The sequence below is a fragment of the Uranotaenia lowii genome, chromosome 2 (assembly GCF_029784155.1).
Source record: "Uranotaenia lowii strain MFRU-FL chromosome 2, ASM2978415v1, whole genome shotgun sequence".
In the NCBI taxonomy this organism is placed as follows: Eukaryota; Metazoa; Arthropoda; class Insecta; order Diptera; family Culicidae; genus Uranotaenia; species Uranotaenia lowii.
Window position 1 is genome coordinate 305,405,903 of NC_073692.1, and position 238,101 is coordinate 305,644,003.

Here is a 238,101-nt window from a genome sequence, read left to right on the forward strand (position 1 = left end):
GAAGCACTTCAACCCGAATTCACCGGGAAACAACTGCCCGGGCGGTATTCACACCCGAATGTGCGGGCAACTAAGTTGAAAACTTTTCACACACGACTGAATTACTGTGCAAATATTCGGAGCAAAATAAACACGACTGCATGCGGTGAATGATGCGAGACGAATGATATATATATATATATATATATATATATATATATATATATATATATATATATATATATATATATATATATATATATATATATATATATATATATATATATATATATATATATATATATATACATATATATATATATATATATATATATATATATATATATATATATATATATATATATATATATATATATATATATATATATATATATATATATATATATATATATATATATATATATATATATATATATATATATATATATATATATATATATATATATATATATATACATATATATATATATATATATATATATATATATATATATATATATATATATATATATATATATATATACATATATATATATATATATATATATATATATATATATATATATATATATATATATATATATATATATATATATATATATATATATATATATATATGTATATATATATATATATATATATATATATAAATATATATATATATATATATATATATATATATATATATATATATATATATATATATATATATATATATATATATATATATATATATATATATATATATATATAATATATATATATATATATATATATATATATATATATATATATATATATATATATATATATATATATATATATATATATATATATATATATATATATATATATATATATATATATATATATATATATATATATATATATATATATATATATATATATATATATATGTATATATATACATATATATATATATATATATATATACATATATATATATATAGATATATATATATATATATATATATATATATATATATATATATATATATATATATATATATATATATATATATATATATATATATATATATATATATATATATGTATATATATATATATATATATATATATATATATATATATATATATATATATATATACATATATATATATATATATATATATATATATATATGAAGGTTCACTAGATGCATTCAAGTGGTATGAAATCAACAATGTCGCATGTTTACCGAAAGACATGACGATGGCAAATGTGAGGAAATACATGAAACCAGCGGATATTATTGATAAAATTAAGAATGATTGGCCAAAAGTGGAGAAAAGGTCGGAGAAAACACGACGAAAATCTGCTCGAGAATCGGCGCCGAGGCAGTGGCACAGTGGTTGTTGCCAATCAAGAAGCGATAGATGTTGCGTCCATCGGAGATGCGAAGCTGAAGTCACGAGTCAACCAAGGTGAAATCAAACTTCGAAATGTCCAGTTCACTCCGGGTCTTTTGACAAACTTACCGTCCGTTAACCAAATTGAGAACGGGAACAAGGTCATCTTCGAAAACAGCGGGTGGGCTTTAGTCAATTCCGACGGAGAGGTTTTCGCAACCGGAACGAAGGTTAATGGATTATTCAAGTTCGATGGTCAGAAGTCCCGTCAATCTTTGGCTTGTTCGTCCGGTGGAACTCAATCGATTTGGCACAGCAGGAAGGGTCACCTACACATAAGAAGTCTGAAGCAACTCCGAAATGGCCTGGTATCCGGAGTCCAATTTCAAGATGATGATGGTGATGCGAGTAAGATTTTTCCCCTTGGAAAACAAACCCGTTTACCTTTCAGCAAAGGCGGTTCACGAGCGAACGAGGTGCTCGAGGTGGTCTATTCAGACGGACTTCCTTCCGGGCCGATGGAGGAACCTTCGATTGGGAAGAATCGGTACTTTATCACGTTTGTGGACGATCAATCTAGAAAGATCTTCGTCTACTTTTTGGCGACGGAGTTCGAGTCCAAGGTGCTGCAAGCGTTCCAGTCGTTCCACAGTATGGCCGAAAGACAACAGGGTTGCAAGATCAAGACACAAGGAAGGAGTACACATATCGAGGTTTCAAAAGCTTTTGGGAACGACTTGGCATCAAACACCAAACAACCACCGTTTACACCCCGGAGCAAAACGGTTTGGCGGAGCGAGTCAACAGGTCTATCGTCGAACGAGCCCGGTGTTTACTTTTTGAAGCTGGACTTCCGAAGCGCTTCTGGGCAGAAGCGATGTCCACATCCGTTTACCTGTTAAATCGGTCACCAACCAAGGGTCACACCAACACGCCTGAGGAAATCTGGTCAGAAAAAAAGACGGATTTATCGCATCTGAGAATTTTCGGAACTGCGTTAATGGCTAACGTTCCGAAACAAAAACGACGCAAATGGGACACCAAAGCTGAAGAGTGCATCCTTGTTGGCTACGAGGAAGACTCCAAGGCGTATAGAGTGTACAACATCAAGACACGCTCTATGATGAAGGACCGGGATGTTACGTTTTCTGAATGAAGGAAGAGCAAAGTCGCAATCAGCATCGGGTGTCGTCAGGGTTCAACATCCTCAGCCGGTGTACATACACCGTGACTTTTAAGAACCGGTGGTCCAGCATCCTGCACGAGACGTTCCAGTTACCCCTGAGACGATGGTTCAGACTACTTCACGAAACGTTCCGGAATCCGAGGGTCCCAAATCGATGGAAGACATCCTTACCGATGACGAATCAGACGAAGAAGACCGACAACTACATCCTTTACGTGACGTGACTATTCCCACTGCGCTCCCCCCGCACTCTACTTCAAATCCACCCGTGTCACAGGTCCACCCGGTTTCATCGCAGAAGGAGTAGAACACAAGGTGTGCAGACTAAGGAGGAGCCTCAACGGTCTGAAACAAGCTGCCAGGGCATGGAATTCCAAGCTGCATTCCGCGCTTTGCAAGCAGGATTTCCAGCGCTGCAAAGCGGATCCATGTCTCTATCGGAAGATGAAGGACGGAAAAGCCTGTTACGTTGTTGTGTACGTTGACGACTTGGTAGTAGCTAGCGAGGAAATTGAGCATTGCGAAATTTTGATTTATTTATTTATTTATTTATTTTAAATCAACAGATGATCCAAATGATATTTAAAAATTAAGAGACTAACTACAAATACAAATCTACACTGAACTTAGAACACTAAGAATTCTTCTTCGGAATACAACCTTCGAAACGTCAAAATCAAAATGCTCTGAGAAGCGGTATAAAGTCTTGATGATGCCAATTATTGCAGAGTTGGCCCCGTAATTGTTTAGTCTAACAGGAACGAAGAGCTGAAGATCCCGATTCCTCAAACCACGAGGTCGGACGCTAAGTGGAAGAGCTTCCAAAAGTGCGGGAGGGTCGATTCTTGATGAAGCAGATCAGCGACGAAAGAAGCACGAGTGGCGGTCATGCGGGCTTGCAGCGTGTCGATGTCGATCAGGCGGCAGCGGCTTTCGTAGCTGGGAAGTCGAAAAGGGTCTTGCCAGTTTAAGTGTCGAAGGGCATACCTCAGAAAACGTTGTTGGATGGCTTCGATGCGATCAGAACCGTTTTGATAATATGGGCACCAAACCGCATATTCGAGGATCGATCGAACCAGACTGCAATAAAGACTCTTCAGGCAGTATATGTTTTTAAAGTCCTTCGTCATGCGGAAAAGAAGACCCAGGCTTCTGGAGGCTTTGTCGACGATATAGTTGGTGTGATTCTTAAAATCCAGCCGCGCGTCGACAATCACACCAAGATCTTTTACGTGTTGAGCTCGAGAGATTGCATCGTTTCCGAGGAAATAAACGGCTGAGAACGGGCGTCGTTTGCGGGAAAATGATATTACTACACATTTATTACGGTTTAAAGGTAGGCGATTGGCATCACATCAGGAGGCAAAGAGGTTAAACTGGTTCTGCAGGAAGTTCACATCTTCGGAGCCATTGATAGAGTAGTACAGTTTCAAGTCGTCGGCATACGCCAATTTTGGTCCATCGAGGAGTTGCAGCACGTCATTGAAGTAGATTAGGAATACTAACGGCCCTAAATGACTTCCCTGAGGCACGCCTGATGAAGCTGCTTTGAAAATGCAATTCAAACTAAGTGAGCTCGGAGACATCCACTACTATCTCGGAATTGATCAGTACATCGATCAAATCATTCGAGAGACGGGTATGGCGGATGCCCAGGACTCTAAAACTCCGTAGGATCCGGGATATATTGAACAGGAAAGGAAGGAGGCGCCGTTGTCCGATAATCAAGCGTACCAGAAAGTAATTGGTCAACTTCTCTACCTTTCAGTCAACACCCGACCGGACATATCAGCATCGGTGTCTATTCTGAGTCGCCATACCAGCTGCCCCACGCAAGGAGATTGGAACGAGGTAAAAAGAGTAATCCGCTACCTGAAAGGAACCAGCCACTTGTGTCTTCGATTGAGCAGAGCTGGAGATAGGTCCGGACTAATAGGATACACTGACTCGGATTGGACGGAGAACATTGAAGACCGGAAATCCAACAGTGGCCAAGTCTTCAAGTTTTGCGGAGGTACCATAAGCTGGAGCTGCAGGAAGCAAACGTGTGTTTCCTTATCCACAGCGGAGGCCGAATTCATTGCATTATCCGAGGTGTCACAAGAAGCAATCTGGCTGACCCCCTTTCTTCGGCTACACGACACAAGAAGTTGGCGATCGACGCTGGATTAGAATCAACCGATCGAGGTGAAACTGTGAAACTAATCACAGCAATCGAGATACTCCAATGTCATTAGCTCATAAGTTTTTTCAATCATTCGCAAACACTTCAACAACTTCAATCTTCCAAGACGTGTCTTCATTAACTCTGCGGAACCCCATACTTCAAGAGTTTTAATGCCGGGAGTATTTTTCCTAACTTTGGGTTAGTTAGAGGGGGGCCGTAATCGTCACGGCGACTCAACTGTTATTGGACCTTATTACAGGAAAGGAAAGGGGTCACTTCCAAGAACAGAAAATGAATTATAAATTGAAAGAAAACACTATTTTGCAGTATGTTTGAGAATAATCTTTTATGGTTAACTAGCTGATTTTACCCGGCTTTGCTCGGGTTCGCATAAAATATAAATCAAAATGAGTCGTTGGACTTTTCGAAATTTTGGAAGCTTTGTATTCATCATTAGATATAAGAAATTTCGCCAATTTTAGGCCATGTGAGCTACATGTTTGGTTAGTCTTTTTTATGTTTTGATTGAGATTATTTATTGTTTTTCTCGTGTTCATAATTTTAAAAAATTGTTTGTATTTAAAGGAATTTAAAACTATTTCCCTAGAATGCTTATTCATCCTATATTAACAAAAAAAATTTCACCCAACATTTCTAAGGAAGCTTGAATAGCATTTACCTGATATATTCAGCTGATAAAACTGTTTTTTTTACTTTCACATCCCCCATTTTATAAAAACTTCTTTTGGAAATCATTCCACTTTTCAAGTTACATGATCTCTCTGTACAATGGTATATTCAAGTTTTAGTTACTTAGAAATTTTCAAAAAAGACTTTCGAATCTTGTTGAATTATGTTCAAAACTCACTTTGCATGTTTTCAATTGTATGTGTGCTTTTTAAAATCACACTGCTTTATGAGTACTTGTTCTTAAACGTTAAAAGTTCCACTAATAGTTTTTTTTTAAGTTATCGAGAACAAACCATCTCTGAACTGAAGTTACCATTATAATGCTATGAAATAGATTTAATTTGAGTTATATTTCAATGTTTCCATTGTTGGACACAATCATCCCATTAATTATTGTGAAAAGTGATCAATGTTGTCAAGTCACATTGATGACCAAAAATGACTAAAAAGATAAAAATTTGCCAATGAAATTGAATTGTATAAAACTCAAAACCTTAGATTTAATTTCTTAATCAATTTTCTAAACCCCCGTTTGAATTCCTCGAAGGCTATCTAAGAGGCTGAAAGCTGAATCTAATGAATTTTTCTTTCTCTATGAAAAATCCCATAAATATTAAAATGGTTTTTAAAAGCTGGAATTTATGAAAATCGGTCCATAAGTTTTTCAACACTCAGCCCAAATAGTTGTTCAGCTGAAAAAGTCAATTCATTGTTCACTGTTCAGTTCACTGTTTGTTTTTGTAGACCCTCAAAGCCCCCCAGCGGCGGTAAAGAGCTTTGATAAACACTATGTACAATCCTTGTCAATATCTACATACATATATATTCCAAACAGGCTAGTTAGATTTTTCAATTCATAATGTAGGCATATTATGGCATCCAAATATCTCGTACCGGTTTCACGTGCTTTGAAGTAGAATGTCAAAAACACCCGCCAAAAATTTCCCTTTCAAATTTTGAATACTAAGCAAGCTTTGATTTGCTGTCCAGTGCACATGAACTGCCTGGATGGTTGCTGCTAATGTCCAGCCCATGGTGATGGTGAAAACATCCCCGCCAAAGGAAACGAAAATCGGTCGCCAAAATGGTGCCATGACTTTTGGTTCGTGGGAGAAAAAACGAAAGTTGTATGGGAGGGTCCCTTTTCTTAGATGGGAGGGGCGCAAAACTATTACTAAAACCTTACCATGGTCCAAATACATAACTGTACCAGATTTCAGGCTGATCGGTTAAGCGGATTGGATTTGTATAAGGTGCATACAAACAAACAAACATATATAGTCCAACTCATCTTTATATATTAGATTAACGATATTTTACCATCCTTGAAATTGAGGGTAATATTTTTTTTTTTCAAATATAATGGTTTTGTTTATTTAAAAAAGAAGGTGTATTTATAATCTTCGAAACAGTCTATATAAGTGGCTTAGAATGACACGCAATGTCATCTTAACCTTCCATAGCTGTTCGGGTCAATATGACCCGAAGCACACATTCAAATTATCATAATTCTTCGAAGAAATAGTGAAACGCGAAAATGGCGTGCATTAAGGGTTATAGCGCAAATACGGGAAACATACAAACTAGAAATATTATGAAACAAGAAGAAAAGGACTCACCCATCCACTTCCTCCGATGCTTAGGTTTCGTAGGTTAGGACATTTGGGGAATTTGACTAGAGCATTCTCGGAAATTGGCACCGACCAGCACCGCAGCTCTACCAGATCCTTCAGGTGGTTCAGAAATCGGAAAGCCTCATCTTTAAGCTGAAAAAAAAACAATCATTAAGTTAACTTTCTTATTGATTGAGCACGGCATGAAACCTTACCTGGTAGCAATACTCCAACGAAAGCGCCCTGAGTGATGTCATAGTTTTGGTGATCAACATGACATTGGCATTGTCGATGGTATGATCGTAGATGTGTAACAGTTGAATGTTGGGAACAAAAGCCACAAGATTGCTGTAGAAACCGTTCTCACTGGTGACACCATCGAGAATGAGACTCAAAACACTAGGAAGACTTATGCCCTGCAGGAAGTTCGTTTCCCGAACCGATCCCTGTAGTTTGAGGACTTTAATATGCTTCAGCTGAGTTATTTGGCGGAACGCGGGTACTTTTAACGAATGGACATTGAGACTCAGGTACTGAAGCTGATTCCATTGGTTGCAAATAATTTTGAAACTATCCTCGTTGATAGGACCCGATAGGCAAGCGCTTTCTAAATTCCTCATCTGTCGATACGATTCCACAACTAGTCTTTGATCGCAGGATTGTGGCCAGTAGATATTGAGTCGTTTGAGGTTTTCTAAACCATCCAGATTGCAAAATTTTCGGTACTGCTCACTTTCCATATGCAGGTGAAGACATTTGAGCTGACGAGCATAGAATGAAATTAAGCTCATAGCAGCAGCTTCACTCGCCATCACATCTAGAGATTCCAAATTGGGAAAGACCCTCGGAATCAGTTCCCCAACTTCATGCTCAAAACCGCGCTGCGATAATTGGAGTGCCCTAATATGTTTATACGGGGGAATCGGCAAATCACAATCATCGCTGACGAAACATCCTTCGATGATCAGCTCGTCTAGTTTAGGAGTCCTGAGAAGGAACTTTACCAAGACAGGAGGAGTTACTACGTAGGTCGACAGTTTAAGGGTCGTAATGTCCCCGCCAAACTTCCTCAATACCTCATCCAAAAAGGGAACGCAGGAAGCTTCGACCCATTCCAGAATCAAGTTCCGATAGAGCCGCTTGGAGCTCATCAGACATTTTCGTTCCTTCGGCTTAAGGTAGTCCGTCACGTGAAGGGCTATAGTTCGCATCGGACGATCCGAGAATATAAGGTGGTTCCATAGCCGAGACACTCGAGAGGCCACCTTCCTGTCCCGCAGTTTCAGATAGCTAAATATGATGAGAAGCACCTGTGGAGGTTTGTGACTGAAACGGTATGTTGGCCACTTTGGTTTTGTATAAAACTTACCTCTTCAGGAAGGTCACGTATTTTGGCCATTACAGAGCAAGGAAACGCAGTATAAAACTTGTTATTTCACCATCCAAATCAGAGATAAATTTATGAGATAAAAAATTTCTCGCAAAAATTGAACACAGAAGTATGAAGACAAAATCGAAATAAGAAAGTGTTTAGAAAAGGAGCTACGTGAAAATTTGTCGAGGTGAATATAAATTCTCGATTTTACACGCTAAGGATGTTTTCCTAAAATTGGGAAAAGAGTTTCATTACTGCTTAAAGGAAGGAACGAATTTTGAGTAATATTTTGACAATGATCTTATGGAAGATTTACCATAGATAATGATATTTTATTTTTTTCTAATTCTTTCCCACATTGGCTTCCTATATTGAAAAGGAAGGGAGTTTATGAATAAACTAGCTGATCCCATACGAACTCCGTTTCGCTTTCAACTTGGAATATGTTATAAACAGTTTGTATGAAAGTCAATTGCCAAGCATTTTCCAGATTCATTGTTTAGTAATAATTGCAAAAATATTGGACGATCACTTTGTCTGTCGTCTGTAACTAAAGATGAAATCAGGAATCACAAACCACGTGTATAAATTTCGACTAAATCACTGCATAACAACGCAATTATTGTCAAAAAGCTAACCCTGGGGGCTCTTATATAAACTTTGATATCTGAAATCGATTGCCCTTCCCTCAAAACTCCCGTGTGCAAATTTTCAAAGCAATCCATTTTATAATAACGTCAATATTGCTTAAAAAAGTGAAAAAAAATAATTTATATGGACGACCCCTTCCGTCAACCCCTGGCAAAATATTTGACATCTGAGATCGATTGTCCGTCCCTGAAAACTACCGTGTGCAAATTTTCATCCCAATACGATGTATAATAACGACGATATAGCAAAAATATTGAAAGGTTTATATGGACGTCCCCCTTTGCCGGCCCCTTAAACTGAATTGAATACCTGAAACCCATTGCTCATCTCTCAAAACTCTCGTGTACCAATTTTCGTCTGAATCCGATGTATAATAACGAAAATATCGCATCAACAGTGAATAGTTAACATGGAAGACCCCTTTGGCCGACCCCTGATCTTAGTTTGGATAAGTGAAATCAGTTATTTGTCCCTAATAACTCCTATGTGCAAATTTTCCCCCCAATCCGATGTATAAAAACGACAATATCACTAAGATACTGAAAATTTAATATGGACGACCCCTTTTGCCGGCCCTTACAATAAATTTGATACCTTCAATCGATTGCATGTCACTCAAAACTATCGTGTACCAATTTTCATCTGAATACGATGTATAATAACGTCAATATCGCAAAAACAGCGAACAGTTAATATGGACGACCCCTTTGGCTGTCCTCTTACACAAAATTTGACACCTGAAATCGATTGCTCGTCTTTCAAAACACTCATGTGCAAATTTTCAACACAATCCGACGAAAAATAACGTCAATATCGCGAAAACAATATTTGTCTTGTATGGACGACCCCCTTCAGAAGGGGTCATCCAAAAATCTGAAAACATTTTTCATCCTTCCTGGTCCTAATGAACATCCATGCCAAATTTCAGCTCTCTAGCTCTTAAGACGGCTGAGTCTATAGAGGACAAACAAACAAACAAACAAACAAACATACAGAAATTGCTTTTTATATATACACTCAGAAAAATCCTATTATGTATGCCATAAGATTCTCTTATAAAGTGGCGCCATAAGAAAAAATAATGAAATTCATAAGATTGTCTTATGATCGAATGAACTCGAGGGATGAACACTGGTGCCAATGAGGGGTTGTTGCGTTTCATAAGATATTATTATGGGAAAAGGATGTGTCGCATAAAATTAAAATAAATCAAGTTTTTTTTCATTTAAATTTATTTTCTGCCTTGTTCGTATGAAATAACATCATCGTGATAATCAGCTGCCTTTCAACATCTGGTTCTATCAAAAGTTTTATTGCGCCTCGGACCTTTGACTTCGCCTTTTGCCATACTAACCAATCTGAAAAGTAAATAAACATGAAATGTACCTATTAAGACAAATATTTTCAACAAAAAATAAATTTCAACTAAAACTTACCATTTTGGAAGATCAAAATCACATTGGAGTGTTGAAGGAAAGTAGTAAATTTTAAACTGATGAGTGCTTCTGACGACGATAAAGTATGACTGTGTTGAATGTGTTCATTATTTTTTTCACAATGCGGTTTCTTCTATTTTTCATAACAACTTCGTATGAAATTTAAAAGAATTTCATAAGACTCTTATGAAACATAATTTTACACTCTAAAAAGCGGTTCATAAGAAGCATCTTATGAAAATAATAATAGAAATTTGCCTGAGTGTATAGATAAATAAGACTTTAGCATGACCCAGAGCTCAATTCTTCTATAAAGAATTGTCACAGATTTAAGGATATCATTTCGGAAAAGAAGTCAAAACATGCTTTCAGATGTCCTACCGTTTACCAAGCTATGTATATCAAATTCAGTTAAAAGTGATGCGTTGTACGATAGACTGGAACATCGGACCATGAATATATGCGAAGTGAACAATAATCTATTCATGTGAACTGTAAATTATGAAATTTAATATAAACATGTACTAGTATACTCTAAAAGAACTTAACAAGGAACTGAGAATCAGTTGCTTAACTAACGCTTATGAGACTAGAATGAATGTTTCTGATGTCCCTTATTTTAAGATTCACGAAGCTAACAATGTGTTTTGTTTCGAGTAACTGATGAATACGAATTTTGGATAATTTATCCCTATGACTGATGAAGTTAATTGTTAATCACTGTATCTTCTACTGCGGGAAATTTAATTGCTCTTATGTATTTCTAACCATCTAAGTTATTACTTATTACGTAGAATAAGTAGTTAGCTCACCTATTACGTCAAAATATCGCGGGACTTCGCAGTTACCACCCCAGTTGCCTTCGGCTCAACTTACCCTGGATCTGTTCGAACAGCAACCTATAGAACTGGGCTGTTTTCCCGTTTAGCTAAAACAGCATAAAGCTCACGATTTCAGTGTTCGGCATCAGTTCCCGTATTCGATCGACACCGGCCAGCGTTATCTTGTGACAGCTGGCAATCTCCAGGTACCCCAGATGCGGAAACTTTTCCGCAACCTTCGGCAGAATGTCGTCATCCAACTGTTTGTCGAGTCGGGATCAGCAATCAAGAAAGAAACCAAAGATTAAGGAATAAAGCTGAGCTTTATTTCAACCAGTTGCTTACTTTATCACAGCGATACAAAGTGAAATGACGCACGGAGTTCTGCGGGATCAGTTCGAACAGGTTGTGGGGAACGTCCAGGTAGCCGAGTTTGAGCTCGTGCAGCTCAGTCAATCTGTCCAGGAAACTGAACGCGTCTTCAGTAAGCTGGAAGTATACAAAATATGTATAGAGAGAATCTTTTCTTAGCTTTCCAATCAATTCACTTTCAATTTTTTTTTTACTTTCTCTGCCAATGATATCCATTCATCCGATAATACGAGTTCATCATATATTTTGGAACGCCGAATCTTTCCTCCTCTAGCCAAAAATACATTTGCAAAGATGAATTAAAAAAAAACCTGATTTTTTTTTGTAAGAAAAAAAAATTAGCCAATTTCTAGGCAGAGGTACTATTTTGTCTTTCTCTGCAGCTTTTTGGTTCATCGATTGGTCTTTTTTTAGGAGCTTACACTCGGATTCAGGATTTTGTAATTATCATTAGTTAATTTTTGGGGATTGAACGGCTTCGTCAGTCAATTGTGGGAATAAAAACGAGTGATTTTTATTATTGTTGGACAATAATAAAAATCACTCGTTTTTATTCCCACAATTGACTGACGAAGCCGTTCAATCCCCAAAAATTAAAAATAATCCAGTCAAAAAACAATACTTAAATCATTAGTTAAATTATGAGGTTTCTTACATTTGGACAGAATTCCAACACCAAACTGCGCAGCGAGAGAATGTTGCAGCTAACGTACTTCAGACATTCGTCATCGATATCGGATTCCACCGCTTCGAGAATTCGCAAGTTGGGCGCCACGGTTTTCAGCAATCGGAAGAATCCTTGCGTATCATCGATCAACACCGAATGAAGGTACAGCTGATCCAGCGTAGGAATCGGAAGACAGTCCTGCAGGATGTTGCACCTTATCCAGCCTTCTACTTTCAGACTCTAAAAATAAAGTAATGCTACAGGTGTATAATGAAAGAATCTGGCAGGTTACCTTCAATTTTTTAAGTTGTCCCAAATGCCGGAACGATTTCTCTCTTAAGTTATCCCCTTTCAGAAACAGCATGGTCAGCTCCGGGCAGTTCTCGGTTATCGAGGCCAATACCTCTTCGCTTATATTACACCTTAGGGTGACCTTTCTTAGCCGTGGCATTCGGCGAAAGAAAGAACACACCACCCGCACGGCTTCGGGAATGTCAAACTGCTGATCGTCACCGTAAAAATCTAGAACCTCCAACTTGGGAAAATTCAGTTCACAGAATGGCAGAAAGAAATCGTCCCGTTTGAAGAAAACAGCTAGATCTCGAAGCTGGCTACTGAAATGATCGTAAACGGCCAGCGCTTGTTTCGAATCGCAGTCCATATCGATGCTGGTGATGTTTGGGGTCATGGTACGGAAATCAATCTCTTCCAGCTGCAAACCACCATCGTTTTCAAGATAAAGGTGCTTTAGTTTGCTGAGTACCGGAAACGGTTCGGATAAATCCGGTTTGTGGCCTAGCTCGGGACATATGCGGGAAACTATAAACAAACTTTCGAGTTTGGGAACCTTTGGAATAATAAGGGTACCATGTTACCAAAAAATAACTACTTTTCAAGACTCTATATATATTTTACCTGCTGCAGAATCTGCCTCAGATCGTTTAGCATAATAAAGTAGTTGGGGCAGATTTTCAAGCTTATGATGGAATTTTCGAACTTTTGCAGCACTGCCAGAATCAAGCTCAAATCGAGTTGATCACTACGGTAGTAAAATCCCAGATGACGATAGGCTCGTTCGCTCTCCAGCAGATAGCGTCGATACTGGGTGGGCGATTCATCCCGGAAGTCCAACTTCAACATTATCCGTTTTAGAAAGCGTCCACTGAAAGCAATCTGGGACCAGCTGTGGCAAACGAGGGCAGCATTTTTCAGATCTATGAGCGGTAGGTGCTCGAAAATGTACGGTATTACCTAAGGAACAACACAAAAAATATCCATCATTCAAACCGTATTTCGTCGGCAGTATTTATAAACTTACCTCCTCTGGAAGATCATGAATGCTCAGTGCTTCCATAAGTACGATAAATTTTATTCTAGAGTAGTTGATGGTTACGTTATGTACTTTTTAAAGTTACGATAATCGGGACAAAAACACAATTAGATCGATAAACGAGTGAAGAAAATCGGGAACCAAAACAACGGAGCTTGCGAGCGTTTTTCGAGGTGAATATCGGGCTGTTTTTCTTTTGTGGAGAAACAAAACGCCAAAACGAAACAACGAAAGGTGAAATTTCAAAACCCAACAGAGATGCCAGATGTGCTGATTTTGAGGATTTGTTCTGATTTTCGAGAGACCGTTCAGGTTTTTGACCGATCGAACAGATCAGCTCAAACGATGGACTGAGCACTTCGAACAACTCTTCCGAGTCACGAATAGCGATGGCCAACAGAATCTGCAGCTCGAAGCGCCAACAGTAAGTCGCATTAATGGCGTCAACTCGGAAGCGCCTTCGCTGGCTGAAATAGAAGCGGCAATCAAAAACATGAAATCCAACAAAGCACCTGGGATCGATTGCATCCCTGCTGAAATGCTGAAAGCCGACCCTGCCCTATCAGCACAAATGTTGCACCGTCTTTTCGCTGACATCTGGGATACTGCAACATTCCCGGCCGACTGGATGCAGGGTATCCTTGTAAAGGTCCCGAAGAAAGGAGACCTGACAGAGTGCGGTAACTGGCGAGGCATAACGTTGATCTGTACAACCCTCAAAGTACTCTGCAAAGTGATTCTGAACAGGATCCAGGAGAAAATAGACGCTACACTCCGACGGCAACAAGCTGGATTCCGATCCGGACGATCATGTGTGGACCACATCACAACGCTACGAATAATACTGGAACAAATCAACGAATTCCAGGACTCTCTTCTGCTGGTGTTCGTTGATTTCGAAAAAGCATTCGACCGACTTAACCATGAAAACATCTGGGCGGCTCTAAGGCGACGAGGGGTCCTAGAGAAACTAGTCCATCTCATCGAAGCACAGTACGAGGCATTTTCGTGCAAGGTCTTGCACGACGGTGTCTTGTCCGAACCAATCCCGGTAACTGCTGGAGTGAGACAAGGATGTATTCTATCACCGCTACTTTTTCTAATCGTAATGGATGAGATTCTGATTGGATCGATCGACTGTGCACCGAACCGAGGATTGCCGTGGAATCCTTCAACAATGGAGCAACTGAACGACCTTGACCTGGCTGACGATATTGTTTCGCTCGCCCAAACACAACCAGATATGCAGAGCAAACTCGACGACCTCACCGAAAGTTCCAAGGCAGCAGGTCTCAAAGTCAATGTCGGAAAGACCAAGTCGATGGAGATCAACACAGGAAATCCCTCCAGTTTCATGGTAGCTGGGCAACAAGTTGAGAAAGTGGAGTGCTTCCAGTATCTTGGTAGCCAGATTACGCCTGATGGTGGTACCAGAAAAGACATCGAAACACGGATCAGAAAGGCCCGATTTGCGTTTGCGAGTCTCCGAAACATCTGGCGGTTACGCCAGATCTCTCTACGAACAAAAATCCGAATCTTCAACTCAAACGTCAAATCCGTATTGCTGTACGGGTGCGAAACTTGGTGCACATATGCGGTAACGACGCGAAAACTGCAAGTATTTGTAAATCGCTGCCTGCGGAATATCATCCGCGCTTGGTGGCCTGGCAACTGGATCTCGAATGAGGAACTACATCGCCGGTGTCACCAAAAGGCGCTAGAAATCGAGATTCGGGAACGTAAGTGGAGATGGATTGGGCACACGCTGCGAAGAGATGAAAACGAGATTTGCAGAGAGGCGCTAGATTGGAATCCAGAAGGTCATCGAAGAAGAGGCAGACCCAGAAATTCGTGGCGGCGAAGCCTAGCCGCTGAAATCCGAACTGTCGACGAGAATCTTGACTGGGACCAGGTGAAGACGCTGGCTCCGGATCGTCAACAGTGGAGGTCTTTTACCACGTCCCTATGCACCGGAGGATCGGCGCGGGATCATTAAGTAAGTAAGTAAGTTCAGGTTTTTCCTAAATAATTAGTAAATTTAGTGCATTTCAAAAGCCATTTTTCAAAAATCAGCACAATTCTATCAATTATTTATAGAATTGTGTTGATTTTTGAAAAATGACCTTTGAAATGTATGTACTAAATTGACCTGATTTAAAAAAAATCGAAATTATAAAATTAAATTTAAAGTTGATTAATGAGAACATCAAACAAATCTATAATGAAATAGTATAACCAATTTAACCGATGATAATCTTAGGTTCAGATGATATTAATGTGTTATTTTTCGATATACAAACTGCACTGCTCCTGCCAGTATGTACACAATTTTGATAATATGCTAAAATGCGCCCAAATCTGTGCCCAAATCTTAAATAATAATTGTAGAGGAAATGTACGCGTAAAAAAATTTTTTTTTCAAATGGATTGTTTTATAATACCCAAGCAACAATTTTAGTTTTATACTAATCTTCAAGCCCGCTTGAAAACTTCGTTATAAAACATCATCAGTATAGACACTATAATTTTATATAGTCTGGCAAAGAGAATGACGGGAGCCAATCGAACTGTCATTCGCGGGAGCCAATCGAGCAAACTTTCTGAATATAGGAAAATCATGGATGAAGTATTGTGATTAACAAAGCTTTTCTGGCTTTGTGATAACATTAACAAGAGTTATTTAGCATAATTTTTACTTTTTCACCTGTAGACCATATAATATATTTTTAAAAAGCGATTTCGAGTTGAAGAGACGAAAATAGCATGTAGTTGACGAATCTGAGAAACTATTTTTAATTTTGCAACTGGAGAGAGTTATGAAGAGCTTGAACATTATCGTAGAATGCTCGATTGGCTCCGTGCGAATGACAGTTCGATTGGCTCCCATCATTCTCTTTGCCAGACTATGGGCCTTATTCTGCGAGGCGAATGAAGTGACTCGGAGTCACATTAGTCGTATTCACGTGACTATAGTCGTGGTATTCCGAGAGGCGACTCACGCCAGGTGACTAGTTCATTGCCTCGGAGGCGAATGAACAACAGATGTTCATTTTGACGTTCCAGAGGGAATGAACAAGTTTCATCAGGTTCACTATGCGAACTGTCAAACATGTAAGGAACATTTAAAGAAGGTAGTGTGATATTCGATTTCTTGGATGACGTCACATTCATGAAGAATTTGAAAAAAAAATCAAATGCATTATTTTTATGTAATCAAACCAATGTAGGATCCCTGACTATGACAACTCTTCTGTCCAGTTTGATTTGTCTATGCAGCAAGAAATTCGTGGAATTCCTGATTCGCATCGTCCACTTCTAATTCCAAGAATTTTCGATGCTAAATATAGACACGTTGATGCTGACAAAATGTACTTTACAGATGGGTCGCTAATAGAGGAATCAACGGGATTTGGAGTTTTTAACGAAATAGCTACCGCCTCATATAACCTCCATCCACCATGCTCGGTATATATCGCAGAGTTAGGAGCCATTTACTGGGCGTTGGATAGCGTCGTTTCAAGGCCAGTAGGACACTACTATATTATAACGGACAGCCTTAGTTCTGTTGAAGCAATCCGTTCAATAAGACCGGGAAAGCACTCACCGTATTTCCTCGGGAAGATACGGGAAATTCTGAGTGCTTTATCAAGACGTTGTTTTGCCATCACCTTCGTTTGGGTCCCCTCACATTGCTCGATAATGGGCAATGAGAGGGCGGACTCTCTGGCAAAGGTGGGGGCGATAGAAGGCGACACGTATCACCGTGAAATCGTCTTCAACGAATTTTACTTCTTAGTTCGAAGAAACTCTCTTGTCAACTGGCAGCGCAAATGGGACGAGGATGAGTTGGGTCGGTGGCTCCACTCGATTATCCCAAAGGTAAGCCTTAAACCCTGGTTTAATAGATTGAACCTGAGTCGGGATTTTATTCGTATATTTTCCCGTCTCATGTCCAATCATTATTCCTTAGACGCGGTACTCTATCGTTTTGACATTGCTGGCAGCAATTTGTGTAATTGCGGCCAAGGTTACCATGACATCGAGCATATTGTCTGGTCGTGTGAGGTCCATCTTGTCGCTAGAACGAATTTAATAGACTCCCTTCGGGCCCGAGGAAAACCACCTAACGTCCCAGTGAGAGATGTACTAGCTGTGCTAGATTTGGACTACATGCTCGAAATCTATCTTTTTCTTAAATCTATTGATCTTCGTCTATAATTCTTTTTATTTTCATGTTTCCCTTTCTTATCTTCTTTTTCTTTAAATTAAAAGTGTTAAGCTAAGCAAATAATTGTAAAAACAAAAACGAGTTTGGCTCCTTAAAACCTGAAGGTATGAGCCGTTTCAAATAAAGATTTACAAAAAAAAAAAAAAAAAAACCAATGTAGGCCTTAAATAAATCAACACTCAGGCAAATTCTTATTATAGTTTTCATAAGATGCGTCTTATGAACCGCTTTTTAGAGTGTAAAATTGTGTTTCATAAGAGTCTTATGAAATTGCTCTAGTTTTCATATGAACATCTTATGAAAAATAGAAGAAACGGCATTGTGAAAATATAATGAACACATTCATTCACTCCATCAATTTTGTTATCGTCTAACGGTATGGAGCACTCGCTATTGTTAGTAATTCGTTTTCCTTAACGGTTGAATATCGTTGTGATCTTTTTGATTGGTAAGTTTGAGTTAATGTTTTTTATGTGAACGCTTAATATATTTGTAAACTAATTTTGTTTTGTTTACTTTTCAGTATGCTGACCGGTAAAAAACGCAAGGTCGAAGAATCAGATGCGGCCAAAAAAAACTTCGTTGAAACCGGGGTGCTGCTGATGACTACTATGAATTATTTGATTAAAAGAAATTCGGAAAACAATAAAGTGAATGTTTTCAATGTCAAATATCTCCAATTATTCTAATTAGAATTTCCTTTCTGTTTCCATAAGAGCCTCTTATGAAAAGCTACAAACCCTCATTGGATTAGGTGTTCATCTTCAGAATTCATTCGCGTCATAAGACAATCTTATGAATTTCAATGATTTTTCTTATGGCGCCACTTCATAAGAGAATCTTATGGCATGCCTAATAGTATTTTTCTGAGTGAATTTTAATCTTTTTAGAGTATGCAAGCGGAATGAAAATTGTCTTTCGTTCTAGCTCAGATTGAAAATTGGAGTTTTCATTTTTGTACGTGATTGAATTTCAGATTTAGTTAAACAGCTAGAGAATTCCAAGTTCAAAGATCAAATTCAGATGGAAAAGTCAAATCTAACATTTCATTCTACATTGAAGATTGTCAGATCACTTCACAACGTCGAATGAATAAACTTTTATGAAAAAGAACATATTTCAGATTTATTATTAAAATTTCAAACATCAAATTGTTTTAATAGATTCATAATTTAGGTTCATAGATTTCAGATTAAATTTGAAACTAGGATTTCTGATAAATTTTTATATATTTCAGATTTAGTATAAGGTACACCGGGGTAAGTGGGGACGGTTTTTCATATAGTTCAACTTTCAAAAATCATTAAAAAATCAGCAGTGGGTCAATTTTGATAAAATTGCGTTCAATGGCATGCAGAACATGTTGTTCACAAATGCTGAAGAGATGAGCTTGATAGACACAAAGCGAAAAAAGTTATCACGTAAATTGTTATGGACGGCTGGTGTCTTCACTTACACCGCTTTATGGGGTAAGTGGGGACGGTAGATTTTCCCTTTGATTCCTCAGGAAATTTTCAACAAATTTGTGTTTTTTTGGTTTAATACGTTACTTTATTGCTCGAACCGTCCGAAATTTTGAAAAAAAAATCATGGTACTATTAATAAGGCATCTTTCAAAGATTATTGTGTGTAATCCGATATTATCGAAAATATAAACTTATTTTAAGAAAAACAAGTACTTTTCCCAACTTTTCATGATCTGAATGCTAAATAAAGCTAAATTGTATTGAATGAAGGTGAGAAAATTGAAAAAATGTGTAAACATCAAGTATGTATAAAGCCGTCCCCACTTACCCCAGGTAGGGTTTGAAGACACAATTTTAGATTTTTGCAAATAAACCCTTTTTTCGCAGTTTTTAATCGTCGTTTCTTCTCCTAACTGGGTGTTCCGAATGTAAGGATTGTTTCAATGTAGAGCTTTTCGTCAAGAGCCAGCTAGTTTACGAGAAATTGGCTATTGAAAAGGATGCACATCAACTCCACATCGTAGTTAAAAATAGAAAATTTACAAAAAGTCACCGAAAACATCCGCAACTGACGGAACCGTATCTCTTTTACAGTTATTGGATAGATTACAAGTAAATTTAACATTCTGCATTAAAAGTTTGAAAAAATAGTTCACAGTATTGTTTTAATAGCCACCATCCCCACTTACCCCGCGTCCCCACTTACCCCGGTGTACCTTATATACTTTGTAACATTTGAAATCTAGCGTAACATTTCAAAAGGGCGAAACTAGCAGTTTGCTCGAAACGAGAAAAATGCGTTTGAAAATTCGGAACACCTATTCAAATCCTATTTAAAAAATCGACCACTTTTTGTTCAACAACATTAAAAAATATGCATCATATTCCCTTATTGTTCGATGGTTATCAAGAACTTTAACTTTTTTCGCTTAATTTCAGAGATTTTCGAGTTTCGCCCTTTTATTGTTTTCGATTCCAGTTACGCTTGCAAGTTTCGCCCAATTGATCGGCCGTTTTTGTTTTGGTTTTGAAGTTTCGCCCATTCGTCCTACACGCAAAAACTAATTAGGCCGTTTTGTCACACACGGTCAACTCAGTTACGCCTATTGGCCCTACACGAATAGAAAAATTCACTCCATTTTGAATAGGCGTAACTTCACGTTCCAACGAAAATGCATAAACAGGAAGTTTCGCCCAATTGAATTTTATCAATTTTTTGAAAGTTTTAAGTAATTTTAAAATGAAACCGCGTTTAATAGGTAAAGTGCAACCGCGTGCATCCGGAATGATCGTTAACTCGATTTGTTTACATTTGGCAGTTTCGCCCTTTTTAAATGTTACGCTAGAAATCATAAGTTCAGATCGATTTTCCTCATGTAGAAGTCTTTCACTTTTTCTAAATAAAAGATTGGATGCCATTGCTAGTTTCAATAAAGGTTCAATTGACAGAATTGAGTATATTTCAGTTGATATCAACTACATTTGCTATTAATGCAAAATTTAGGTTAAATTTAATTTTTCAAATAGGACAGCAGCAAATTTGAAATCTTTCTTTTGTCACTCGGAGTTGGAGCGTCGGGGGGGATGGGGTATAATTAAAAAACAATGCGAAAACAAATAAAATGGAATTAATTGCACGAAAACATGTATGTAATAAAATTGCATACTACATCATTGCACAAAACCTATAAATCTGGTTGCTTTGCATCAAGATTTGAAGCTTCTTTCTTCAAGTTTTATGACCTACTAATACATATGCGTTCAACAAAATATTACACCTGAGAATTTCAGATTTTCTTTACCTTGAAAGTTCATTCGAAATGATTTTCAACAAACGTAAGTGCATACTCAGGTGATCCAGATTGCTTCGAGGCTATGCAAAACATTTTACACTTAATTTAGAAATATAAGCACAAAAACGTTTCGTTCAGTAAGTAAAATTATCAATTTGTATTTACGTATAACCCAACCTATGGTACAGGCCCTCCTTGATAGAAAAAAAGTTAAGTTGATTTCTTTTTGGATTAGGCCAAATTTGTGCATTACTTTTTGCATCACCTATTCCTGTACTTTTTTGATCCTGCCGTACAGAAATGAACCAAATGAATAAATTCATACCTCGAACTGTCAAAACAAATCACATTTTTTATCCGAAATCGGATTAGATTGCGAAGAACTAAAAAAGGTAAGATTAATAATTCGAACTACCAGATTCAATAGCTTTTTCTTACATTTGACTTTTTTTTATAGGGACCTGAGGAAAAAAAATACGCCGAAGGAACATATGACTCCGAAAAATAACAACATAAGTGTCTTTCTAAGCTTGCCGGGATCTGAAGAAGCTGCTGATGGTTTCGTTCGAGTGCTTTGAAAAGTACTGCGAATCGGTGCTGGCCGAAATGATTTGTCCCAACTGTGGACGAGATAGGGCCGAAGATTTATGCACCTGTCTCCGCCGGCAACAAAGTAACATTGACCTTTAATATGTTGACAAAAATCTCGTCTTCGATGCATACAAAGTTCCTGGTTTGCCTTCAACGAAGAAATAATTATGAAGTAAACGCCCAGTTTTGTGAACTAAATATTTTATACCATTATTATTTTAATAAAATATAATGTGAAAAAATAAAATCTAAACAAATTGTGATACCGTGAAACTATCATTTCCTAAATCACCATTCGATATGAATTCGGAACATGATCCTCTTAAATCCGAAATTTGCCCTTAAAAACACATAAACCTTCAATTTAAGTGCTTGAATGATTAAATAAGATGATTCAATAAATTCAAAACTTCCATCAAATCTAATGTTCTAAATTCGTCTGTCGTTTGGAATAGAAACCTACATTTTTCTGTTTCATTTTTATTCTTCTACTTCGAAATCAAGTCAAGTCGAAGCTATAAGCTGATAAATCTTAAAAAGATTTTTCAACGTTCGTCAATGTTCAGGCACATATTTTCAATGGGTCCTACGCCGTTTGGCCTAAAGTCATTTGGCATAATGCCGTTTGGCATAACGTCGTTTGGCATAAAAGTCGTTTGGCATAAAATCATTTGGCATAATGGTCGTTTGGCATAATGGTCATTTGGCATAATGGCCGTTTGGCATAATGGTCGTTTGGCATAAAAATATCGAAACTCATAAGGTAATATAAAATGGACCGCGAAGCGTAAGGACCATACTTCATTTTAGTTAGAACGCGAAGCGTGAGGAGGCTTCCTCAAAATTTTGATCCATCATTTTAGGACGGCCACGTCTTTCTAGGTTTATTCAAAGCCCTAGGAAGGCCCCGTGTTTCTAGGTTTACCCAAAGCTAGGGACAATCTCCTAGCCCGGTCCGCAACGCGAAGCGTAAGGACCATACTTCATTTTAGTTCGAACGCGAAGCGTGAGGAGGCTTCCTCGAAATTTTGATCCATCATTTTAGGACGGCCACGTCTTTCTAGGTTTATTCAAAGCCCTAGGATGGCCCCGTGTTTCTAGGTTTACCCAAAGCTAGGGACAATCCCCTAGCCCGGTCCGCAACGCGAAGCGTAAGGACCATACATCATTTTAGTTCGAACGCGAAGCGTGAGGAGGCTTCCTCGAAGTTTTTATCCATAATTTTAGGATATTCCCGTCTTTCCAGTTTTATTAGGCCTCGTGTTTCTAGGTTTATCCAAAGCTAGGGACAATAATCCCCTTGTTCGGTTCGCATGCCACATGCCCAAAGAAAATGCATTATTTTATGCCAAATGACCATTATGCCAAACGTCCATTATGCCAAACGACTATTATGGAAAACGGCCATTATGCCAAACGGCATTATGCCAAACGACTTTTATGCCAAACGGCGTTATGCCAAACGGCTTTATGCCAAATGACTTTATGCCAATCGGTATACAATATTTTTAATGAACCCTCACACATTTTCAGAAATGTTTAAAATTACATATAGGTGAAATTCGTATCTTTTTAAAACAACATGTTTTTAAAATCCATAAAATATTTGCCTCAAAAATTCGATTTAAAAAAAAAAAGATTTAAACTAAGAAAATAAACCTTTGTGTTATTTTTTTAAAACATTTTTCATCTGAAAACATTTACTTTAAGTTTCTGTAAACAATTTCATTAAAATTTTGTCATATTGAAAATTTTTAGTTTTTATTTCTTCCAAGTCACCTGCGGAATAGGTTACGACTTCAAAAGTCACTTGGCACCGACTCGAGTCACGCCGTTCGCCTCTGAGAATACGGTGACAGTAAAAAAAGTTCATTCAAGTCACCTAAAGTTCATTCAAGTCACGGCATTCGCCTGCTAGAATACGGTGACTCTAAAAAACCAAGTCACTTCACGTCACTCGCCTCGCAGAATAAGCCCCTATATAAAATTATAGTGTCTATAATCATCAGGCTTTATAAACTGCATTAAAACAGCTATATACACGGAAGATAAAATTTTCTTAAAATAAATTTTGATTTTTTAAACAGGTTTTATAATTGTCGTGTAGATACCCTGAAGATAGTTTTTATAATGGTCTTGTCGAAATACCGTTTACGGCTATTAATCCTTAAGCAATTCCGTTATAAAACTTCCTAATTTCCCTTTAAAACCATCAGGAGTTTAAAATGTTGCTTGGGATATTCTGCTATCTCTTCGAATAATCCAACATTTGCATAACCTAAAAAAAAATGGCAATATTTGATTGAACTGAAATATCTCGGTATCCAATTACAATTAGGGGCCTCCTCAGAAAATAAGAAATATGCACATCCTTCTGTTTTGCATACCACCCGGGCGCAGTACTCGATAATTAAATGTATTTTGGATCAACCTGATGGCATGAGATAACGCGGGAACTCATGTAACTATGAAAAAGCTACTGCCCAGCACTTTTAGGACTCCCCCAATTCTTGCCTCAGGGTCGGCTTTTCGTGTAAAAAAACTACAAAGGAATGCTGGCTGACTTAATTTCGAGCTACGCTCGCCTCACTTTATTCCCCCCAAAGGATCAGAAATGGCTTGGCACTTGTCGACTTAATAATTACTGCCCCCGAAATATCGAATGTCTCCTACCTCACACGACTGCTTTTCGGGTCCCTCCTCCTTGGTACAATCCGCCCTCTGGCGGCCCCGGGTATCCACTTGCTCACCGCACCGCGTAGATGTACTTGCACTGCGTGGGTGGGTTCGGTTGCGTGGCTTGTAGTACGGTACGGTCCCCTGTGGATGTGTGGATCTATGGGGCTCGCTTCGGGCTGTTGCTACGGTATGTTGAACTCGCGCCTTCGCGCCTGCTGGCCTCGTTTGTGCTAGATACACGATGTGGACACGTGGCTGCTGCGGTACGGCGGAGTGCCTACTCCGGTATACTGGGTAAATCGGGATATTCAGGGGATGAAAATTGCGGAAATTCGGGCCTACATGGATCTTCCGTCTTCAGGGATTCTCACCGGAAGTTCATGAACAAAACTCGGGGTCCTGGTGACAATAGAGGGAACAAAATGGCGATGGTATCTAGTCGGGTACTCGGCCTTGATTTAGGGTGTTTTGTTACCTGGTAGTTCTCTACACACACACTCGGTAATTTGAGGCGCGATTCACCGTCTTATCACGGGTCTCCGGTTACGAAACTAGTACTCCGGATAAAATAATACGGATGTTAGCTCAATTGCGCGGTAACTTTGTGGCTACGTATAGTACTCGCTTGACGACTAAACATCCAATGGCCGTTTTTTTACAATTTCCTAGTTCTCGTACCCGACCATTGACCTTTCCTACCCTCTATATCCCTTTCGTCCTCTTTCCCTTCAGCACCCTAGTTTTCCCAGGCATTCGCTGTGTACAACCCTGACTTCAAGGATCATGTCAGGTGCTGCCATCTGTTGTTTTCTGCCAACATTCCTCTCAACTTATGTTGGCTGGCTGCGTCCGAGTTGTTTCCTTTATTTTGGGGTTTAAAGGTCGGTTCGTTTCACTCTCCATTCAACCAACAGCACTCCTTCGACATTTGATTTGACGCGACGAATCCTAATAATGTTGACCAGTAAACTTCACATGGTTACACTCAGAAAACCGGAGTTCGTATAACCGGGGATCAACTGTATATCGTTTTTCCTGACTTTTTGGGTAAATGATCCCAATGTACTCATTTTGGTGTTGCGGGATATGGTAACCCTAGTGTAGAGTCCATAAAGTTTTTTTTTTTTTCTAAACCGATCTTGATCATTAATTTGCACGAAATGATTAATATTTATCCAATTACTAATATTCATTAAATTACTCCAATAACGTCCCAAGCAACCAAAAGTCACATATTTACTTGAATGAAGGCATTGAAAGTTACATATTGGCTGACAAAGAGAATCAACTGCCCAATTCCCTTTAGTGAACTTTATGTACTCATTAATGAACTTGAAAGTTGCAAAAGTGATTAATATGTACGTTGTATGTGACTTGTTTTGCCCAATTCCCATTAGTGAACTATATGTGCTCATTAACGAACTTGAAAGCTGCAAAAGTGATCTATACGTAGGTTATACGGGACTTAAGTCACATAAAGGGCACAACAGTGCTCAATACGGGATTTGGTAAGTCACATAAAGGGCACAAAAGTGCTCAAACGGGATTTGATAAGTCACAAAAAGTGCATTGATGTGCTTTCAAAATCAAATCACCACTTCGAGTTTTAGTTTCAGTTAGAACAACATCTAGGCGTGGCCTAATGGTAGCGTGTTCGATTCTCACCACGAAGGTCGGGGTTCGATACCCAGGCCGGGTAAGTTTTTTTTCAATAAGTAATTTTGTACTTGAGTGACCATTCTGATGCGATATATGTAGGAAATGTAGGAAAGAAGCAATTGAGCAATTTGTCGAGTTTGAAATCCGGCGTGTGGCATCATGGCGGCACCGGTACAGAACACAGTAAATAATCAAGAGAAGGTGATATGAACCGAAGTCAACGGTTCAGTTGAGATAGAGAAACATTTTTTTGCTCATTTTGCGATTTTTTGGAAGCTGAATTGGGAGGCCGCTGGAAGCTGAATAGAAGATCATTAAGACTTGTTTTGAAACTTGAAAGTATCAATAAGAACTTAAATTTGGAGCTGCATAGAACGCACTTCATATCAATGATGAGGCTGAGTAAGCGTTTTTGTACCTGTTTTATGGCACTTTTGGTTGCTTGGGGTATATATCCAATAACTTATAAATCCCTGATAAAAAGGACTCAAAAAAGTGCTGATATCTAAAAATTGAAAAAGGGCGCCTTTAAGTATGCAATGACAAACGGGGTAGTAGACAATCTTTTGAAAGCTTTTTGTCTGACTCTTAAATATAAACTGTGAAATGAGAACTAATATATCACAGAAACAGCAATGGACCTTTTATATTTAGATTTTGCTTGATGTTTGTCAAGTTCTAGGGCACCCTGGATTAAGGATCAAGTCTTCTTTAACTTTAAAAATATCTCTTTTTTTTGTACCGCGAAAATGCTTCTAAACTATCTAAACTATCCGAGAATATAAAAAAAATCCCGAAATTGTTTTTAATGATCTCCGCATTCGGTAAAATAATCAACGAGTCCGTCGTTTCTCACTAGCTGTGTAAGGAATTCAGTATTCTAAATCAAATCGCTCGAATATTTTTTTTACATATCTGGGTGTATTTCTGAATGAACTGTATCCATATCAAAATCCAATAATATGGACTTCATTTTGAACTGAGAATTAAAAACACGAAAAGGAGATACGGACATGTTGCAAAGGATCTTCGAATCCGAAAAAAAATAGTTTCAGAATAAATTTTGCATTCATAACTAAAAATAAATAACGATCAAAACTAGCTGATAATCTGATATTTGAAAAAAAAATTGCTCGATAATTTGGAACCATAATTGCTTCAATGCATTTCATAAAGCTACGTAGCTCAGATTTCATTTATTGGCCCAGCTGGACACCATCATTTCACACCTCAATAAATCCATCAAATGCATCCCGGTTGTATCATTCATTGAATTACCTATAAGGTGTTCATCCAATGTCCCATAAATTGGCCGTTGCTGAGCATAGGTGATCTGATCATCGACTGCACCCAACTCAATTTGAATGTATCAGCGAACCGACAATGGAACTCAGAGGTAGCTGCTGGATACTAAACATGATGCAATTTTAGCTTGAGTAAATACGGTAGTTCGTAGGAATCATCCAAACATGAAGTGTGAGCAACAGACAAGTAGGAGTATTGCATCGACCGACTAAATAATTACTCTAATGACCCACATTTGGTATCAGTTATTTTTCTCCTTCTGGAGCTGAATGGCCCAAGTTCAACGGGCGGCCACCAAACGCAGCAACGGACAATGTCGGAGTGCATCAAAGGGAACTAACTGGCATGGCACTGAATATTCTACTGCCCTGATCTGGATAAATTCTACTCGTGGTGCCATTCGATATTTAGTATCCGCGCCACATTTGGAGCTCTCTAGGAAAGTGGGCGGAATATGCTGTCAGTTGTATCAGATGTAACTTTTTTTTCGTTCCCTCCTCATGCCAGGTCGAACGTATATATTTCCGAGTGAACGGGAGTTCAAACGTTGTGGCCACCGCAATGTGCAATCATCCGAAGCCATTCCCCGCTCAAACGCATTTTACGGTTTGTTTGGTCTATGCAGCACCGTAGTTTAAACCTTCCTCCCTCGATATCGGGATAAAACTTTTCGATTACCAAAGTTCTAACTCGTTTCTAATAATAAAAAAATCAAACTCCGTAACAACCTTTGGGAGGGGTCTTGCTGCTGGAAGATAAAGTTGTCGATTGCGTCAACAGTTAGCAGAAAGCTTCCGATATGTAGGTACCTAAATACATACCACTCAATTGTTTTATGATTCGTTTTATGCAAAGAAGGTGAAGTCATTCTTAGGAATTGGATTTTTTTTAACTCCGCTCTAAGTTTTCATTCCTAGGCTTCAAGGCTGACCTAGCGTCCTCCAACTGTAAACGACGCGGTGCATTATTGATTTATTCATTCCCAGTATTACACAGCAAAAGACCATCTGGTGCATGCATACATACCTTGCCCATGTCGTTCTTTATGAGCGATGTTATCATTCTAGTAATGAGGGATAATTTGAAGGACAAGGGTTGGTATGGTATGATTAGTGTAAAAATAGTTTAAAAAATAAAATAAATCTTTTCACGATGCTTGAACGTGTACATTATAATTTAATGTTAGATATTAATCGCAGCGCACTAAATTGGACTGCGCACTCATGACTGCGACATTTGTGCGAATTTGCACTTTCGTGCGACCTGTCAAATCAGTGTAAAATCTGTCGGAGTTCTACACGCTAACCTCTTTTCAGTCAACCTTTGTACGGATTACTGCGACTGCAAAACATTGCACAAAATCCAATTTTCAATGAAAGAGATAATATATAAAGCTGATGTTTTTTAAATTAGTTTGTTGAAAGAGTAGGCCAGTTAGAATGAAAAACCCATCTAAGGTGCATAACTACAAGTGGCAAACTGTTGCCATACAAAACCAAAAAGTGTGTACAAGTTTATTAGCAGTCGACTGCAAAAGCGACATAGGCATTAAAAACGCCGAACTTAAAAATATGAATATCTACAGGGGAGAATGGAGATACTTAATCCTCTTTTCTTATTTTTATCATATCTTAATGGAAGAATTTAACAACTTACCGTCTTCTGCATTTTCTGACAGCGTGTTATTTCAAGTATCTATGCTCCAAAATTTGGAACGATACATGAACCCGCAGATGAACTATAAGTGGAAGTAAAAAAAATTGCGATATTTTTTAAGTTAAAGGAGACTTGATCTTTCATTCCGGGGGCCCTAATCCTCGAAAAAAATCAAACAAAATTTCAAAGTGATCATTGGATAACATGTAATTACTGATATCTGACCAATATCTAATGTTTATCGATTAATTATATCTATTAAAAAGGGCTAAACATACTGTATTTGTATGTATGTATGAAAACCCACCAGTGGCTGATAGGTCTTTCGACCCGAGGCGGTACGGGAAGTCTTGATCGCATATTCAAATATTGTTCATGCTTAACTTAAACAATATTTGCAGCACAACCAAGGGGTCCGTTACCACTGGCTTGGGACAGGTTTGACTCATCTCACTCCCTTCCAACTGTTCGAAACAAATAAAGAATTCTGAAAAGGTTCTTAAGTAACCTTCTCATGATTCTAAATTTGTCGAGATACTCCGGCTGGCTTGAACCCACAATCCATTGTATATCAGTCTTCCGATCGTTTGATGTCCTGTCCAACCCCCCGCTGAACCCCATAATAGAGTTAAGCTATTTTGAACATATTAAAAAAAACAATTTCTATATCTTACCTCTTTTTCATTTGAAAAGGTTACATGTTGAAAGGTATAATTTCCGGGAATATTTAAAAGACAGGAATGGGCAAGCCTGCAGCCAAATCTGCCAGTTTCCATCAATCGCTCGTCTTGCACTTACCGGGGGTTGACCAACGTGTGAAAGGGTTTGAAAAACGGCTAGTGACCAACAACACCCACCTTGTGAGCAACAGCAATTGCTCAGCAACATTTAGGACCCGTAAAAGTTCAACGAGTTCCGAAATTGAAGAATCGGCACCACCATTGCCACCCGGTTCACCACGTACGATCTTCGAGCCCCAAGACATCCTGCAGTAGCATTTTTTGTTTGCCGACCACCTCTTCGGGTTCACACTACGCGGTATTTAGGATTTCTTGATTTGTGTCACCCCCTCGTGAAAGTCGACCCGAGGTTCTTCGTAATTGTGCTCTGCTAGCCAACCAAAAAAGGCCGCATGAGGCACATCCTCACCAGAATCCCCGTGGCTTGATCAGGATTTCGAGGGCTGTTGTAGCTAGCCCTTTTGGTCAGATAATAATAAACTGGCCTGTTGCAAAGCGTTGATGTTACTTCCCGAAGCATTGCTGATACTGATTGCATTGGTTGCAGAGGACACTACTATCTGCTGTTAACGTCGTGCTAATCGTTCCGGGCGTTCTTGATAACAGATTGAGAATCTCTAACATTTGAACAAATTTTCAGCACAAATGACAGGAAAAAATGATTTTTTCTCCAGGAGTTAAAATTGGCAGCGAAAAAAAATCACACCCGTCGTTCACGGCCGCAGCCTACTCTCTTCAGCTAAACATACTGTATTTATCTGAAAACTTGAATATTGCGCCTTAAAGTACGCAATGACACTAGGGTGGAAGACAAACTTTTATAATTCTCTTTGTCTGATACTTACAAACTGTGAAATGAGAACTAATATTGCAAGAAATAGACAACGAACTTTTTATCTCCGGATTTTATCAGATTTTTGCCTAGGGTCAGGACACCCTGAATAAGGGAACAAGTCTTCTTTAGTATAGGTTAAAGTCTCCTGTAACTTAAAAAATATCAAAATTTTTTTAGTCTCACGAAAATGCTTTTAACTTATCTACGAGTTCATATATCGTTTTAACTTGTGGAGCATATTAACTTGAAATTACACGCTATCAGAAAATGCAAAAGACGGTGAATTGCCAAATTTTCCCAAAAAGATATGATAAAAATAAGAAAAGGGGATCAAGTATGCCCATCCTCCCCTGTATTTATTAAAATGGATTTCTGGCTGTTAGTCTGTCTGTTCCCTATAGACTCGGAAACTACTGAACCGATTTACGTAAAACTTGGCAGGTGGAGGTATTGAAGGCCGGGGAAGGTTTCTATTATGGTTTGAGACCCCTCCCCCCTTCATGTTGGGTCTCCCAAAACAAAAGACAAATGTTTGCATATCTCGAGAACCGATCAAGCAAATAGTACTAAACTTGTCATGGGAGGATATTTGGATACCGTAAAACGGGGTAACTTCAATCACCGGGGTAACTTTGACCATCAATAAATTTTTCCACATTATCATCAATAACTTTCTTTTCTGTTTTTATGTACTTTCAAAATCTTAAATTATTCATTTTTTCAAGGAGCTCTCCTGATGATAACAAAAAGTATTTAGAAGCAAAAGAGTAGTTGAATGTGAAAGAACAACTTTTATTCTTTGTACATGTAAAGTTATAGTGCTATTTTTAAAGCTATTTAATGATAAATTTCTGATATTGAAAAAGTAAGCACATTTTCCAAGAGTAAGCCCTTTTTGGACAAATGGATAGAAATCCTATCAAACGATTGACTTTGAAGAAAAATGAAAATAGAAATTGTGAGAGGCCTTAGGGGAATGTGTGAAGGTAAAATTTCATTTGTATTTTGATGCTAAAACTATTTAGCAATTATTATAATTTTTGCCCCTAGATGTATGCAGCATCATTGTTTTTTTCGATTATAGATGTTTTTAAAAGAAAACGTTAAAACGCAAGGTAAAATTGATAAATTAGACTTTGTGAACAATTATGAAGGTGTTTTGAATCCTTTATGATCAAGAAAACTCGTTAAAACCGTCAAAAAGAAGACTGATCACTGTAACCCCAAAGCATCAATTCCTGAACAGCGACGAAATCGATTTTTAAATCAAATTTAAAGAAGTCCAATAAATCTCTGCAACCATGTTTAACGTTCATAGGAGCAGTACTGGTTTAAAGAATAAGAAACATGCCAGATTCCACTTAACGGGAAAAATAATCGAAAAATATTAAAAAAAGTGATCAATATTACCCCGGATTACGGTACTAACAAAATTTCTTTGACTATTAGAGATCTCTCCCTCTAGAGAGATCAAAAGGGGGAGGGGGCCTCTATCATTATTTTTTACATAACTCAAAAACTAATGCAGCTAATGGAACCAAATTAGGCATGGGAGGGTAATGGAATACGAGAAATGATTATATAATTACATAGTTCTTCCTGTGAGGAAAGGAAGAGAGGGCTGATATGCCTTTTTATTGCATAACTTGAGAGCTATTCGAGCAGAATAAAATTTTGCTTATCTCAAATTTATAATTAAAATATATATAGGTTTTAATCATTCTAAAATATTAAAATTCATTACAATTGTTCAACTTAAAAGTTAGTCAAACTTTCCGTTATCTGATTAGAATTACTTTGTTAATAAATTTTCAGATCAGTTGGGACAAAAGTAAATATTTCAAATCATTTCGAGATTTATTTATTTTTAAAAACGTCCACTTAAAATAAAAGAAGCGGTTGTATCCCTTGATGAAATCCATTTCAAATGATACCATACAAATTAAAAAAAGATATTCAACTTCTTATAAAATTTTAAAGGATTTTTTCCTAATTAATTTTTTTGTCAAATTTACAAACTTTTACTCATGATTTCAACACAGTAGAAATTTTGATAATAAAGCGATTTAGATCTTATCTTATAACCTGAAATTTTCTTATTTTTGTTCTTCAAATTTCTATGGAATCCAAAGCTTCAAGAGCCTGAGTTAATTTTTCTGTACAACTAAAATGTTTATCCACGGATATTTTTTATTTGACTTTTAGTTTGAGATGTTTATGAGCTATTTTGGATGAGATTAGCGTACAACTAAATTTTAACAACTGTTGACCCGTTTTTTCCTTTAGGAGTGCGTTCAGAGCGTTTTGTTTACATCCCATCGAACTGACCATGTGCGTCCCTGGCCCACGTGCTGCTTGTTTGGGGAGCAATTTGTCTCTCAGAGCAGGAAAAATTTTTCGCCCCCCAATATTCGCCTGGAATTCACTCTCGCTGAAGCAGGCCAAAAGAGAGAGTAATCCCCCATATGAGCGAAACTCCCGGGAAATTCACACGCCCCAAAGCCATAGCCGGTGACGGTGATTGTTTTTAATGCTCTATTCTTTGACGCTACTTTCGGCGCTCTCGCGCGGATTTTGTTTTTTTTTTTTTGGCTAGCTTGAATTCAACATCGCGAATGTGATGATGCCATGCCATATTCACAGACAGCATTTTAATTTTAAACATTCGCCACTCGGTCGAGCGAGGTGTAGCGAGAAGACGGACAGTCAAGTCAAACCGATTCTGTCGAACCAGTTGCGTGCGAACCGTGACCGCGAATAGACGTTATTTTTGGGGGGTGGCGAACTTCCGGTGAATTTGTACGAGTAGGAGGAAAACGATCGAGCGCGCGAGTGATTGTCCGAATTTTTTCTGTCCAATCGAGTGCCTGAATATTTTTTTGGCGCCGAAGTGTAGTTCTAAATTTTGAATTGGTGATTTAATCCTTGCTGCAGAAGCAATAATAAGAGCAGGAGCAACAAACAAAGTATCAACAAGTGTGTTGGTGGGTAAAGTGTCGATATATTTGTCACTGGGAAAATTGGCTTGTTCAAAAGGATGAGGGGAAAACCTGGGAGAAGATCTGTGAATAAAGGGATTGTTTTCCCTCATCCTTTTGCATTGTACATAGGAAGTGTCAGTGGATGGATAGAATTTAACCTTGAGTGAGTGTCATGGTAAACATGGAAAAATGAATGTTTAAGGAGAGATACTGTGATACTGAACAAGGCGGTGAAGAAAACAAAAATTTCAGGAAAAATGCTAACTGCTGCTACAGGAAAAGAAGATAATCATATTGTTCATATAAAATGCATGTGCATTAATGCTATTGGAGTAAAAAAACTGAAAAGTGCAATGATGTTGGGTTGAGACGTTCCGATTCCTTACAACGACTTTAAAAGTTTCCGAAGTTGAATTTTTACTGTATTATTTTAAATACAATATCAGAAGTGGAAGTATTAAAAAAAAGGCAAAAACGGCAAAAACAACACAATCTAAATTTATCAAAATGTATTAAGAACTTGTTCAAACAATTTTCCATTTAGACTCAATTGTGATAAAAAATTATTAAAATCTAGCAGTTTATGCTTAACCATAACAACAATTCTTTTAAATGATTTCTTTCTTTGCTTATTTTTCAAGTACATAACCAACTTGAAAAAATCCTTTGGAGATTTTATGAGTTTTTATTATGATGGTAATAAAAACTTATAATATCTCCAGGAGTTTTTTTTTCAAGTTGGTTATAACTTCTTCGGAAAATTTGCACCAAAAACTTGTGTAAAAATGTTTTCCACAATTCGTATCGATAAATCCTGTGAAATTTTGTATTGATGTTTGAAGAGATATATGAATGAAAATTTATAAATGGCAGTTTAAATTGCTTAAGAACCTTCATTTAGTGTCACATAAAATAATAAAAAAAATTGTTAATTTTAACTAAGGGGTGTATTCGAAAAAAATGCTTTGTTAAGTGAATAACTTTTAAATGCATGGATGGAAATTGATGAATGCTACCTAGTAATGTAATGTGTACGTGCACAAAATTTGGTGATACTCTGTCAAGTGTTTTTTGAGATAGCGTCCAATACTTAAGTTCATTGACCAAACTTTTTGGACAGGATCGAGAAAAATCCAGAAAAGTCTCAGTGGAAGGCCCAAAAACATCTGGAAATCAACTATTAGAACAAAATTTACATAGCAAATCGTTCAAGAAGACCTAGAGGACTTAATAATGATCTAAAATTTGAATAAAAGTGAAGATTGTTGATTTCATGAAGTGAGAGAAATGTGAGAGGTTTTTTCTAGCTCAACTCGGAGCTGCCTTATAAATAGGCTTGACTTCATTTCTACAAGATAGAAAAGCTGCCCACCGGTAAAATAAACAAAATACGGTGGTCAAATCGTGCGCGAAATATTTGTACTGTTTGTGGAGAGATATTTAAAAAAAAATTCGTAATGTACAGCAAAACGAACTCTTTAGCGGTCACTTGGCAGATTTCCAACCAGAAACTTTTTGTTGACAAGTCTCGCCTGTATTAGCCCGAGATAAACAAGGATAAAAAGTTTAAAAATTTAAAGTCTAGTAATTGAGGAGGCTAACGATCTGAGAAAACTGCAAATTACTTATTCTTTCATAATGATTGACAGGATGAATGGCTCAAAATACAAATATACAAAAAAAAGATTGCCTCCAAATGCGATCGTTTTCTCTGTAAAGCTCTTCAATAGGTCCCACAAAGTTTCTACTCTGCTTAAGTTGAATCTGAAATCGAGCCATTACGCAAAAACTGTGATGGAGTGATAAAAAGTCAAATATGTTGTTTTTTGTGCCGAAGGAGGGCAATTGACTAAGTTTGTTATAACTTCTGCCAAATTTAAAATTTTAGTTATTCTGAAAATCAAGCTTCAGGAAACAGTAACCGAAATCAAAAGCTGCCTTGATTTGAAAAAAGGTGGTCCATAGTATGCACTATAGATGGCACACGGGTTGCCCAAAAATTAAAGTCGAAAAATTTCGCTATATCAAAATCAAATTGACATAACATCACAAAAATTTTCAAATGTATACATTGCATTACCAGGTAACTTCGCTAAAAATTCCATAAATTTTCATCCATGCATTCAAAAGTTAATCACAAATCAAAGTTGTTTTTTGTTTTTTTTTTTCTGGGATTTTAACGCTTTCGCGTTATTCATCCCTTAAACACAAATCAAAGTGTTGCATTTTTTTCGAATACACTTTTTAATTCCTGCTTAATTTTATTTTACTCTGTTTGTTCAACTTTTTTTTCATTCTACCTAATTAGTAACTACTCTACTCTTGACATGGTAAAATTCAAAAGTTTGATACCTTTAATAGAAAACATAAAAAAATGTCAAATTTTTTGGAGTATCTTGAAAAAGATGTTTCTTTTTTGGATGTCAATTTGTAATCTACAGCTTAGGAAAACTCAAAACGAAACAAAATATTAAATGGCTCGAATACGGATGTGCAAAAGATAATTTTCTTTAAATGAAACATGTATCATTTTCTGACATTTCAAAATTTACACATGGAAACAGCATTTTTGTTTCAGAGATTACGGAGCCCTGAATTCAAATCTTTTTCCAGTTTTTCTCTATCACCTGTAGTTTTAGTGATGGTGGTCTTCGATAAACCAACCAACTTCGATAAACTTCATGAAAACAAAAACTGATTTTGAATCTATTGATTACCCTTCAGAGTTTTCTAAGTAATTTTCAGAGTGGCCACTTAAGTTCATTTTTTTCAATTCCCGTATTTTTCCCGCATGATTTCCTAAAATTTCAGATTTTCATAAACGAAAAAAATCATTCACCTAACGAGATTTTATCTGTAATAAGAGGTTTAATTAATTATTATCTTTTTAAAATAACCACAAAAATCATAGCATATATAAGAAGTTTTCAATTTATAAAAACTTCACTGTAGCCGGCCCTAAATTTATGCATTTGCCTATTTCGTTTACAAGAAAGCTTTTTTTTTAATCCCTAAAAATTTAAAATCAAAATCAGATATTACGCAAAGTTAAGAAGTACCGTAAAACGGAGTAAGATTCATCACTTTTATCAATATTTCTCGATTATTTTTTCTGTTAAGAGGAATGTGGCATATTTCATATTTTTAAAACCAGTACTGGACTCCTATGAACGTAAAACATGGTTGCAGAAATGTATTAGACTTCTTTAAATTTGATTTAAAAATCGATTTCGTCTTTGTTTAGAATTTGTTGCTTTGGGGTAACATTGATCAGTTTCTATTTTGGCGGTTTTAAGGAGTTTTCTTAATCATAAAGGATATAAAACACCTTCATAATATTTAAAAATGCTTGTAATTGATAAACTAAGGCAGTTCGTGTGATAAGGCCGAACAACAATTAAAATCGAAAGATGGACAATGATGCTGCATAAATTAAGGGGCTAAATTTTTTAACATTACTTTTGATTTTAACTACAAAAACAAAATTACATTTTGCCTTCATTCAATTCTTTAGGCCCTCGCACTGTTACCTTTTAAATTTTTTCTTCAAACTTTACCATTTGATAGGGTTTCTAGCCTTTTGTCCTAGACTGGGTTACTCTTGGAAAATTTCCCTATTTTTTAAATATCAAAAATTTACCTGAAAATACAACAAATACTACACCAAAATCATATATTTACTAAGGAAAAAAAGTTGAACTGTCACATAAATCAACCTGCTGCTTCTTAACGCGAAAAAATAAAAGATATTAAATAACATTTTTACATACATTTGAAATTTTCAAAAACAAACCAAGTTTTTCCAAAATTTTATACTCAACATGTAGGATTTAAAACGTAGAAAAAAGTTTCTAGATAGTTTAACTTTAGACTTAGTTATTGATGATTATGTGTAAAAATTTCATGTTGATCAAAGCTACTCCGGTGATCAATGTTACCCCGTTTTACAGTACTTGTCTTTTCAATTTTTTTAAAACTGTAGAGTTCGATTTTGTAATCAATCTTCATCATCATCACGATCAAAATATTATTCCCTAATTTAATAAAGCATAATAAACAAATTCAAATTCAGATTTTTTCTTTCATATGGATTTGTGAGCTCATCAGCTATCAATGATTGATTTCACTTAAAACTGATTCATTTTTAAAGTTATAAAATCCATATAACCAGAACGAGAGGTGATTGACAAAATCTTACAAAAGATTCGAGTACACCAATATCTACTAAATCAATCAATAAAACATGGGCATCAACATGCTGTCTCTTGAATCATCAATTTAATTCGATCAATAATTTTATTAGATGGTAAGACGTTTTTATAGAAAATATTTCTTTTCTTAAATGTTAAAAACTTATCTTTTTCATCTTCATATTATATATCAATTTATGAATTTGTTTTTTAATTTAATTCATCGAGCGTACCGGCGTAAGTAATGTTCTTTTAGTAGGAACATTTCAGGATTATGAAAATTATAGGCGAATAGAATGTTAGAAGAAATTCATAGAAAATGAACGAGTAGAATTTTACTAGAACCTTTTTATTCACATGTCCTCAAATAGTTCCTCATGGAAAAAATCATTTTCATAATCTTGAAATGTTTTCACTAAAAGAGCATTACTTTTACTGATAAAGCCGAGAAATTGAATAAATTTAATTCGAATTTCAAATAAATCTACTGAATTTTATTTGTTTTTATTTTCAAATAAATAAACCGAAATTTATAGTCGAACTATTTTTTTTTTCAAATATTTTTAAAACTGTTATCTTTGCATTCTTAATTAATGTTTGTATTCTGAAATCATAATCTTCTTGGAGGAATATAATCTTTATTTTAATAAGACAAAATATTCAGACCTTAAAATTAAAATCTATAACTGCGCTTGAAAATTTTAATTTATTGATTTATGAAAAGTTTTAAAAAAATATCCGAAGATGCAGTTTTTAAGTTTAATTTAAAATGAGCAATGTTAACTTAATTATTATTGCTTTTGTGCTTTGAATATTTATAACAAAACATGAAATTCCTTATTTTTATTTCTATCTGTGTCGTATTTGATCCTTGAAGAAATCACTCATTTCCAAACCTGTACTTTGTCAGTGATGCTGAACTGAACATTTATCGTGAACTCAATCAAACAAGAACTTTTTTTAGCCTTTTATTTTGTAACTGGAAGAATTTGAATATTAAAAAGGGTTTAATCACTGAGTTCCATAGGATTTTATTTAATGACTGACATTCTTGAAAATAAAATTCTTTTTTTCAATAAAATTAAATCATCATCAAATCACATTGATTCACAACACATTCTTCTTGCTCAATAAATTTTTTTAAGTTCAAAATGAATATTTTTTTTCTTTTCGACAATTCACATTTGAAATGTGATTAAATATTGGTTCAAACTTAAGATAATACAGAGGAATTTTCAATGAACCTTTTCAATTGAAAATGAAGAAAAGAATTTTAAGAATTCGGTTTTAATCGCTTTTTTATCTGATGTTATGTTTGACGTAATCTGTTTCTGTGCACTAATTTTTATGTACGAAGTCTCAAGTTCTGGTTTTATTCGAAATCTTAATTCGCATTCGTTTCCGAGTGTTACGAAAATATTATCTAAAAATTAATTCTTCTGAATATGAATCTTTATTTTGAATATTTTATTAATAAATTACTAAAAAAATGATTTGAAACTTTTTCTGATTTTTTTTTGAATTTTTTTTGAATATTTTATTAATAAATTGCTGAAAAAATGATTTGAAACCTTTTCTGATTTTTTTAACCATATCTGTAAAATTTATTAATTCATAGGGTTTGTGTGATGGTTATGAGTATGGAAATGGTTTAAGAAATTAATATTCTTATTTATTGTGAATTTATGGTATTTTTTGTGGCGTTTAAATAGCTGTACTACACGATGATTCATAACATTCATTTTTGTTTTATTTTATTACTTTTTTTTCTCAGAAATCAAAATCATCCGCAGTATTAGGCATAGTTGATCATTAATTGAAAAGAATTATTTGGAAAATGTTTGTAAAAAAGGACACTGCTGAATCAACTTTAAGAATTCTGAATAGTTTTCAAATATATTATTTTTTACTGTAATTATAGGTTGACATTTTAAAAATTCCTATTATGATTTCTTTGAGCATTTTTTTTAAAGGAGTAAATTTTTCAGGTCTTAGGGGAGATAAGAGCATTATGGACACCTTAAGAAAGACGCTTATTTAACCATAGTCTATTTCCTAACTTAATTATACTTGAAAAAGTAGATAAAAACGTTTAAAAATGCATTTTAAAGATTTGCCGAAAGTTGAAAATCAGTAACTGTAGGGGCATAATGAGAACGTCCACTGGGGCAGTATAAGCAACATTAATCGGGGCACGATGAGCGTTTTCTGCCGTGGAATCTTGCAGCGAACTTCATTCGATGAAGTCAACTGAATAATAGAGCTCAAGCTCTAGCTTGTTTCGTCTGACGATTTGGCCTATTGGTTAGATGTCGGAGAGGTAATCAATAGGCTCGAGTTCGATTCCTTATCGAGGTGATTTTTTTCCATTTACCTTTTATCTATCGAACGAATCAATACTAAAATAATGTATGACTGTTTGTAGAATACAAGCAATTCACACACACTCATACATTATGTTTTTGGTGCTTTGCATCACCCGCCAAGATGCTACTAGTCATGAAGTGCAACAATCAAAATAATCGATCATGAATGGTAAATGAAAAAAAAATCTCCTCGAACAGGAATCGAACTCGAACCTACTGATTACCTCTCCGACATCTAACCAATAGGCCAAATCGTCAGATGTAAACTTGTGAAGCTGTAGCTCTATCATCCAGTTGACTTCATCGAGTTGAATACGCTGCAAGATGCTACGGCAGAAAACGCTCATCGTGCCCCGATTAAGTGTGCTCTGTTCGTCCCGAGTCAACAAATTAAAGTTAACATGCATTCTAAAATTGATTTTAGTGAAAAATCAAAAAATTAGTGATGGTGAAAATTGAGGAACAATGTGTATATCATGTTTCAGTGCGTTCATTATAGATCAAGATGATTCAAAGGTCATAAAAGCTTATTTCCTGGTGCTTGAAAATTATAACATTTTCGTCACTTGAGAACCTAGATGTTTTTGTTTAGATTTTTCTGTAAAGATAATAAGAAGATTTTTTTTTGGTGAAAAATTAATACTATAGGAAGTACAAAACTATTCCCCGTGAAAATTTATTCAAGAAAATGCGTACTTTTGTAGAAAAAAGAAGTGCTTATTATGCCCCGGGTGCTCGTAATGCCCTTATCTCCCCTACTATTATTTTCGATATCGTTTTGACAATTTCTAGCATGCATAATAATAAACAATATTCAAACTAATCTTTTTTTATTAGCTTTTATATCTAAAGACTTTTACTCATTGTGAATTCCGGCAGACATATTTTTGTTATACATATGAAATTCATTTATTTGAGACGGCTGAGACCGGTTGAAAATTATTTTAAAAATTTAGCAGTAACTCATGCGTCATGGCTAATTCACTGAATTTTCCGACGCACCAAACAATCTTCAAATCAGTCTTTCATCAGCAGCCATGCAGTCGAAATGCTACACACAGACAAACACCTCATCTTTTTTCTCTACGTTTCCCTTCAAAACGAAGTCAAATCAAAGACAATAATCAAAAGCAGTGGAAAGGAAAAAAAACAACGGAACAACTTTGAAAAATCAACACATTTTCAAACAATACAAAAAAACGAGGTATCGAGAGAGATAACTGAATCGGTGAATAACGCATGAAACCGCCCACCCATTTTTTTTTCTTTTCATGTATCTCCTTCAATTCTGCCCGTCTATTCACAACTTTGCACTCCCCCACGAACCCATTCTTCCCATTCAGTGGATCAAAAGTCAAGAAACACCGGTTCGGTTCGGGGTTTGTTTTTTTTTGGCTAACTATGCGCGTATTCTTGGTTTACGTTTCGAATGAGTTAGATCAACGGACCAGCCCCAACGAGGAGTTTTTTTTTATTATCTTCGCTTAATCAAAATCCTCACTAGGCCACACCGGAGATTTGTTTTTTTTTCTGAATAGAATTGTCGAATTTGACATTCAATTAGATCCGAATTGTAGTGTAGTGATTTACCTCAGGGTTCTTTAAAAAAAACTTTAAGTTTTCAGGAGTTCTCCTGAAAATAAATGAGTTTATTCTAGAGTTTTCGATTCAGGAATAAAATAATGATTTTTTTAAATGCTCTAAATACTGAAGCATTTATTTAAGAGTTTATCGCCAAATTGGCACAACGAAAACGCACCAGCCCCATTTCGTTACCCGTTTTAACTTTTGGCCCATAAAATACCGACCGGCGACTTCTAACCGCCTCTAAACTATAAGGTCGATCGAGCTTAACTTTCGGCGGCGGTATGTATTTTGTCGAACTACTCTAGTTTTTTTTTCTGTTTTATTACCTAGTCTTCGATCGTGCTCTAAAAATGGTAGCAAACATAAACTACAACGGACAGGGGGACACACCAAAACAAAATAAAAAAAAACTTTCAAAGCCACCCACCGTTTGTTCGGGTTCATTTGGAACTCTCTTGATAATAAAATTGTGGCAAAAAATTAAACAAAATTCGCCTCGATTAGAAGCTAGAAAATAAACATGCTTCGTTTCTATCGAGAAACTCTTGAAATAATAATATCAGTTATAATTAAAACTGACTAGTGATGTAGCTTGTAACATTTAAAAAGTTAAATGTTTTATTCTATTGCTTTTCAAATTTTGCCAAAACAGACCCGAATTCCATAAATTAGAAAAAAATATTGTGCCTATTTTTTATAATTTATGGAATGAAACAGTTTTAAAGTTTAAGAATGTGAAGCAAATGTGATCAGAAAAACGACACGAACCATTAAATTTTCAAGTGATTTCCATGGAAGTTAGTTAACAGGCAGGCCTCGACATGTAGAAATGAATTTTTGTATTTAAAGACTCTTTCCATTTTTAAAACGATTGGGTTGCATACTACAAAATCAACATGAGATACAACACTGTGAAACGATATAACGTAAAATAGGGTTAAATTATTACATGAAGGTTATTTTTTAATTTTTGTTTTGTTTGACTTAAAGTAAGTATTTACACATTTACACTTATATTTCGTCTAATCTTCATTTTAGGTGGCTGCATCCTACTCCTTCAATTTCAGCTAACGAGCTCTGGAACTAGCAAAAATTGTTGTTTGGGTTTAGGTTTGAATGACTCATCACTTGGCAAAAGTTTCAGCGATCTACATTTAGTTTTTTGCTTACTCATAACTAAAAATGCTTATATGAGCCTTGACTTCCCTGATGACCCTTAAAACCGAAGTTGCCGATCATGTGCTTCACTCCAATGTTTGTTTTGAACTTTGTGCACATTTTTGAAAGTGTTTGCATACTTTTAACCACTCTCACACAGTAATTCGTCTAATAATCAACGGTTTTGTCAGCTATCAATTTGATAATGACGGACTTTGAAGGAAATTGTGCATTTTTTCCTTTTTCTCTTTAATTGTAAACATCTTAAAAACGCGTAAACTTAAAATTAAAAAATAAAGGTCGGATAGTACTTTTCACAAAATTTTGTGTCCTATTACTTGTAAACGAGCTGTTAGCTAAATAAAGTTTCCCATTTCTAAAAGAACTAAGCTTTACAATGTAGCGTTTTCCGTTTTTGTGAAAAAAAAAACGATGATAAAATTTCTAAAAATAGTATTGGTTTTGGCTCCTATATAAAAATAACGCGAATTAAATCAATATCCAAAAAGTTTAAAGAGATTTGCATCAAATTGACGATTGACGAGTCATGATATAATTTGAAAATTGATTGTACTGTAAAAGCACTCCTTTCTTAGAAAAAGGAAGGAAGGCTCCCACACAAATTCAAAGTAATATATGATAAAACTAGAACAAATTTCAGGTGGTTCCGATCAAATTCGATACACAAATCCTGATGTAATGAGATGATTCACCGATTCAAAATTCTCTTCCAACTTATGTGAATGCTTCCAGTGGCTCCATACGAAACGAACGTAAGATTTTTCATAAATCGGAAAAATTTCAAGTGAATTGCACCAAGTTGGTCGTGCTTTGTACTGATAGATAAGTTTTGATTATTTTTTTGTTTTCCTGCATATAATCTTTTTGAACATTTCCTAAGTAACTTCACTAAGTTTGGTATACACGTCAGATTTAATAATGAGATGATTCAATTGAAAAAACTTCTCCCATTAGCACCCACCCCTTATTTTTTTAAGCTCGGGAGACTGTTTAGAAATAAATGAAGAAATGAAAAAAATTCTAAAGAATGTTCAAATGTTCTTAAATTTTTTGTAAGCATTTTAAGAAATACATAAAAATTCAGACTTTTCTAAGAAAATAGCAATAACAAATGTTGAAGGTCAAGTTTTAAATTCATACAAAAAAAAATTATTTCTTAATAATTATAATTAAAGATCAATAACTTAAAAAAATATCATAAACTCACATCTATACTGGGAATACTTGAAAAGTTTGTTTTTATTTTGTGAAAATGCAGGAAATAAATAAATATAATTTTCTATGAAACAGAATTTAATAAACTAAGCAAAAAACTCAGATTTTGAATTTTGAAGGCTAGCTGAAAAAGCTTTATTATTTTGACACCGAAATGAAGACTCTACATAAAATGCAATACTTATGTATATCTCATCAGTTTAAGAATTCAGAATTAAGATATATCTCGAAACAGGAATGTCATACAAATATCAAAAGTTCTGGTAAAATGAGCCAAAAAGACCAAAACAACAATGCTGTTATCTCAAGAAATTAAAAAAAAAGATTTTTCGTGTTATTGAACTTTTTTCGAAAAATTTTACAAAATGTGATTTGAAGATCTTTTTTTACAACTTTAGAAAGTTTTTCACATGAAAAAACTATAGTATAAATATTTATTCTCAAATGTCAATTGTTAGTGTATAACTTGAACTTCATTTTGGCATATTTTCAAAGCAATAGGAAACTCTCAATTTCTTTAAGAAGAAGTTTTCCAAAATGTATGCTATGGGTATAATTGATCCCTAGTGTCCAAAATGAAATTTTTTTCCTCTAAATGAATCGAGATCATTGGCTATCATCAAATTTCTAATATTTGTCAAATAACTAATGTTTTTCCAGTAATTATCTGTTTCAAAAGGCTCAAAAAACTGTATTATTATAAAAACTAGAAAATTGCGCCTTAAAGTATGCAAGGACGTTCGGGTAGTAGACAAACTTCTAGATTTCTCTTTGTCTGATACTTAAAAATTGTGAAATGAGAACTAAAATGGCAAAAAATAGTCAACGGACCATTTCTCTTCGGATTTAACTAGATTTTTGTCTAGGGTTAGAGCACCCTGAGTTAAGGATGAAGTCTCCTTTAGCAAAGGATCAAGTCTCCTGTAACTTAAAAATATCACATTTTTTTAAGTCTCACGAAAATGCTTCTAGTTCAACTACGAGTTCATGTATCGTTCTAACTTCTGGAGTATATAAACTTGAAATTACACGCTGTCAGAAAATGCAAAAGACCATGAGTTGCAAATTTGATCAAAAAGATATGATAAAAAAAAGAAAAAGGGATCAAGTATACCCATTCTCCTCTAATATTTCCGAGTTAGAAATCATTTTCATAAGCTCGAAAAGCTTGAAAGCAGAACCGAATTTTAAAAACAAAGTCACTAAATAGATTAAATTACATTTTCGTAGATGACGGAAAGAATTAAAAAAACATAAGCTATCAAAGAACGAAAGAACATAAGCCGTAAATATCATGAATTTTTCGAAAAAGATACAACGGCTCACCGGCAGGACAGGATTTTCAGGTACAAAGATGTACCAAACGATTTCATAACATCAGTATTGAGATTAAATTAATTTTATACTCTCACATAGACTAATGCTAGGCAACATACATAAGGACTGTTCATGAAAGCAAATGGACACGGGTTATTGAATGTTAGTAAGTTAGTATATTTTTGTAAAAATTATGTGGAATTGTTTGTGAAACTCAGCTTAAAGCAATACACGTGTAGAAATGTTGAAAAAGTTGAATGGAAGCTGGCAAAGCTGGCAAAGAGCTCTCGATATTTCAACGTTATTGGTTTAAGATGTTATGTGGCGCTGATACGATTTGTGATCGCTGGAATTGTCCGAGAGAATTGTGGAGAATTTAGAAAGATGCGAAGTTTTCGGTGTTGAAAATCATCAAGGTGTTTGGAGAAATTTATTTTCTTGAATTTTTAACGAAATCTGGATGGAAAAAGATACCAGGAAACCGGAATAAAGAGAAAGCTTCCGCTCGCTTTTGAAATTCTAGAAAAAACGATTTTTTCTTCAAAGAAATAAGCAAACAAATTTCTCATAGTTATCACAATACAGCATAAATAAAAAAATGCTCTTTTTTTTTGAAGATGAAAAAAAGTTTTGGCATCTGGAGGATGATTAAACTTTTACTGAATACGACACCAGTTGGCATTCTAGTTTGATGACCTACAATGCATTTGATAGAAAAAAAAATTAATGTAAGGCGGCATCCATAAATTACGTAACGCAAAAAATGCACTTTTTTGACCCCCTCCCCCCCGTATGTCACAAATCGTAACGATTCGACGTACCCCCCTAGGAAAATTACGTAACGCTGATAATTACCCCCCCCCCCCCTCTCCATTCTCTCATATTTTTAAATACTGATTTTCGAAGGTCCAAAAAGATTTTACCATATTTTTTTAACGTTCTTCAAAACGGAATTAATATCTATCCAAATCGCTTCTTAGTACTCATTGATGATAATTCTTTGATAGAATAAATTGAATGTCTTATTACGAGTTGCTCTGTGCTTGTTAACTGATGATCTACCTTGTTATTTTATTTTGTTCAAGGACCATAACTTTTTAAGTAAGATACTTATATTATCTACATTTTACAAAGTAATCAAAATTGCATTTTTTAAATCAATTGAGAAAAAATAGTAAATATCCGTCTTAAGGATGAATTGAGTTCTTGGGGATAAATGTACCTAATATTCGGTTTTCCAACAGTTATTTCACGGATATTCAATACACATTTTAAGAAATCTATCGCAGAATCATTGAAGAGGAAAGGTTACAATCCAGTTTCAATCATGTTGAAGCTCACAAATTTAAAGCTGATTTTGGTTTGCTTATCATTCTGCTTAAATTGCATGACATCAAAATAGCTGCAATTTTTAAGAAAAAAATGGTTACGTAACGATGAGCACACCTCCCCCCCTCCCCTATGTCACAATTCGTAACGCTCGAGCTTACTCCCTCCCCCCCCCTAGGAGCGTTACGTAATTTATGGATGCCCCCTAAGTGGAATACATAAATTGTATGTACCGTAATTCGGGGTAATATTGATCACTTTTTTCAATATTTTTCGATTATTTTTTCTGTTAAGGGGAATGTGGCATGTTTCATATTTTTAAAACCAGTACTGGACTCCTACGAACGTAAAACATGGTTGCAAAAACTTATTAGACTATTTTAAATTTGATTTAAAATCGATTTCGTCTTTGTTCAGAATTTGGTGCTTTGGGGTAATATTGATTTGACGGTTTTAACGAAATTTCTTGATCATAAAGGATTCAAAACACCTTCATAATTGTTTACAAACTCTAATTTATCAATTTTACTTTGCTGTTCAACATTTTCTTTTAAAAACATTTATAATCGAAAAAAGAACAATCATGCTGCATACATTAAGGGGCAAAAATTATAACAATTGCTAAATAGTTTCAGCTTCAAAATATTAATGAAATTTTACCTTCACACATTCCCCTTGGCCCTCCCATTATTTCAATTTCATTTTTTCTTCAAAGTTAACCATTTGATAGGGTTCCTATCCATTTGTGCAATACGGGCTTACTCTATGAAAATGTCCTTATTTTTTAAATATCACAAATTTATCGTTAAATGACTATAAAAGTAGCACTCTAACTGTACATATACAAAGAAAAAAAGTTGTTCTATCACATTCAACAACCCGTTTGCTTCTAAATGCTTTTTGGTGTCATCAGAAGAACTGTTTGTTTGCGAGCCCTGGAAATTATATTTATTTTAAGATTTTGTAATTAAATTTTTTTAAACAGAAACAAAATTTCAAATACACACCAAATTTGTCATATTTGATACTCATTTTATAGGCTTTCAAACGTTGAGAACAATTTTCAAAAATTCAAATTATAGACTGAATTATTGATGATTATGTGGAAACATTTATTGATGGTCAAATTTACCCCGGTGATCAATGTTACCTCGTTTTACGGTACCTCTTAAAGCGCTCTGCTTTTTTTTACATTGGTCGCAATAAATGAAGAGACTTGCTTTAATTTAAAAAAAAATTAAAATAACATGTTATTTCCGGCTCAATTCCGTGACTTATACCGTTCATCGGTTGAACTAAAAAAATAGTAAATTTTATCGAGCAATACCGAAATTCATCAAAATGTGTCAAACTGCAACACATTGAAAGGTACAGAAGCCAACGCTTTGGAAAACTCGAAAAATTTTGTCAAAAATTGCATTTAAAGTCACAATAGAAATAGTGCAAAATTTTACAAATATATTTTGAGAAATATTCACGAACTCTCTAAAGACAAGGCGTTAGGCTTCGAATTTTCAAACATCTGTAAGAATGCACATTTTTTTAACGATATTTTCAACTGAGTTTTTGATTTTCTTCAAAAACTTACCTTTTACCATAAGTAAAAACAATTATTCTGACGTACATTATTCTGATATCAAAACATATTATTTCTGATAAAAACCGGAAATCAGGGAAATCAGGCTTATTTGGAAAAATCAAGGAAAACGGAGGCTTTTCAGGTTATCAGGATGGGCCTTCAAAAATCAGACAAATTCTGAAAAATTAGGCACATTGGCAACTCTGCTTGTACATTAAAAGATTTAAGGTTGAAATTGAAGAAGATCGAAAAATTATTGGTTTCACCAGCTATTTTCAAATTCACATAAACATGCAATTTTCACCCTACAAAGAAAAAGGGGTAAGAGGCAAAAAACTGAGTTTTTAATGAAAAATCAAATGAAAACGTTTGAACATTCATAGTTTTTGATATATTTGTGATGTCATAACGCATGAAGCAAAAATTGTAATAATGTTTGGTTTTGTTCGAATAACTATCTCATGATGTGAAAAATTATGTCATTTTTTTTTGTTATCATAAATGATAATTTAATAATTATATTTAAAAAAAAAGCTGAATAAGTGTTGTGGTATACAAATGTTGCATCTAACGTTTGACGGTATTAAGAAATGTCCCAATTCACCCCATGTTGCGGTATTAATTCCGTGAGATTACCAGAATTTTTGCAGCACGTAAACGGGACAGAATTTCAACCCAAAATCTGGACAAATTTGACCAAATCCCAGGAACTTTTATTCAAAAATCATGAAGAAAACTTTTGAATCAATCGGTTTTTTAACGAAAAATATCGACAGATTTGGGATCGTATTTTAAGCTTCAAAAACATCGAACATGTTTCTTTCGCGTAAGCCTGCTCAAACAAATTTCATTGTTGGACACAAAAAACTGTTTTTGACCAAACGAAAGTTTTTGCCAAAAAAAGGGTAAAAACTGGGCTTCTGACAACGAAAACCGGGAAATAGGACTGGAAAGGACTTTTCCAAATTATGTATCAACCATCCGAGTATGTCCGCATAAATCTGGGCAGTCTGCTTTATTTGTTGTGAGGTATTTATGATTAAAAACTGAATAAAACTTCAAATCCCAATTAAACAAAAGGTGCATAGCTAAGGTTGCCAGATTGCCCGGTTTTATCCGGGTTTGCCCGGATATTTAATGCAAAAATTGAAGAAAGTCCGGCCCGGCCCGGTTGCCCGGATTTCAATGAAAAAAGCCCGGATTTTACCCGAATTTATTCCCTTTATTTGCCAAAACAAACAACAAAAAAACAAATTGAAATGAAATTTTTTTTTTATTTATGCAGGAAAACGAAATGTATTGAACAAGTTTTATAAAATAATCATGAACAGAATTTTGAAAGCCTATAAATCAATTTAGAAACAGCTTATGAAAAAAAACATTTTTAAAAATTGTTTTCTTGATTTGTGTTTAGTAATTCCTGGGTTTTGACCAAATGTGCCCGGATATTGCCCGGAGAATAGAGAGTAAACACTTTTTCTAATGGAACTAGTTCTGAACTCCGAACAAAAGTTTAATATATCTTTAACAAATTAGAAGTCGATTAACCGTTATTCAACTTTCATGTACCATATTAAACCTATTCCAAACACCTTGGATGATGGAGATTTGATATTTGGAATTTTCATTCGTCAGCTTCTAAAATTGTTCTTTTAAGACTAAGTCAAAATACCTTTAGAAAATTAAATTTCAATCTTCAAATTCAATCGCGAATTGATGTTGTTCCTTTTTCGAATTAAAATATCTCATCTGCAAACATCTAACATCCACTTCCGGAAACAATCGTCTGTACCGAAAACACCATCCGTTCGGAAAAATTTGCATACCCCGACAAACTAAATAGGAGAGCCAACCTTTAGCGGTTCCATTCCGGACCCGCAGAATTCGCTTGCATTTTAATAAGTTATCCCCAACAACAACAACAGTGGCAGTAGCAAGTAACAGCAGCTAAATATTTAGTGAGAGTGGCTTAGTGCCGTGGTCTGTCGTCGAGTGCGAAGTATGAATCGGCAAGAAGTGCCGTTTGGAAAAGCTTAAAAATAGCCGCACCACAAAATTGCGAAGCAGCAGCAGCAGCTGCTGGCCATGGATTAAAATTTTCCGCGTGACGAAAATTTATGGTGCGATTCTTACTGTGTGATTTTTTTTGCTTTTGATTTTGGGTGGTTTCATTTATTTTCTCTTTCGGTTTTGGCCATGCGAAAGTGCGGGATTTTGTTTACTGTGAGTGAGCCAACGACATGAGTAACGCTGAGTTAAAGTTTAATCTTTTTTTTTCCTACAGGAATCAGGTTGATTGGTGTGAATGAAAAGTAGAGCCGAAGTTTTTTGAATGAAGAAATTGTGACTTTAAATAGTGTATTGTTACGAGATTGAGAGTGAACGACTTCAACGATAACAAGGCAGCTTCATTTAAAAGGTAAGTCAGCATTTTTAATCCAATTTTTCCCGTTTAATCTGTTGAGAAGATTGTATTGAAGCTACCAGAATGAATGTTTCTCACGTTACTTACTCCAAGCCACCTTATCGAACTTTATGATCGTTTTATGAAGATTTATTCAACATATTACAGTTTATCACTGCTTTTTGAAAATCCATGACATGTTCTGCATGTTTCATTTGTCATGTGTTTTAAAACAGTTTTTATAAAACACCAACGTTCAGGTATTTTGATACAATTCTCAAAGCTTAGTTAAAGCTACAATAAAACACTTACTGTTTGCTTCAAAACTTCATTGCCTGTTTTATCAATTCATTTCCGGCTGACATTTAAAATAATATTGAGTGACATGAGAAGAAACTGACACAAATTAATATACCACATATTTAAGCTTAAATAGCACAATTTTGAGTTAGTTCTAAGTGAGACTTAACAAAATTAAAAAAGGAAAAACTTTAATCCATTTATTATTTGTATAAATATAACGGTGGTAAATATTGTAATTGCCATTGTCCAAAATTAATAAATAACTGAAATCTTAAAGGAAGAACCAATAAGCACTGTTTATTTTAAATATTCACATCGATTCTTGTCAATTTGTTCTGAAAATTCCATCTAAACACTAGATTGGATTTCAAGCTCTCTGAAGGTTTCATAAAGATAACACTAGCTTTACTGCCAATCCCTAAGAGCAAGTTCACTGGTGTTGGGAAAAAGTGGTAGAAATTTTGTCACTTTTAGCACATATTGAAAATTTGGCCATGCAAAAACATTTTCAAGATCTGTGGCCTTCAAGTTTTTTAACAACACGTGTTGTAGTTTCGCATGCTGTGATGCAAAAATAGAAATATTTCTATCACATACGTCAGAATAGAAACAGTGCTGTAAAAAAATACAACGCTCAAAGATCTTGAAAACATTTTTGCATGGTTAAATTTTCAAAATGTCAAAATTTCTATCAGTTTTTTCCAACACCAGTGAATTTGCTCTAATACTGATCCAGTTATCCAAAAAAATAAACGGTATAAAATCATTGGAAACCATTGGAAAAATTGGGTAACCCTAAGACAATACTTTCAAGTTTAAAAAAAAGTGAAAACAAAAACAAAAATCAACTAAAAATCATGGATTATTTTTGGTAACAATGTAAAAAATTTACAACTTCAACAGTTAGAATATTTTGAGTCAAGGATACTTCTACAAAAACTGGCTCTCGTTGAAAAATTTCCTCAATAGTTTGTTATAAATTGTTTAACGTACAACTAAAGCATAAATCAACTATGTTCCAATGAACTTATTGGCTATGAGAAGCAAAAATATTAAAAATTAGCCTAACTCCTGTGTGCGTTGCCACACATCCATTTGGAAAAAGTTTAAATCAAATCTTATAGAAATTGTTCTGTAATAAATTTTCTGTAATTTTTTTTTATTTTGTGTTTTTTTTGTGGATTGATGAAAACACATTCCTGATGGCTAAGACATTTTTACGTTTTATCCCCACTTGATGCGAATGTTCATGAACATCATATTAATTTATAACGAAATTATTCAAATGTGTTGTTCCTTAAAGTCAATTTCTAAACTTGATGACTTCCATTATAACGGATTCTCAGTAAAACAAATTGGAAATTTTGTTCCAATTGCTCTAAAATTTATGCACCACCGTTTAAAATCTTTTCGGTTATCTAACAGCATGGGTGACGGGTGCCTCCTATTCCGCGTGTAATTTTATGTAACAGATTTCTCATTTTGCAAACAGTGGCCCCTGATAGACGCGGGATTTTTTTTAAAATCTAGTAGCAAACTCAGTAATCCTCGCCGTATCTATTTCTAGCATTTGTAAATGTTAGAAAGGTGTTTTGTATCCTTTATGTTCAACAAAAATTAGTAATCTAGAAATATTATAAAAAAAAGTGGTCAATCTCCCGTTTTACGGTACAATTACATTAGAGTAGGCTTGCCAGACACTTTCAGAAAAAAGCGGAACATTTCACGAAAAAAAGCGAAACACAACCGAAAAAAGCGGGATATTTGAGAAACTCTTAAAAACAATTTTTTTCTTAAAAATTTTTAAAACAGTTCAATTATATAGCCAATCTTAATCTTAGAAAGTTCAATATGTGTATATGGATCAGAAGCTACCTAACAAACCGTCATTTAGCAGTCAGAATTGGCTCCACTGAATCAACAGAATTCAATCCGATTGCAGGGGTACCACAAGGTAGTAATTTGGGACCATTATTGTTCACGCTGTTCTGCAATGATATAAACACGCTTCTTGCTGGATGTGGAGTACTCATGTATGCGGATGATCTGAAAATATTTCTGATCATAAACAGTCTTGCTGATTGCTACGAATTACAACAATACCTTGATACAGTAGTGAACTGGTGTGCTGTCAACTCTCTGGTTTTGAGTGTTGCTAAGTGTTGTATCATAACATTTGGACGCAGGAAACAGCCTTTCTTGTACGATTATAATATTGTTGGCGAACAATTACATCGTGTAGACCGAATAAAGGATCTTGGTGTTATTTTAGACAGTCATATGACTTTTAAGCACCACTACTCTGCTACTATTGAAAAAGCTAACCGGATGCTGGGATTAATAACACTAGTTTACAGCATTTTTGAACTCAGTAAACTGAAGGTCATTTCCAATGTGAAATCGGGCGCTGAATCCGAAAATGAAATTCAAAAAAATCTCAGTAGAACCGTTTTTGAGTTATGCTCCAAATATGAAATTTCGAAAAAATTAAAAAAGTTCTTTTACTTAGATTAAAATATCTCAGACGGCATAACAGTAATTTGAGGTCTCTCTTTTGCATATTGAAGGTGAATAAATTTTCTATCGATCATCTGAACACTGTTTTTGCGTTTGACCAACAGTATTGTTGGTATTAGTGACTTTATGAGATAACAAATTATAAAAAACGCATTTTTTTAGAGAAAATTCTGCTTCAACGAAAGTTTTAGACTCGATGGTAGCATTTTAAAAATCTGATTTTCTTTTGCGCTTAGATGTCAATTAAAAATCAAGATTTCAAGTGGTTATTTATCAAAATCGGTTGAAAATTGAAGAAGTTATGGCTACTTTACCATAACTGTAATTTTTGCAGTTTTTAATAATTTAACGAACCGCAGTACACATATCATAGTATAGGAAGAATGAAACATGATAAATCTCACTCGCTTCAAGTCAAAATTATTTATTAGCTTACCAGAAGGTCACATGCCAAGTTTCAGGAAGATCTGACCATAGGGAGGGGTTGCTTAAGTCTCAAACGTGAATAGAATTTTGAGGTATTTTGCCCGAAAGGAACGAAAAATACTGGTTTTTCATCAATAACTTTTTTCATCACTGGCTGATTGTATTTTATGGTTGATTTTCTTAAAGTCTAAGTTGAGACAAATATTTCACCCGAAGACTGTAACTCGATTGGTTTTGAAACAGAAAAGTTATTGCGGTTCAAAGGCCGCAAATTTTGTCCAACACGCAATGAGTACTTTTTACGCATTGTTTTTTATACGACAATTTTCGACCAAAATACAATTTTTATACCGCAATAACTTTTCTGTTTCAAATCCAATCGAGTTACAGTCTTCGGGTGAAATATTTGTCTCAACTTAGGCTTTAAGAAAATCAACCATAAAAAACAATCAACTAGTGATGAAAGAAGTTATTGATGAGAAACCAGTATTTTTCGTTCCTTCCGGGCAAAATACCTCAAAATTTTATTCACGTTTGAGACTTAAGCAACCCCTCCCTATGGTCAGATCTTCTTGAAACTTGGCTTGTGACCTTCTGGTAAGCTAATAAATAATTTTGACTTGGAGCGAGTGAGATTTATCATGTTTCATTCTTCCTATACTATGATATGTGTACTGCGGTTCGTTAAATTATTAAAAACTGCAAAAATTACAGTTATGGTAAAGTAGCCATAACTTCTTCAATTTTCAACCGATTTTGATAAATAACCACTTGAAATCTTGATTTTTAATTGACATCTAAGCGCAAAAGAAAATCAGATTTTTAAAATGCTACCATCGAGTCTAAAACTTTCGTTGAAACAAAATTTTCTCTGAAAAAATGCGTTTTTTATAATTTGTTTTCTCATAAAGTCACTAATACCAACAATACTGTTGGTCAAACGCAAAAACAGTGTTCAGATGATCGATAGAAAATTTATTCACCTTCAATATGCAAAAGAGAGATTTCAAATTACTGTTATGCCGTCGGAGATATTTTAATCTAAGTAAAAGAACTTTTTTAATTTTTTCGAAATTTCTCATTTGGAGCATAACTCAAAAACGGTTCTACTGAGATTTTTTTGAATTTCATTTTCGGATTCAGCGCCCGATTTTACATTAAAAATGTTGGTCAGTTAATCAAGTTCACAATTTTTTTAAAATTTTGTAAACTAGTGTAATTCGTATGAGCAAAGAATTTACTGATCCTGCCTGCCTGCGAGCTCTATACTGCTGTTTGGTTCGTTCAACATTAGAATCTGCAAGCCTTGTTTGGTGGCCATTTGAAGCTGTATGGATTGCACGTTTTGAAGCTATTCAAAGAAGATTTGTGCGATATGCTCTTCGGGAGTTGCCTTGGGAGAATCCTCTAAACCTGCCACCGTATGCCCAGCGTTGTGCTTTACTGGGTCTTCACACACTCTCGGATCGTCATGTCATCGGCCAATCACTGTTCGTGGCGAAGGTTTTACGAAATGAAATCGACTGTTCATGGTTGCTATCTCGCTGTAATATCTATGCTCCAGAAAGAGCTCTTCGAAATCGAGACTGGCTTTCACTCGAATCAAGAAGTACGCGGTATGGTAGTAACGACCCTTTACGGTCTGCAAAAATTAGCTTCCTACGATTTTATACGCTTTTCGACTTCAATGTATGTACCACCAACCTTTAAACGTCGTATTGAATCTTATCTAAGAGATGAATTGAGAAATAATAGTTGAAAAATCATCGCTCGAGCAATTTATTTATTTTTGTAACCTTAAATTAAGTTTAATCATTAAGACAACTATGTCAGACGATTTAAAAGCAACAATAAACAATAAACAATAAACAATATGGTTTTTTTTCACGCGGATTTGTGTTGTTTAGTTTTCTCTTACATGACTTCTATTTTTCCTGGTTTTTGCAACAAGCAATTTCCACGGATCTCACGAATGAGAGAAAATATTTCAAGTCCTACATGTAAACGGAGGATTTGATAACGCGTATAAAAGCATTCTGTAATAAAAAAATTATTTTAAATTTGTTTTAAAAATTTTAAAACTCAAGAAAACTTCCATCATTGTCTACTTTGGACAATTTAGTCTGACAGATTCTGGCAAAAAATCAAGATCTTTAATCATTTGAAAGCAACTAAAACAGTATTTTCTTCATACAAAAGTTATTTACATTGCATTGGTTGAACGCGAACGGTTAACTGAATAAAAATCTTTCTGTAATGCTAAGAACATTAGAGTTATTCAGTATTGTCTTATATGAAATATTGAAAAATGCTGTTTATTTTGAGAATAAGAAGTTTTTGAAAGCTTTTCTGTGTTGAACCAATAAATTCAAATTGAGGTTAAAGTTTGATTTTTTCAAGTTTAAGTTAGTGAACTTTGTGAAAGTTCTCCAAGAAAAAATAGCGGTACATTTTGAAGAAAAAGCGGGACAAAATTTAAATAAATTATGAGGAAAGCATTATATTTTGAAAACTTTAAATTCTTTCCCTTTCATCATGATAAAAGTTTTGTTCAGCGAGCCTTGACTTCCCCACGTATGAAAAAAATGAACAAGAATACTAACATAGTACAGCAGCAGATTCCGTAATATTTTTTTCTATTTTTCTACAAATGTGTTGTTAAGCAAACGGGTTTAAACGTATTTCCTGATTTCATTGAAATACTTATACAACATTTAAAAAAATTTAAATATGATAATTAATGAAAAAACATCACTTAGCATTATTTCCTGTGTGGTGGAGCGCTGGGACCAACATTTTTGTTCCGTTCCGTTCAGCAAGCAGATTGGGCGGTCGGATGAGACAGTAATGGAGACACAAGAAGCACGGATGAAAGTTTTTTATTTTCAACATTTCCACTATTTTTACAGGTAAAAAAACTCGGGGATTTGTCTGATAATTGGCCTTGAGGGTGAGGTTAAATTAACCCTACTAACACTATTTCCTCTTCTGAAGTGTCTAGTTTTATTTATAGAGCTTTACTTTTCCCCAAAATCAAAAAAATCAGTACAGGACAATATCACTGCAACCAGCTTCGTTAATAAAAATAATACAAAAAACTAATCAATTGGAATAAATTGCATAATAGCTTGCATGCCAAAAATTGCATACTATATCATTGCACAAAACCCATAATTCAAGATCAATTCAAATTTTTTTTATTGAAAAGTTCATGAAGCAGAAAAACGATGATTCCACAACTTGTTTTTTGCTCTTGTAATCTTTTGAATATTTGATAAATTATCCGAATTTCCCTAAAATACTTCAAACTGTACTTATTTCCCCCTTTGGGTTTTTAGAAAATTTCAAAAGTGAGGAAGGCGGGGAGGTTGGGGGGCAGGGAAACAAAAGAAGAAATTTATATTAGTTCCGGCCTTATTCGTAGTGAATGTTTTATTTTTGATTGAAATCTCGCATTTGTAAGACGAATAAAATAAAAAAAAAAGATCATTGAAGCTTTCAAGTAACGTTTCTGAAGACTTTTCAGTTAAATTTTTCAATGTTGGCTCTATTTTGCAGTTCATTCAAATGTAAATTGTTTTCCGAAAGTTATTTAAACAAAGTAATATAAAAACGTTTCTAACTGTCAATAATCACTGCTTCTAGATATTTTAGCACTTTATGGCCAGATCAATGGTATTTGAAGGTAAAAATGTATACAAATTCACCTCAGAGGCTTTTCAAACTTGTAAGGGAGAGTGTGGTAACGTTGGCCACTCTAAATATCTCAGCTGTTTGTTCAGATAAAAATCCCAATCCAACTGTCATCGTCGTCGCTTTGCGTAAGCATGTTTTTCTATATGATGTTGACTTATGTTTGCATCATATGCTTCTTTTATTTAACTAGCCTGGAAAAATGTACTTACATAATTAAACAAGCACCTGAAAAATTGCATCCGTGGGAGACCTGAATTACATAAAAAAATACGCTTATGATCTTTGTTTTATCATGTTCTTTCACGTGGAAAAGCAATTTTTGATGACACATCAATAAGTCACACAAACGCAACCAATTTGCAAAACATTGCTTGTGGGGAATCGTGGGCCACATTTTGTGGGGTAACTTGGGACACCTATATTTTGGTGTTTTTATTCACATTCAGAACTTAAAATACGTTATAACTATATGTAAAGTTTTCTTAATTAAGAGTTATGAAAAATATTTTGTCCATCTTTTCTAATGCGATAGAGACAAACATAAATCTTATATAAGACATTTTGCCGAAACGTTCGCGAGCCAGGAATTAGGAAATATTCGATCATACACAACTCTCTTTTTTATTTCCTCATCTGAAATTGCTTCAAAATAACTCAATAAATTATAAAATTTCAGTTTTGGGTCAACTCATAAACTTTACACTCTATCTAGTCAATTTGGATTTGGTGGCCCACGTTTCTCCACAGTTTTTCAAAATCCAAAATGAAAATACTTTTTTTTTTTAAACAGTCAGAACTCGGGAATTTAATGTTTTTTAAAAATAATAAAAAATGCCCGATGATACCTTAACAATGTAGAAAACCTTTCCATTAATTTTTTTTATCTTTTATAATAAAGAAGTTATGGCCCATGATACCCCACTCTCCCCAACATATAAAGCCCTGCCTGTTTCTTTGTCTGATGGACGAATCAGACAGAAAACTTGTCATTCTGTTGGATCAGAATGGTATTGGTCACCCTGATAATGCTAGATTGCGCGTTAAAATATAGTGTCCATCTGCGCACCACTATAATGATGCCAGTAATTCATCTATTGTTATCTCAAGAATGATTTAGCGGGAAAAGCTGTATTTTGAATGTAGAATGTAGAATACAATAAAACTCCTTTCGTGTTGATTGTCCGCCAAATAAGACGTGTTATTTTCCTCCGAAAATGGTCTGACCAAACACATTCTTTACCTCTTTTTCAATCTAAAGGCTTGGATTTCGCTTGTTTAAACAAGCACGCCCACACTCTTAACCTTCTTCAAATGTTTAAGTCACCGTTGTTGTTACCTTCTCGTTTTTGGATTGAATTTTATCGGTGGGTTCCGTTTCGGTTTACTAATTTAATTTCAACCATCTTCAGAACTAATTATTATAAAAAATAAGCGGATTTTTTTTTATATTATAAACTTTCTCATCTTTCATATCTACTAACTTTCGCTTACCCCAATAGCACTGATCACACTGACATGACACCTAGAACAAAAATTCAACCATTTTCTGTCTAATTTTTTGTTGTCAGATTTTGGAGGTTCGCAATAAAGACGACAGGTGGCGAACCTGAAAAATTTGACAAAAAATACCCTGTAGGAAAAAGTACCTGTTTATCCCGATTTGATCGTAGAAACTGCCTGTTTTTTTTTATTTAAGTTGGGTGGCATTTCCTAACTGGGATAGCATTTTTTCAAATCGATCGATGTGCACTCTGGAATTGATATTGCGTACTGTTGGAAAAATTATCCAGAAAACGAAATCGAGTGTCCAGTTAGTATGGTCAGTGCTAATAGCTTTTCTACGCCCGCTGGGACTGTTGTTGATGCATCTTCTGCTGCGGCTAAGGCTATGATCATTTAGTATCCGGGCACTTTATTTTGGTGATATCTACGTTTATAGAACTCGGATATGCAAAACTTTAGTAGCGTTGTGTTGGTTATAAAAAGGACTATCTTGCCTATTTTTGATAGATTTTTAAGTTAATGTGTGTTTGAGATATTCACGACGCAAAAAGACATGGTAAAAATAATTTTGCACAAATTTGCTTCTTTTACGCATTTTGCGCCTCGAAAATCCTTCATTGTTGACTTGAAAGCTCATGAAGAGTTGATTTTTTCTGATTTTGTTTTGGACCAAATGGTAAGGAGCCATTTTAGGATCCACACGAAGTTCAAATCAACCATCGGAGTGCAACCTTTGATCTTAAATATGGTAAAAAGTCTATGGTTATAGAGGATAACTGAATTCAGACTCCATAAATAATGCAAAAAATCCATTTTCGGCAGGCAAAAAGTGTTGCCTGACTAGTAGACACCAAGTAAATAACTAATAATGATCAGTTACAAAGATTGTAATCTGTGCATCCAGTTTTTACGCATTATGACAGATGTGTTCTGAAGGACAAAAAAAATTATGTTAAAACCGGATTTAAGAGATCAATTTTTTCGAGATGTCTACTCATGGAAAGGTTCCAACACGATTCCAATTGCTTTTTCCTGGTAAGTTTGTAAAAAATAGCATGATTTTGCAAAGGTTTTGCTTGTGTGGTAAAAAAAATAAATCAATACATGACTGAAAAATGTGTGCAAAGATAAAAAAAAGAGATTTTATGAAAAAGTTAGAGTATTTCTTAAAATCATTGAAAATTTTTTTTTTATATTTTTACATTAAATGTCATATTAACGCCTTCATTTCCTCCATAGAAAGTTTTTCGATCAGATGAATAGTTTTTAAAATACACACGTTTGTAACTGCCCGGATACTAAATGATCATAGCCTTAGCTGTCGACTGGATGTGTTCCGTTTTGCAATGTAGTTCCGTTTCTTTTTATAATAATTAGTTCTGAAGATGGTTAAAATTAAATAAGTAAACCGAAACGCAGTTAATTTATTTAATCACCAAGAAAAAATCAATCCAAAAACGAGAAGGCTCTTAACCTTCATAGAATGAATCATCTTCGCTCTTATCAAATTTTAGCTCATAGTTAGATTCCTTCGAACGATTTTATCACATAAAACTTTGGTGGAATAGTTTATTTCCTAATATTTGAGGTCTCCTAATGGAACTTTCCTGGATTTTTCATGATCGCACTCAAAAGTTTTGGTCGATAGACTATTTCATTGGACGCTATCTAAAATAACAAGTTACAATTTAAATTTCAATAGTTTTTATCCATGCATTCAAGAGTTTTGAAGAATTGCATTTTTTCGAGTACTGTCCTTATAGGATGCGCTTCAGCTTTTAAAAAAGCCTTATAAGATAGTTTAAGGAAAGTTGTGTAAGCTGGCATAGAATTCCAATGTTTAACTAGGTAAGCATCATACTAGATGTTTTTGGACTTCAGCCAACTAGTACAAATGCTGGATTTAAGAAAGCTTCGCTGAATCATGTCACACACTAGAAAGAAGCTTTATGCGATAGTTTTAAGACAGCTGTGAGAGCTTAAGATAAAACAAAAAATGCTACTTGGGGTGCAATCGATGGAATCAGTCGGTAAGATATCCTCGCAAAGTACACAGCAAAAATTATTTCCTGTAAAATTACGCAAATTTCCTGTAACAAAAAGGAGCAGGACATTTACCGTAGTTTTACAGGACGAAAAACAAATTACGTGACATTTAATTTTTAGTGTACAACTTTTTTACAGGACATTTGCTGTAATAATAAATGAATCTTCGTTAACTTTTAAGGCGAACAATTTAAAATTACAGGTTTATTTATTTTAAAGGTTACAGTTTCAGTGACACGTAATAGTCTTAAAAAATTTCTGTGTAGGTTTTCTGACCCGTGTTTACCAAAAAAAAGAACAATTGATAATGATTAATGAAGAGGCAATCGGCGCATCAAAAACTGAGATTGGGAGAGAAGATACGCCAATAATCGCACAAGCTGTACAGCCAATAATGGTTGAAGTTGAGGTAAATTGTGGCTTATTGGATGGAAAAATGAGTAACTTTGTGTTGATATGAGAGAAACTAGTGCTCAGAGAGAACGAAATTTTGCAAATTGTGCAGAAATTGTAGAATTTCGATCATTACCATTCCAAATACAAAGAATTCTCTCTCCATATCAGTTCCCCGCTGAATACTGGTTTCTATCATTTTATCTTATATTTACTCAATTTTTTCGCACAATTGACCACAAATCAACACAATATCAATCATTGGATGCACAATTTGTGTGATCATTGGCGAAACTTCTCTCTTTTTTGCTACCGTCCGCAAGAAATTAATCTTCACCTCAATGATAGCCTTGTGTGTTGGGAAAGTAACTAATATCTTCCGACCTTTGGCAACCAACATTCCTATATCAATACGGCAATACAAATTTCACTAACTATGAATAAATGGCGTCCAATTGGCTGGGGATAAAACAACATCTTGTAAGTATCAACAGACGTTCAACACCTCCCCCGAGCAATTCCAATAACTGAAACCTCTCAGCGCCATTTAAGTCGTTAGCACGGCTAAAGACTTAAGTCGGTGGCACCTTACCAGGTGTTGATCGAAATGATAAGATTGGTGCACCACGATCCAGGAACCCTTTTAGGGGGAAATTGTAAGATAAAAATATCGAAAGATCTTTAGAGAGATTTCTTGCCAGAATTAATATTTAATTCAAATCGAATTTAAAATATGTTTTAGTCAATACTAAAAAAAAGTTGAAATTTAATTACACTTTATATGTATAACCCCTTAACTAAAATACAGCAAACATGTATTATTCTGATGCTTTTATTTTCAAATGTAAATTTTGAAGACCAAGCGATACGATCCGTTAAACTGCAATAAAAGGTTTATTAAACTTTAGCTAAATAACCACCTTTGACAGCGTGTATTGTCGACTACTGTTGCACCCTAAGCGGTGAAAGATTAAAATCTAAGGTGATGGGAACGAGCGGGATCTATCTTGGATGGACATGCATTTTCTCTCTCCCATGCTGAGCGTAATCCGGGACCCAGACAGATCGTGACTAGGTTATACACTTTTCAGCGACATCAGCCGGGTTATAGTTTTGCTCAATGTTCCTTCTTCTGATCGTTGGATGGCAGTTTTTATGGCGTTCATTTGCATGCTTCAAATTTGCCAGTGTTTAGGTGAAGAGTAACTGAACAGACCTCATGTAAATAGGTTAGTCATCACTCTGGATAGTTTCTGAAGTTCGGGTTCGGTCATCACCGTCCGATTCAGAGAAACCTCTAGAAAGGAATACAAACGTCATGCTCGAAAGAAACCTCAAGACGAAACTGTCCCGCTGCTGCTGTATTGTATTACATTCGCATAAAATTCCAATGTTATAAGGTTGACATCTTAAACCGTTAAGGCCCTTATGCGGGTATTACAAAGATTCCAACCAAATGAATTGGTCCCATATAAGCACAAAAGAAGAGTTTACATTTTCCAAATGAAACTGAGCGAATGAAATGCGAAAATCCAATAATATTTGGCAAAATAAAAGTGATCCATAATTGTTACACTTTTTCTCAAGCAAAACAAAACATTTCTTGGTTGCTAGCTCAACCCAACTGCCCCTTGAACGTATACTAGCGAAGAATGCCCCTGAATGTTTGCCAGAAACTTGTTGATTTCCATGTTGATTTTCGGGTGTTGCCATGGACTTCTATGTGACTAATAATTGTGGGCTATATGACTAATAATTGTTACAAGCTTCAATTTTGACCCATAATTGTGGTTTTGAAAAACGTTGATGGTTTCGGTAAATTATTCTATTTTTCAACAAAATTGGAAACAAAATCATATTTGAAATCAAAGAGGGAATATTTAATGACTGAAATTCATGCAAAGCTTGATGTTTGGTCCACTAACACCCGAATGAACGAACATTTTGTGGTTAAATGATACGTTAAGTGACTAATGATTGTGGGGGGACTGTATCTAAGAATTTTAACAGTAATCACCCTTCACCCAAATTAATGGGTTGTTTGAGCCTAAGAATAGAAACATTGATATTTAATTTAAATTAAACCTTCCTCTCAACATTATAATGGTAACTTCAGGTTTAGAGATGATTTATTTTTGATAACTTCAAAAAACTGTTTGTGGAACTTTCAGCAATTAAGGAAAAGTACTCATTAACTCAGATTCGGAAGTCTTTTTAGAAATTTCTAAGCACAGAAACTTGAATATTCCATTGTACAGGGAAATCGTTCATTTTGAAAAGAGGGATGAACTCCAAAAGAAATTTTTATTAGATGAGGGAAAAGAAAAATATAAGAAAATTTATCATTTGAAGATAAAAAAATAAGGCCAAATCCATTCAAACTTCCTTGAAAATGGTGGGGAAAAAATGTTTTTCGTGATAGGATGAATAAGCATTCAAGGGAAATTATTTTGAATGCATTTCAATTCAAACCTCACACCTATAAGTTTTTCTTAAATATGGAAACGATAAACACAGTGAATAATCTCAAAAAAAAACTTTAAAAAGACTAACAAACTTTACATGGCTAAACATGCGCCAATTTTTTTAATTATGACGAATATAAAACTTCCAAAATTTTGAAAAGTCAAACGACTCATTTTGATTTATATTTTATGCGAACCCGAGCAAGGCCGGGTAAAATCAGCTAGTAAGAAATAAACCCAAAGTAAAAAAAATGATAAACAAGATAATGGTTCTAACCGTATAAAAGTAGGACATTTTGAGTCCAAAGTAGAACGGTAGGGGAGGGGGGGGAGGTCGGTAGTAGGACATATCCTACCAAAGTAGGTCGTCTGGTAAGCCTAGTTACGACCCACTAAAAGTTAGTTTTTTCTCACCGAACCGTTGGATAAGATCGTAAAACCCGACGCTGGATGCTTTCGGACTGAAAGTATCATTCGTTATTAAAAAAATTGTACCGGAGAATCCAATGTGTGAACAAAATAAAAACAAACTGAAGCAAATTTGACAGATGTGTGCATTCAAACACTCACATAGGACAATCGTCACTTCACGCGCGGCGCAGAATAAGACCCAAGTAGTTTTGAACTTAGCCTTAAAAGTAATTATCATTTAACGAAAATTTAATCCCAACCAAAAAAAAATTAAATAGTTGAAAGAATCGCTATCAACATACAGTATGACCCATACAAAATGCGAAAATCTGTCATCAAGGTTAAAAACACTTTCCTTGATATTAACACGATTTAAATTTTTGTTTCATTTATTCAGATATGTAGGTTCACATATTAAGAAACAGTAACTCGATGTGTTCACCTTCATTCTCAACTACTCTCTCCAGGCGAGATCTGAATCGGGAGTATGCCTTCGCAAATTAATCCTCTGACATTGAAGCCATCAGAGAATCGAGACTTGAATGAGAGGATCCACATGCCTTCGCTTGAACATACGCCCTTATAAACTAGTCGAGAAGGTTCAAATCCGGGCTGTTCGGAGGCCAAAGAACTTCGGTTAAAACTTCGTATGCTTATCCAGCCAGGTTTAGGTCCATTTCGTGGTATGGCATCATGGGCAGTTGCTCGTGGGACGCCGAGACGAACGGTTGTGCACCAGGATGTGTTCGTGCGTAGTTGCTGACTTTGTCGGGCGAATGGAACTAGACGCGTTGTGTGACATCATTTGCTTATTTGCAGTAATTTTTTTGTGAAATGGTGAAGGCTGATGGATTAGGGCTGAAAAAGAAAAGCTAGCCTGCCGTAATGTGGTTCTGCGGGTAGACATGTTTCTCCACCATTGTAGCGGATGAAGTGGAAAAAAACGCAACTAATTTGTTCTTGGGTTCGGCTCAACTAGGGGAAGTTTCAAGTGGCAGGTCGGTCATTCTTGTGAGGTGAAACTGAGCTATCGGACGACTAATTTTACTAGTGAGAGGGTTCGGCGGGAAATCGGAAATGTCCCTAAACGCGAATGAAGATAGGGACATGGCACCATTTTGCAGAAGTTCTGGTGGTTTTTTTTTCGGCATTGGGTAGAAGTGTGAGTGTGTAGGGGACCCGTTGTCCATGCACCTTTTCGTGCTGTACCTACATCCTCTCGTGTACAGACTGGAACGCGTGTGCGCCAATGATCTGCTGGTAGCGTATGCGGACGACATCAGTGTGATTGTCACCTCTACGAGGCAAATCGATCAGATGAATGGGCTGTTTCTTCGCTTCGAGAGGGCTGCCGGAGCAAAATTGAATGTGCTGAAGACGGTTGCCATCGACGTTGGGTTTTGCGAAGGCAGCACTATTAATTCCCAATGGCTGCAAACAGTCAACACAGTCAAAATTCTGGGTGTTGTGTTCGCGAACTCAATACGTCTTATGACAACACTAAACTGGAATGCGCAAGTGGGAAAATTCTCGCAGCTTATGTGGCTGCAGTCTCTCCGAACGTTGACGCTGCATCAACGGGTTACCATGCTAAATACCTTCGCCACATCAAGGATTTGGTATCTCGCATCCATTCTACCGCCGTTCTGCGTACACACGGCGCAAATCACCTCGACGATGGGAACGTTTCTTTGGAGAGGAATGGTTGCCCGCGTTCCAATGATGCAGCTTGCTCGCAGCAGGGAAAACGGAGGACTGAAGCTGCAACTACCGGCGCTAAAATGTAAGTCGCTCGCAATTTCTCGCCATCTAAAAGAGATCGTTTCCCTTCCTTTTTATAACTCCTTTCTTGTCCAAGCAAATTCCCGCCCAGCAATTTCAATAGATCTTCCCGACCTAAAACTTATCCTTTCAAACATATCCCAAATACCTCACCAAATCCAACAAAACCCCTCCGCCGATCAAATCCACCAGCATTTCATTCTGCAAACCGAACTGCCAAGGGTGGAACGAAACAGTCCGGCAAACGACTGGCCACGTGCGTGGCGTAATATTGCATCGAGGCGACTGACGTCGGCGCAAAAATCCGAACTCTACCTTCTCGTGAACGAGAAGACACCTCATCGGAAACTGCTTTTCGTGATGCGGCGAGCTAACGACGAAAATTGCACATTTTGTGATAATGGCGAAACGGAATCTCTAACCCACAAGTTCTGCACATGTACTCGAGTCGGACCGGCTTGGACGGTTCTTCAGCAGAGAATAGCAGTCATCTTGGGAGGATGGAGGCGGCTCGTTTTCGAAGACCTGTTGAGACCTGTTTTAGCAGGAATAAACGAAAGGCGTAGAATGGAAATTCTGAAATTGTTTATAAAATATATCTGCTTCGTTGATAAATGTAACGGTAGAATCGATATAGCTGAACTAAATTTCCATCTAGATGTTGATGAGTGATAAAATTAGAAGAGACAAATTTTGTAAGACAATTTGACAAATAAAACTTAATTTTTAAACAAAAAAAAAAAAAAAAAAAAAAAAAAAAAAAAAAAAAAAAAAAAAAAAAAAAAAAGTGTGTCGAATTCGTCGGAACAAGGGGGGGTTTTGGAAACGAGCCTTGTTGAGTGTATGCGGAATGGTTTTGTGGTGTTGAGAAGTGAATTGAGAGAAGAGAGGAGAATATAATTCTTCCAAATAGTTCATTGATGGGATGGTTCGTTGAATTGGTTGTATAAGGGTATATACGGACGATAGTATTGGCGAAGAATTGGCCTCAGCCATAACCTCAAACTTTGATTTGCTGGCGGCCTCACCAGTGATGCTAGGTGCGTTACTAAAATCAGTATTTGTTTGATTTCAACTAATTATAATATTTCTTAATTGATTAAATTTTTTGAATGTCAACAGCTAAACGTTTGAATTCATCATGAGGCGTCCCAAAATCGATGAAGATAAGCCATATTTTTCTAATGAATTTTTAAGGTGAATTTAAAACATCTGAAATATGTTTTCATATACTGCTTGATAGATTCAAAATTTGTTTCTATCTTCTAAACGAATGCCAAATCATCAACTGTTACAAAAAAAGTAATTTAATGAAAGCCCGTCTATGTTGACTTTGAAAATAATCTCCTGCATGCTCTAATTATTATAAACAAATCCACATAATTCGCTACATCGTTTAAGTGTGCGATACAGGCAGTTGTTATTCCGTTCAGACAAATGTTGCAATCTATTTCTACGCATTTAATTGCATTTCATTTTTTTCTAGAAATCTACGGGAATATTGCAAATTCTCAGTACTTATGAAAAGGTTTTTCAATGACAATTAATGCAATAACAATGCAATTAAAAATATAATCAATTTCCAAATATCAATGCACTTGGCAATCCTGAACGCCCAAAAAAATCAAAACACGAACACCGTGTATCGTTTTTCCACAGGGCGAATTTGTCGATATGAGTACCGGAAAAACGCGTTTATCGTGCGCCCTTCTCAAAAATCGATTCTGTTCTCCCATGGTTTGAGGTTATGGCTGAGGCCTCCTGCTAAGGTGGTGTTCGTGTAAAACTGTCAATATATCCTAATAGGTTGAATCGAATTGCTTTTCTATGTAGTGGGGGAAAGTAAAGTGTTTTCAATACTATATGTACTGATGGTGCTGAGTGGGGTTGGCAGAGAAAGGTGTAAATAAACTCTCGGCTCAACGACTATAGGCACTCGAAATGCTAACGGAGAGAAGCTGATTACCTATCCGACCATCATGCAGAGGCGCCGGGGCAGAGTTGGTGAGATCAATCCATAATAATCGTTTTTCAACATTTGTTTCGTCATTTAATTTATTCGTAAATTGTTTTTCTTAATTGCACATATGATAACAATCCAACAATGATCATTGCTAAACAACCAATAATTAACTTGTTGATTAAAAGCTTTCCCATAAAATATTTATAAGTAAAAAAGGATGCAATCAATGATCATTACTAAACAACCAATTATTAACTTGTTGTTCAAAAAACTTTCACTTAATATGTTTATAAGTTGAAAAGTATGTATTATTATAATTGATTATTACTGACTATCAGATTTTTCCAAGACCCATGTACAACAACAACCTTGACATCGCAGCAAGCGGGAAGCAGAAAAATGTCGATGAGTGGCGAGACGTTGGCAATAATATACAAGGCATTTTGTCTCTCATTCTCTCTAGGTATTCATTATAATATGCAGGTTGACACCATACTAGCGCATCTCTACGTTACATTCACATAATCTGCTTGCTGCTACAATTTATTTCCAATTTAAACGATCAGAACTGTTAAAGGTTCAAAACTGAGTCCGATTTTTGAAGCATTTGCAGGAATCATTATTTGCATTAGCATTGAAGACCGATATATACATACCAAAAAAAAATCTCAATATTTTATCTTTTTTCTCTGATGAAATAGGTACACGGCGGGCTATATTTTAAATATATCTCATGAATTTCTATTTCAGTATTTAAATTCTGGCTTTTTACAATCTCGTGTTGCACATGTTGTATATTGTTATATATTTATTGCTAATAAATCATCATTAGTTTTTTGATATTCTTATAATGTATAGACATAATGACCACATTTTCCCTTTCAGTTTAGGAACATCATTCACGGTGTCTCTGAGAGAAAACTTTATTATTCGAAAATTAGCATCGCTAATTTTTGCACCATTCAAAAGATGGGACTTTCCCCTTTCATTTGAGCCCAAATTTGAAATGATCCACCGGGGGGTCTAGAACATTTTATTTTTTTTGAAGATTTTTTAACCTTTTTAACGGTTTTTTCAAAGACAAAATCATACCTATCACTGTGAAAACGCTCGTCTTACCATTAGCGTAAATCTAACATCACATGTCGATAACATGATTTGATAGGAAATTTCCCTGGCTACAATTTTGTAGAAGATATCAAAGTGATACAAATTTATAGAAAAGAGTTGGAATGCCACAAACAGAGTGATTATTATTTTATTAGAAAAATCTAATAAAGCTTCTCACCACTGATTGAACTGAGGCCAGAAAAAGTATCCAACGAGCTTAGTTATTGATTGTAGTGTGTATAAATGTTCAAAACAGTTCATTTACATGAAAAAATCAATCTTTTACATAAAATTTATCAGGATTATCTGAAGTTATGAGCATTTGTAGGGTTTTATTCTGGAAAAAATGTCTCCCGCCTTTCTTGAAAATTTAGTCATTTATATTTTGAGCTAAGTTTGTGTGAATACTTTATGAACAAACATTTGGGACTAGGAAACAAACTAGACTTACTTCTAACATTCAAGCCCAAATTTTAAATGATGCATCTGGATTTCAAAATCAAACATCTTTGTAGAAAATCTTTCATCCTTTTTCATGATTTCTGAAGGTATTCATACTTTTCACTTTTGATTGATTATAAAACCTTAGACACGGGTATCTTAAGCATGATAAAGTGTCATATATAAAATAAAATAAAAAACAACAACCTACTGCTTATGTTTTATTGCATATATTAGTGTTTTTGGAGGCACTCATGTATGTAAAAATTTGGTCGAATTTAAGTTTTCAAGCAAAAATTCCTGATTGTTCATTTTTGTCAACAGTACACTACAGAACCTTCTGGCTTTTATTGATGTTTTTCGATAAAAAGGAAAAAGAAGATTACAAAATGAACTCAACATCAACTTTGTTTTCAACAATTTTAAGAGGTTGATTTGATGTAATACTATTATCTGAAAATATTCTCTCAATTCACATCTGAAGTCCTCAGATTTTTTGCCAATTTTCTACTTCGATTCTACTTCTTAGATAAAATAAAAAAATGTGTGTTTTTTTCTGATAGTATGGAACACTGCAAATCTTCGTTTGTGGATTTCTGCATTTTTGGCTTCCCCCTTGAATGTTATTTTCTTACTTCTATGAAAAAGAAAATAGAATTTGAATTTGAAATTCGTTTATTTGAAAGGGAGCCGTGCAGTATTCCGATTAATCACCCTACAAACATCGTGTCATGAACAGTATTTAAAGCAGTGGCTTGAAATGCTTAAATAATTTTTCTACATTTATTTTCTCAGATAAGGCACATATTTAAAATCAAACATTGCTCAATGTATGAAATGAGTAACATAATTTTCAATTCAAGCAGTTGCCATCCTTTTATTACGGCCGGAACAAATTATAAAGGAATTTTTTTTCAGTTGGAGTTGAAACATCAGCGGGGAGCCGGGAGGGTGGTTAGGGGATTTAAAATAAAAATTAATTCAAATTTTCAATACATTGGAAAAAAAAAATTTAACCAAAGCTGGCTTGCAACAAACTTGTATACAATGTACATTGCACAAAATCCAACGACCGAGAAAATTAAGATTTTAAGATAAACATTTGAAAAAAAAAATCCTAAACAATAGGTAATATTACTCCAATCTTCTACAGTTTGGCTTTCGCTTATTCAACAGCTTGAATTTTCGAAGAATGTTTAAAATTTGTGATTAATATACCTTAAACTTTGTTTATTCCCGACTTCGGGATTTTTGAAAAATCGGAGTGACAAAAAAAGGATTTGATATTTGTTCCGCAATAATAAAACCCCAAAAATGCTCATAACTTCAGATAATCCTGATAAATTTTATGTAATAGATTGAATTTGTAATGCAAATAAACCGTTTTGAACATTTATACACTCTACAATCAATAACTAAGCTCGTTGGATACTTTTTCTGGTCTCAGTTCAATCAGTGGTGAGAAGCTTTATTAGATTTTTCAAATGAAATAATAATCACACTGTTCGTGGCATTTTAACTCTTTTCTATAAATTTATATCACTTTGATATCTTCTACAAAGTTGTAGCCAGGAAAATTTCCTATTAAATCATGTTATTGACATGTGAAGTTGGATTTACGCTAAAGGTAAGACGAGCGTTTTCACAGTGATTAGTATGATTTTGTCTTTGAAAAAAAACCGTTAAAAAGGTTAAAAAATCTTCAAAAAAATAAAATGTTCTAGACCCCCCGGTGGATCATTTCAAATTTGGGCTCAAATGAAAGAGGAAAGTCCCGTCTTTTGAATGGTGCAAAAATTAGCGATGCTAATTTTCGATAAATAAAATCGTTCCATCAGAGACACCGTGTCATTATCAACATTATGAAGCAATCGTATTATACCATGTGTGTTGTGTCATCTAAAGTGGAATCTTTTATAGCGTTTCTTGGAGCTGTGAATCAGCCTGTCATTAATAACTTCATTTCATTATGGCTTATTGATTATTTGATGACAGTTTAATTGTTGTAGTTTTTTCTTTCAGCATAGACTTAATTTGAGTTGCAAAATTATTTTTTTTTGCAGATTTTCACACCTACACCAGCGTTATCGTAATGAAAATTTAATTTTCATCCGATCGAAGCAGTTTGTCTTATGAGCTTATTGTATATATTTTTTCTTGTTGTAACATTGGTAAATATTTTTATTTCATAAAACTCTGGTTCAAAAATATACAATAGGTATATATTTACTGCAATTTCAAGTTTTAATAATGTCATCGTAATAATTGTAATTTAGAAATTGTATGAAAAATTTCGAACTCAACAATTTAAGCTGGATGTGAGTAGTAGAACAAGCTAAGCTGAACTGTAATCGTAATAATCATAATTAATTTATCAAATTGTTTGTTGAATATTTTTGATATTAATAAATTAACCATACTTTTGTTTTCAGTCGTTGGAATCGTATGCATTGTGAATTATGAAGCATAAAGCAGCATAAAAAATCATTAATAATCACGCTTAAATCAATAAATTATTTCTGTATCGATTTCCAGCTTGAACATAAATTCCTTTTTGTAATTCTATAGTAATTTTAATTGTTTTAAGAAGGTTTTTTTTTCTTTATGGGGATGCGGGAGGGCCATCCGGACACCATATCGAAGCGATGTGGAAGGTAGAGTGCACTGGGCAGTTACCTTCAACATGTCGTTAGAAATGGCGGGTTCGTCTATACACATCCTATGGAACATTCCACATCACAATGGCTGGTTTTCCTATGTATTTGCAATAAATTGTACTTTCGGTGGAGACAAACTATCCTTCCCCAAACGAACTGTACAGGTTACTCTACCTGTACCTTCACTCCCTTGAAATAGTCCACTCAAAGGCAGTTTAGAGCTAATAAATAGTTCAATCGGATCAAGCTATGATGCGTGATAGTTCGCTGCAAACGGGCTGTGCCACGCTACATAGGATGGAAGATTACATCATACATCATACATTTCGTGGTATGGCATGGGCTCTACCTTGTGGGAAAAATGTTTTCGGGATCTCCATGCTTTTATGAAAAAGGAGGTATCTTGAAACCATTTGAAGCAATTGCTCTAAATACCATGACTCGGGGGCGGGATGCTTGGTAGTAAAGCAAAATTTCACATTCTCTGGAACATCCTTAGCCTTTGGGAGTGAAATATTAGTTTCTCGTCTGAGAACACGGCGATCAGCTGCTTCTCCTTCAACTTATACAGAAATCGCTTCGAGCGCTCAAGACGCAGTACTTTATTTTTTCCTGTTATCAAATGGTACTTTGCTCTTACTTTTTTTAAGCATTTAAAACATCTTTGACAAATCGTTGCATTGAAGGATTCGAGATATAGCCTCACTGTGGAAAAATCTTACTGAATTCTGCTTCACTTTTGACCAATTTTACCACTTTTACAATGCGTGCAGACCGTAACCTTCTATTACTCAGCTACCGTGGACATGGTCCATCAAGGAAAGATCGTTTAACGCGGTAAAAAGTCGCTAGATGGCATGCTACAGCCTCCAAAAATGGCTTGGGAGATTTTTGGGAAAGAAGCAAACAAGGCTATCGTGACCTTTGTATACATCTTTCCGTTATAGATATACTACACTACTGAATTGTTTACGCCAGTTGACAGAAGCAGGTTAGAGCTAATACACTCACAAAAACTATCCTTAAAGATGGTTAAAAACAACCCAAAACAAACTTTTTGAAAAATTAATGGGTCATACTGTAATAAATATTTTCACTTGGTCAAAATGATGTGTTACTCTTATTAACTCTTTACTGCATACGAGCCCATAAATAGCCTGCATCGACCTTTTTTCACATTTATAGCTTAATTCAATACTGTTAAAGATTTCAACCAATTGCAATTCATCAAAAATTCAATTATCAAATTATAAAATCTTATGTAAAATAAACAAAGTTTTTAATTTTATTTTTATACTATTTAAACAGTTCGAACTATTGGAAAACAATTTTGTGGTTTTTTTTTAAATTAATTTCTTAGTTAGAGGTCAATAAAGTTATTTCCATTGACAATTTTTTTCTCGACGATTTCATAGTCCATGCAATAGAAGGTTAAAATCATTACGTCTCAGAGTTGGTGTTATTCTGCAGTGTTGCCAGAATTATTAATGATTTTTTTTTATGCAAACGCCACTTTTCTCATGAAAACTTCCAAATTTCAAGGTCTGTAAGGGTCGCCTTAGAGTAATACGATTGAGTTAAAACTTTACAGGGATTCTTTTACTACTAATTGGACTAAGATAAGGGTTTGGGAGAAAGGATCTTTGATAGATTAAAAATAAGGGCCACCCTAATGTCCAATCGGTTCTTCGGAAATTTTCAGTTATGAAAAGTTTTTTTCATAGATTTTGTTAGTCTAGAAGTTTCTTAGTTGTATACACACTGCTTTTGCCCATTGTTCTGTGTGACAAAGGCACTTAAAACATAGGAATGTTGTTAAACGTCCTGTTTTTTAATCTTTCAACGTTCGTAGAGTATTCAGAACTAAATTCAAGAGGGAAAATATTTCCTATGGTTACCCTTTACTCAGACATATGTGAACTTTGAATGCTACTGTTTATTCGTTATGCCTTTTTGGTAACACGGGTAAGTAATGACGCATTATTCATAATCAAAGAGTTTTTAAAAGGCACATAATTTATAGATTTAGTCAGGAGCTACTATCCATTACAGAGGTTCTTGTGATGAAAGAAGTGTCTGATGCCGAAAGTCTAGGAGTGAGGACAACAAAAAGTTGAGGATATATGAGTATGAGAACATTTTCGATTTCATACATTTTTCTTTAAGAAAAATAAACGACTTAAGGTTACAATTGGACGTGGAGAGCTTAATCGGCAATTTAACTAACCCATAAAGGCCGAGGTGTGCCGATTATCAAAGTCATGATGAAGATGAAGATCGTGATTGCTCTCCACTCGGTGCGTTTGCGGCCGGACGGAAAGTCCAATTCTTCAAGTTAAACCTTCTTTTTCCTCCAGCTTGCTCGAACGTTTATAATTGATCAAATCACCTCCTCCGGACTGTATGTTTTTGTTTTGAACATCTCCGGGATATGTGTGGCTGTAGATTGACTCGAACAGAAACAGAAAAAAGACGATCGAAAGATTGGAAGAAGAAAACCAAAACGATCCAATTTGGATGTTGTTGCTGTTTTTCAGTACGGATCAAGCGTAAAACATGTTAAGGCGGAACAGGAAATTGGGGAAAGAAGACGACGCTTGGAAGAACGGCGTGGCGAAGTGGGTGGTTTGCGGAATGGCGGTGCTTAATCTTTATTGATTTCGAGTGGAAAAGCTCTTCAATCAATTACTGGCCCGGGGCGCGCCTCCATTTGGCGCGATTATCGATTAGCACATTAGTGCTAATAAGGAGGATACTTGAATGAGTTATTTTCTGGCTTTTATATATTTCTATCTTTCGCACATTTTAAAAGGCGGCTTTTTTCAAAGATGTGCGGATTATTATAAGATTATAATTACCCTGGGAACTATGACAATGGCCAATGACCATTAACATTTCCGATAAATATTTTAATGTACAGCAATGTATATTTTTGGACAAATATAAATACCTATACATTACACCAACAAAACGCAAAACATGTGAAACTATGTGAACAAGATCACATAGAACATACACTTTCACCACTGATCACACTGACATGACACTTAGAACAAAAATCCTATCAATTTCTGGCTAATTTTGCCACCTACCGTCGGTATTACGAACCTGAAAAATTGTTGAAAAAAAATGCCCTGTATGACAATTTTTCCTGTTTAGCCCGATTGTATCGTCGAAATTGCCTATTTTTCCTTGAAAGAAGGGTGGCAATTTCCGACTGGGTTAACATTTAATCAAAAGCGATCTATGCGCAATCTGGAATCGACATTGCGTTCGACATAAAGTGTTCAGTCAGTATAGTCAGTGCTTTGACACTGAGTCATAGTTCAATCAAGCACTGTTCATTGAATCATTTTCAGTTGATTACTCTAGTTGTTTACGTGGTTTCCGATTTTTGTTAACATTGACCGCATCGCAAGGTTTTTTTCTTCGCTCAACTTTCGTTTCATCGTCATAGTTCAAAGTACACTAAAGTAACACATTGGGGAATTTTCATCAGCCTTCCCTTTGATTTGACCAACTAACAGAAGAAGCGCTGACTAACTGCGTTGTGGTGTTTTTTTTTTCTTTCTACTCTATGATTCAGAGAATCTCATAGGGATTTCTAACGTCGTTGTTGGCATATCGAAGACTAACGTGAAACACTAGACGGGGGGTCTTTGATTTATGGTTGATGATGCTACTGTTTGAAATGAAGGGCATTTTTTCTGGGTGCGAGAGTAAATAGTTTCGATTCTGTGCACGCGTAAATCACGTCAAAAGTTTGACAACTTCCAATCTGATTCGAGGAACGCAAAAACATTCTATTGGTACCTTCCGAAAAAAAAACCTCATGATGTCATTGGATGATCTAATCACTTCGCACCAGAAAACGAATGATTTTTTTTAACGCAACCACCTTATTGGATGACATAACGTTCTAATATTAAGAAAAAAAAACCCACGTTATAATTTATTTGTTATGATTAACCCATTCAGTAAACATTTTCAGTTTGCATCGAATTCGTGGTTCCGAAAACCAGTTGGCTGCAATGAACAGTTATTTCATTTGCTAGTACAAACTGGTCGGTAGAAGAAAATGTTTATGACTTTAGTTGAGCCGAAAGGAAGGGAGCGGCTACAAAATGCTACCAACTTTAAAAATTTTCCCTCATCCTTCATATCGTTTCCTGTAGCCTGTCTGTATCCTTCTTGGTTACATAAGTAATGTGTTCGGAAACTTTGTTTCAAACCAGTAACTACCCATTTTTCATTCTCTTTTGTCTAACCTCCATCCTGGGCTTTTTCTGATGCATCACTTCTCTTCAGAGTGATCCGGGCTCGAGTGACATCATTCAAGGACACGGACAAAGTAACTTCTGCAGCGGCAGGAAAAAAGTAACTCCCGGAGGAAATTGTTTGCCCTTTACAGTGAAAGGTAGTGCATTCAATTTTTACCTTTTTCCACAAAAATAATGATGACGAAAAAAATGAAACATCGTAAAAAATAACGAAAATTTTGTCATAGTTTCAAAACAACGAAATGTTTAACTTTTGCTTCCTTAACGAATCCGTTTCAACTTATTCCTTTTGTCTATCCCCAGATAAAATGTAAAACCTTTATGAAAAAAAGGACACTTTTAAGGTGTATTGAAATATAATGTCAAGTTTTGTGAACAAATGATAGGTCTAAAAATGGTATTTTTCAATAGGACATCCTAAAATTTCATAAGACCTAATTAAGATCCAATTCTCACATTTTTCTTCGATTTTTAAATCATTGCCTGATAACTTATATTCCGACCATTTGATTTTGGTATTAGGTATTTGATACAATTGACTCATCGCCTGAAAAAAAGGCCATTTATCCCCGGTTCATGATTTAGGGAAATCTGTGAAAAGTTATAAATAAAATCTTTTCATAATAAGTTCCCTTCAATGAAAAAAAAACTATAACGTGATGAACGTGAAAGCGTATATAAGGGTGGCCCTTATTTCCCAACTTCGTTGAAACTTGGCTTGCACCCCCCAATTTTGATCTAATCAATGATAAAAATTATCGCAAAGTTTGAGCTCATTTAGGAGACCCTCAAAGACCAGGGCCGTAGGAAGAACCGACTCATGGGGGGGGTTTTGTTGACATTTTTTTCCTATAACATTTTTGCTTGAACAATACATACACAAGTGAAAAATGTACATATATGTACTAAGTACAAATGATTCAAGTTAAAGTTATTTTGCATTCAAAGTTATTTTGCATTTAAAGTTATTTAATTTCGAAAATTAGTCCTAGAAGATGCCATTATGTCTGTCTGTCTGTTGTTATAGTCAATTTAGTTTTTGTCCAACGTTAAGGAGTCCAGTGTTCGCTGCTCTTTGATTTTATCGGTAAAAAAAAAATTTTTCATCCAATATTCTGTGGTCGCACTTCTACTGAATTTAAAAAGTAGGTTGAAGTTTAAGTGCGACCATAGAATATCGGATGAAAAAATTTTATTTTTCACCAATAAAATCCAAGAGCAGCGAACACTGGACTCCTAAACGTTGGACACAAACTAAATTGACTATAACAACAGACAGATAATTCCCTTGAGAAAGCCAACCGAAAATGGTCGAAACGTCGGGCATTTCGAAAACTAAGTTGCTTGATTGAATTCTTAGACCGGAAAATAGCCAATATTACTATAAAACATCAATCACGGTCGAAAACATAAATATGTAAATAATCTTTAATAAAATTTTCAGCTGAATTTTTACCTGAGGATAAAAAAACAAGTTCAAAAATTATCATTATTTTTTATATTTCATAATTATAATCTTGTGATCCTTTGAAAATTTAAATCTAGATTTTTGAAAAAAACAAATTCTTTGAAATGAATCCAGATCTAATTTTTTTTATGTGATTTTCATCAGGTTTGTTTTCAAACTGACTTTGATTGAATTTTAATTTTTTTTTTAAACAAAGAATCAAAGTTATGAAACTGCAATTTCCTCCAATTTGAATACTTAATGAAATTTAAACATTGATATTTTAATATTGATTCTAAAATTTGAATTTGAGCTAAATCCGGATACAAACCTGGGATTTTACTTCCTAGTCTAAATTCTGCATTTTTAACCCAAAATCAAAACCTTAATCTAAATTTCAGATAACAATTACTATGAATTTGAAATTTATTTGATTCTGAATTTATGGTTTTCAATAGATTTTTTTCAATTACCTATTTATTCTTAATTGAACTTGTTGATTTTAATAACATTTTGAATGATGATATTATTTCACATTTATCAATTCTGAACTTTCTTATTTTTAAACTTTGCATAACAATCAAGGATAAAAATTTCAGATCCAAATTTCAAAAATAGTTTGAAATTTTTATATTTTCTTTTCATATTCCAAAATTATGAGTTTCAAATCTTGAAAATTCATCATATTTTAGATTGAAATGCATCACCAAGGTTCGAAGCAGGATTCTATACCAAAGATGATACAACTGAAAAACTAGAACAATAAACTGGATACTTGCTACATTTTTTCCTCTAGTATCCGGGGAGGGCAAATCTAGGCAATTTTATTTCCAAATCTTGCAAAGTAAGGGCATATTGTTTCAATAATTTTCCCTAAAATCCGTCCAATATGCAGGCGAGTTTCAGAATTATTTCATTAAAATAAAAAAAAATACGTGGAAAACTGTTTTTATTCAATTGAAACACATCAGCCGATTCAGAATCATATTTAAGGTTTCCAAAAAAATCGTTTATGATTATTTTGGCAATATTTGTTAAAAAAAATACTTGAACGCAAGATACATAATTCTTATGACTCAATTGAAATTTTCGTTTGATTTTGCAAATAGATTGAGAAATTCTGGTCAAAATCCGGACAATCTGGTAAGCTTAGTCTAACTTCATTGGGATTCAACAAATGAGAAATTTTTTGAAAAACTAATGTAGAATTGTGGTCCTGGAATGAGATTTTGAGTTTTTGGAGTCGAGATTATTACACTATTGTTGCTCATGAATCATTTAAGTTGTTCATCAAAATGCGATTAAAAATTTCAAATTTTATGTTCAACCAAAAAAAATTCTCTAGGCATTTTTGGACCTTCATGGGGGGGGTTTAACCCCCAAAACCCCCCCCCCGTTCCTACGGCCATGTCAAAGACCTTCAAATTTGAATGAAATTTCCTATGGAAAATGTGAAATTTAATAAAAAAAAAAGGATCATTATGAATTCTGGCAACATTACGGAACAACACAAACTTTGTGATGTAAAGATTCTAATGTGGGAAACAACTGGACGCACGTAAAAAAATACAAGGATTTTAAATCTTTTTATTTCATAGTATTGGTAAACCCTTTTAAATTAAAAACAAAAGCCCTACAACAGGGGTGAGCAACCTTTTGAACCAACGGGCCAATTTATAGTTAAAATTTTGTCGGCCGCACTTAAAATTACTTTTTTTTTATAATTAGCAGAGCTTTACGTCATTTTTTATAACTACAAATTTTTGGCGAAAACAATTCTGAAAAAGGAAAGACACACCGAATTCACGTGTTTAAAATCAGAAATTCAACACGACTTTTTAAATACCCGATATTGAAAATGTACATCACTAAATTGTTGTCATTTTTACTTTCACTAAATTTTCAATAGTCAATCACCGTCTTCTTCGCGTTGGACGTTGAGTTGCTAAATGACTTTCTGTGTTTTGTTTCTCCATAATTGAAACTTGTCCTCAAGGCCTAGATTTTTTCTCCAACAAACGGTAAGGACGTCGTTTTTTTAATTGAAGTTCTGTATTGAATCATTACATTGATATGTTGAACAAGGTTGTCGAAATCGTAGAAAAATGTTCAATTTTACATATTTTTAAGCAACTATCTCCAAAACTAAATGCTTGATTTTTTTCCAGATTTACATAATTTTTAATCTTGTTTAGAAATCTTTGAGATGGGATTTCTAAAGCTATATTATGATTAAAACAACTCAATTTATCGATGTTTGTTATAAATTTCCATAAAGTTTCTGAAAAAGGCATCACGGATAATCCCCAAATAACTTTTGGGTCGAATCACAGAATTTCAGATATTTATTGTTTTCATCAAGAACTAATATTTTTTGTCGTTAAATTTAACGCCGGCTGAAATCTAAACTCTTTCACCCAGGCTTTATTATTAAACGTTCGTTTTTTCGTCAATATTCAGGAATAAATAATATTTCTCAAGTCTCAAGGTTTTGGTTTGTTTTTTTGCCAGTATTTGAATGCGAACAGAACAAGCCTTTTTATCGAATTAGATAGAAAATTATCTGCTGAGCATAGTTTTTACCATACAACTTTATTTTTGCTTGAAACGAAAATAACGACTACACTTACAGACTTCAAAATTGATCGTGTGTAGCTTTTCAAAGTGGTAGGAGTTAAATAATTAAGAAAAATGTATCCTGAATTTAAAATAATTCCAATTTTACGTTTATACCAATAAACAATATTGCAATTATGCCTTGAACAGAACATAATAAATGCTTAAAGAACCAGAAAAAGTTAACAATCTCAATGATTGTGGGGCAAATGCAGATTAGTGCATATTTTTATCAAGTCCTATAAATTTTCCTAACAATCTATTGTAGAAAAAAAAAGTTAAGGCATTTAAATTTGAAAAAAGCTTCGTGGGCCGCACAAAAGAATCTCGCGGGCCACATGTGGCCCGCGGCTGTTGTTTGCTCATCCCTGCCCTACAGTGCTGCCAGATATTAAATATTACTGTTTAATGTGCAACTCAAAAGTTAGATTAACATCAAAACATACAAATGTTTATAGCATGTCATGGTTTAAGTTCATTCAGGAGAAAAAAACTAACATGAGAAACATAGGAAAAACAGTACGCAGAGTGTGATGAAAAAAAGAAGGAAAACCCAACGCTTTAAATCATTTCTGAATGATCCGTTTGAGAGATTTTAAGTATGGGAGAAAGTTTTTCGAAGAAGATACTTGTAGGAATGGGATGAAGGATATGCAGAAAATAAATTAAATTTAACTAAAAATAAAATATAATAAAAGTTGTATTCGGCAATACTGAAGATAAAATGAATAAAATAAATTTCTATGGCAACGTTTGCTATTTTGGCAACACTAGGCAAACAAACAAAACAAAGTCAGTCATTGATCTACTCTTGTGAGCGACAGACGTGTCTAAGTGAATTTCTGTATTGAGATTCGTAAAATCATGACAATGGCGTGGTTGGTAGAATAAGTACAAATAGCGCAGATATTTAAGGCTGCTGCTGATTGTTTTGATTTGGCCTTCCGGTGGAATAAGACGGAATTGGCGTTAGAAGCGCAGATTTTTTTGGTTGCTGCTGCTGATTGTTTTGATTCGGCCTTCCGGTGGAATAAGACGGAATTGTTCTGTTATGTTTGTTATAATTTGGCCTTCCGGTGGAAAAAGGCAGAATGGATTAAGAAGCGCAAATTTTCACGGAAGCTTCTGCTTGTGCGTCCCTCTTAGGGCTAGAGGAGTATTTCCGGTCGACCCGATGGTGCGTACCTGGCCACGTGATCCTATGCTGCGCTACTTCCCTTGCTGCCGGCTAGCCGATGCGCACTTGCTCTGACGAGTGAGTCCACGAGACTGGGAGGGCGAGAGGAGGAGAAGCGAGATGGCGAGAAGGATGATCATATGACATGCGAGGGGTTACTGGATGGCAATGTAACATTCTCATAATAATTAGTGCATTTCGGGGGACATAGTAATATGGTACTACACACTTCTGATTGCTTATTTTGATTTGGCCTTTCGGTGGATAAAGACGGAATGGCTTTGGAAGCACAGATTATCAGGACTGTTGCTGCTAATTGTTTGTTATGATTTGGCCATTCGGTGAAAAAAGACGGAATCGGCTTAGGAAGTGCAGATATTTAAGGCTTGTTTGTTATGATTTGGTCATTCTGTGGAAATAGACGGAATGGATTTTGGAGCGCAGATTTTCAGCTAGCTTTTGCTGATTGTTTGTTTTGATTTCGCCTTTTGGTGGAAATATATGGAATTGGCTTTGGAAGCGCAGATTATTAAGGCTGCTGTTGTTGGTTGTCTGCTCCAATTCGGCCTGGAAAAAACGGAGGTGGGTAAGGAAGTACAGATTTTTAAGGCTACTGTTGCTGATTGTTTGTTTTGATTTGGCCTTCTGGTGGAAAAAGACAGAATTTGCTTAAGAAGCAAAGATTTTTAAGGCTGCTGGTTCTGAGAAAGCTGTTGCTAAGAATGTTTTTTATGGATTGTTCCGGCTTTGGTAAAAAAAAGCAGAGTGACAGGAAAGCACTAATTGGGAAGGCTTTTGTGAAGAATATTTTCGGTTGGGATAAAGAATATTCAGAAAAAAATTAAGATTTGAAAAGCTTTTGCAGAGAATGGAGTGTAGAATTAAGATTGGGATATAAAGTTTTGTATTTCAGAAAAACAAAAGTTTGTAAATTAAAGATTCTATTGAGAATAGAGTTGAGAAGGAATGTAGTGATGAGCTGAAGGATTAGCAGAAATTAAATAAACTTTTCAGAATGGAGAATAAAGATGTGGAATATGGAATAAAAATTAAGAATATTTGATTAAAAAAATGTTCTAAAGGAAAAAAAAAACAAAAGTCGACGCGTAAAAAGTTTTGAATGAGAATAGAGGTGAGAAGGAACGTGGGGATGAGATGAAGAAGATGCAGAAAATAAATCAAATTTAATTAAAAATAAAATAAAATAATAGTTGTATTCGGCAACACTGAAGATACACAAAATTAAATAAATAACTATAGCAACGTTTGCTATTTTGGCAATACTAGGCAAACAAACAAAACGAAGTCAGCCGTTTATCTATTCTTGTGAGCGTCAGACGTGTAGAAGTGAGGTTCTGTATTGAGATTCGTAAAATCACGACAATAACCATGCGCATAGTAATTTCAAGAACACGAATCTTGCAATATCTCAATATCATGCGCATGGTAATTCTGACACGAGGAAATAACTATGAGCTGTCAAAGTTCACAAAGTAAAAATACTATGTCGTAGTACTCTAGCCCCGATTTCTGGTAGCAAATACTACCTAAATCTTGGTTAAAAATACTAGATCGTGGACATAGTAAAATGATCATGACCCTGTATTTGAAAAACCCATCCAATTTTATCCGTGACGTTCTAGAAGTGGCGATTAGCATGCTTTAAATGCTAAAACAGGCAACCTTCAGAAGCAGTACTTTGTATGCCATGACCGAGATTTAAACTCATGAGTCTTGACCTCTGGCTTAGAAGACTTACGATCTAACCTCTAAGCTGCTGGCCGCAGTTCATTAACTTGAAATGGAAATCGACATGATTTTACTCCTCCACTATTCTACTATAATTTTCATTTTTACGAATTTCGAACTTAATTTTTCTTTCACCTTTTATTTTTCCCCTTACTTCTTGGAATGTTTAAATTTTCGATTTGAATTTTTAAATAGTGTTAATACTGTCTCAGCTAAATACTTAGAACAGGGGTGAGCAACCTTTTGAAGCAACGGGCCACTTTTGATTTGAAATTCTCTCGGCGGGCCGCATTAAAAACCAAATTTAGGTAAAAATAGTTTGCAAAGCTTTACGTATTTTTTTATAAAGACAAATTTTTACTAAAAATTATAATGAAAAAGGATAATTAAAACGAATTCATGTACTTGTATAAACATTTTTAAAAGTATAAAGTGATTAGACCAGCCGAAATTGAATAATCACTTATCTTGATTAGAGATCCATAATGTTTGAATTGATTTGAAATGTTAAGCGAAAATTCTTTTTGATAAAAGGGAAACATTATTTGCTTCCTTTTTATTTATTAAAAACGAAAAATGCTGAAACTCTTTCTATGATTCGTAAAAAGATTTGAATCGTTTTCTGAGAATACCCTGTTTTTGTTCGAACAAATGCGATGGTATTTTTCGTAATCACTTCCATTTAAAAGTTTCATGAATCTTAACCATAGCGACTTTTTTCTGTGACCATTTTTGAAAAGTGTTTTCCACAGTCTATATAAATTTCATTGCATTGAGATATTGAACAAGGTTTGAAAATCATGAAAAAATCATAATTTCACTGATTTTTATCCAGATTTGTTTGTCGATGTTGGGGTTTGAATATTTTTATTCTAGAAATTTTTGGTAATGTGGATTGCTAATTTTCAAGTAAAATGACTCGATTCAATCGATTTTTGGCATGATTTTCTAATGAAGTTTCTTAAAATAGCAAAACAACGAGCAAAACAACGAAATCCACATTTTCCGAGGTGCAAGGAATCTCAGAATTGATTTTGACTTATTCGGGAGCGCTGAATCCAAATATTTGAGCTTTTTTGTCAGCTCTAAATTTCGAAAAAACTTTAAAAAAGAGGTAAAAAGTAAGTGATTTAAATTGTGTATTTATTTGACAAAACTGTAAAAAACAAATACTTATTGACTCAATGATCAACCCTCCTAAAGATCGCGAGCAGTTTTGAATTCTTAAAAAAAAAAGTTATGGAAGTTTTCTTTTTGTTATTTTTTCCCAAACCTGCAAAAACGGAAGTTTTGACGAAATTTTAAGGAAAAATTACACTAAATTGAATCTTTGATATTTTTAGAACCGTAAGTCAAATCATTTCGCAGTTTTCAACAAAGCTGTTGAATGAGTTAAAATCTTTAATATCCAATTTTCAATAACATTCTGAAATAAGGTCAGAAGAAGTTGTAATCTTATTTTTTGGAATTTCTATAAATTGTAGTATTCAATTTTTAGAAAGCTTTGTAACTCTCGTACAAGAATATCTTGGCAATATCTGAGACCTTAATTGAATGAAGGATAGTAAATTGATTCAAAATCAGCTTTCGGTTATCATGAAGGTTTAATGGTTATCAGTTATAAAAGATCGATTTCACTAAAAATTGATCAATTTTAACATTTCCACACGCCATATTACCAAAATAGAAGCGATTGATAAAATCTTGTTTTGAATTCAAGACGCCAAAATTAACTAAATCAATTATTGAAACATAGGTACCCAAAATGCTGTTTTTTGAGTAGTCGTTACAAACTTTTTGGGTTGAATCACAGAACTACAGATAATGTTTTTGTCTAGAAAATCCTACAAAAAAGTGAACAATCTGAATGATTTTGGGGCTAATGCAACTGTAAATTAGTGACGTGCATATTTGATCAAGTATAATACATTATTTTTTGTTCAGTAGGGACTGCTATTTAATATAATAAACAATGTCACAAACATGTCTCAAGGGCCGCATGTAGCCCGCGGGCCAGGGATGAGCACTGTCTTAGAATATTGATATTTAGAATATCAAAACCTGTTTTGCTTTGTTTCTTGTTACTAAAATCTTATTGAATACTTTTCAAATTACCTGTAATCCTATAAAGATCTTTCATTTGTTACACGCATTTATCAACTCAAAATTTCAACTCAGCAGAATTTATATATACCGATATTTATAGATTTCAACCTTAGGATTTTTATTATGTTCTAGAAGACGTTAAAGTTTCCATATTGATCATGCTTAAATATTCAAGTATTTTCCCAAGCGTATTAGGTATATAAAAATATAAATGGAAGCCATTACCTACTTTAATTTTGTTGAAGTTCTTGGCATCTCTTAGCCCTCTAGCCGATAACACTATATATAAGAGGTCGACATCTGTAACTTTTGGTATAAGTCGGTCCTCCTAGATTAAAGTTTTTTTTTTCAATTTGCAGGCCAGTGTGATTTTGAAATTAAAATATTTTTCACATTTTTTTTCTTGTTTACAATTATTTGGGAAAGGGACTATAATTCGAGTTTGTCCTTCAAATAAGATAGGAAATCACTTTCTATTTATTTTCTACTCTTCAGTTTACATATGTATTGACAATGATTCTTTAAACGTGGAAGGTTAATTTCTCGACGAACTACAGATAAGCAGACGCGCGCGAGTCTTAAACGAAACTCAACTCGCCTCGCAGCGCGAAGCTCCTATTATTAGCACATCGAACTTTCTAGAATGTTCCAGGCACTCAACTCTTGAAGATACAAGATGATTTTGGAACCTTTGTGATTGCTTACGAAGCAAATAAGATTCCAGAAGCTTCGAAAACACGTGGCTAAATTCAGCAAGGAAGGAGCAGCAAGGAGAATATTCTGGAACTTCTAAATTCTTCAAGCTCATTTCAATTGGCTTGAACAACATACATATCTTCAGCTATATGGATCTTGTCTCGTGGTTTTTTCACTTAAAATTATCTTCGTAAGCTTATCGAATTCAAATTAGGCATTATTTAACTGTATTCTATTTTTGAGAAATATTTTCTAGTCATTCAAAGATTTCTCGCTAAATCACATTATTTCTTTTTGTTTTTAGGCTCAGGATAACTACGGTGGATGGATAATAGTGAAAACCGGAAAATAGGTCAGTTAACATAATACAAAAAAGTGTTCAGCTCATATATTGAACTGATTACCGATGCTTTACTAAAATTTCTGAATCCCCTGTCTAAAGACAGGCTTGTTAGATAAACATTAAAATTTAAAGTATATTCCATTAGTACCTTGATGAAAGAGGTTCTCATAATACCATCTATTTGCAATATCTTAAAGTTTGACCTAACTCTATTTTTAAATATTTATTTAACAACTGCCAAGCAAACCCAAACTCAGCAGCTGATGTGCGTCCAAGTCCAATCGACAGAAACACATTCCATCACTATTTTAGCACCGTAATTGAGGGATGAAATCATCGCCAGGAGGAGGCAACTCAATACTTCGCCCATCAGCTAGCTCGGAACAACTTCTGAAAAATGACGCCGCTTTTCAAGGACTTCCCGAACATGAATTCCTCCACTTTAATACTACTGCCACAGCGCTGACAGAGTTCAGCCAACGCAAACGACCAGAAAACGATATGCTCCCTACTCTTGATGGGGCCATCACGTAATTCTGACCAGACAGAGCGACGACGCGTTTGGATTTTTTTCTACTATGGTGTTGCGTTCAGTACGTACCAAACACTAATCCGACAACAGCTAACAGCAAAAAAAAACCCTACATAAAACAACTAGCACAACGAAAAAAAAAAAACAGTTTGCCATCGTTTTCCATTGATGGTCAGGGAACGGGATGGAAGAAAAACAATCCACCCCATTATCCGGATTAAATTCCCTGGTTCCCCTAATGAGAAATTTCCATGCGATGCGTTTGGCAAACTCAAACCCGCCAGAAAGCGACCACTTTGGCCCGTGGTTAGTGAATTCGTGCCAAAAATCGGTGACGTCGTTTTGGTGCTTCGCAGTTGCAGCGCAATAACTTTGCTTCGCTAAATAAGCTCATCCTGAGCTAGGTCCTGGTTCTGGCCGGGAATACAAATGGACTCCCTATATGATGGGGTGAGATTGGATGTTTGTCGCCGATAGGTCGGCGACGGTCTTCGTCGTAGGTCAAGTGAAATTAGCGATAGTGAACTTCAAACATCTATGTGAACTTTATCGACTTTCTCTTGAACTTGAAATGCGTTCTTCATGGTCCTTTTTTGAAACAATTTCATAGCAAGAAACCTCGACACCCCTAGAGAATTACCATAGAGGTGGACTCTTTCCTACGCAAAGCACTATTCACGAGATTTTTTTGAGGGACTAGAGTAAGATTGTCAGAATTGCCCGGTTTTATCCGGGTTTGCTCGGATATTTATCACGAATTTTGACAAAAACCCTGTCTGGCCCCCGATTGCACGGATTTCAGTTAAAAATAACCGGATTTTGTCCGGATTTATTCACTTGATTTCCCTAAACAAACAAAAAAAAAAACAAATTGTTAGGGGCAAGGTTTCCTAAATGGGCCTATCGGGTTAAATGACCCTACGGCCGTTTGACGAAATGGCTGACAAGACAAAATATCTAATCAATGCATTTTGAGGGTGATACGCTTTGAACATAAGGCCAGGAAGAATTTTATGAATAAACCAACTCAAAAAAATTTAAAAATTCATACAAGGTTTTGATACCTTTTGATGTAATATTTTGACTTTTGAAAATTATACGTAAAGAAGCTCAAAACAAAAAGTTTGGTGGTTTTTGTTTCTTATTCAAATGAACCTTATAAGTAAAACAAATTTAAGCTTTTTTGATGGTTTCATAATGATTAGAAAGTGGAATAAGAGAGTGTTTTTGTATGCCCCCATCATGTTTGTAAAATGCCGCTACCCGAAACTAACAGGTTAAATAGAAAAAATATATGATTTTAATCATTAAAACTTCAAATCTAAGCTCTTATTAAGATCCTAAGAGCAAATCGAAGATCTCAAAACAGATTTGATAAAATTTATCTTAGGAATGAAATTCCTTCATATGATGGCAACCCTAAATTTTGTTTATTCCATAAAGTTATAAAAGACATAGATTTTTATAAAACTTCGGCTTTGTCGTGTGGAAGTTATCAGTTTCTAGCATTGCCAATAAAATTATACGGAAGTTTTGCCAAAAAACAAAAATTTAACCTAAAACAAAAATAGGCGCGTTTAGCCCGCACTGTTTGAGGTTCGGCAATTTTGACAACAGTTTTTATAAAATCAATTTCTCAAAAACGGAAGCAGATTTCAACAAAAAAAAATTACTCCAATGTGTAGAAAACAGATGTCTGCTCATGTGTATATAGTTTTTGTAAACATATTCGATGTAATATTTGATTAAATCAGTATTCCGCTTAATAGGCGCATATAGCCCGCTCCTCCCCTACATATTTTTTTTTATTTACGCGTCTTAAACAGACTTTCTTGAACAAGATTTATAAAAATAACCATGAGAAGTATTTTGAATGCGTAAAATACAATTTAAAAACTGCTGATTAAAAAAATTTCTCATGTTTTTTTCCTTGATTTGTGTTGAGTAATTCCTGGATTTGGACAAATTTGCCCGGATATTGCCCGGAATTTTGGTCAACATTTTGGAATCAAATGCTCGGATTTTGCCAGGTTTTTATTTAAAAATTGCCCAGATTCTCCGGCCAGGGTACGTGCTGAAAAAATTCTGGCAACCTTAAACTAGAGTAACCAATTTTTTAAAGTTGTACGTTCAAGAAACACGTTTTCAATCTAGAATGAACTGGGATAATTTACACAAAAAACTGATAATTTCACAGTCTCTGCATTTGAATGTGCTACGTTACAATCCCTTTAAAAGTAAATTAGGGCTTAAAATATTTAAATTCGAAATTTTTGTAGATATAACCTTGGTAGAACTACTTTTTCAAAACATCTTCTTTGTAACTAGATCTAGAGTTTGAAGAAATTTAACAGTGTTTCCACGTTATTCATTAACTTTCTACATTGAACCAGCTCATCTCGCAAGAACTCCGTTTAGCCTTCAACCCTTAAAACATTTGCGTTGGTGTAGTGAATCCGATGCATTTTTACTAAAAAATCCGAGGCAATCATATTATTAAATATGAATTGAACAACCAGAGGGAATTGTGAAGGGCCGATAATTAGTTTTAGTGATCTACATTTGGGTCAAGGGCCGTTAAAAAACAGACGACCCCTTTTTCTGGCCTCTGATATAAAACTAGAAATCATAAAACATAAAATCATAAAACGATTGTTCGACTTTTATCAAAGACATGCTTACTGATCTAAAGGGCGATACGGTCAAAATTTGGTCAATATCAACTTGACGTATTTCTTTCAATTTTGCATTTAAAAAACCTGAACACCCCTCATTTTGAAGGTGTGTGTGTGTTTGTGTATAGAATGTTGCTCCTATTTTGATTTTGGTATTCACTCTTCAGTTGTCAAAATGCCGTCCATGGAAGAAGAGCAGCGTATCAACATTTTTCTCGCGCATCGCGAAAATTGCCAAATTGGCAAAATCGCTAAAAGTTGCCAAATCAACCGTTACAAATGTAATTAAAGTGTTTGGGGAACATTTGTCGACAGCCAGGAAGTCTGGATCGGGGGGGAAATCAAAAGCTGGAAGCCGCTGAGACGACAAAGAGAGTTGCCGGTAGTTTCAAGCGAAACCCTAACCTCTCTCTCCGAGATGCCGCAAATAAGCTGGGTGTGTCGTCTACAACCGTGCATCGAGCCAAAAACCGAGCCGGACTATCGACTTACAAGAAGGTAGTAACTCCAAATCGCGATGATAAACAAAATACGACGGCCAAATCGATATCCCGGAGGCTGTACACGACGATGCTGACGAAGTTTGACTGCGTGGTAATGGACGACAAAACCTACGTCAAAGCCGACTACAAGCAGCTTCCGGGACAGGAGTTTTATACGGCAAAAGGAAGGGGAAAGGTAGCAAATATTTTCAAGCACATGAAACTGTCGAAGTTCGCAAAAAAATATCTGGTTTGGCAAGCCATCTGTACCTGTGGCTTGTAAAGCAGCATTTTCATAGCTTCCGGGACTGTCCACCAAGAAATTTACGTGAAAGAGTGTTTGAATAAACGTCTGCTGCCTTTCCTGAAGAAACACGGTTGTTCCGTACTGTTTTGGCTGGATTTGGCATTACGGTGAAAAGGGCATGGAGTGGTACGCCGCCAACATCGTGCAGGTGGTTCCCAAGGACAAGAACCCTCCCAACACGCCAGAGCTTCGCCCAATTGAGAAATACTGGGCTATTGTCAAGCGGAACCTAAAGAAGACCAAAAAAACTGCTCCAACTCCATGCATTGTATAAAATTGTATAAAAAGACCCCTCCCACCACGACAAAGGAGACTCCCATATAAAATCGACGCAGAGTTTGTCACAAAACGCTCATCCAGTGATTTCTATAAAATTTTCGAACAGCAAAATTACTTTCTGTTTTGAAAAGATACTGTCCTCCTTGGAAAAGGAATATGACACAAATCTGTCATTATTATACACAGACTAAAATCAAATTCTTAACTATTTCTAGTGATGAAAAAAAATTTGAAGACAAGCTGAATTGAAAGAGCAGACACTCACTATTATTTTTTTGAGAGATTCTGCGTCGATTTGCTATGGGAGCATCCTGTATCGTGGTGGGACTTTGTTTCATATTTTATGTCGATTCTACGTAGGATCCTAACCCCCCCTTACCTTCCCTTTCCAAGTTAAGACGGGTTCATAACTTATCAGTAACAATTCCTGGTCCAAAACACCCGTTTTACCAATTTCACGACAATCGAAAGTTTCCAACGTAGAATGGCTCCTACCCAACATGCGGAGTGCCATTTGAAAACATGCGAAAAAAATATCAAACTAAATTATTTAATTTTGAAATCGTCATAGCTTTTGATTGACGGATCTTCAGCAAAGTTGTTCTTTGAATCTTCAGCAATGAGATGCAGCTTAGATAATTTGAGTTCAGTGCAACAGTGAGGCCGCAGGATTTCATGAACAAAAAATTCACTTTTTTCATACGAGTTTCCATACAAACTTTGAATTTTTTGCTCCAGCCCATTTCAAACCCTAGGACCACCAAAATTTGCACAGTTGTGTTCTATCATACAATTCGAAACTCTGTGAATTTTTAATAACAAAAATGAAGTCTTTAGTTTGATTTACCACAGATAAACTGAGAATAAAATGGTGCCTTTTTGTTGTTTATTGAACAATGTCAAATTGAAAAAAAAATTATTTTTGAATTAAAAAAAAACAACACTTTAAAAAAAAACTTCAACACCTTCTCATAGCATAGGTCCAGAGTTATTGTTGAGATCTTCAAGCTATCAATCTGCGCTCAAATTCTGAAATATTCATGTTTCTCAAAATGAGGGTAGAAGCCGTTTCATCAAATAAATAAAACTTTCATGTTAGTGAGTCTAAAAATGTTTTTTTAAACATTAAGTCATTGGCCTGATCTAGTGTTTTGAAGAATAACAAGTCTTACATTTTTTAAAAGGATATTTTCAATCAATTTATTGTAGTTACATATATCAAAGCGTTTATGATTTCTAAAACTTATTGAAGAAATTTTAGTTTCTACAAAGAAGGGTAACAATTGCAGTAATGTTTTCTAGAATTTTTTTAATATAGAACCTCAAGAATCACTATATTGGTAGTTTTATAAAGAGTTTTGTAGGTATGTACATTAGACTGAGTCGATTTGGGGTTATTTTTGAATTTCTCAACCCCTGGGATCTTAAAAGCTTCGTTTTTGTCCAAAACTCATCCATAATTTTTTGCAGAATTTTTAAGTATCATTTACATGAGTAAATTTGGACTTTTAGGTTTGTATGGGAAAATTGAATATTCTGTAGTGGAAAATCAACATCATTTTTGTTTCTTCTGTGGAACCGAGCTTGCTAATGGTTTTTGTGCCAATTAATGAATTTCTTCAAGGAAATTTTCTGCTGAACAACTTTGTCGAATTTCATAACTTCGTATCTTTTTAGACAAGAAAGTTATTAGCTGTTCAACTGGTGTATGTCTTTTTGGATTGATAAACCATAAATTCAATTGACACCACTGCTTGTGCCCCACGAAGTATGGCATGCATGAAAAGTGGTCATGCAATACCTCGCTAGGCACCCAGCAGTGGTGTCAATTTAATTTATTGTTCATCAATGCCAAAAGACATACCCCTGTTAAACAGCTCATAACTTTTTTGTATAAAAAGATACGAAGTTACGGTCTTGGACAAAGTTGTTCAACGGAAAATTTCCTTGAAGAAATTCATTAATTGGCACAAAAACCATAAGCAGGCTCGGTCCCACAGAAGAAACAAAAATGATGTTGATTTTTCAGTACAAAATATTTAATTTTCCCATACAAACCTAAAAGTTCAAATTTACTCATGTAAACTTTACCTTGAAATTTTGCAAAAAATCATGGATGAATTTTGGACCAAAACGAAGCTTTTTAGACCCCAGGGTTTGAGAAATTCAAAAATGACCCCAAATCGACTCAGTCTAATGTACATATCTCTATATTTCCGCCATTATTCATCTGGGTCAGCTGTGCAATGTGTTCGACTTGACGAACACAGAAATTCCCCAAATTTTGGTGGTTTACTTCATTTGTCAAGTTGTAACAGTAATAAAAAAAACTTGAATTTAAGGCAAACATTCAAAACTGAAAAGTACAATGAGTAGAATTTGTATGTTTAAATCAGTCAATATCATAAGATGTTGAATTCAATAAAAAGTTCAGCTAAGAAGAATATGACCCATTCCAAGCACCCCTCAACTGGAGAACCGATTTTTATTTTTCATTATCCAAAAATAAATTACATAGCGTTAGAAAGGTTATTTCTTGAGTGTCATTTTCCGTTAAAAGATTTTCAGCTACATTTTTTTAGAATTGAGAATGTTAACGTTGAAATTTAAAAATTTCAGTATGAAATTAAATTGATTTTTGCAAATATTCTTTATTTATTACATAACTTTGTCAATAATCTAGCTATGTCAAAAAAAATTACTGCAAAATGATGGTAGAAAAGCAATCCTTTAAGCATGATATAAGATAAATAACAGTTACTGCAAGTTTACGCTCTAGAATCGTTGATAAAGGTATCTATTTTTAAGCGTTGTGACGTCACGAAAATTCGACTGTTTTTAAATTTATGATTTACTGAAATTTCACATATTGTCGGAAATTGGAGGTCTCTTCAAACTTTTTGAGTGGAATTTAATGCAATTTTCAGAATGAAAATCGGTTTAGCAGGTTGTAAGTTGCACCGGGGTAAAGAATGCGTTGTGAGGTCACGAAATATTATTTACTTTTTTTTCGAAAACGTTCAAGACTTTTTACTTCAAGACTATGATAGTATTTCTTCAATACAAGTTCAACACAACAATGTGGTTCAATAAACGAATTCTATTATCAAGTTTTTGAAGAAACTAATTTTTTTTGCATTAACTTAGTTGTGTTTAAACATTTCTAATAAAACATATAAAACAGCGCTTAAAAACGCTTGATTCAAGAATAAACAAACTATCAAACAAATGAAATCCTCATCGATTTTGTAAAAGAATATTTGTGAATCATAAAGCAGGTAGATTTAAATAAAAATCTTGCAAAAAATCAAGTTATTCATATATCTATGTTAGAGTGAAAAACACCGCTAGTAGCTTCTATTTCTTTCTGGCATTATGTTCAAACAAAATAAGTTCCATGAAATAAATGTAATGAAATCTTTGAACATGGAAAACTTAATAGATTAACTTTTTATTAAAAAATTCATAAGATTTTCATAGAAAATTAATTGATAAAATTAATTGAATTATTTTAATAGAAAACTGCTTTTATTGAAATTTCCACCTCAAAGAATGTCACTAGAAAATCCAAATCGAAACCTGTGTTCACATAAAATCTCACAAAAGAGACTTTTAACTGAATTACAAAATTAAATAACTTAAAATATGTACTAGCACAAAGTCTCATGCAAAATTTAGGCCACATTATTCTAAGGAAAGGGGTTGCGCAACGCACCTGAAGTTTGTATGGAATTATGAAGATTTGTTCGGCATGATAAAAAAAAACCGTTTTTCGTCAATAATTTAGGTCTTTATCAACCAATTTTTCTTTTAATTTGAGTATTTTAAAGCTTTGATTATGACGATATTTCATCTGAGGAACGCGTTTCGATTAGAGTTATCATTAAACAGCTATAACGTACAAAATTAGCGTCGATTAACGATCATTCACGTATTTTTTGTATTTGACCCATCAGAAGCTCAAAAACCTTTTTAACTAAACCATTGTCGAAATGAGATCTTGAGATAAACTATTTGTCATAATGAAAGTTTTGTGCATGACTATAATTAAAACAAATCAGCCGATAGGGACTTCAGAAACTGCATAACTTGCTTTTTTCGCATAATTCCATACAAATTTTAGGCTCATTGTGCCCTCTATTTCCATGGGCCAATCCCCAAATTTGGCACTGGACTTTGTGTTAGGCCTAGGATCTATTTAAGCTTGCAACTTATAAGATTTTCATTAGATGGCTGATTTAGGCACTCTAGTGTCCATTAATTATCTTTGAAAAGATCGAAGGCTTTGAAATTATCATTTCTTTTTCCTTTCCTTTGCAATGAAAGATTAAAAAGATTCGGAAACACATTTCAACGCTTTTACGAATAAATATTTCCTAGTTTTAGTTTTGTCCTAAATAATATTCACATGATCGCACAAAAAAACTTCGAATGAAATTGACGTGAGCAGTGTTGCAAACCTTATCTGCTTATATGGGCCTTTGAGATTTAATTCCTTTTAATTTTTAGGAATAAATGGATCGATTTCATCGCCAAATCACATTATTTATTAAGTTTTTAAGCATTTTAAGTAAATCAAGCATTTATTTTAAGATTATACTTTGATTTATTCCATGTAGCTAACCATAAAATTTCGTGACGTCACAACACTTTGCAAAACTCTGCTTTAAAAAAATGGTGCGTTGTGACGTCACGAAACTGAATCGCTGTAAAATAAATTAAAATCAAAATTTGAAAAATTAAAAACAGCGATTTGTTGGTTGTAATGAATCGATACTTTCCTGAAATTTTCATAAAATTTGATAAAATAGAAGAGCAGAAAATTGCGGCGTTGTAAAGAAAACTGAAAAGTGGTAAAAGAGGCGCGTTGTGACGTCACGATTCCTTTTGGTTATATTTTGTTAACTATTTATTCTATACAAATACTTTTGGTTTCAAATTGTAGAGAATTAATTTTTGACCTTATAATGTACAATTTTTAACAATGTGCTATATGATCAGTAAAACTTACATACAATATACCAAAAAAATGTTTTGCAAACGTTGTGACGTCACGCTGGAATGGGTCATATATTGATTTATTTTCCCTTCAAAACTCATCAGGAGATATTAAATAGTTATCTAGGCTCCCAAAAAACCGTTAAAAACTAGTTTGATAAAACATGCTCATAAACATCGTTTTCGGACGCAAAAAAAAATAATCGCTTAATTTGAGGTTTTTTTGCTAGGATTTGCCAATAAAGTGAACAAATCCGGGATTTTTTTCGGCTATCAGTCAACTTAAATAGCAAATACGACTATTTATTCAAGATCCATCTTAAATCTTTAATAAATACTCGCCTTTGCTATTTAAGAAGATTGAAAGCCGAGTAATTTTCCCCCAAAGAAATAGTATTCGAAATTAAGACCTAGATTCAGCTTTTAAGCGAGTTTTACAATTCTGATAATAGTGCTAAGATGACTATTCCGTACAAATAAAGAATTTGCAAACAAATAACTATTCCGTTAAAGAATTCAAATCGCAAGAGATCGCAGACCTATAACTTTGATTGTTTATTCGATTTCAAATTTTAAAAATCAGTTTTAATTCAACTGAAAATCACAAATTTGAACCCAAGTTTTGGTTTATTTCGTAAATTTACCATATATTGTGATAAAAAAAATCTGCCGCAGGATTTTAATTTAGGAATTGATAATTAATGAAAAATATTTTATTTATTTATTTATTTATTTATTTATTTCGTCAAACTTCGTAGACTGGTTTGCTAGTAGAAACATGTAATTTATACGTTTAAATATCTGCAGGTAATTTAAAATGTTTTCGGTGTTGTTGTTGTGCTGTTTAATTATTAATATTCCATTTTTTTTTTTCAAAAGCCACTTAAACTTAAATTTTACATTTGGATAGGAATTTCGATGATTGAATTCTTTGAATTCGCTCAAAAGTTTGGCACAGTTATCTTATTTGATTTCAGTAGTTTTGAGTTTTTTTATGGCTTTCCAAAAAAACTTTTTCTATGTTCGAATCAAATAAGCTCAATCTACTAGATTCTCAAAGATTTTAATTATCGATGAAAGTAACTTCTCCAGTTCGTTTCTAAATACTCCATTTAACAAATTCAGCTTACCATTTTAAAGATTTCAGGACATAATTTGAAGTTACGATTCAGTACGAAAAACTATTCATGTGAAAAGCACTTAAAATATAATTAATTTGTGCCAAATATTTTTTTTCATTAATTAAAAATACAGTTACAAAACTCCCCCCTCCCCCCATGAGGCTGTTCTTTCTACGGCCTTGCTTTGGACTTTATCTTCACTCAGAAAAATACTATTATATATGCCCTAAGATTCTGTTGTGAAGGTGGCGCCATAAGAAAAATCATTGAAATTCATGAGATTGTCTTATGAAGCGAATAAATTATGAGATGAACACCTACTGCAATGAGAGGTTTTCGCTTTTCATAAGAAGTCTGATGGAAAAAGAAAATGTCACGTTTGATGAAAATAATTTAATTCTATTATTCGGCTGACTTATTTAAAATTACATAGTGATCACTATCAGCGGCTCATCAACACCCGATTCCAACAAAGTTATTTGTAAGGAACCGGTCCTTTCACCTTATTATTGTAGCCACATTCAACTATTACAAAAACTAATAACTCCTTAACTAGTGAGTGCTTTTTATGACGATGGAATACCAGACTAATAGAATGGATGATGTGTTCATTATTCTCCACAATGATGCTTCTTACGTTTTTCATAAAAATTTCCTGTGAATTTTAAAAGAACTTCATAAGTCTCATTTGAAAAACAATTTTGCACTCCGAAAAGCGGTTCATAAGACGGATCTTATGAAAATTATAATAAGAATTCCTGAGTGTATGAAACCAGTGGACAAAATTCTAACCATCCAACGTAAAGCAAAAAAAAAATAATAAGAAGGAAGCCGGTCTTCAATTAGTTTATTCTCTTGGGTGTTATCAAATCCAGAATCGGGATTTTTACTTTCACTTACTTTGATAATTTTAATTCTCAACTCGATCTTGTACTGTTTCAACAGAAAAAAAATCTTCGTTTTATCCACAAGGAGCAAAAAACTGCAGTTATTTGTAACTTTTCGCTCCAACCATCTCGGTGTCAGTAAGGTGGCATTGATGGAGTATTTTTAAACTGTTTAACCAGTTCCACATTGTTGTTTTGCAATGAGAAAATTCCGACGCAAAACGCCGCCGCCACCTTCACTCAACGTGTCGTCGTTTTCATTTAGACCCAATTTTTGTTTTCGATTTTGAAATCTTTCAACAGATGTTTGTCGTTATCCAAAATTGACCGACACCGGTACGAATATTTCTTCCTCTAAACGAGATGTTCGATGTTTTTATTTTGTTGTTTTGAAGACAACGAACGGAATCAGAAAACTATCGCAATGCGGCTCTCTGAGTGAAAAAATCCATACCACAGTCATGACCTTTCCCTAGTTGTCTGGTAGTGGCAATATTTTCCCTTTTCAAATGGGCGGCGGAAAACTAGACAGACATACATTGCTCCATGTGTTTACGTTCCTGGACCAAACTTTGTCGGAATGATGTCGTTGGGGCTAGATTTTTGTTTGCATTTTCCGCCCAACGAAAGAGGAAAAAAACATAGATATCGTTAAACTAGCAACACATGAGAAGTGTAGAAGATGAAGGGGAAATAGGCTGGATGTCGGAAAATTTGGACCAGACTGGCGTCGCTCGTCGGTATTTCTCCTGGTGACCTAATTCGGCTGGACTTTATGGCCGGTGAGGAATATTTTGAACGGGGAAGCAAGTGGGTGGCAGAATTGTTAGATTTCGCAGCATAACCTTTTTGAAATTTGGAATTATGTCAACATTTAAAGGCCAAGATAATGCATTTTATGAAAAAAAAAAACATTTCAGGCTTATAACCTTTTTAACCCTTCGTATCAAAAGGTAACAAATTTGCAACAATTAATGTATGAAAAAAGTGAAAAATCGTATTTTTTTTAAATTTTTTTTCTTGATGTTCACATCATTTCCAACTGTTCAAAATTATTTTTAAGGAAAAATAAAAAATCATGAAATGAAGGGTTAAGATATTTTTTTTAAAATTTGTCATCTGATTAAAATTAAAATGAAAATTAGGTAGCTGAGAAGTGCAAATACAAAATTTGTAGCTCTTGATAAATTTCAACATACGACCCAAACCAGTGAAAATTTTCCGAAAAAAAACTGCTCTCTACATTCTATTACGTAGCTCAAAATTCTGAATTATATAGTAGGAAATTGTCAACAAACTCAACCTCAATACTTTAAGTTTCTAAATCAACAAAAGTTATGTGGTGAAATTTAGCCTATCAAATTTAATGTTACAACGGTTTGAGTTCGGAGGATCTACTTTTTTCGACCTTGGTTGGGCTTTAATGTGTTAAAAATGTTATTTTATCTTTCCTAATTATATTACATAGGAATTGAGTATTCAGTGTATCGAAGAATATGAGCAAATTTTTCAAATCTTAACATTTACTTGGAAATTCTTTCGAATTACAAAATCCTTGTATTTATTTATTTTTTCATTTTTTTATCATAATTAACAAGAGTAATTTTTCAATAAATGTTTACTTAAAAAAAAGACTTTCGCAATGATTCTGTTTTTTGAGATGGACTTAAAGGGTTATTTTGCTTCAAGAATTCTTTGATTGTTTATTTTAATAAACATTAAACAAAATGGAACTTACTATCGTTGGTTTTTATTTTATTGCCGCGATGAATTTTATGTTATCTAATAGGCGTTTTTCGGCGAGTTTTCTTGGAAATGCTAGGATACCGGGCATTTATTTGACTCTGAACACCAAAAATTCTAGAACGTGTTACAAGCTTCAACGCAAGAATAACTGCCAAAATACATATGTATTAATCTAATAGGTGATCAAAACGTAGTTAATTGGCAAAGAGACTTATGTTATTTTAAAGCAGCTTACGACTATATCATAACTAAACTGACACAAATAATAGCAAGCATATTGTATGATTTATTTTAAATTTTAATTTTCAAATACAAAGTTTAATTTAAAAAAATATTATTTTTGAGTCCACTGAAAAGGAATGAATGCCAGAGTAGCTCGAAACTTCTGGACAACTTGTAGGGGACCTAGGGAGGAAGATTGAAATTCGCTGTATCGTTTCTGTATCGTTTTTTTTTACTGTTCGACAAAAAGCCATCAAGTTTCGAAAAGATTTGTAATCGTTCAAATTTTAAATTTACTAACTAACTCAGTTATTCAAGTGCTTTTTTTTAATCTTCTGAGTTGTTGTTGTAGATTCGAAAATAAACATCGAAATCGAATACACCAGTTAGATTATTCTTTGTCAGTCTGTCAACTCTGTCGGAAATTTAAATTTTGAACCAATTAAAAATGTTGTTCGGTCCATGGGAACTATCAAAAATATAATTCTGTTATTTAAGCTATTCTTAGAACAACCATTAATCAATCAATTATTACTTATCAGCTTCAAAAACCTCAACAAAATTTGAGCGAATTATTACGCCTGAACCTGCAAAAATTTGCCAGAGCAAAACAAAACCTAATTTAATAATAATTGTTTAGTGCAAAACGAGTGCTTTTCAGAATTATTAAAGTTTTATTGAAAATCACTAAATAAAAAAGTAAATTTTGAACCTTCGCACTGGTCGGTAGATTGATGAAATAAATTTGACGTCTGAACAATATTTTTCTTTTTTTATTCAGTCTTCCTGTCCCAGGTGAAAACGTTTTTATTTTGCAAAACTCGCCAAAACACGACAATTAGATAACATAAAATAATATACAGCCTGGGTGGTAAAATCATGGCCCGCGGGCCACATTTGGCCTGTGGCTGACTTTTTGTGAGCCGCAAAGCTCTTTTTGAAATTACGATGTTCTCAAAATTGAATGTTTTTTGTAGGCTTGTATCATTTGAAAAAAAAATACATAAATCTTCATGAACTTCATTTGAAATGAATGTCGGTAGAATCTTTTTGATTAGTCACTGAATAAAGGCGCAACAACAATACTAATCAGAAAACTTAAATTTTCAAATTTGTACAAAATTTGAAACATTCACAGAGAAACACCATTTTTGCTGCCTATTTTGTAATACCTAACTTATTTTAGAAGATTGTAACATATAAAATATAAATCATTGGTCAGATTTTATCTATCACTTCTAAATTTATCCATATAACGTGTGAATATACAAAATTTATCAGAGGTGAGTAAAATAGATCTTTGATAACTAATAAATAAATTGATAAACGTGAAACCTGAAACCAGATTTAGAATCTGTTTATTATCCTTTATTCAATCATGGATTCAAAACTTAGCTTAACTTGCTTAGCTTACAACTATTTCTAAAATCATGAATTCAGGTATTTGAGTATTTGGTATTGAAGATTTTTAGTAACCAACTTTGTTATAGACTGTGAGCCGATTCGGATTATAGTTAAAAAAATATCAAAAATTCAAATTGGCTTAAATATGTTTTAAACTGCCGTTAAATTTACCATATTATAGCAGGACTAGCTGACCCGGTACACTTCGTTTATCCTTCTAAAGTATAAATCGTAATAAATGTTCGATTTCATCTACACGTCCTTAACTGCATCGTGCTCGCGAATAAATTCTTATGGAACTCGTAACAAATAAAGTTGAATTTGTATTAGCACCACCTTCCATCAAAAGTGAGATCCTTGAAACTATTATACAAACCATCTCTGACCCAAAAAACCCTCGGATACCAAATTTCACTTCATTCTGACCGACCATTCATACGTGATGTTGTTACAAACAAAATGCCTCCATTTTTATATATAAGACTAGCTGAACCCGTACGAACTTCGTTTCGCTTTAAATCATTGGTACGTCAAAATGAGTTTAGCAAATGAATTCGAAACATTCTTTCGACAATTTTGGGAAAAAAATTCAACAGGGTTTAAAGTCGCTACTATTACTGTTACTTGAAATTCAAATTAAACTGTTGTTTGGCTTTTTATTAAAATTTATGTGAGAGTGTTTTCTTCTCGATCGGTTGCAAAATCTAGACATTATGGCAGAAACATGTACTATTTGTTTGTGTGCACGACTCGTTTGCTTGACCTTCACACTTAAATTGGTATCAATTAACTGCCTCCAACAAAATTATTGCACAAAACACTGAACTTTCAATGAAACCCGCTTTTTCGGTCCCATGGCCCGAAATTCGATAATTGAAACCAATTTTACGTTCCTCAAAACTCCCTTGTGCCATTTTTTCTTTTGAAATTATATGTAAAATTACGTCAGGAACTTGAAAACAGTGATCAGTGAATATAGACGCCCCTTTCGCCGACCCTTGACACGGAACATGGTACCTGGAGTAAAATGCTCATAGTTTATAACCCTCATCTGAACATTTTCATCTCAATCCGATGCATGATCACGACAATATCGCGAAAACAGTGAGCAACTAACATGGACGGCCTTTTTTTGACCACGATTCAAAACTTGACACCTGAAATCAATTATCTTTTCTGTTAAAATCCCATGTGCCAATTTTCATTACAATTCTATGCTCAATCTAGAGAATAACGTAAAAACAGTGAACAGATAATAACCCCATTTGCCGACCCCTAAGTCAAGATTTGAAACCGGAAAGCAAAAGAGCGTCCCTCAAAACTCCTATGCGGAAATTTTCATCTCAATCCAATGTAGAATAACGTCAAAATCGCAAAAACATTAAAGTTGGGTATGGACGACTCCTTCAGCCGACTTCTGATCCGCAATTCGAAACTTGAAATCGATTGCTCGTATTTCAAAACACTCATGCGCAAATTTTCATCACAATCCAGTTTATAATAACACCAATATCGCAAAAACATTAATCAGTGAATATGGACGACCCCTTTGGCCGACCCCTGACCCTAAATTTGATAACTGTAATCGATTGCTCGTCTCTCAAAACACTCATGTGCAAATTTTCATCACAATCCAATGTAAAATAAAGCCAATATCGCAAAAACATTAATCAGTGAATATGGACGACCCCTTTTGCCGACCTCAAACCCTAAATTTGATAACTGTAATCGATTGCTCGTCTCTCAAAACACTCATGTGCAAATTTTCATCACAATTCGATGTATAATAACGCCAATATCGTAAAAACATTAATTAGTGAATATGGACGACCCCTTTGGCCAACCCCTGACCCTAAATTTGATTACTGTAATCGATTATTCGTCTCTCAAAACACTCATGTGCAAATTTTCATCACAATCTGATGTATAATAACGCCAATATCGCAAAAACATAAATCAGTGGATATGGACGACCCCTTTTGCCGACCCCTATCCCTAAATTTGATAACTGTAATCGATTGCTCGTCTCTCAAAACACTCATGTGCAAATTTTCATCACAATCCGACGGAAAATAACGTCAATAACGTGAAAACAATATTTGTCTTGTATGGACGACCCCCTTCAGAAGGGGTCATCCAAAAATCTAAAAACATTTTTCATCATTCCTGGTCCTAATGAGCATCCATGCCAAATTTTAGATCTCTAGCTCTTAAGACGGCTGGGTCTATAGAGGACAAACAAACAAACAAACAAACATACAGATAATTGCTTTTTATATATATAAAGTCTGCTTCATTTAATATTGGAACAAATTCTTTTGCTCATTGTGGCGCTCCTAGTGGACGGATTTGGAAACTTTTTTCACCCACGTGTCGGGAAATTCATTACCTTTCACCATGTATTTATGTCATAACACCAAACGATAGCATTTTGTAAACAACCGCCATGGAAGCCGAACGGAGAGATCAAATTGTGCACAGTTTTCTTGAAAATCCATTGTTGTCGGCATCGAAGCTAGCTAAACAGCTTAAAATGCCCAGAAATACCGTATGGCGTGTTATCAAGCAGTACAAGGAAACATTGACGACGGCTCGGAAGCCGCATTCGAAGCATCGGAGTGGAACTGTCGACCGGAAACTGCGTGGGAAAGTCATCAAGGCCGTCAAGAGGAATCCCAATCTTTCAGACCGCGATTTGGCCAATAAGTTCCAGGCCGCTCACAGTACGGTGCGACGAATTCGTCTCCGGGAAGGAATAAGGTCATTCCGAGCCAGCAAACAGCCAAATCGGACGCTGAAGCAGAACAATGTGGCCAGAATCCGTGCTCGAAAGCTGTACGACCAAGTGCTGACCAAGTTCGACGGATGTATTCTGATGGACGATGAGACCTACATGAAGGCGGACTTTGGGCAAATCCCAGGTCAAAAATTTTATTTGGCGACGGCTCGGGGGGATGTACCTGCAAAATTTAAGTTCGTGTTTGCGGATAAATTCGCCCGCAAGTACATGATTTGGCAGGGGATATGCAGTTGTGGACAGAAAACCAAAGTCTTTCTCACTGACAATACAATGACATCAGAAGTCTACAAAAAAGAGTGCCTACAGAAACGGATTCTGCCGTTTATTCGTGCCCACGACCGTCCAGTAATGTTTTGGCCGGACCTCGCAAGCTGCCATTACAGCAAAACGGTTATGGAATGGTACGCAACGAACGGGGTCAGCGTAATACCGAAGGACCTCAACCCCCCAAACTGCCCCCAGTTCCGGCCGATAGAGAAATACTGGGCAATCACGAAGCGGAGGCTTAAGGCAAAGGGAAAACTTGTTAGGAACATGACTCAAATGAAGAACTGGTGGAATCAAATCGCCAAAACGGTGGACGAAAAGGGCGTGCGCCGCCTAATGTGCCGTATTACGGGAAAAGTACGAGAATTTCTTCGAAACAGCAATGAATAATTTTTTTAATTTTTTTTTATGAAAGAGTAAAGAAAATGCTACATTTGTATGAAAAACAAATTATGAATTCGTTAATAAATGACTGAACTACACGCAATTGTTTGTGTTCCAATATTAAATGAAGCAGACTTTAGATTAGGGAAAATTGATAAAAACAAAACTACTATAATTTTTTTCTCGAAGGACAAACTTAAATGCGGTCTGCAGAAAAGTTGTTCATTGAATTTAAAATTTTGATGTCGTTAGAAAAAAAAAAAACTAATTGCATTGAAATTATGTTAGTGAAAATAAGCTCTGAAAGTCTGTGTTCCTCGGAAAAATGTAAATTTTGTTGCTTTATGTTATCTGTTCTTTCCATCACATAATCAGCTATTTTTTCCGATTGTTTTTGGTTATTTCAGTGGTCTCATCAGTTGTTCGAGCTTTCGTTGTAAGCTTTCGAATTTGACTCTACCTTGAATTTTGGGAAGTTTAAAGGTTCTAAGGAAAACAGATCATATCAAACTTTAAAAATTCTCCAAACCACATCATAATCAAAATAAAATTTTAAAAATTTTGTTTTAAAAACATCGAATACCCATCAAAATTTACAAAATTTGCTTATTATTCGAAAACTTGATACTCTGGTACGTAAGTATTTAAAATTTGATTTTTTTTCTTAACTTCCATAATTTTGAAAATTAAACCAAATTTAAATTGGTAATGTGTTCTTGAAAATTTAATACAATTTATTTATTTTTATGGATGACTTTCCCGATACACATATCAAACCAAAATTGTCTATTATGGAAAATTCTACTGAAAATCTCTGGGTTTTTTCTGCGTGCAAAAAGAGTTAATTTTGAGATTATATATTGGATTGAGATGTAAATTTGCGCAAGGGGGTTTTAAGGAACGGGCAATTGATTGCGGGTGTCAAATTGAGTTGGTTCTATGTATGCACTTTTGAATGTTTTTGGAAAAATTTCGGTATTATGCATCCAAAAAAGACAAAAATTCGTACACGGGTGTCCGTCTCGACGGTCAACCAGTTTCTTATTTTGAATTTCAATCGAATAGACAGCAAACGGGTCGTTCATAAATACTGTTTAATATTTCATGCAATGTGGTCAGGAAAACGCATCCTTATTACCCTTCAAACACAAACTTCTCTTAACATATCAAAAATTAAAAGCGCAACGGAGTTCGTATCGGATCAGTTAATGTTAATTAAAATTTAAATCTTCTACCTTGTAAATTCATCGTTTATACTAGCATGGTTTCAATAAGTTTTTGTTATTGAAGAAGAGGTTGAATTAATAGTAGATCAATGTTTCATGATTTTAAAATTTTACATTAAAATTAATAATAGCTTTTAATTTACGATTATTATTTGTCTAATAAGCTGTTACAACTCAACTTTTGAAGGAATCGATGTATTTTAAATCATTAATTATCTTGATTCAGGCTAATTTGTATTGATGATTTTTATTCTAGAATTTTAACTCTTGCGAGTGTATTGTTGAATGAAAAGCAGCCGACCGTGGCCTAGAGGATAGAGTTCAAGTCATCTAAACCAGAGCTCATGAGATCGAATCTAGGTCACGGCATATATAGTATGAGAGAGTGGGGAATCATGGGCCACTTTTTTTCGTTGTTTCATAACTTCTTTATTAAAAAAGAAATGAAAATAAAAAATGGTAAGGTATTTTTTTAAAATTTTCAAGGTTGGATGTACCTTGTCCGTTTCTAAATCCGATCAGCAACTCGTAAGGCAGCAGAGGGTGCACCGGTAAGTATATTTCCTTTCAGGTTAATTATGTCGTCCTCGGATAAGCGCTTTGTAGTTCCAGGTAAGTTCTTCTTCGGTTCTTCAGTCTTGGTAAGTTAACACGGACTTTTTGTAATAAACTCGATTAACATTCACTTTATTATCGTTAAACTAACTTTTATTTACACTAAACTTTACTAAATTCATTTAAACTTTACAGCAATAACAAATAACAAGTTGCACTGGACTCCGTTGTTGACGTTCGGGCTGTCAGCGTGGAAAAGAGACACACATGACTTTCGAAAGGGCCTTACATAGAATAGGCCTGGCGGAAACTGATCTTTTTAGTTTTCCTTTTCGTATACACTGCTAAAAAATCGCCTTTACGTTCTGAATTTCATACCCTTTTTGGTCCCTACACTCACATCTAGATGTCTCATTTGTACCTTTCGTATGCGTTACGAACAAAGGTATCATAAGGTATTTTTTTTAAATTTTTAATAACTTATTTTCCCCAAATTCTGACTGTTTGAAAAAAGCAATATTTTTTGGATTTTGAAAAATGGTGGGGAATCGTGGGCCACCAAATAAAAATTGACCAAATAACATGCAAAGTTTATGAGTTGACTGTGATTTCCTAATTCATTTCGTTATTTTAAAGCAATTTCAGATGATGAAATAAAAAAGAGAGCTGTGTATGATCGCATAGATTCCAAAACCTGGCTCGCGAACGTTTTGGCAAAATTTCTTATATAGGATGGACAACATATTTTTCATAACTCTTCATTTGTCATAAGAAAACTTTGCGGATAGGTAAAACGTATTTTAAGATCTGAATGTGTATAAAAACATAAAAATATAGGTGATTCAAGATGTGTGGCCCACGATTCCCCACAAGCTATGATTTGCAAATTGGTTGCGTTTGTGTGACTAATTGATGTTTCATCAAAAATTCCTTTTTCATGTGAAAGATCATGACAAAACTAAGATCATAAGCGTATAAGCATATTTTTGTTATGCACTTTAGGTTATCCATCGATGAAATTAGCGGGTGTTTTTTTAATTATGCAAGTAAATTTTTTTAACATATTTTAGTTTGATAAATAAAAGAAGCATATGATGCGTATTTCAGTCAACAACATTTAGGAATATATGCTCACGCAAAGCGACGACGACGACAGTTAGTTTGAGATTTTTATCTCAACACACATCTGAGATATTAAAAGTGGCTCACGTTTCCCCATGGCTCAAGATACCCCACTCTCCCCTACTATTTTTGTGGACTGATAGTTTCAGCATTTGTAAGATGCTTGCGATCGTCTTCTTGAAAGAGTACGCCTTAGTGTTAAGTTTGAATAAGATCCCTTCAACAAACATGAAGTTTCACTGAGATCCTATATGTGTGTGTTCGTTTTTTAAGACACAAAGTAGCTTTTAAAAACATCAAAATTTTAAGAATTTGATTTTTGGATCTTCGAACTTAAAAGTTTGCCGACCTAGATACTTAAGTTTGGGAATAAACTTTTTTTTGTAAAGCTACTGAACACTTGGTAAGAGAAAGCTGAAAAATGAGAAGGACTGAGAATGCCCAATTCTTCAATCGCTTTCTGATGGCCAGTGATGCAACACAAAAAACGTACCGCGAAAACGTGATTTAATTTTGAGGTTGAGGTTGTCATCTCATTACAGATCAATTCTCCCCATAACAGTCCGCCGAAAGTGGGCATTGTCTGGGATGATAACTGTGACAGTAAACATCAATATATTTATGTGCCGTTTTTCTGCGTGCCACAATTGCCTCACTTTTCGTCCGATATCGGCAAAACGTTTCAGGATTGTAAAACCAGCCAAATCGAACCCGTTTTGACCATATATGGGATAAACCGACAGGACAGCAGCGGTGACAATCGGAATATTTATTGTACCCCGGTGACACCCGCAAAGCAACACGGTCCAATGTTGAAATTTGTCCCAACAACGCACCAAAAGGTCTCTCAGTGCAGTGGCTTCTTCTGCTCCCGACTCTGACGGATGACCGGAGTCGTATCATTCCATGATTTAATGGCGCCATTACGTTGCCAAATATGGTATTCTCTCCACACATAACTTTAAGGCTATCTGAAGGGCCCATTCCCGGTTTTGTGTAACGGATGGCCGCAGTAAAGTCATGTCGCGCCTACCAAAGATCAATCGGATTTTTTAGGAGAAAGTTCTTAAATGTTCCTCACTCAGTGATATCTAAACAAGGTTGACAAAATGTACCCTGTTATTGAGATTTCAATTATTTCATAACAGTTAAACGTATAGTTATGGTTCCATTTGAATAAACTTTCTGTAAATTCGCTTAACATGAAACCCACTCTTCAATCAAAAATCGACATCCAACAATGTTTGATTGATTGCCGTCCATCGCCGTTGGGTTGAGTCATCGAGTGCAATTTGCATTTATGAATAAACACTCCTCCCCGCGAAGAGTGACACTGGTTGATCATATTCGGAGTAGGTACCTACGTCTGATTGTACGTGCGAGGGTAGTGTGTGAATAAATTTGCATCCGGAAGATTCCTCTCGATACGGCTCGATTAGACTTGGAAATGGGTAGACGTGCCCCGACACTATAAACATCATCGAAATGTGCCCTATTAGTGTTACTTTATGGCTACAATGTTCTCGTAATGCAGTAAAACGGACTCCGACTGTTGTAATACAAACTAACAAAACCGTCGTTAATGAAATAAAACCATAATTTATTGATGTTAAATTTTAATCCGTAACCTTCAAATGGATTGCACCTTGATTATTACACCCATACTAGTTGCCGTATTCTAGCAACGTATGTAGGTATACATATGACCCATTCCAGCGTGACGTCACAACGTTTGCAAAACAATTTTTTGGTATATTGTATGTAAGTTTTACTGATCATATAGCACATTGTTAAAAATTGTACATTATAAGGTCAAAAATTAATTCTCTACAATTTGAAACCAAAAGTATTTGTATAGAATAAATAGTTAACAAAATATAACCAAAAGGAATCGTGACGTCACAACGCGCCTCTTTTACCACTTTTCAGTTTTCTTTACAACGCCGCAATTTTCTGCTCTTCTATTTTATCAAATTTTATGAAAATTTCAGGAAAGTATCGATTCATTACAACCAACAAATCGCTGTTTTTAATTTTTCAAATTTTGATTTCAATTTATTTTACAGCGATTCAGTTTCGTGACGTCACAACGCACCATTTTTTTAAAACAGGGTTTTGCAAAGCGTTGTGACGTCACGAAATTTTATGGTTAGCTACATGGAATAAATCAAAGTATAATCTTAAAATAAATGCTTGATTTACTTAAAATGCTTAAAAACTTAATAAATAATGTGATTTGACGATGAAATCGATCCATTTATTCCTAAAAATTAAAAGGAATTAAATCTCAAAGGCCCATATAAGCAGATAAGGTTTGCAACACTGCTCACGTCAATTTCATTCGAAGTTTTTTTGTGCGATCATGTGAATATTATTTAGGACAAAACTAAAACTAGGAAATATTTATTCGTAAAAGCGTTGAAATGTGTTTCCGAATCTTTTTAATCTTTCATTGCAAAGGAAAGGAAAAAGAAATGATAATTTCAAAGCCTTCGATCTTTTCAAAGATAGTTAATGGACACTAGAGTGCCTAAATCAGCCATCTAATGAAAATCTTATAAGTTGCAAGCTTAAATAGATCCTAGGCCTAACACAAAGTCCAGTGCCAAATTTGGGGATTGGCCCATGGAAATAGAGGGCACAATGAGCCTAAAATTTGTATGGAATTATGCGAAAAAAGCAAGTTATGCAGTTTCTGAAGTCCCTATCGGCTGATTTGTTTTAATTATAGTCATGCACAAAACTTTCATTATGACAAATAGTTTATCTCAAGATCTCATTTCGACAATGGTTTAGTTAAAAAGGTTTTTGAGCTTCTGATGGGTCAAATACAAAAAATACGTGAATGATCGTTAATCGACGCTAATTTTGTACGTTATAGCTGTTTAATGATAACTCTAATCGAAACGCGTTCCTCAGATGAAATATCGTCATAATCAAAGCTTTAAAATACTCAAATTAAAAGAAAAATTGGTTGATAAAGACCTAAATTATTGACGAAAAACGGTTTTTTTTTATCATGCCGAACAAATCTTCATAATTCCATACAAACTTCAGGTGCGTTGCGCAACCCCTTTCCTTAGAATAATGTGGCCTAAATTTTGCATGAGACTTTGTGCTAGTACATATTTTAAGTTATTTAATTTTGTAATTCAGTTAAAAGTCTCTTTTGTGAGATTTTATGTGAACACAGGTTTCGATTTGGATTTTCTAGTGACATTCTTTGAGGTGGAAATTTCAATAAAAGCAGTTTTCTATTAAAATAATTCAATTAATTTTATCAATTAATTTTCTATGAAAATCTTATGAATTTTTTAATAAAAAGTTAATCTATTAAGTTTTCCATGTTCAAAGATTTCATTACATTTATTTCATGGAACTTATTTTGTTTGAACATAATGCCAGAAAGAAATAGAAGCTACTAGCGGTGTTTTTCACTCTAACATAGATATATGAATAACTTGATTTTTTGCAAGATTTTTATTGAAATCTACCTGCTTTATGATTCACAAATATTCTTTTACAAAATCGATGAGGATTTCATTTGTTTGATAGTTTGTTTATTCTTGAATCAAGCGTTTTTAACCCTTCGTTTCATAAAGTTACAAATATGCAACAATTAATTAAAACTGTTCTAAACTTCACATTTAGCTAAAAAGTAAATTTTTTTTTCGATGGGAATAATATTTATAATTTCAAGATCACGTTCAATTAAAAAAAAAATATTTTTAGTGTTTATAGGAACCAAAAAAACCCACTTGAATCTGAAAAATATGGAATGTGGAAAAAGCCTAATTTTTAAAATTTTTGGCCTAGTGTAATTCATATTGAGAATTTTTTTTTCGACTCAAAAAAAATATTTTCGTATTCCCACTAAAGTAATTTACATTATAAACAAAATTTGAGATTTTTTTTTTTGTTTTGTCTCTGATATAATGGGTTTTCAATAACTGTTGCAAATATGCAACACCATGCAACGGTAGTACCCTAGGTAGTTATATGGGTTCCATAGTGTGTTTTCGAAACTTGCATCGTTAAACAGTGTATTTGTTTCCCGATGACAATGTTTTCGTTATTTATGATTTATTATCATGTTCAAGCCGTATTAAGAGGGGGGGGGATGAGAAAAATTGCCCCCCCCCCCTGAATAAAGAGGGCCCCCGAGGTGAAAAAAATAAAAGTTTTGCTCTAAACCGTTATCAAAACTAGAAAAATATTATAAAAAGTTCAAAATTTATCAAACTTTAAACTAGGACGGGTCCGAATAATTAACTTATTTAGGATTTGTAATTCAGCGTATGTAAAACACATTATTTTGATTTTTTTCCGCGGCCCATTGGTATAACATATACATATTTTGAATAAAAAAAAATGTCGGATACCTTCATAACTTGCAAAATAAGCATACACCAATTTTCAAAAGTTCTATATTATTCAACGTGATTCAAACTCAAGAACGGGGCTTTATCCAGAGAGTTTAAAAATCTAAAAACAAACAACGAATACGCTTTTTTATTTTTCCACTTGAAAATTCAGTACTATCTGCCAACATTCGATAACCGAGATTTGAAGTATTGTTTTGCCTTTTTTTTTTTCTTAGAGATGAATGAATGATTTGATTGAAAATTACAATGCTCATTATTTTTTACTAAAGTATGAGCCGTTTCTTTTTATCAATCGACGAAAAATGCTCTTTATTTATACTATTCAACCTTTTCCTGGAAGCTCTGGAAGTTGATTTTAAATTGAAACTTTTTGTTCTCGAATTTAGTTTTATTTTTATTTCTTTTTTATTCTTAAACTGATTTCAAGTTTGAATTCTAATTTTAGAATCATGTTCCAAATTCTAATGCTCATTCCGAAGAAATCTTTATTGTTCTTTTAATTTTGCCAACAAATGATATTTAATAGTTTAATGTAATTTGTAATTGGATCATTCCTTCAAAACTAAATTGAGACTTTGCTCTTCAATATCAAGTTTGTTTATTAAAACTGGCATATAGTTATGGTATGATTTAAGATTAAGAATCTTTATCAGAACCAATTTAAAAACGTTTTCGGAATTGATTTGTGTTGATTTGTTCAAGGTTATGTTCAGAAAAGTTGTATAGGTAAGAAGCTTTCCATTTTGCCGCCGGTCGTGGCCTAGAGGATAGCGTTCCAGCCATCTAAGCCAGAGTCCATGAGATCGAATCCCGATCACGGCACATATAGTGCTCTTTCCGTGGTCTGGTGGTAAGATGCTAGCCTTAAAATCCTTGAAAGATGTACGCCTTAGAGTTAAGTAATTAGATCTCTTCAAAGAAACATGAAGTTTCACTGAGATCCTATATGTGTGTGTTCGTTTTTTTTAGCACCTTCAAGCAAACGTAAGGAATAATTTCCTCAGTAGGTGGTATATTATCGCATAACTACTCCTAGCTAATTTCTCGAGAGTCTTTGTAGTCTAGTGGATAAGCTGGTGCGAGTCTGGTTCCGATGTGCCAGGCTGGGTTCGATTCCCGGTATCGGCGAGACAACTTTTGGGTTCGAATCCCATAAGAAGCCGACAGGTAAGATGTGTTTCCTCTTATAACTGATTTTATGAATGTTTAACCAGCTGCCAGCTGGCCAGGTATATGCACGGATGCCGGAATACCTCTAAGTAACCTGATTGACTCGTTCTTCCAAAATATACTTACATACGAAGCCATGGGGTCGGTCCAAGAATGCATGTGAGCACATACTTAGGCAGAAACTGCGGTGAATCCGTGCACCCATGGTGGAAAACCAACATACATAACTACTTCCAGATAAATTCTTAACTTTCCGGTGTCCAGAAATCTAGATTTGCGAAGTTCCTGTGCGAAAACTATGATTAGTGCAAAAGAAATTAGGAATAAGCATTTATTTCCAGTTGTCGAGTGTGAAGAAAAAAAGGTGTTACCGTTTCATGTTGTTGCATATTTGCAACAATTAATATTTTTGCTAAATAACCGAAATATGTGAAAATAATATTTTTTCCTTATTTTTCCCTTCATGTATTCATCATTGCGCACTATTGAGAATTTTTTCGAGAAAAAATAAAAAATCATGAAATGAAGGGTTAAGCGCTGTTTTATATGTTTTATTAGAAATGTTTAAACACAACTAAGTTAATGCAAAAAAAATTAGTTTCTTCAAAAACTTGATAATAGAATTCGTTTATTGAACCACATTGTTGTGTTGAACTTGTATTGAAGAAATACTATCATAGTTTTGAAGTAAAAAGTCTTGAACGTTTTCGAAAAAAAAGTAAATAATATTTCGTGACCTCACAACGCATTCTTTACCCCGGTGCAACTTACAACCTGCTAAACCGATTTTCATTCTGAAAATTGCATTAAATTCCACTCAAAAAGTTTGAAGAGACCTCCAATTTCCGACAATATGTGAAATTTCAGTAAATCATAAATTTAAAAACAGTCGAATTTTCGTGACGTCACAACGCTTAAAAATAGATACCTTTATCAACGATTCTAGAGCGTAAACTTGCAGTAACTGTTATTTATCTTATATCATGCTTAAAGGATTGCTTTTCTACCATCATTTTGCAGTAATTTTTTTTGACATAGCTAGATTATTGACAAAGTTATGTAATAAATAAAGAATATTTGCAAAAATCAATTTAATTTCATACTGAAATTTTTAAATTTCAACGTTAACATTCTCAATTCTAAAAAAATGTAGCTGAAAATCTTTTAACTGAAAATGACACTCAAGAAATAACCTTTCTAACGCTATGTAATTTATTTTTGGATAATGAAAAATAAAAATCGGTTCTCCAGTTGAGGGGTGCTTGGAATGGGTCATATATATTTTTTTTAATGAATAATCCGATGATTTTGACCAAATTTGCAGGATTTTGGGTTGAAAATTTTGAAATAAAACGCCCGGATTTGGCCAGCCAATCGGATTTGTTCGGGAAAATTATGCTAACGTTAGCAGAACAGTCTTCGCATATCACTAAATCCCATGAGAAGTAATTTTTAAGAAATATTAATTCTTCAAGTATGCACCTCTCTCATCTATAGTATAGATTCTATACTAAGCTTGCCAGATTTCCAGGTTTAAATTGTAAGGATATTTGATAGAAAATTTGGGAATGGCCCGGATTTATTTATTTTATTTGCAAAATCATACAAAAAAATCAAATAAAGTTTTCAAAATTTGTAAATTTCATGAACGGTTTTCTTGATGGCTGAAATACGATTTTAAATAATTAAATAATTAATTTTATTGAGTAATACCCGGGTTTTTAACAAACTTGCCCACATATTGCCCGGATTTTGGGCTGCAAATTTTGAAACCTAATCCTTCATGGATTCTTCAAGGTTTCAAGACAAAATAGACCAATCTTCAATATTGATATGTGACATCCAATTTCCTACTTTTGATCCGTATGAGAATTGACAAATCAGATTCAAAAGCATTTTCTCTATTCAAAATAATGTTTTACAACAAATATGCCATAAATATTTATTTATTTATTTACATAATTTTACTTTGCACTGAAATGAATTTATTTCATACCTAGTATAAAAATTTCTATGATTTTAAGATGTTCTCAATCTTCACAATATATTATTAAAATGAAAGCTTCACCAAGCATTTGTTTTGGTATTGACCTTCAAGAGCAAGTATGATGAAAATTTGTTTTTTGAGATTTTTTCAAACAGAAAATCGTTGCGGATCATTTTCAACAATGATTAATTTTTTTCATTAAATCAAAGATTGTTTATCTGTCCCTGGGTTTAAAATAAAGTTGCCAGATTACCCGGTTTTATCCGGGTTTGCCCAGATATTTAATAAAAAATTTGGAAAAAGCCCGGTCCAGCCCGGTCCAGAACGGTTGCCCGGATTTCATTGGAAAAGCCCGGATTTTACTCGGGTTTACTTTAATTTTCATTCTCAAATCAAACTTTAAAAACAAATTGTGTTATAATTTTTTTTTATTTATGCATCGAAAACGAAATTTTCTGAGCAAGTTTCAAAAAAATAATCATAAAAGGTTTTTCAAAACCCTAGAATACGTTTTAAAATCTGTTGATTATTGATGGAAAAACCTTTTTTTTCTCTTGATTTTTTATTAGTAATTTCTAGGTTTTGCCCAAATATCACCCGGATATTTCCAGGATTTTCGACCATTTCGAAATCGAATGCCTGGATTTTGCCAGGTTTTTAGATAAAAATAGCCCGGTTTTTCCGGCCCGGAAACGTGCTGAGAAAAATCTAGCAACCTTAGTTTAAAGCCATAGACGATTAATTAAATGTTTCTCTACACGTTTTAAAATGTGCCGCTATTTTTGACTGTGTCTCGCTTTTGATTTCTTCTAAAAATGTTCCGCTTTTTTTTTAAACCATCTGCCAAGCCTACTATAAGCTTATGTCGAAAATCATGAATCAAATTTTGTTTGAAATGCAAAACCAGGATTTCAAAACAGTTTTAATTTTTTTAATTCAAAAGATGATTCGAAGTGAAAATGAAGATTCATAAACTGGATACAGAATCCAAAATATGAAAACAGACATCCAATTTTGAATTTGATAATATGAAGAGAGAACCTCCAAAATAAGTTGATTTTCATTTTAAATTTATCATTCAGAAATGATTTTTTATCAATCAATGAGAAAATTTTGAAAAACTGTAGCAGAATTCACACTCTGGGATTAGTTTACGAGGTAATGGCATCATTTACGAATCAAGATTGTTACACTTGTATAATGTATAATTTATAATGAATGTATAATGACATGGGGAAACATTCAAAAATATTCAATATATAATTTTGTTTAATTTATGTTTTTCATAAAATTGCTTCGAAAAGTCTCATTTTTTTCATTAACTGACTTTGTAAACTTTAATTTTTTCTTCCTTGCTAAATTTTTTTTCAGGAAGCAAATTGAGCGTCGCACATAGGAGTACTCTATGGAAAAAGATGGCCAAAACCTGTTTTCCTCGTTAAAATGGTTAACAAATTTATTTTTCGTTGTTTTCAAGTATACAAAACTCATTTTCAACCAAAATTTCAGATTATTCAATTTAGTTCTTTTCGGGTCACTCGCTGCATCCTTATAAAATTTTTGTTTTCAAGCAAATTCGAAACAAACCAGCCGATCAACTTTCAGAAATGATGAAAAATACCATTTTTTAAACAAACAAATCAAACTTAATAAAAAACGTTTGTATAACACAAAGTAAATGCATGACATGCATGCTATCAGAAAAAAAATTAGAAACAAAAATCGCTCAAATTTTCAATTTCAAAATTGAAAAAAGCTCGAGTGCGCAAGTATGCGAACGATTTTTCTTTTGGAAATGTTTAAGGAAGTTAAAAGCATTCGTGTGATATGTAAAATTTTTCCCGGTGGAGCCCGGAAGATAAACTAAAACACTAATTTGTAAAAAAAAAACAGTATAAGTTTGTTTGAAAACATTGTTCTATTTTGTTTAGCTTCTCTACTTCATGCGTTTATCAAGGAATAATCGCAATTTCAGGCTCAATTCATTAATCATATTGAAAATGAAGATTTGTTGAAGAAATTTTGTTCATAGTCACATAATTCTGCGTGTTACGCAGCCTGCAATTGTACGTGTTTACGCCAAATTTTGGAGGATTTGGGGTATAATACTCCTGTGTGCGTCGTTGAGCGCCCTCGTTGACCGAGTGATCTTAAAATTTTAATGAAGTCTTCGGCTACTAATTTGTGTTATATTTTTAACGAATGTATTGCCATCAGTGATGACAGCACTTCCAACTTTGCAATTTTAATTTAGAATTGTTTAGTAAATTTAACATCGAACGAGTCTTCTCATGCAAAGAGTAAAAAACAATTTCCATGTCAATGATAGATTTAACATTAAAATGGAAAACATGGTAAATATCGATTTTTAAAAAAGACATACACCGTCTTAGCCGATTTAGGCTTTACAGACTGAATAAATGACGTGGACAACTTAAGATTAACATTTAAACACCCAGTACCGAGATGGGAATCGAACCCATGCCTTCAGTGGACCAGCGATTACCGTCTTACCACGCTAACCACTCGACCACCGAGACGTACAATATGGCTTTCAATATCAATTTCAAACATGAATTTGAATTTTACGACCAACATTCACAAACAACTAATCAGAATCAACCGGTCGACATAATCTATACGCAGCAAGACGACGACAAGGACACGCGGCAGATGGGACCGAGATCTTCGACAGTGTTTCTCCAAGAAAACACACAAATCTTGAGTGAACTCGATACGCACCGGGCGTAATGGTTTTCTCTATTCCAAATAAATAAATATCCGTCCTAGATGATGTCACTCGATGGTAAAATGATGCGTACTAGTGTGTACTTTACAATGACATCAGAATTTTGGTAGGGGAAGTCAATTTTAGTCGGAAAGTACAACATAAAAAACAGTTAGTGGTTTGGGTGTAATGACAGTTTAAAATAAGTTGAATATGTATGAAAGTTTTGATTGAAAGCTTCAATATTAATAAGTATTTGTGTTTAAATTACTTTATAGATTTTATTGTCATAAATAATATTTGAAACGAACCTTGACTCTCACCCACAGTGATCAATCAAGCTCCTCCCAATCGTGAGTTAACACTTGCAATCATAATTGAATAACCTTCAATTCATCGATTTTCACCCCCGCATCAAGTAATAAAAATGTATGGCATGCTTCACGATCGACCCTTAGCTCGGCTTGACTTGGTGCTTGGTTGACAAAAATCGACACTGTCATCGTTTGGCGTTTTACATTATTCACCACTCGCCACTTTCAATTGCATCATTCATCTTGAACGTGTGCAGCTCGTCTCAGCTTGAGAAGGAATTTATAATTTTATGACTATACATTACTGTGTTCAATCAATTTTTATTGTTATTAAAAATGTCAATTCAAGATTTCGAAAAAAATCATTTATGTAGTTTGAATGTCGATATAAACAAAAATAAAACCTGTAAAACAACCAATGACACGAATAATTAAACGAAACAGTAAGCAAAAATATTCCTATCATCTTTTTCCCATCTTTGCAGTTCCGAAATTTCTCATAACTTATCTCAGCACGACGATCTTTCGCGTCGTAACATTTAGCCGACTGCATTCGTTTGCCGTCTGGAAAATGACTCAATTAAAAAGCGCGTACACCTCAGCGCCTGTTTTCGATGCTAATGATGACAGCCGATTCGGCAAATTATGAATTTTTATTACAACAAGATTTCAACGCTTGCGTTTTCTCTTTATCTTTCTCCTTTCAGAACTGTCTCCGATCATACTGCGGATTTTTTTTCCTTCCTGCCACTATTTGTCTGAGGTAAGTTTCGGCAAGGCCAATGACAACTTTTCACTTGGCGAGAACTGAAGAAATCAGGTACCTCGTATCTTTTCTTTTTTGGAAAATGGCAGAACCTTATAATTACAACCTGTAGTTCACGTAACATGCAATTATACACTCATACACCCACAAATCGACTAAAGTTCATATGGTTAATCGTTTGAGGAGTTCTGAAGCATCTGAAAGTGTGCATATTCATTCTAATTTTCACTATTCATGCAGTGAAGATGATGAATTCCATGAAGGTAGGGATTTTAAGAGGATTTATCAAGCGAAAATCAATAACTTCGATTGGGAAAAAGACATTTTTTTTATTAATATTCATCTAGATGATCAATAAACACGAATGACTTCATTTCTTCAAGTAAAAAAGCTGCCAGCCATAAACATAAACAAAATACGGTGGTCAAATCGTGCGCCAAATATTGGTCAAATACCGGGAGATATTTTGACAAATCACATGAAGGGCAGGTAAACGAACTCTTTAACGGTCACCTGGCTAAATGTGACCCTTTTCCATGAATAACACTTCGATAGATCCTACAAAGTTGATACTATGTTTTGGTTGGATCTGGAATGGTGCAATTACTCGAAATCAGAGGTAGGGTAATTAAAAATCGAATATTTGTTTTTGTGTCTGCTAAAATTGTCATAACTTCGATCAAATCAAAAGTTTTGAGTAGTTTTGAAAGTCAAGCTTCAGGTAACAAAAAAGTAATAAAAATAGCCTTGATTTGAAAAATTGTATGCATTATAGATAACGTCATGGCCGTAGGAACGGGGGGGGGGGTTTTGGGGGTTAAACCCCCCCCATGAGTGTCCAAAAAAGCGAGCGAGGTATTCTACTCTACACTCAAAATTTTAAATTCATACTCAAATTATGATAGTAGAGCAAAGATATTCAAGAGAAACTATCTGGACTAAAAACTAATACAAAAACCTCAAAAACCCATTTCAAGTACAAAATTCTGCTACAGTTTTTCAAAATTTTCTCACTTGTGCATAGAATAAGATTGTCAGATATTTTTACAGCATGTATCCGGGCCGAACGAATGTTTTGAATCCGTGTATTCGATTTAAAAATTGTTGACCAAAAACGGGCAATTTTGGTCAAAACCCAGAAATTACCCATAAAAAATCTAGAATGATTATTCTTTCAAACTTGAAGCAAAAATTTTGAACACATAAAAAAAATTACAATACTATTTGTTTTTTTTCTAAGTTTCATTTGAGAATGAGAATGAGGACAATCCCGGGCAAAATCCGGGCATTTCCAATGAAATCTGGGCAATCGGGTCGGATCGGACTTTTCCCTTATTCAATAATAAATATCCGGGCCAATCTTGGCAACCTCATCATAGAAATTCAGGTCTGAATATTAAATTTTAAATTTAACCCATTTTGGAGGTTCTGGTTCCATATTCCTATAACCAGAATTGTATTTCTACATATTTTCGTATTTCTTATGGTGTCCCAGCAAACATTCAAGAGGGTATATCGCAGGAACAACAGAATTAATCAAACCAATATACCAGATGAAAAGATTGTATAAAACTTACCAAAATAGCATATAGCTATAAAAGTGGAGGCGATATATCTACAATGACAAGATTTTAACGATTCGATTTCCCCACAAAATGTAAAATATACGATTTGCAGTAATTTGAGTAAAACTAAAAAAAAAATATCCCCGACCGAGATTTGAACTCCAGCCTCCGAGTTGTCTGTCCGGTATCTTACCACTAAGCCAACTCATAAGATGAAATGATTTGCGCTATAGCTCTATATGTGAGATTTTCTGTTCACGAACCGGTCAAAGGAAGAAAGAAGGAAGGATCGCCTATTTATCGTAAATCAGTTTACTCAAATCGTAAATGTTGAATTAGCGTATTCTCAACTATTTGGTGACATATTTACGAATTGACTAAACTGCTATCCGATTCAACTTTTTTTGGGCAAAGCTTCTCGTAAATGAATGATAGAAAATCACTCAATACCAGCTTGTTTACGATGGTTATTGAAAATGTCTTAATATTCGATTTGGATTATCGTTTCTATTACGATTTCATGTTAGCTGGGGTATCATGCTTGGGATTCTTGATTTTCAGTTCGAATAATTATGAGAAAGTAGGAAACCCGTGTTCGATTTCGGTTTTGCATTCATATGAAATTTGAATCATGTTTTTCGAAGATCAAATGCATTTTCAATATTTTGATAATAGTTTTCCGAATGTGGAAAAAGAAGAGATTTGTTCTATATTCAAATTCGAAGTTCTTAAATTTTTTTCTAACACAAAATTTCAACATTAAAAGCTTCTAAGAGGCGATTCAAAATTGAAAACCAGATTCAGATTCATCATTAGAAATTCTCATTTTCAATCAGATTCATAAAACAGATAAAAAATAAATGATTGAAATAATGAATTAAGATTAAAGTAGGACTAGAGAATTTCAAAAATAGATCCATGAATGAGGGCTCTAAGATTTGGCTCATGAAATTCTAATCTGGAATTAAGATTCTTAAATCGTATTTTTTGTACATTTCGAAAATTGTATAGAAATTCAGAAACAGATTCAAAGTTTAATTTTTGGATACAGGTTTAAATTCAGATTTAAAATTCAGAAAAAGATTCAGCTTGTGAATGCGTTTTTCAATCAACATAAAATTGTTGAGAAATTCAAGAGAACATTAACTTAAAAAATTGTCAATTCAATTCCCAGATTTCAAAGTTTTTAATCAGAATTAGTATGTACACACAATTCAGCTGAAAATCACAAATATAAAATAGATTTTGAATTAATTTTCTAAGTTTTGATTCATGCAAAATATTCCAAATTATATTTAAAAAAATCAAACATTTATTCTTTATGAAAAATATTTCCTGTTTCAGAAACAAGAACCTGAGATAACTTAAAAATCTGCTCAATTTTTTTTATTTTCATGGTGTATTGTTTAACATTATTAATATAGTAGCTTTTTTAAAGCCAAATTCCAAACTAAAATCATAAACTTAGTTAAAATTTGCATCAAGCAAATTTGATTCGTATTTTTTTTCTCTGCCTGTTTTTTTTTTTTTTTTTTAGGAAAATTGTATTTATTTTCATCAAAGGTTAGAATTTTGGAATTTGCAAAAGAGTTTAGAAGATCGGGCTTGTTTGATTTGAGTATTGAATAAGTTTATTTTTAAGAAATTGAGGGCTACCCTAAAAAGAACTTATTTTATGATCAAATCATACAACTTTGATCTAAAAGACTTTTAAATAAATTCAAAAAAATTATCCATCGATGGAAGCAAATTTCATATTTTGTTTTTAGAGGTTTAATAAAAAAATAGCTCACCCTTTAGGCTAAGACCACTTTTCTAAAGCTACTTTTTTTAAAGGTTTTGTCAATGACAATGACACATTCGTGTCTTTTTTCAAGTTACCATTTCATACGTGAAATATTAATGAGTACTTAATAATGAATAATCATATAGTTACAAACATAATTTGTATTAATTTTTTTTATTCCTGAGTTGTTAAGTAAAAAATCATAGGTAAACATTAGTCATCAAAACCCCCCCCATGAGTCGGTTCTTCCTATGGCCCTGGATAACGTGCCTGGCATCCAAAAATTAAAGCCGATGAATTTTCTTCATTGGATGCTATCTCAAAAACCACTTGACAGAACGTCACTAAAATTTGCACATGTCAACGCTACATTACTAGGTAGCTTCACTGAATATTTTTCAGCAATTTCCATTCATGTATTCAAAAGTTATTCAACACAAACAAAAATATTTTGAAATTCGAATAAAAAGGCGAGTTGGCAAACCTAAATGTACATTTTATATTCATACTTTAGTTTATGATAATGTTCATGGCAGGGCCGTAGGAAGAGCTGACTCATGGGGGGGGGGGGGGGAGGGGGGTTTAGTGACCTACTTTTTTTCTACGATATTTTTGCTCAAACAATGCATGGATTGAAAAAAAAATTAAAATACTTATTATTTATACTATTTGATTATTCATTTTTAAGTTCGTTTTTCTAGTTAAATAGAAACAAGTTTTTCGTGTTAAAAAGAAACGTTTGAAAATATATACTAAAATCTTTCAAATGATGATTAGGATTTGTATCAAGAATCGCGTAGCACCAAAATAGGAAACTTATTTTCATTCATGGTTGAAATCTTTAGTTTGCATTAAAATCTGGTGAACTTAGCTTATGATTGCCAGAAGTTCTCCCGCACGTATCCGGGCTATTTTATTGAAAACCTGAAAAAACGGACATTCTATTTCCAAATTTTCAAACCAAAATCCGGTCAATATTCGGAAAAATCCAAGAATTATTCAAAAGAAATAAAACAACATCAGATCTGAATCGTAATTAAGTTTAAAAAAAACGTTTATATTTATTCTAATAAATTAAGCTTGTAAAATTTAATTTTTGGGCGACAATATTAAAAATTATAATGATACAATTTAATTTTTGGATGATTTTCCAATAAAATGTGAATAAAACCGGATGAAAACAGTTTTTTTTTCAACAAAATTTGGGCAGACGAACCTTTCTCTATTTGTTTTATAAAATATTCGGGTAAGTCCTGGTAAAACCAGATAATCGGACCAGCTTAGTTTTGCTTATTTGGTTTGAACCAACAATTTTTTTTTAAATTAATCCAATTTTCAAAGGTGAAAGTGTAAGATTAAAATTTTGCAGTAGAAATCGGATTTATTCAAGATCAATTTTTGCTATTGATTTTAGTTTGAAATTAGGTTCTTGAAAATACTGCGATATTAATAATGTTCAAATATACGCAAAAACAAATGGAAATACCTGAAATTTCTTGAAGAGAAGATACAAGTTTCTCTATGGTATCCACAATTAATTCATGAAAAATTGATTCCTGTGGATGATTTTTTTCTGCAAAATGAACTATAGTTCAACTAAATTTTTGTCATTTTCAGCTGAATTGTGCAAACGAACTGAATTTGGTTAAATTTTAAAATCGAATTAACAATCAGAAAAATCAGGCTGCAATCTCTTCCAATTTAAATCCTCACCGAAATAGTTATATTGATAATTTTATTTTAATTGTGAACTCATCTGCGAAATGAATCTGAATTTGAATTTGAATTGAAAAATTGAGTTTTGAATCTGAAATATTTCGGATGTTTTGGGTTTCAATTATTATTTTTCGGGGGTGCAACGAGCGAGGTGGTTAGACCATTTGGAGCGTGATCTGGTGAACGTAGGGTGCCCGAGAAATTGGAGAACGGTTGCCATGGACCGAGTGAATTTTAGGAATTATGTTCGTCAAGTTATGTCAAGAGACGGAATACTATGTAAATAAATAAATAAATAGTTATTATTCTTCATTTCAATTATGTATTTCTTATCCAACGTATTAGAAAAATATTATCTAAATGTAAAAAAATGCGTATGAGTATAACCCCAAACTTTTAGGGATGAATCATCATAAGGGATGAAAATCCCGGAAAAAAAATTAACCCCAAACCCACACCCCCCCTCCCCCCGTTCCTACGGCCATGGTTCATGGTCATATTTTGTACAACAAATTTATAAATTATCTGGTTACTCAAGTTCACAATACGATTCTCAAAAAAAAAGGGTACAACTACGAATCATTAGTGAAAGGTTACTGATGAAACAAGAATTCAAAAGTCATAAGTCAGGATGTAAATAGAAACTTCGAGTAATAGTATTCAGGTTTGTATTCTCGAAGGTCCTTGAAATTTCAAATTAATTTTTCAATTCCAAATTTAATACAATTAAAATGTAAAATTTCCAGAATTTTCATAAAAATAGACCAGATTTTTATTAGACACAAAAACACACGACGTATTACAGGACACGACACTTAACGTTCTTACTTAACGGAAAAAGGGTTTAAAATTACCTTTTTTGTCGACCGGTTTCGGGCTCGATGTTGCCCATCTACAGGACGATGTCCGACTGATTACTTGAAGACGGTTAACGTAACCAATTTCCTACACTGCTGATGTATTCGTCGAAAGGGTGTCGCATCAAGCGAACTTTTGGTTGATCAGGTTGAAAAGTGGAGATATAATCGGCGGGTCATCTTCGTTCATCAACGGTTTCTCGGCCGTGCTGAAGAACATAGACTCCCAAGCGTTAAGGTGTCCAGGTTTGCGTACGCATTTTTTAAATTTGACCTTTTCCCAGTCAATGGAATGGTCAAATTCTGTTGTGTGGGCGGCCACGCTCGATTCATTGATCCTTTTGTTTTCAACGGCATTCTTATGCTCTTTGAGCCGCACTTTAAATTTACGGCGGGTTTGGCCGATGTAAATCGATGGACAACTCTTACATGGAATTTCGTAAATTCCAGATCTTTCCTCTTCCGGAATTCTATCTTTGAGTGAAACTAGCCGATCCTTCAAAGTATTCCCACTTTTGTACGCAGTTTTGAATCCGTGTTGTAGAAGAATCTTACTTATTCCATTAGTTAGTTTCGGATGAAATGGTAGACTAACTCTGTAAGATTCTTCTTTTTCCGGTCTGAAGGTAGTTGTATCACTTCTATGCTTTTTTCGGGCGTGTATGCGAAGGATTTTTCGAACAAATTCGTAGTCATATCCGTTCACAATCCCGGCTTCGTATATTTTCTGCTTTTCCTCTTCAAACTCGGGCTTCTCCATCGGAATATGATACAACCGGTGTGCCATAGAGTGGAATGCGGCTTGTTTTTGAGCCCCAAAATGATTCGAGTCGACCGTGATGTATCTATCAGTTGAGGTTGGTTTACGGTAAATTCCAAATTTCAAGGTATTATCCTCTTTTCTTTGAATCAGCAAATCAAGAAAAGGGAGTTTTCTTGATTTGCTGATTCAAAGAAAAGAGGATAATACCTTGAAATTTGGAATTTACCGTAAACCAACCTCAACTAATAGATACATCACGGTCGACTCGAATCATGTTGGGGCTCAAAAACAAGCCGCATTCCACTCTATGGCACACCGGTTGTATCATATTCCGATGGAGAAGCCCGAGTTTGAAGAGGAAAAGCAGAAAATATACGAAGCCGGGATTGTGAACGGATATGACTACGAATTTGTTCGAAAAATCCTTCGCATACACGCCCGAAAAAAGCATAGAAGTGATACAACTACCTTCAGACCGGAAAAAGAAGAATCTTACAGAGTTAGTCTACCATTTCATCCGAAACTAACTAATGGAATAAGTAAGATTCTTCTACAACACGGATTCAAAACTGCGTACAAAAGTGGGAATACTTTGAAGGATCGGCTAGTTTCACTCAAAGATAGAATTCCGGAAGAGGAAAGATCTGGAATTTACGAAATTCCATGTAAGAGTTGTCCATCGATTTACATCGGCCAAACCCGCCGTAAATTTAAAGTGCGGCTCAAAGAGCATAAGAATGCCGTTGAAAACAAAAGGATCAATGAATCGAGCGTGGCCGCCCACACAACAGAATTTGACCATTCCATTGACTGGGAAAAGGTCAAATTTAAAAAATGCGTACGCAAACCTGGACACCTTAACGCTTGGGAGTCTATGTTCTTCAGCACGGCCGAGAAACCGTTGATGAACGAAGATGACCCGCCGATTATATCTCCACTTTTCAACCTGATCAACCAAAAGTTCGCTTGATGCGACACCCTTTCGACGAATACATCAGCAGTGTAGGAAATTGGTTACGTTAACCGTCTTCAAGTAATCAGTCGGACATCGTCCTGTAGATGGGCAACATCGAGCCCGAAACCGGTCGACAAAAAAGGTAATTTTAAACCCTTTTTCCGTTAAGTAAGAACGTTAAGTGTCGTGTCCTGTAATACGTCGTGTGTTTTTGTGTCTAGTAAAAGTTCTTACGTGAGCACATATCATTTAAAATGAGTCAGATTTTTATTCTATGAAAGAACTCGAAAATAAGTGTTTATCTATATATACTAGCTGATCCCATACGAACTCCGTTTCGCTATCAACTTGGAAGATGTCATGAACAGTTTGTATGAAAATCAATTACCAAGCATTCTCCAGATGCACTTTTGAATTCATTGTTAAGTAATAATTGCAAAAATATTGGACGTCACTTTGACTGTCGTCTGCTATTAAATTTGAAATCAGGAATCAATTGACCGTGCCAAAAAAAAACCCGTGTAAAAATTTCGACTCAATCGTTGCATAACAACACAATTATTGCAAAAAAATTAACCCCCTTTCGGTGGCCTCTTGTACACTCTTTGATATCTGAAATCGATTGCCCTTCCCTCAAAACTCCTGTGTGCAAATTTTCAAAGCAATCCATTGTATAATAACGTCAATATTGCAAAAAATATTAAAAAATCATCTATATGGACGACCCCTTTCGTCGACCCCTGGCAAAATATTTAACATCTGAAATCGATTGCCCGCCCCTGAAAAGTACCGTGTGCAAATTTTCATCCCAATCCGATGTATAAAAACGTCAATATCACTAAGTTACTGAAAATTTAATATGGACGACCCCTTTTGCCGGACCCTTACACTGAATTTGATACCTCAAATCGATTGCACGTCACTCAAAACTGTCGTGTACCAATTTTCAGTTGAATACGATGTATAATAACGTCAATATCGCAAAAACAGTGAACAGTTGATATGGACGACCCCTTTGGCTGACCCCTTACAGAAAATTTAACACCAGAAATCGATTGCTTGTCTTTCAAAAAACTCATGTGCAAATTTCCAAAACGATCAGACGAAAAGTAACGTCAATATCGCGAAAACAATATTTGTCTTCTATGGACGACCCCCTTCAGAAGGGGTCATCCGAAAATCTGAAAACATTTTTCATCCTTCCTGGTCCTAATGAGCATCCATGCCAAATTTCAGCTCTCTAGCTCTTAAGATGGCTGAGTCTATAGAGGACAAACAAACAAACAAACAAACAAACAAACAAACAAACAAACAAACAAACAAACAAACAAACAAACAAACAAACATACAGAAATTGCTTTTTATATATATAGATAAAAAGCAATTTCTGTATGTTTGTTTGTTTGTTTGTTTGTTTGTTTGTTTGTCCTCTATAGACTCAGCCGTCTTACGAGCTAGAGAGCTGAAATTTGGCATGGATACTCATTAGGACCAGGAAGGATGAAAAATGTTTTCAGATTTTTGGATGACCCCTTCTGAAGGGGGTCGTTCATACAAGACAAATATTGTTTTCACGATATTGACGTTATTTTTCGTCGGAATGTGTTGAAAATTTGCTCATGAGTGTGTTGAAAGACAAGCAATCGATTTCTGGTGTCAAATTTTCTGTAAGGGGACAGCCAAAGGGGTCGTCCATATTAACTGTTTGCTGATTTTGCAATATTGACGTTATTATACATCGTATTCAGATGAAAATTGGTACACGATAGTTTTGAGTGACGTGCAATCGATTTGAGGTACCCAATTTAGTGTAAGGGGCCGGCAAAAGGGGTCGTCCATATTAAATTTTCAGTATCTTAGCGATATTGTCGTTTTTATACATCGGATTGGGATGAAAATTTCTACACGGTAGTTTTCAGGGACGGACAATCGATTTCAGATGTCAAATATTTTGCCAGGGGTCGACGAAAGGGGTCGTCCATATAAATTAATTTTTCACTATTTTTAGTAATATTGACGTTATTATACAATGGATTGCTTTGAAAATTTGCACATGGGAGTTTTGAGGGAAGGGCAATCGATTTCAGATATCAAAGTTTATATAAGAGCCCCGAAAGGGGTTTAGCTTTTTGGCAATAATTGCGTTGTTATGCAACGATTTAGTCGAAATTTATACACGTGGTTTTTGATTCCTGATTTCATATTTAGTATCAGACGACAGACGAAGTGATCGTCCAATATTTTTGCAATTATTAGTTAACAATGAATCTAGAAAATGCTTGGCAATTGACTTTCATACAAACTGTTGTATGTATGTATGTATGTATGTATGGTTCCCCCATCGGTAGCAAGGTCCAGCCTATGTCTGTGTGGCTTGGCCTTCGAATTGTTTCTCAGGCTTCCACGGCCGATGGTTCGTCGAGAGAAGGCATCCAAACTTCAGAGACCTACAATGGTTGGCAATCCACTCCGCTTGCAATAGTCTCTTCAGATTATCCCCAGATGCATTCCCTCTGATTATATAATTATTTATACAATGCAACACATCTTACCTGTCGGCAACTTATGGGATTCGAACCCAAAAGTTTTTCTTGCCGATACCGGGAATCGAACCCAGTTCGCCTGGGTTACCAGACTCGCGCCAGCCTATCCACTAGACCACATCAGTGCTCCCAATTGACTTTCATACAAACTGTTCATGACATATTCCAAGTTGAAAGCGAAACGGAGTTCTTATGGGATCAGCTAGTGATTGATATTTATATTGAACAACTGAAGACTAAGAATAGATACGATATCTAAATTTGTGTACAAAATTGTATTCTACACAATTGAATAATTTTAAGTGATTTTCTAAAAAAAAAGAGTTAATGAGAAAATTTATTAAATATTCAAATTCGAAGTTCACGCCATAAATTCTGATGCAATGAAAAAAAGCATCGTAGCATTGTTTCAGAATAAGCTCCAATACTCAATATTCATCGGATCAATTAGAATTGCAGGCATAAGTTTGATTGTGGATTAAATATTCAAATTCTCAATATTCAACCAGAATCAGATAAGAATTTACTTATGAATTTTTTCATATCTATTGTCACCATAGCAATAGATATGAAAAAATTCATCATCGAATTTCAATAGCTGACTATATTTGTAGATTGGCCCAAAAAACTGAGGGGTGCCTACGAAACGCTCAAAGCTTTTAGATTTTTTTTTACTCTCAAGAGCAACTAAAAAGAGATTAAAGGAAATCAAGGGTATAAATTCTTTTATTGATGTCATATAACTTTGAAACCCCACCATATATCAAACCTGGAGCTGTGTTTGGGAAAATTTTTGGGCGAAAATCAGTTATGGTTTATTTAACATGCCATTTCTTAAACAATCCTTTGAAATCTATTGGTTTTCAAAATCGGGTATGTTCGCAAAAATCTAAATTTTCGATAAAATTTGTTTTCAAAATAACATCAGGTCTTGGTGTGTGAAAGATTTTTAATTTATCTGACATAAAAATAGTTCTGCGGGTAGCCTTTGGTATTTTCTTATAGTTGATTTTTTTGGATCAAAAAATGAAAAACTTTGAGTGTACTGAAGGCACCCCCAGATCAATTCCAATTGAGCTGTTTTTTTTTTTTTAATTTTTCACAGCTCAATATTTTGGGCCGATCAACAAAATTTTAATGGTCGGTTTTGAGGTTAGACACGAATATTTTTGCTGCCACTCTTATGTACATACGCACATAACAGATAAAAATACCTTTTTGAAATGAAGAGTTAATCACCGTAAATTTATTTTTGTGAAATTATTTTATCGGCTATATCGGTGAAATTTTATATTCTTTGAGAAAGAATATTTAAGAATTGAAAGATTATATACGAATAGAAGATTAGAATAAGGTGAAAGATGTTGAAAATGAGCGGAAGGGTAATTTTAATTTGAAAAACTTTTCATCACACTGCATCGTTTTGTTCCTCACGGGCCTACTACCTTGCAGATAACGGATAGAATTGTAGCAACCACCACACAATAGTAGGCCTAGCGTGGTTCGTCCCACAAGCGGAAACTTGCAGTACCAACGAACGGCCTACTATTGTGTGGTGGTTGCTACAGTTCTATCCGTTATCAACCACTGCAAGGTAGTAGGTCCGTGAGGAACAAAACGATGAAGTGTGATGAAAAGTTTTTCAAATTAAAATTACCCTTCCGCTCATTTTCAACATCTTTCACCTTATTCTAATCTTCTATCCGTATATAATCTTTCAATTCTTAAATATTCTTTCTCAAAGAATATAAAATTTCACCGACATAGCCGATAAAATAATTTCACAACGATAAAAATACCAAATGATGATTTAGAATTATTTTTAAGGGGTCTGTGTTCGAAACCAATAGATTTAGAGTTTCAAAGCGTATCTGTAGAATGTATATTGGATACTAAATACTAAATGAAAACTGCAATTTACCCTTTTTGTATGATAGAAAACCGCATTCATAAAGAAAATGAAAATTCCACCTTGAATTTAAAGATTTCTTTGTATGTTTATAAAATCATTTAAAAAATGCTCCTTTGAATTATAACTTACAATTATTTGTTCTGGTTTGTATTGATCCATGGTTAAAAGCAAAATAATTTTTTATTCTAATTTGCATTCGAATTGATTATCGAATCTCACGTCAGTAGAACAAATAAAGCTTCAAAGCCAGTCCTCCCACGGACCTTCGCTGCATTACGAGAGAACACCCGAATGGAGGGGGTGAATAAATAAACCGAAATTTATGACCTGTGCCGAATCTAGCCGCGTGACAAATGAACATGGGAGAGTGTTTCACGCATGGCCAATTTCGCTTCACTAAGCACGTGCATACGTAGAGCTCTAGTAGAATAAAAAAAATCTTTCTCTTAAGGGGGGTCCTCTTGAAGAACTTATAAAAAAAAACAAAATAAGCAAACAACACAACTCAAGAAACTAGTTTGAGTATAGCGAATCGATGATTGTGGCCTCTGAAGTGGAAGGAATGTTTGTCAGCTGTTTGATTCGTTTAAAATTCCAAAGTGAAGGAGGAGGGAAAACGAAAACTATCGCTCTTTACTGCCGCCTGCCAGTTTAGTTTGGTCCGATTGGTCCTTGGTGTCTGCCTAGACAACTAACAGCAGACAACTCCACTAGAACCTAGGGAAAGAAAAAAAATCATACATGATTATAACGGCTCGTTTTGGTCGGACCCTTTCGCACCACTTAACTAATTTGTAACGCCTCATATCACCCACCGAGCGCGTTTAACAGGTCGTCATTTGTTCGTCCCTCCGGCGGATTTTTTGGGGGGCTGGTGTACCAATTATTAAAGGTGGATAATCTAACCGGTTGTTGTTTTTTAGAGAGTTTTGGGAGCATGATTGACTTAACGACGGAGACCCACCGCCGAAACATTAATTGAATTTTTAACGAGACGGAGCATTCTTGAGAATTAGCAGAAAATGTATTCTAGTAAACCGAAAAAAAAATTAAGAATATCTGCCATGTTTGCCTGAATCTAATGAAAATACAAAATGGAAAAAAGCATTCTCAGCGAAATTGATAATGTCTTATGAACAGCATTGTTTGGATTGATAACTGTTTGGTTTATACAAATCCGATATTTTTTAAGGAATTATGATTACAGCGAAAACCAGATTTCGTCTATCCCTGTCATTTAATCATTACATTCAAGTTACATTATTACACTTTATTAAGTACTCAGATCAATTATGATCAGCTCAACTCTTTGATTCAGTAAATACTTAACATTTTTTATTTGACTTAAATTTGTTTTTATAAAGTTTTTGATTTAAAGGAGAATATCCTGTAGAGCAAAAAAATGTGTAAACTGAAGCCTAAACTATATCCTACAAACAAACTTAACTGTAAAGAGAACGAATCTCTGCGATAGAAGACTGCATCGATTTTCCTCTGAAGTTAGAGATGATTTTGTTGGCCATCTCTTCGATCGATTCAATGCCCGCAATCCGGTGAAGATCTGCGGTGCTGTGCCAAGGTGGAAGCCGCAAAATCATTTTCAAAACCTTGTTCTGAATCCTCTGGATGGCTTTTTTCGTCGCCGCACAGCAGCTAGACCAAATCGGAACTGCATACATTATCGCTGGTCGGAACACCTGTGTGTAGATGAGCATTTTATTTCGTAGACACAACTTGGATTTCCTGTTGATGAGAGAATATAGAAATTAAGTGTATTTATTACATTTAGATTGAATATCTTCAATATCATTTTTAAAAGTAAGATTCTGATCAAGTGTGAATCCCAAGTACTTCACGTGATCAGACCATTCTAATGAAACCCCATTAAAAGTTATGAAATGATTTTCATTAGGTTTTAAAAATTGAGCTCTTGACTTGTGGGGAAATAAAATAAGTTGAGTTTTGGAAGCGTTAGGACAAATTTTCTACATTTTCAAGCAATTCAAAAAGGGTTTTAAATTTTGTTGCAATCTACTGCGTACCACCCGTAAATTCCGACCTTTGGCTGAAAGCAAAGTATCATCAGCAAATAATCTCCTACCTTTTCCTTCTGGTACATCACGAAGATCAGAAGTAAAAATATTGTATAAAATTGGCCCAAGTATACTGCCCTGAGGGACACCAGCTCTAATGCGTGAATTTTGATAGCTTACTTGTAAGGTTCGGCTAGTCAAATAATTTTGTATAATTTTGGTGAGATACACAGGAAAATCAAATCGAGCTAATTTAGCTACTAAACCTTTGTGCCTAACACTGTCAAATGCTTTTTCAATATCAAGAAGAGCAACACCAGTTTAATAACCTTCAGATTTGCTAGCGTCAATCATATTAGTTACACTCAAAAGTTTACACTCAGAAAAATACTATTATACATGTCATAAGATTCTCTTATGGCGCCATAAGAAAAATCATTGAAATTCATAAGATTGTCTTATGACGCGAATGATTTCTGAGATGAACACTTACTTCAAAGAGCGGGTTTTGCTTTTCATAAGAAGATCTTATGGAAACAGGAAATGTAACGTATAATGATAAAAATTCACATTTTCATATGTGATGAGAGAAATTAGAGAAACATGAACTATCAAAGAACGAAAGAACATAAGCCGTAAATATCATGAAAATTTCGAAAAAGATACAACGGCTCACCGACAGGACTTGAACCTGCAATCTCCGCTTCGGTACAACGGCGCGTTAGCCAATTCCACCACGGTGAACGTGATGGAACCGGCGAACACGAGCAATCGAGCTCTGCCGATCAACTGCTGGACCATCTATCGAAACACCATGTATATCCCGCATGTGATCTTTCCCTCTATTGATCTCTCTTGTTTCTCTAACCCCACCCATCGACTCGGGATTTTAGCCGAGCGAGCACATGGTCGATTGCTTCGGGTTTGCCGCAACTTACGGTCAGATGAAGAAGCAATCAGTGCCGCTCAAGGTTCCGAGCAGACCAGTTACACAGGGAGGTGTTGCTCTGTTGAAATCAATACTGATGTTATGAAATCGCTTGGTACATCTTTGTACCTGAAAATGATCACATTTTCATATGTGATGAGAGAAATTAGAGAAACATGAACTATCAAAGAACGAAAGAACATAAGCCGTAAATATCATGAAAATTTCGAAAAAGATACAGATGGTCCAGCAGTTGATCGGCAGAGCTCGATTGCTCGTGTTCGCCGGTTCCATCACGTTCACCGTGGTGGAATTGGCTAACGCGCCGTTGTACCGAAGCGGAGATTGCAGGTTCAAGTCCTGTCGGTGAGCCGTTGTATCTTTTTCGAAATTTTCATGATATTTACGGCTTATGTTCTTTCGTTCTTTGATAGTTCATGTTTCTCTAATTTCTCTCATCACATATGAAAATGTGATCATTTTCAGGTACAAAGATGTACCAAGCGATTTCATAACATCAGTATTGATAAAAATTCAAGTTATGTGTTGTTTATTTTTTATTTTTCGTCAAATTCGATTGAAATAACATCATGCATGCACTATGGTTACCATCAGCAGCAAATCGACTCCCGGTTCCAATCAATATTTGCCGCATCCGGTTCTTTGATCTTGCGCTTTTTGCCGGTTAGTATGCTGAAAAGTAAACCAAAAATGTGTTTTAACTTCGCAAATATATTCAACGTAAGCAAAAATAGAAACTTCAACTCAAACTTACCATTTGAAAAACCACAATCACATTTAATTCTTCGGCTGACGATGAATAAACTGAAGGAATGAATCGATGTGTTCATTTTAATTTCACAATGTTGTTTCTTCTATTTTTTATAAGATGTTACTATGCAAATAAAAAGAATTTCATAAGACTCTTATGAAAACCCATTTTGCACTCTAAAAAGTGGTTCATAAGACGCACCTTATAAAAATTATAATCAGAATTTGCCTGAGTGCATGTGTAGTAGAATGTCCATGACGAAAACAAAACTGTTCATCAGGGAAAATAGAACTCAGATTAATGTGAATCATTCCATTAATTTGGAAAATAAAACAAGTGAAAACATTTATTGAAGATTTTAACTAAAAAATTAAAGTGCTTTCAGGCAACCTTTTAATAAGAATATGGAAAATCCCATCTTCTCCCGGGGCTTTCATATTTTTAAATTTTTTGAAAATCATTTTAAGTTCATCAATATTTGTCTCACAGGAACTTTCAAATACATTTTGCTTAGAAATAATATCATCAAATTCAAGGGAAATTTGAGCATCAATTGGACTTACAACGTTTAAATTAAAACCATGAGCAGACTCAAATTGTTGGGCTAATTTTTGAGCTTTTTCTTCGTTAGTTAAAAGAAGTTTATCTCTATCTTCCAAACAAGTAATTGGCTTTTGGGGATTTATCAGAAATTCAGTTAATTTCAAAAAATTTCTTTGAGTAGGGTTTCATGTCCTTTACTGCTTTTGCAAAATTTTCGTTAAGAATAAAATTTAAACGACGTTTGATCTCTTTTTGAAGGTCGTAATAAATAAATATCAAATAAGGATCTCTAGTTCGTTGAAATTGGCGTCGACGAATGTTTTTCAGTCGTATTAAAAACTGAAGATCATCATCGATCAAAGGTTGGTTATATTTAAGCTTAACTTTAGGTATTGAAGCGGCTTTAGCATTGACTATTGAAGTTGTCAAATTTTCTACAGCCAAATAAATATCTTCGATTGAATTCAGATGAACGTTTACATCTAAATTACGTTCAATAAAATTCCTATATCGCTCCCAGTTAGCATTTTGAAAGTTAAATGTTGACTTTAAAGGGTTTTTCAATGGGACTTTACGATAAAGAAAAAGTTACTAGAAGGTGGTCTGAATTGAGGTTCACATGAGTAACTAATTGACTACAATGCTCGCCTAAATCCGTTAGAACCAAATCAATTGTGGAGGAATTTCTAATTGAAGAAAAACAAGTATGCCCATTAGGATATTCAACAGTATAATAACCTGCAGAGCAGTCATTAAACAAAATATTCCCATTTGAATTTGATGAAATATTATTCCAAGATCGGTGTTTTGCATTAAAGTCAACAATAATAAAAAAATAGATTTATTTCTGGTGAGTTTTTGTAAATCTCTCTTCAAAAAAATTTTCTGTTCACCGCTGCATTGAAAAGGCAAAAATGCGGCAACAATTATAATTTTCACCATAGTTTTTAATTCAATTCCAATTGTTTCTAAGACTTTTGTATTGAAAGAAGGAAGAAGTCTAAATTTGAAACGACTATTGATGACAATAGCTACACCCCCACCTTGTCGATCAAGTCGATCATTTCGTAAAATTTTAAAGAAAGCGTTGCTTTTCAAGTTATTGTCTGGTTTTAAAAAAGTTTCAGTGATGGCAGCAATATGTATGTTTTGAGTTTTTAAAAATAAAAAGAATTCATCTTGGTTAGCCAGCAAAGATCAAGCGTTCCAATTCATAATATTTAAACATCTATTTTGATCCATGAGGGAATCGTAAAGTTGTAATAATTTTGTTAACATAATTAAAAGAAGTTTGGAAAGCTTCAAACATTGAATTTGCTTTCAACATAAGTTGCATCATTTCCATTAAATTGTGATGCAAAAATTTTTATTTTTCCTCACTTATCTCACCCAAATCAACAAAATTGTAAGGATCAGAAAATGAAGGAGAAGAAAAAGTATTTGAATTTCGGGGACTTTCCCAAGACTTCACATGATCGTTGAGACTTGGTTTTTTCCTATTTTTTTTTTAGTTATGCCTGTAAAGGGCAACCCATTTTCAACCACCTCTGAGAACGATAAACAACGAGCCTGTGGCGCAGAATCAGCACAGGTTACATTAAAATCTCTTAGAGCATTACCAAGACGTGACTCTAAAGTAGACCGAGGCTGACCGCTAACAGGCAGATTGTTTGCCAGCCTGACATGTTAAGACGAGAAAGATGAAGGAGGAGAAGAAAATTTTCTGACAACTTTGGGATTTTTCCTAGAAGCAATAAATTTTGCCCTAACAGTCTATGGAATTGGAGGAATGATTACCTGCGCAATTCGCGCACTTGAAGAATTCTATTTGTGGTTTAACATCACCAAAAAGGCATTTAGATTTTTCAGGATCGAATGAGCTGCAAAGCATGCATCTGGCATTCATTCTACAATTTTTGGTGCCGTGACAAAAAGCTTGACAACGACGACATTGCGTAATATTTTGAAGAAAATTTGTAGACGATTTTCGAAAAGATTTAAAATTGACTCGACAATGAAACATAAGACGAGCCTTGTTCTTTTCATCATTTGAATTACTTGAATCGAAGAAAAACCTAACAAAGAATTTAATTCAGTTGTGATCTCATCCGGTGTCTGATCGCCGCGCCGGCGAGACCACGAAGTACAACTTTAAATGGACGATCACTTTTAGTATCGTACGTAAAAAATTGGTGTTTTTTTATTATTTAAATAATTTAAAACTTTTTGAAAATCATTAAAAGATTCGGCCAATATACGAGCAGTTCCCCTTCGACCGATCTGAAAAGAAATCTTCACATCCTTGACGGAAGTGATGATTTCTTTCCGAAAGGCATTGGAATCAGAAATCGGCCAGTCCTAGAACCTTTTCATTTTTAAGAGTATAAGAAGAAGAAGGTTTCTTATTACTTTTATCAGAATTAAAAATGCATATTTCCATATCACCGATGTTATGAAGGACATCGAATGAATTGGAAATTTCAGCTTTTTTTGGGGAATAAGGTTCGGGAATTATTTTTCTTCCGACTTTTGTGCTGGCCGATGACTTCCCTATGCTGTGGAAAGAAAAGAGAAAAATATGAATGAAAGAAATTTAAGCACTGAAAAGTGCTGATTGAAAAACAGATAATAAAATAAAATAAATAATGTAAAATGTTCCTGCAGGTACACAGCAACGATACGATGCTACGTACAGATGGAAGTGATTCTGGCAACCTAAACTTAGCCATGCCTGTGATTATGGAAACCGAAATGTATAAGTATCAATGATGACGGAATAAATTTTCGAACACAAAAGTATCAAATTAGTTTCAGAAAAAGTTTAAGGCGACATTTCGGGTTCAATGACTTAAAGTAAAGCTAAGTTAAGCTCAGCTTATTTGCAGTCAATAATCTTTTTTTCTATGCAGTAAATAATCGTTTACAATATAAATCGTATTTCCTACGTTGCGTCACATCTGGAAACTGTCAGCGTTTTCAAAATTTTTTACGGTATCGAAGATTTCTGCAACGACAGAATTTAACGAAATTTTGTGAAAAAGTATTGCACAAATTGACAAAAAACTTGTAGTTTTCGGTTACGAGCGATCTTCTTTCGTTGCGTCACACCACACGATTTTTCTGCAACAGGGGTTTTCACCTGAGGTGACGCAACGAAAAATGTAGCACTGAGTTTTTATCGATAACTTATTTCAATAGTGATCAATTTGTTTTGAATGTGAACTTTATTAAGGCTTATATCATGACAAACATTTCATCTGAAATTGCACATCGATAAGAGTTATAACAAAAAAGTTGTAATTATTTGAAAATTACCTAAAATTCGAAGTGTTAACTCATCAAAAGTATGCAATGTGTGTAACACTAAAATGTGCGCCTAAAAGACACAATGAAATACGAATACGTAAAACGAACATACAATTTGTTCCAAAACACAGTTGTCGTTACATCACATCATATCACTTACCTCTGAATTTCGTTGCGTTACGTCAATAGAAAAACCCCTGTTACACGATCTTTAATAATAAAAAATAATAAGAATAAGAAATAATAAGAAATAATAATAAAAAAATAGTTCCGAACGCTTGATATCCTGAAAACAGTTGACATTTGTAATATTTTTGGGTACAGGGTGTAATTTTTTTTTATACAACCTGTGTAGTGAGATAAACTGTTAAGGGTGTCCACTAGACTGCCCCAAATTTGTATAGGAAATTTCAGGCTTGTGAAATGTTATGCGCCGCAGGCTTAAATTGATCCTAGGCTTAAAACAAGATCGTATGCCAAATTTGGGCCAAATCGGATCACGGGAAGGGGTCGCTCAACGAGCCTGAAATTTGCATGGGATTTTGAGACATTATGTTCCGGAGGAACCTGAAATTCAAGTTTTTTCATGAATAATTTTGGTCCCCTTCGGTGTCAACGAAGAAATTGCCACACAAAATTGATTCGCGAAACTCGAGTTTTCATCCGATTGCCATCAAAGTTTCAGGGATTGGACAATAACTATTAAACTTCATTCTACTATTTTACTCGTATTTCATTTATAGTCCATACGCAAATGCCCGCACCTTGGCCTTAAACCCGGCCATAAGATTCTGCACAACCTGTGAATCAACCGTTTTTTGCATGTAAACCCATACTTTCTTCAGTTCCTCGACTGTCTGTCGCGATTTTTTAAGTTTTAGCGATGGAACGATGCGAGAGATCCTTGTTCTCGTGATGAATGCGCAAGATTTGATCACGCACGAGCTATTCCTTCGACTCCATTTCTGCGAGTTCTGATCACAGGACTTTAAAACCTGCAAGATATAAACAATGCACTATGAACTAAATCCACTCAAATTTTCATAAATTTTACCCAACGGTTAAGAATTTAGAACAATTTCATAGTGTGGCAATTTCATCGTGGACACTCTTTAAGCAATCATCCAAAAGCGCATGGGATCATATACATTCTAACCGTCTACAGATTTGTAAAAATCTGTTTTCTGTCATTTTTTTCTGGTGATTTAAGGTCTTTCCATTGTGATGTAGACCTAAGCCAAAAATTGTAAACATACAAAAGAGTCTGGCTCCTAAAGCCTCAAAATATTGGTCGTTTCAAATAAAGAAATCAAAAAAAAGGTCCTTTCGTACGATTTGAGAAGATTTCTCAACATAATACCTTAATACGCAAATATCTAATGCCAATGATATTTCAGAAATAATATAGAACCCCAGATGGAGCCTGGGCCATTTGTAAAACAGAAAAAGTGAAATAACCGATTGATCCTTGAAGAAGGCTCTATGAACGCCTCTAAATATTAGCACGAAAATTCATTCACAACAATCGTAAAACTACAAAATTTAAAAAACACATTGATAAATAATGTGTTTAAAAATATAAGAATATCTACTAGAAATTTTCAGCATCTCAGTAGGTAGTTAACGGTCAAAAATGTTCTGTTCGTGAAATTTAAACTTCCAGCTGAATTGTTTGGAATTTTACCTCCTAATGAATAAAGTTGAGCATACCCACCAGAAAAAAAGAATCAACTTGCATGACCTAGAGTAACAACTCCGACACACAGGTTATACTGCCGTTAAACACGCGAACATTAGATTTAAAAATTCAATCCCTCATATTTTGTTCCGACGTGTGGGATAGTTCATTCATGCACCTACAGCTGATGTTCATAACTTACCCGTTTAGTAAAAAATTCAAGCTCATGCGGTTGTAGGTTTTATTTACTTCAAACATAATAAAGGTGTCGTATGATGATTGTTAGTTTTTTTCAACTCCCAGTTCCGTTAAACTAACACAGCAATGCTGCGCGTGCAATAAACCTCTCTCAACTGTGACGTCATTAAGTTGTGATTAACATTTCTAAATTGGGTGCAACTTCCCCCGACTGCTTTACAAGTCTCACGCAGTTGATCGTACAAGATATTTAGTGTGAATAGTAAATTTATCAAGATGATTAATTGCGGGAACAACCCCAATGCAGTAGTGGGCTGACATATTTGCTATCTACTGGAAAGCTTATGCTGCTGCAGTAAATTCCGGGCCGAGTCACTTTTATGATAGTTTTCTTTTCAATTGAAAGGGTCATGGTCTCAAGCATTCGCGCTAACGTTCAATGTACGGTGGAGCTGATTTGAAAGGGGTGAGACCAACAATTATGCCCGTCATTTCATCAGTGGTTGATGAAATCAGCGACATTTCTCTGTTCAGAGAGCAACAAAAGAGGTAAAGTTTGAATTTGTAGTGGTTATCCCTGAAACAAACAACAAATACATTAAAAATAAATTTATTTGAGTTGGGAAGATTGATTTAAGCTTTCATTTCCGAAATCTATAGAATAAACATTCATTCGAATTTAAAATGAAGTGACCCCATTGAACAGTATTTTTCACCTGCCTCAATGAATCAGTGAAAGCAACAAAACGCCCAATGCGGATAGATCGTTTTATTCTGATAAGATTCGTCTGCTTGTTTTTTTTGTCAACTGTCAACGATGTGAAAGGATTTTATAGTTTTGAGGAAAAAAAAACGAGTGTTGCTGCTGTTTCATGATTTCATTCAAACCCAAGATGATTATCAAATAGTTAGTCATCATAAAAGAGACTTTAAATGTTGTTTAAATTTAGTGAATTAATCTGTTCTTTTAAATTTTTTAAATGATTTTTATCTTCAAAGAGATTTGGAAAATTCGAGTTTGAAAAGTCATTCAACTTGAAACTTCTTGAATAACACAATTAATTGTTTTTATAATAGTTCTTCAAATGATGACAAAATATATTTAGTTCTTATACTTCATATAGTTCTTATAGTAGGGTTGCCATCCGTCCCGCAAAAGCGGGACATGTCCCGCTTTTTTGTTGAATGACCCGCCGTCCCGCTTTTTCCTCGAAATGTCCCGCTTTTTTTTATTGGAAAACTTTTACAAAGTTTACTGACTTAAACTGAAAAAAATCAAACTTTAATCTCAATTTGAATTCATTGGTTCAGCATAGAAAATCCTTCAAATATGTCTTTCAGTCATAGCAACTTCATTAAACGAGCTGAAATGTTTTTACTTAAAATCACTTGAACATTTTCAAATAAGAAAATCTTAAGAAGCGATCTTTATTCCTACTTTTATCCCTATGGAGATTTTGTCATTTTATAAAATAATTGCTTTATATCTCATTTGAATGTTGATCAATCATATTCACTTTTGTATGAGAATTTATCATTTGAAAAAAATTATTGATCAAAATAGCAATTTTTCAAAAAAGAGCTCATTTAAAAGGCTTATAATTCATATATCACTTCAAAAACCTTCATGAAACTTTCACAGTTTTGCTTAACAAAATTTTGCTCAAATTCATTTTCACGAAGCTATTGTTGTTTTTTCGCTGAGTAATTAAGGACATTTCACATAAAATAAGTATTGTTTCAGGCTATTAAACCTGCGATTTCTAATTTTTTTTGAAATTTGAAATCCAAATTTTCCCACTGTGCAATGCTTCGTGAAGATCTTTGGTGTGAAGAATTATAGATCTAAATTTTTTCGCCTATATCTTAATTAAATTGCCTTATACACCGCATTTTTTGACATTTTTGTTCAAAGTATATAAATTGGTAAGTTTTCTTGAATTTTAAAATTTTAACGCTGTATCAAATCCTCCGTTTACAAGTAGAACACAAAATATTTTCTGTCAAATAACGTGTTAATTCGCGAGAACCGTAAAAAATAACCGTGCATATTGCAAAAAAAAACGTGCAAATAGAAGTAATATAAGAAACACTGAGCAAAATCAATCCACGTTGAACATAAATCCTTACGGTGCTCTCTATGAACAACTTAGGCTGATGGTAAATGTATAAGTTTGGCTAAACAATCAAGATTTTCTTTCAAGAGTTTTTCAATGTCCCTCTTTTTTCGACTGTGTCCCGCTTTTTTTCGTGAAATGTCCCGCTTTTTTCTAAAAGTATCTGGCAAGCCTATCTTATAGTTCTTATAGTTCTTATAGTTCTTATAGTTCTTATAGTTCTTATAGTTCTTATAGTTCTTATAGTTCTTATAGTTCTTATAGTTCTTATAGTTCTTATAGTTCTTATAGTTCTTATAGTTCTTATAGTTCTTATAGTTCTTATAGTTCTTATAGTTCTCATAGTTCTTATAGTTCTTATAGTTCTTATAGTTCTTATAGTTCTTATAGTTCTTATAGTTCTTATAGTTCTTATAGTTCTTATAGTTCTTATAGTTCTTATAGTTCTTATAGTTCTTATAGTTCTTATAGTTCTTATAGTTCTTATAGTTCTTATAGTTCTTATAGTTCTTATAGTTCTTATAGTTCTTATAGTTCTTATAGTTCTTATAGTTCTTATAGTTCTTATAGTTCTTATAGTTCTTATAGTTCTTATAGTTCTTATAGTTCTTATAGTTCTTATAGTTCTTATAGTTCTTATAGTTCTTATAGTTCTTTTAGTTCTTATAGTTCTTATAGTTCTTATAGTTCTTATAGTTCTTATAGTTCTTATAGTTCTTATAGTTCTTATAGTTCTTATAGTTCTTATAGTTCTTATAGTTCTTATAGTTCTTATAGTTCTTATAGTTCTTATAGTTCTTATAGTTCTTATAGTTCTTATAGTTCTTATAGTTCTTATAGTTCTTATAGTTCTTATAGTTCTTATAGTTCTTATAGTTCTTATAGTTCTTATAGTTCTTATAGTTCTTATAGTTCTTATAGTTCTTATAGTTCTTATAGTTCTTATAGTTCTTATAGTTCTTATAGTTCTTATAGTTCTTATAGTTCTTATAGTTCTTATAGTTCTTATAGTTCTTATAGTTCTTATAGTTCTTATAGTTCTTATAGTTCTTATAGTTCTTATAGTTCTTATAGTTCTTATAGTTCTTATAGTTCTTATAGTTCTTATAGTTCTTTTAGTTCTTATAGTTCTTATAGTTCTTATAGTTCTTATAGTTCTTATAGTTCTTATAGTTCTTATAGTTCTTATAGTTCTTATAGTTCTTATAGTTCTTATAGTTCTTATAGTTCTTATAGTTCTTATAGTTCTTATAGTTCTTATAGTTCTTATAGTTCTTATAGTTCTTATAGTTCTTATAGTTCTTATAGTTCTTATAGTTCTTATAGTTCTTATAGTTCTTATAGTTCTTATAGTTCTTATAGTTCTTATAGTTCTTATAGTTCTTATAGTTCTTATAGTTCTTATAGTTCTTATAGTTCTTATAGTTCTTATAGTTCTTATAGTTCTTATAGTTCTTATAGTTCTTATAGTTCTTATAGTTCTTATAGTTCTTATAGTTCTTATAGTTCTTATAGTTCTTATAGTTCTTATAGTTCTTATAGTTCTTATAGTTCTTATAGTTCTTATAGTTCTTATAGTTCTTATAGTTCTTATAGTTCTTATAGTTCTTATAGTTCTTATAGTTCTTATAGTTCTTATAGTTCTTATAGTTCTTATAGTTCTTATAGTTCTTATAGTTCTTATAGTTCTTATAGTTCTTATAGTTCTTATAGTTCTTATAGTTCTTATAGTTCTTATAGTTCTTATAGTTCTTATAGTTCTTATAGTTCTTATAGTTCTTATAGTTCTTATAGTTCTTATAGTTCTTATAGTTCTTATAGTTCTTATAGTTCTTATAGTTCTTATAGTTCTTATAGTTCTTATAGTTCTTATAGTTCTTATAGTTCTTATAGTTCTTATAGTTCTTATAGTTCTTATGGTTCTTATTGTTCTTATAGTTCTTATAGTTCTTAAAGTTCTTATAGTTCTTATAGTTCTTATATTTCTTAAAGTTCTAATAGTTCTTATAGTTCTTATAGTTCTTATAGTTCTTATATTTCTTATAGTTCTTATAGTTCTTATAGTTCTTATAGTTCTTATAGTTCTTATAGTTCTTATAGTTCTTATAGTTCTTATAGTTCTTATAGTTCTTATAGTTCTTATAGTTCTTATAGTTCTTATAGTTCTTATAGTTCTTATAGTTCTTATAGTTCTTATAGTTCTTATAGTTCTTATAGTTCTTATAGTTCTTATAGTTCTTATAGTTCTTATAGTTCTTATAGTTCTTATAGTTCTTATAGTTCTTATAGTTCTTATGGTTCTTATTGTTCTTATAGTTCTTATAGTTCTTAAAGTTCTTATAGTTCTTATAGTTCTTATATTTCTTAAAGTTCTAATAGTTCTTATAGTTCTTATAGTTCTTATAGTTCTTATATTTCTTATAGTTCTTATAGTTCTTATAGTTCTTATAGTTCTTATAGTTCTTATAGTTCTTATAGTTCTTATAGTTCTTATAGTTCTTATAGTTCTTATAGTTCTTATAGTTCTTATAGTTCTTATAGTTCTTATAGTTCTTATAGTTCTTATAGTTCTTATAGTTCTTTTAGTTCTTATAGTTCTTATAGTTCTTATAGTTCTTATAGTTCTTATAGTTCTTATAGTTCTTATAGTTCTTATAGTTCTTATAGTTCTTATAGTTCTTATAGTTCTTATAGTTCTTATAGTTCTTATAGTTCTTATAGTTCTTATAGTTCTTATAGTTCTTATAGTTCTTATAGTTCTTATAGTTCTTATAGTTCTTATAGTTCTTATAGTTCTTATAGTTCTTATAGTTCTTATAGTTCTTATAGTTCTTATAGTTCTTATAGTTCTTATAGTTCTTATGGTTCTTATTGTTCTTATAGTTCTTATAGTTCTTAAAGTTCTTATAGTTCTTATAGTTCTTATATTTCTTAAAGTTCTAATAGTTCTTATAGTTCTTATAGTTCTTATAGTTCTTATATTTCTTATAGTTCTTATAGTTCTTATAGTTCTTATAGTTCTTATAGTTCTTATAGTTCTTATAGTTCTTATAGTTCTTATAGTTCTTATAGTTCTTATAGTTCTTATAGTTCTTATAGTTCTTATAGTTCTTATAGTTCTTATAGTTCTTATAGTTCTTATAGTTCTTATAGTTCTTATAGTTCTTATAGTTCTTATAGTTCTTATAGTTCTTATAGTTCTTATAGTTCTTATAGTTCTTATAGTTCTTATAGTTCTTATAGTTCTTATAGTTCTTTTAGTTCTTATAGTTCTTATAGTTCTTATAGTTCTTATAGTTCTTATAGTTCTTATAGTTCTTATAGTTCTTATAGTTCTTATAGTTCTTATAGTTCTTATAGTTCTTATAGTTCTTATAGTTCTTATAGTTCTTATAGTTCTTATAGTTCTTATAGTTCTTATAGTTCTTATAGTTCTTATAGTTCTTATAGTTCTTATAGTTCTTATAGTTCTTATAGTTCTTATAGTTCTTATAGTTCTTATAGTTCTTATAGTTCTTATGGTTCTTATTGTTCTTATAGTTCTTATAGTTCTTAAAGTTCTTATAGTTCTTATAGTTCTTATATTTCTTAAAGTTCTAATAGTTCTTATAGTTCTTATAGTTCTTATAGTTCTTATAGTTCTTATAGTTCTTATAGTTCTTATAGTTCTTATAGTTCTTATAGTTCTTATAGTTCTTATAGTTCTTATAGTTCTTATAGTTCTTATAGTTCTTATAGTTCTTATAGTTCTTATAGTTCTTATAGTTCTTATAGTTCTTATAGTTCTTATAGTTCTTATAGTTCTTATAGTTCTTATAGTTCTTATAGTTCTTATAGTTCTTATAGTTCTTATAGTTCTTATAGTTCTTATAGTTCTTATAGTTCTTATAGTTCTTATAGTTCTTATAGTTCTTATGGTTCTTATTGTTCTTATAGTTCTTATAGTTCTTAAAGTTCTTATAGTTCTTATAGTTCTTATATTTCTTAAAGTTCTAATAGTTCTTATAGTTCTTATAGTTCTTATAGTTCTTATATTTCTTATAGTTCTTATAGTTCTTATAGTTCTTATAGTTCTTATAGTTCTTATAGTTCTTATAGTTCTTATAGTTCTTATAGTTCTTATAGTTCTTATAGTTCTTATAGTTCTTATAGTTCTTATAGTTCTTATAGTTCTTATAGTTCTTATAGTTCTTATAGTTCTTATAGTTCTTATAGTTCTTATAGTTCTTTTAGTTCTTATAGTTCTTATAGTTCTTATAGTTCTTATAGTTCTTATAGTTCTTATAGTTCTTATAGTTCTTATAGTTCTTATAGTTCTTATAGTTCTTATAGTTCTTATAGTTCTTATAGTTCTTATAGTTCTTATAGTTCTTATAGTTCTTATAGTTCTTATAGTTCTTATAGTTCTTATAGTTCTTATAGTTCTTATAGTTCTTATAGTTCTTATAGTTCTTATAGTTCTTATAGTTCTTATAGTTCTTATAGTTCTTATAGTTCTTATAGTTCTTATAGTTCTTATAGTTCTTATAGTTCTTATGGTTCTTATTGTTCTTATAGTTCTTATAGTTCTTAAAGTTCTTATAGTTCTTATAGTTCTTATATTTCTTAAAGTTCTAATAGTTCTTATAGTTCTTATAGTTCTTATAGTTCTTATATTTCTTATAGTTCTTATAGTTCTTATAGTTCTTATAGTTCTTATAGTTCTTATAGTTCTTATAGTTCTTATAGTTCTTATAGTTCTTATAGTTCTTATAGTTCTTATAGTTCTTATAGTTCTTATAGTTCTTATAGTTCTTATAGTTCTTATAGTTCTTATAGTTCTTATAGTTCTTATAGTTCTTATAGTTCTTATAGTTCTTATAGTTCTTATAGTTCTTATAGTTCTTATAGTTCTTATAGTTCTTATAGTTCTTATAGTTCTTTTAGTTCTTATAGTTCTTATAGTTCTTATAGTTCTTATAGTTCTTATAGTTCTTATAGTTCTTATAGTTCTTATAGTTCTTATAGTTCTTATAGTTCTTATAGTTCTTATAGTTCTTATAGTTCTTATAGTTCTTATAGTTCTTATAGTTCTTATAGTTCTTATAGTTCTTATAGTTCTTATAGTTCTTATAGTTCTTATAGTTCTTATAGTTCTTATAGTTCTTATAGTTCTTATAGTTCTTATAGTTCTTATAGTTCTTATAGTTCTTATAGTTCTTATAGTTCTTATAGTTCTTATAGTTCTTATAGTTCTTATAGTTCTTATAGTTCTTATAGTTCTTATAGTTCTTATAGTTCTTATAGTTCTTATAGTTCTTATAGTTCTTATAGTTCTTATAGTTCTTATAGTTCTTATAGTTCTTATAGTTCTTATAGTTCTTATAGTTCTTATAGTTCTTATAGTTCTTATAGTTCTTATAGTTCTTATAGTTCTTATAGTTCTTATAGTTCTTATAGTTCTTATAGTTCTTATAGTTCTTATAGTTCTTATAGTTCTTATAGTTCTTATAGTTCTTATAGTTCTTATAGTTCTTATAGTTCTTATAGTTCTTATAGTTCTTATAGTTCTTATAGTTCTTATAGTTCTTATAGTTCTTATAGTTCTTATAGTTCTTATAGTTCTTATAGTTCTTATAGTTCTTATAGTTCTTATAGTTCTTATAGTTCTTATAGTTCTTATAGTTCTTATAGTTCTTATAGTTCTTATAGTTCTTATAGTTCTTATAGTTCTTATAGTTCTTATAGTTCTTATGGTTCTTATTGTTCTTATAGTTCTTATAGTTCTTAAAGTTCTTATAGTTCTTATAGTTCTTATATTTCTTAAAGTTCTAATAGTTCTTATAGTTCTTATAGTTCTTATAGTTCTTATATTTCTTATAGTTCTTATAGTTCTTATAGTTCTTATAGTTCTTATAGTTCTTATAGTTCTTATAGTTCTTATAGTTCTTATAGTTCTTATAGTTCTTATAGTTCTTATAGTTCTTATAGTTCTTATAGTTCTTATAGTTCTTATAGTTCTTATAGTTCTTATAGTTCTTATAGTTCTTATAGTTCTTATAGTTCTTATAGTTCTTATAGTTCTTATAGTTCTTATAGTTCTTATAGTTCTTATAGTTCTTATAGTTCTTATAGTTCTTATAGTTCTTATAGTTCTTTTAGTTCTTATAGTTCTTATAGTTCTTATAGTTCTTATAGTTCTTATAGTTCTTATAGTTCTTATAGTTCTTATAGTTCTTATAGTTCTTATAGTTCTTATAGTTCTTATAGTTCTTATAGTTCTTATAGTTCTTATAGTTCTTATAGTTCTTATAGTTCTTATAGTTCTTATAGTTCTTATAGTTCTTATAGTTCTTATAGTTCTTATAGTTCTTATAGTTCTTATAGTTCTTATAGTTCTTATAGTTCTTATAGTTCTTATAGTTCTTATAGTTCTTATAGTTCTTATAGTTCTTATAGTTCTTATAGTTCTTATAGTTCTTATAGTTCTTATAGTTCTTATAGTTCTTATAGTTCTTATAGTTCTTATAGTTCTTATAGTTCTTATAGTTCTTATAGTTCTTATAGTTCTTATAGTTCTTATAGTTCTTATAGTTCTTATAGTTCTTATAGTTCTTATAGTTCTTATAGTTCTTATAGTTCTTATAGTTCTTATAGTTCTTATAGTTCTTATAGTTCTTATAGTTCTTATAGTTCTTATAGTTCTTATAGTTCTTATAGTTCTTATAGTTCTTATAGTTCTTATAGTTCTTATAGTTCTTATAGTTCTTATAGTTCTTATAGTTCTTATAGTTCTTATAGTTCTTATAGTTCTTATAGTTCTTATAGTTCTTATAGTTCTTATACTTCTTATAGTTCTTATAGTTCTTATAGTTCTTATAGTTCTTATAGTTCTTATAGTTCTTATAGTTCTTATAGTTCTTATAGTTCTTATGGTTCTTATTGTTCTTATAGTTCTTATAGTTCTTAAAGTTCTTATAGTTCTTATAGTTCTTATATTTCTTAAAGTTCTAATAGTTCTTATAGTTCTTATAGTTCTTATAGTTCTTATATTTCTTATAGTTCTTATAGTTCTTATAGTTCTTATAGTTCTTATAGTTCTTATAGTTCTTATAGTTCTTATAGTTCTTATAGTTCTTATAGTTCTTATAGTTCTTATAGTTCTTATAGTTCTTATAGTTCTTATAGTTCTTATAGTTCTTATAGTTCTTATAGTTCTTATAGTTCTTATAGTTCTTATAGTTCTTATAGTTCTTATAGTTCTTATAGTTCTTATAGTTCTTATAGTTCTTATAGTTCTTATAGTTCTTATAGTTCTTATAGTTCTTATAGTTCTTATAGTTCTTATAGTTCTTATAGTCTTTATAGTTCTTATAGTTCTTATAGTTCTTATAGTTCTTATAGTCTTTATAGTTCTTATAGTTCTTATAGTTCTTATAGTTCTTATAGTTCTTATAGTTCTTATAGTTCTTATAGTTCTTATAGTTCTTATAGTTCTTATAGTTCTTATAGTTCTTATAGTTCTTATAGTTCTTATAGTTCTTATAGTTCTTATAGTTCTTATAGTTCTTATAGTTCTTATAGTTCTTATAGTTCTTATAGTTCTTATAGTTCTTATAGTTCTTATAGTTCTTATAGTTCTTATAGTTCTTATAGTTCTTATAGTTCTTATAGTTCTTATAGTTCTTATAGTTCTTATAGTTCTTATAGTTCTTATAGTTCTTATAGTTCTTATAGTTCTTATAGTTCTTATAGTTCTTATAGTTCTGATAGTTCTGATAGTTCTTATAGTTCTTATAGTTCTTATAGTTCTTATAGTTCTGATAGTTCTGATAGTTCTTATAGTTCTTATAGTTCTTATAGTTCTTATAGTTCTTATAGTTCTTATAGTTCTTATAGTTCTTATAGTTCTTATAGTTCTTATAGTTCTTATAGTTCTTATAGTTCTTATAGTTCTTATAGTTCTTATAGTTCTTATAGTTCTTATAGTTCTTATAGTTCTTATAGTTCTTATAGTTCTTATAGTTCTTATAGTTCTTATAGTTCTTATAGTTCTTATAGTTCTTATAGTTCTTATAGTTCTTATAGTTCTTATAGTTCTTATAGTTCTTATAGTTCTTATAGTTCTTATAGTTCTTATAGTTCTTATAGTTCTTATAGTTCTTATAGTTCTTATAGTTCTTATAGTTCTTATAGTTCTTATAGTTCTTATAGTTCTTATAGTTCTTATAGTTCTTATAGTTCTTATAGTTCTTATAGTTCTTATAGTTCTTATAGTTCTTATAGTTCTTATAGTTCTTATAGTTCTTATAGTTCTTATAGTTCTTATAGTTCTTATAGTTCTTATAGTTCTTATAGTTCTTATAGTTCTTATAGTTCTTATAGTTCTTATAGTTCTTATAGTTCTTATAGTTCTTATAGTTCTTATAGTTCTTATAGTTCTTATAGTTCTTATAGTTCTTATAGTTCTTATAGTTCTTATAGTTCTTATAGTTCTTATAGTTCTTATAGTTCTTATAGTTCTTATAGTTCTTATAGTTCTTATAGTTCTTATAGTTCTTATAGTTCTTATAGTTCTTATAGTTCTTATAGTTCTTATAGTTCTTATAGTTCTTATAGTTCTTATAGTTCTTATAGTTCTTATAGTTCTTATAGTTCTTATAGTTCTTATAGTTCTTATAGTTCTTATAGTTCTTATAGTTCTTATAGTTCTTATAGTTCTTATAGTTCTTATAGTTCTTATAGTTCTTATAGTTCTTATAGTTCTTATAGTTCTTATAGTTCTTATAGTTCTTATAGTTCTTATAGTTCTTATAGTTCTTATAGTTCTTATAGTTCTTATAGTTCTTATAGTTCTTATAGTTCTTATAGTTCTTATAGTTCTTATAGTTCTTATAGTTCTTATAGTTCTTATAGTTCTTATAGTTCTTATAGTTCTTATAGTTCTTATAGTTCTTATAGTTCTTATAGTTCTTATACTTCTTATAGTTCTTATAGTTCTTATAGTTCTTATAGTTCTTATAGTTCTTATAGTTCTTATAGTTCTTATAGTTCTTATAGTTCTTATAGTTCTTATAGTTCTTATAGTTCTTATAGTTCTTATAGTTCTTATAGTTCTTATATTTCTTATAGTTCTTATAGTTCTTATAGTTCTTATAGTTCTTATAGTTCTTATTGTTCTTATAGTTCTTATAGTTCTTATTGTTCTTATAGTTCTTATAGTTCTTATAGTTCTTATAGTTCTTATAGTTCTTATAGTTCTTATAGTTCTTATAGTTCTTATAGTTCTTATAGTTCTTATAGTTCTTATAGTTCTTATAGTTCTTATAGTTCTTATAGTTCTTATAGTTCTTATAGTTCTTATAGTTCTTATAGTTCTTATAGTTCTTATAGTTCTTATAGTTCTTATAGTTCTTATAGTTTTTATAGTTCTTATAGTTCTTATAGTTCTTATAGTTCTTATAGTTCTTATAGTTCTTATAGTTCTTATAGTTCTTATAGTTCTTATAGTTCTTATAGTTCTTATAGTTCTTATAGTTCTTATAGTTCTTATAGTTCTTATAGTTCTTATAGTTCTTATAGTTCTTATAGTTCTTATAGTTCTTATAGTTCTTATAGTTCTTATAGTTCTTATAGTTCTTATAGTTCTTATAGTTCTTATAGTTCTTATAGTTCTTATAGTTCTTATAGTTCTTATAGTTCTTATAGTTCTTATAGTTCTTATAGTTCTTATAGTTCTTATAGTTCTTATAGTTCTTATAGTTCTTATAGTTCTTATAGTTCTTATAGTTCTTATAGTTCTTATAGTTCTTATAGTTCTTATAGTTCTTATAGTTCTTATAGTTCTTATAGTTCTTATAGTTCTTATAGTTCTTATAGTTCTTATAGTTCTTATAGTTCTTATAGTTCTTATAGTTCTTATAGTTCTTATAGTTCTTATAGTTCTTATAGTTCTTATAGTTCTTATAGTTCTTATAGTTCTTATAGTTCTTATAGTTCTTATAGTTCTTATAGTTCTTATAGTTCTTATAGTTCTTATAGTTCTTATAGTTCTTATAGTTCTTATAGTTCTTATAGTTCTTATAGTTCTTATAGTTCTTATAGTTCTTATAGTTCTTATAGTTCTTATAGTTCTTATAGTTCTTATAGTTCTTATAGTTCTTATAGTTCTTATAGTTCTTATAGTTCTTATAGTTCTTATAGTTCTTATAGTTCTTATAGTTTTTATAGTTCTTATAGTTCTTATAGTTCTTATAGTTCTTATAGTTCTTATAGTTCTTATAGTTCTTATAGTTCTTATAGTTCTTATAGTTCTTATAGTTCTTATAGTTCTTATAGTTCTTATAGTTCTTATAGTTCTTATAGTTCTTATAGTTCTTATACTTCTTATAGTTCTTATAGTTCTTATAGTTCTTATAGTTCTTATAGTTCTTATAGTTCTTATAGTTCTTATAGTTCTTATAGTTCTTATAGTTCTTATAGTTCTTATAGTTCTTATAGTTCTTATAGTTCTTATAGTTCTTATAGTTCTTATAGTTCTTATAGTTCTTATAGTTCTTATAGTTCTTATAGTCCTTATAGTTCTTATAGTTCTTATAGTTCTTATAGTTCTTATAGTTCTTATAGTTCTTATAGTTCTTATAGTTCTTATAGTTCTTATAGTTCTTATAGTTCTTATAGTTCTTATAGTTCTTATAGTTCTTATAGTTCTTATAGTTCTTATAGTTCTTATAGTTCTTATACAGACCCCGTTCGATTTTGGCAACACGCCCGTACATTTTGTGTTGCCAAAATCGAATGTTGCCAAAATCGAACGGTTTTTTTTTCTCAATTTTTTTTTCAGTTATTTTTACAAAATAGTTGTTATTATTACTAAAAACGATATTTTTAGTCAATTTCCGACCATTTGAAGTAATTTCTAATTTTTTTCATCATGTTTTTGATGCATTTTGCACTTTGCTTATTTTGTTTAGAATGTTTGTTTTCATTTGATTCATTTGCAGTTTTCATCATTCTTCATTATTTTCCAGTTGTTTTTTATCATTTTCAGTCTTTTGTTTGAATTTGTTTTTTAACTTTTTGAATTTTTCATCTTTTTGTAATTTTTGAGTACTTTATAAATTTTTTAAAAAACTTTTGTTTTTGTTGTTGTATTCTATCACCATTTCTGAACGTAAAAACGTATTTTTGGTTTTTGTCTAAATTATATTGGTCCTGTTATACAGAAAACGAAAAGGTCATGTCGTTTCTAAAAATCGTTCGATTTTGGCACATGTGCCAAAATCGGATGTTGCCAAAATCGAATGTTGCCAAAATCGAATGTTGCCAAAAACGAACGGGGTCTGTAGTTCTTATAGTTCTTATAGTTCTTATAGTTCTTATAGTTCTTATAGTTCTTATAGTTCTTATAGTTCTTATAGTTCTTATAGTTCTTATAGTTCTTATAGTTCTTATAGTTCTTATAGTTCTTATAGTTCTTATAGTTCTTATAGTTCTTATAGTTCTTATAGTTCTTATAGTTCTTATAGTTCTTATAGTTCTTATAGTTCTTATAGTTCTTATAGTTCTTATAGTTCTTATAGTTCTTATAGTTCTTATAGTTCTTATAGTTCTTATAGTTCTTATAGTTCTTATAGTTCTTATAGTTCTTATAGTTCTTATAGTTCTTATAGTTCTTATAGTTCTTATAGTTCTTATAGTTCTTATAGTTCTTATAGTTCTTATAGTTCTTATAGTTCTTATAGTTCTTATAGTTCTTATAGTTCTTATAGTTCTTATAGTTCTTATAGTTCTTATAGTTCTTATAGTTCTTATAGTTCTTATAGTTCTTATAGTTCTTATAGTTCTTATAGTTCTTATAGTTCTTATAGTTCTTATAGTTCTTATAGTTCTTATAGTTCTTATAGTTCTTATAGTTCTTATAGTTCTTATAGTTCTTATAGTTCTTATAGTTCTTATAGTTCTTATAGTTCTTATAGTTCTTATAGTTCTTATAGTTCTTATAGTTCTTATATTTCTTATAGTTCTTATAGTTCTTATAGTTCTTATAGTTCTTATAGTTCTTATAGTTCTTATAGTTCTTATAGTTCTTATAGTTCTTATAGTTCTTATAGTTCTTATAGTTCTTATAGTTCTTATAGTTCTTATAGTTCTTATAGTTCTTATAGTTCTTATAGTTCTTATAGTTCTTATAGTTCTTATAGTTCTTATAGTTCTTATAGTTCTTATAGTTCTTATAGTTCTTATAGTTCTTATAGTTCTTATAGTTCTTATAGTTCTTATAGTTCTTATAGTTCTTATAGTTCTTATAGTTCTTATAGTTCTTATAGTTCTTATAGTTCTTATAGTTCTTATAGTTCTTATAGTTCTTATAGTTCTTATAGTTCTTATAGTTCTTATAGTTCTTATAGTTCTTATAGTTCTTATAGTTCTTATAGTTCTTATAGTTCTTATAGTTCTTATAGTTCTTATAGTTCTTATAGTTCTTATAGTTCTTATAGTTCTTATAGTTCTTATAGTTCTTATAGTTCTTATAGTTCTTATAGTTCTTATAGTTCTTATAGTTCTTATAGTTCTTATAGTTCTTATAGTTCTTATAGTTCTTATAGTTCTTATAGTTCTTATAGTTCTTATAGTTCTTATAGTTCTTATAGTTCTTATAGTTCTTATAGTTCTTATAGTTCTTATAGTTCTTATAGTTCTTATAGTTCTTATAGTTCTTATAGTTCTTATGGTTCTTATAGTTCTTATAGTTCTTATAGCTCTTATAGTTTTTGTGGTTCTTATAATTCTTATAGTTCTAAAACCATCACATTGATCAAGTAATAGGATGTCTCATTATATCTTAGCACGAATCAAAATGAACAGCGCATAGACACAATTTATACATAATGGGACACCCTAAACAAGCCGCTGTCCGTGGCCTAGAAGATAGCTTTCAAATCTTCTAAGCCAACAGTCACGAGATCGAATCCTGGTTACGGTTAACAAAGTATACTTTCTGTAAGTTGGTGATTTTAGTCGCATATCTTCAAAAGATGTACCCTTAGTATTAAGAAAAAGGAATCTCTTTGTGGGAATATCAACTTTCATTCTGGGCTTGTGATATAGCTCAGTTGGCAAGTCAGTTGCTACCTGAGCCGATGTCCGTGAGTTCGAGCCCAAGAGTAAACATCGATTACAGTTGTACCGGATAAGTTTTTCAATGACTATCCGCCAACTACATCGTTGATATAAGTCGCGAATGACATAAAGATGTTAAAACGACTATAATCGAAACAAAAAGGAAAAAAAAAGATCCTGTATTATGAAAAAAGTATAATATATTTTCCTCATTGATAAGTGAACAGAAGCATTCAATAATTACCTACTGATTTTCTCAAGCGATAAAAGCGTGTGCAAATAATCAGAAAATTTGTTGCACATGTAATCTATACAATAATTACCTACCAATTGAAGTATAATTGCTATTATTATCGTCATCGAAAATCTCCTACCATTTGACTCGTTTCACAAATGAACCTCCCTCAATAGAGGGCAATGCGCAAAAAATGCGTTTAATTCAATTACCACCCAGTAAGGCAGCTCGATAGAAAGACTGCTCCCATATAGGTAGCATCCAGGCTGATTCGTATCTCCCGAACTTGATCGAACAGGCAGCCGCATCGAATTAGATCATTGCACGTACCCATTCATTCATTGATTCATTCAGGGCCCATTAGCATTCACAACACCCACCGACCCAAACCAAAAGTGCCGGTGCTGTGCACCATTATACATATTATGATGACTAACGTTCTGGGTGTGAACCCGCCCTGGTTCGCAGTCTCTGCCAGAGATATCAATGTTTCAATTTTTGAAAACGACTTAAAAAAAAAATTTTAGTCTAGGAAATTCATTTTAAAACTATTTTTGTAAACAAAATCGATAAGTTATTTATAAAATTTATAAAATATCTCTGTTTCATTCGACTTTTTTTGATCAAAATACTGCCAGATTCCTTGCTACATTTTTGTGGAGCACATTATTCAAGTCGCATGGCGGCAGGTTGATACATCAATCAACATAGCTGAGGTGAGGTGAATCTACTCTGCCTATACGATTCACAAACGATGCTGATGCTGATGATGGAGAGATGATAGGCGCTGCAGGTCGTGTGAGGCCAAATGGCGCGGAAACCATTTATCACCAAGTTTGAACCTACAAAGATACCTAAATATGTTCACTAGACTACATTGTTGTAACTAGGCAGGGGACACAGGTTGAACAACATCAGGCGAAAAACAAGTGTAGGAAGTCGGATGATTAAATCGGTAATCTTGACTGATTATACCAACTAGAAAGTAATTAATCTTTTCAGAAGAAATGAACTCACATACTTAGCGCATCTCAATGGTTTTGATTCAAAAGTATTATTGTAAACTTACCATTGTCAAACGAGCTCAACATTTTGTTACCATCTTTAATTTAAGACTGTAGAGAGCTATCAATAAAGGCTACAGATTTTCATAGGTCGGATGAATTGTCATCATGACCATCAAGTTAGTTCTTTGAACTAAAGCTTGCTTCGTTTAGAATTGGAACATAAACTATTGTCTGTATTTCAGGGTTCCAGATCTTTTTTCATACAAATGTACACCCCTAATTCAGCTTCTAGACCAATCGCGTGTAATCTATTAGGGGAAAACTGGACAAGACACACCAGCGGGGTAAAATGGCCCATGCAATTCTTTCTCAAAAATACACTTCACTTCGAATGATGCTTTTCTTCATTTTTATTCTAGCAAATCAGCTTTTTCATCATATATTAGATGAAAAATTCTCAAAAACGTCTTCGTTTCTAAGAAAAAGAAGGATTCTTGGAATCTGCGTGAAACTTGTTATTTCACAATTTGATAATTCTACAGCTTATCGTTTATCCACTCGTATACACTTTCGGAAGACTATAAATATTTTGTTGTATTTTAGTAACTTCCCACAAATCCCAACCAAAATCAATCATATCAAAATTGGGAAAGAATGCCCACAACACAAGACCACGTGTTTTAGGCTCACATTTTGAATAATTTTACCGTTTGAGAAAACCCAAATATCAAAACAAAATGCCATTATTTTTTTTTTTTGCTGACTCCCAAATTACGATAACAATGCAAAATTATATCAAATTTCGTCCTTGTTCGAGTTAAAAAGGTGCACTAATATTCGACTCGAATATTTAGAATAATATTTGTCGCGATATCAGTCAAGAAATTGAATTTCGTTGAATACCTGAAGGCGTTTCACCTAAAAAGATATAGAAAAGTGTATTTTGAAAAGCAAAATTTCAATATGGGTAGCAATAATAAATGATTCTTTTGCCATCGTCAGGTTTGTTTACAAAAATACGATGAACATGTAATTAAACATTTGATGTTTCAATTCTTACATTCTGTATAATCATTGTTCCATTTCTTACCACCCTTTCGGTATGGTGCGTTCTGTCCACTAGCTTTGGCGTTCTACCCCGCTGTTTGTTTTTTGGCTGATTTAGTTTTTTTTTACAAAAATATAATTAAAATCGTGTTTTTATCATGTTCTTTCTTTCTGATCATACGTAAATTTGATCCCTGAATCGTCGTAAACTTCCAATTTGGTTCTTAGATGATTGGTTTCGTTGTAAATAGCGATTTTTGCTTAACTGTTGCGTCTTGTACAGTTTACTCCTACATAGCAATATTGGCATAAGAGAATAACGCGACCGGTGCTGATTGTGTGAGAGCGTGTCTCATGTGTCATGTGTCATGTCTCATGTCTCATGTCTCATGTCTCATGTCTCATGTCTCATGTCTCATGTCTCATGTCTCATGTCTCATGTCTCATGTCTCATGTCTCATGTCTCGTGTCTCATGTCTCATGTCTCATGTCTCATGTCTCATGTCTCATGTCTCATGTCTCATGTCTCATGTCTCATGTCTCATGTCTCATGTCTCATGTCTCATGTCTCATGTCTCAGGTTCAAAGTCTCATGTCTCAGGTCTCAGGTTTCTGATCTCAGGTCTCAGGTGTCATATCTTAAGTCTCAAGTCTCAGGTCGCAAGTATCAGTTCTAAGGTCTATTGTCAATTCTCAAGTCTCAGGTCTCAGGTGTTAAGTGTCAAATCACATGTCTAATTGTTTAAGGTTTCAGAGCTGCAGAAATTTAAAGTTCTTTTTTTTACACGCTTTTCAGGAATTATTGCCGTTTTTTTACACGGTTTTCGGGAATTTACACGTTTTTTTTTGCTCGGTTTTTTACGCGGTACGTAAATCAGTGTAAAAAAACCTTACTGTATTTCAGTGCACTTTTTGCACAGAGATCTGCTTAATCGGCATTGGATTTTGGCAACCTCTTCTATGGGTGTAGTCTTTTTTTTTTTGTTAGTTGATAACCCAGGGTGGTAAATCTATTTTACGGATTGCATTCCAAGGTACGGCGAGCAAAAAATCCTTCATTCGAAACAACCAATTAGGAAAAGAAACGACGGGTAATATGGAGAACCAAGAGTTTATTCTAAAATATCTAAAATTTTGTCTCCAAACCCTACCTGAGGTAATTGGGGACGGCTGTATACATACTTGATGTTTACACATTTTTCCAATCCAAGAAAACTCAAATTTATTGAAAATTTCCTGAGAAGTCAAAGGGAAAATCTACCGTTCCCACTTACCCCATAAGGCGGGGTAAGTGAGACACCAGCAGTCCATAACAATTTAGGTACGTGATAACTTTTTACGCTTTGCGTCTATCAAGCTCATCTCTTCAGCATTTGTAAACAACATGTTCTGCATCACATTGAACGTAATTTCATCAAAATTGATTCACTGATATTTTTTTAATGATTTTTCAAAGTTTAACTATTCGAAAAACCGTCCCCACTTACCCCGGTGTACCTTATCCGAAAGATTACAGAAAATAAATTGAGTAAGATGGGTGTTTTTTCGCCTATTGTTTTCATGATTTTATCAAATTTTTCGATAAAAAATTACTTGATTTATAGGTTTTGTGCAATGATATAGTATGCAATTTTGTTGCTACAAGCTTTCGTGTAATTTATTTGAATTTAATTATTTTTCGCATTATTTTTCTATTATTCCTCCCCTCTTTCGATGTTCCCACTCCGAGTGAAAAAAAAGAATGATTTGAAATTCGTTCTGGCCTAATTCTTCAAAAATTTCCGCCTTTTCTGACAGAACTCAAATGTTGATCAATATGCCTAGAGATATTGTAGAGAAACTTGATTTAATGAGAAACGAAATCTTCCAATTTGTTTACTCAGACTATACAATCTCTTAAATTGGAAAATTTGCTCCTATGCTCCTGAAGTTTCCTACTGAAACTCCTAGCTCTAGTGAGGCATTTTTTTTACAAAAATCTAGAAAAATTTAAAATGGTTTTGTAATATGTAGTAACAAAGAAGTTTTTAAACAACATAAAATAACAACGATCTTCAAAAACTTTTATGAGGCTCCGAAAAAAAAGAATGTATGTATGTATAAAAGTTTATAACACAATTCTTACTATTTTTCCTTATGTACACATACCTATAAATTTTAAAAAGAAGCATTAAACGTTATTTTATTAATTTTTGAAAATTTATTCGAAAAAAACATTAACGTAAATGTTTTTTTACATAGTATTGTTAGAAGTTTTGGAGTGAATATTGATTGAATTACAAAATTATATTTTTATATTTTATATTTTATATTAATTTAAAATAGTTCAGAAAAAAATAAAATTCATTCAATCATTTAGTTTTAAAAATCTTCAGAGAGTTTTGTTTTAGAAAGCATAAACTAACAGTTCGATCACCTTAAAGACTTTGTGAATCAAAAAGAAATTTTAAATTAATGCCAGTCAAATCAGCTTGTCATATTTTCGGTAAAAAATTTAGTAATGCCTTAGTAACTTGAACTGAAAATTCGACAAAATATTAAAAATTGTGAATAAGACAGGGCTGAACGTCAATCGTTTGAAAGATGGAAGCCTGAATATTTGATACACAAAATCAAAAGATTCAGTTAGGTTTGTAAACGAAGAAAAAAGAGAATGGGATGAGTGAAAATAAAACATAATTTTCACTTCTAAAACAAGAAATTGCAAATGATATGCATTACGTTAAACCCATCTTAGTTGAGAAAAAAGAAGGAGTACTTACCCTTGAATTAAACAACTGCTTTTCAAAAATATTCATCTATCTTCCTGAGTCGCTAGTCCTGTGCGTAAAACTGAACATCACGGGAGACTTTAATTCATCGCGAATCCATTTCTTGAAAGATTGCCTTCGCTGCTCGATCGGTAAGTCTTTTAAAAAAACCCTGGTTAAACTTGATGTGTTGCAATTCGAAGCCTTTTTTCAATTCAATAGTTGAAGTTTTTCAATTAATTTTGAATTTTCCGCTAGCTTGATTTTGGCAGATGACAAAAAACATGTTTTTCCCGGCACACGTCTACTTCAACCAATTCTGACTTTCTGTGATTATCACTAATCACTAATCACTAATCACTAATCACTAATCACTAATCGTACTTCCACAGCCAGAACTTATGTCCGATCCCGGAGAATAATAAAAGATCATTATCATTCTTTTTGTCTTTGTTCATGTTTTCTATTATGTTAACATAAAAACATTGAAATAATAGAAAACATAAAATGGCCGGGCCCACTGTGGAGCAGAGAACGCAGAGACATCTGGAACAAAGGAACATACGTTTCAAATGGGCAGTATCGTTGGAAGCATGCTAAGAAAAATGCTCCTTGATGAACAAACCATGGGTGATGTGAAGTAACTTCGCCAATCACTAGGACAATTCTTCAGTGGCTGGAAATGATTTATTTGGTACACCGAAATCACAAAACATTAGAATAGATTCATTTTAAAGAATTTGAAAAACATAAGGATTTTTTAAATCTTAGCTTTATTTTTTAACTGTTTTGGATTTCAGAGTACAATCATTTCTGGTCATTGACCAAGGATAAAGCGCCTTTACTCGCTCTTGAAAATAAAAAAGAGAACAGAAAATATTAGTAGAACACAAACCCTTCAAGGTCTGTTTAGAGCTTGAAAGGTTCGGAGACCTACATTTTGATGCTACAAAGTTATCTAAAGAATATTTTGTTTTAGAGAAATAAGAAAAACATAATAATATTTTTGCAGAGAGCTAATGGAGCTGTCAAATTTTGAGAAGCCAACGTTGGCGCATTGATCGTATTAAAAAACTCGTGCAAGATTGAACTTATTTAAAACATAAGCATAACGGATTTTTTAAAATCCCTTTTATGAAAAAACACCTCATTGCACGACTGAAAAAAATATGAAGGATACTTATCGTTGCGCAGCTTGTCTCTATTTAGCGTTGACTGTTCGAAGTACGTAAAGTCTTGTAAACGAAATTTTTGTCTCGGACACGTGCATTTCACTGATCGAGGTACTCCGGCTGGCTTGATAAATGGAACTGCTTAAAATACAGCTAATTTTACCATTCCAATTCTGACTTTCTGTGATTTCACCCAAAAATTCTGTGATGGTTTTCTGTGATGCTTTTTTCATAAATTTCATTGAAAAACCATGTCAAAATGCATCTTTTCTACATTTTACTTTAGAAAAATCAATTAACATTACCAATTTTTATCATATTGTTCCAATTCAAAGATAAATATACAAAATTTATATTGACACGAAAAGTTTAATTTTGAAAAAAAAACTCCCTAATTTTATAATTCTGTGAAATCTGTGAATATTCTCAAAATTCTGTGTTCTGTGACGAAAATTGGCTCAAAATTCTGAATCCCTAGAGTCAAACGCCGTTGATTAAATGTTACCCAACTGTCCAATCAAGCTGGAATATTTCCAACGAAGCTCAATCAAAAGTGGATAAACATGCAGTATGTAAACTTCACGGCTCATCTTTGCCAGTTATAAACCCACGACTTCCTAATATTATGTAGGGCGAACACCACAACGTCATTTTCCGGCCGGCCCCCAAATAGTTCTTCCACTTAACTACCCAGGCGAGACTCGTTCGTTCGTCGGTGTCGATTGATTCTAGACAAGAAACTTACTCGCCCGCCAGCTTCTTGTCAGCGATGTTTCAAGATGCTGGGGAAGAGATTACTTAAACTGCTCGGAAGGGTTCATTGGCGTCAAAGCTGCCGAGTAACTGAGACACTAAACGATCATGATCGTCGAACGCACGCCCAAACCATTTACTCACTTTCGAGGGGTGCATTGAGTCCTTCCACACACTGAATATTATGATGAATTCTGCATCACATCATCCTAAAATACACCGGCTATTTTTTGACAATATTTCAGCTTAAGTACACACATCAGCCCCCATGTATCGTTCCGCAGTCGAAAAGAAAACAAAAACAAACCATCAACGTTCTTAGCAGCCGTACGTTGGAGTTCGCATGGAAAAATATTGCGTGGGATTTGGTTTTCTCTACCTTCATTTTTTTTCCTTGCCGTTTCAAACTGTGAATTATGAAATTTGATAGTTGTCAGTACACAACTCATCAAAGCATCAAAGGTTAATTGAAGACGTGGTTTTGACGGGCAGCCGACGACGGAACGCGTCGCGTCTGGGAGAAAACTGGAGCGCGCGCATGGGCCGGGTGAATTGTGTTCAGAGCTAGGCGCGAACTTTTGATATAAGCTTCAAGAAGACATGAAGATAATAATGACAAAATTCATGGCATCACCTGATGTGCAGGCTATGATATGATGAAGCGTAAGGTGTTAGAAATTCTTTAAACTTTGTTCTGAATATTATTCCGAAACACAACTTAAAAACTTCTGAATTTTCAGTTCATAAGTTGGTCAACTGGAAATTCAGAAGTTTATTTTTACTTTCTAGTGAAGATAATTTCGATACACGGTGGGTTTTGTTTGTTAATTAATATGGCAGTTATATTCCCGATGTGAAGTAACCATAAGGATAAATATGTAAGAGCTAAACATTTGGAGCCGGCATAAAAAATATTGCCACTGGGATACTGTACCATGCCGTACGAGGCAACGTATCTAGTACTTCTCCGATACCTATTTGTATTTAGATTCAAAGTTTCCAAAAACCTGTTGTTTTTTATATGAATGATATTTTGTTCGTTCCCTCCTCTTGGCCTATTTTTCAATACATCGCTTATTTCTAAAACCGATCAAACCTATTTGATAACTTATTGAAAAAGTACCCACTCGTTCAGAGGTTAAAAGGTTCAATTTGATCTGAAAACCTAATAGCATAGCTCAGACTTTATATTCATGAACAGAAAGCCCCGTGCTAAAAGATGACGACAACGACAAACGGCGATGACCCGAGTGTTAAAGAGCATCTCCATTTGCGAAAAGAATACATACGATGATGAATTGTCTGGCCGGTATTATTTACTATTATTGTTGGTCAAATTATCTCATTTTTTCAGACAGATACGTTGTATGAATATTGGCAAAGATGAATGATGATTAAGGCGAGTGAGTGGCCTTTCTTTGTTGGTTCTTCGTTGTTCCTCGGGGCCTCTCTGAGTATCACTGACGGCTTACAGTCTGGATGATCCTGAACGAAACTGCTTATGTTTGCATTCGGTGGCTTGAAAAAGTGGCGAACCAAACATTCCCTCGCGATCGATGTCATCAATGACATCATTTATGTTTAACATGAACTGACTTCCAACCGAAAAGTTTGATTATTTTTTTACGGCTGCAGATAGTAATTGATTTTTCACACGTATCAGCAAATCCACTGTATTTATTACTTAAGAATTTTTGTGAATTTTTTATGGGATGTGTTAAGGATTCGTATTTGATTTAACAACGTCTCAATTAATCATATCATTTACGCCCATTCAACAAAAATGCAAGTCCGGAAGATGGTGTCATAAAAAAACACTCGACACAACTGTCAGTGTCAAAGATTACCCGTGTCCGATGTCACCGGCGAGCGGCAGTTGGCCACCAGTTTCGGGTTTATTGGTCGTGTGCTGACCATGAACAACGACAACCATCGCTCGGGTATGTTTTCGTTTTATTAATTAACCGACCGTTTTGGGACATTTGCATTGTGATTAATTGCAGTCTCGGTGCGACGGGGTTAATTTTATGTGCTTTTAATTGACGATTGTGACTACATTAGCATTCGCCAAATTTGTACCTATTTTTTTGGTGTCAAGGAACATAAAACATATCAATAATTTTGATTCGAATCCTTTATTTGTAACATTTTCTTTCTCTCTTTTTTCTTTCCAGGTGAGCAAAATATTGAGGACTTTTTCAATGAACAACAGCACAGCAAGAAAATATGGCACTTTCCAAACGACCGCTCTTTATAGTTACTCCCAGTTTGTATTATACTCTATTTTGAAAATCACTTATATAAACACTGTTCATTGAAAATCACATTAAATCATTACATATTTAGCTTAATTGTTAATTGAGAACGCGAGATTTGAAGTTGGTAGATTTTTGCTACAAAAAAATCAAAAAGTGGTGCGTTAGGACGAAATGATTCCAACCCATTCGTGTTGATCAGGAGATATGGGGAAAAATTTGGGTTGCCTGGCTCGATGCTTTGAACATATTCCACGCGCTTGTACCGCTCACAAGTGATTTTTATCCGTTAGTGTATCAAAAAAAAAAATCTCAAACTTGTCATCAATTTTAATTATTCAAATCACACAAAACCAACGGAAAAAGAGAAAAAAAACAAATTTTAACATGTATGGGAGATAAGGGAAAAATGTATTTTAAAAATGTTTACCAAAAGCTGAAAAAACCATCCACTGTAGGGGCATAATGAGAACCCCCCACACCCCTCCCCCCCCTTAGGGCAGTATAAGCACCATTAATCAGGGCACGATGAGCGTTTTCTGCCGGGAAATCTAGCAGTGAATTCAACTCAATGAAGTCAGGTGAGTCGTAGATTCATCAAACAAATTCAATCAAACACAAAATCGATCATGAATTGTAATTGGAAAAAAATCACCTCGAACAGAAATTGAACTCTATTCTTTTGATTACCTCTTTGACATTTTACCAATAGGCTAAATCGTCGGATGTAAACTAGTCAAGTTGTGCCTCTATAAATCAATTTTAATTCACTGCTAGATTCTACGGCAGAAAATGCTCATCGTGCCTCGATCAGTGGTGCTCTATATGCCTCGAGTCAACAAATTTAAGTAAAAACATGTTTTAAAATTGATAAAAGTAAAAAATCAAAGAGGTTTTGATAGTAAAAATTGAGAAACAATGTGTACATCATGTCGCAGTGCGTATATTATAGGTCAAGGTTATTTTAAGATCATCAGAGCTTATTTCGTGATGCTCAAAAATTATAATATTTTATTTTCGTTACTTGAGAACCTAGCTGATATTTTTTAAATAACTCTGTAAAGATGATAAGGAGATTTCTGTTTTTGTGAAAAAATAATGCTATAGGAAGTACGAAACAAATCCGCATGAGCATTTATTTAAGAAAATACGTACTTTTGTAGAAAAGAGTAGTGCTTATTATGACCTGGGTGCTCGTTATACCTTTATCTACTATAATATAATTTTGAAAAATATTTTTTTTGTTGGAAAAAGTGTTAAGGTTGAAAAACATTTACAAAATCTATTATATAAAATTCTCTTGTAACGGTGTTTGTAGTACTACTCCTCCGAAATTACCCAAAAGATACAAGTGAAATTATTTTTAAAATATTCTGTGGGCATGCGAATCGGTTTATATTTAATAAAAATAACAAAAAGTGGCATCAATTGTCCGTTATAATTAAATTTGTAGTTTTTTGAATGAAATTAAAGTCATGACATCCATTTTCGGAGATTTTCTTTACTCCGGGCGCCGGGTGATTTGTTATTTGTCTCCATGGTCGTCCAAGGCGTCGCAGGCAAACACCAAGAGAGGATGGTAACGATGGCATAGCATACTGATTAGTTGAAATATTTGGGCGCGTATTTCTAAACCAAGCATAATTTCAATGCATGTGCGGTATGAAGCCTAGATGTGTTTTTTTTTCTTCTTGATTCCTAGATCATTTGTACAGCACATAGTAATGAATGACACCCAGATTGATATTTTGCCGATCAAATCAATACCATTTAAACAGTTAAAAAAAACTATTTTAAGTTCAGCAGAAATTGTTGTCTGAAAATATGAATTTAGTACTGATGCACATAAAATTATGGTATGACTCCTTGCGGACATTTGCAAAAAGAAAGTGGGAAGATTTACATACAATTTTATAATCCAATACCCCTAGAAACATTTTTCGAACATGTACAAATGTGCTTAACTGAAAATGTTTTGGGTGCTTTAAATTTACAGAGCAACAACAAAATCCATTGAGGATGATTAGACACAAGAGCCTGTCCTTTAAAAAAGATGATATAGGATTGATGTTTATTTTAAGGCCTAATGCAAAGAATTTTTTGAAAGTTATCAATAAAAATGAAAGAATTTTCAGTTAAAAGATACACTAGAGCAAGTGCTAACGTTCAAAATTTACAAAAAAAAAATATAAATTACTCATGTATACATGTTCACATTATTTCTTCATCTTTAAATCTTTGAGCCCAATTAAACAATCTGACTAAATAAACTCAACTTTTTTTTTAATTCATTCACAGAAAAACTGTTCACAGGTTCACTGTTTGTTTACACAGAATTCGAGTTCGTACTTAACATGAAAGTGTGTTTATGTTTAACATATTTTGGCTACATAGAAGAGACTTTTGATCCGCTTTTTTGTTGAAAAGTTTTTCTGTGATTGATATTCTAGAAGCATTATTTTTTTGATAGCAGAAACTTTTTATAAGTTTTTATTATGACCTGAAAATGTCGAAAATGATATTAACTCCTGTCATTTCACACGGTGAAACAAGTGGCAACGCTCCTTTCAGTCATGAATCATATACCTTTTAAGAATTATTTCTCCAAAATGATAAGAAAGGGTATACCGAATGTTAAATCTGAAGCGGATATTCAAAATTACTAAATGTCTTTGTAAATGAAGGTCTTATGGTTAAACAGTGTGCAGTGAAATTGAAGTACCAAGCATTATTTTATTCTGTTGAAAAACTGCAGATATATCAATGAAAGTTGATAAAAAAGACAAACAGGAAAATGTATTTAATTTATTTTAAAGTCTTTACACTGACGCATCTGAAAAAGAGCAATGTGTTTTCACTTGCATAAGTAAATGGGGAAAATGTACCTTTACTTAGATTTTTTTTTTTGAAAGAATATGGAAGTTGAACTGTGATGATAGCCGAAAGACACATATATGTTTTTATAGGTTTCGAGGTACATGTACATGAAAACTTCCAAAAAAAAAAAAAAACGAATGAACTCATGGAACTCATTGTAGCCATACTTTTTCCTTCTTTCAAACCCGATCGTTTTTTTTAATTAGGTAAATGTTCAAAGGAATTTAATAAGCATGTTTTGCTGAAATAAATAATAAAACGGTAAACTTTTTTTTTGACATGGTTTTGATGAAAATATGGATATTATTTAATTACCACTGCTTCCAAGGGTGAAAATAGTGAACAAAAAGCTGCTTGAAAATGGTTAGTAAAAAATCTTCTCTCCGAAGAAACTCGGGAGCTGAAAGTACTGCGTAAGGCATAATATTGGGCAAATACTCCTTAAATGGTCCCGATATTCAAAATTCTTTTTCCGTAAAGTTTCATGTGCAATAAATTCCAATTAATGAGAAACTTTTGATTCCGATTTCAACCTTAATGTGAACTCGAGCAAAGTGGAGTAAATCAACTAAATGGCATTCAATAAATGAAACATAGATATTATCAACATAAAGTTATTTATGGAACAAGCTACAAAGAGTGGATTTTTTAAACATGCTGCATGAGGCTTGCCAAGTTTGATGGTCACGTTGAGTGTTGAAAAACTCAAATTTTCAACGGGAAGCTGATACCTGACACCATTCGGCAATAATCAAAGCATCCGACTCAAAAAAAAGTAGATTAAAAGTTTTCCTGTAAGATGCATGTAAGATTGATTGAAGGTAATGTTTTGATAATCTATGAAAATACCCGAAAAATTGAGTTAAAATTTTAAGGGTTGATTCCGATAGAATTAATCGTGGCAATTCGAGTAAACGGAAAAAAGGAGATGTGAAAAAACTAGGACATGTTCACAAAAGCGAGACGCCAAGTTAAACATGGTAAGACGAAGTTTACCGGGTCTGCTAGTCTTATATATAAAAATGGAGGCGTTTTCTTTGTAACAACATCACGTATGAATGGTCGGTCGGAATGAAGTGAAATTTGGTATCCGAGGGTTTTTTGGGTCAGAGATGGTTTGTATAATAGTTTCAAGAATCTCACTTTTGATGAAAGGGGGGTCCCCATACAAAGTTAGCTCTTCTTCACATCTATATATATAAAAATGAATTTCTGTCTGTCTGTCTGTCTGTCTGTCTGTCTGTCTGTCTGTCTGTCTGTCTGTCTGTCTGTCTGTCTGTCTGTCTGTCTGTCTGTCTGTCTGTCTGTCTGTCTGTCTGTCTGTCTGTCTGTCTGTCTGTCTGTCTGTCTGTCTGTCTGTCTGTCTGTCTGTCTGTCTGTCTGTCTGTCTGTCTGTCTGTCTGTCTGTCTGTCTGTCTGTCTGTCTGTCTGTCTGTCTGTCTGTCTGTCTGTCTGTCTGTCTGTCTGTCTGTCTGTCTGTCTGTCTGTCTGTCTGTCTGTCTGTCTGTCTGTCTGTCTGTCTGTCTGTCTGTCTGTCTGTCTGTCTGTCTGTCTGTCTGTCTGTCTGTCTGTCTGTCTGTCTGTCTGTCTGTCTGTCTGTCTGTCTGTCTGTCTGTCTGTCTGTCTGTCTGTCTGTCTGTCTGTCTGTCTGTCTGTCTGTCTGTCTGTCTGTCTGTCTGTCTGTCTGTCTGTCTGTCTGTCTGTCTGTCTGTCTGTCTGTCTGTCTGTCTGTCTGTCTGTCTGTCTGTCTGTCTGTCTGTCTGTCTGTCTGTCTGTCTGTCTGTCTGTCTGTCTGTCTGTCTGTCTGTCTGTCTGTCTGTCTGTCTGTCTGTCTGTCTGTCTGTCTGTCTGTCTGTCTGTCTGTCTGTCTGTCTGTCTGTCTGTCTGTCTGTCTGTCTGTCTGTCTGTCTGTCTGTCTGTCTGTCTGTCTGTCTGTCTGTCTGTCTGTCTGTCTGTCTGTCTGTCTGTCTGTCTGTCTGTCTGTCTGTCTGTCTGTCTGTCTGTCTGTCTGTCTGTCTGTCTGTCTGTCTGTCTGTCTGTCTGTCTGTCTGTCTGTCTGTCTGTCTGTCTGTCTGTCTGTCTGTCTGTCTGTCTGTCTGTCTGTCTGTCTGTCTGTCTGTCTGTCTGTCTGTCTGTCTGTCTGTCTGTCTGTCTGTCTGTCTGTCTGTCTGTCTGTCTGTCTGTCTGTCTGTCTGTCTGTCTGTCTGTCTGTCTGTCTGTCTGTCTGTCTGTCTGTCTGTCTGTCTGTCTGTCTGTCTGTCTGTCTGTCTGTCTGTCTGTCTGTCTGTCTGTCTGTCTGTCTGTCTGTCTGTCTGTCTGTCTGTCTGTCTGTCTGTCTGTCTGTCTGTCTGTCTGTCTGTCTGTCTGTCTGTCTGTCTGTCTGTCTGTCTGTCTGTCTGTCTGTCTGTCTGTCTGTCTGTCTGTCTGTCTGTCTGTCTGTCTGTCTGTCTGTCTGTCTGTCTGTCTGTCTGTCTGTCTGTCTGTCTGTCTGTCTGTCTGTCTGTCTGTCTGTCTGTCTGTCTGTCTGTCTGTCTGTCTGTCTGTCTGTCTGTCTGTCTGTCTGTCTGTCTGTCTGTCTGTCTGTCTGTCTGTCTGTCTGTCTGTCTGTCTGTCTGTCTGTCTGTCTGTCTGTCTGTCTGTCTGTCTGTCTGTCTGTCTGTCTGTCTGTCTGTCTGTCTGTCTGTCTGTCTGTCTGTCTGTCTGTCTGTCTGTCTGTCTGTCTGTCTGTCTGTCTGTCTGTCTGTCTGTCTGTCTGTCTGTCTGTCTGTCTGTCTGTCTGTCTGTCTGTCTGTCTGTCTGTCTGTCTGTCTGTCTGTCTGTCTGTCTGTCTGTCTGTCTGTCTGTCTGTCTGTCTGTCTGTCTGTCTGTCTGTCTGTCTGTCTGTCTGTCTGTCTGTCTGTCTGTCTGTCTGTCTGTCTGTCTGTCTGTCTGTCTGTCTGTCTGTCTGTCTGTCTGTCTGTCTGTCTGTCTGTCTGTCTGTCTGTCTGTCTGTCTGTCTGTCTGTCTGTCTGTCTGTCTGTCTGTCTGTCTGTCTGTCTGTCTGTCTGTCTGTCTGTCTGTCTGTCTGTCTGTCTGTCTGTCTGTCTGTCTGTCTGTCTGTCTGTCTGTCTGTCTGTCTGTCTGTCTGTCTGTCTGTCTGTCTGTTCCCTATAGACTCGGAAACTACTGAACCGATTTGCGTGAAACTTGGCAGGTGGGGGTATTGGAGGCAGAGGAAGGTTCCTATTATGGTTTGGGACCCCTCCCTCTCTCATGAAGGGAGGGAGGGGCCTCCCAAACAAAAGTCAATTTTTTGCATAACTCGAAAACCCATCAAGCAAATGGTATCAAATTTGGCATGGGGTGGTATTTGGGAACGAGGAATATTTTTATGAATATTAGGTACCCCTCCCTCCTCTCAGTGGGGTGGTAGGAAGGGGGGAGGGGACCTTACAATTTTTTATATAACTCGAAAACTATTCAAGATATTGGAACCAAATTTGGCACGGGAAGGTATTTGAATTCGAAAAATATTTCTATGATTATTAAAGACCCCTCCCTCTTTCCAGTAGGGAGATATAAAAGGGGGAGGGCCTCTTTTATAATTTTTTTCATAACTCAAAAACTAATTAAGCAAATGGAACCAAATTTAGCATGGGCGGGTATTTGGCAACGTGACATGTTCTAATGATTGTTTTAGATCCCTTCCTTCTTCCAGCGGGGAGAAAGGAAAGAGGGAGGGGAGTTTCATACAATTGTTACTGCATAACTCAAGAACAACAGCAAATGGAATCAAATTAGACATGGAACGATATTTGGGTACGAGAAATGCTTCTATGAATATTTGATATCCCTCACTCCTTCAATAAGGTGGATGAAAAGGGGAAGGAGAGGTCTCCCTTACAATTTTCAGTATAACTGGAGAGTTGATCGAGCAAATTGAACCATATTTGGCATGTGAGGGTATTTGGATACGAGAAATGTTTCTATTATAAATTGAAGCCCTGCCTTTTTCAGCGGAAAGATATAAAGGGGGAAAGGGGGACTTCAATACAGTTTTTTTTGCAAAACTAGAGAATTAATCGAGCAAATGAAAGCAAATTTGGTATCAAAAAGTATTTGAGTACAAAAACTCTTATGAATATTAAGTTCTCACTCCTCCATTCAATGGGGAAAACGGAAGGGGGATGGTACTTCCTTTCAAGTTTATGCATAACTCAAGAATTTACAACGCAAATAAAACCAAATTTGTCTAGGGATGAACCACATATTTTATCAGTTGGATTGTTTGCGTACGATTTATTTGAGACCCTCCTTTTTTAGGGCGAAGCTTAAAGAAACAGAATAAAATAATCAGATCTTTAACACTAATTTATAGATTAAGATTCAGAATATTAGTTTAAGTTATTTTTGGATTGCAATCCGAAACTCCAGCTGCAGCTCTCATTTTATAGTGGTTGCTTATGAATTATGTTATAATTTGATTTAAAATAATGCCAACAAAACAATAAAAATTTGAGTATATTCTGAAAATATCATTCGATTTTGAAAGGTGTAGCAAAGCACATCGGGTCAGCTAGTCTTATATATAAAAATGGAGGCGTTTTCTTTGTAACAACATCACGTATGAATGGTCGGTCGGAATAAAGTGAAATTTGGTATCCGAGGGTTTTTTGGGTCAGAGATGGTTTGTATAATAGTTTCAAGAATCTCACTTTTGATGAAAGGGGGGTCCCCATACAAAGTTAGCTCTTCTTCATCTTCTTATATATAAAAATGGAGGAGTTTTCTTTGTAACAACATCACGTATGAATGGTCGGTCGGAATGAAGTGAAATTTGGTATCCGAGGGTTTTTTGGGTCAGAGATGGTTTGTATAATAGTTTCAAGGATCTCACTTTTTATGAAAGGTGGTTCCAATACAAATAACTTTATTTGTTACGATTTCCATAATTATCTATTTGCGAGCACGATGCAGTTAAGGACGTGTAGATAAAATTAAACATTAATTACGATTTATACTTTAGAAGGTAAAACGAAGTTTACCGGGTTAGCTAGTAATTTATAAAAGTAATTGGATTGATTTGTTTTAGAATTTTTTTTAATACGTTATGAAACCAACAAATCTCGCGTAAGCTTTCATTACGTCATTCGATCCCCGGCGGTATGAATAGGTATGTTCAAAGTGCCGGTATGTTTAGTGTTAATATTTGTTTTGAATTTTACTTAAAGTTTCTTGCACCAAAAGCATTGCAGAGGATATTTGTAGATAGTTTGAAAAATATTCAAACATTCAGTATTCTTTTAATTTTTAATAATTTTTTTTTATCTTTGTTTTTGTGTTTATTAAAGGTACTATTAAATTAAAAATCGCATATGGCCCATTCCAAGCATCCGTTTAAAAGGTGATTTTTCAAGCTTCATTTTCCATTAAAACACAATAAGTTACCTTTATTAAAAATTGATCATGTTATTATAGAAATTACAAAAAAATAGGATGAAAATAAATTGATTCTAAAAATGGTTTTTTATTTGCAGCATAAGTTTGTCAAAAATATAGCTAAAGGGTGATACGGTCAAAATTTGGTCAAGGGAAAACACGTGTAAATCGGTGAAATCGTTTATTTAAAAAATCAAATTAAATTTCTTTTTCAAGTTTAATTAGTATGGGAGAGTGGGGAATCGATAAAGTAATGTAATGTGAAAGTTAGCCATAGGTTGAAAACAGTTCCCTCTGTTACATTAAAAAACAAGATTTTTGTACAAATGTTGAAAATTCCATTTATCTTTAAAGTGCTCCAAAATGTTGCAGATAATTGCGATGAGTTCTCATATTCAAACGATGCGTTCAAATCTTTTCTTAGTTAATTTGTTAGAAGTGGTTTATTTAGGTAAAGTATTAAGAAAATGAGTTAATAGCTTGCAATTTACACAAACATTAGGAGTACAGGAGAATATATGGTTTATTCATTCAGATCACAACACAGTCAAAAGTGTCTCCAGATCATATCCTTTTACCCAATCTCCTTAACAAAATTATTTGCTAGGATGCAGAGGTGACCTCGGTCCTAAAGCGCAAATTTATGTCTTTCATCCCTTTCTCTATTTTCCTAACTATCCATTGACTACTAGGACGTGGCCGGCGCCGTTATTGATGTTCAAAGAGAGAGCATCAGTTTTGTACATTGAGAATGGGCTAATCCCAAGTACCATTCTTTTGACCCTTGTACAAAATTGATGGCCTCGGTCAATCACGGAGTAGCAACCATTGGCGATGTGGAATTCGTTCTACTGAGCCACACCAGCGATCGTGGAGTTCAAAATGCTATATGTAATTTATTGTTCTTTGAATATTACCGTTTTGCCTTAATTGAAAACTCAACTAAACATGTAAAGTTTCAAAAAATCTAACATTTTTTTCTCATACAAACATCTTTATAGTAGAACAGCATTTTGGATTTACGATTTAAGGTGGATGTGAGTAGTCAATCAAGCTAAGCTAAGCTAAGCTAATTAGTATGGGAGAGTGGGGAATCATGGGCCACTTTTTTTCGTTGTTCCATAACTTCTTTATTATAAAAGATAAAATGAAAATAAAAAATGGTATGGTTTTCTACATTTTCAAGGTATCATAAGGTATTTTTTTTTTAAATTTTTTTATAAGTTATTTTCTCCAAATTCTGACGGTTTGAAAAAAGCAATATTTTTTGGATTTTGAAAAATGGTGGGGAAACGTCGGCCACCAAATCCAAATTGACCAAATAACATGCAAAGTTTATGAGTTGACCCAAAACTGTGATTTCCTAATTCGTTTCGTTATTTAAAAGCAATTTCAGATGATGAAATAAAAAAAAGAGCTGGGTATGATCGCATAGATTCCAAAACCTGGCTCGCGAACGTTTTGGCGAAATTTCTTATATAGGATGGACAAAATATTTTTCATAACTCTTCATTTGGTATAAGAAAACTTTGCAGATTGGTAAAACGTATTTTAAGTTCTGAATATGTATAAAAACATAAAAATATAGGTGATTCAAGATGTGTGGCCCACGATTCCCCACAAGCAATGATTTGCAAATTGGTTGCGTTTGTGTGACTTATTGATGTTTCATCAAAAATTCCTTTTCCACGTGAAAGATAATGACAAAACTAAGATCATAAGCGTAGGAGCATATTTTTGTTATGCACTTTAGGTTCCCCATCGATGAAATTAGCGGGTGTTTTTTTAATTATGTAAGTAAATTTTTCTAACTTTTTTTAGCTTGATAAATTAAAGAAGCATATGATGCGTATTTCAGTCAACAACATATAGGAATACATGCTCACGCAAAGCGACAACGATGACAGTTGGTTTGAGATTTTTATCTCAACACACATCTGAGATATTAAAAGTGACCCACGTTTCCCCATGGCCCACGATACCCCACTCTCCCCTATGAAATTCAGGGAAAATATTCAGTTAGGCCCCCGCTTTTCCAAATCCAAATTGCCGAGCCTTACGCTTATCCCCTGCCATCAGATTTTGTACAGCCACCTTGTCCACCTTCTTCGCCGCAGAAAGCCAGTTTGCCTTGAACTGCTGCTCGTCTTTAGCAGTTTTTTTGGTCTTCTTTAGGTTCCGCTTGACAATAGCCCAGTATTTATCAACTGGGCGAAGCTCTGACGTTGTTGGCGGCGTACCACTCCATGGCCTTTTCACCGTAATGGGAAGATGCCAAAACCGGCCAAAATAGTACGGAACAACCGTGTTTCTTCAGGAAAGGCAGCAGACTTTTATTCAAACACTCTTTCACGTAAATTTTTCGGTTGACAGTCCCGGAAGCTATGAAAATGCTGCTTTTCAAGCCACAGGTACAGTTGGCTTGCCAAACCAGATATTTCTTCGCGAGCTTTGACAGTTTCATGTGCTTGAAAATATCTGCTACCTTTCCCCTTCCTTTTGCCGTATAAAACTCCTGTCCCGGAAGCTGCTTGTAGTCGGCTTTGATGTTGGTTTCGTCGTCCATTACCACGCAGTCAAATTTCGTCAGCATCGTCGTGTACAACCTCTGGGATCACGCTTTGGCCGTCGTATTTTGTTTATCATCGCGATTTGGAGTCACTACCTTCTTGTAAGTCGATAGTCCGGCTCGTTTTTTGGCTCGATGCACGGTTGTAGAAGATACACCCAGCTTATTTGCGGCATCTCGGAGAAAGAGGTTAGGGTTTCGCTTGAAACTACCAGCAACTCTCTTTGTCGTCTCAGCGGCTTCCGGTTTTCGATTTCCCCCCGATCCAGACTTCCTAGCTGTCGACAAACGTTCCCCAAACACTTTAATTACATTTGTAACGGTTGATTTGGCAACTTTTAGCGATTTTACCAGCTTTGCGATTTTCGCGATGCGCAAGCAAAATTTTGATACGCTGCTCTTCTTCCTTGGACGGCATTTTGACAACTGAAGAGTGAATTTCAAAATCAAAATAGGAGCAACATTCTACACACACACACCTTCAAAACGAGGGGTGTTCAGGTTTTTTAAATGAAAAATTGAAAGAAATACATCAAGTTGATATTGATCAAATTTTGACCGTATCACCCTTTATTCCAATCATAATTTCTTTTAATTGTATCATATTAATATTCCTTTTAATTTTTAACATTCCTATAGGGACAGTTTATCTTACTCTAAATAGCACCGTTTGGCACATTTTTCTAGAATATTAACTTTTAATCAATCTGCAGGATTCTTTCACATTACATCGGAATGTTTCTCAAAAACATTTTTACTGACAATTAAGTTTGCTTAAGTAAAGCTTCAACAAGTTATGATCAACTACACATCACTCAGATGACTCCAGTAAAATTAAACATGTTTATATTCTTGAAAAAAATTCACATAAGATTAGGATTTATTTTGGTCTTAAAACATGTGGCTTTTGGCATATAGCATGTGATTTTTTGGAGTTTTTGAGTTGAAATTTTACCACTGTGCAATGGATTCAAAACTCTTACTCAAATTTATTATTACGCTCTGACTTTGAGTTTTAATGAAATCGCTGATTACTGGTAGAAAATCGTGAAATCTGCCTTATATTTGAGACACTAAGAGCCAAAGGTTTGTAAATAAATATAAATAAATAAATAAATAAATAAGTGCAAAAATGATCGATTTTGAGTTGATAATGCCAAACGATTTTATATTTCAAACTATACTATGTATTTTTTTTTATATTTCAAAGTTTTATGTACATACTTCTAGGTTCTAAAACAAAATTTTGAAAAATATATGAAAAATGCCTAAACACAACAACTTAAAAGCGTGTTTTCTCGAAACTAACTTTTGTGCATTTTACTCCTTTGGCTCCAAGGGTCTCATTTTAAAAATAAAATCAATGATAAAATCAATAACGTGTAATAAGTCCAATCGGGAATTTTATGAGAACAATCAGAAAAGGTTTGGAAAAAATTCAGAAATCAAAAATTGTATTTGAGTGGGCAGAAGAGACATTTTGGTAGAAAATTTGTCTGTATGATCCGAACTGTACTTTCTCGAAGCGATATCTCAGGAACGGTTAAACCTAGATACATAAAATTTTCTGACTTTTCCTGAAATGAGGAGCCCTATAATTTCCCATTTTTAAATTTTTAAATAGGATTACCAGAGTCACCCAGCAAATAAAGGAAAATTAGCCGGTTAGGGCCCTATAGACCCGGATTAATGTTTTGGTTATAAAATCAATACTACATAACCGATTTTTATAAACACTTCAGTTTTGAAATGGTTTCAGATGCTTCGTTTCGTTTTTTTGGTTCTCAGAAAACGACCTTGCATCCAAAAAGTCCTTAAGAAATGGGTGTTTTGCGTCAAAGATAACTCATTTGGTTGAAGTCTTATTGAAAGACTCTTGATTGGTATGAATTCGGATAGATCGTAATCTTATATTGAAATAATAAAATTGCTTGATTTTACAGATCACAGCTAGTAATTTGAAAAGTAAATTTAAAAAAAATTTCAATGATTTCATAACTATACTTTCATGACGATTAATGAATATTGATAAAAAAAATTTGTCGTTTTGTTCAATTATATTTAATTCCAGCCGAAAGTAATGAAATAATAATGAAGAGGCTGATAGGGTGACCAACTGTAGTATTGAATTGTAGAATTTCAACATATTGAGAACAAAATCTGAGAGTAAGTTGAAATACGGCTCAGCGAATTACCAAAATCCTTCGTTTTATGTTTTTTGTAGTTCTTAATATGATAAATATCGAGGAAGAATGACCTTAATGAGTAAAATTCCTATAAATAAAGGAAAAAAATATAAATATCACAAAAAAATGAAATTTAGTTAGTTTAAATTGGTTTTCATGTTTTTATGGAATGTAAGCTACATATTTTTCAGTAAAAAAAAATGATTTTTCATTTTTTTTTCTTGTATTTTTATTCATGAGTCATGAAATATGCCTTCGGAAACACCAAACTTTTTTTACTTCAAATGAATCTTTAAGTCAGGCAAAGTTTAGCTGACGTAAAAAAATTTCATCATTTCTACCGGGATGGTCACGATCTTTGTTAAAAAAAAACGCCATATTTTTTGCCATTTAGTCTTTCGGATCAAGTTTCAGAAATTAACAAAATTATAATTTTTTTTTCTTCTTAAATAGATTATGAACATGTCTAAAATTTCAAAATGGTATTATTAATGAAAATTAGTTTTTATGATACAGCCAAAATAGTAATCCTGGTCTATATGACCCTAACCGGCTAATTGTCCTTTTGTCACCATAAAGGAAGGTGAATGTTGAATTTTGTTTTAATTAAAAACATAATACAAAGGTAGATACCTCAAAATGTTATCAACTCGTATTTCATTAGTATAAATGACAGCTCGATTCAGCTTACCTAAAATATCGGCTTAAGAACTGTCAAAACACAAAAATAAAACCGCGAGAGCCCCCGGGACAAGATAGGATGGGAGTCGTCGGTATGAAGAAATAACGACAGAAAGCTTAATCAGCCTCACTCAATGACGGCTGCTGAGCCTGATGATGCTGATCTTGTTGTAGGGGTCTTTCGAATTTCGAAGGGAGAGACCCGCGCACAACGCACCGTGCTTGAAAGATTTGACAACACGGTTAGCTGTCTGAGGGCTGGGCTTTTGAAGCACAAATTTCTGTCGCCGTGCCGTACTACGTGGGCGTTATTGTGCTTGCCCTCAACGAATGTGTTGGACGCAAACATTTTTGCGCGTCATCGTTACAACGTTTTTGCTTGGCCAGGGGCGATATTTCAATTTGCATTCATGTTTTGCTTTTGTGAAAATATGACAAGAATCGTTTTTATGCTCGTGTTAACGAAAATTTGAGTCACCGATAACTTAAGGTTTTTGCGTGTTGGGCAAACATTTTTCATACAGTTCATGCAAATCGGGAAGCAGATTGTGGACACCGTGCCGAATCGGTGCTCGAAATGATCAGTATAATATTTAGTTGCAGATATCACCTTCATAAGATTAACTATATAATGTTTCTACCATAGTTTTCTTAACTGATATTCAATTCATAAAGCTGGATTCAGATTTAGATTCATGTATGATTCTAATTTTTTTATTTAATTCTCAGTTGATTCCATATTTCTGATGCTGATAAATTTAATCCTACAACCAGAATCTTAAAGAAAAAATACTGCAGTGAAAAGCAATAATAATGTTATGTATGCTAGAAATAGAACAGATGTCATAAGTGGATTCCTGTACTGTAAGTGTTTACAGCAGGAAGCGGAACATATTATAAACAGTGCATTAAACAATCCGTCACTTTTCATTGCGAGAAGTATTTCTTGCGTGGAGTACTGAAGTGTAAAAGATCGAGGGATGCGATTTGAAACTTTTTCCTCTCGTCAATTTTATTTTTTCAAATAGTTCAAATCTAAGAAAACGTTTATAATATGTTGGTGAAGTATGAGTTATAAACGCAGGTTTGTGTTGGAATTGAGTTAATCTTTATTTATTTCCTTCGTCAAAGTCTTATAAAATAACTTAATACTATTGCGAGTATCATCTCATCATCATCTATTATCATAAGCGCGCTCTTAGGTAAATCTAAAACGACTTCCTCAATTAACCTTTCAGATGAAAGAGGTGTTATGACCCAGTACACAGATTTGCGAGAAATTCAACAAACACTTTTCCACAGTTGGAAAGAACCTGGCTAAAGAGATTCCAATAGATATTTACTGAGAATGATCATTTGTCTCTAATCGAATAGGTAGAAAATACAATCTTCTTACGACCAGCTAATGTAAACGAGGTTCGACTAGTGATTTTTTCACTTTAAAATAAAAAGGGTCATGGTAAATAATTTACCGTGGTTGAATTAAAAGGAATCTTTCGATTGCTTTGATTCAGTTGAATCATTCAACCAAGTAGGCTCACAACACAACAGAGTGGTCAAAGGGGTCGTCCATATCAACTGTTTGATGTTTTCGCGATATTAGCTTTATTTTACATCGCATTGAGATAAAAATTTCCACATAGAAGTTTTAAGTTGCGAACAATCAATTCCAGGTATCAAATTTGAAGTCAGGGGTCGGCCGTTTTCGATTGAAAACGTTCACTGAAGAAGGTAGTAAGTTGCTATCGAAATACTGATATATGAACTTTTCATTTACCGTGGTTGAATTAAAAGGAATCTTTCGATTGCTTTGATTCAGTGGATTCAATTATCGAATTTCTGGCCATGGGACGGTAAATGAGGTCGTCCACATTAAAAGTTCAGTGGTTTGTGCAATAATTTTGTGGAAGGCAGTCAATTGAGTCAAGCAGAGGAGTCGTGGATATAAACAAATAGCTAATGTTTCTGTTGAAATGTCGTGATTTTGCAGCCAATTGAGAAGAAAACACTCTCACACACATTTTATTAAAAAACCAATCAACCTCTTAACTTGAATTTCAAGTTGAAGGACAAGAAATAGTGGCGACTGTTAAATGTTTTAACCAATATTGTCGAAAAAATGCATCGGATTTAATATTCTAAACTCAAAAAAAAAAAAAAAAAAGGATTCGAACCCAAAAGTTTTCTTGCCGATACCGGAAATCGAACCCAGTACGCCTGGGTTACCAGACTTGCGCCAGCCTTTCCACTAGACCACATCAGCGTACGGGATCAGCTAGTTATTCATAAAATCCTATGTCGATGTATCAAATCCTACAGAAAACAACGTTTAAACTAATCAATACAGTTTTTGACGGTAAGGGGTCACCGTCACTTCAACAAAAAGAGTAGCGTAGTTTCTGAGATATTGAGGTTTTAATAGTAAGAGTCCATAAAGTCCGATTTTCGTAGACTTGTTGTAAATTTTTCAGATTTTTAGAATTTTATTTGCAAACCTTTACGTTTGAAATAAAAATATAAAATTTTCGAAAACTCTATGGAAAATGCCCAAACACTACTACTTAAAAGCGTGTTTTCTAAAATATTATATAACCCATTTCACTACAAGATCCTCAAATATGATTTTCGAAAGTGCAAATGCAAGCAAAATTTGGAAACAAATTACAAAATGCGTAACGGGGGACAAGGGCTCGTATAGATACAGATAGAGTTGCATCTACCACCACATGCGGAAACGTCCGCACTGTAAGTTTTCCCTTGTGGGGTGGACCACGCTTGGCCTACTAATATGTGGTGGTACATGCAACTCTATCTGTATCTACCACTTCATAACAGTAGGCCCGTGAGGAACAAAAATTTGATATGTAATGATAATGCTTCTAAATAAATTCTACCGGCTCATTTTCACCATATTTCATTATATAAAATTTCTATCCCACCTATATAAAAAAATCATAATCTTTTGATGTCCCTACTAAAAAGGACATCACTTTTCACCGCTAAGGCCGATAAATTAAAGTAACATATGTCAAGATAATGGGCTTTTTCCTGCGAGTCACGTAAGGAACCTCATTCAAAACCGGAATATTCGTATAAGGAACATGTTGAAACATACGATTTTCGGATTTGAACGAAATCCGGCTTCTCCGTCGACACATCCAAAACACATTGTTTCAGTTCTCCGTTTGTTTTGGTCAATTCGTCTATTGAGACCAATAGCGATTGATCATCGATGATTGTGGATGAGAGGTGATGATGGTAAACACGGTACAATTGTTTACGTAATCACACTGTAAACTTAAACTATTCATACTGCGGTTAGCAGTTGCACTGCAGTGTTGACAGGTTATAATGAGTTGTAATCGCACTTTACTCATTGAGAAATGAGTACTCCCCTGGTTTGGAAGTATGAAAAGTGGAAATCGACAAATAGCTATCGCTAATGTAATGTGTTGTTATTAAGGAGCTTGACGAACAAACTTAAATAAAGATTAACTCTGTTCCACCACTGAAACCTGCTTTTTCAACAGGTCATGGGCCCAGATACGTCTAGATTTTGGAAAAACGAGTTAGTTAGAGGGGTACTCTCAAAACTTGCGGTTAGAAAGTTCATCAGCGACAAGCCAGGAGCCAGAGGACCATCGCAGATAGCCGTAAGGGATACTCTCGTGCTTTGGCTGTGCGCTGTGATAAGCAGTTATGAGCTGATCCAAGCGCAGAGTACCGTCAGCGCAGAGGCCACGAGATGCTCCAGGTCAGTCAGAAGGTGCCACTGGAGTTCGAGGCCGGGAAGCCGGGTTCCGAGAGAGTTACTCTCGATGCCGACACGAGCCGCGCTGTGGTTGGCAGCATGATTTCATTTCCGACGGCCTGGAGGTTGTCTCTCAGGATCTATTTGCCGAGAGGCTTACTCTTGTGATGTGGAGCTACGCTGCGATCAATAAGCGTCAGCTCATCCAAGCCTACAGTACGATTTTTCTGTGTCTTTGGAGAAGATGTTTTGGGCGACGGTTAGTTGCCAGGAATTTCAGCAACGGATCAGAGCCAGATCGGACTCATGCTGTTGAACGTTGCTCTTCGGCTTCTCGGGGCGCTCGAAGTGTTGAGGTAGCGGAACGAAAAGCCATTAAGCTGCAAGTCGGGGTTATTCTCGAGCTTGGTAGCTGTGCTGCGGATAGCATGCACATTGCACAAGCTTGCATTCGACGGTAGTAGTAGGCCAGCCCGGCGGATAGGCATTGGCAAAGCCTTAAGTGTGTTCAGCTGCTAATTTTACCAATGGTTCCGATTACCAAAGATCTGTATCGGTTCACGTATACATGACCTATGGGAATTTAATTTCGTGGTCCACGAAACGTCAGCAGACGGTCAGTTTGTCATTGACCGAAACTTAGGACAACATCCCTTGTATGCAGTACCTGGAGGAAGCGTGGATCCATCAGCGGATGGAACCTTTGGATAAAGTATGAAGAGTTCATCAGCAAGGTTGTGAATCAGCATCAGCAAGTTTCTGTAGATTTAATTAGAAGATTTAGACGTTTGCTACGGTTAATTGAGATATGAAAATCCTCGTTTTTTTTAAACGAACACAAACACATATACGATCTCAATGAAATTTGATGTTTACCCGAAAAGATTAACTTAACAATTTTTAGGCGTATATTTTTGCGAGGATATGATGGCTAGCATTTTGGAAATGGAACTTAATTTACATTCCAATTTTTAATTTAACTAATCTTACATGCAAACAGTATTTTCAAGGTATTTAAAAATTCTGCTGAAAAATTCAAATAAAAATTCTGCTTATAATTGTGAAAGGCAGACTATTACCCCAATTTACCTCATTATGATCGATGACAAGCTGCTGTCAGTCATATGATGAGCCGGAGGCACATTCTCCGAATCGGTCGCGCTTATCTCCGTTGATCTTTTTGCCCCGAATAGGGCACGGACTGTTTCCGATTATAAATAAGCACGGCGACGCGGCGTTATAGGGAATGCGAATTGGTTTCGCATCAGATCAAGCGACTTTCTCGGTCCTGGTTTGTTTATATGCGTATTTGATGTAACCGATCAAATCGGCTAAGATTATTTTGTTTCTTTACGCCACACCATCTCACCGTAATGGGACCATCTAAAGTCAGCTGTTCCATTCATAACAACGGACAGAACTCGGTAGCTAGTTGGTTAGTTCGTGTCGTGAGTGTTATATTTTTACTCGCCCGATCAAAGACGTTTAATCGCTCTCCGATCCGCGCACTTTGAATGACCAGACCATTCATTCGGCTTAGGTATTTATTAGTCATTCAGTTCACACTCGTCAAGCGATTCAAGTGAAAGATGAACGTTGTCCTCGAGGAAAGTTTATTTGCAAATAAGGTCGACTGAAGGTAATCGCGGATCAATCGCCGCTCATTGGTATTCTCTAATTGAAGCGATTTTTTGCTGTTTTTTTTTTTTTTTTTAAACAAATGCTACCGATTTTTGATTTTTCTTTTCAATATTTCTAGCTAAATTTAAAAAAAACAATTTACAAAAATACGAGTGGCCCAGTTTCTCATTCGAGAAATCGTAGCAAAACAAATCATCAACATTGCAGAAAAACTGACACCTTAAGGCTAGTAGAACACAAAAAAAACATCTCGCTAAAATTAATATGCGAAAAATGTGTGTGCTGAAGTTTTTTTTTCTCAGTGAAAGATATTTTTAGCCAAAACCAAATTAATTTGTTGTTTTTTTTTGTGGTAAGCTTCTTTCAAAATCCTGATCGGTTTCTCATTTTCTGTTTCAAATTAACATAAACTTCCAGTTTTGCCATGTTTTTTTTTAATCTCCAGTTTAAGATAACAGGGACAATTTTTTTGTCGGTGCTACCATATCTCACATGTGTCTTCGATATGTTGCGCCGGATGTTCAAAGAAAACACATTCGTGCATCCATTCCATATGCGCGGTAGTTTGTGGTTTATTTTTTAACGGTTTTATGCTTTTTGGAGCAAAACAGCACGCCGACATCATAAAATGTACCCGACGAAGGCGACGACGGTGTTCATCATAAATCGGCATGATGTCATCGCCAGCAAACATTCCTAACCTTCCTTCTCATTACCCATCCTTCCATCTTCAAATTCCCAAAAGCTGAAAAAAACTTATTGGCTCGCGTTTATTTTTTAAATTATTCGCAGAACTGCATCTTGAGCTTCAGGGCAAAGTAGAATCGAAGACCATTAAGTACAGCAAGTGGTTAGGTTTTATTTTCAGATTTGAACACGTTTTCGAACGCAAATTGACACGAATGGGTGTGTTCGTTGAAAGTTTTCTTTTCTCCCTTCTTTCCTTGTCGTTTCTGCTGCCAAACACTACTGAGATGGCATTTTCAAGGATAAGATCATGTTACGCGGTACAATATTGTATCAGGAATATATAATATTCTTGTAAGAAAAAAAATTAACCTGATAGCCTTTACGGTTAGTTTAATCAAAATTAAAAATTCACACCATCACAACTTTTTGAAACAATAAACCCTCTCAATAACTTTGATCGGTAGGATCATTTATGGTCAAATGATAATTGATTGGGGTTTCATTCAAATGAGCTGTAGCAGTGGCTACCCATTAATCATGTCTAGATACATTTGGGCTCGATCCCCAAAATGGGCTTAGACAAAATTGGAGACCTATCGTATTAACTTCTTAACAACGGACTCTATCGATAATATACGAGCCCTTCCGAAATGCTCGTAGAAATAGACGTGAGTAGTGCGATTAGTTCACGCGTCATCGGTTGGGTCTCGGCTGAACCATACTACCCCACTGAATCGGTGTGATTGTGTAGGGTAACCAAAATTTCTGTTACACATATGAAGCAATAACACTAGTTTACAAAATTTGGAAAAAAAAAACTTTTTCAAACGTGAATTGGATTTTGAGGTATTTTGCTCGAGAGGAACAAAAAATACTGGTTTTTCTTGATTAACTTTTTACTTCACGGGCTGATTGCTTTTTAATTTACTTAAAGCCTAAATTGAGACAAATATTTCACTCGAAAACTCGCAATAACTTTATTGTATCAAGTTCAACTCAATCGTGTTGCAGCCTTCGAGTGGAATATTTGTCTCAATTTAGGCTTGAGGAAATTATTCATACTAAACAGGATATTCTTCTATATATCAAAAAATTTATATCTAAGCAAATTTATGTCAAATAAATGATGTTTAAAATTTACTTAATCAAAGAGTTGAACTGACTATAATTGATCTGAACTCTTAACTTACTTTAATAATATAACTTAAATAAAATGAATAAAAGACTAATAAAAACATATTTTAAAAAAATGATGATAAGTTTTAATCGCCGATCACGCTTCCTATACAGAGTAGTCTATTGTACGGCAAAGGCGTACCACCACACTTTCATGCTTTCCAATAAAAAATGCCCTAGACTTTCAGTTTCAACACCTATCCAAACTTTATCCTTATGAAGCTCATCTGATGCTTGCCTATCCGCCTATTCTTCATGCCTTTACAAATTCTTCTACCTAGCATTTCATCTCGCCGCACGTGTCAATGAACATATTAAATTAATTTAAAAAAAAATTCATAAAAGACGATCGGTTCCTGAAGAAAAAAGTTAATCTTGAAAAACCAGTATTTTTTGTTCCTCCCGAGCAAAATACCTTAAAACCTATTTCACGTTTGAGACTAAAGCAACATCTCCCCATGGTCAGATCGTTCTAAAATTTGATATGTGATCTTCTGGTTAGCTAACAATAAATTTTGACTTGGAGCAAGTGAGATTTACTTTGTTTAATTCTTCCTATACTATGATAGATACACCGCGGTTCGTTAAATTTTTCAAAAATGAAAAAAATTACTGTTATGGTAAAGTAGCCATAATTTCTTCAATTTTCAATCGATTTTGACAAATACTAAATTGAAATCTTCGTATTGGATTGATGTTCAAGGTCAATAGAAAATCAGATTTTTTAAATGTTACCTTTGAATCTAAAAATTCCACTGAAAAAAAAAATTCTCTTAAAAATGCGTTTTTTTATCATAAAAAAGAGATTTCAAATTAATGTTATGCAGATGGAGATAGGGATAAGGAGATGGAGGGGGGGGGCTTTGGACAAATTTCTCATACTACTTATTTCGATATCCGTTTAAACAACTTATAAATCCTTTTATAAAACAATCTGTGAATCTAAATATTCACTGTGAAAAAATGTTTGTATTTTCGTTATTCGTATATTTGAAAATTGTCATTCTAAGAACTCTTTTACAAATTTCACATTTTTAAATGTAATTTTACAGATGAAAATATCACACTCAATTTTGGTGAAGAAAATGTAGAAAACTAATCTCTCTTCTCCATATAAAAATATCAATGCTTCTCATTCTACAACTACACGTTTGTGAAACCTTACATTAATAAAAAGTCTAAGCTAATAATTTCTATGAGTTCAAAATTGATTGTAAAATTCTGATATATTATTTTTCCTCTGAAGTTAATTGTTGAATCGTGATTCGAAAATATCGTATCATTGATATCAATTCTGGTTTCGATTCTTCGATATCTAAATAAATCTAATTCTTAAATTAGATTATGATAATCAGATTCTGAGGTGTGAAGCTATTGATCTTTTATTGTCATTGATTTTTTTTTTGAATTTCAAACCTATTCTAGATTTTTAATTTTATTTTAACTAAAACGAATGAAATAATAACAAATTTGTGAAAAATTATTTATAAAAAAAAACTGCAAAAACCTATTTTTTAAATATTTTTTTCTATTTCTTTTGCCTAATTTTTTAATCGAATAAAAACTATGAATAAAAGGTTGGTTTCTGATAGTAGGGGAAATAAGGGCATAACGAGCACCTGGAGCATAAAAAGCACTTCTCTTTTCTACAAAAGTACGTATTTTCTTAAATAAATTAGCATCCAGACACTTTATTATGGTGATAGCTACGTTATTAGAGCTCGGATATGCAAAATTTTAGCAACGTTGTGTTTGTTATGAAAAGGACTATCTTGCCTATTTTTTCAGATTTTTAAGATAACGTATGTTTGAGAACCACCTCGGAAATTCTTCATTGTCGACTTGAAAACCCATGAACTGTTCATTTTTTCTGATTTTTTTTTCCCAAATGGTTAAGAAGTATAAAGAACCACTCTAGGATGCTCACGAAGTTCAAACCAAGCATCGGAGTGAGACCTTTGATCTCAAATATGGGTAAAAAGACTAAGGTTATTGAGAATAATTGAAAATAGACCCCTTAACTATGCAGTAAATCCGTAGACATCAAGTGAATATGCAGTAGTGAGCAGTTTAATAGATCGCAATCTGTGCAATCGATTTTTACGCAATGTAACAGATGTGTTCCGATGAACAAAGAAATTTATCTTAAAACCGAATTTAAAAGAACAAATTTTCCGAGATGCCTACTCATGAAAAGGTTTTCCAGGTGAATTTGTGTAAAATATCATGATTTTGCAAAGGTTTTGCTCCTGTGGTAAAAATAATAGATCAATACATGACTGAAAAAAGTGTACAAAGTTAGAAAAGGGATTTTATAATAAAGTAAAACTATTTTTGTAAGCAACAATACATTTTTTTTTTTTGTATTTTTACATTAAATATCATACTCCATAGACAGTTTTTCGATCAAATGAACAGTTTTTAAAATACACACGTTTGTAACTGTCCGGATTCTTAATGATCATAGCCTATTTTCCACAAAAAAAGGAATGCTTATCCTTACAGAGATACTCAAAAAAACCAGCTAGGTTCTGAAGGGACGAAAATATTACAATTTTTGAGCACCACGAAATAAGCTCTTATGATCTTCTAATCACCTTGATCTATAATGTACGAACTGCAACATGAAGTACACTACTCCACTATTTTCACCGTCATGAAATTTTTGATTTTTCACTTTGATCTATTTTAAAACACGTTTTTACTTAAATTTGTTGGCTCGGGGTGAACAGAGCACTATTATTCGGGACACGATGAGCGTTTTCTGCTGTATAATCTAGCAGCGAATTCAACACGATATAGTCAACTGAATTATAGTGCTACAGCTCGACTAGTTTACATCTAACGATGTGGCCTATTGGTAAGGTGTCGGAGAGGTAATCAAAAAACTAGCGTTCGATTTCTGTTCGAGGTATTTTTTTTTCCTTTTACCATTTATGATCGATTTTTTTGATTGTTACATTCTCATTATGCCCCTACAGTGACTGGTTTTCAGCTTTTGGTAAAAGTTTTCAAAATGATTTTTTAAGCGTTTTTATCTAGTTTTTCAAATTTCAGCCAATTAGGGAATAGAGTATTGTAGTATTCGAACACAAAACAATGGTGTAATTCACATTATAGCTGTTTTCTATGGTTAAATAAGCGTTTTCCTTTAGGTGGCCATTATGCCCTTATCTCCCCTATCTGAAATTTGTTTTTACGATTTTTTAAAACTCGGCAAGTTGATGTTTTCAATATAGATCGTTCTCTGAACAGCTGTTCATAAAATATCACAACTATTTTTTAAATTATAAACCAAAATCATAAATAATGTTGAATGGTTCGCAAATTTTTAGTATAGTTCTTTCGCTTACAGAATTTTGATTTTTCATCAATTTTCCAACAGCAACTGACAGCAGATCACATACTTCCGACAATCTACATAGTATATCATTTTCCTTTGTCGGAAGTTAGTCGGAAGTCGGAAGTGTGGACTTCCGAAGTTAAATTTGGTGATGATGCAATAATATTATGGGAGCAAAGAGATAAGGGCCTTTATTCTGCGCCGCTCATGAGGTGACGATAGTCGAGTCACCTCACCGTCACAGGACCTTAGCCACCTTATTCCGATAGTCCGAGTAAGTGAAGTGATAGAGGTTCATTCCCAAAGTCCATCCGAAGTGACGTTACTCACCTAAAGCAACTCCTGGAACCGAGGGACTCGGGAGACTCGACTATCGTCACCTCACGCGCGGCGCAGAATAAGGGCCAAGGTATCTAGCGTTTATAAAATTTAAATTTCCATTGTAACAAAGAGTTTCATTTGGACAATTGTGTTATAATTGAAGTGATAAAATGGTTATTCGGTCTCAATAGAAGTATCACTGACCAACACAACAGCTTAATGTAAACAGCTATCGTTTTGATGTTTAAATTAACTTTTCGGCTTGTCCCTATGAAACCTCCAAACAAAAATTTAAACAATTGAGTGCTTATAGAAAAGCAATAGGCTTTTTTTCAGGCGTTCCTGAAGAATTGACCGAACATTAAAAGCATACAGAAACAGCGGAATAAATATAATGAAATCTATATATATAAAAAGCAATTATCTGTATGTTTGTTTGTTTGTTTGTTTGTTTGTTTGTCCTCTATAGACTCAGCCGTCTTAGGAGCTAGAGGTCTGAAATTTGGCATGGATACTCATTAGGTCCAGGAAGGATGAAAAATGTTTTCGGATTTTTGGATGACCCCTTCTGAAGGGGGTCGTCCATACAACACAAATATGGTTTTCGCGATATTGACGTTATTTTTTGTCGGATCATGTTGAAAATTTGCACTTGAGTATTTTGAAAGACAAGAAATCGATTGCAGTTATCAAATTTAGGGTCAGGGGTCGGCCAAAGGGGTCGTCCATATCAACTGATGAATGCTTTTGCGATATTGGCGTTATTATACACCAGATTGTGATGAAAATTTGCACATGAGTGTTTTGAGAGACTAGAAATCGATTACAGTTTTCAAATTTTGGGTCAGGGGTCGGCCAAAGGGGTCGTTCATATCCACTGATTAATGTTTTTGCGATATTGGCGTTATTATAGTTCGTATTGTGATGAAAATTAGCACATGAGTGTTTTGAGGGACGAACAATCGATTACAGTTATCAAATTTAGGGTCAGGGGTCGGCCAAAGGGGTCGTCCATATTCACTGATTAATGTTTTTGCGATATTGACGTTATTCTACATTGGATTGAGATGAAAATTTCCGCATAGGAGTTTTGAGGGACGCTCTTTTGCTTTCAGGTTTCAAATCTTGACTCAGGGGTCGGCATGGGTGATTTTACGATATTCTCTTGATTGAGCATAGAATTGTAATGAAAATTAACACATGGGAGTTTGACAGAAAAGATAATTGATTTCAGGTGTCAAGTTTTGAATCGTGGTAAAAAAAAGGCCGTCCATGTCAGTTGCTCACTGTTTTCGCGATATTGTCGTGATCATGCATCGGATTGAGATGAAAATGTTCAGATGAGGGTTATAAACTATGAGCAATTGACTCCAGGTAGCATGTTCCGTGTCAAGGGTCGGCGAAAAGGGCGTCTATATTCACTGTTCACTGTTTTCAAGTTCCTGACGTTAATTTACGCATAATTTGAAAAGAAAAAATGGCACAAGGGAGTTTTGAGGAACGTAAAGTTGTTTTCAATTATCGAATTTCGGGCCATGGGACAGAAAAAGAGGGTTTCATTGAAAGTTCAGTGTTTTGTGCAATAACTTTTTTGGAGGCAGTTAATTGATACCAATTTAAGTGTGAAGGTCAAGCAAAAGAGTCGTGCACATAAAGAAATAGTACATGTTTCTGCCATAATGTCTAGATTTTGCAACCGATCGAGAAGAAAACACTCTCACTTAAATTTTAATAAAAAGCCAATCAACCGTTTAATTTGAATTTCAAGTAATAGTAATAGTAGCAAATTTAAACACTGTTGATTTTTTTTCCCCAAAATTGACGAAAGAATGTTTCGAATTCATTTTCATAACTCATTTTGACGTACCAATGATTTAAAGCGAAACGAAGTTCGTACGGGATCAGCTAGTACCAAATAAATTATAATTTTTGTTCAAATTCAAAATTGGATAACTAATAGTAAAATTTTGATTTTTTGTAATTTCTCTAGATCCAGAAAACCCCTGAAGATTATCTGGTAACATCGAAACCTTAATTTCCAAACACAGTCTTTAAAATGCGGTTCCATTTGCTGTTTCCCCACGCGCGTACTTATCCACTCACGCAGAAAATTTATTCTTAAAGCCCTCTTCTGCTTCTCATACGTGAAGCTTCAGCTGATCCGACACATCATTACACGTGATCTTCAAAAAGTGAAGGCCCGTCGACAAGCCCCACAACAACTGGTTTGCTGCCTAGTTCGTCGTTCGACTGACCGCGCGTGGATTTGCATAATCCAAAAGTTATGTCAAGCGAGATGACTCTGTCCACACATTAGGGGGTTGACTTTTGTTGACTTCAACAGCGAGTGCCCTACTGCCGATTCACTTCAATGGACAGAAGTGTTTTCGGAACTGTGATTGGGATTTCGATATCGAAGACGAAGGGTAAGGTCATCGAAAGACAGAAAAAATGACAAATTAACCGGATTTCCCAAAGAAGATGGTTAGGGTTACCAAATCAGAAGACGTTTAAGAGAAAATTCAAAAACATAATGGAAATAAATTAGGAATTGAAAATTAAAAACTGGAAAGAAAAATGAGAAATAAGAAACAACAATTGAGAAATCAGAAATGACTAAAGAGAAATGAGAAATGAGAAATGAGAAATGAGAAATGAGAAATGAGAAATGAGAAATGAGAAATGAGAAATGAGAAATGAGAAATGAGAAATGAGAAATGAGAAATGAGAAATGAGAAATGAGAAATGAGAAATGAGAAATGAGAAATGAGAAATGAGAAATGAGAAATGAGAAATGAGAAATGAGAAATGAGAAATGAGAAATGAGAAATGAGAAATGAGAAATGAGAAATGAGAAATGAGAAATGAGAAATGAGAAATGAGAAATGAGAAATGAGAAATGAGAAATGAGAAATGAGAAATGAGAAATGAGAAATGAGAAATGAGAAATGAGAAATGAGAAATGAGAAATGAGAAATGAGAAATGAGAAATGAGAAATGAGAAATGAGAAATGAGAAATGAGAAATGAGAAATGAGAAATGAGAAATGAGAAATGAGAAATGAGAAATGAGAAATGAGAAATGAGAAATGAGAAATGAGAAATGAGAAATGAGAAATGAGAAATGAGAAATGAGAAATGAGAAATGAGAAATGAGAAATGAGAAATGAGAAATGAGAAATGAGAAATGAGAAATGAGAAATGAGAAATGAGAAATGAGAAATGAGAAATGAGAAATGAGAAATGAGAAATGAGAAATGAGAAATGAGAAATGAGAAATGAGAAATGAGAAATGAGAAATGAGAAATGAGAAATGAGAAATGAGAAATGAGAAATGAGAAATGAGAAATGAGATATGAGAAATGAGAAATGAGAAATGAGAAATGAGAAATGAGAAATGAGAAGTGAGAAATGAGAAATGAAAAAAATGTGACCTTTAAATGACTTTATTAGTTCAACTCACGTTACCTAGAATAGGCTTATAACAAGTTCAGATGTTATTTCTACTACATTTATTCAGATGCATTATTTTATTATTTATGGGTGGTTTAACACCAAAAACTATTAGGTACTAAAAATGGGCGGATCGCAGAGATTGGATGATGACGTAGCAAAACAGTTTGGCTAAAAGACACGAGAGTGATGTTTCAATATGGAAGCAGCAGTCGTCGTGTAAATATTTAGATTCTCAATAATTTATCCATCAAACTCAACAGCAATATTGCATGGGATCGAACGAAAAAAAACGAAAATGATGAATATCTAGCTAAGGTACCAATGCAAATCCGAACCGTGTGGATGCTCGGAAATGACAATCTATTGAATTCCGTAATTGAGTTTTATGATATAGGGGAGGAGCGGGCTATATGCGCCTATTAAGCAGAACACTGATTTAATCAAATATCACATCGAATATGTTTACAAAAACTATAGACACGTGTGCAGGCATCTGTTCTCTATACATTGGAGTCATTTCTATGTTAAAATTTTCTTCTGTTTCCAAGAAAACGATTTTATTATAAGTGTTGTCTAAAATGCCGAACCTCAAACCGTGCTGGCTAAATGCGCCTATTTATGTTTTGAACAAAATTTCTGTTTTTTGGGCAATATTTTCGTATAATTTCATTGAAACTGCTGAAAAGTAATAATTTCCGTACGACAAAGCTGAAGTTTTATTAAAATCTATGTTTATTATAATTTTATGGAATAAAACAAAAGTTAGGGTTGCCATACTATGGAGGCAGTTAATCTATAAGAAAAACTTTATCAAATCTGTTTTTAGATATTCAATTCTCTCTTAAGATGTTATTCAGAGCTTAGATTTGAAGGTTCAATGATAAAAATCATTTATTTATTCTATTGAACCTGTTATTTTAGGATGGAGGCATTTTACAAACATGATGGGGGCATACAAAAACACTCTATTATTCCAATATATAATCATTATTAAACCTCCACAAAAGCTAGAATATGTTTAATTTCTTAAGTTTATTTGAGTAAGAAACAAAAACCATCCTAGTTTTTGTTTTAAGCTCTTTACGTATAATTTTTAAAAGTCGAAATATTACATCAAAATGAATCAAAACCTTGTATGATTTTTTTTAAATTTTCTGAGTTTGTAAATTCATAAAATTCTTTCTTGCCTTATGTTCTAAGCGTATCACCCTCAAAATGCATTGGTCAGATAAGCTGTCTAGTCAGCCATTTCATCAAACAGCCGTAGGGTCATTTAACCCGATAGGCCCATTAAGGAAACCTTTCCCCTACATCCGCTTGCATTGTGTCATCTCATTGTTTTGCTTAGTTCACTTTCCTCTGGCCAAACAAAACAAGAAAAATCGATTCCCCGAACAATTGTTTTCTGTTTTACTTTCTTTCAATTGTCAGTTTTCCCATCTTTTTTAATGACTTACGTATCGCGAATGCAATGCCCAGCCCATTTATCAACATGCCGAATAAAACTCTCTTTATCTGGAGTTGAGCGATTAATTCAGGAAAACAATGTAAATAAAAAAAAGCAAACCATACAAATCTCTAAACATATCTCTTTCGTCACGCCGGAAAACGATGACCCATCTGAATTTCCGCAGTCGGGTGGGCCCACGAGCATCATCGCCATTAAAAAACAACATCAACACATCATTTCCTTCGCCCGGCCTAACGATATGATGGTCGGATGGAAATCTAGCCGGGAGAACCCACGCCAAATTTATAGAACCAAATAGATATATGTAAGTAGAAAGACGACCACGAATGATGGCGATGGATAAGACGACACCACCATTAACCCATTTCCCAAGTTTCCAACGGTTTTGTGCCAAAATTACGTCGGCGTGGAAATCGTTGGGACTTGTCTGTTTCAAGCAAAGATATTTTTTAAAAATCTAATATAAATCTGTATGAAAATATTTTCAATAAACAACTTTTTCCCAAACAAAGTTCAAAGCAAAGTTTCTTTTTTCGCTCTTTTCAACGCCTATAGTTTTATTTTTTATCCATTTTCAACATTTTCTGATCGAATCTAAAGGATAGAAATTCATTTAAATCGATTAATCGAAAAAGATTCAAAATCGATTAGATGCTGCTTACTGTTTAAGCAAGAAAAATTAAACAACACCAACCTGAATTCTTCCAAATGTGGTTTTTGAATAATTTCTTACAAGTGACGGAATACCGGTAAACTTTCAATTCAAAAATGTTATTTATTCGACATATTTTGCAACAAAATTCTCCAACTTCGAAAAGTATGAAAAAATATCATTTCCAGGTATCTTTAAAATTTTCTTTATAGTGTGTAAATTTACACATTAACTTAAAATTCGATGAGACTTATTTGACGTTTTAATTTGGATTGATAACCAGGATTGCCTTATTTTTCAAAATAATGAGCATTTGAAAAACAATATTTTGTTTTTGTGGCCCTTATGTACAACTTCTCTATAAGGAATGTTGCAAATATGAGCACAGAAAATTTATTTAGAAATTTTCAAAGTATTTGGCCGCACACTAAAGTTTTTGGCATAATTTCTCTTACTAAAGCTTAGTTCTTTTATAAATGGGACAGTTACGTATGCGTGTATCTCAAAAACCATTCATTTGATCTAAATAATTTCTATAAAGGACATGAAGGTAATAATGAATGATAATTCATGAAAAAAATTTAAAATTTTTTTTATTGATTTTTGGAAAATTCAGTGGATACAACTGTTTTGAAATTAATAAAACTTGACTATTTTTGAGCCACTTTAAAGCGTTTTTAGTGAAATTTCTGCTGGCAATATCTGACAGAAACGAAGTAATTCATCATGAGATTGAACTTAAAGTATAATCGGTTAGTATAGATCGTAAGTTGGGAAGGGTACATACAAGATAACTCTTTTTTGGCTTTTAGAAACAGCGAAAACCTAAGTATACGTTTTGAAGTGTTGTTTGAGGTTAGGTTTGAATGATTCATAACTTGGCAACATTTCAGCTTATCGGAGAACACTTTTTGGACATTTCAGCGACCTACACTTAGCTTTTCGCTTATTCAAAACTAACAATGCTAGTACGAGACTTGACTTCCCTGATGACCCTTAACCGTAGTTGCTGATCAAATGCTTCATTTCAATGCTTTATTTGAACTTTGGGGACATTTTTGACAGTGATGGCATACTTTTCCACCACTCACACACAGCAATTCTTTGAATAATCACCAGTTTTGACAGCTATCAATTTGATAAAGACGGATTTTGAAGGAAACTGTGCAAAATTTTTTTTTTCTTTTTCTCTTACATTGTAAATATCTCAAAAACGCATGAATTTTAAAATTAGACTAAAACATGTCTGATAGTATTTTTCACAGGCAGCAGAATGCTGTCAAAGTTTTGAATATCCGATTACCAGTAAACGAGCTATTAACAAAAGAAAGTGTCCCATTTCTAAAAAAAACTATGCTTTACGTATGGGAGAGTGGGGAGTCATGGGCCACTTTTTTTCGTTGTTTCATAACTTCTTTATTATGAAAGATAAAATGAAAATAAAAAATGGTATGGTTTTCTACATTTTCAAGGTATAATAAATCATATTTTTTTTAAATTTTTAATAAGTTATTTTCCCCAAATTCTGACTGTTTGAAAAAAGCAATATTTTTTGGATTTTGAAAAATGGTGGGGAATCGTGGGCCACCAAATCCAAATTGACCAAATAACATGCGAAGTTTATAAGTTGAACCAAAACTGTGATTTCCTATTTCATTTCGTTATTTTAAAGCAATTTCAGATGATGAAATGAAAAAGAGAGCTGTGTATGGTCGCATAGATTCCAAAACCTGGCTCGCGAACGTTTTGGCAAAATTTCTTCTATAGGATGGACAAAATATTTTTCATAACTCTTTATTTGGCATACGAAAACTTTACAGATAGGAAAAACGTCTTTTAAGTTCTGAATGTGTCAAAAACATAAAAATATAGGTGGTTCAAGATGTGTGGCCTACGATTCCCCACAAGCTATGATTTGCAAATTGGTTGCGTTTGTGTGACTTATTGATGTTTCATCAAAAAATCCTTTTCCACGTGAAAGATCATGACAAAACTAAGATCATAAGCGTATGAGCATATTTTTGTTATGCACTTTAAGTTCCCCATAAGCGGGTGTTTTTTAATTATGTAAGTATATTTTTCTAACTTTTTTTTTGCTTGATAAATAAAAGATGCATATGATGCGTATTCCAGTCAACAACATATAGAAATATGTACCCACGCAAAGCGACGACGATGACAATTGGTTTGAGATTTTTTTCTCAACACACATCTGAGATATTAAAAGTGGCCTACGTTTCCCCATGGCCCACGATACCCCACTCTGCCCTACTTGTAGCTTCTTGTTAAGTTTGATAAACTATATTAAAGTTCAAATTAAATATTAACAACCTCAGTACAGATGTTTATAAATATGAAAAGGTTCGAATGAATACAGATGAGTTGAAAGCACGCTGAAAAAAAATTCGAGACTGAAAAGTGAAAATCTTGCCACAACTAAATGTTGTAAGAAACATTCTTAGTTATTTGGAGAAAATGAAAAAAGGCAGGGTTAAATATCAGATACAAAAGTTGCAGTTAAATTTTCTTTGGTTTAGATTTCTTTTGAATAAATCATAGGACATTTAAACTTGAAAATGTGAAAATTATGACTGTTATTTAAAAAAAGGGTAGGTACATATTTTCACCAAATTTTAGACTTTAAAAACACTTTAAATTTTCGCTTTTGTGCCATAGACTTTTGGGTTGTAAGCAAGTTTTAAGAATTCTTTATGAACTGTGTAATAAAAAAAATGCAAAACTTAAAGTCCATAACGGTAAATTTCGAGAAAACTAGTGAAAGAGTTAGATTCCTGATTGAATTTCACACAAAAAAAATCTTTTGAGAAGTTTCTTTAGAACGGCTTTTCTGCAGCTTCGAATGTTTGTTATTTTGAGTTGAATTCCCAAATTTACACAACGATAACCGAAATCTACAAACATTCGAATAGTTGGGTGATAAACCCATGAAAATTTCAAGACCATATCTCTGTACACAAAAATTAATTTCTGTCTGTCTGTCTGTTCCCTATAGACTCGGAAACTACTGAACCGATTTACTCGAAACTTGGCAGGTGGATGCTTTTGAGGCCTGGAAGGTTCTAATTATGGTTTGAGACCCCTCCCTCTCACTAGAAGGGGTGAAAGGGTCTCTCAAAAAAAGACAAATTTTGAGCTTGAGAACTGATTGAGCAAATTAAACCAATTTTGGCATAGAAGTGTTTTATGGTACGAGGAATTTTTCTTTGAATATTTGGTACCCTCCCTCCTCCCCCAGTAAGGTGGTATAGGAAGGGGGGAGGGGGGCTTCATTATATTTTTTTACACTCAACTCACTACACACAACTCGAGAACTAATGACGCTAATGGAATACGAGGGATGGTTCTATGATGATGTGCCATCCCTTCTTTCAGTGGAGATATAAGAAGAAAGGAGGGGGCTTCCATACCTTTTTAATTGCATAACTTGAGAACTATTCGAGCAAATGGGAAAAAATTTGGCGTGAAGGGGTGTGGTTCGATGAATATTAGGTTCTCCTTCCTCATTCCGGAAGATAGAAAGGGGGGGAGAGGGCTCCTTTTAAATTAGCATAGCATAGCGTAGCATAGGGTGATTACACACATCTTACATTGGCTGATACACGAGGTACAACTGATAATCAAGGACAACGCAAGATGCCAAAATGAGTATCTGGTTTCAATATTCATTTCAATTGCTACCCTTGAAGATCAGTGTGGTACCATGATGCACACCGTGACAAGTCAATGTAATCATAGAAGGGATTATCTGGAACAGCAAAAATAACTTTTTAGGTGCAGAGAACTCATACGACCCATAAAGCTGTTTCAGAAAGGTTTTGGAAGGGATTTTAAGTGGGAAATAAATTGATTAAAATAAAATGAAACAATCTCACCAAAGTCCATTGATAGGCGATGAGTGAAAGAGCAGCATGGATTAATTTGTATCTGATGGTCCTGTTGTACTAATGGTGAATCTCTGCACCTTCCAGTCACTGTTGCTTAATAATCCAGCATGTACTTGTGAATCACTTTTCGGGATTTGAGTGTTTCTTTTCTTAGTTAACTTCCCGACAAATTTACTTTCCCACAACATCACCAAACACAATTCCAAAAATAAACCACTGCCCGAACTATTTCAGCCGAATCATACCGAATCACCTGACCGAATCATATTTCTTCGCCCAATAGCATTTTATTAATTTGACCAACAAAATGCAGAACTTCTAATTAATAGGATACGAATTCTAGGCCCAGAAAACATTATTTTCTTCTTGCCCGGCTGAAGCTTACTTTAGTGTAACAAACAGACTCTTCAACACATTCTCTTATACAAAATTTAAGACAGCAGATAAACCAAAACCACAAGACCATCGACTTTTGGTTTTAAGTCATTCAACACACATTCGTCTAGGCGTTTAACACATTTTTAAAAGATTTCTTACATAATTCATAAAAAAAATATAAAATTATTGTTCATTTTCACTGTGACGAAAAAAACCCCGTGCGATGCCATCAGGTCAACGCCTATTTCCTTTTGGGAATCCTCTGTTTTTCCAGTGGTAAAATGTCAAGGGTAGAAGATACTCCCTTACAATTTTTTTACATTACTCGAGAATTTATCCAGCAAATGGAAACAAATTTGGCTTGGGAGGGTATTTGAGTACGGGGAATGTTTCAATGAATATTTTGTACTAATGTCTCCTTCCAGTGGGGTGATAGAAAGAAGAAAAGAAGGCTTCTTTACAATTTTTAGCATAAATTTAGAGCTTATCTAAGAAATGGAACCAAATTTGGCATGAGAAGGCATTTGCATACAAGGAATGGTTATATGCTTATTTGAGACTCCTTTATCCTTCAATTGAGGATAAAGTTGGGGAAGAGGGAGGCTCCCATACAATTGTTTTGCATAAACCAGGAACTTATCTAACAAGTGGAGCCACATACGGCATGGGAAATCATTTGGATACAAGAAATGGTTCTATGATTATTTGAAACACCACTCTTCTTCCAGGGAGTACATAGGATGTGGGGAGGGGGCTCAAATAAAATTTTGTTGGTATAACTGGAGAAGTACTAATCAAGCAAATAGAATCAAATTTGACATGGGGAGGGATTCAAATACGAAATATGGGTTTTTTGGTATAAGATTTGAATCGCCGTATATGTTATGATTCGAAATTTTAGATGGCATGTTCGGCGGGATGAAATTCCAGAGAGAAATTTTTATTTATAGAGTATGAAAGAAAGGTGAATAGACAGGCATTAGTGCGCCAATAGAAGAAAGCTTTATAGGTGTTGACATTTTAGGCTAAAGAGCATGTTGATGAAAAGCCTCCATGAATTGTAACGCCTTTGCTCTACACACAGCTACCTATGGATTAGAACGTTTTTGCTCGTTTAAAGTGCGCCTAAAAACACGCTCTCAAACCACCGAATTGGATATACATGGGAATTCTGTTTCTCGAAAGGAATGGGAAATGGGTAGGGAATCCATCCAGGAATCATTTCGAAATAATTAAAGAATCAATGTAAAGTTTATGAAAACAGAGCAACAATTTGCAGATCATGGAAAATTAATTTAAAGGTCAAGTTCCAGAAAATTTGATTGAATTATTTTTGTAGTGCAATTCAAAAGAAGTTTTTCCTAAGATTTAATTTTTGATAAATTTTATTTTGGACTGAAAATAATTTCCACTTAGAATGTAAGTGACTCTGGAACGAATTTTGACCATTGATGGTGAACTCATGTGAGTTTTCAATAGGCCACCATCTAGTGAAATCCTCCTAAGTGACTGGTCAAGTGTTGAAATTAAGCGACGAGCGACGAAGAGATTTTAAATGTGCGCTCAGGTTGATTGTATCCTTCAATAAAACTGGTATTTAAGTGAAATTTGGGATTTTCATCTACGACCAACTTTGTTTATTCAAAACGATTTATTTTATTCAAGACATAACATAAACTTTTGGTTGCTGTTTTCTGTAAATAACCAACATATATTCAAAATTTAAAAAAAATTGAATCATCGGGAAGCATTTCCAGAACCCGATTGTTAAGGAAAGTGAAAATAAAAATATGTTGGTTATGCCAAATTCATCACAACTTACCTTCCATCAAACATTTTTCATCATAGCAAAGCTAATGAAGGTTATTCATAATTGCTCTGTCGATTCCTACTTTGGTCACTTATGTGGACGATACACGGGATATTTTTTCGGGCTCTGAAAGTATATATGTAATTGTTTTGAAACTAATAAATTATTGTTTTTCTGAACATACCAGCTCAAACACAACTCTGCTATGATTCCAATACATAGAAAAATAAAAATTAGTTTCAAAGGAAAGTGCCGCAAAAAAAAAGGATTTTTTTCTTTTGATTTTGGGACAGCTAAAAAATACTTACCACTTACTTACTTACATTTACCTTTTCTCCTTTTTTTCCTATAAATCAAAAAATGTATTTTGATTCAAAACCAGAAATGCTTTGATTCAAAATCTTAAATCCCTTGAATGTTCAGCATTTTCTGTCGATGCGATAAAACTTTCCTTTGTTCCCAAGTTAATTTGATTTTTATTTGAGACTATATATTCTTTGATCTAATTATTTTCTTTCGTTTCTACAAAAATCTAGTAATTCTTCTGATTTTTGGGCCAATTACTTAAAATTTAATTGATGAGTTAGTGAACAATGATTCGGTCACTTGAAACTTAAATGACAGGCAAGTAAAATGTACATGAGCCATTTGAAATGATGAAATTTACTGTTTATATTTATTCTCTATTTATATTTATTCACGGTTGTATATTTTACACAAATTGACATGTTCTAAAATTCCCAAAACAAATTGCTTCTTCGTTCGGATTAAAAACCAAACCATCGCATCAACCAGCCAGACTTTCGACTGATTAGTTATTTCTCTCTCTCTCTTTCCTTTTACTTTTCATAGATTTCCCACCCGCACCGGCAGTGTTTTCTAGTGATCGAATCGGCAGTTAAAAAGATAAATAGCTAGGCGAAGAATAAACCCGCAAAGCAGCAAACATCTTCCGTCATCCCGCCAGAAGAAAACTGGAACCATCATTCGATTTCCGGTCGGTCGCGGAAACCACTTTTCGTGAGTAGTGTAGAACGGTTGCGAAAACAGAAGACGCTAAGACGGTGAAACCAAGTTAGCTGTCGGATGTGGAAGTGATGGAACGAGGTTGTCCAAACATTTGTTGAACCCGGTCAGTCAGTCAGTCAGTTAGTGGTTCAACCACTCCTCTCCATCAGAAGAAGGTGTCGTCTAGGCTAGTGAAGATCTGGATCGACAACGGAACGGTAGCCCGGAGTATTTCGTTTACTGCTGCTGCTGGGCCCCGGGCCATTAATTCGATAACGAGCGCGTGGAAAAACATTTTTCTTGTGGTGTGAAGGTGTAGATAACTATATGTAGAACATTAAACGACAAGAACAGAACAGAAAATAAGCACCCCGGAAGAAGACAAAGTGTAAACTAGTTCACGATGGGAGCGCCACCTGCCAAGAAGCCGCTGGTCAACCGGAACCTGATATCGCTCAAAGTTGTCCTTTTCCTGTTTTATGCCGGTGAGTTGATTGAATTTCCTTTCCAGATTTCTGTTGCCAAACATCAACGAGGAATCATATTTATTAAGGACTGGTAACTGGATAAACATTTAATGAGAAGTATCCGGTAGTAGCATTTTTAATAGGTTAATTTTTTGGACATGTTACTGTGCTTATCAATTGAATTCAAATAAAATTCGGGGTGTTTCATACAAGTGAAACCTTTGTTGTTACAGAAGTTCTATGGTCGTAGCCTTGGAAGTTAGCACAGTTTTGTGCTGAAAATTTAGCTTTGATGGACTTTAGATTAGTGTGTGTCATATTTGGTTTTACGAATTTGAAAACCTCTGGGATTTTGACGCTTTCTTTTTGGTTGAAATAGACCTTCGATTTCTTCAGATTTTTTTTTAAATTAAGAATAAGGTTATTGTACCTTATTCTTAATTTAAAAAAAAATCTGAAGAAATCGAAGGTCTTGGTTTGGTTTTAAGTTTTTTTAGAAAAAAAAAATGCAAAATTACTTTTGGAGAAATTGTTTTTTTTTTTAATTTAGTTTTCATGTTAATGGAAAATTATCTAACTACAACTTTACTCAAGACCGTAGCAACTGGAATAGAGAGAATAAAATTATTTCTATTCAAACAATTGTAATCCTTTTCCCCGAAAACGTTTACCCAGACTGAGAAATCTCCAGAATTTCAATCATAAGAAAAACAATTTCCCATTTTTTTTTCCCAGAAGAAACCATTCCGCAGAAAATTTTTCTTTAGAAATTACCAAATCCCAGAACATTTTTCTCCAGAACGGATCATTTCCCAGAAATCCCCACAACTAACGAGGGCGAAGGGACTGAGGCGGCACAGAGCCAAAAACCTAAAATTTTAGTGTTTGAAAGAGCCACATTAAAGGTATTTCGTTTTTGTAGCAAAAAATAAAAATACATGAATTATCAATGAACATTAGTTTTACGAAAATAACTTTAAACCCATAAAAGATTTATCATCTAACTCTTGAATTTTCTTTTCAATCTGTTTCTGTTTTCCATTAAGAACATGGATTTTCTTCAGGATCGTCAACTCTTCTAACATGATTCGATTGTATATGCTTATGCCTTATGCTTATGATACGTACACAGCCAGATCTTGTCAGCATCCCGGTGAATAGTAAAAATACTTTTACTATTCATCTTATCAAGGCCGGGCCCACTGTGCAGTATTGGACGCAGAGACGACCGGAACCAGGGGAAGAAGAAACGTGGACAACAGTACCATACGTTCCCATGTTCATTTGATATTTCTTCGTTGGGAGCCTAGATGCTAAGATATTTCTATGCTCCTTGGTGTTGGGCCTTCCTTCAAGGGATGGAAATGAGGTTTTTTTTACATAGATTCCAAAATTTAACAATACAATAATTAAAGAAAATTCTTTAAACATTATACACTGTTTAATTCTGGATCATTGTACCTTCATCTCAGGTAATTGACCATGGTTATAGTGCCATTGCTCGCTTTTGAAAAGATTCAGAATTAGAGAAATTATAAAATAATAAGAGAAAAATAAAAAATGGAACATCCTCACCGAATTTTTCTGCTTTTGTACCATTTGATGTTTTTTGCACCAATAAAGTTCCAACAAGTTCATGTTGAAGCATGATTTGTTACGCGCTCCTAGGGATTTTCAGTACATTCTCACTAAACCCAAGCCCATATTCCACAACTTCACGTTTAAACTTTTTGTTCCAGGAACAAATTCACCACTTAACCCGGATATTGGATGATTTGTGTGGGATTTTTCACTTAACCCAGACGCCATACATTTTCACAAACAGTTCGCCCCAATTTCGGAAATTTTCAGATTATCCAAAAATCAAAGCAACCACACACTCACGACGCCGACGAACTGTCTGACATAACGGATGAGATAAAAAGTTATCGCTGAATGGCGGCAGAGCCTCTTCATAAAATTATAACTTTTTTGTTCAAAATTTCTTAGCTTTTGGGAGTCTGATGAAATAAAAACTAACAGTAACTTGCTGATGAAACCAAACGACACTATAAAACAAATAGAATAAACCTTCGAATGGTACTCGAACAATAAAATAATACTATTAGTAAACGCGAACGTAGCGCACACAAAACCCGAACCGTACTTTTCGGCCTCCCGAAAGCGAATCGAAATCTCACAAGATTCGTCCAGCTCAACAATACACCAGTTGCATTTCTTTGCAAGTAATTTAGATGCATTTCAATCAATTTTAAAATGTTTCGATCGCAACAGAAGTCCCGAAATAGTTAAAATTCACAGTATATTCTAATTCGCGAGAAAACAAACGGGAGAAACAAGATGGCGAAAAGATAACACGTCCATGCTCGAGCATGACTTGCTGCGATCCCCCTTCTAACATGATTCGATTGTATATCAATATAAAGTCGTTGGCAAATATCGAGTCAAGAAAGTTTTAAATGCATATAAAGGGTGATACGGTCAAAATTTGGTCAAGGGAGACGCGTGTAAATCGGTGAAATCGTTTATTTAAAAAATCAAATTAAATTTCTTTTTCAAGTTAAATAAGTATAAAATTCAGGAAAAATATTCAGTTAGGCTTCCGCTTTTCCAAATCCGAATTGCCTTGTTCTTGAGAGTCGATAGTCCGGCTCGTTTTTTGGCTCGATGCACGGTTGTAGACGATACACCCAGCTTATTTGCGGCATCTCGGAGAGAGAGGTTAGGGTTTCGCTTGAAACTACCGGCAACTCTCTTCGTCGTCTCAGCGGCTTCCGGTTTTCGATTTCCCCCCGATCCAGACTTCCTGGCTGTAACTTTTGATACGCTGCTCTTCTTCCTAGGACGGCATTTTGACAACTGAAGTGTGAATTCCAATATCAAAATAGGAGCAACATTCTACACACACACACCTTCAAAATGAAGGGTGTTCAGGTTTTTTAAATGCAAAATTGAAAAAAATACGTCAAGTTGATATTGACCAAATTTTGACCTATCACCCTTTAAAGCTTGAATGAATACTTTGCATGACGTTGTAGTGAAAGATTTGAATATATTTATAAAAGCAGAATATTTATAATTTCTTCGGCAAAGAAAAGCTTTAAAAAAAGTAAAGAGAAATTTTATTTCCCAGATCTAGCTTATCCTTTCCCAATTCTAGAAGTATAAGGTAAAATTCAACTAAAATTTATATGGGCTTGTGATATAGCTCAGCTGGCAAGTCTGATGTTTCCAGAGCCGATGTCCGCGAGTTCGAGCCCAAGAGTAAACATTGAACACAGTTGTTCCGTAACGTTGATAAAGTCGCGCATGCCATAAATATGGCAAAACGACTATAATCGAAACAAAAAAAAAACTAAAATGTATGTAATTGAAAATTTTAATCTTCAAAAATTATGCTCCTAACAACTGGTAGAATTTTCAAAATTCATGGCATCAGGCAAACGTGTCTTCAGAATTTTATGCATATGGAAAATTCAAATATCTTATTTTATGTCACATGTTATTCTTCAGTACTGTGCGTGTCCAATTGAATGAAAAATGCAATCCGATACATTGTATATTATCCATCAATGCTTGCTAAAGCTTAGATTATTGGAAAAAATGTGGTTTGACCAGGATAAATCTGGAATAATGTAATGTGAATTTGTGACAAATCATAGAGAAACAGTACATTTGAACTGGCAAAATCAGTTTAAGGATACTTTTAAATTATCAAAAAAAAAATATAACTAAAAATAATATAACTAAATATAACTTTAATTAGTAATACTCAATTCTTCGATTTGGAGTTTTGTATTTGAATTTCATGTATCTGAACATTAACTTTTTTCTATCCGCTATTTATTGAGTAGGCTTTCCAGAACTTTTCTGTACGTATCCAGGCCGGGCAAATCCAAGCATTGGGATTCTCAAATCAAAACTCAAAACCGGTTAATATCTCGGCTAATCCAGCCAAAATCTACGTATTTTCCACAGAAAGGCAAGAGAAATCCCGGAAAGAAAACACGCAGAAAATGATTATAACCAAGACACATCAGCGGCGTTCAAATCTTATTTCAAATTTTAAAAAATGCACAAGAATTTGTTTTCACTAAAACAAACTGAAAATTCGAAATATCGAAAAAGTTGAGAATAATCCTAGAAAAACTGGGCCTTTTTCTTCGATATCCGGGCAACCGGACCGGATCTGGCTTCTCCCATTTTTTTTTTAAATCTAGGGAGATCCAGGAAAATTAAGCGAAGTTTTTTACTCTACACTCAGTTTATAATTCTCAATCAAATTTTGATGATTTGACTAGGTTGTTTGAAAGTAACAAACTTGACTGATGCCAAAACCTCAGAAACTAATCCCAGGATGAGAATTCTTCAACAGTTTTTCAAAACTTTCTCACTTGTTGATTGAGTTTCAGATCTTTATATAAAATTATAAATGATATTAAATTAATTTCGGATATTCTGGTTCCATACTGTCTAAATCATAATTGTGTTTCTGTTTTCATATTTTGGATTCTGTATCTAGTTTTCGATTTTTGATCCATGAATTTCATTTTTAAAATGTTAAAAGACATACACTGTCTTAGCTGATTTAGGCTTTACAGACTGAATAAATGACGTGGACAACTTAAGATTAACATTTAACATAGGGTTGCCATCCGTCCCGCAAAAGCGGGACATGTCCCGCTTTTTTTCCAAAATGTCCCACCGTCCCGCTTTTTAGTCAAAATGTCCCGTTTTTTCTCAACCAAGTTGTCGAGAAAAAAAAGTTTTCTAAAATTTTATTTCATTGTTATATTCAAACTGCAACAAACTGATTGATATTTACATAACACGAAAACTCAGGAGATTTAATTTTGAAGGAAATATTAATTCTTCAAGAACGTACCTCATCTCTTCGATACATACATATCACTAAATTTCAGATAGCAGTCTATCAAACTTTGAGCGCCAAGATATGGCTTTTTATGTAGCTTTTCAATTCGTTAAAATATGTTGCCAAAATCATTGATTTTATTTGATTTTCAATCACAATTGTTTTAACATCTTTGTGTTATTTTCACTTCTTTTCACTAAAGATGCTTTCTGCGAAAAGCATGAAAAAAGCTCAAATTTTGTTCGATGTTCACTCCTGGGTTTGAAATCAGTGTTTTACCAACTATTGCTATGCAACTAAGCAACTATGTAGCCGATTTCTAAGATTTTATATTCAAGTAAAAAGTATACTTTTTTATCCAATCAAAAACATACAAGCAAGACCGCTGCAAGCTTTGTATTAAAATACAAATTCTTTAATTTTTACAACTCCCCTATTTTTTTTGGTGCCATAAATAACAATCAAATTTTTGGTAGCGATCCATGCAGTCGTGAATTAGCGCAACGAGTTTAAATTTTGTATGGAAATTTGTGTGGATATACAATTTTTTTCATTCCAATAGGATTCGGAGTAGGCCTTGTAAAGGTTCGGACGTGTTTTTTTTTTCTGTTCCGCGTTGTGAATGAAAAATTAATTGGAATTTGAAAGAAAAGAAAAACTTCCTTGTGTTGTTCAGAAGAGCTAACGTGTGTGGTGAAATTGAAAAACGTTCGTGTGATTTGTAGTGTACAAAAAGAAGAGAATCCGATGAAAATGACTGCCATAATGCGAAGATCGTCAGGCTCAAGGACGACAAACGCACGAAAACTCGGTGAGAGCTTTCCTATTTTTTGCTAATCCATGAACATTTTCACTCTCCATGCAAACACGGCTTTGGCTGCTGTATTTTTTTTTAAATTATGTTTCACACATTGATTATGCCCATATCGTGTAATCAATAATGTTGTCACGGATAGATATCTTATAGTCTGTTTCTAGAAGCTGGTGTCATTCGAACAGGTTTCGATTGCTTTGATTGTTAGAAATTATGCACAAAACTATCCTTTATGGTTTTTATTTTCTGCACACCATCGTTCAATAAGATATCTGAATGAAACATTTTCTCGGCAACTTCTTTAAATTTTATAAATTAGTATCAAGTATTTATATTTTGAGTTAATCAAATGGATAGCTGATAACAAAAAAGCTGCAGAAATGTGAATTGAAATGTTAAACAACAAACGAGAGCAAATAATTAATGTTTTAGAAAAAGTATCCTTTTAAATGATAAAGAGGTAAGATGTTAAAATGTGTAAATATTTTTTTATATATTCATACATTCAAAATAGCTTAACTCTATTCAAGGGGATTTGTGGGGGGTTGGACAGGGCATTGAACGATCGGAAAACTGATATACAATGGATTGTGGGTTCAAGCCAGCCGGAGTATCTCGGCAAATTTGGAATCCTGATAAGGATACTTTGGAACCTTTTGAGAAATCTTTATTTGTTTCGAACAGTTGGAAGGGAGTGAGATGAGTCAAACCTGTCCCAAACCAGTGGTAACGGACCCCTTGGTAGTGCTGCAATTATTGTTGATGAGTTAAGCATCAACAATATTTGAATGTGCGATCGAGACTTCCCGTACCGACTCGGGTCAGAAGACCTCAGCCACTGGTGGGTTTTACTACATACATACATACATACATACATATACAATTTTTTTCATTCCAATATTTCCAGGAATGTACTGAAAGTTACAAAAATATAACTCTGGATGAAAAATATTCCTTGATTCTTGCTGTCCAATTCATGTGAACAAAGCGCAAACAGAACTTGTACCCCAGAAAAGATATTCAAAAGTATATAAAATTATTTTTTTCAAAATATTTTTTTTTTATATTTCCGCAATTTTGACTGCCTATTTGAAAGTTGTGTAAACGTTGGATGAGAAAGAAAATTGAAAAAACTGCTTTGCATAGCCATGGAATTTATTGATTTATATAACCTTCACAAAAACATTTAATGAAATTATTAAAAACTCTAGCAAGTAAAGTTTGCCATTTAAAAAAATTCAATGGATTCAGATTTTTTGATTGAAATGGTTATAACTTTGTTCATGAAATGCTTAGCTGCTTGTTGTGTTAGCAATAAATGAAGCCTGATAATAGTCAAAACCAAAAGTCAAAGACCATCTTCATTTCAATCTAACTTGAATTTTTTGGATGAATTAATGTGCAAAATATTCTTCTTCCATTCAAATTTCGATACAAAATTGAAAAGCGTCGCGCTAACTCAGGATTCAACCAAATCATCTCAAATTTTACACTGATGCTTGGAGACCTAAAAGGCATAGAAAAAACATTAGGGAGCAACAAGTCATGCTTTGCAGCGCTCTAATACTCTCATTTCATGACTTTTTCTAACAGATTTAAAAATGTCCCGCTTTTTTATGCTGTGTCCCGCTTTTTTTCTCAAAATGTCCCGCTTTTTTTGCAAACCATCTGGCAAGCCTAATTTAACATCCAGTACCGCGATGGGAATCGAACCCATGCCATCAGTGGACCAGCGATTACCGTCTTACTACGCTAACCACTCGACCACCGAAACGTACACGTAATTTATATGATAATTTTCAGAATTTGGAAGAAAAAGGTTATCAGAAACTGTCCTGGGTATTTGTCTCGTTTTAAGATTCGAAATTCTTGAACCTAATTCTTCTGTGAAACTCAGTTACAGACAAGCTTCAAAATGGCGATCCAGAACTGAAAACTCGAAACCAGATCTTCATTCGTAACTCATATTTAAATTCAGATTCACAAGTCGGATGAAAAGAAATGAAATAATGAATGAAATCCAAAACTTTTAAATTTTAATTATAGATTCATGGTTGAAGGCTCTGAAGCATATTTCACATCTTGGTTCACTATTAATTTCTGATTTAGAACTAAGATTAAGAAAACGCATTGAAATTCGGAAACTGATCCAAAATTCAATTTTTGAATGCAGACTCAGGATTCAAATTTAGGATCGATATAAAAAAAAATCAAGTGCCGATTTCGATGGTAAACGAGTTTTTCAATCAACATAAAAATATCAAGATGACTATTCCATAGAGGAGTTCAATTGTCAAGAAAATCACAAATTAAGTAAAATTTGGTTTTAATTTTAAGTTTGATTTATAATACAACTGATATCTATTTATGATTATAATTTTAATGGCATGTGCGGCGGAATGAAAACTAGAGAGAATTTATTTTATAGAATTTGAAAGAAAGGTGGATAGACAGGTATTAGTGCGCCAATAGGAGAAAGATAGCTCCCGCGAGCAATTCATGGGAGCTTTTCATCAACATGCCCTCTAGCCTAAAATTTCAACACCTATCAAGCTTTCTCCTATTGGCGCACTAATGCCTGTCTATCCACCTTTCTTTCAAATTCTATAAAATAAATTCTCTCTAGTTTTCATTCCGCCGCACATGCCATTAAAATTATAATCATACAAATTACGGCGATTTAAATCATATAACAAACGATATCTATTTATGAAAAAACCATCCACCTGATATCAGTTTTGGAATTGATTTTAAATGAAGAATTTTTGCCAATAAAGAAACATGTAATCTTCACGTTAAAAAATTGGTCGAGAATTTCATATTTTCTAGGTGTATCGATCAGTTTTTTTGAAATTGCAGTTTTTCAAATTTTGAACTAAAATTTTGAATTTGGGTTTGCAAGAATCTGACTTGAAAACCAAAATTTGAATGTTTTACTTTCACTTTTGAAAACTTTATATTTTTTCCATCGATGGACAAAATCTTTGAATTCGCTCAAGAGTTTAGTTGGTTTAGCATATTTGATATGTTTAAAGTTTAAATTTTTTAAAGAAAGTTTTCCTAAAAATAGGCAATCCACCCTCAAATAAAAAAGCCAAATCTACTACACAGTAAACGAAAATTACCGAGTTCGGTAATTTTTTTACCGAAATCCTAACATGTGTAAATCGTTAATTTGTTCGGTAATTTTTTCGGTAAAAAATAAACGAACATCGGTAAATGAAGAATCGATTTACCGATGTTCGTTTATTTTTTACCGAAAAAATTACCGAACAATTTTAACGATTTACACATGTTAGGATTTCGGTAAAAAAATTACCGAACTCGGTAATTTTCGTTTACTGTGTAGAATGTTGAGTAAATCAAGGTTTCGAACATCTATGAAAGTTATTTCTATATTTTTTACTTAAAGCTTCATTATACTTTTTTTTTCAATTACGATTTGAATGATTTAATCACGTTTTTAAAATAGTTAAGATTAAAAACGAAAAACTTCTAATTTAGAAGAACTAATGAATAATCAAAACGATCAAAAATTTGTTTATTAATTTTTTTCCCATAAATTACTCTCGCAAAAATATTATAGAAAAAAAACCGTCTCCAAAGCACACCAATTAGAAAACGAGCTTTGGATATGATTTTTTTTTCAAATGATACAAACTACCGCATCAATTCAGGCTAGCTTGACTGAGACGGCTTTTTGCTCAGTTTAAATCACATTATTCGTAAAATCACTCAAAAATTCACGTAATTTGTAATAACTTTCATTATTCTTGTATAAAGACAAATTTTTGAATAATTTTATCTTAATGAATAAAATATTTGTTTGAAGTTCGAACCAGATATTTAGAATCAAACAAAATTCTTGAATGGATTTGCTTTTACCATCTCTTCACTTTTTTGATTTTTTTTCCGATTTAACACTCCGTTTTGACATTTTGATAATTTGTACTTACCAACTGATTTCCTTTCATTTTCTTTTCAGCCCTAGGATGTTTGCACCCGTTCCTGCAGCGACACATGACCCTCACCGGTCTCAACTATAAGGAATCTCAAATAATCTCAATAGTAGCCCCGCTAATTGCCGTCTTGGGACCATTGATCTTCGCCCCGCTAGCGGATCGACTAGCGGGCACCAATGGATCATCCTACGGCAAGCGGCTCCGCTTTATGGCATCGTTCTGCATGATCGTATCGGCCATCCTGTACTCCATTCTGTTCTTTGCCGTTCCTCACGTGGAACGACAGGAGTCGAGCCGATCGCAGGTCAGCTTTGCGTGCGATCTCGATGGGGCCATCATATTCCAGCAACGGTGTTCCGAGGAAAAAACCTGCTACCAGTGGAAGCGGGAGAAGGTTGGTCAATTTAGAATTAAAAAGTATAACTTACTTCAACCGCTTTTTTTTTAATTTTAGGTCGGTGATCTCAAACTAACAAACTGCTCGTATACCTGCCAGAAGCCGATTGAGTTTCAAAATCTAAACCATCCGTACACCAAAGGTGTAACGGTAGGTCCATCAACCGAAAGCTCCATCGAGGATGACGAGTACGATCTGCTGGACGAAGCGCTGGAAGTCGTTCCGGCTCATCTGGAAATGCCGAAGGTTGAGGTGGACAACACGCCGATCCCGGTGCCGCACATCTGCGAACGTAAGGGAGATCCGAAAACGGAAGTATGCCACGCCTACACCACGGCCACCGAATCTCTAAGTTTCAAAACCATCCTTCGTAGTGCAGTGAACGACGAGAATGAAACGCACAGCGCCGAATGGTGTCGATATCCGTTGGATGGCTTTTCGTGTAATATTCCCGAGAAACAGGTCGCCTGGATGAAGCTGTTGATCAATTCGTCCAACTGTACCCCGAAGATCGAGTGCGAGGTTCATGAGCCGTACAAAAATGACGAGAGTGTGCTGGCCGAGAGTATTTGTATGAGGGTAAGTAGTGTATTAAATTGAAATTATTAGAGACTCAGTTAGTAAATATAGCTTATTATCAAAATTATAATATAAGACGCGATCTCTTCGGCCAAAATGTCAATAAAAGTGACATTAACATAAACAATGTGTAATCTCTGTGGACTGATGTAAAGTTATTTTCACTTAGGCGAGCTATATTTGTTATCCTAGCGACAAGCGATAATATCAGTGGAAAGCTGGATGCGTTCTAAAGGAAGATATCAGGCTCACCGAAAAAACCCATGATAGCAAACTTTCAGAGTAGAGAGACTCTTGAAACTTGGTGATTGTCGGGAGACACGTGTATTCGGACAGGTTTTATCCCAGCAAACATGAAATCGTATCAGAAATAATAATTTAAGTCTTTTAAAATGGTATACAACTGCATAGTGAAAAGATCGTATAAAATGTCGTCTGAAATCAGTTTGGATATGATATGATAGAAAGGCCGCCATGTTTGTAAGTTTTGAAATGATTTTGCTCCCGCACGGGCTTCAAGTGAGAAAATCAGCGTCATGTTCTCTCTGCAACCAGCAGTGCATCCAGATGGCTAAAAATCAGATGGGAACTCTGGGGGAGGAAGACTGATTAAAAAAAGAAAAAAATCTTTCAAACGTCAAATTTCTCTCATTAATCTACCGACCAGTCTTATTTAGTGATTTTTAATAGAACTTGTTTGATGCTGAAAAGCACTTGTTTTGTATAAAACAATGATTTAATTAGGTTTTGTTTTGCTCTGGAAAATTTTTGCATGATATGGCGTATTAAGTCGCTCAAATTTCGTCAAAGTTTTGAAGCTGATAAATAAAAATGGTTTGATTAATTGTTGTTCTAAAAATTTAGCTAAATCTAAATTTAGCACCCAAACACTGAGCACTGAGTTACGTGACTCGCAACACGAAACTGATCATCTAAAGTTAAAATTCGAACGATTACAAATCTTTTCAACAATTGCTGGCGTTTTGCCGAACAGTAAAAAAACGATGCAGAAAATTTCAGTCTTCCTCCCCCAGATGGGAATTGAGTAATATTGACCAGTGAAAGAACTCGAAAATATTGCCACTGGCAACGATTTGAAGGCTATGAGATAGAGAGCAAAATCTTGCGCTCTCTTGCATTCTTCCGATAGGTACAAATAAGGTATCGAATAGCGCCCATTTGGTGTAGTTTTTGTCGCTTAAGAATGAATTGAAATTTATGTATGCCTCCACTTTGGTAGGTAAATGCTGATTTTTCAACGTTCAAACGATCTTTTTATAATGTATATGGAGCGTAATTCAAAACAGTCTACAAAAATGTTTGCTGGGATTCCAAAAAGGGTTGTAAGGAACTGCATTAGATACGATTGCTGAAATGAAAATGTGGATCGACGACCAAAAAAAACAAACGGTCGTCACTTATAGAGAATTCATTTTCGTTTGATGGTGCATCGGTGCACTACCGGTAGTGCACTTTTTGCTGTTTTCATGCTCGTTTTCAGGATGAGTGGTCCACTGGTAGTGCACCATAATTTGGACGGTGGAACTAGGATTGCTCGATCTTTGGTAAAAGATCGATCTACAAGATCGATTCAGATGAATGGTTCCGGGATCGATCCATCTAAAAAATCGGAGCTTGAAAATCGATCTCCGATTAATCGATCTTTTCCATTTGTAACAAGAGGAAACTGCTTTTTATTAAAAAATATGCAAAAAGAGACACAAAATTTCAAATTTGTATAATCCTTCTACATATGAAGAGAATAAAATTTTAGGTGCTTTTATGTAAGGTGAACCGGAGTAAATGTTTAAAATCAACACCAATCAAAATCCAAAAATCTCGGAACCGCTTTGATATTTTTTAAGAAATGTACTGACAAGAAATATTCAAGAGATTAAAAGAAATTATTTCCAGGTATTTCTATTAAGATTGTCTTATGTATATTAGAGTTATAAAAAAATATGCAGAAAAAAAATCAAAAAACAAATTAATTTATTTTTTGATAAAAGTAATTTTTAGAAAATCGCTGTTATTTCTTAAGATTAGCAAATTCTTGCAAATTTTTTTATTCTAAATCAATCACAAACACCTTTCTGCACCTAATTCACAAAGTTTGAAAATAATTTGCAAAATTGTATTGAAATAAATTGAAAATTTCTAAAATTATTTTTTAACTGATCATGAATGCTAAATGAAAAAAAAAATTCGAGTTTTCTGATTATCTCTCCGACACATAACCAATAAGTAAATCGTCAGATGTAAAGAAGTCAAGTGTATAATTCAGTTGACTCCATCAAATTAAATTCGCTGCTAGATTCTACGGCAGAAACTGATCATCTTGCCCCGATTGATGGTGTCTATGGTGCCCCTACAGTGACTGATTTTCAGATTTCGGCACATAAATTTAAAATGCATTTTTAAACGTTTATGTCTACTTTTTTCAAGTTTCATTCAGTTAGGAAATTGATTTTTTAGTGTCTGAACACGAAACAATGATGTAACTCACATATTATAGCTGTTTTCTATGGTTAAAGAAGCGTCCTCCTTAATGTGGCCATTATGCTCTTATTTCCCCTAAACGAGAAAAAAAGATCGAATCGAAAATAAACTGATCTAATCGATCTTTTCCTGGCCGCAGAATCGATCCAAAAATCGAAAATCGGAGTTGAAAAGATCGATCCTCCAAGGATCGATCCAAGATCGACCAATCCTAGGTGGAACACTCTGAAAATATTCGGTGTTGCTTGCGCTCTCACCAATACTATCGTGAATTTAGACAGGTCTTGCTTCCCGATGTAAACAAATATCAGCTGGTCTGATTTATTTCTATACCACAACTGGAGACAGCCGGAAAGCTAGCAAGAGTCGCCCGTTTTCATCTTTAAGCAAAAATGGAGGATGCAATCGGTTCCAGGCGATGCCCAAGAAGGACAGCAAATCCGAGTGCAAAAAGTTCAACCCAAAGATCTGGCGGAACCGCCCAAACCGAGGAGATCTCCTGCTCGGTCGTGCCCCAGAAATTGGTCTCGCGCAGCTAGACGCGTAAAGTTGCTTCGAAGCTACCCTGCAACAAGCCCCAGTTTCCAGCGTGGAAGCCCCCGAGTGCGTGAAAATTGGGAAAAAACTGTGCTTCAGGGTGACGATACCCGATTGCGTCAAGTTTCAGATTTCAATCCGTTGACCTTCAAAAAGGTAGTTTGAGACGGCACACGCATCGGTGGCTTGGGTCCCGTTCTTTTCGGTCCTCTATCAAAATTCTTTCCCCGGACTTCCGCGTACCAAGTTCGCCGTTTTGACTACCAACAATTTTTTCTTGTATTCTGAAACATTTGCGAGGAATAAACGTTACTCTCAAGAGAAAATATCGGAACCTTCAAGCTGGGGTAACTCCAGTCCAGCAGCAGCAAACAAAGACCACCCAGTATCAGCTGGTATTGCAATTATCATCAGGGCCAGAGGCGAATCTACTAAGCAAGCCTTTCTTATAAAATTAATCTGAAATCTTCACAATTCAACATAATACATAAATTCATGAGAAAATTTTCATATTTTTTACAAGACAATGATCAATTTGATTTCAATTATCGAAATCAAACAAAAACAAATACCAGCTGTAATGGATTTTTGACAGCTTGATATTTTCTGTTGACACTGCCGATTTCACGCACACCAGCGAAGGTGAGGGCAAAACTCGATTCATGCTCGTTTTCGGCGTGGATGGTGCAACACTTTCGGGTGGTAAAAACGAATACGATATAAGAGAGAAATTTCCGTTACTTCGACGTAGCCTGATTTTTTATTCACCAGTCACAGAATTTTCTGCGAATACAAAATTCAAACTCATGTAGTCGATCACATCATTCGGACAACGCAGCCATGATGGATCTAGTATGGTGGTCTCAAATGCCAAATCGCACGTTAAGCCTGGGGGTCCAGGGATGCCAAGTGTTTGAATGAAAAATCAGAAAAATTGGAACAAAAAGACTATGCATGTCTGTGCACAAGCTTATCGTAGACCAAAGATCAAAAGATTTAAAACCAAAATGGGTTTCAGTTTATTTCATTTTATTTAAATTAGACTTCCGGAAACAAAGAAATGATTTGAGTATTCAATGAACTCCGTGTTTTAAAAAAAATCAGAACACCTGGCATCCCAGCCAGCCAACAGCGAGCCAACAGTGCCAAAGTGAGACCACCATACTAGATTCATCATGAACGCAGCGGGGTGTGGCTAAAAGTGGTAGGGACAAGAGTACGAGAACGAGAAATGAACGAAAGGGTGATGCGAGGTACTGTTCCCTCCGTTTGTCGGCAACGAACTTTGGTTCGCACGTTGTGTTCGGTAGGCTTCGTTCTATTGTTTCGTTGTTTTATTTTGTTTCTGCGATGCTTAGAAAACACCAATGCAGAACTGTTCTTTTCGTTTTGTGCATATTGGCGTAATAATTGGAACGATTGGAACGCGTTGAACTCGGAAGAAATCAGCAGAACGATTTATTCCGAAGCGAGTTTACGCACGTCTGGCCATGACTTTTGGTTCGTGGGAATTAAAACGAAAGTTGTATGGGAAGGTCCCTTTTCTTAGGTAAGAAGGGCACGAAACTATTACCTTAGAAAGGCCTCGATTTTTTTCATGTCCAATTACATCATTATACCAAATTTTAGACTGATCGGTTAAGCGGCTCTAAAAATTTGTTAGGAGCTTTATTTTTAGATCTAAAAAAAGTTTGATACACTTAATCATGACATCCTGTTGCGCAAACTTGACTCCTATGGGATACATGGAATCGCGAATGATACAATTCGCAGCTATCTAACAGACAGGAAACAATATGTTTCCATTGATAACACATATAATTCGTTACAAAACATGGATACGGAAGTTCCCCAAGGGAGTAATATTGGACCATTGCTGCTTCTTTTTTATGTCAACGACATTCTAAAACTTTCTCTACATGGCGTTCCGAGGCTTTTTGCGGATGATACAGCACTTTTTCATTCAAGAAAATGTCCAGGACATATTGTCAAACAAATCGAAGACGATCTTAGGGTCCTTTTGAAGTATTTCAATGCAAATCTCCTCACCTTAAACTTTCCAAAGACTAAATATGTACATGATTTTACATTCCTCTCGTAAAATCGTAACTTTTCACGATGATCCAGTAGTCGCTAGATATGTAATTGAAAAAGTCTCAAATTTCAAATACCTTGGACTTTTGATAGATGAAACCTTATCTTGGAAAAACCATATTACGTATTTAGAAAGAATGGTCTCTTCACTTTGCGGAATCTTCTGGCGAATCAAACAATTTGTACCGAGTCATATACTATTAAGATTTTACCACGCCTTCATTCATTCCATAATTAATTATCTCATTTCATTATGGAACGAGCATCGATTTCTCTACTTGCACGCCTTCAAACATTGCCAAATCGTTGCTTGAAAAACATTTTTGGTCTTCCTTTACTATTTTCAACAAACCCGCTTTATTCTAATTTGTCGCATAATATTCTACCACTAAATAAAATGTGTGGTCTGCTAACCCTGTTATTTGTGTTTGATAATTTACATTCAGCAACGAATAGAAATATTAGCTTTACCATCGAAGAACGATTGCACAAACTAGTCAATCACGTCACCTTCAACGCAGTATATCAACAACAACTCTAGATCAATGTAGAATATCGTTCATTGGACCTACTGAATACAATACATTGCCAAACTATATAAAAATTACTTGCCTTCAAATCCAAATTAATACTCTATCTCAAAGAAACTCAAGTTTGATAACCATCAACCATCATATAAGTTTTTGTTATTTATATCATACCAGCCTTAGTTTAATTTAGTTTATCCTTTTTTTAACTTTTTTAATCAAGTAAATATTTGTTTTGTTATGGATCTCTTAAAAGGATATTTTATCCACTGAGATTCACATGTAACATTTTTATCGTATTTATTCTCGTCCATTCCGGAACTAGTTTGAACAAAAAAATCATTGGTTCCCAGCATGAGTAGAGTTTTGTTCACGTTTGTTATTGTTTTTGTGCTGTCGACATGCTGAGAACAGAAGCGTCCAGGGAACACAAATGAGTTTTTTTGGTGTGGGGGAATGTGGCGGGCAACTGAAAGTAAAAAAAAAATTGAAAAAATTTCTAAGGTGCATATATACACCCATAGAAAAAGTTATAAAATTCCATTGCCAATTTAGCAAATCTCTGTGTCGAAAATTTTTCGACAAAAATTAATTTAAATTTGGCTGGAAATTTTTGACCTTAAATTTTTCTGAAGTCAGCCCAGTCATAGGTTCCTTGATCCATCAGAAGACACCCGTCAAACTTGCTCAGCACCAGGTCGTAAGCTTCCGAGCACGGATTTGGCCACACTATTCTGTTTTATGGTCCGATTTGGCTGTTTGTTAGCTCGATACGATTTGATTCCTTTCCCGAGACGGATTCTTCTCACGGTACTATGGGCAGCATTGAATCTTCTGGCCAAATCACGATCCGACAGATTGGAATCCCTCGTAACATTATTCAAAATATTACCACGCACTTTTCGATCGACAGTTCCACTCCTACGATTGGCTTGAGGCTTCCGAAATAGTCGTCAATGTTTCCTTCTAGGTACCATTTGATAACGCGCCATACGGTATTTCTGGGAAATTTCAGCTGTTTAGCTAGCCTATATGCAGATCGCAATGAATTTTCCGAATGACTGTGCACATTTTTTCTCTTCTTTCGGCTTCCATGTTGATTGTTGCAATCGATTTGCAGAATGTCAAAAAAACATACGTGGAGCTGACAAAATTCCCGACACATGGGAGCCAAGTACTTTCAAATTTGTCCACCAGGAGCGCCACAATATGAGCAAAAGTTTGTTCCAATTCTAAACCAAGCAAGCGTAAGCACAATCACGGCAAGCGAGAAAACGAGAATTCTCGTTTTTGGTCCGCAATGTGTAAAAAAAGCTTATAGCACAAACAAGTAGTTTTTTTAAGGAAACGAAGAGCGTTGAGATTACACAGTTGTTTAATATGTTTGGTCCGTAATTCTATAGAAACGGGCAAAATACGTATGCATCAGGATAGATACCGGTTTCGATAGTTTTGTTGGAGAATTGACGCCACAAGAAATCGCGTACTGCATTTGATCCATCCAACTCTAGAGGTATCAGAATGGGTGTAGGCTCAATAGCGGCACGTTATCCATACATACGGGAAAATTGTGCCTGTCCTGAATTAAAATTTCTTCTTATTGTTTAAATAAACTTCAAAAATGATGTAGATTTCTCAAAAGTTCAGATTTAATGTATTTTAAAACCACCTCAGGTGGTAGGTTGGTTGCAAACTGAACTAGAGAAAAAATGAATGAAAATTTTAAGTGAGAACCCTTTAACACTTCTCCTTCGTTTCAGGTTGTAGGCGATCCGGAGCTAACCTTTTGGTCATACCTGCTGGTGCGATCGTTTGCCGACGCTTTCCCACTGGCGGCCATCGTTCTTCTAAACGCAGCAACGATCATCGCCACGCGCGAAACTTCCACCGGCCGTGGAGACTTCGGTCGTCAGATTGTCTGGGGAGCTATCGGCTGGGCACTGTTCTACTTCGTGCTGTCGTGGGTGTTCGAAACATACTACGTGTATATCGCGCTTGTTGTTTTGGCGGCTATTGTACTGCTCTTTTCGACTGGAATGCCACTATCGCCACCGGAAATGTGGTGGCACACCAAGTGCGGCATGATTGCCATTCCGATGTCTGCAATTAGGCGATATGTTCCGGAGGCTGCAGCATTGTGCTTGGTCACCCTGATTTTGGGAACCTTCTGGAGTGTCTTGGATAACTACGAAGGAGTGTTGGTGAAGAATTTTGAAATCCATGACTTCGGCCGGGACGAATACTACGGTATGACTTGGAGCGTGTTTGTGATCTTGGGAGCTGTTCTGGTGATACCAACGCTTTGGTACGCTGAAAATATCGTGGACTATTGCGGCCATTCGAATATCTTGATTGTAGCACTGACAACCTTCATCCTACGTTTTGCCCTACTGGCCAGTTTGGACGTGGTTTGGTGGCGAGTTGTGATCGATTTCCTGTACCCCATAACTCTTGGATTAACCTGGCTCACGATTGTGTTCTACATGCGTCACATTTTCCCGCGACGGATCATTACGACTGGCCAGGCCTTGCCGGTTATTTTCCACTTCTGTCTGGGACGGTTTATCGGAGCACTCGTCGGAACGTGGACCCAGCTGGACTGTCTGCTGACGACCTTCCAGGTGCTGGCCATCGTCGCTTGTGCCGTTGCCGGAATCTATTTCCTGTTGTATCATCTGGTGCTGGCACCTCGTTGCGCCAACCGGCTGAACCAGATGCCATCGTCGTCAGCACTGCACATCACGGCACCGGACTCCAATGGTCATCAAACCACATCACCCCAGCAACAGCCACTGCATCCCTCGAATGGAAGCTATCAGCCGCTTCGGATCTATCACAACTACCGCGGCCGCAAGGGCCATTTTAGATACTAAGGCAGCTGTGTTTTAAATTTGTCTGCCGCTGATGGCCGATGAGGCATCTAGTCTTCGTCAATACGTTCGAGAAAAGATTATCTGCGTTGGGGAAAAATGCGACTGTTTGGCAGAACGCACTGGAAGATAGTTTGAACTACCATTTAGAGATTATGAAGCCATCTTTTACCAAACAATCGATAAATTCATTTTCATTTCGCATTGATTAAGGAAAACACTTTTTGGATAGAGTTGGCATAGCACAATATTTACAACAGAAATAAAAAAAAATCAGGCTCAGGCAACTAAGAAAAACCAATTTGGATTAGTAACGATTTAAGTATCACAAAACATTCAGTTTTTTCCGATTTTTAAACGTTTAAACCAGTGCTTTCCACAAAAAACGATCCGTAAATCAGATGATCGAACACGAAAGCAGCCAATGTGTTCCCAATAATCGAACAGTTAATTTATTATAGAATATCGTTTTCACCAATCAAAATCGAACAAACTATAGATTGTAAAAACTGTTGAATTGTATTATTTTTACAAGTAGCTTAACGATGTAGATGAAGCGAACAGAATGTACTCTCTAACATTACATTTTTTAGCCCTTAGGACGAATTTCTTGTTTTTAAAACTCGAATTTATACTTTCTCCCTATCGCTATCTTTGTACCACACACATGAACAATTAAAGAATCTACGCTTATACACAAAATAACTAAACGTAAGTTTTCGATTAGGAATAAAACGCTGAAAACAATCTTGTAAGAAAGGCTGAAAGCAATCGATCATGACTAATAACGGAAAAGAAACCACAAAAGATGCCTGAACGTTGAGTGTACCTTTAAATAAATAATAACAGTAAACGGAGTTATTTTCCACACTTTTCTAAACAGTACTTTAGAAAAAATGTGTTAAATTCCTCTTACGAATTGCAAAAATATCTGAGCTTAAGATGTCAGCTTCGCTGCTGGATTCTAATGTTATACACGTTGAAAGAAACACATGAAAATCAAGCACAAAAAATGGCAACTAAAATATTGTATGTTACGAAATTAAGGGCACCTCGTTCCTTCAGACCATTTATTGTACAGCTTACAACCGAGCGCCTTAAATATTGATGTCTTTCCTTAAAATCAATATAAAATCAACAATTGGATTTCCTAAAAAAAGAAAAACAAATAACAGAATATATATTTACCAGAACATGATATAGAGAAACATATTTAAAACTGATAAAAAAATAATCGTTTGAATTTGAGCCAGCAAATATCTGGAAAAAAATTGATATCCCTGAAAACCTAATCACACGATTGTCTTTGACAAAATGTTGAAACAAAAAGACGAAAAATCGATTCGAGAGCAACAAAAAATTTCAATAAATTACGATCACACAATTTTTGGGAAAAGAAAGGAGATCAGCAACTTATTGTAAACCACGACTAATGTTACTCTTGTTGACAAATATTTGTAAATAAAGACGCCTCGTGAAGAGAATTAGAGTGTTTTTATTATAATATCACAAATTCAACAGAGAAAATAAGGGTTAATTACAAGAAATTTGTATACCAAACTTAAAGAAGCGTTCAAATGTTCTTTACACAAATATTTGACAACGGATTAAAATACTTTTTAAATCAAGTTCAAAAACAATTCCAACTTTTCTAAACACGATTCTAGATTCTGGTCCAAAATATTATAATTTGTAATCTAAATCTGTTATCTAATTCTGAAAATTATATTTTTTAATCTGAAATCTGAATCTGAAATCTTAAATTTTAACTCTCAAATCTAAAACTTGAATCTGACATCTTAAATCTGGAATTTGTAATCTCAAATCTGAAATCTGAATCTGAAATCTGAATCTGAAATCTGAAATCTGAATCTGAAATCTGAATCTGAAATCTGAATCTGAAATCTGAATCTGAAATCTGAATCTGAAATCTGAATCTGAAATCTGAATCTGAAATCTGAATCTGAAATCTGAATCTGAAATCTGAATCTGAAATCTGAATCTGAAATCTGAATCTGAAATCTGAATCTGAAATCTGAATCTGAAATCTGAATCTGAAATCTGAATCTGAAATCTGAATCTGAAATCTGAATCTGAAATCTGAAATCTGAATCTGAAATCTGAATCTGAAATCTGAATCTGAAATCTGAATCTGAAATCTGAATCTGAAATCTGAATCTGAAATCTGAATCTGAAATCTGAATCTGAAATCTGAATCTGAAATCTGAATCTGAAATCTGAATCTGAAATCTGAATCTGAAATTTACAAAATTAATTAACGGTGGTTAACTTATCTTAAGAATCTGAAATCTGAATCTGAAATCTGAATCTGAAATCTGAATCTGAAATCTGAATCTGAAATCTGAATCTGAAATCTGAATCTGAAATCTGAATCTGAAATCTGAATCTGAAATCTGAATCTGAAATCTGAATCTGAAATCTGAATCTGAAATCTGAATCTGAAATCTGAATCTGAAATCTGAATCTGAAATCTGAATCTGAAATCTGAATCTGAAATCTGAATCTGAAATCTGAATCTGAAATCTGAATCTGAAATCTGAATCTGAAATCTGAAATCTGAATCTGAAATCTGAATCTGAAATCTGAATCTGAAATCTGAATCTGAAATCTGAATCTGAAATCTGAATCTGAAATCTGAATCTGAAATCTGAATCTGAAATCTGAATCTGAAATCTGAATCTGAAATCTGAATCTGAAATCTGAATCTGAAATCTGAATCTGAAATCTGAATCTGAAATCTGAATCTGAAATCTGAATCTGAAATCTGAATCTGAAATTTACAAAATTAATTAACGGTGGTTAACTTATCTTAAGAATCTGAAATCTGAATCTGAAATCTGAATCTGAAATCTGAATCTGAAATCTGAATCTGAAATCTGAATCTGAAATCTGAATCTGAAATCTGAATCTGAAATCTGAATCTGAAATCTGAATCTGAAATCTGAATCTGAAATCTGAATCTGAAATCTGAATCTGAAATCTGAATCTGAAATCTGAATCTGAAATCTGAATCTGAAATCTGAATCTGAAATCTGAATCTGAAATCTGAATCTGAAATCTGAATCTGAAATCTGAATCTGAAATCTGAATCTGAAATCTGAATCTGAAATCTGAATCTGAAATCTGAATCTGAAATCTGAATCTGAAATCTGAATCTGAAATCTGAATCTGAAATCTGAATCTGAAATCTGAATCTGAAATCTGAATCTGAAATCTGAATCTGAAATCTGAATCTGAAATCTGAATCTGAAATCTGAATCTGAAATCTGAATCTGAAATCTGAATCTGAAATCTGAATCTGAAATCTGAATCTGAAATCTGAATCTGAAATCTGAATCTGAAATCTGAATCTGAAATCTGAATCTGAATCTGAAATCTGAATCTGAAATCTGAATCTGAAATCTGAATCTGAAATCTGAATCTGAAATCTGAATCTGAAATCTGAATCTGAAATCTGAATCTGAAATCTGAATCTGAAATCTGAATCTGAAATCTGAATCTGAAATCTGAATCTGAAATCTGAATCTGAAATCTGAATCTGAAATCTGAATCTGAAATCTGAATCTGAAATCTGAATCTGAAATCTGAATCTGAAATCTGAATCTGAAATCTGAATCTGAAATCTGAATCTGAAATCTGAATCTGAAATCTGAATCTGAAATCTGAATCTGAAATCTGAATCTGAAATCTGAATCTGAAATCTGAATCTGAAATCTGAATCTGAAATCTGAATCTGAAATCTGAATCTGAAATCTGAATCTGAAATCTGAATCTGAAATCTGAATCTGAAATCTGAATCTGAAATCTGAATCTGAAATCTGAATCTGAAATCTGAATCTGAAATCTGAATCTGAAATCTGAATCTGAAATCTGAATCTGAAATCTGAATCTGAAATCTGAATCTGAAATCTGAATCTGAAATCTGAATCTGAAATCTGAATCTGAAATCTGAATCTGAAATCTGAATCTGAAATCTGAATCTGAAATCTGAATCTGAAATCTGAATCTGAAATCTGAATCTGAAATCTGAATCTGAAATCTGAATCTGAAATCTGAATCTGAAATCTGAATCTGAAATCTGAATCTGAAATCTGAATCTGAAATCTGAATCTGAAATCTGAATCTGAAATCTGAATCTGAAATCTGAATCTGAAATCTGAATCTGAAATCTGAATCTGAAATCTGAATCTGAAATCTGAATCTGAAATCTGAATCTGAAATCTGAATCTGAAATCTGAATCTGAAATCTGAATCTGAAATCTGAATCTGAAATCTGAATCTGAAATCTGAATCTGAAATCTGAATCTGAAATCTGAATCTGAAATCTGAATCTGAAATCTGAATCTGAAATCTGAATCTGAAATCTGAATCTGAAATCTGAATCTGAAATCTGAATCTGAAATCTGAATCTGAAATCTGAATCTGAAATCTGAATCTGAAATCTGAATCTGAAATCTGAATCTGAAATCTGAATCTGAAATCTGAATCTGAAATCTGAATCTGAAATCTGAATCTGAAATCTGAATCTGAAATCTGAATCTGAAATCTGAATCTGAAATCTGAATCTGAAATCTGAATCTGAAATCTGAATCTGAAATCTGAATCTGAAATCTGAATCTGAAATCTGAATCTGAAATCTGAATCTGAAATCTGAAATCTGAATCTGAAATCTGAATCTGAAATCTGAATCTGAAATCTAAATCTGAAATCTGAATCTGAAATCTGAAATCTGGATCTGAAATCTAATTCTGAAATCTGAATCTGAATCTGAAATCTAAAATCTAGTTTTGAAATCTGAATCGGAATCTGAAATCTGAATCTGAAATCTGAATCTGAAATCTGAAATCTGAAATCTGAAATCTGAAATCTGAAATCTGAAATCTGAAATCTGAAATCTGAAATCTGAAATCTGAAATCTGAAATCTGAAATCTGAAATCTGAAATCTGAAATCTGAAATCTGAAATCTGAAATCTGAAATCTGAAATCTGAAATCTGAATCTGAATCAGAATCTGAAATTCGAATCAGAAATCTGAATTTGACATTCTAATTAGGGTGGTTCGAATACTAAAAACGATTCAAAGTTCACAGAACGCCAATCAAAACAAGTCTTTATTAAATTTGTCTTAAGTTTTCCATAGAAGCGCACTACAGAATTTAATCAACGAAAACTGCAATCTCTATTTAGTTAAAAGTTTGTGTAGATCTCTGCCTCCCTTTTCAGTTATTCTAAACGTAAAAAAGCTCCTCCCATTAGCAGGATGCGACGTTCAACTCGCACTCCATTATCCTAATCTATGTTGTAGCTAGACTCGAAAAGTGTCCCTTTCATTCTTTTCAAAAACACACGGTGCTGGTTGCTGTAGTTGCTGTTCTAGTTGGTCGGGTACGTGGGGGTTTCAAACATCCGTTTCGTTTTTGCCCTTCTTGATCGTTTTCTCCTCCTCGCTCGGCTTCAACGCCGGAATGTACTGGCCGAGATAGTTCAGCACTATTTCACGATAGCGATAGAGCACAATACTGACGATGGTGAGGGCGAAGAGGATTCCAGCGATGATCTCGTAGTCATTTTCCAGGTTATCGTAATCGTACTCGATGCCGATCAAGGCACCGAAGAAACGACCGAATCCGAAATGGGCGATGACTGGTAGAGCCTGACCGATGGCGGTGACCTTGCGGGGCAGAATATCACGGAAGTGAAGCACTAGGGTTACCCAGGTGAGACCCAGAGTCGAAGGCAGCAGGATGTCTTCAACAACGTCCCAGTATTGCCAGTCAAAAATGGCGAGGAAAATGTAACGCAGGACTAAGGTCAGGTAAGCAGCCACCAGAATTTTGCAGGTTCCGTAAATTTCGATAATTTTGGTAACAAAAAGAAGCATCGGGATAGCCAAGAGATCACCAGCCAGCAGGAAGGTCTTGATAACTGTACGCATGATCGATGGTTTGCCGCTATCATCAGTGTCTTCACTAGGGATATCAATCATGTGAGACTTATCAATCGAATCGATGATACTCCACAACGATCCAAGGCCCAGGGTGATCAAGAACGGTAACCAACACTGTTTGCCGTACTTGAGGAAGGCTGGATTCGAGAAGAATTTCTGCGGAGTAGTTTTGAACTTCCACCACTCTTCCGGCGGAGAAAGATCCATCTGCAGTGGACTTAACAGAATGACGGCAGCCGTAGTGTACAGGATGATGAACAGCAGGTAAGGTTGCTCGAAATCGTCGTTGAAGAAAATGATCCAGCCGATGGCACCCCAAACCAGCTGGCGTCCAAAGTGCGCAACACCGGTCGATGGATCGCGAGTTGCGATGATGATGATCGTGTTGAACAAAGTGAGGGCAGCTAGCAGGAAGAAATCTAACAGGGCACGGATCGATAAGTAGTAGTAGTACGTCGAATCACCTCGATCGTCGTCTCCGTCGTTGTCTTCATCCTACAACAAAGTATGAATTAGATAAAGTTTTTCATAAGAGATCTATGACCTACCCCATCACAAGTAGTTCCGAACAACAAACTGGAGTTATCCGCGTAGGGTTCCCGTAGTTTGCATTCGATGACTGGTTTGCATCCTGGCTCTTGTTCTTTAATCCAAGCCTTATCGATGTGACACTTGAATCCATCTGAAAAAAGTTTTATCTCTTATAAGCATTTTCATACTCCTAGAAGTCAAATTTCAACCTACCCAAAGGATAAACACATTCTTCGCCATCATCCCGTTCGCCGTGTTCATCAATCGACACCTTCATATCAATGGCCGCACCGTTAGCAGTGAAACATTCCTGCTCATCGTCATCATCAGCATTGTCATCCTCATCGGAAACATCCGAAGCCGGATCGTGACAAATCTTCGGCGCAGCATAGCTGGGACCAGCAGCCTCGACCGCATCCGACACTCCATCATTGTCATCGTCATCGTCTACGGTATCCGGAATGCCATCGTTGTCATCATCGTGATCGTCTTCATCCAGAATACCATCACCATCATCATCGGTGTCCTGATCGTTCGGAATACCATCTCCATCCAGATCGTTAGCATTGCGTGATCCCTCGTCCAGGATGTCCGGGATGCCGTCATTATCGTCGTCAACATCTTCGGCATCCGGAATACCGTCTCCGTCGTCATCGGTGTCTTCCGTATCCGGAATACCATCGTTATCATCATCCGTGTCCTGATCGTTAGGGATACCTATTGACGGATGTTCAAATTGAAAGTATAAGTGCGCTCGTTGTATAAGATAATGTAACAGTTTATATTTTTGTATGTAGTTCCAGCTTTCATCATTTTATATCTGGTAATTTTTTTAAAAAAAGAACAAGTTGAAAAATGAACCTGGAATTCATGAATTTTCGGATAAATACTCTGTTGAGCAGCTATGATTGCGCTAGTCTGGTGGTCAGATAGTCAGGCGAGTCATAAGTACTGAAAATCCGTTGCTTACATAAATTTGGTCTGATTCAGGACTCCCTCCTACTTCTGCATTGATACAATGGCACATGTGGAATACTAAATATGCATTGCGATCGTCACCCAGTAGATCGTTGGTATCGCCCCTTGTGGATTTTTTTTTTCAAAGTTTTGAGCGCCAATTTTAGATATATTTTAAGTCTTTGACTGCTGTCATACAGACCGAATACTAGAATTAACTAAAACTTAAGCATGGATCATCCAAAATCTGGACGCACTGTTTATTATATCATAGCGCTCCTAGTTGTCGGATCTGGAATGTTTTGACAGTATTTTGTTCGGAAATATTTCCTCGATCAGTGCTGAAAATTCATTACGATTCGTTTTGTTCCAATAAAGTTACAAGTAATGGAAACAGTGACACGTAATAGTCAAAACAATTTTCTGTGTAGGGTTAGACTGAGTCGATTTAGGGTCATTTTGGAATTCCTCAAACCCTGGGGTCTGAAAAGCTTCGTCTTGGTCCAAAACTCATCCATGATTTTTTGCAAAATTTTTAAGTAACGTTTACATGAGTAAATTTGAACTTAGGTTTGTATGGGAAAATTAAATATTTTGTACTGAAAAATCAACATTATTTTTGTTTCGTCTGTGGAACCGAGCCAGCTTAAGGTTTTTGTGCCAATTTATAAAATTCCTTAAGAAAATTTTCCGCTGAACAACTTTTTCAAAGACCGTAACTTCGTATCTCATTAGGAAAAAAAAGTTATTAGCTGTTTTACAGGAGTATGTCTTTTCACACTGATAAACAATAAATTCAATTGGCATGCCTGCAGGGTGCCTAGCGAGGTATTGCTTGACTACTTTCCTTGCAACACTTTGCGAGGCTCAAGCAGTGATGTCAATTAAATTTATTGTTTATCAATTCGAAAAGACATACCCCTGTTAAACAGCTAATAACTTTTTTTTCCTAATAAGATACGGTAATAGTTACGGTCTTCGACAAAGTTGTTCAGCGGAAAATTTCCTTAAGGAATTTTATAAATTAGAACAAAAACCTTCAGCTGGCTCGGTTCCACTGTCGAAACAAAAATGATGTTGATTTTTCAGTACAAAATATTCAATTTTCCCATATAAACCTAAAAGTTTAAATTTACTCATGTAACAGTTACTTAAAAATTTTGCAAAAAATCATGGGTGAGTTTTGGACCAAGACGAAGCTTTTTAGACCCCAGGGTTTGAGGAATTCCAAAATGACCCCAAATCGACTCAGTCTAGTGTAGGGTGTCCAAACTATAATGAGTGGTTCTCGACGAAAAGTTCGAAATTTCATCAAAACAACACATTCAACTCGCAGCTCCTGACTACTTTACGTTCTGCTACATCCCAGTCCATTCTGGAATACTTGGAAACATCGAAGCGGACAGACTAGCAGCCTTAGGTCGCAACGAAACCCAGTATGAAGTTGGAATACCTAAATCAGATCTTTCACGTTGGGTGAAATCCAAAATATGGGACGCATGGCTAACGGAATGGAGATCGCAAAGAAATCTAAACCTGGCAAAAATAAAAGGGGAACCCAACAAATGGGATGATTGGGCAAATAGGAGCGAACAAATACTACCATCTAGACTTCAGGTGGGGCACACTAGGTACACTCATCGACACTGTATTTCCGGGGGACCAGTAAGGATATGTGGCTTATGCAATGCGTGGTTAACGGTAGAACACGTACTGATGGAATGTCCACAATATTCAGGCCCTACAAATGCATATCAAATAGATGGATCAATCCGGAACGCACTCTCGAACGACGTAGTAGAAGAAGAAAAAATGTTGTGTTTCCTGAAAAAATCGTATATAATAAACGAATTGTAAAAAAAAACCATTTTTCTAGAGACGAACCAGCCAAAGGCTGAAAGTCTCCCTAATAAAGACAAAAAAAATTTCTTATTTTTCCTTTGAAGTGCAATATTTAAAGTATAAAACATTTTTATTTCGTTTACATAGCTCCGAGATAGATCCTTTTTAATGCGTTCAGAGTTTACGTGATCCATGCTTTAGATAAGCTGCAGAATTACCTTAAAACCCCATTTATGTTCTTGAACTGGTTAAAAAGACTCCCAATTGTAGGTTTATCGATTCCTTTACCAAAAACATCGCTGACGCAAAGTTTCGATTTCAAAAATATGAAACGAGTAGGCGCGTAAAGACTGACATAACGGTGTTTGAAAGTCGTGGATTACTATGTACCGTAATCCGGGGTAATATCGATCACTTGTTTCAATATTTTTCAATTATTTTCCCTGTTAAGGGGAATGAGGCATGTTTCATATTTTTAAAACCAGTACTGGACTCCTATACACGTCCAGCATGGTTGCAGAAATGTATTGGACTACTTTAAATTTGATTAAAACATCGATTTCGTCGCTGTTCAGGAATTGATGCTTTGAGGTTACATTGATCAGTCTCCATTTTGACGGTTTTAATTAGTTATCTTGATTATAAAGGATACCAAACACCTTCATAATTGTTTTAAAATTCTAATTTATCAATAACCTTGCTACGGTAGTTGCAAGTTGAAGACTATAAATTAAAGCTTAACTACTTGAAAATTTTCGTCAATATCATCATGCGATCGTTGGAAGTTGGTCAATAAACTCAAGTTGCACAGCTGTTGTTTTTGTGATCAGGGAAATTTGTTCTTGTCAGAACCAATAAGAAAGAATTTCAACTCCAACCAATTTTGTCCACCCCACATTTCAAACGCATCATAGCCCAATATTTGGTATATAATATTTGGTCCTTTGAGCTGGATTGGGACTGGTAAAAAAAAGTTAAACGTGCTGTGAGAGAACAATGCGACACCCGCAATAACTTCCATCGCTGCTTGACGCAAGTTTGTAGTTCGTTGTTCCGCCACGACTGCCATCTTATCAAGCGACATGAGCGATGCTACGAGATTGTGATGTCCTACTACGAGAAACGGGTGAGCTGGAAATATCTCAGAGTATCATGCGCATACAGAGATAATGACTGTGCGATAGGGGAATTCAATGGTTTTTGGGTTTGATGCACGACGACTGGTATAATAATGAACAGAGCTATTATAACAGTTCTCACACATAATACCACACCAACACTGTGAGGTAGTTCCCATAGCAATGTATCCATTGTACGTAGGACCGCTGCGAAGCACAGAAGCGTCAGGTGAGGTACAATGCGCTTTCAGGGCTGATATCGAAGTCGTTGGAGTCGTTAAGCCAATAGCAGAACCCGAATTCTTAGTCTTTAGTCAAGGAAAAAGATCTATTGACGGCAAGTGAGCTTAGGCTGCTAGACGTAGGGCTTGGCGTTAACAGTAGCGACAAATCAAACAAAATTGAAATATTTCCGACTATGTCAGGCGTCAAGATTCGTTTCAGCATTGAAAGAAGTTTTCCTCCCGTGAAAAATGCGTACTTTAATGTGCCAGCCGCTTACAGAGATGCTGCAAAACATCGCTTAGACGAAATGGAGGCAAAAGGAATCATCGAGAGGGTCTACGGCGCGCCACAGTGAATAAGTGGAATATCGGCAGTTCCAAAAGGAAAAAACGACTTCCGGGGCGAAGTTTTTTACGAAGCTTGATCTCAGTAATGCGTTCTACCACTCGGAGTTGTCCAAAGAGTCACGAGATCTGATAACATTCTTATCGGAGAATGGCATGTTTCACTATACCCGTTTTATGTTCGGGGTCAATTGCGCCCCCGAAATATTTCAATGGGAAATGTGCCCAGTGTTGCGAGGAATTCGCTCTCACCCTGGAGAAACTTCATCAAACCACAAGTTTGGTACTCACGGGTTTAAGGAAGAATAATCTAACTCTTAACGTGGAAAAATGCCTTTTCAATCAGACACGAGTAAAATTTCTTGATCATGAGCTAGACTGCAACGGCTTTCATGTCGATAAGGTGAAAATAAGAACCATTCGTCAGCTTCGGCCGCCTACGACGGTATCCGAACTAAAAAGCTTCTTGGGCTCATACATAAGCCCATACATAGAATACTTTGCCGACATATCAAACCCCTTATGGACTGCAACCGCAACTAAGAACTGGTTTTGGGGTCTCGACCAACAACTTGCATTTGAGGCCATTATCAAAAGTATAACTGATTGTGCAACCACCCTAGGATACTTTTCAGATGGTGATAGGACGATTTTGTATACGGACGCTTCACCAAATGCTTGGGGTGCGGTCTTGGTGCAAGAGAATCATGACAAATCTCCTCGTATCATCAGTTTCGCATCAAAATCTTTAACATCCACGGAAAAGAACTATCCCCAGAACCAGATAGAAACCTTGAGAACTGTGTGGGCCGTAGAACATTTTTCGTTTGATCTTTTCGGTCGCCACTTCACCGTGTGCATAGATTCTCAAGGTTTATCATTTATTCTGAGTCGACATCGCGAGAACACCAAGCGCGCCCTAACAAGAACAGATGGTTGGGCGTCTTCGTCTCGTTTCGTACAAATACGACGTGAAATACAACATAACCGACAACATAGAAAGACAACATAGCCGATCCTTCCTCACTGACTGAAAGACAATCCTCCGATCTCACCACTGACACGTGCTTTAAACAACCAATCCGTAATTTGTGGGTGATCAGATCAAAAGGAACTTCCACCATATGAAACTTTGATAGATTTTCAGTATCAACGGGTTGTGATCCTCGAACGAGGTGGCATCGAACTACCAACATTCAAAATTTAAATTTGGGTAGGTGAAATAGCAGCTATTTACGACGTGTTCGTATGGCTTTTGCAGCAATCTGCTTCAAAAATTAGAGTGGACAATTTCCAAAACATTGGTCAGTTAGATACTCTAGACTAGAAGAAAGTTTTTAAATAAAGATTGTGCTTCAATAGTCTGTAAAGCCCTTGGGTTGGTATTTGCGGTCGCAACAAAATTGACCTAAGCTTTTTTTTCCTTTGCAACCGACTAGGCGGCCTTCAGTACACCCCGGATCAATAACGGAAGGAATCAGTACTACTCAGTTAGTATAAGAAATTAACTCACCATCACCATCCAGATCGTCACCGAGGGGTTCACCCTCCTTGTCGTCCGGAATACCATCATTATCATCGTCCGGGTCCTCAGCATCCGGAATACCGTCGTTATCATCATCGTCATCTTCGGCATCTGGAATACCATCTCCATCGTCATCATCATCCTGTTCATTGGGGATACCTACCCGGCGCGTAGTGGGAAAAGGTGGAAATCACATGCAGAGAATAAAGTTTAACTTGCCAATTTGGTCAATATCCAATTGTCAACATTGCACAAACTACGTATAATTTTTCTTCTCATTTTTGAAAACAACCAGTTAGTAGGACACAGACGCCACATGTTAGTACGAGTAAGCCCATGGATCGATTTAACCTACCATCACCGTCAAGATCATTGTGTGTTACCGGGGAATCCTTATCCCGAACATCCGGAATGCCGTCATTGTCGTCATCGGTGTCCAACACATCCGGCACACCATCGTTGTCATCGTCGGTGTCTTCCGTGTCCGGAATGCCATCATTATCATCGTCCGTATCTTGGTCGTTGGGGATGCCTGTAAGTTCCAAAGTAAACCAATTATGTATTGTATTTTGGTAAAATTGGTACAAAGCCAACATCAGAAAGAGTTTTTTGGAGAGGGTTAGAGTTTTGAAAGATATTTTGATGCGTTTTTGACACGTTGATGTTAGCGAGAATAGTTTTGAGTAGTTGTATGAAGATGGCGAACAGTTGAACCATTACGACCGTAGATGTACCGTAGGGCTTAAAGGTTTTCGTGTATTTTTTATGGTAACAGTATTGCTAGAATGTTGTGTGATGGTTCCAAGTACCCGTAACACTGAGGACGTTCACAGATGATCCATTTCGGGAGGCGACAAGTATGGAGTGGTTTGTAGAAAAGTAGTAAGAGATTCAGAGTAGTTTAATAGGAGCAATCGGTTACGATGGAGATACTGTGTGGTTACGTACCATCGCCATCCAAATCATTTCCTTTGGACTTAGCGTCGTGATCTTCACTATCTGGGACTCCATCATTGTCATCGTCGTTGTCCGCTTCATCCAGCACACCATCGTTATCGTCATCTGGATCTTCCGCATCCGGAATACCATCATTATCGTCATCATCATCTTGGTCATTGGGAATGCCTAGAAGAATGCTCACCCTATTGCTACCCGTACTCTACAACGTGCCATTTCCAATATTTGCTTCCAATCATATCAAAAGCTGGAAACTCGACTACAACCCACGTGCACTTACCATCACCATCCAGATCGTTGGCAGTCATTTTGGAATCCGGATCTTCGCTATCCGGAATACCGTCATTGTCATCGTCCATGTCCTTGGCGTCCGGCACGCCATCGTTGTCATCGTCTTCATCCTGAGTATCTGGAATACCTAAAATTCCAAAAGCCACAGTCAGTTACTAAAATCTAAGCTTAAATTTCAACCCTCACTAACCATCATTATCATCATCTGGGTCCTGATCGTTGGGAATGCCATCACCATCCAAATCATTGCTGGTGGGACCCGTTTCAGCGCCACTACCGTCATCAGTTGCGATCACTTCTTCACTTGCCGCATCATCGTCGTCATCCGTTTCCAGCAAGGATGCTGCCAGCTGACGAGCTTCGTGCTCATGCCGCTCGTAACAATTGCTCTCGAAATGGGCATCCCGATGGCAGCTGTAGGTACAGTCTTCCAGAGCCAAGTGACCAACCTGGAAGTTAGTTGATCAATGAAACAAATAAATTACTCAGGATTTCTCAACTTTTATCGAGCTGGTACTAAAGAAGACCTTCGTAATTGTTACATGAGTTCAGCGGTAACAGGAATTAACCAAAAGTCCGACAATTATTCAATTAAAGAGAATGATTTCTTGGCCATATCTAGTAACCGAAATCTACAAAGATTTGATAATCTAAAAAAAGTGCCAAGTTGAACAAAACAACATCGCTGTTACCTTTGAATAAATTTTAAAAATGTTTTTAAGTTAATTAGCTATGGTTAAAACGTTTAACAAAATTTGACTAACCGATCTTTTTTATCATTTAAGAAAACTTTTAGAATACTCTTTTTATAAGTCTTATATAAACCGTTACGCGAAAGACGTTCTGGTACCGTCAACTCAACACGCACGTTCGGTTAGCGAAGTCAAATTCTACGGATTTTCACCGTAAATCATAGGCAAAATGCCGAAGGAAATTAATGAACCCGGTAACTGTACCTACACCCTAGTCGTGCAGTACAAGGAAAAGGACGAAAAGCTGAAGCGATTTCTGCAACCGGGCCTGCAGGTCGAAGAAGTCAAGTGTGTTCCAAGGATTTACTGAATAGGATGCGTTTTTATTTTATTCATGGATAATGATCACAAACGGTTGGAAGAGTGTTTATCGAACCATTCGAGCAATGGTTCGGGAAAAAATATGAAAGGATACCAACATAAGCTTGGCAATGAGCGAATACAAAAAGCAATTTTTTGGGCTTGTGATATAGCTCAGTTGGCAAGTCCGTTGTCTCCTGAGCAGATGTCCGCGAGTTCGAGCCAAGAGTAAACATCGAACACAGTTGTACCGGATAAGTTTTTCAATAACGATCCGCCAACTGTAACGTTGATAAAGTCGCGAATGCCATAAAGATGGTAAAACGACTATAATCGAAACAAAAAAAAAGCAATTTGTCTGAAGAATAGTCAACGGAAGTTTCATCCGTCAATTCGCTTAATAAGCGATCAGATCTGCTTTAATTTTATAAAAATTAAAATTTTCTCGCTCCTCGAAAAAGCTTCAACTTCATCTCCGGAATCACAAACTGTCTCTATTTTTGGAGCATAGAAACTTGATTTACAGGATATCAGGATCGTTGTTAAGTTTTTCCAAAAAGATATGACGGCTTCCGATTCTCCTCTATAATTTTTATATACTTAAACCATAGAGGAGAATGGGAATCCGGCAAATTAATAATTTTCACAAATTGTTTTTTTAATTCTGTGATCGAGAGACTTTGCTGATAAAAAAGTTTATATCTTATTTTAACCCTTTGTTTCATATCATAACAAATATGATTCAGATAATGAGGAAAGAGTATTGTGCTCGTTCACCTCTGGGGGTAAGACTCGACAGTATCGTACAAATCCGTTTGGTTTTAATGCATAGATCTTCATTACATCATAAACAAAGATTACTGATTATCCTAGTTTTGCTAGAGCAATCTTCATAAAATAGCCGATTTTAAACTTTACGAAAAGACTAAAGTTTTCTTGATACATTGTCAAAACGTTTACCGCATTCCATTCTTGCATTCTAAAAAATCAAAAATCTCTTCATTGGAGAGATTCTGTGTTGTTGATTCAAAACGAAGCTTCAAAGTCACTTACGAACTGTGACATTAGGGAGGGCCTGTTTAGACC

General features: G+C 34.4%; 4 protein-coding genes across 9 annotated transcripts in view; 1 reads left to right on the forward strand and 3 right to left on the reverse strand.

Annotated features, from left to right (window-relative positions):
- Positions 1 to 9,963, reverse strand: part of LOC129744488 (uncharacterized) — a 17,970-nt gene extending 8,007 nt beyond the window's left edge. The window contains exons 1-3 of one of the 3 annotated variants that reach the window (XM_055737018.1): positions 8,397 to 9,963; positions 7,243 to 8,337; positions 7,034 to 7,180 (exon numbers count right to left, since the gene is read on the reverse strand). In XM_055737018.1, the coding sequence (XP_055592993.1) occupies positions 7,034 to 7,180; positions 7,243 to 8,337; positions 8,397 to 8,426 (1,272 nt within the window). In that variant the 5' untranslated portion in view covers positions 8,427 to 9,963. The remainder of the gene's footprint in view (positions 1 to 7,033; positions 7,181 to 7,242; positions 8,338 to 8,396) is intronic. The other 2 variants (XM_055737020.1, XM_055737019.1) reach the window with 2 other exon arrangements.
- An 892-nt stretch (positions 9,964 to 10,855) lies between these two features.
- On the reverse strand, positions 10,856 to 13,859 carry LOC129744487 (uncharacterized). Its single transcript, XM_055737016.1, has 6 exons — positions 13,668 to 13,859; positions 13,265 to 13,600; positions 12,642 to 13,196; positions 12,338 to 12,589; positions 11,656 to 11,799; positions 10,856 to 11,570 (listed from the first exon to the last, which is right to left on the reverse strand). Exons 1-6 carry the CDS (start codon positions 13,701 to 13,703, stop codon positions 11,418 to 11,420), a joined length of 1,476 nt encoding a protein of 491 aa, XP_055592991.1. The 5' UTR covers positions 13,704 to 13,859; the 3' UTR covers positions 10,856 to 11,417.
- Positions 13,860 to 33,295: 19,436 nt separating this feature from the next.
- On the forward strand, positions 33,296 to 223,670 carry LOC129745644 (uncharacterized). 4 transcript variants are annotated; one of them, XM_055738861.1, is made up of 8 exons: positions 33,296 to 33,619; positions 50,659 to 50,793; positions 86,867 to 86,914; positions 119,204 to 119,259; positions 202,431 to 203,071; positions 212,726 to 213,096; positions 213,157 to 213,678; positions 221,096 to 223,670. In XM_055738861.1, exons 5-8 carry the CDS (start codon positions 202,990 to 202,992, stop codon positions 222,206 to 222,208), a joined length of 2,088 nt encoding a protein of 695 aa, XP_055594836.1. In that variant the 5' UTR covers positions 33,296 to 33,619; positions 50,659 to 50,793; positions 86,867 to 86,914; positions 119,204 to 119,259; positions 202,431 to 202,989; the 3' UTR covers positions 222,209 to 223,670. The 4 variants fall into 4 exon arrangements, with proteins under 4 accessions (XP_055594836.1, XP_055594835.1, XP_055594837.1 ...); XM_055738860.1 differs by having other exon boundaries at positions 33,296 to 33,615; XM_055738862.1 differs by lacking the exon at positions 86,867 to 86,914 and having other exon boundaries at positions 33,296 to 33,615.
- Positions 223,671 to 227,309: 3,639 nt separating this feature from the next.
- LOC129742847 (serine-aspartate repeat-containing protein F-like) lies at positions 227,310 to 238,080 on the reverse strand. Its single transcript, XM_055734783.1, has 9 exons — positions 238,069 to 238,080; positions 236,154 to 236,412; positions 235,953 to 236,090; positions 235,664 to 235,840; positions 235,071 to 235,247; positions 234,704 to 234,874; positions 228,918 to 229,421; positions 228,722 to 228,855; positions 227,310 to 228,668 (listed from the first exon to the last, which is right to left on the reverse strand). The coding sequence occupies exons 1-9, from the start codon at positions 238,078 to 238,080 to the stop codon at positions 227,625 to 227,627; spliced, it is 2,616 nt and encodes an 871-aa protein (XP_055590758.1). The 3' UTR covers positions 227,310 to 227,624.
- Positions 238,081 to 238,101: the final 21 nt, after the last annotated feature.

What these genes read in the sequence shown, in the direction of transcription:
- LOC129744487 (XM_055737016.1), bottom strand. Translation starts at nt 13,703, where the DNA reads ATGGAAGCACTGAGCATTCATGATCTTCCAGAGGAG. An exon ending in GACAACTTAAAAAATTGAAG is followed by an intron (nt 12,590 to 12,641) that starts GTAACCTGCCAG and finishes CTTTATTTTTAG; the next exon opens with AGTCTGAAAGTAGAAGGCTG. An exon ending in TGTTGGAATTCTGTCCAAAT is followed by an intron (nt 11,800 to 12,337) that starts GTAAGAAACCTC and finishes GTATACTTCCAG; the next exon opens with CTTACTGAAGACGCGTTCAG.
- LOC129745644 (XM_055738861.1), top strand. Translation starts at nt 202,990, where the DNA reads ATGGGAGCGCCACCTGCCAAGAAGCCGCTGGTCAACCGGAACCTGATA. An exon ending in ACCAGTGGAAGCGGGAGAAG is followed by an intron (nt 213,097 to 213,156) that starts GTTGGTCAATTT and finishes TTTTAATTTTAG; the next exon opens with GTCGGTGATCTCAAACTAAC. An exon ending in CCGAGAGTATTTGTATGAGG is followed by an intron (nt 213,679 to 221,095) that starts GTAAGTAGTGTA and finishes CCTTCGTTTCAG; the next exon opens with GTTGTAGGCGATCCGGAGCT.
- LOC129742847 (XM_055734783.1), bottom strand. An exon ending in CCCAGATGATGATAATGATG is followed by an intron (nt 236,091 to 236,153) that starts GTTAGTGAGGGT and finishes TTGGAATTTTAG; the next exon opens with GTATTCCAGATACTCAGGAT. An exon ending in CAATGATCTTGACGGTGATG is followed by an intron (nt 234,875 to 235,070) that starts GTAGGTTAAATC and finishes CGCGCCGGGTAG; the next exon opens with GTATCCCCAATGAACAGGAT.